The sequence below is a fragment of the Hyperolius riggenbachi genome, chromosome 11, assembly GCF_040937935.1.
Source record: "Hyperolius riggenbachi isolate aHypRig1 chromosome 11, aHypRig1.pri, whole genome shotgun sequence".
Lineage (NCBI taxonomy): Eukaryota > Metazoa > Chordata > Amphibia > Anura > Hyperoliidae > Hyperolius > Hyperolius riggenbachi.
In genome coordinates, this window is record NC_090656.1 from 223,195,124 (window position 1) to 223,428,619 (window position 233,496).

At 47.2% G+C, this 233,496-nt stretch overlaps 1 protein-coding gene across 1 annotated transcript; it reads left to right on the forward strand.

Annotated features, from left to right (window-relative positions):
- Window positions 1–19,973: 19,973 nt before the first annotated feature.
- On the forward strand, window positions 19,974–218,184 carry CSTPP1 (centriolar satellite-associated tubulin polyglutamylase complex regulator 1). The gene is made up of 9 exons (XM_068261540.1): window positions 19,974–20,149; window positions 78,637–78,739; window positions 125,464–125,594; window positions 187,796–187,880; window positions 195,164–195,249; window positions 195,428–195,623; window positions 212,320–212,432; window positions 215,568–215,631; window positions 217,928–218,184. Exons 1-9 carry the CDS (start codon window positions 20,107–20,109, stop codon window positions 218,094–218,096), a joined length of 990 nt encoding a protein of 329 aa, XP_068117641.1. The 5' UTR covers window positions 19,974–20,106; the 3' UTR covers window positions 218,097–218,184.
- Window positions 218,185–233,496: the final 15,312 nt, after the last annotated feature.

A 233,496-nucleotide genomic window follows, 5' to 3' on the forward strand; every position in this document is an offset into this window, starting at 1 on the left:
CGGCGCTACCATAGAGGCAAAGGGGGCAATTGCCCCAGGGCCCCAGAGCTTGTAGGGGCCCCCAGTGGCTACAAGAGGAAAACAACATTTTTCAAATCGACCTTCTAGTTTTTGAGAAAATCGATTTTAAAGTTTCAAAGGAAAAAAAATACACATTTAAAAACCTGCCAACTTAAATGGTTAATAGCAAATCCACCTTAAATTCTAGAAACCCTAAATTTGCAGGATATGTTAAGGAGATCATTGGGAATAAGAGGAAAAACAATTTTTCGAAAAGACCTTATAGTTTTTGAGAAAATCGATTTTAAAGTTTAGAAGGAAAAAAGTATACTTTTAAATGCGGTAAATGTCAGTTTTAGTTGCAAACCTAACGGTAGTGTAATTTTACATGCATCAAACGAAAGCGCAATAAATTTCCTCACGGGGTTTCCTGGAGGTCCATACGCAGCCACAGCGCTTTGGCCAGGGATCGCTATACAGCCGCAATATGGCTGTATGAAGATCCCTGGCATTTTTTCCTATTTTCCCAATTTTTTTTTATGTTTAGAGTGTGGGATTTTTTTTTTAAATTATGTGGGTCCCCCCTCCTGAAACTTTGTAACCCCTTGTCCCCATGCAGGCTGGGATAGCCAGAATGTGGAGCTCCGACCGATTGGGACTTCACACCCTGACTATACCAGCTGCAAAAAAGGTCCCTTAATGCCGATTTTTGTTCCGGGGTATCTGTTGGGGGGCCCCCCAGGTTTATTTTGCCCTGGGGCCCCATTGTTACTTAAACCGGCCCTGTTTCCTGTACTTTACATTGAGGCAGAAACGCTTCTGCAAACCGCAAACGTGCAGCAGGCAGCCGCAGGAGGCACGTTTGCGGTTTGCTAAAAACCTTAAACCGCTGGTGTGCACCATCCCATTGAAATACATTAGCCAAGCGTTTTCACAGGCGGATGCGGTTGGCGGATCGCTCCTAAAACTGCTCGGTGTGCACTGGGCCTAAATCTGCTCAGTTTCTACTTCCTGATTCATGGAAGCAGACATAATGTTTACAGCCTGTGCTTTCAAATGGGCTTATCTGCCATAGGCAGTCATGTGACACAGGGGGGAGATCAAATTACAACTAGTGATTAGACACAAATGAGGAGGAATTACACAGACTAAACTCTCTAAATACACGCCTCATGATCTCTAGCTATGCCACTGCTCCAAACCCCCTTGTGTGGCTAGCATCTCGCTTTTGGCCACATATTATGATGGCGCTAGATAATAATAATGCTTGAAAAAAACATATATATATATATATATATATATATATATATATATATATATATATATATATATATATATATATATATATGTCTCAAGGGGTACTTGAGAGGATTTCACCTATAGTGGGGGGCACTTGACCAACCCAGTCATACATAAAGGGGCACACACTATAATAATGTTGAGAAACAATGGAATAGACCAATTAAAGGCAGCAGCTGCTGCCTTTAATTGGTCCGTTTCTAAGCTGCATAAATTTACATAAAATTGCATTAACGCTGATTTTTTTCGCACCCCATTGGCCATCCCTATAATGTCCCTGGGATTGTAATTTAACGATACACACTTTACAAGTGCTCCAGTTGGTTTTTGTATTGAAAAAGAACTTAATTGTGGCTGACTTTGTGACTGGCTCCCGACACACAGCAAAGTTACGTCGTGCATCAAGCCCTTCCGAAGCGGAAGAGTGCAGACCCTGACTGATTGGTTGGAGACTGCTAACGAGAGCCAGCGCAGGAGCGACTGCATGAGGAGAGGAACGGGAAGGCTCTATAGAGCCTACCTTCTCCTTAGGTAATATCTGTTTTTGTTTTTTCATTTTTGCTTCAGACTCCCTTTAAAGCAAACCTGAGCTGAAAATTAAAAGTAAAAATAACCATACGCAGGCCATACTTACCTCCCATGTAGTCTACTTGTCAATCTCTCTCTCCTCTCTAATCATTTTACTCAGTTCAGGCTCACTTTAAAGAGAACCCGAGGTGGGATTTAATGATGTTACTGGGGCACAGAGGCTGGTTGTGCACACTAAGACCAGCCTCCGTTGCCCCATGGTGTGCCTCCAAGACCCCCCAGCGCGCCGCTTTACCCCCCGCAGTGCTGGCGACACGCAGCGCGTCGCCAGCACAATGTTTACCTATGCGCTGTCAGTCAGCGCCGCTCCCCCGCCTCCTCCGCATCTGCGCTACCCGCCCGCGTCACTTCCCTCCTATCAGCTGGAGGGAAAGGACACGGGCGGGTAGCGCCGATGCGGGGGAGCGGCACTGACAGACAGCGCATAGGTAAACATTGTGCTGGCGACACGCTGCGTGTCGCCAGCACTGCGGGGGTATAGCGGCGCGCAGGGGGGACATGGAGGCACACCATGGGGCAACAGAGGCTGGTCTTAGTGTGCACAACCAGCCTCTGTGCCCCAGTAACATCATTAAATCCCACTTTGGGTTCTCTTTAAAGGAAATCTGAAGTGAAAATAAACTTATGATATAATGATTTGTATGTGTAGTACAGCTAAGAAATAGAACAGGAGCAGAGACATACGTCTAATATTATTTCCAGTACTGGAAGAGTTAAGAAAGTTTACTTGTTATCTATGCAAAAGAGCTTCTCTGAGCCGACTAATTTAGTTAGAGAGCAGTGCTATTTTCTGAAGTACTTATACATGTAATGCTGTGTATACACGTTACGATTTTCCACTCTATTTTCCCACCCGATCGCCGATTTTGCCGCTTGATTCTTCGCTCGATTCTCTTATCTTCGCTCGTTTTTCTTATCTTTTTCCATTTACTTCTATGAGAAAACGATCACAGAATCGATCGGGAGTAATATTGGACATGAGGGAATTTATCAATCAGATGCATCTCTCATACGGAAAATCGTAACATGTGTAACCAGCAAAAGAAACAATGAAAACCTACTTTAGATAAGATTTTACGGCAGCAAAGCTCGAAGAGTCATTAGCTTTGCTCTGTTTCATTGTTTAAAATGCAGAGTGTAGTTTGTAAACTGTAAATAGTAGGGAATGTGCAATGTTATGAAAAAAAAGCTATATAATGGAAAATAAAATGAGTCTCTTTTCTTTGGTAATAATGTTCTAGTAATTATCCGTACTACACATACAATTCATTCCATCTGTAGCCATCCTGCCAACATGGCTTTTCAGTACCTGTGCAGAGTATATTCTCTGTGTAATCACGTTGCTGGATTTGTGGTTCTGTGAAATCAGCTCTGAAACAGTTAATTGCTAAATAGTTTGCATAGCTTGCTGTGTTTGCAATTTTCCCTCTTACATCTAAGTGGAGAATTCCTCTCACCAATAGGAGAACAGCTTTTATACTGTGAATAATTTGTAGCCAATGAGAGAAAGTCTTAGCCGAGAGAACAGGGAATGTGCTAGAAACTGGGCTGAGTGAGCTGATAGTAGAAAAAGAACTGATAGAGATCTGAAGAGTAGAGCTTTACAGAGCTGCTGAGCTATCTGTGAGGTGAAAATCCTTCCTTCACTGGCAGCAGTGACTACATCCTTTCCGAAGAGTAATGTGACAGACTGTGACAGATTACTTCACATGGTTGCTTCATTCTGCCTCATCTGAAGGAACTGTAAGCAAGCTACTGACCGGCTGACAGTGGGTGCATACACACGCACTACTAAATGCAAGCTGTCGGCGGACTGAAACAAATCTATAGTAAAAGGATATGAGCGCTCGACAGATCTCTCTCAAGGTGCTGACAGCATCAACCAGGGTCCTAATATTCCAATGTTGGGGCCTTCACCATACTAAACACAGATCCTAAACCCCTCCACATCCACTACAATTGGATCCCAGTTCCCACAGACAGGGTAATGGTAACATAAACAGTTTTTAAAGTCCTTGTGTAAAAGTCCTAATCCACAATGTCTATATCCAGCCAGATCAATGTATCTTCAACAGGTCATCAGTTGAACTCCCTTTAGGGGACAACCATTATGCTCACCAAATTCCGATGCCAATTGCAACAGTTGGCATATAGCGTATGCGGCCCAGCCAGTATAACTTCTCCAGCCTCCTTTGTTCAGCAGGTATGGCTGACCATACAGGACCAGCAATAACGCTTTCTTATGCCAATATCCTCCAGATAGTCGTCCTTCAGTCTGACAGCACCTTAAACTCAGACAGAACACTTCTATGGTGTAACACCGTTTTATTCCAATAAAACAAGCTTTAAAATCACACTTACAAGATCCAAAATAAAATGCGCATATCACATAAAACAGCCTCGAGGTCCAGCGTCTCCTTCCGTGGTTAAGCTCCGCCCTACTAGTTTCGTCAGGTATGACTCATCAGGGGCTTGGCCTACCACACGGAGGAGACGCCTATTTATACATAAACCTTCCTGATTTCATCTATGTGTTAAGGTGCCGCCCACCCTGTACATGTGATCCTCCGGGTGAATGATTGGTCAGAATCCCCCAGTAATACCTTCATACAAATCCTCCCCCCTGCTTCCCACTGCGAAGTCTTCATAGCTTTGCCTAAGCGGCTGAAACCGCCGGCGAACGCGGATTCGCCGCATCCAATCAGTCCGGTTAGGTCTCAATGTTATCAGTGCGCTCTACCCACTGCATGTAGGCAGACGCCACCCCTTCCCTCTCTGATTGGCCAAAACCATCACGTGCTCACCTCCCCTTAGGTTCCACCCCCATCTCCATGGCCACATCCACGCTTCCAGCCCGTACCTAACTGAGACAGTGAGTGATATGGCTCAGAATGCCGGCGCATGCGCACCACCTTCAGTGTAGTATTCAGTAAGCAATAGCTCACTCCGGCCAGCCATCATTGCCACACACTTCATAGTGACTGATACAAGTATCATCACCTCCTTTCTTCTCACAAAATCTGCTCTAAAAAAATACAAAGTGACAAATGCAAGGATACCTGCACCCCTTAATGCGGAACCCTCCCAACATTTAGTTCCTACATGCTTCTCAAACTTTGTGATTATTATATTCAGTTTCATATGTGTGCCCACCTTAACACATACATGACTCAAACCTCCACAGTACATATGGACTAAGTTAAAATAATATAATATTCCACCATATTGAAAACACCTAGTCATCAGAGATGAAACAGTTGATGTCCAGTTCTACATTCAACCCCCCAGGCCTCATTGTTTTCAACTCATATATCCAGCGAGTTTCCATTTTGGAGATTTCTCTCACCTTGTGACACCCCCTCCATTTGGTAGTTAATTTTTGTACCCCTTGAAATGTAAGCAAACTGGGGTTTCTTGAGTGTTTGTCATCAAAATGTTTAGACACACTGTGCCCTTGAAATCTCCTCACAATATTGTTAATGTGCTCCCCTACCCGTGCTTTCGGGGATCTTTTTGTTCTCCCCACATATTGGAGGCCACATGGGCATCCCAGAAGGTACACTACATGGGTACTGCAACAATGTATGAATTCCCGCATTTTGTGACTTCTACCTGTCACCTGACTGACTATACTTTGAGTCCTCACCCCCCTTGCTCTCTCACATATATTGCAATTTCTGCATGGAAAAAAACCAACCTGTCCCCACATGTCAGTTCTATTGGTTACTTTTGGACCCTCTATGTATGTCCTAACCAACTGTCTCTGCAAGTTGTCTGCCCTTCTATAGATGAATTTGGGTTTTGATGGTAGTACGGTCCCCAGCACTGGATCATTTCTCAATAGCCCCCAATGTCTTCCAATCACATTTTCTACCTCCCTGTATTGGCAATTATAATCCAGAATAATTGCATGCCCGTACTCATTGCTTTCACCCTGTCTGATATTGCTGGTTTGTAGAAATTTCTCTCTCTCACAGTGCAGGATATCTTCTGCTGTTTTCTCTAAATCTGCCCGTTTGTATCCCTTCTCCACAAACTTTTCAATTAACATTCCTGTCTGCATAATGTAGTCGGCATCTCCAGTGCAATTCCTGCGAATTCTACAGAACTGCCCCTTAGGTATATTCCGCAGCCACTTAGGGTGATGGCAGCTCCCAATGGGTATGTAAGAATTCCTGTCAGTCTTCTTAAAGAACGTTTTAGTTCCTATCTTTCCATCCCTCTTCATAATAACAATATCCAGGAAATCCAACTCTGCCAAATCACTTTTAGCCGTGAGGTGGATCCCCAGATCATTCCCATTGAGCCAACTGACATATTTGTGTAATTCATCAGCCGTGCCCTCCCAAATCCAGAAGAGGTCATCAATAAACCTCTGCCATTTCCTTACTGAGAGAAATCTCCAAAATGGAAACTCGCTGGATATATGAGTTGAAAACAATGAGGCCTGGGGGGTTGAATGTAGAACTGGACATCAACTGTTTCATCTCTGATGACTAGGTGTTTTCAATATGGTGGAATATTATATTATTTTAACTTAGTCCATATGTACTGTGGAGGTTTGAGTCATGTATGTGTTAAGGTGGGCACACATATGAAACTGAATATAATAATCACAAAGTTTGAGAAGCATGTAGGAACTAAATGTTGGGAGGGTTCCGCATTAAGGGGTGCAGGTATCCTTGCATTTGTCACTTTGTATTTTTTTAGAGCAGATTTTGTGAGAAGAAAGGAGGTGATGATACTTGTATCAGTCACTATGAAGTGTGTGGCAATGATGGCTGGCCGGAGTGAGCTATTGCTTACTGAATACTACACTGAAGGTGGTGCGCATGCGCCGGCATTCTGAGCCATATCACTCACTGTCTCAGTTAGGTATGGGCTGGAAGCGTGGATGTGGCCATGGAGATGGGGGTGGAACCTAAGGGGAGGTGAGCACGTGATGGTTTTGGCCAATCAGAGAGGGAAGGGGTGGCGTCTGCCTACATGCAGTGGGTAGAGCGCACTGATAACATTGAGACCTAACCGGACTGATTGGATGCGGCGAATCCGCGTTCGCCGGCGGTTTCAGCCGCTTAGGCAAAGCTATGAAGACTTCGCAGTGGGAAGCAGGGGGGAGGTTTTGTATGAAGGTATTACTGGGGGATTCTGACCAATCATTCACCCGGAGGATCACATGTACAGGGTGGGCGGCACCTTAACACATAGATGAAATCAGGAAGGTTTATGTATAAATAGGCGTCTCCTCCGTGTGGTAGGCCAAGCCCCTGATGAGTCATACCTGACGAAACTAGTAGGGCGGAGCTTAACCACGGAAGGAGACGCTGGACCTCGAGGCTGTTTTATGTGATATGCGCATTTTATTTTGGATCTTGTAAGTGTGATTTTAAAGCTTGTTTTATTGGAATAAAACGGTGTTACACCATAGAAGTGTTCTGTCTGAGTTTAAGGTGCTGTCAGACTGAAGGACGACTATCTGGAGGATATTGGCATAAGAAAGCGTTATTGCTGGTCCTGTATGGTCAGCCATACCTGCTGAACAAAGGAGGCTGGAGAAGTTATACTGGCTGGGCCGCATACGCTATATGCCAACTGTTGCAATTGGCATCGGAATTTGGTGAGCATAATGGTTGTCCCCTAAAGGGCGTTCAACTGATGACCTGTTGAAGATACATTGATCTGGCTGGATATAGACATTGTGGATTAGGACTTTTACACGAGGACTTTAAAAACTGTTTATGTTACCATTACCCTGTCTGTGGGAACTGGGATCCAATTGTAGTGGATGTGGAGGTGTTTAGGATCTGTGTTTAGTATGGTGAAGGCCCCAACATTGGAATATTAGGACCCTGGTTGATGCTGTCAGCACCTTGAGAGAGATCTGTCGAGCGCTCATATCCTTTTACTATAGATTTGCTTAAAGAGGGCATACACCCCTTAATTTATTGAAGCGCCCCAGAAGTATAGGAGGTGAAATATCTACAAATAATATATATTTTAATTTAAATTAACAAGGAGGGAGGAGCGCACTATTTTCAAACCCCTTTTTTCGGCGGACTGAAACAGCCTTATCAGTCCGCCGACAGCGCGTACACACGCACATACTGTCGGGTAAAGACCGCCCAGCGGACCCATTGTTGCATTTAGTAGTGTGTGTGTACGCACCCAGTGAATTCAGTTTATTGTTATGTTTATCTGCCTGCATAGCAGCTCCTGCAGATTCACAGAGCCAGCTTTGAGTGGACTTTCACGGGGTCAGGCCTCCCAGTGTCTTACACAATGCAGTTCCAGTTAGGACTAGAGACAAAAACTGTCATATTGGCCTAACAATCTGCTCGTGTGTGTCTTGGCCTATCAGAAGTGGATCATATATAGCTTGTGTCATCTTCCTGCTGCTGCTCTCCTGAGCAAATCTCCTTGTGGATTACAAATACTGTTTTATATATGAGCTCCAACTGCCGACCTACTGATTAAACTAACATTGGCCAGTGTTAGGGGAAATTAGCTTAAATGATTATCTGAGTTTAATTATAGCAGACTGTTTATACATTTGTCATTTAAAATGCATTTAATGATTTACTGTGAGAAGTCTGCGACTGCTAAAAATATCTACAGAATGGAGATGCTGGTGAGGACAGTGAGGGAGCTCATGGGGCTGGAGAAAGCCCCAGGTAAGTATAAATGCAGGGTTATTGCTGGAGTCTCGGGGTCACTTTACCCTTGCAGTTTCAGAACACAGCTTATAGTGCACTTATGTATGATGCAGAGACTCAAAAGAGGACTCCCATCTATAAAAAATGATTATTGCACAGAACTCTGCAGCCTGTTGTGGCATCTGTTACACATCTAAATCTTCTTTACAAGTGTAAATATGTCAGCATGAATTTGTCTTTTAAGGCATATATAGGAAATAGGTCACCCAGTTATGGATATACAAGCACAGATTGCGAGATGAAAGTCGCGTATCCAGCAGTTTGCAGATATACTGTGATCCCTGAATGCACAAGTCAGCAGAGGATTACTGTGTGCCTGAGAAATGTGCTCTTCTTCTCTCTAAAATATAATCATAATAATTCCAGTATTTGTATAGCGCTTTTCTCCTATCGGACTCAAAGCGCTTGTGATGCAGCCTCAAGAATGCTCTCAGTAGCAGTGTTAGGGAGACTTGCCCAAGACCTCCTTACTGAATAGGTTCTGGCTTGCTGAACAGGAAGAGCTGAGATTTGAACCCAGGTCTCCTGTGTCAGAGGCAGAGCCCTTAACCAGTACACTATTCAGCTGCTTTATTAGGTACATCTTACTAGCACCAGGTTGGACTTCTTTTTTGCCTTCAAGAGAACCCGAGCCGAAGCTCCGGTCAAAAATAAATACTTACCTAAGAAAAAGGGAGGCCTCTGTATCAGAAAGCTACTGTGCAGGCGTGGCTGCGCTCGTGCTTGAAGAGGAGTGTGGGCGGGATCTTCTGGAGGGTTCAGCCCGGATGTTCTAAATCGGCGACAGAATTGAGGAAGCCCAGAAAGCCTTCCCTTTTCTTAGGTAAGTATGTCCTTTTTGGCCCGATCTTTGGCACAGGTTCACTTTCATTCTTCATGGTATACTATAAAGGGGATGACATGACGTTGCACCTCCGAAAAAGCTCTAAGCTCGGCTGCATTATTGTAACAGCATGAAAATTTGGTCTGAGGAAGTGGGTTTATGTCATGAAATGCGTCACCATTGTCTAATATATTTTGTTTTGTACAAGTCTTCGGGTGCCCCCCACTAGTCTTGAGCCCAGTCGGAGAGACACTACTGCACCTGTGCAGCAGCAAAAGTAAATATTATTGCCGTTCAGTGTTTTATAGATATGATCACAACTGGCTTTGATATCAATGCTGTGCATCGATTACATACAATTTTTTGGGTCTGAATGATCTTATCGAAAAATACGATTGTTCACTACAAATCACTCCAATAATGGGCACCTTTAGGAAGATCAACCCCAGTGTTTCTTATTTCTAGGATTTCCACCCTAGAGATCTTTCGTAAACCATTTCTGATGTATGTTTAAAGCAACCTATGAACCTGGAAAAAACCTATTAAAAGAAGCCCATGGTGGGCTAGATGACCTCTTCAGAAGTGTCCTGCCGCTGCTCGTTGTCCTGGGGCCCCCCATTTCCCATCCCTCTTACCACCTTTGCCTTCTGGAAGTTCCTCAGCTATTCTGAACTGTGCAGTTTTGAACTGCCTGTGCAGTGAAAGAAAGTGCCTGTGGTTGATTGCTTGCTTTCGCTGTGCTTGTGTGTTTTGGAACTCGCACCCGCGCAGTACTGAGTCTGGCACCACCGCTAGGGAGATCTTCCTGGTTGCACTATTCGACTGGAGAATCCCGTCGAACATGAAAAGGACCGGAGACGGGGAGTGGGAGGGATCCAAAAGACAACAAGCAGCGCCAGGACACTCTAACCCACACAGGGGCGGTGCTTCCATATAGCAATGTGAATCACGTGTTTTAGGGAGGCAACAATTACAGGATCGGAAAGAGGCACCCTCCCCAAATGTCCTTCTCCTCGTCTCCCCCTCCCTAGTTGCACAGTGCTGCTTCCCTCACCTGCTTTCAGCGTTCCAGCGATGAGATCTCCATCTGCCCATCCAACGTCCTGTATCCATGGCTATAGCGGTGCTTCATGTGACCTGTTACGTGCTGCCGGGTCTCATGAGCCATCACTGTAGTCAGAGAAGAAGCAGAATGTCACGTGTGGCTGGTGATCTCATCGCTAATCTCCTGAGAGTATTAGATGCTGGGGGCTAGCAGGGAGGAGATGCTGCAATGGAGGAAGCAGAGGGAGGTAAGCGTAGTGCCAGTGCCTGCAATGCACAGCCCGATGTGTCTCTCCTAGGGATGGTCGCTGGATTCCGCGGAATTAAGAATTCCGTGATTCCGGCCGGAATTTGATGATTCCGTTCCGTTGTGCCGGAACGGAATTGCTATATCACTCTGGCGGAATTTCCGCAGAAAAATATGAAATTCCGCGTAATTCAAATTTTTTTCCCACCGAACTGATTTCGGACTAATAAGAAGAATTTCTGCTCGACAGACTTCCTTTCTCCCTCCCGGAGGGAGGAGGGTCTTGTCTTCCAGGGAATTGTAGGATTTCAAAAGCCAGCTTACATACCTTGGCCGGGAATCGAACCCAGGTCTAGTGCTTGGTAGACAGCTCTCTTCACCACTATACCACCACCAACACTACATGCTGAAGCCAGCCTAGCATGTACCATTATGATATATCCAAGAGAAAAATGAGCTTGCTTAGGGAATTGTAGGATTTCAAAAGCCAACTCACATACATTGGCCAGGAATCAAACCCAGGCCTACCGCTCTGTAGGCTGCTATCCTAACCATTATACCACCAACACAACACACTACAATGCTACATACTGAAGCCAGCCTAGCATGTACCATTGTGATATATCCAAGAGAAAAATGAGCTTGCTTAGTGAATTGTAGGATTTTAAAAACCAGCTTACATACATTGGCTGGGAATCAAACCCAGGCCTACTGCTCGGTAGGCTGCTATCCTAACCATTATACCACCAACACAACACACTACAATGCTACATGCTGAAGCCAGCCTAGCATGTACCATTGTGATATATCCAAGAGAAAAATGAGCTTGCTTAGTGAATTGTAGGATTTCAAAAGCCAGCTTACATACATTGGCTGGGAATCGAACCCAGGTCTAGCACTCGGTAGGCTGCTATCCTAACCATTATACCACCAACACAACACACTACAATGCTACATGCTGAAGCCAGCCTAGAGAGGGAGAAGAAAAAGGACTAAGGGAACAGTTAATAGGGTCTATGGGCTACCATTTAGCATAAATAAGGTTACATTTGCGATTATTTTAATTTTTCCACCGGAATTCCGCAGAATTTCGCAAAAATCCGGCAGAATTTTCATAGCGACGGAATTCAGCATTGGCAGAATCCGCAAATTCCGGCGGAACAGAATTTGCTCTTTCCGATCATCCCTAGTCTCTCCTCTCCGGTCTGGCTTTGTATGCATACAGCTTCAGGCGGCAAAATGTCTACAACTGGCCCTGAGCCCACCATGGGCTTCAGTCATTTTTTTTGTCCCCAGTTCAGGGGCACTTTACCGACAGACACACAGATAATTGCGCACTGAGAGGATACCACTATGCACCGAGGGAAGACAAGAAAATAGGTATAACGTATCCTGTATGAACCGCACGCATTAGATGTGCAGATTGATACGCGCAGAGGGATCCTAATCCTGGGGGTATCTCCTTCTCCTCCTTCAGCCGCTGCGTCTGGCGCCAGTGGAACAAAAAACATCTCATTATTCGAACCGCAGGAGCAGAGTCCAAAAACAGCAGGTTTTATCCTCATTTCTTAAGTAAATAGTACGAGCATGCCGGGGGCCAGGGAGGAAGCCCTGCACATGTCCCGGGCTAGAGTGACAAGGATGAGGCGGCCGGCCTGATTCTGTGACGGGGCAGAAGGGAGCACAGCTGGAGAGAAGAGTGACAGATGAAATCCGCTCTCTGACGTCTCCGCTGGGATCCCCACTGTTTTTACAATTCCTCTTAAAGTGAACCTCCGGACTAAAAATCGACTCAGCAGCACTGAAAAGGCTTGGTGTTTCTTTAACAGTTTCACAGCATCAGAACTTTGTTTCTCTTATACACGCCTTATTTTTAGCTGCACAGAAGAAAACTGCCCGGGCTTTTTTCCCCTGATGCTGTGCAAAGCATGATGGGATTTCTGATGTTGTTGTTCTTGTTCTGCTGTTTTGGTGCAATTTTTTGAATTTGACATTTGAAGCCTAGCGTGTGCAGCTGGGAGGGGTGATCAGGCCACAGGACAGTTGGAACTGTCTCTCCTGCTCCTTGTCACCTCCTTTCAACCAAAAAGATGGCTGCCCCCATGACAAAGATGGCAGCCCCCATGAATCACAAACATTTGCCTGTTCTTTTAAAACAGGGTGGGTAAGAGATTATATTACCTATCTATTCTAATTAACATAACTAATGTAACTTAATGACAGTATGTATGTTTAGGCTGAAGTTCCCCTTTAATTAAATCGCAGCAGACAGAGCGATGACTTACACAAAGCTGGATGCTGAAAATGCTACTTTCATATACTTAGAGCAAATGTGAAGCAAGATGGTAATTTCCCTAATTAGTCTCAGAAACTCTTCTTAAAGAGGAACTGTAACCAAGAATTGAACTTCATCCCAATCAGTAGCTGATACCCCCTTTCCCATGAGAAATCTTTACTTTTTCTCAAACGGATCATCATGGGCCTCTGTATGGCTGACATTGTGGTGAAACCCCTCCCACAGGGTGATGTCAGCACCTAGGTACTGACATCACACTATGGGAGCCTTGTTGCATTGTGGGAAATAACAGCTGTTTCCAACTGCCAAAAATGCAAGCAGCATCTCTTTCCAGTGACATCACCTGCCAGCAGTAAAGATGTCGCCATGTGATACATTTCTGTAAATCAGGGAGAGGAAAGATTTTAAAATTGGCAAACACTGACTAAATCCTCCATAAATAATTATTGTAAAAATTAAGCACTTTTTTCATTTTGTTATTTTCACTGCAGTTCCTCTTTAAGGCCCCTTTCACACAGTGCATTGACCTGTTTTACCGCAGGCCAACGCTACACAATGTAAGTCTATGGGGTTCTTCATACCAAAGTGATGTGACAGAAGTGACATATTTATCGCAATCCTGACGCGAGCGCACCCCTACGTTGGTAGGCTACTTGCGTGCTGACAAGCGACGGACCGGAAGTCATGTAAAGGGGCCCATACACTGGTTGATTTCAGCCTTCGATCGATTGGTTGATTGATCGATTTGCGGCCAATTTCAATCGATTTGATTTATCTGACAGGATGGAAAATCTAGGTCGATCCGCTGCTGGCAGCAGATCGATGGCCCATAGAGTTGCATTGGATCTAATGGTCCAATAATACATTTAAGGTGGCCATACACTGATAGATTTGCAGCAGATTCGACCATCAGATTTCTGTTAGATGCTTGTCAGGTTCAATCTGACAGGAATCTATCTGATGTGTGCCACACACTAGGAACAGATTTCCAATAGATTTCTGAATGAAATCTATTGGAAATCTATTGAAAATCGATCTAAAGGCATTACTGCACCATTAGATCCAATGCAACTCTATGGGTCAGCAGCAGATCGACCTAGAACTTCCATCTTGTCAGATTTGAAAGAACCGATTTCTGATTGATTGATTGATCGATTCTATAGAATTGATCGATGGCTGAAATCGATTTCATTCTGAAATATATTGGAAATCTGTTCCTAGTGTGTGGCACACTTCAGATAAATTCCTGTCAGATTCGACTTGACAGGCATCTGACAGAATAGTGAACTGACAGAGAGATGGACAAGCATCATATAATCAATAATACATTGTTGTTTATAGTAACAAAGTGTAGATACTTGTTCCTAATAGGAACCAAGATATCACACCAAAGGCTGCTTTCACAGTGGGACGTTGCGTTTTCGGGGACGTTATGGTCGCATAACGTGCCCCTAACGCAACGCCTGGTGGTGTTGGAGCGGGACGCTACCAAGAGCCGCGTTACAAGCAGCTCTTGGTGCGCCTGCTCTGTCGGAGGCGCTGCGGAGACCACGTGAGCGGAGCTCTCCGCATCACGTGGTCCCGCCAGCCAATCCGCGGCCGCTCCAGGATGTAAACACTGCAAGTGCAGTGAATAATAAGTAGCCATGTGCCTGGCTACGTAGCGGCCTCTCCCCGCCTCCTCTCCGCCCATAAAATGAAAAAAACAACCCCTACTGAGCATGTGCAAACCGTCTAACGCGGCATAGCCGCGTGTAAAGTACTGCATGCAGTACGTTATGTAGACGTGCTGCGCTACAATGTAACGCAACGTGGGCACTGTGAACAGCCCATTGATTTTTCATTACTGTGCGGTGGGCTGCGTTACAGGCTGCTCTAACGTGCGCCTGTAACGTCCCACTGTGAAAGCAGCCTAAGAGGTAGTTTGTGCTAAAGTAGAGTGACCAGACGTCCCGGATTGCCCGGGACGCGTCCCGAATTCGGGGTCTGCAGTCCCACGCTGCATGAGGTCCCGAGAAACGTCCCAGCAGCGGGACGTCCCGGCCACGGGACTCTGGCCACTCTATCCTCATGATCTGGCAGTGGCGTCTATAGACGCCGTGCCAGTTCATTGCCTGCAGCCCTGCTCCAGCCTCCTCTTCCGGTGTCTGCTCCGACACCGGCAGGCGAGCAGGGCTACGGCAAGATGGCTGCCGAAGCCATGTACTGGAGACTATGTGTCTCCAGTACAGGGCTTCGGGCGCCATCTTGCCGTAGCCCTGTCAGCGCGGGAGATGAGCAGTAGGAAGGTGGTCCCGGGAGCACCGCGCCAGAGGCCGGAGACTTCTGCCAGATGAGTAAATGCTTTCTTTTCCAGGTGAAATTTGCTCCCATTATGTTTCTTTTCTGGGGAAATGTTTGCCCGCATTGCGTTTATTTTGCACTGACATGTTGCCCGCATTGGGCTCTATTCTCAAAGACTTCCTGCATGCGGTAAAGTACATGCGGGAAGTTTGCGACCAAAATACCGTCAAGTTGAAATTCTCAAAATGTTCCGCATGTTTTTTCCGCATGCGGAAAAAGTGCGGGATTCATGCGGAAAAATTTCCGCAAAAGTCGGTATTTTCCGCAATAAAAAAAGTCAATTCTCAAAAATGTTCAGGCGCATCATTTCGTCGTTATTTACCGATTTTTTATCACCTACAAATAGTAGGTGATATATTCCGCATCCCATTGACTTTAATGAAGTGTGGAGGCTTAAGGGCTGTGCTTGGTGGACTTTAACTTTTTTTTTTTAAACACTTTTTCATGCAACCTTTTTACCGCATGATTCCCGCATGAATAATGGCCGTTTCCGCATCTTTTTTCCCGCATGCGGAAAACATTAGTGAATGTGGAAAAAAATGCAGAGTTTACCGCTGGCGGAAATATTGCGGTAAAATTTTGCAGAAAATTTGGCTCTTTGTGAATAGAGCCCATTGCGTTTATTTTGTACTGACATGTTTGCCCGCATTGCGTTTATTTTGTACTGACATGTTGCCCGCATTGCGTTTATTTTGTACTGACATGTTGCCCGCATTGCGTTTATTTTGTACTGACATGTTGCCCGCATTGCGTTTATTTTGTGCTGACATGTTTGCCCGCATTGCGTTTATTTTGTGCTGACATGTTGCCCATTGCGTTTATTTTCTGGTGTCCGGGGTAACTGTTACTGCATTTATTATTTAATGGTCATAGATGGCTATGTTTGCTGCTTTGTGGTTACGGTATACTGTTAGCATCACACAGTTTCTGCACACCCATGATGCAAAGTCTCGTTTGTCCACATCATGGCGTAAACACTGCTTTCTTATGCCTCACTGTTACATCATTACGTTAGCTCCACCCATACAATGTCATGGCCATGCCCATTTTCCACCGCAGCACAGCCCCCCCCCCCCCCGGTCTTCATCGCTGCGTGCTCCTCAGTCCTCCCCACTTTTCGCCACGGCGCGCCGCCCCCCGCGCGACCCCCCCCCCCTCCCTGTCCCAGGTTGGACCCATAAAAATCTGGTCACTCTAGCTAAAGGGTAAAAAATACAACTACACAAACACACAACACTACCCAAGAAAAGCAGCACCAATACTACCGAAGGTTATACATTTATGGAAATAGCTTTATTCAAAAAGCTCTAACATAAATAAAAACATTTAAAAACACCAAAAGGAGATGCACTGGGTATCAATTCAATAATCAATAATTATCAACAATAATGATGAGGGGATCACCTTAACGCATTACAGATTAATAATGGGTAATACAATAAAAGGGACAATATTGCCCACACCAAGAATTAAGTATCACAAATGATATAATATAATAATGCTAAATGTTCGTGTAACAACCACAATAGGGACCAAATGGTCCTGTGCAATCTGGGAAACTAAAAAGTTCCTAGCAGTAAAAGGAAGCCAGCCTGGCTAAATAGTACGCAAAAGACCTATTACCAGGGGCGTAGCAATAGGGGTTGCAGAGGTTGCGACCGCATCGGGGCCCTTGGGCCAGAGGGGCCCAGAAGGGCCCTCCCTCAATGACAGTATTAGCTCTCTATTGGTCCTGTGCTCATAATAATCACTTCTATAGATACTTTGAATAGTGGCAATCATTAACAAACTGCTCCCCATCCCCTTCTTGCACATCTGACACTGTTGTTGCCATTGGCAGGTTTTGTTGCCCCATATCAATTGTTATGTATAGAGTGCTTGGGGGCCCCGTTGCAAAAATTGCATTAGGGCCCACAGCTCCTTAGCTACGCCACTGCCTATTACCTCGGAGGGAATAGTCCAAGTGCCAAGTGAAAAAAGGTGCTTACGTGCTGTGGAAGGTAAAGATCCCCAGGACCCGAGCGCAAGGCTGCCTTAATGCATCTCGCGGGCGTCCCCCGCTTCTGAGAGAGGAATCTGACACAAATCTATCTGATGGTCGAATCTGCTGCAAATCTATAAGTGTGTGGCCACTTTTAGTCTATGGCAATGTGTATATTTTTAAAAATTCACGCGGTAACGTTGCAGCGCGCATGTGCTGAATTCAATACACTTCTGTGCAATTTTTTTCTTCGGCCACAGGAAGTGAGCGCTACAGATCCTCACTTCCTGCTTGGCTGCCAGCCAGAAGGGAATAACTGCATATTAACACAGAAATCCCCGAAGGCTGTTTTTTGGAGATGCGGTGTGATCATGTCATTGCACCACAACGTTAACGCCAGTTAGCAGTGTGAAACCGGCCTCAATCCTTATTGCTCTACATTGGAATATAGCCCTACCCTCTCAGAAATGCTTAGCCTAGGCTGTTTAGCATATCTCACAACTTTTAGGCTTCTTGCACACAGGGACGTTACAGGCGCACGTTAGTGCAGCCTGTAACGCTCCCCCACCGCACAGCAATGTAACACAAGTGGGCTGTTCACACTGCCCACGTTGCGTTACATTGTAACGCAGCAAAGTGCTGCATGCTGTGCGTTCTCAGCGGCTAAGCCGCGTTAGACTGTTTGCACATGCTCAGTTATGTTGGGGAGGAGGGGAGAGCGGCCGGGCACATGGCTAATTAATATTCACTGCACTCAGTGACGTGCAGTGTTTACTTCCTGGAGCGGCCGCTCTGTGCGGCGATTGGCCGGGCGGGACCACGTGATGCCGCATGCGTCCCAGAGTACGCATCACGGCATCACGGACGCCAGAGTGAGCTGCACAACGCGGCTCACTCCGACGTCCACACCAGAGAGCACCAGGCGTTGCGTTAGGTGCACGTTATGTGCCCTATAACGTCCCCTAAACGTAATGTCCTGGTGTATAACTAGCCTAAGAGATGAAAAAGAGGCACACCCCTAACCGTGCCCAGCCACACCCCTAGCCACGCAGCCCACTAAAAAATTATAAGCAAAAGATGTTATTTTAGAATTCAAACCATATTGGTCTTATCATCACTACTTTTTCTTCATATTACCATTTGAAATTAAGAAATAAATCAATTTATGGAATGGGAATAAAGTTTGGAGCCCATTAAACAATCTTTCAGTAGAAAAATACATACTGTATATTTACTTAGATCTGTACATCAGTCCTGGAAAAAACAGGGACAGAGGGACTTGGTTTCCAAAGAGCGACTGTCCCTCCAAAAAGGGACAGTTGGGACTTGGGAGTGATGTGTTTAGCTGTGCTGAATGCTCCTTCCTCCCCCACCCATAGCATTCTGGAAGTTTTTTTTTCACTGGGTTTCACTGATTGGGTCTGCTGTACTGCGCAGGCGCAAGTTTTTTGTGTCTGCGTAGTAGACACAATTGGGTTCCGCTATCTCCGCCTTACCCAAACGAAGAGCCGCTAGTGCGCCTGTGCAGGATTGTGGAGAGGTAAATAAATCAGAGGAGAGGAAACTCTACATCTTAGGCCTGGTGCACACCAAAAACTGCTAGCAGATCCGCAAAATGCTAGCAGATTTTGAAACGCTTTTTGTTATTTTTCTGTAGCATTTCAGCTAGCGTTTTGCGGTTTTGGGAAGCGTTTTTGGTGTAGTAGATTTCAGATATTGTTACAGTAAAGCTGTTACTGAACAGCTTCTGTAACAAAAACGCCGGCAAAACCGCTCTGAACGGCCTTTTTTAGAGCGGTTTGCGTTTTTCCTATACTTAACATTGAGGCAGAAACGCATCCACAATCCAAAAAATGCCTCACCCCGGGAGTATACGTTTCTGCAAAATACCTCTCGCTCTGGTGTGACCCACCCCATTGAGATACATTGACCAAGCGTATCCGCAGCCGCAAGCGGCTGCAGAAACGCAGAAAAAGCCGCTCGGTGTGCACCAGCCCTTGCTGGGGGAGGAGGAAACCACTGTGCAAATAGCTGCCCGATATATGTCACAGCCTGCCACCAACTGGGAGAAACATGATACCACGTGGACTGTATACCCCCAATACCACCCTATGGACTGTATCTCCCAGTCCCCTATACTGTCCCTTACACCCGCCACACACCTATGGACTATATACCCCAACCCCCTATATCCTTCCCTTTTTCCCACAATCCCTCCTCCCCATGTTAATGTTTTGTTTTGCTTTGGCAATGCTAAATGTATTTGGTCCTGCCAATAAAGCTTTTTTGGATTTGGATTTAAGATTTCTCTATGTAACATACACCCATACCCCTTCGTCAGAAAATCGTAATGGTAAACTCGACCGATCGCTCAGAAAACTGCAGCAATGCATGGAAAATGATGTGTATAAATGGGGGAAAACCGCTGTGATTTAGCTAATTTTATTTAAAGAAGTATAGTGTCACCTTAGAATTATTTAGAATCTCTTATAAATCCTATTAGCAGACCTCTAACCAGCTTACTGCTAGACTAATACTCTTTTATACCCATTAGCAAATAGAACCGCAGTTTCCTTCCACCCAGCTCTGCTTGCAGGTTGAGGTAGGAACCATAGGTCGGGGCTGACGTTCGCAGTCGAGGCGCATTCGCACTGCACGGAGAAGCTGGTTGCCGTGGTAACTGGGGACGCAGCCCAGTCGCAGGGGGCGGAAGTTGCTCAGTTAATGAATGAATGACGTCATTATCGGTGCTGATGGTGAGGAGTGGAGAAGATGAGCCCGGAGAGGTTGCAGCAGTCTGGCCCGGAGTATCTGGGTGAGGAGAGCTTTATTCTGTCCATCTCCAGCTTGTGTGCGCCACCCTCATGTGCCCCTCCTGTGCATCAGCCTTATCCTTCCCCTGCAGACTAGCAGCTTGTGTGCTTCCCACTTTCCCCTCCTGTGCATTATCCTTCCTCTCTATACTAGCAGCCTGTGTGGGCGCTAGTCTAAGGGATCCAGCAAGAAACCTCAGGGGAATTTGGCTACTATATCCTTATCATACTGTCAGCCTGTGTGTGCCACCCTCACCTGTCCCCACTGTGCATTCTCCTTATCCTTCCCCTTCATACTGTCAGCCTGTGTGTTCCACCCTCACCTGTCCTCACTGTGCATCCTCCATCTCTATACTGTCAGCCTGTGTGCCACCCACACCTGTCCCCACTGTGCAGTCTCCTTATCCTTCCCCTTCATACTGTCAGCCTGTGTGTTTCACCCTCACCTGTCCCCACTGTGCACCATCCTCATCCTTCCCCTTCATACTGGCAGCCTGTGTGTTCCACCCTCACCTGTCCTCACTGCGCATCCTCCATCTCCATACTGTCAGCCTGTGTGCCACCCTCACCTGTCCCCACTGTGCACCATCCTCATCCTTCCTCTCCATACTGTCAGTCTGTGTGTTCTACCCTCAAATGTCGCCATTATGCATCATCCTCAGCCTTCCCCTACATACCATCAGCCTGTGTGCCACCCTCACCTGTCCCAACTATGCGCTGTCCTCATCCTTCCCCTTCATACTATCAGCCTGTGTGCCACCCTCACTTGTCCCACTGTGCACCATCCTCATCCTTCCCCTTCATACTGGCAGCCTGTGTGCCACCCTCACCTGTCCGCACTGTGCACCATCCTCATCCTTCCTCTCCATACTGTCAGTCTGTGTGTTCTACCCTCATATGTCCCCATTATTCATCATCCTCATCCTTCCCCTACATACCATCAGCCTGTGTGCCACATTCACCTGTCCCAACTATGCGCTGTCCTCATCCTTCCCCTTCATACTATAAGCCTATGTGCCACCCTCACCTGTCCCCACTGTGCACCATCCTCATCCTTCCCCTTCATACTGGCAGCCTGTGTGTGCCACCCTCACCTGTCCCCACTGTGCACCATCCTCATCCTTCCCCTTCATACTGGCAGCCTGTGTGTGCCACTCTCACCTGTCCCCACTGTGCACCATCCTCATCCTTCCCCTTTATACTGGCAGCCTGTGTGTGCCACCCTCACCTGTCCCCACTGTGTACCATCCTCATCCTTCCCCTTCATACTGGCAGCCTGTGTGTGCCACCCTCACCTGTCCCCACTGTGCACCATCCTCATCCTTCCTCTCCATACTGTCAGTCTGTGTGTTCTACCCTCACCTGTCCCCACTGTGCACCATCCTCATCCTTCCCCTTCATACTGGCAGCCTGTGTGTGCCTGCCTCACCTGTCCTCACTGTGCACCATCCTCATCCTTCCCCTTCATACTGGCAGCCTGTGTGTGCCACCCTCACCTGTCCCCACTGTGCACCATCCTCATCCTTCCCCTTTATACTGGCAGCCTGTGTGTGCCACCCTCACCTGTCCCCACTGTGCACCATCCTCATCCTTCCCCTTCATACTGGCAGCCTGTGTGTGCCTGCCTCACCTGTCCTCACAGTGCATCTTCCTCTTCCTTCCCCTCCATACTAGCAGCCTGTGTTCCACCCTCATCTGTCACCACTGTGCACCATCCTCATCCTTCCCCTTCATACTGGCAGCCTGTGTGTGCCACCCTCACCTGTCCCCACTGTGCACCATCCTCATCCTTCCCCTTCATACTGGCAGCCTGTGTGCCACCCTCACCTGTCCCCACTGTGCACCATCCTCATCCTTCCCCTTCATACTGGCAGCCTGTGTGTGCCACCCTCACCTGTCCCCACTGTGCACCATCCTCATCCTTCCCCTTCATACTATCAGCCTGTGTGCCACCCTCACCTGTCCCCACTGTGCACCATCCTCATCCTTCCCCTTCATACTGGCAGCCTGTGTGTGCCACCATAACCTGTCCCCACTGTTTCATAAACTGACGAGTCTGTGTGGAGTCGGATGAATTTTGTACCAACTTCACAGCACTGGACTATTGCGTGCAAATCCCTGCATTTTCAGCACTGTGCATTTTAAGCTAGCATGAAGGGAACCTAAACTGAGAAGGATATGGATTTTTCCTTTTAAAATAATACCAGTTGCCCGACTCTCCTGCTGATCCTGTGTCTCTAATACTTGTAGCCACAGCCCCTGAACAAGCATGCAGATCAGGTGCTCTGACTGACGTCAGACTGGATTAGCTGCATGCTTGTTTCAGGTGTGTGATTCACGCACTACTGCAACCACAGAGATCAGCAGGGCTGCCAGGCAACTGGTACTGTTTAAAAGGAAACATCCATATCCCTCTCAGTTAAAGGTTCCCTTTAAAGGAATCATCAGCGAAAATGAAAAATATCTGCTTTACTCACCTGGGGCTTTCTCCAGCCACTTGCAGCCGACTGTCCCACGCTGACCGCTCCGCCGCCGTCCCAGGCTCCCCGCACGGTGCAGAGGCTGACCTCATCCTTACTGCGCCTGCGTGAAGCGCCGCTGACCAGCATGGCCACTTTATACACTATGCTCGCTTGCTGAAGCATTGAAAAGAAAAAAATGACTTCCAATTATTAACTGAATTAAGATCCAGTATTATAGTATAAAATATGTGCTTGAGTGTGACCATTTCTGATATAGTAAATGTCTTTTCTCTGTCCCTTGGAGTTTACTATAAAGTTATTCTACTGTACAATCAAATTGACAGATTTTCACTTTTTTTTTTTTTATAAACAACGATCAATTATTTAGGCTGCTTTCACACAGGGACGTTACAGGCGCACGTTAGAGCAGCCTGTAATGCAGCCCAACTCACAGTAATGAAAAATCAATGGGCTGTTCACTGTGCCCACGTTGCGTTACATTGTAACGCTGTACGTCAAGACAACGTACTGCATGCAGTACGTTATAGGTGGCTAAGCCGCGTTAGACTGTTTGCACATGCTCAGTTATGTTGGGGAGGAGGGGAGAGCGGCCGGGCACATGGCTAATTAATATTCACTGCACTTTGTGACTGTGCAGTGTTTACTTCCTGGAGCGGCCCTCTGTGCGGCGATTGGCTGGGCGGGACCACGTGATGCCGCATGCGTCCAAGAGTGCGCATCACGGCATCACTGACGCCAGAGTGAGCTGCACAACGCGGCTCGCTCTGACGTCCACATCAGAGAGCACCAGGCGTAGCGTTAGGGGCACGTTATGCGACCATAACGTCCCCTAAAACGCAACGTCCTGGTGGGAAAGTAGCCTAAAGGAATCGAAAATAAATTTTTTGATAAATATTTTCGGTTTCTTTCAATAAAAACATGATAGGATGTGTAGAAAAAATCAGATATAAAATTATAAAAACTGAGAACCGTAATCTGAGGGGTGAGGTGAGGATCCCACAGACAAGGAAATGCATCACATCGCCACTAAATTGTCGTCCCACTGAGGGAAACGTATTGTTTTGAATTACTGGGAATTGCGTTGGGTAGAGCCCCACCAAAGTGAGTCATGGTAACGAGAAGGACAATCTTAGAATCGCAACACAAACTTATTCCTATGACAAAACCGTTCAATTAGTGGTTGAGGTTGAAGGGTTTAAAGAGACAGTGCCGTTATTTTTACTAAGCTCGGGGAACGCAGGAAAAAGTTTCAGTTGTTGAGTATAGTTTGCCAATCTCAGCTGGGTCATCCCTGAATATAGTGATATAGCTTCTTACAGTCACACCCACTTGCTTTTACAGGGATCAGCCACTTTCTTAACATGATGTCAGTGCTTTTGGTTTACCCCCCTATAATGCAAAGCGTAATGGTAGAAGTCATTTCAGTTTAATTGTTGTTTTTTTTATGTGTATAAAGCACATATATTCCATTGTTTTTTTTTAATGCCATGGACACATTGTAAATCGCAGGTAGTGATAGACTGCGGATGCTTTACTCCTTTAGGCCTTGTTCACATTGCGTTCCGTTTGCGTGTCCGTCCGCGTTGGGCTGTTTTTGAGGCGTCTTTTCTTCCGATTCCTGGAGCTTGGGTGGGCGATTAGTTTCTGTGCTTAGCGGTTTCCTAAACGTTTTTTCCGAGTGGTTTTGTAATTCACTCCCGGACGCAAGTCAGGAAGTGAACTCTGACCCGGAAAATAATAAATAGAATGTATTTATTCTCAAAACCACGAACGCACTCGCTACACAAAGCGATTTTGTGAGCGTTTTGTGTTTCTCCTATAGTTTCTATTGAGGCGGAATCACCTCATAAATTGTCCACGCACCGCTTTACTGAACTGACAGCGCACGACCCGCGCTGATATGAGCCTTTTCATAGACATTCATTGTCCACGCGGTCTGGGGGCGTTTTTAAAAACCGCACGTGGGCAAAAAAAGCGAAAACGCCTGAAGTGTGAACAAGCCCTTAGGGTTACTGGCCTAGTAAGTTCTCTTAAGGGCTGATTCGCACTACAAGAGCTTTTTAAGCACTAGTGATTTTGAAAAGCTCTTGCTAATGCAATCCTATGGGGGATTTTTACAAAATCACATCGCTCCAGTGTGAACACTCACATAGGATAACATTAGAAAAAGCTTTTAAAATCACAAACGCTTAGAAAAGTTCTTGTAGTGTGAACGAACCCTCAGGCTATATTCACAGTGGGACGTTGCATTTTAATTCAACGTTAAAGTCGCAACGCAAACTTAGAACGCGACGCGCCAAAAAAGTCACAACGCAGCATTACCGTCGCATACAGCAGATACAGTAGAGCATACATGCAATGAAAAGTATGCATCCAAGTCATTACTGAGCATGTGCAAACAGTCTAACGCAGCTAAAAAACGTTAGACGCCAATGCAACGTGTGCAGTGCGCTATTCTGCGTTAAATTTTGTTTTAGGCCTCTTTCCCACCAGGACGTTGCGTTTTAGGGGATGTTATAGGTCGCATAACGTGCCCCTAACGCAACACCTGGTGGTGTTGGAGCAGGACGCTACCTAGAGGTGCGTTATGCAGCTCTTGGTGTGCCTTTTTGGTGCTATGGGATGCGGAGACCATGTGATCCGCATCACGTGGTCCCGCCAGCCAATCGCCGCACAGAGCGGCCGCTCCAGGAAGTAAACACTGCACGTCACAGTGTAGTGAATATTAATTAGCCATGTGGCTGGCCGATGAGGAGGAGGTGAGACCTCCTCCTCCAACATTACTGAGCACGTGCAAACAGTCTAACGTGGCTTAGCCGCATATAACGCACAGCATGCAGCACTTTAACCTGACGTCAAGCGTTACAATGCAACGCAACGTGGGCACTGTGAACAGCCCATTGATTTTTCATTACTGTGCGGTGGGCTGCGATACAGGCTGCTCTAACGTGCGCCTGTAACGTCCCACTGTGAAAGCAGCCTTAAGGTGCGACTTTACGTCACACTGTGAACTTAGCCTAAAGGCAGAGGATCAGCAGTACAATATCAGGCAGTCTGCTTTCATGCTGAAATCAATCGGTAATTGGCCTGTGGTGTATGGGCTGCCAACAGATTTCTCTCTGATCAGATTTAACAATAAAATAAAAATAAAAAAAACACCATCCTGAACCTGCACATATCCCAGCTGATCCAGGGAAGGTGAAAAACCTTAAGCTACGTACTCACCCCACCCGACGGGTCCAGCAACGTCCCATTAAGACGGTCGTTAAGCGATGCCTCTTCCTGCTCGCGAGGTCACGCGACTATACGACAGGCGCAAATGAGAAGTAAGTGATCGCGGTACTTTGCGCGGAGTTGTTGAGGGTCTTAACAATCTGATCCGCCGTGTCCATTGTGTAATGATGCGTGATCGCCGCAAGGGGCAACATTGTTTAAAACGATTATGTTAAATGATGTTGCACAACGTCGGGTAAGATCGCCACAATTATCGTCGGGTCAGTTCGAGACTTTACAATGCTTTGCCCAGTTAGCCTTAAAAGGGAAAAGTCCTTCCCGACTCCAGATGGCAGTCGGATAAATCCCTGGATCAACTCTCTCGATAATTACCTAGTAATTATAGCCATGGATGCCCTTCAATGCAAGGAAAGCATCCAAGCCCTCTTTAAATGCAGATATAAAATGTGCCCTAATTACTTCCTGAAGTTAAAGGGATACTGTAGGGGGGGTCAGGGGAAAATGAGTTGAACTTACCCAGGGCTTCTAACGGTCCCCCGCAGACATGCTGTGTTGGCGCAGCCACTCACCGATTCTCCGGCCCCGCCTCCGGTTCACTTCTGGAATTTCAGACTTTAAAGTCTGAAAACCACTGCGCCTGCGTTGCCGTGTCCTTGATTCCGATGATGTCATCAAGAGCACACAGTGCAGGCCCAGTATCGTCTGTGTCTGCGCAGTACACTCCTGGTGACATCAGCGGGAGCGAGGACACGGGCTTACAGGCGCAGTGGTTTTCTGACTTTAAAGTCAGAAATTCCAAAAGTGAACTGGAGGCGGGGCCAGAGCATCGGGGAGTGGCTGCGCCAACACAGGATGTCTGTGGGGGACCATTAGAAGCCCCGGGTAAGTTCAGCTTATTTTCCCCCGACCCCCCTACAGTATCCCTTTAAGAAAGGTATTCCAGATTTTAACCACTCTCACTGTGCAGGATCCCTTTCTAAATAGATTGCAAAACTTTTTTCCTCCATACGCAGATCATGTCCCTTTGTCTGTTGTATAACCCTGGGGAATGAAAGATCAGCAGAAAGATACATGAAAGTTCAGCAGGACGGCCATGCAACTGGTATTGTTTAAAAGGAAATAAATATGGCCATCTTATACGTCTAACTTCAGGTGTCAGAAACTGGAGGGAGATGAAAGACTCCGAGGTTTAATGGAGGTGTTAGGAATCCTATATAATAAAAGGCCTGTCGCTGCGTCCTCCTGTGTCCGTTCATCGTGGCTGGCGCGCATGCGTGCCAGGTGGACGGACTTTGCACTGCACAGGAGGACAGGCGCGGGGGGTGGGCGTGTGCGCACATGTTCGTGTGCGTCATGGCCGTGTGTGCGTGCAGGAGCGTGGCCATGCGAGCAATGCAGGCATGCGAAGTAGGCGAGCGGGGGAAGGGGTTCGCGGCGGAGGCCTAATGCCCGCTTTTCAATGGGCGGCAAAAATATGGCAGCCTCCATATACCTCTCACTACAGTTCTCCACTAAGAGTGCAGACAACACTGTTGCTGTGGTTGCAAAGAAGTGAAATGTAAGAAGCTGCCTTGCCCTGCTCTGGATGTAATGGGAATGAGTGAGTAACGGCTGTTCCATTCGTTGAGAACTCCAGGGGGCACAAGGTAGCCCCCCAGGACAACTCTATTTAAATTTGTTAGCACAGTTCCTTTGTAAAGTGGATTTAAACATAAATTATTTACCACCCATTATCCGCAGCTGAGCATCAGTGGCAGGAGAGGACATTATGGGCATGTTTACCATAAAAAATTCATACTTACCTGCCATAAATCCTCTTTTCATCTGGCTCCACCCCCTTATGGTAATACTTCTGCCAAAGAGCTTTGTCTGGGTGTTCCCTGGGTTACCACATGTTCTTGTCTGGATATTGCGCTCTCAGCCTGGTCTCATGACTCCTCCCCTGGACTCTGGGTTGATAGTGCTCAAACCGCCATACACTGGCATGTGCAAACTGCTGAGCAATCTACATCTGAGCAATCTACCTGTCTCTAAATTGCCTCCCCTGGGCTTCTTGCAAGGAAGGGGGGGCTCTTCATAGCCCACTCTGTCACCTGCTTGTGGTAATGCACATCACATGTAACACCCAAGGAAATAGAATGGCATTCCAAGGTGTTCTGCACTTATGCTCTGCATTTTATACCCAACGGATGGCAGGAGAGGGAGTCGGGCCGGAGGCGTAGTTGGGCCGCCGTCAGCTATAGAGACAGGATGCCTAGGAGAAAGACGGATTGCCGCTGGATTCTGCCCTCCGCTTTGCTCGCCAATCTTCATGGGTGGCTTCCTATAATGAGGGGCTACTTCTGGCTGTTGGGGCTACCAAATACTGGGGGGGGGGGGGTACCTCTGACTACCAGATACTGGGGGATACCTCCGGCTACCTTTACTGGGACTACCAAATACTGGGGTTACCTCTGGCTACCAAATACTGGGGGATATCTCTGGCTACCTATGCTGGGGCTACCAAATACTGGGGGTACCTCTGGCTACCAAATACTGGGGGTACCTCTGGCTACCTATACTGGGAGTACCTCTGGCTACCTATACTGGGGGTACCTCTGGCTACCTATACTGGGGCCTACCAAATACTTCGGGGTACCTCTGGCTACCTATACTGGGGGTACCTCTGGCTACCTATACTGGGGGCTACCAAATACTGGGGGGTACCTCTGGCTACCTATACTGGGGGCTACCAAATACTGCGGGGTACATCTGGCTACCTATACTGGGGGTACCTCTGGCTACCTATACTGGGGCCTACCAAATACTTCGGGGTACCTCTGGCTACCTATACTGGGGGTACCTCTGGCTACCTATACTGGGGGCTACCAAATACTGCGGGGTACCTCTGGCTACCTATACTGGGGGTACCTCTGGCTACCTATACTGGGGGCTACCAAATAATGCGGGGTACCTCTGGCTACCTATACTGGGGGTACCTCTGGCTACCTATACTGGGACTACCGATAGTAGGGGGGCTACCTTATACTGGGGGGCACCTCGGCTAAGGGCACTTATGGCAAGCAAACCAGAAGTCTACTACTGCTATCTCGTGTGTGTGTTGCGCACAAAGGCAACTGTACTTTTTTATGGGAGGGGTGTGGAAGGGTATAGCTGTGGTATCCAATTACGTCCCTGCTGTTGCTGATAATTGGTGAAAATTTTAGGCTTTTAGGAAAATTCTGCATATATTTGCATATAATTTATTAGCCTAAATGTGCTTCAGCACAAAATTCTTAGCATCTCACAGACCATGCCTATTCTTTACATGCAACAGCCCTTCCCAGGTCTAAAAATGATGATATTACATCCAGTTTCCGTTCCTCGTGTTTTGGTACAGCTTTGCTTATGATGCTTATTGTACTCACACTGTGAATATATGCGGAGCTTGGAGATCCGAGGCTGGGATGTAACAGCTGTCAGTTTCCAGGCGTTAATTGTTAGTGTTGGTGTTTTAGTTGCAGGGTATTGTTGAGGCGTATGTCGTGCATGAGATCACTGTACAGAGACGCTATGTCCCTGTCTCGCTAATCTGACAGGCCGGGAGACAGTGTGAAGACAAGAATGACACGCATTCATCATTCCAGACCACACAAGGGAGAGAATATACAGCATTCACTTCACATAGGCCAGACGCTCTGCATATTATCAGCTACACAGGTAAATAGTGGCCATCCTGGCAACGTGTGAAGAGGGATTCTCATACCCATCAAATACAGTATAATCTCGTTATAGCAAACACTGATATAGGAAACATTCGGGTATAGTTAACTAATGTCCTGGTCCCGGCCAATCTCCATTATACGTATATGGGAGTAACTCTTGGTATAGTAAACTCTGATATAATAGAACCTCTGTTATAGCAAAACCTGTTTTTTGGCCCCTGCGGTACCCGGTATCCGGCTATAGTGGAAAGTGGGCGGGCACATGCGTCATACGTCAGTGACCCATGAGCCGTGGGCGGGCCACTTGTAGTCTGCCTGTTATCTGCACACTACTCTGGGCCTGCGTGGATTACTTCAGAAGTACCAGCTGGTGAGCCCTGTGCTACCTGTGTAAGCTGCTGCCTGATTACTGAGGGATCTGCCTGTCATCTGTGACTTGCTTGTGCATGGCTGCAATGCTACAGTATCATCCATGCTGCACAAAAATGTACTGTGGACAGAGGAGCACACTGTAAGTACTGTACCTGCATTAACTGGTGAGACCTATGCTTCCTCTGTAAGCTGCTGCCTGATTACTGAGGGATCTGCCTGTCATCTGTGACTTGCTTGTGCATGGCTGCAATGCTACAGAATTATCCAGGCTGCACAGAAATGTACTGTGGACAGAGGAGCACACTATCAGTACTGTACCTGCATTAACTGGTGAGACCTATGCTTCCTGTGCAGCCTGTTGCATGATTATTGCATGCAAATCCCTGCATACTGATCTAGCTTAGACAGATACTATAGTATACTTTATGTGCGGGAGTATGACCATTTCTGATCTAGTAAACATCTGATATAGGAAACTACTTTTCCCCGTCCCTTGGAGTTTGCTATAAAGGGATTCTACTGTAGGTGTAAAGCGACAATGAAGATACTGTTGTGCGTTTGTCCCTCTGTTGTCCTCTCTATCTTCCTGCAGAAGTTGCTATTGGGAGGATGGCAGCAGTAAGGCCTGGCACACAGGTAAGAGGCAAGTCGAATGGTAGAGGGCGGGACTGGCAACATTGCAGGGCCAACAGAGGGTGGGACTGGCAACATTGCAGGGCTGGCAGAGGGCGGGACTGGCAATATTGCAGGGCCGGCAGAGGGCGGGACTGGCAACATTGCAGGGCTGGCAGAGGGCGGGACTGGCAATATTGCAGGGCCGGCAGAGGGCGGGACTGGCAACATTGCAGGGCTGGCAGAGGGCGGGACTGGCAATATTGCAGGGCCGGCAGAGGGCGGGACTGGCAACATTGCAGGGCTGGCAGAGGGTGGGACTGGCAACATTGCAGGTCCAGCAGAGGGCGGGACTGGCAACATTGAAGGGCCAACAGAGGGTGGGACTGGCAACATTGCAGGTCCAGCAGAGGGTGGGACTGGCAAAATTGCAGGGCTGGCAGAGGGTGGGACTGGCAACATTGCAGGGCCAACAGAGGGTGGAACTGGCAACATTGCAGGGCCAGCAGAGGGCGGGACTGGCAACATTGCAGGGCCGGCAGAGGGCGGGACTGGCAACATTGCAGAGCCGGCAGAGGGCGGGACTGGCAACATTGCAGGGCCAACAGAGGGTGGGACTGGCAACATTGCAGGGCCAACAGAGGGTGGGGCTAGCAACATTGCAGGGCCAACAGAGGGTGGGACTGGCAACATTGCAGGGCCGGCAGAGGGCGGGACTGGCAACATTGCAGGGCCGGCTGAGGGCAAGACTGGCAACATTGCAGGGCCAGCAGAGGGCGGGACTTACTACATTGCAGGGCCAGCAGAGGGCAAGACTGGCAACATTGCAGGGCCAGCAGAGGGCAGGACTTGCTACATTGCAGAGACGGCAGAGGGCGGGACTGGCAACATTGCAGGGCCGGCAGAGGGCGGGACTGGCAACATTGCAGGGCTAGCAGATGGCAAGACTGGCAACATTGCAGGGCCAGCAGAGGGCAGGACTTACTACATTGCAGGGCCAGCAGAGGGCGGGACTGGCAACATTGTAGGGCCGGCAGAGGGCGGGACTGGCTACATTGCAGGGCCGGCAGAGGGCGGGACTGGCAACATTGCAGGGCCGGCAGAGGGCGGGACTGGCTACATTGCAGGGCCGGCAGAGTGCGGGAATGGCTGCATTGCAGGGGCGGCAGAGGGCGGGACTGGCTACATTGCAGGGCCGGCAGAGTGCGGGACTGGCTACATTGCAGGGTCGGCAGAGGGCGGGACTGGCAACATTGCAGGGCCGGCAGAGGGCAGGACTGGCAACATTGTAGGGCTGGCAGAGGGCGGGACTGGCAACATTGCAGGGCCGGGAGAGGGCGGGACTGGCTAGAGTGCAGGGCCGGCAGAGGGCGAGACTGGCTAGATTGCAGGGTCGGCAGAGGGCGGGACTGGCTACATTGCAGGGCCGGCAGAGGGCGGGACTGGCAACATTGCAGGGCCGGCAGAGGGCGGGACTGGCAACATTGCAGGGCCGGCAGAGGGCGGGACTGGCAACATTGCAGGGCCGGCAGAGGGCGGGACTGGCAACATTGCAGGGCCGGCAGAGGGTGCGACTGGCAACATTGCAGGGCTGGCAGAGGGTGGGACTGGCAACATTGCAGGGCCGGCAGAGGGCGGGACTGGCAACATTGCAGAGCCAGCAGAGGGCGGGACTGGCAACATTGCAGGGCCAACAGAGGGCGGGACTGGCAACATTGCATGGCTGGCAGAGGGCGGGACTGGCAACATTGCAGGGCCGGCAGAGGGCAGGACTGGCAACATTGCAGGGCCGGCAGAGGGCAGGACTGGCAACATTGCAGGGCCAACAGAGGGCAGGACTGGCAACATTGCAGGGCTGGCAGAGGGCAGGACTGGCAACATTGCAGGGCCAGCAGAGGGCGGGACTGGCAACATTGCAGGGCCACCAGAGGGCAGGACTGGCAACATTGCAGGGCCGGCAGAGGGCGGGACTGGCAACATTGCAGAGCCAGCAGAGGGCGGGACTGGCAACATTGCAGGGCCAACAGAGGGCGGGACTGGCAACATTGCATGGCTGGCAGAGGGCGGGACTGGCAACATTGCAGGGCCGGCAGAGGGCAGGACTGGCAACATTGCAGGGCCGGCAGAGGGCAGGACTGGCAACATTGCAGGGCTGGCAGAGGGCAGGACTGGCAACATTGCAGGGCTGGCAGAGGGCAGGACTGGCAACATTGCAGGGCCAGCAGAGGGCGGGACTGGCAACATTGCAGGGCTGGCAGAGGGCAGGACTGGCAACATTGCAGGGCTGGCAGAGGGCAGGACTGGCAACATTGCAGGGCCGCGGTGATTCTGTTCCTAAGCAGAGGGCCGACAAAGTACCGCACGAGGAGCGAGAGAACAATGCCCCTGGGCAGCTTTTAGACAATACCAGTTCCCTGGCTGATCTTTCTGGTCAGTAGGGTCTGAGTCACACACCTGAAGCAAGCATGCAGCTAATCTTGTGAGATTTGTCATAGATATCTGATCTGCAAGCTTGTTCAGACGTCATGATCTGTAATGGCATGTACACACAATGCAATTTTCTGTCAGACCGATGGATCAAATCGATTATTCCCAACAGGTCCGATCTGATTACAGATTTTTTTTCTGAACAATTTTTCGATCATTTCTGTAAAAAAAAATCAGTCCGAAAAATGATCGAAAATCGGATTGGACCTGTCGGAAATAATGGATTTGACCCTTCCGATGGGAAGCTGCATGATGTGTTCCAGGCATAAGAAGGGAGAGCTCACATTGACAGGCTGACGCCTCTCCCCTCAGCCCCATTATAGGCTAATTACCAGTCTCCCTGCAGCTGCTCTGTCTTATCTGCTGCTGCTTGTGTCCAATCTTCCATGTGACATTCATTCACCATTCATTCCTCCAGTAACCTCAGTGTACTGTCTATACTCCTCACAGTGTGCTGCTCATTCCAGCTGATGATGGGAGTACTGTTGTCATTGTGGCCAGGATAAGAGCCACTAGCCTGTTATGATGTAATTGTTTTCATTAGGTGGTGTAATATATATCCTATGGCAGCTGTACACAAGAGCCTTGTTATGCTGTCTGACCTTAAATTGTTGTGTACTTATATGTGATTGTGTTTTTACAATGGGGCCCTGGTCAATAATATGATATACTGGCATGTCCCCTCGGTATGTACAGTATAAGCTGTTACTCTGTGCCTGTACTAATAGTATACTAACTACAGTGTGTGCTGATCTCTGCTACCTCTAGTATGTACAGTGTAAGCTGTTACTCTGTGCATGTACTGATTGTAAACTAGCTGCAGTGTGTGCTGATCTCTTCTACCACCAATATGTACAGTATAAGCTGTCCTCTGTGCCTGTACTGATAGTATACTAACTGCAGTGTGTGCTGATCTCTGCTACCTCTAGTATGTACAGTGAGTACATTTGAAATCGGGGCCGATAGACTTGGGCGCAGGATACAGCGGTATATGGCTGATCCTGCTTCTGCACAAGTCCGGGCCGATTTAATTCCTATTCCCCCTCCAGGCCGCCATGGATAGGGGGGGGATGAAATAATTCGGCTTCCAGTGATTGCTGGAGGCCAAATTATGTTTTTAAGCAACCTCGGCTCCGTCTTCTGACGGAGCCGACGTTACTCACTGAGCGCTGCAATAGGAATGATTCCTATTGTAGTCTATGGAGGCGCCGGCTGCGCCCAAATCTAGCAGCGCTGAAAAGCACTGCTCCGTGTACAGTGTAAGCTATTACTCTGTGCATGTACTGATTGTAAACTAGCTGCAGTGTGTGCTGATCTCTGCTACCACCAATATGTACAGTATAAGCTGTCCTCTGTGCCTGTACTGATTGTAAACTAGCTGCAGTGTGTGCTGATCTCTGCTACCACCAATATGTACAGTATAAGCTGTCCTCTGTGCCTGTACTGATTGTAAACTAGCTGCAGTGTGTGCTGATCTCTGCTACCACCAATATGTACAGTATAAGCTGTCCTCTGTGCCTGTACTGATAGTAAACTACCTGCAGCGTGTGCTGATCTCTGCTACATCCAGTAATCCAGTATCTACAGTATAAGCAGTTGCTCTGTGCTTGTACTGATCGTAAATAAGCAGCAGCGTGTACTTATTTCTGTTTGAAGAAGCATGTTTTCCCAGGTGGAGTCTGTGGCTCTACCATCTGTCAATCAGTTAAGGCTGCCATGCACTGGTCGATTGCCACCAGCAGATAGATCCCTCTGTGATCGAATCTGATCAAAAAGCTATCTATTGGCTGCCTACACTGCAAACAAATTTTGAATCGATTTCACTATGAAACCGATTCACAATCTGTGGAGCTGCCGGTGCCGCCGCCGCCCCCCTTGCATGCATTACCTGATCCGGCCGGCGCGAGTTCCCCCGGTCTCCGCTCTGGGCTCCAGCTTCACTTTACTTCCTGTCGGGGGAAGTGAAGCCAGCCGGAGCCCAGCGCGGAGAAGAGACAGTGGGGACGCGCGCCGGTGGAACAGGTAATTTATTGCCTCTAGCGTCAGTCGTCTGACTTTCGAACGCCGCTGTTGACGCACTCCCGACCCGGCGATCGAGCAAAATCTTCCGCGCGGTAGACAGATCGAGGGTAACAATCGATTTTGGACAGAAATCGGACATTTGGTCAGCGTTTGCGCATCGATTTCACAGCAGATTCGATTACAGTGATCGAATCTGCTGTATATCGGTGGGAAAACAATTAAATGTATGGGCACCTTAAGTCAAAATAAATATATCTCTAATTACAGTATCTTTAAAAGTAGTCGTACATCTAGCAATGACGGGCAGATTCGACCAAGAGACAGATCTCTCTCTGATCAAATCTTTTGGCCGATCTCTGAATTCACTGCTGGCCGTTTTCCGATCAATTTCAGCATGAAATCTTTCAGGCATTGGCCTTCTTACACTGACCCCAGCCGTGTCACACCCCCGCCACATGTGCTATATGCCTGTAGCCACGTTGTGCGCCAATACAGAAATATAGCAGGTGGCATGACAGGTAAAGTATCTTAATGCACGGGCACATACAGTGGGTTGCAAAAGTATTCGGCCCCCTTGAAGTTTTGCACATTTTGTCATATTACTGCCACAAACATGAATCAATTTTATTGAAATTCCACATGAAAGACCAACACAAAGTGGTGTACACGTGAGAAGTGGAACGAAAATCATACGATTCCAAACATTTTTTACAAATAAATAACTGCAAAGTGGTGTGTGCATAATTATTTGATCTGAGTGCAGTCAGTTGCCTATAGACATTGCCTGATGAGTGCTAATGACTAAATAGAGTGCACCTGTGTGTAATCTAATGTCAGTACAAATACAGCTGCTCTGTGACGGCCTCAGAGGTTGTCTAAGAGAATATTGGGAGCAACAACACCGTGAAGTCCAAAGAACACACCAGACAGGTCAGGGATAAAGTTATTGAGAAATTTAAAGCAGGCTTAGGCTACAAAAAGATTTCCAAAGCCTTGAACATCCCACGGAGCACTGTTCAAGCGATCATTCAGGAATGGAAGGAGAATGGCACAACTGTAAACCTACCAAGACAAGGCCATCCACCTAAACTCACGGGCCGAACAAGGAGAGCGCTGATCAGAAATGCAGTCAAGAGGCCCATGGTGACTCTGGACGAGCTGCAGAGATCTACAGCTCAGGTGGGAGACTCTGTCCATAGGACAACTATTAGTCATGCACTGTACAAAGTTGGCCTTTATGGAAGAGTGGCAAGAAGAAAGGCATTGTTAACAGAAAAGCATAAGAAGTCCCGTTTGCAGTTTGCCACAAGCCATGTTGGGGACACAGCAAACATGTGGAAGAAGGTGCTCTGGTCAGATGAGACCAAAATTGAACTTTTTGGCCAAAATGCAAAACGCTATGTGTGGCAGAAAACTAACACTGCACATCACTTTGAACACACCATCCCCACTGTCAAATATGGTGGTGGCAGCATCATGCTCTGGGGGTGCTTCTCTTCAGCAGGGACAGGGAAGCTGGTCAGAGTTGATGGGAAGATGGGTGGAGCCAAATACAGGGCAAACTTGGAAGAAAACCTCTTGGAATCTGCAAAAGACTTGAGACTGGGGCAGAGGTTCACCTTCCAGCAGGACAATGACCCTAAACATAAAGCCAGGGCAACAATGGAATGGTTTAAAACAAGATATATCTATGTGTTAGAATGGCCCAGTCAAAGTTCAGATCTAAATCCAATCGAGAATCTGTGGCAAGATCTGAAAACAGCTGTTCACAAACGCTGTCCATCTAATCTGACTGAGCTGGAGCTGTTTTGCAAAGAAGAATGGGCAAGGATTTCAGTCTGTAGAGATGTGCAAAGCTGGTAGAGACATACCCTAAAAGACTGGCAGCTGTAATTGCAGCAAAAGGTGGTTCTACAAAGTATTGACTCAGGGGGCTGAATAATTATGCACACACCACTTTGCAGTTATTTATTTGTAAAAAATGTTTGGAATCCTGTATGACTTTCGTTCCACTTCTCAGGTGTACACCACTTTGTATTGGTCTTTCACGTGGAATTCCAATAAAATTGATGCATGTTTGTGGCAGTAATGTGACAAAATGTGGAAAACTTCAAGGGGGGCGAATACTTTTGCACCCCACTGTATATCACTTGGGAGGGGCAGCAGCAGGGCTGTGGAGGCGGAGTCGAGGAGTCAGAGGAATTTTGGGTACCTGGAGTCGGTGGTTTTCGTCGGAGCCGGATGATTTTTGTACCGACTCCACAGCCCTGTACAGCAGCCGGGTGTTTTGTCGCTTGCGATATCGTACGCTGTGCACCCGATCGGCCACGTCAGCCCGAGATTTCCCAGTATGTCGATCGATACATTCAACCAATTTCATCCTGAAATTGCATGCACAAATTATGCAGTAATGCAAGTCACTGGGTGATTCAGGCAGTGTGCATGATGGGAACGTGGTGTGACGCAACGCACATGCGCGGACCAACAAGAATCCCAGTGACATACTTCCTGCCCAGCAGGGAGTACGTCACCAGCTGGGGGGTGGGACTACGCAAATGACCCTGGAGAAAAGCGCTATAGAAATGTTATTGTTATATAAAGCCTCAACAAAAATCCAGTGTAAGCTCTGGTTCACATTATAAATGCAAGCGCTGAGCGATTTATACTGTGATTTTTACATCGCTTTTCTAAGCGCTTTTGCTCAGTGATGAATTTTTTCACTTCCTAACGTCCGTCAGGAAGTGAACTTTTTAACCCGGAAATTAATAAATACCAGGGCTGTAGAGTCGGGACAAAAATCATCCAACTGCGACTCCAGGTACCCAAAATGGCTCAGACTCTTCGACTCCGACTCCTTAGTATAGTATACATACCAGGGCTTTGAATTTGGTACACAAATTATCCGACTCCGACTCCTCAGTTTATGAAACCACCGACACTGACTCCGACTCCAGGCACCCAAATTTGCTCTGATCCTCCTCAACCCTGACTCCAACTCCGACTCTACAGCCCTGATAAATACAATGGGCTTGATTCACTAAGCATGCCTTATCAAAGTTAACACGCCTTATCACAGTAGCATAGTGAGCGCTACTGACCCGCAGGGGCACAGGGCAGGACGAGTGGAGCTCTCGTCATTGCCAACTACCAGGCATAAGTTCGCCATGCTACTCTGCTAAGGCGTGTTAACTTGGATAAGGCGTGCTATTTGTCTTAGTGAATCTATCCCAATGTATTTATTTATAAAAGCACTGGGGAAATCACTATACAAAGCGCTTTTTCAAGCACTTTTCTATTTCCCTATACCTTCCATTAAAGGGAAACTGAAGTAAGAGGTATACGGAGGCTGCCATATTTATTTCCTTTTAATTCAATACTAGTTGCCTGGCAGCCCTGCTGGTCTATTTCTCTGCAATAGTATCTGAATAACACCAGAAACAAGCATGCAGCTAGTCTTGTCAGATCTGACTTTAAAGTCTGAAACACCTGATCTGCTGCATGCTTGTTCAGGGGCTATGGCTAATAGTATTAGAGGCAGAGGATCAGCAGGGCTGTCAGGCAACTGGTATTGCTTAAAGGATACCCCAACTGAAATGTGACATAATGAGATAGACATGTGTATGTACAGTGCCAAGTACACAGATAACTATGCTGTGTTCCTTTTTTCTTTCTCTGCCTGAAAGAGTTAAATATCAGGTATGTAAGTGGCTGACTCAGTCCTGACTCAGACAGGAAGTGACTACAGTGTGACCCTCACTGATAAGAAATTCCCCTTTTTTACCTCTTTTTCTTGTTCTCAGAAGCCATTTTCTGCTAGGGAAGTGTTTTATAGTTGGAATTTCTTATCAGTGAGGGTCACACTATAGTCACTTCCTGTCTGAGTCAGGACTGAGTCAGCCACTTACATACCTGATATTTTCCTCTTTCAGGCAGAGAAAGAAAAAAAGGAACACAGCATAGTTATTTGTGTGCTAGGCACTGTACATACCCATGTCTATCTCATTATGTCACATTTCAGTTGGGGTATCCTTTAAATGGAAATAAACATGTCAGCCTCCATATACCTCTCTCTTCAGTTCCCCTTTAAGCCAAAGCGCTCAGATATACATGTGGCGCGTTTGCGATTTCAATAAAATTAAAATGCTCACATGTGAACACTCATAGGAAATCATTACACGGGCGGTTTTAGGGCGTTTTGCAAAATCGCCAGCAAAAAATTCAGCAAACGCTCCTAGTGTGAACAAGCCCTGAAACTGGCCTGAATCGGACTGGTCGCCTTCAGCAGCACCAACAGTTCTGTAAATGATACCCATTGTTACTGTTTCCTGTCAGGCTCTCGGCCTCTGCCATATTTATCATTTCAGACATAGTATAGTAAATTCTAAAGACATGACTAACGTGTTCCAGATTCTTATTGTTCTTGCGGAGAGGCCAGGCACAAGCGGTTGCTGCTTTTCTAAATGAGAGTTGCGCGTGTGGTTTGGATTGTCATGGCATGTTTTGGATCTTCCCACATCTGTCTTTTGGTGGCTGGGAATGTTTTGAGGTTGCGCCTTTGTCGTCGTTTTTTTTTTACGGGATGAAAACGTAGGATGCAGACTGAGAAGAATCTAGCGGTGAAGGCTGCCATTATGGTTGGCTTTTCACGTTTGTGTCCCAGCTATTGAGGCTGGCTGTAGTCAGATCTGACCGTCTCTGTCGCATTCCTCCTGCCCGCAGGGTTTGTGACTGCTGCTTCAGCCGCCCTGGGCTGTTATCCCTGCTTTAACTCTTACCTTTACATATGAAGGTCTTTAAAGTGATATGATACTCAGCATTTCAACTATGCTCTAAGAGATTTACAGCTTAAAGGGAACCAGAGATGAACGTTTCACACAAAATAAACATATCAGTCGATAGCTTGTAAAGAATAAATGCTCTACCTGATAATTTCGCCACTCTGGTGTGCCTTTTTTAGTGTTTTTTTTTATCCATTATTGCTCCCGGAAAAATCAAATCTGGCCGCCGGCTCATATCCCTTCTCCTTCCGGGTTATGAGTTGTTCTGGATGTGCTGTCTAGGCTATATTAGACTATGCTGCTATCTAGGCTATATGAGAAAGGCTGCTGCAGCCTTTGATCTGTGTGCTTTCATTTTGGTATGATGTGCAGCTACCTGTAGGAAGTGTCTCTCATAGGAATGAAACTGCAGTCATCATCATTATCTATGCAGAGTGCACACAGAGCACACAGGGATCATATTGCAGCCACACTTGTCTGTTTCACAGCTTCTCTCTCAGCGGCAGCAGCCCCTCCCATGTCATCACAGTTCTCAGTATGCAAAGCAGGAAAGCTGAGCCAGGAGGTGGCAGGCTTGGGCTTGAAAAGACTCCACAGAAGAGTGACTCAGCTCTAATGATTCCAGGTCAAACCTAGACTGAGCCAGTCGGGGATTCTTATCACAGCTGATAATAGACTAAGCAGATAAGAATGAAACTAAAAGCAGGGTAGGTGTTTACTGTCATGTTCCCACTGATAAATGTAGTAAAATACATGAGGGTGCTTTGTCTCTGGTTCTAATCTACTACTACAAAAAATTAGTAGCAGAACAGCATTCAAACAATTAAACACAGCACTTTCTTCTTCATTGGAAAGCTCCTTGCTTCAGTGGGCAGCTTCTGGCCACATCCTAAAGCTACACACTCACCTCGCAATGCAGGAAGGTCCAGCATCGTCTCCCTGACGATGAGCGCTCCCCCGATCCATCTTCCGGCCGGCGGGTATGCGCGACATTACATGACAAGCGCGAAGAAGACTTCAAGCGATCGCAGTACTTTGCGCGGTAGTCGTCGGAGATCTTAAAGATCAGATCCGCCATGACGGTTTTTATCACCGTGAGACGCTAAGTGTTGTCCGTGTAATCATGTGTCTGTACCCACATCGCGAGATTGTTCAAATGACCGCTCATCGCTCAAAAAATTGCCGGTCATCAGAAAAATTGTTGGAAAAGTCATGAGCTGGGTATGGTCCTTTAGAGATGATAACATTATCTTTTGTTTAAATTCCTTTGTCGGATACATTTAGCAAGCAGAGAAAAAATGAGCTGTACTAAGCTGAGAAGCAGAAAGAGCTGAGAAGTGATAACTAGATAGATTTTAATATATAAATACAGCAGCTATGCAATAAAATGCAATAGCTTTCAGAGCAGATAAACTGTACTCTGGGAATTTGTATTTGTAGACAGACAATATTACTTGTGCACAAAAGCAAATATGGTAACTGTATGAGTAATACAAAGTAGGAAAACACATTTGTATTGCATTTTTATCAGAGTTTTATCCCACTTTAAAGGGGCACTATGCCTAAAACTGTTAAATATAAAATACATTTTAGCACACTAAGATTCAGTCCTGCTGTGTAACCTGTGATGGGCCCTTTTCCACTTGCTGTGTTTTGATTTGATTTTGAATTTGCTCGTGTTTTGCGGATCGCAGTAGCACTGCAATTAATCTGTACATCGCAGTGCTGTTTTTCCACTAGTGCAATTCTTTTTTTACAGAATCGCAATTGCTGACCTGCTGTATTTTTCCTACGTTTGGAAGAAAAGGATTAAAATTAAAGGGAACCTAAACGGAGATGGATATGTATTTTTCCTTCTAAAATAATACCAACTGCCTGACTCTCCTGCTGATTCTGTGTCTCTAATACTTTTAGCCACAATCCCTCAACAAGCATGCAGATCAGGTGCTCTGAGTGAAGTCTTACTGGATTAGCTGCATGCTTGTTTCAGGTGTGTGATTCAGCCACTACTGCAGACAAAGAGATCAGCAGGACAGCCAAGCAACTGTTATTGTTTAAAAGGAAACATCCATATCCCTCTTAGTTAAGTTTCCCTTTAAGATGAAATGGGGACTTGGGCAAGATAGCAGTTTTTGACTAACGCTGATGGTCACCTGGCTTTTTTAAGTAAGATTTGGTGGGGGCTAGCATCCAGGCCCCAAGAATCTCTCCAAGTCCTAGGCAACTGCCTAGGTTTGCCTTGTGGGGATTGGGCTCTGACATGGCTTGCCCCTCCCATGTACACTATGCTACCCTCAGATTAATGTAGAGATCAGGGTGGAAGTGCTTGAACAGCCCGGTCTGCCAGGCCATCCCCTTATGTGCTGCATGCAACTGCCATTCAGGAAATGCTCTTGAAAACAACAAACAAACAAACAAAAACCCCTGAGAATCCCCCGTAAGGAGATGGACTAGTCTAAATCCTGTTGGTTCTGTCACATTTTAACTGATTACTTTTTTCATTGGATTGGTCCTTTTAAATGTACAAAAATTTAAAGTGACTCGAACACAACTAAGAAATGCAATACTGAACTTACCTGGGGCTTCATGCAGCCCCCGTAGTCCATGAGGTCCCACGGCGTCCTCTGGGCTCCCTCTGTTTTCCCGCTGGAGGCTCCATTAGCTGCGTGACCCGGCCGGGAGACGTGCACAACTGCGCATGTGCAGCCCATCCGTGAGCCCAACTCGCTTGCGCACGTGAGCGTTCTGTGCAGTTCTTGAAACAATGAACCGCGCATGCGCAATATGCTCACGGCAGTGGGCACCAGTGGGGAAACGGAGGGCGCCGATGCACTACAGGGGGCTGGAGGAAGCGCCAGTTAAGTTCAGTATGGCATTTTTTTAATTGTGTTCAGTGTCACTTTAAATAAAAACTGTATTTGTAAAAAACGCTTTTTTACGATTTGTAAGGGGAAAAAAAGGGCATGTCCTCCTATTGGAGGACGTCTGGTCACCCTAACATGAGCAGGTTAAGGTAATCAGTGCTGTCTCTCTGTGATGTCATTAAAGAGGAACTCCAGCCTAAACAAACATACTGTCATTAAGTTACATTTGTTATGTTAATTAAAGTCGATAGGTAATATAATCTCTTACCCACCCTGTTTTAAAAGAACAGGCAATTGTTTGATTTCATGAGGGCAGCCATCTTTTTGTTTGAAAGGAGGTGACAGGGAGCATGAGACACAGTTCCAACTGTCCTGTGTGCTGATCACCCCTCCCAGTTGCTAGGCAACGTGAATAACAACATAGGAAATCCCATCATGCTTTGCACAGCATCAGGGGAAAAAAGCCCGAGCTTTTTGTCTTTGATGGGTGGAGCTTAGCTAAAAATGCAGCTAAAAATGAGGCTTTGGTAAGAAAAACAAAGTACTGATGCTGTGAAACTGTTAAAGAAACACCAAGCCTTTTCAGTTCTGCTAAGTATATTTTTAGTCCGGAGGTTCTCTTTAAGTCTTCCTTATATGTCATTATAATGTACTCAGTACTGACTGAACATCACAGCGCTCCCTCAGCAACTGAACACCAAACAGCAGAAAGTCCTCAAGGCTGAAGTCCTCCCTCACATCTCCTCTCCCCGCAGATCAAGTAGCGCCTTCCTGCCTCTCCCCCTCATTACTATACCCTGAAACCGGAGCAGGGCCAGCGCAGCTGTTTTGAATTGTTTGGAGTGATCACATATTTCATCAAATTAACCTTTAATCAAGAAGCTCTACTGAGATTTCTCCGACTTCCTTGTTTTGGTGACCTAATTCGTGTTGGCCTCCTAGAATTGATGAGATGTCTTGAGAGCAGCCTATAGCCACCATTGCCGCCTCTCCGAGCGATGCTGTAAAGTATACATTGCAGTCATTAAAGTAAACCTGTCATCGGTGAAATATGGAAGCTGCCATTGTTGACCTGCTTTTGAAGAACGCTGGTTTCCTGGTTGTGGTGCCAGTCCTCGAACTGCATCTCCTAACGATTCCTCTTTCAGAGGGACAAACCCCCAAACGGCCATAGTAGCTGCTAAAGCCTCTTTTAGAAGCATAGCTACTGGGGGATAGTCATGTCTCGGAGAACTCATGGAGAAGCATGTGATCAGTTTGGTCAGGTGATAGATATGTAAGTCACTGATTTGCTAGTCCTGATCATGTGATAAAGCAGGATGTGACCACAGCAAATCAGAGCTTTGCAAATCTATCAGCTGATCAAACTAATAACATGCTTTTATGTGAGTTCTTCTAGACATGACCATCACTACTGGGGGAGGAGCCCCCAGTATTGTCCCCTCCAATACTAGGCCCCAGAGCAAGTGTTGTTGTGGCAGCACTTGCCTTAGATGGGGGTATTTTGTGGTTGCATTATTGTAGGGGGTCATTGTAGCCACACGTTGTATGACCCTTGGCAGATGGGCATCCAGGCCATGAAAGTTACCAAGTGGGGTTAGGAGGGAGCCCCATCAGAGTTCTTTTTGGGAGTCCCAGTGATCTTTAGTTACATCCTGTAGCCACGTACAAAAAATAGATAAAAGCGTTTGGTCGGAAACCATCTACAATTAGTTGTCCGACAGTCGTTCACTGAAAAAACATTCCAGTGATGTGAAAAAAAAACAACCTTCAATGGTTCTCAGGTACACTGAGAGATCGATCCCGGCACATCCATTTGGGGGATTATGATTCATGTGAGAAAGTATGTACACATTTAATCAGTTTACAGTTGATCATTAGTGCGCGTACGCATGCACCTGTTCTCTGTATGATGATTGAATGAAGTCCCCAGTGTGTGTTTCAGCAGTTACTACAGTCCTGAGAATGACAGTGTTGTTGCAGTAGCTACAGAATCATTGTGCATCATGCTGTTTGCATAAGGGCACACTTTTCTTTTAGCTCACTGACACTAGTGACTGGGGAACAGAGGCTGAACTCTGTGTGGGGGGAACAAATTTCATGTGTGGGGTGATTACTGCACTTCATATATGGGGTGATTACTGCACTTCATATATGATTGGTGATTACTGCATTTCATATATATGGGGTGATTGCTGCATTTCATGTATGTGGGGTGATTACTGCATTTCATGTATGATTGGTGATTACTGCATTTCATATATGTGGGGTGATTGCTGCATTTCATATATGTGGGGTGATTGCTGCATTTCATATATTAGTATTTATATGGCACTGACATCTTCCGCAGCGCTGCACAGAATATACTGTCTAGTCGCTTAACTTTCCCCCTGAGGGGCTCACAATCTAATCCCTACCATAGTCCTATGTCTATGTATCTATCGTGTAGTGTATGTATTGTAGTCTAGGGCCAATTTAGGAGGAAGCCAATTAACTTATCTGTATGTTTTGGGATGCGGGAGGAAACAGGAGTGCTGTTATTGCAGCTGTAGTTTACAACAGACAGCATACACCTGTAGCATCTCTCCTTTCTGCATGTTCCCTCTTTCCTCACTTTCATAGGCATCCATCATTGCTGGCGGGTAAATGGAGGGCGGCAGTGAACGTTTTATTTTTTTCCTCTGTCCAGGATGAGGTTGCTGAGAGGAACATTGCACGGCTTTCTGCCTTCATGAAACACAGTTTGATATAAAAAGTTTTTAGTGTTCCAAGGACTATTGGATCATAGTGGATAATATTTTCTATTTCTCTTTTGAATTATACATGTTGGGCTCTTGGAGGGATGCAAACTTTGAGCACTTAAAACCAGTAAAAATTATTAAAACAAAAAATTGGGGCTCGGGGACCTAATAGAGGCCTGTATAAATTATTAGTAATAGTGCACCCAGTGTAGATAGTAGCTGATTAAATAGGTAATAATAGTAATACATGATTGGCTACAATTAGTGGTTATTTAGGTGCCAGGGTTAGGATTAAGAATTAGAAGGGGGAGGTTAGTTTTAGGCACTTGAAAGGGGAGGGGTTAGTGTTAGGAGGGGGGAGGGGTTAGTGTCAGGAATTAGGAGGGAGAGGTTAGTTTTAGGCACTTGGAGGGGGAGGGATTAGTGTCAGGGATTAGTAGGGGAGAATAGTTTTAGGCACCTGAAAGGGGGAGGGGTTAGTGTTAAGCATTATTGGGGGGGGGGGGTGTAGTGTTAAGCACTTGGAGGGGGTGGGGTTTAGAGTTAATAGAGTTAAGAATTAGTAGGAGGTTAGTTTTAGGCATCTGCAGGAAGGGCTTAGTGTTAGGTATTAGGTGGGGGGGGGGGGGTCGGTTATAGGCACTTGGAGGGGGGAGGGTTTAGTGTTGGGCATTAGGTGGGGGGGTAGTTTTAGGCACCTGATGGGGGGTTTAGTGTTAGGCATTAGGTGGGGACGTCCAAATTGTTTCAGATCAATGTTGCGATTGATTTTGCATTGATAAGTACCCAAAATATATTGCAATATCTATTGCAATCTGATTGGACCGGTTGAAAACGATTTAATAGGTCTAAAGGTGGCCACACACGATACAATAAAATGATCCGATTTTACGCCAATTCGCTAAAAACGATCGTATGTCCCGAAAAAATCGAAAGCTTTTTTTTCATTCGACTGAAAAATCTGATCGGATTTCCCGTTTTCTTCGATTTATATCGATCCAGAATGCCAGATATTTTTCTTCAATTTTTCTAAAGATTGTATGGTGTGTGTTAGATTGTCAATTTATTAATATACACACCCTAGCAATTTTGTCAGAGTTTCCAATCATTTTTATCATAATTGGGGAAAAATTGAACATAGGTGTGTGGTACATTGGTCAGATTTTTGAAATGTTACAATTGTATGGTGTGTGGCCACCTTAATAGATCCGATCTGACAGTAAATTGTACAGTGTAGATGAGACTTTAGTTGAACTCAAACGTGCTGTATTGCCGTCAGATGTTATTCATTCGTCACATTATCGCTGGGGATCGCTCGTCTTTTCTGACGGTGGTAGAGCGCGTGTACAAAGCTTGGAACCTGCAGGGGGTATTGTTTGTGATTGGATTTCCAGGCTTGGTAAGGACCTGCTTGGCTACAGCATGGACACAGACTTGTGGTGAAGCTGCAATGCACCCAATGCAGAGCCCCAGAGCTGAGAGCCAGAGTGCCACACCACAGCGAGTCCTCCTTTAATGGCCTGACACATCCCAGCAGAATGTTCTGTAGTCTTTGTGTTCCTCTCTGAGCGTTTCTTTCTCTCCTCGCTGTAACTGTAAACACCCTTATCTGCGCCCTTCATCGTCTTTGTGCAGCGCAGAACATGTCCCAGGCAGGCCCTCTCCTCTGAAGTCCTCCCAGCCTCTGCCACTATCATTTACCTCGCTTTGAGCTGAGCCACATTTGTCATCATTAAAGAACTTTATTGTCATAACACACAGTTTAGCCCGATCCCTGTCATCATCTCCTTTAATTCTCCCAGTAAAAGTTTACTTTGCAGAAGGGAAAAAAAAATTGTTTGCCAAGAGATTTTTTTTCATTTTTATTTTTGTGTTCCTTCAAGTTTTTTTCTTTCTTTCTTGTCTTCTTCAAAGCGAGGTTCCCCAGTTAATCTGAGGGAGCTTGTCCCCAGCTGTCCTATTGTACCGACAGAGGTCTTGTTAGCACCATTATCTGGCGCAGAAAGATTATAGGTAATTGTGATAAAGCAACAATAGCGCGGTAATGGCATACAGAGGAGCCCAGGCGGCCCCCAGGCCATGCTATCAGATCTCTGGGATGAGTGTGTTCTCTCCTTCAGTTCTCTGTGATCTCAGAGGTTGCACCTGGGGCCTTGGGTGGAAAGAGGTAAAACAAGCAGGTATATAGAGTGGTGGGGGCTGGTGATCCCCTCGTCTGATTGACAGCTTCATGCGTAGCCCTCTGCTGTTGAGTTCGGCATTGACCAGGCTAAACAAACACGAGAGGGCCTCAAGCGCCCCGCAGGGTTTGATGTGCCCCCGTATCCCTCGCACAAAAGGGACCATCTGATGTATTTGAACTTCAGAAGAAGAAAAACGATATGAAAGACAAGAGCAAGACCATTTAACTATGAAACTGCATGGGAGCAACCCAGCTTTTGAAATGAAAAGGCCCCATACGACTTATATCACCCTTAAAGGGATATAAAACGCTGACATAACATTCGATAAAAATGTCTTTTTACTACTTTTTATTACCCATACTGTTATACTTTCTTTTGTGCACAAGTAATATTATCTGTCTACAAGTTCTTAAAGTACAATTTATATTCTCTGAAAGCTGCCATTGCATTTTATTGCATAGCTGCTGTATTTATACAGTATATTAAAATCCCTTCTAGGGATCACTTCTCAGCTCTTTGTGTTTCTCAGCTCAGTAGAGCTCAGTTTCTGCAGTTTGCTAATGTTTACTAAATGTATCTGACAAAGGAATGTGGCCAAAAGCTGGCCGCTGAAGCAAGGAGCTTTCCACTGAAGAACACATTTTTTTGTTTAACTGTTTAAAGGCTGTTCTGCTACATTTTTATTTGTGGTAGTAGATTTTATGCTGTAAAAAATCTTTTAGAACAGATAGGAAATGCTGAGTTTCGTACCACTTTAAAGACCTTCGTATTGCGGAACGAGTGCTGTACAGGCGCAAATGCAATATGCTGGAAATTCGGTTAAAAAAAAAGACCTACGATTTTTCTAGTCAATCGATCTTTTTTTATAAAAAAAATGATAATCAAACATTTTGGTTAAATCATGTATGGCCAGCTGGCACCTTGACCCGCTGTGTGTTGTTGTCACCCTCTGTTTCAGATTGACGATGTGTTGTGTTGTGTAATGGTGGCCATATATCAGGCGATGTATGGGCAGATCGACCATGATGCTGGGAATACACGGTAAGATTATGCGCCGGAATCGAGCCAGCGGCTCGATGTCGGCTCGTCCCCGCGACTGCCCGGATCGATTCCCGCTCGTCCCCGCGAGCGCTCCTTATCATCTTTTCGTTTTTTGCCATTGTCCGCCCGCGGGTATCGAGCGGTGAATCGATCCGCGCGGTGATCGGACCTGTTGGAAATTATCAATCGAGCCATCAGCGGCTCAATTGATAAAAAAAAAAACGAACCGTGGATGCCCAGCATGAGACAGATCCTTCTCTGATGGAATCTGATCAGAGAGGGATCTTTTGCCTGCCCACACACCACAGACCCATTTCTGATAGATCCCCGCATAAAATCAGAAATTAGCCTAGCACCTCTGCTGCCTACCTGTCTACCCCCAAGTATATAAATGTTCCCCTGATGCCCGTGCTCGGTAAAATCCAGGGCTGTGCAGCCAGAGACAAAGCAATTTTTGGGTACCTGGAGTTGGAGGTTTTATAAACGGAGTAGTCGGAGTCGCATAGTATTTGTACCAACTCCACAGCCCTAGTAAGTATTAGACTAAGCGTTCGTAGTTCAGGAGTCGGGGCTATTTTTGGGTACCTGGAGTCGGAGTCAGAGTGTTCATAAACTGAGGAGTTGAAGTCAGATGATTTTTGTACCAACTCCACAGTCCTGATAAAAATGTTACCTCTCTGCCGGTGCGATTTCTGGCCTCCTCCACTGTCACCGTGATCACCTGACTGTACCACATGGCTCGAGGCTCGTGTTATGACATCATATGCACCTGGTGCCACGTGGTTCAGGCTCTCGCGGTGACAGCGGAAGAGGCTAATTGTGCCTGTGGTCCCCGCAGCGCTCCTACCAGCAGTGAACGGGCAAAGAGTGAACAAATCAATGTTGGATCATTTTTCTAATTACAATATTGATCACAGATCCTGTAGTTTTACTAGATTTTCATTAGACTGAATGAATTTTTGAGGAATCTACTAAAAATATTATCCTTGAGTGGTTGAGGAGAACAATGAATTGTATTTGGCCAGTGGAGACCTGTGGTTGAGACCTAGGACTTCATAATTGTACCTATTATTTCTGGTTTGGACATTTGAGAATGTTTTGCAGTTATTTGTGCCAGAGACCTGTGGATTTCATTGTGCTCACTGTTATTTCTGTGACTGCGACGGAGTTCAGTAAATATCTTGCGGAGTTGAGCTCTCGTTTTCTGACCTCTGCGGGATCTCATTTCATCACAGACTCAAAAGTGGGGAAGCCACAAGATGTGGAGAACAACCGGGAAATCAGAAATGTCGAAACCTCTGAAAGGTTAATGAGGGTGGCAGGGCCCTGTCATGACAGATGCCCTTTTAAGGCAATCTGAAGCGAAAAATGAATTTCAGGTGGCTGGATGGTGTAGTGGTTAAGGGCTCTGCCTCTGACACAGGAGACCTGGGTTCGAATCTCGGCTCTGCCTGTTCAGTAAGCCAGCATCTATTCAGCAGGAGACCTTAGGCAAGTCTCCCTAACACTGCTACTGCCTATAGAGTGTGTCCTAGTGGCTGCAGCTCTGGCGCTTTGAGTCCACTAGGAGAAAAGCGCGATATAAATGTTCTGTGTTTGTTTGTTTAATACGTACCCATGCTGAGGAGAGGCTCTGGCCACCATAGAACCTTTCCCGTTCTCTCATCCTTCCGTTGTTCCTGCGCCATCCTTGGTGGAAGGTATTGGACCTGCTCGGTCGAACAGCTCTTTGGTACGATAGAGGTAAAGAGGCGCCCAGGTTCAGATAAAACGGAGTTAGAAGTAACAATAAAATCAAAAAGGGGTGAGGTGGCTTACCTTCATCAAGGCAGTCTTGTTAAAGAGACTCTGTAACATCAAAAAGATCCCCTGGGGGGTACTCACCTCGGGTGGGGGGAGCCTCCGGATCCTAATGAGGCTTCCCACGCCGTCCTCTGTCCCACAGGGGTCTCGCTGCAGCCATCCGAACAGCCGGCGACAGACCCGACTGTCAGTTCAATATTTACCTTTGCAGGCTCCAGCGGGGGCGCTGTGGCTGCTCTCGGCTCCAAACTACACGGAAATACCCGATCTCAGTCGGGTCCACTCTACTGCGCAGGCGCCGGAAACTTGCGCCTGCGCAGTAGAGCAGACCCGACGGCGATCAGGTATTTCCGCCTACTTCGGAGCCGACAGCCGTCAGAGCGCCTGCGCAGGAGCCAGGAAGGTAAATATTGACGTCCTCTTTCTCGGAGGGCTGCAGCGAGACCCCTGAGGGACGGAGGACGGCGTGGGAAGCCTCATTAGGATCCGGAGGCTTCCCCCACCCGAGGTGAGTACCCCCAAGGGGATCTTTTGACGTTACAGATCCTCTTTAAAGACAAAATAATTTTATTAGCATGGCAACGGGTTTCACGGGTCCCAGCCCGCTTCCTCAGGCCAGTAACAGTAGCTCTTTGGCACTCCTTGTCCAGCTTCTGAACTACCTAAGTCTCCAAGTAGTTCCAAAGATGAGCGCATCAGTACTGCGGAAGCACGAGTCTGAGCTTGCCTATCCAAATAACAGATACAGAACTACTTGAGGTCGGGATTAGTTATTATTGTTATTTAGTATTTATGTAGCACCGACATCTTCCGCAGCACTGTACAGAGTATATTGTCTTGTCACTAACTGTCCCTCAGAGGGGCTCACAATTTAATCCCTACCACAGCCATACATCTGTGTGTGTATCGTGTAGTGTATGTATTCTAGTCTAGGGCCAATTTCGGGGGAAGCCAATTAACTCATCTGTATATTTTTGGGATGTGTGAGGAAATCAGAGTGGCCAGAGGAAACCCACACAGACACGGGGAGAACATACAAACTCCATGCAGATAGTGCCCTAGCTGGGATTTGAACCGGGGATCCAGCACTGCAAGGCGAGAGCGCTAACCACTACGCCACCGTGCTGCTCCAAATGCCGAAGACCTAGAAGAACCAGTAGCTTCCATTGGGAAAGGCACTGCAATGACTGCATAGACCGGGGATTGGGAAGGCTCTATGGTATTCAGAGCAGGGGCATATTACTGGGGGATCAGTCCCTGCGACTGCAGGGGAGCCCAGAGGTGTGTGAGGGCCCCAACTACTAATCTTCCCTCCCTCCAGTATTCCAGTTATGGGTGTGAAGATCCTGATGGCCTCCCAAGGGGAGGCAAGGGACGGGTTGTGAACATTAAGGGGGCCTTATTAAAGTTTTGCTGGGGACCCCCATGATTTTTAGTTATGCCCCTTATCCAGAGCCTTACCTCCACAATGGTATGTGTAAAACCTGAAGTTATTTTTACACTTCAAATTTGCTTTAAAAATATCTGGATAAAATTGACCATGAGACATGAGTTGGACGAAGACCTTGTGCTGTTGGCTGCAGCAGAATGATGAGAGATCATCCGGTGATGTTCTGAATTTCTTGTCTTGGTAAGGTTTGGAGCATGGTAAGCGTATGAATGCTTCTTCACTCGCCTCTTGTCCATTCATTCATGCTTAGGATTCTGGAGTCCAGCAGAGAAGCCTCCTGGGCACTTGGTTTATCCTTCATCCTTGTTGGAATGATGGATTTATAAATACCAATACCAAAGAAAAACTGTAGCAATAGTAGAGCAGTTATCGATAGCAACCAATCAGAATCCTCGTTCTATAAAAGCCAAACCCTGATTGCTTTATTCTTGATAAATCATCCCAACAATTTCCTTTTTTATTGACCTGACCATGATTGCTATCCCAATTACCGAGGTGATTGCTGGAACCCCTGTGATATAGAAGAAGCTGGTGGTTAGTTCAGCCAGCCCTCTGAAGAAGACTTGACCAGTTTTGGGGGAATTGGCCGTATAAGGGGATGGGAACGTAAAAAAAGTTCAGACACACCATTGAAATCAAAGAAAGCCCATTCACGGGCCTTGTTGTAAAACGCCACGATGGCCTTCAACTGTGGCCCGAGAGAGGGCACCACCCGCTTCCCTGCCAACAGGACACACATGTGAGCACGCCCGATGAGAATTGAAGCACTTGTGAGCGAGGCTTGTACCCTTGTAAAGTCCGGGAATATACAGTGCCAGCCCCATTAAGGTCTTTCAAGGCAGAAGAGAAAGGGGTCCGCGAGTTGGGATTGTGAGGCGACGGAGCGTCTCGATACTTGGCAGGAAGAAAAGCCCCTCATTCTTCCAAGGCTGAAATAAAATGAACTCCTACAGAGTCGCTGTGAGCAGCAGAAGGAGGGGGGTGGCGGCAAGACGTCCCCGAAGAGAACACAGCTTTGGCGTGACTCCCCTTCCCTAATCAAACATGCTCAACACGGCTTCACTGAAGAGTTCTGTTGACACTTTTTTGTGCTTCCAATGCACGGCAGTAATTAGTCTTCACCAATCTGTGGCGGCACAACCCAGCTCCTTTCATGCCGCCTTGTATCACATGAACTTCATTGGGAACACGATGTCCAGGGATGTTTCTCCCACTCTTCCCCTATTACGTTGCTCCTTCTTCTCCTATTTTTTTTTGTTTTTCTTTAAAAACGCTGTTTAGATATTTCAGGGTTTTGGCAAACTTTGTTGTAATGGATTTAAATTGTAAGCTTGTCTTTAAAAGGAGTCTTTGAAGGACGTATTAAAAGGTCCATCTGGTCAATATTACGCACCCTCCGTAGTTTTCTCAGGCTAGTGGCATGGCCACTGTGTACATGGAGCCGGTGAAATTGTCACCTGACGTCTCTATCTTGCTGGCACCGCTCCGAGAAAAACAGATGAAGTACCAATTTAAAAAACATGGCACCATCATCTTCAGCTCCTTGCCACTTGAATGAACAAACATTTGAAAAATCCATATTAAAAAAAAGGTATTGATATTAAAGATAAAAAAGAAGAAAAGGTGATTATTGAGTGAAATTTTTTTCAATCCAACCGTTTCGCCATATACAATCTTTTTGTTTTATCAAACTATGGCGATCTCAAACACACGTGTGTGTGATAAAAAAAATTGGATTGGCTTAATGGAATTGAAAAAAAAAATACAAAAAATTGTAACATACATGGCTGCCTTGAGAGAACGCCCTGTCTGCTGTGGCGAGAAGATGCAGATGCTACATAGTTTATTGGTTAAAGGATACCCGAAGTGACATGTGACATGATGAGATAGACATGTGTATGTACAGTGCCTAGCACACAAATAACTATGCTGGGTTCCTTTTTTTCTTTCTCTGCCTGAAAGAGTTAAATATCAGGTATGTAAGTGGCTGACTCACTCCTGACTTAGACAGGAAGTGACTACAGTGTGACCCTCACTGATAAGAAATTCCGGAGTCAGGACTGAGTCAGCCACTTGCATACCTGATATTTAACTCTTTCAGGCAGTGAAAGAAAAGAAGGAACACAGCATAGTTATTTGTGTGCTAGGCACTGTACATACCCATGTCTATCTCATCATATCACATGTCACTTTGGTTATCCTTTAAAGGGACACTTAAGTAAAAAAAAAGAGTTTTACTCACCTGGGGCTTCCAATAGCCCCCTGCAGCTGTCCGATGCCCTCGCCGTCTCCCTCCGATCCTCCTGGCCCCGCCGGCAGCCATTTCCTGTTTCGGTGACAGGAGCTGACAGGCTGGGGATGCGAGTGATTCTTCGCGTTCCTGGCCACAATAGCGCCATCTATGCTGCTATAGCATATATCATATACCATATAGCAGCATAGAGGGTGCTAATGTGTCTGGGAACGTGAAGAATCACTCGCGTCCCCAGCCTGTCAGCTCCTGTCACCGAAACAGGAAGTGGCTGCCGGCGGGGCCAGGAGGATCAGAGGGAGACGGCGAGGGCACCGGACAGCTGCAGGGGGCTCTTGTAAGCCCTAGGTGAGTAAAACTAATTTTTTTTGTTTGACTTAAGTGTCTCTTTAAGGGCTCTGCCTCTGACACAGAAGACCTGAGTTAGAATCTCGGCTCTACCTGTTCAGTAAGCCAGCACCTATTCAGTGAAGAAACCTTGGGCAAGATTCCTTAACACTGCTACTGCCTATAGAGCGCTCCCTAGCGGCTGCAGCTCTGGAGCTTTGAGTCTGCCAGGAAAAAAGCGCAATATAAATGTTCTGTGTCTTGACAATGGTGGGAATATCACCTCTTTAGAGATCTCCCGGTCTACTTTGCTCATTTAAGTGGCAAAGAGATGAAGATGATGGTACCATGTTTTTTAAACTGGTATTTCCTCTGCATTTTTCACAGCTGTGGCAGCAAGATGGGGATGTCAGGTGACAATATTGTCAGGAGCCGGCCCGCGGCATGCCTGCGTATACGGTTCCTGACTGCGGGTTTGACCAGATCAAGCGGGGAGCAGCCTTATTCGAGGTACGAACAAGGCTGTGACCCCTCAAAAGCTCCTTACTGCCACCACTAGCGGTTTGCTAGAAACGTCCACTCGGCTGTCGAGTGCTGAGCACGCAATCCGCGTTTTCGTATTCGGGTCAGCTTTGCGCTTTAGGCCGAATACGGGAACGCCACGCACACACACGCACAGTTGCAATCTTACACTGTAGTGAAGAAAAAACACTAACAGTCATTCCGAACGATACTGTTAGCCACTCTGCTGTCGAGCTACTCGCACTGGTGTTTTCGTACGTTGGGTCAGCTGCGCGCTTTAGGCCAACGTATGACAAACGCCCCCACACACAATGCAATTACAATCTCATATGGTAGGGTTGCTCAAACGTACAATTAGGCATGGATTTATACACAGTTACACTTCAGTCTCTTCTAGGCTATGAGTATTAGTTTAGTACAGCAGAAGTCAAACTTATTTAAATAACAATTTAATATTCCAGAAAAAACATGGAACAATGCAGAACTTAATATATACAAAAGATGTACAAAAACAGAGTAAAAAAAAGTTACAAAGTAAAGGTTACAAGATAAAAGTTAAAAAAATACACACAAGGATATTTGCGTAAAAATAAAAATGGGGATTAAAACGTTACCAACTTGAAGGTCTAAACGTTGTTGGCGGGAGCACGCCGTTTTTTCGACCAGGAGTCGAGATCATCCCTAGCTATGCGCTATCTCCAGGAGAAGATACCTGTGACTGTCCTGGACCAACTTAAATAGTCCGAAGTGTCCCTTGGGGCATTCAATGTCCAACCCCCAGGAACTAATGCAATTTCCCCGTTTGTGACATCACTGAACGCTTGTCCTAGTCTTCCTGTGATATGCGAACTTTAATAATAATAATAATAATAATAATAATAATAATAATAATAATCTGAAGGGTTCCTGTTTTAGTTTTTAATAATAATCTAAAGGGTTCCTGTTTTAGCTTTTTGAAGGTTGCAGAATTCAACAGGTAAGATTGTATCCTAACAGACATCAAAAGGCTTCCTCATCATTATTTCCTAGCATCAAAGTTTTCCTGTCTCCGTTTTTAAAGTCTGCAGAGATTTCCAACCCCTTCCAGCCGGCTGTCATGTAAATTTCAAACCTTCAGGTGTCAACTTCCCCTGTCCCCAAAACTCTGGTAGTCTGGCGTTGTATAATGGGACAATGGCTGACTCTAGAGTTCAAAAGCCAGGCTGACCAGCCTATTCTTCCTCAATTGGCAGCTAATTAGCAGTAGACACCTCTTCCCCTGCTGGACAATGAGGGCAGAGGTAATGTACATTTACATACAGAATTTACATGTACATACAGGCTCCCATTAACCGTTTCCTGGGGCCAGGTGGCACCTTCAAGAGCCAGACTAGCTTTTAGCAGACATAGGGCTTGATTCACAAAGCGGTGCTAACCTACTTAGCACGTCTAAAGTCTTTAGACGTGCTAACCAGGGTGTTAAGTAGGTAAGCACCGGATTTCTCAATCAGATTGCGCGCAAAGTTTTGCGTGCAAAATTTTGCGCGCGCAAAGTCCTATGGGTTTACTAAGTCCCATAGGCTGTAATGGGCACTTCGCGCGGAGCGCCCTGCGCTCTGTGCAGTGCGCGCGTAAAGTTTTACGCGCATAAAGTTTTGCGCGCGAAAAGCTCGTTTAGACGTGCTAAGGGGGTTTTCACAGGTGTGCTAACAGTTAGCACCGCTTTGTGAATCAAGCCCCTAGTAGACAGAAAAATGACAGAAATATGTTCCTGTATTCCCTAACAGCATCAGCACCCCAATATATCACCACAAATATCACCAGCTCCATGTACACAGTGGCCATGCTACCAGCCTGAGAAAACTGCAGAGAGTGTGTTTTATTGACCAGGTGGACCTTTTAGTACATCCTTGACACTTTCACACTGGGGCGGTGCGGTAAATTTACCACACCCCACCACAGGGCAATGACGCTGTACGTCGCGATGCGTTGGAAGTGACGTTTTTGCCACATCCCCCGACACTCGGACAGATCTACGTTACCGCGCGGTTCTGCAGCAACATGCGGCGGACCGGAGGTTATGTAAGTCTGTGGCGACGTGTGTCAGTGTGAACACCTGCATTGAGCATGCATGGAAGAGTATTTTTTTGCAATACGCTTCTGCCCACGTGATCGAATCGGCCACAGGAAGTGATCGTCACTTCCTGCTTGGCCGGCTGCCAGACGGGGACTGCCGCGCACTAACGCAGTAATCCCTGAAGGCCGGTTTGGGGCGGTGTGGCGCGGCCCCAGGGCTGCACCGCACTGCTGCCGCCAATCTGCAGTGTGAAGCCGGCCTCAAAAGACTCCTTTTAAAAACAAGTTTACAATTTAAATCTATTACAGCAAAGTTTGCCAAAACCCTGAAGTATCCAAACTTCGTTTTTAACAGATAATTGTCCACCGTCAGCAGTGTGTACAGACCTATCAACGATTTTTAAAAGCAGTGTCCGCGAAGTCTGTGACACTTTCCCCTACATCCTGCACCATGTAATGATCATGTCAGTTAACATTTGTTTGCTATTTTGTTTGCAGTCTTCTGCCACCGCTTACATCACTCTTTTCCATTGCTTAAAGTGGATCCGAGATGAACTTTTACTCATTGCATAATTGTGTCCCTTTCATATAGTTTATAGGGCATTCCTCAAGCCAAATACTTTTTCTTTGTTTTACTACTCTAATTCCCTATAAACTAAACAAGCCTCGCCCACAGCTTCTCCAGTGCCTTGGCACTCTCAGACTCATGCAGCAAGGGCTTATGGGAGCTCAGTCTGGGCAGAGGAGGGGGAGGTTTACTAGCCTGATATTTCAGAGGCAGAGGGGAGGAAAGAGGAGGAGAGAGGAGTGAAGTTTTCACAGGCTAAGGGGGAGGGAGGGGGAGGGAGATACAGAGTAGCTTGCCTGTATGATGATGACAAGCAGAACATTGCTGCTGTCATTGTATTACAGGAATAAATAATCATAAACTGTTGAAGCTGTTTGCAGCTAGATTTGCTGTGTAAGCTATCTAAACTTTAGATAAGATATACAGACAAGTTACTTGTTTAAAGCAGTAGGATCAGCCATGCTATGCCAGGAAAAAAATACACATATATAAGTAGATAAATACTTGATCTACTTACATAACACATGTATTATTCTGTCCACGTTTTGATTTCAGTGAATGTTATATAGTAAATGACGAGAATTCTGTTCCTGGTGGGGGCCATGTCTTTTGCCCACAGTTAAGGCTAACTCGTGATATCATTTCTGCCCTTTACTTTTTTTCTTGTCTCCTCCAATCACTGAGTCACCTCAGCCTTGCTTGTAAATACAAGTGAGTAGGGGATTAGGTTTCAGATAAGAAGCTGGCAGGGAAATAAAGGGAAGAGGAGGAATAGATTATAGATAAAAAGAACCCCCAGCATGCAATTCTTTGGCACGACTACTAAAGGGCCAGTGTTCCTTAAGTATGTGATAACTCCAAATCATAAAAGCAGAAAAAGTTTTGAATGCAGGCTTAGCATCTTCATCACTTAATACACTCAGACCAGTTGCTGTTGACATTTGATTTTTATGGTGACGATACTGCTTTAAGTTAGTTTTTCATCTTGGATCCGCTTTAAAGAGGCCCTGTAGTGACATTTAGTAGGATGCAGTAAATTATTCAAGTCACCCACTTTTATATAGTCATTTCAGCATTAGAAACCCTTCCCAAATCTATATAATGCTGTGTATTGGTATGTAGCCCGGCCCTCCCAGTGATGCTTTGCCCAGGCTGATTAGCTATACGGAATTCTCCTCCTCTGGGAGTCCAGGTATGTTTGGTACTGGCTAACGAACTCTTAGTAACCAAACATTCTGCAGAGTGGCACCTGACAGAACTAAAGATGTGGCCGCCCGTAATAAACTACAGAATGTAAATCAGGGGTGAGGAGAGATTTTACAATGGGCAAACACTGACTAATTAAATCTATAAATTAACTAGGCCTAAGGCCCGTTTAAAAACTGGTGTTAGGCTCTGGCCACCTACCCCCCCCCCCCCTCCGCACTGCCTCTCTCCCTCAGTAGCCGAGCGTGCCGTGCTTGTGCAAACACTGCTGCGCGCATATGCCTGCCCCCCTGGCCTCGTCTGTGCTTTAACTGCTGCAAGTGTGCCGTGCATGCGCAGTAGCGCAGAAGCACCGACACACAGGAGGGGACGCAGAGACACGGGGGTTTTATAGGTTAGGACAATAACAAAAGCCATTTTATTCATTATGTTATCACTACAGTTCCTCTATCTTTTGTTTTTGGTCATGGAACAGTTGTTTTGCACAATTTTATCTTGCGATGTGTACGTGGACCTGAACTCTTGTACAGGACAGAAAGAAAACACAGAGAAATGCACCCTGTGTGTAATTAGAGAGTTTAGCCTGTCTAATTCCCCCTCATCTGAGACTAATCACCACTGGAATTTGATCTCTCAGTTGTGTCAGCTCAGGAATTTCCTCTGCCTTGGCAGAGCAGCTAATTTGTAAACACAATGTTAACCCTATGTCTTCTTTCATGAAAGCAGGAAGCAGACACACAGCAGATTTATTGCAGGATTTGTATCAGCTGTAACAAATATTTTTTCTTTAAAGATTATTATGCTGTTGCTTATTTTTTAAAGCAGAGAGGAAGTTCTGAGTTCAGGTCTGCCTTATTGACAGTGGGCAACAGTTAAAGTCAGTATAGCTGGTTTATAGCGTGTGATACCTCATGGGGATTATCACCTAAGATCATCAGTAATGGGGGAGGCTTTGAGGTTGTTCCATAATGCTAAAGGCTTTTATCTCAGAGAGGTTTTTGATTTCAAACACAGAGCAGGTGTGTGTATGTGGGACGCAGGCTGTATTCCGAGGGTCTGCCGTAGCTGTGTGCAATGGGTTCCGTACCCCCCCCCCCCCCCCCCCTTTCGCCTGTCTGTCTGCTGCTTCTGCGGCTTCACATAACAAGTGGAAGAATTGAGGGCTATATGGAGACAGAGGATCATTGTCACTGCAGCGTTGAGGGCATGTCTCATGTTCATGTGATGAGCAGCATTGCTGCCACCCGGCAAAACATATTCCCTTATGCAATACATCAGATCACCCACATTACAGGGCGCTCCCACGAGGGTTGCTCGGGACGCACAGGGGGCCCTAGAAGGCCTTGTCATCTAATTATAACTCGATGTGAAAGAAGCGCTGATGACATTCACAGATAGGGATGTCCTTTTCCCAGGAGATCTGCTGGACTGATTACACTGGAGATGAAGCCGACATCCCCAGGGAAGGAACTTTTTAGCACATGCAGCTAACGCCGTGTTAGGGCCGCTTTTCACCAGGACGCCGCGTCCGTTTCCAAAGCACGGCTATGGGGTTTCTGATGCATGCTGCGGTAGACTGCAACGTGCCGTCCGAATGGCACCGGTTATCGATGCAGACGCAAAGCCAACTGATTGGCTATCAGAGGTGCACATACCCTGTTTACTTTAGGCCCGGTTCACATTAGCATTCGCTATCCGGATTTTCCAGATCTGATCCGGACCGCATACTGTACAAACGGAACGTACGTTCCGCATAGCAATGTAAAGTCTATGCAGACGTTCACACGCTTCCGTTCCGTACGTACCGGATCGGATCCGGATTCCGGACTCTTTTCCAACATGCGCTATTTTTTGTGTCCGGATCTCCGGCCCACGCATCCTGACCGGAGCCTGACCTGAGCCTGACAGCACCATCCGGAACACAGAAACCAATGGGAAACGGAAGGCACAGAACACACTGCCTACAAAAATCTGACGTTCTACCCCACTTTCTATGCGTATCCAAGCGGCCATTTCGGATGGGGACACATGGGCCAAGCATGTCTGGAGTGGAGCAGCAGTGACAGACGTGCTGGAGCTGTTTGGCAGAATGTCGGAGGTGGAGGTGAGGCCTACAGCGGAGGAACCTGATTCTACAGGTGCACCAGGTGCACCTTCTGCTGACCCCAACATTTTTTTCTTAGATTTCGCTATTTTTTGCCCACGGATCCGGATGGCAGCCTGATGCATGCCTGATGCAAACAGACCGGATCCGGATCGGATCCGGATCGGAACCGTACGGTTCTGGTCAGGATCAGGTCAGGATCCGGTCCGTTTACTTGCCAAAACGCAAGTGTGAATGGGGCCTTACTGCAAGGCACTGTGTATTGACCTGAGGAAGTGGGCTACTACCTGTGAAACGTGTTGTCTACTTTGTGTTTTGTATAAATATTTTTCCAGTAGTATGGTTTCTTATCTTCTGGAGAGTAGCTCTTTTTATAGTTGCCTGAGGAAGCGGGCTGTTGACCCACGAAATGCGTTGCCGCACTTTTTAGAGTAATAAATAAACATTGGTTCTTGAAGTGGACCTGAATTCTTGCACAGGACAGAAGGGAAACCTAGAGAAATGCACCTTGTATATGCGACTAATCACAAGGTGTAATTTGATCCCTCAGCTGTGTCAGCTGACTGCCAGAGCAGAGAGGCTAATTGGAAAGCACAGGATGTTAACAATATGTCTGCTTCCATGAAAGCAGGAAGTAGACACACTGCAGATGTATTGTAGGATGTGTATCAGCTGTAACAAAAGAAATGTTTTTTTTCAACATTTTTCCTATTGGCTATCGATTGAAAATGAACCGAAAGAATATACACACCTGAAAGATAGCCAGTATTTCGATCAATTGTTTTTTTTCCAGCATGTCCGAACTGCTTCCAATCAAGAAAGAGATCAATTTTGAGCTTGGGATCAGTCGCTGGAAATCAGTACGCTGATCCATGACATCCATGGCTACAATTACTAGGAATTGCCTAATGATGTTGATCCAGGGATTTTATCTGATTGCCATCTGGAGTCGGGAAGGAATTTTTCCCTTTGGGGGCTAATTGGACCATGCCTTGTAAGGGTTTTTTCGCCTTCCTCTGGATCAACAGGGATATGTGAGGAAGCAGGCTGTTGTTGTACTTTATACTGGTTGAACTCGATGGACGTATGTCTTTTTTCAACCAAAATAACTATGTAACTATGTAACTATGTATACTTTCTTCCCCAATTCGATCACTTTCTCAATCAGAAATACGATCTAAAGTGAAAATTGCATGGTGTGTACCAGGCCTAAAGGAATTGTACTCAGATTACTGTCTCCCATCACGATCAGGGCTGTGGAGTCGGAGTCAAGGAGGCGGAGCAGTTTTGCGTACCTGGAGTCGAAGGCGGAGTCAGTGAATTCATAAACTGAAAAGTTGTACTTGGACTCTGATGATCTTTGTACCGACTCCACAACCCTGTTCACGATCATGAATTGTTCATCATGGTGACAGTTTTGAGAACAAGCACTGCACAGACATGCTGTTTGACTATAGTTTGGGCTGTTCTGTGGGGATGGGGGGTGACGGGCAGTAAAGGAGCAAGCAGCAGCCCGCAGTGTTTGGAAGAAAGATGGGCAATGCACTCGTTCACAAGATTTGCCATGGTAGACTGCTAGACAACATCACAGGGCATCTTCCTTGATTCTAGTCTGAGATGACTCAAAAGGACCGTCTCTGCCAAGGATTATCTGGCGTGTGTATGAGGCTATAGTGAACCTAAAACAAGGTACTGTATTTAAATTTTCTTTGTTGAAAAAAGGTCGTTTGAAAAATTTACCAGTCAACCAAATACTGGTTTGAGCCATGTTTATGCGCTTTGAGTCCTATGGAAGAAAAGTGCTTTACAAATGTAGTTTGTTGTTGTTGTACAGTATACAATGGGATGCAAAAGTTTGGGCAACCTTGTTAATCGTCATGATTTTCCTGTATAAATTGTTGCTTGATACAAAAAAAATATCAGTTAAATATATCATATAGGAGACACACAATGATCATTGAGAAGTGAATTGAAGTTTATTGGATTTACAGAAAGTGTGCAATAATTGTTTAAATAAAATTAGGCAGGTGCCTACATTTGGGCACCACAAAAAGAAATGAAATCAATATTTAGTAGATCATCCCTCTGCAGAAATTACACCATCTAAAGTTCTAAATGCTTCCTGTAGGTTCCAATGAGAGTCTGGATTCTGTTTGAAGGCCATTTTATTGATTCCAAAACCTTTAGAACTAATTATTGGAACTCAAATTGGCTTGGTAAGCTCAGTGACCCCTGACCTACATACACAGGTGAATCCAATTATGCGAAAGAGTATTTAAGGGGGTCAGTTGTAAGTTTCCCTCCTCTTTTTTTTTATTTTCTCTGAAGTGTAGCAACATGGGCTCTCAAAACAACTCTCAAATGACCTGAAGACAAAGATTGTTCACCATCATGGTTTAGGGGAAGGATGCAGAAAGCGGTCTCAGAGATTTCAGCTGTCTGTTTCCACAGTTAGGAACATATTGAGGAAATGGAAACCCACAGGCTCAGTTCAAGTTAAGGCACGAAGTGGCAGACCAAGAAAAATCTTGGATAAACAGAAGCGACAAATGTGAGAACAGTCAGTCAACCCACAGACCAGCACCAAAGACCTACAACATCCTCTTGCTACAGACGGAGTCACTGTGCATCGTTCAACAATTCGGCGCACTTTACACAAGGAGATGCTGTATGCGAGACTGATGAAGACTTTTCTCTGCCCACAGCACAAACAGAGCCGCTTGAGGTATTCTAAAGCACATTTGGACAAACCAGCTTCATTTTGAAATAAGGTGCTGTGGACTGATGAAACTAAAATTGAGTTATTTGGGCATAACAAGGGGTGTTGTGCATGGAGGAAAAACACCACAGCATTCCAAGAAAAACACCTGCTACCTACAGTAAAATATGGTGGTGGTTCCATCATGCTGTGGGGCTGTGTGGCCAGTGCAGGGACTGGGAAATTTGTCAAAGTTGACTGGAATCCACTCAGTATCAGCAGATTTTGGAGACCAATGTCCGGGAATCAGTGACAAAGCTGAAGCTGTGCCGGGGTTGGATCTTTCAACAAGACAACGCCCCTAAACACTGCTCAAAATCCACTAAGGCCATGTTCATACTGTCAGCGTTTGCAGAACGCATAGAAAAGCAAAGAAAATTCAGGTTGAAAAACGCATGCATTTATATGCGTTTTTCTTGCATTTTCTATTGCATTTTTGCATGTTGAAAAGAAATGCGTCGCACAGGAAACAATGGGAAACGCAGAGGGAAACGTATGCTAAAACGCAATAGTACTCGTTTTTGATACGCGTCCATAGACTTTCATTGTGGCCGTTTCTGTGCGTGAAGCACAGAACTGCGTGCAGCAATGTGGATGAGAAACGTATGCGTCTCATACGCATACATGTGAACGAGGCCATTAGAAAACATTGGTAGCCGTTTCTATGCGCAAAGTCTGCCCGTACGCGTTCTGGAAAAACGGCTAGGAACTTGCATAGTCAGAACAGGGCCTTAGGCATTCATGCAGAGGAACAAGTACAGTGTTCTGGAATGGCCATCTCAGTCCCCAGACCTGAATATAAATGAAAATCTGTGGTGTGAGTTAAACAGAGCTGCCCGTGCTCAGAAACCATCAAACCTGAATGAACTAGAGAGGTTTTGTAAAGAGGAATGGTCCAAAATACCTTCCACCAGAATCCAGACTCTCATTGGAACCTACAGGAAGCGTTTAGCGGCTGTAATTTCTGCAAAAGGAAGATCTACTAAATATTGATTTCATTTCTTTGTGGTGCCCAAATTTATGCACCTGCCTAATTTTGTTTAAACAATTTTTGCACACTTTCTGTAAGTCCGATAAACTTCATTTCACCTCTTAAATATCTGTGTGTGTCTCCTATATGATATATTTAACTGACATTTTTTATGATAACAACCAACGATTTATACAGGAAAAACATTAACAAGGTTGCCCAAACTTTCGCATTCCACTGTAATCTCATTGTAGTAAACTCCAAGGGACCAGGAAAAGTGTTTTACTATATCAGAAATTGTCCTGGAAATAGCCCAGCATGCCCTGCAAAGGAGAAACTCTGTCTTCCCATTGGAGGTATAGTACAAGCACTTGCACAATTGGTGGACTACATTGGTATACCTTGGGGCTGCCTAGCCAGGCTGGATGTATTGCTGGTGCAGTATCCAGGGCTCATTGCAGCCATCACTGAATAGAGAGGCAGCCACTCGCTTCCTGTGAGTGGATCCGATAGCTCCGCGGGCAGGACTTACAGCACTAGCCTGAAGAGAGCACGTTCTTTGTGCAGCGTTACATGTAACGCAACGTGGGCAGTGTGAACAGCCCCATTGACTTTGTATTGCTGTGAGTTGGGAAGCGTTACAGGCTGCACTAACGTGCGCCTGTAACGTCCCTGTGTGGAAGCAGCCTAACCGAAGTTTTGTTATACCAGAGTTTACTATACCAGGCGCTGCTCCCATAGACTTATAATGGAGATTGGCCGGGACCTGGAGAGGTAGGTTACTATACCTGAGTTTATTATAACAAGTTTATACTGTATTGCACATCATCTCCTGTGATGAGGTCCTGTAGTGAGCAGCCTTGGTGAGTGTTTTAGCACATCCGGGGTCAGCAGAGACCCCCAGCCATGTCCTGCTTACCTCAGCTGGGTTTGTATGCCCGGTTTAGGCCGTTTATCTCCTGGTCTTGTGTGTTTCTAAAATAGTCCTGTGTCAGCGAGGGTGCCAGCAGCATGTGTGTGACAGCCGTGCATTCCACACGCGATGTGTCACCAGCCTGTGCCCCGACCTCCCATGGAACCCGCGATCAGGAGAGGGAAATGGATCCCGCGCAGGTTGTGGGAAAAGGCAGCGCTGCCATAGCAGGGATACTTCTAACACTACAAGAGGAATTTATTGAGTGATTCAATCAGAGAAGCTGGAGCTGAATCATCAGAGATCAGCTGCTGTGTGTGTCTGCAGCCAATGACTGGCAGTGCTCTCATTCAGCGACTGCATTGGCCATGTCAGCTGTTCAGTGTCAGGGCTGGAACCCACTAGAGCAATTTTTTTTGAGCGTTTAGGGAGTGATTCAAAATGCTAGCGATTTCCCTAAACGCTCAGCTCATGTTAATGGATGGGCCAAATTCCACTGGCGTGATTGCGATTATCAAAATCACAAACGCAAGACATGCAGCATTTTTGAGCCTTTGCGTTAGCGTTTTGCAATGCAAAGTATATAAACACTGGCGTAATTTCTCATGAATCGCTATACAGAGCGATATTGCTAGCGTTTTTACATTACTGCACACTGTAAAAAAATTTAAAAAATTAATTGAAAGGACCAATCAGAATTAAAAACGCTTATCACAAATCGCTGGCAAAACACTTACACTTTTTAAAATCGCTACCAAAATCACTAGAAAACGTTCATTAAAGGGACTTCGAGCAGTAAATTAATACAAAATCGGAACTTAACTGGGGCTTTCTCCACCCCATCGTAGGTCGGGAGGTCCCTCGGCGTCCCTCTGGCTCCTCTTGCAGGCCCTGCTCAGAAATGGCTCCACGGCGAGTGTCGGGCTCCTTCTTCCGCAAAGATGACGTCAGTCGTCACCACGCCGGCCGCCTCGCGTCATCACGGCGGCCGGCGTGACAGTACTGCGCATGCGCGATTAAACCGTGCATGCGTAGCACTGTCACACCGGCCGCCGTGATAACGCGAGGCGGCCGGCGTGGTGACGACTGACGTCATCTTTGCGGAAGAAGGAGCCCGAAACTCGGTCCCAGTGTCGCTGGGAGCCATTTCTGGCCAGGCCCTGGGAGAGGAGCCAGAGGGACGCTGAGGGACCTCCTGACCTACGATGGGGTGGAGAAAGCCCCAGGTAAGTTCCGATTTTGTATTTATTTACAGGTCAGAGTCCCTTTAAATCACTTACAAAACGCTCAGTACAAGTGCTAGCGATTGCGATTAGCGATAGCGCTTTGTAGTGAGTTCCAGGCCTTAGGCCCCTTTTCTACGAGCATTTGATAGGCAGTGAAAAGCCTCTCAAACTCTCACTACTGCTCACTACTGCCTGGTAACTGGTCACTACTGCCTAGTAACTGGTCACTACTGCCTGGTAACTGGTCACTACTGCCTGGCAACTGCTTGCTGCTGCTGCCTGGTAACTGCTTGCTGAGCACACAGCTCAACTGCCCGTGGAAATGAGCCCTTAAAGGACTTCCGAGGCCAAAATTACTAAAATGACACTTTACCTTTTTATTATCAGAATCCACGGAGGACGCCCTGCTCGTCCTCCGCTCCCTTCCGCCGTCAATCTAGAGCTTTCGGTTCCCCCAGGGCTTTGCCCGACCCCACCGAATGGGACGCATCCATTCCACCACTAAGATGGCCGCCGCCTTGATCCGCGGCTGCGCTGTACGCTTTGCCGCAAGTGCGACTGCGCAGCCTTTAGCCCACCTCCTATATATATGTATAAGTGCCCCCCCACCCCCTCCAGCCCCATGTGCAGTGTTTAGAGCTCACCTGTCACGCCATCACAAATCCTGGCCTACTCCAGTGTCCGGCATCACAGCAAAGCGCCCAACGTGACAATGGTGCAAGTAGCAATGTCGCTACATGCGGCAGCGTCACGCGGAACAGACGCTTGCCGTGGCGTTGGACACCAGAGTAGGCCATGATTGGCGCCAGCCTCACAGGTGAGCCTTCAACACTGCACACTGCTTTGTATCCAGCATTAGATCAGATTTCAGCAGATTGCTTTCTTTTTGTCCTGAATTTTTGCTCACCAGGGTGCTGTATGACTGCACTATATTCTGCCTTTGATCCTAGATAAGATCAGCCGGATGCCTTGCCAGGTACTCCTCCTAGGAAAAGCTAGCAGGGCACCCTCCCCTCCACACACACACACACACCACACACCCAGACACACACACACACACACAGACACACAGACACACACACACACACACACACCACACCACACACACACAGACACACACACACACACACACACCACCACACCACACACACACACACACACACACACACACACACACACACACACACACACACACACACACACCACACCACACCACACCACACCACACCACACCACACCACACCACACCACACCACACCACACCACACCACACACACACACACACCACACCACACAGACACACACACACACACACACACACACACACACACACCACACCACACCACACCACACCACACCACACACACACACACCACACCACACCACACACACACACACATCACACACAGACACACACACACACACACACACCACACCACACCACACCACACCACACCACACACACACACACACACACACATACATCACACACACCTTCTGTGTATGGCATCAGCTGTCTGCCTGATAACCCAACTGCACACCAGTCGCCTGTTCAAGCAAACAAATTATAACCCAGCTGTGCATTAGTCACCTGATCAAACACATTACACCTCCATGATGGGAGATTGATTGGGCATCAGTGACGGCTTTACTGCCTTGTGGGTTTCCATTATAATCAGATGTCAGCAGAAACGTGCTTGAAGCCTGATTGATCTGCCGCTTGATGGCTTTGTGCTGATCGATGCAGTACAAAGCTGTTCGGCCGTCGGGGGCTATCAGTCATCAATCAAAAAGGTTGTTAAGCCTGGTACTCACTATCAATTATGATTGGCCAATCACTGACCAATTTCACCACCTTCATGTAATATAGGGTTTACCTAAACAATCTGCTCATAGTATTCAATGGCGTCAATTCATCAAGGCTGTTCGATAAACAAAAAACAAGTTGGGAAAATACAGCATTCAGTATTTTAGACTATTGGGCGCTAATTCACCAATGTTTTCACAGGTACGGTAGAAGTTTGGTAATTTCCAGAAGCCGAGTTGCCGGTCACAGCAGAATAGTGTGAGCTGTCTCTGTGTTGTTACATCTGTTCTCCATGCAGAGACAGCATTACAATATAAGACGCATCCTGACTTCCCTTTAGATGTGCATGTTTTGTTATACTGCCTCTGCTCATTCTGAATCTGTTTATTAGTCTTTCTTAACATTTTATGTCTTTGCCACAGCTTAGATGAACTTTCAGGAGATATTACACATGTCCTGCTTAGGTGATTTCCCCACTAGCTACTCTGCATCTTCAAACAGGAACCTAAGAGATTAAACTGCCGAAGGGTTGCGGGGGAAACCTGTTTCATTCCATCTCTCTCTGCTAACTGCCTGGGGGGTAGGAAAGCAGGACCCGCCAGAGAAGCCTGCGGGTCCTATCAAAATGCATCATCTGGACTTGCAGGGGACAGGGGCTGTTCCTATAGGCTTCTGCTCCTGTCAGTCATAGGGAATCCGCTCTGCTTCTGTGAGTGCCGCACTGATTCCAACAGAGGAGAACTGCCGGTAATCATCCAGGGCTTTACCGCATGCTGTAACCTTGGTGAATTTACATTTACTGACATGTGTTGAGGTATTTTCTGCACAAGTCGGTAATTTACCTCACTGCTCAGTAATTTCAGCTTTTCATGCGGTAACGGCCTATATGAATTGACACTTTCCTAAGTGTTCAGTAAAATCCGCTGTTTTCTGCATTACCGAATGCGGTAGTGCTTGGTGAATTGACGCCACTATCTGTTGACTCTAATACTACAGGGAGGTGGTAAAATTGGTCAGCGATTGGCCAATCATAATTTAAAGTGTGTACCGGGCTTTAGTGTATGGATTGCTTTATAGAAAACGGAGAGAAAAATTGTTATAAAAGTGGTCTAAGAAAGGGTGTTTGTGACACCTAGGTTTGCCCAAAGGTGTGTGTGTGACCACACTGCAAATTGTCGCTGGTGATCAGCAAAGTGCTAAAAAGCGCTCCAGTGTGAACCAGCCCTGAAGCAGTGTCGGCACTGGCTGCTAATAAGTGCAGCACAGCCAGCATCAGTAATAGCCACTGGAGCGCTCACCCAACTGCTGCGAATGTTCAGCAGGTTAACAGCTGCCCACACCCCGCCCCTTGCTTTCCTATAGCCCTAGGCCATGGCCTTTGCGGCCCTGCCTGAAATCTGACCAAGCATTTGTGTTTATTCGGGGCGGGGACATTTTTGCACAGAAGCTTCCGGCCGTGGTTATGACACGATGGTAATAGTGACCAAAATTATTTTAGTCTGTCGGCTTGGCAATGCTCAATCGTTGATTACTGAGGACCCACAAATGTGAGATTGTCACCTGCAGTCTTCATAAACGATTGGATGCCCTCTCATGCTGTGGGTATGTCAGCATGTGCCCCCTCCCCTTCATCAATGGGCCTGAGTCCGCTCTTGCCTAATGAGCAGTGGCCTTGGCTGAGCTCAGCTTCCCTTTGATCGCGCCTCTCCTCTGCCATTCCCAGGGTGTGAAGGCCGAGGCAAGACTAATCTTCACTTCCTCAAATAATATATCAGGTACTTGGCTGTCAGGAGATGGAGGACGGGCAGCAGGGAATGTGAGGAGGTTAATCACAGCCCTGAGGCGGCTCTTCCCCTCTCTGTGAGCACCCGAGCTGTGTGTAGGCCAAGGATTGGATTTCACAGGAAAGACACGGCTCAAGGCCAGGAGCCTTCCCCAGGATGTAAATCTATCCAGCGACTCCATGGCCTTGTGTGTGCCCATATTATACGGACTGCAGTACCAGTACGTGGCGTAGTGGTTAGCGCTCTCGCCTTGCTCTCTGTCGTCTTTGCTCAGTCTTATCAACAGCAAATGACTATCTGGGGAGCTGCAGGCACTGCGGCAGAATGTATGCAGACGTGCAATCTACAAAACTTTGCAAATTAGTGCAAATTTACGAACATATGCATTTAAAAATGTGAAGGCTGAACTGGTACTTTAAGACATCTGAAATACTGTATTTTTCAGCATATAACACGCACCTAGGTTAGGAAAAACTCTACTAAACCTGGTGCGTCCATGGTCCAGGAACGTCTTGTAGATGTTCTCCCCCAATTTCCAGTTATTGTGTCCTTCTATGTCCCCCGTATTTCCTCCTGTGTCCTACTTTGCTTCCTGGTGTCCCCATCTGTCCCCCCGGTGTCCTCCTTTGCTTCCCCATGTGTCCCCTTCTGTCCCCCTGTGTCTTCCTTTGCTTCCCCATGTGTCCCCTGTGTCCTTCTTTCCTGCTCAATGTGTCCCCTTCTGTCCTCCTTTGCTTCCCCATGTGTCCCCTTCTGTCCCCATGTCCTCTTTTGCAGCACCATGTGTCCCCTTCTGTACCCATGTCCTCCTTTGCTGCACCACATGTCCTCTTCTGTCCTCCTGCGCCCTCCTTTGCTTCCCCATGTGTCATCTTCTGTCCTCGTGTCCTCTTTTGCAGCACCATGTGTTCCCTTCTGTCCCTGTGTCCTACTTTGCAGCACCATGTGTCCCCTTCTGTCCTCCTTTGCTGCACCACATGTCCTCCTGCGCCCTCCTTTGCTTCCCCATGTGTCATCTTCTGTCCCTGTGTCCTCTTTTGCAGCACCATGTGTCCCCTTCTGTCCCTGTGTCCTACTTTGCAGCACCATGTGTCCCATTCTGTCCTCCTTTGCTGCACCATATGTCCCCATGTCCTCCTTTGCTGCACCGTGTCCCCTTTTGTCCCCATGTCCTTCTTTGCTCCCCCATGTGTCCTCCTCTGTCCTCCTTTGCTCCCCCATATGTGCCCTTCTGTGCTCCTGTATCCTTCTTTGCTGCCCCATGTGTCTGCTTTTGTCCCCCCCCCCCCCCCCCCATGCCTCTTGCACTCCCCCGTGTGTCCCACACCTCCCCATCCTCCTCCGCTCCCAATGGATAAATAGAAATCAGCGGCAGCACGGCTCACCTAATCCAGCAGCAATCAGAGACCTCTTCTCTCCCTCACAGCTCCTCTAGTGCCGGCTTCTGTTTATCGCATCATCAACAGAAGCCAGCACTAGAGAAACCGTGAGAGACAGAAGAGATCTCTGATTGCTACCACTGATTTCAATTTATTCATTGGGAGCACAGGAGGATGGAGGAGTGGGGGACACACAGGGGACAGTACATGGAATCCCTGACGTGGCGCTGGGTCGGCGTTCGTATTGGCAGGTGTTGCAAGTTGGGGACTCCCTGTATTTGGCATATAAGACGCAGTGACTTTCTGTCATTTTCAGGGGAGAAAAAGTGCGTCTTATATGCCGAAAAATACGCTAAATGCTGTCTGGGGTTTCCAGCAAAGATCAGAGCCTGTCTTCTCCTCTCCGGCTGTCATTTATGCTGATGAAACTTTTGGTCCTACACAGATAGTTCAGCCTGCTCCATAAATACGTCCCAATGAGCCGTTTTGAAGTGTGAACGATCTGCTGACGACTTAAGCTACATACACACGAGGCACGGATGTCTGCAATTGCATGGAGACAAGCAACAGTTGAAAGTCTCCAGCAACGACAGTTGTATACAAGCGACGATTGTATACACGCGGCAACAACCTGTCTGCAACATAGCGGAAACTGTTGCTCAGCAACTTCTGTCGCAGGTTCAATGAACTGTCGGACTCGCAAGAGTTGCTAGAGACTAGCATACACACGACCGCTCCGACTTGAGACTAGGGACGGTTCCTGCAACAGCTGCCCGTGATTGAACAAGTCAATCGCCTGGCGACAGCTCTGATTAGCAACAGTTGCTTGCGCGCGCCTCATACACACGGGGGACCTGTCGCCGCAACATGTGCGCGCCATGTGTTTCCAGCAACAGTTGTAGCCGGTGTGTATGGGCCATTAAAGAGGAAATAAATGAGTTAGGCCCAGTGCACACCGAGCGGTTTTTGGAGCGATCCGCCGGCCGCATCCGCCTGGAAAAATGCTTGGCTAATGTATTGCAATGGGATGGTGCACACCAGCGGTCTGAGGTTTTTGCCAAGCCGCAATTGCGCCTCCTGCTGCGCGTTTGCGGTTTGCTAAAAAACCTCAAACCGCCGGTGTGCACCACACATTGAAATACAATACAATAACAAGCGTTTTCACTGGCTGATGCGGCTGGTGGATCGCATACAAAATCCGCTTGGTGTGCACCCGGCCAAATATCTGCTCTCTGCTCCCAAAACCGCTAGCGTTTTGACGATCTGCTAGCGGTTTTGGTGTGCACTGGGCCTTAGTCAGTGTTTGCCCATTGTAAAATCTTTCCTCTCCCTGATTTACATTCTGACATTTTTCACATGGTGACATTTTTACTGCTGGCAGGTGATGTTGGTGGAAGGAGATGCTGCTTGCTTTTTTGGCAGTTGGAAACAGCTGTTATTTCCACAATGCAATGAGGTTCACCATGGTCCTGACATCACTCTGTGGGAGGGGTTTTACCACAAAATCAGCCATACAGAGCCCCCTGATGATCCGTTTGTGAAAAGGAAAAGACTTCTCATGGGAAAGGGGGTATCAGCTACTGACTGGGATGAAGTTAAATCCTTGGTTACAGTTTCTCTTTAACGCTTATCTGAGTTCTGCAGACAGCGCAGCAGAGGCATCTTTCTACCTAGAAACAGTCAGAATATATTTCAGCGCATACCTCGGGTTTTATTCAGCCCTGATCTGCTTGTACAGCCTTTCCAAACTATACATATCTTTCAAGATCTTCGCAACTGATAATTAGGCAGATTACCAGTGCATTGGTTTCCATGGAAACTAACTTAACGAGCATCCTCGGCAGATAAATGCGGTTAACAAATTCTTCCGGCCTCCAGTTCTTGTCGCGCAGCTGCGCCCGCGGCCAGGATTTTAGTACAAAAAAAATCTAATATTGATGCCAGTCATCCACCGGGGGTGGGGGGGGGGGAATCTTGGGCGACGAGACAGGTTAGAAAAACAGATCTGTCTGGTCAGTGACAAACTTTGTAGGCTTGCGTAAACCAAGCGTATGTGTTTACAGCTTTGCAGTTTTGTGAAGATGTTCTGCCCTAAAGGCTGGGAGCATATGTGTCTGTGCAGAAAGTCATGAATTTTCTGACGTGCGTTTCTGTGCTGTTTCCTGTGTTTGCATTTTTCATTTCGGTGTTTTTATTAAATACTGACACTCAGCAAGTGAAAAGAGCCCTTAAAGGACACCCGAGGTGAAAATAAACCAATGAAATAAACGATTGTATCTATCTTCCTTCTCTTAAAAATTACTTTTTAAGTTATTCCACAGTTTTATTTTATGTTTAAATCTTCTTTTTAAGTTTTAACTGGTTTACTGTTTTTGCTCAATGACACGTTCATTGAAGTATGCCATAGCTAAAATGTATGAACTATTTAACCTTTTTATCTCTTTCCTGCTCTCAGGAGCCATTTTCTGCTAGGAAAGTGTTTTATAGTTGGAATTTCTTATCAGGGAGGGTCACACTGTAGTCACTTCCTGTCTAAGTCAGGACTGAGTCAGCCACTTACATACCTGATATTTAACTCTTTCAGGCAGAGAAATAAAAAAAGGAACACAGCCTAGTTATTTGTGTGCTAGGCACTGTACATACACGTCTATCTTATCATGACATGTCACCTCGGGTATCCTTTACCTGAAATGAAAGACAGCTCAGGTTCTATACTTGCCTGGGGCTTCCTTAAGCTCCCTTGAGGCCGCTCAGTCTCTTGCCGTCTCTCTGGGTGTCTCCTGTCACTTGTCATTCAGAACGTAAGCCTGGCCGAGTCGCGTTTCGTCACGCATGCGCGACCCGGCCATGCACGCTCCCATCCATGGGAGCGTTCTGAGTCTGCACAGAAGTGCTGCGCAATCGCAGAACGCTGCCAGGCGTGGGAGTGAGACAGGGGAGCGCACCTGTCCAGGCCGCGCATGCACGATGAAGCACAACTCGGCTTTCTGGCAATATTGCGGGGGCAGGAAACACCCAGGGAGGCGGCAAAAGACTGAGTGGACTGGACGGGAACAAGGAAGGCTCAATAGGATCCAGAGGTACGTATCGGATTTTTTTTTTACACTTCAGTATCACCTTAAAGGACACCTGAGGTGAGAGGGATATTTTCTTTTAAGCAATACCAGTTACCTGGCTATCCTGCTGATCCTCTGCCTCTAATACTCTGAGCCATAGCCCCTGAACAAGCATGCAGCAGATCAGATGTCAGATCTAACAGGATTAGCTGCATGCTTGTTTCTGATGTGATTCAGACACTACTGCAGCCAAATAGACCGGCAGGGCTGCCAGGCAACTGGTATTGTTGAAAAATAAATATGGTAAATATGGCAGCCTCCATATCCCTCTCACTTCAGGTGTCCTTAAAGTGCACACAAGGTGAACCTCAGGTCAAAAACCGGACACTTACCTAAGAAGAAGGAAGCTTCTGGATCCAGTAGAGGCCCCTCACGCCCTCCGTACCACCATTTTCACTCCCGTACCCACCAAATGAAATCTGACGAGAGCATGTCGGATTTCTGATCGCGACCGCGCTCCTCTTGGAGCAAGAGCGTGGCCGTACTGCGTCACCACATAAAAAGATCTTGATGCCGGGCAAGTTATTATTATTTATATAGCGTCGACATCTTCCGCAGCACTGTACAGAGTATACAGGTAGTCCCCGTCTTATGAATGCCTGACTTACGAACGACCCGCCGATACGAACAGCATGCGTTTCCATGGGAACAAGTCCTCAAAAAAAATAATTCAAATTGGACTTGTAGTTTTTGAGAGAATCGATTTAAAAAAATTCAAAATAAAAATGGCTTTTAAACTTGGGGGGACACTGGAGACACAGGGGACAGAGATGGCACAATGTTCTGACTTAAAGAGACACTGAAGCGAAAAAAAATATATGATATAATGAATTGGTTGTGTACTATGAATAATTACTAGAAGATTAGCAGCAAAGAAAATATTCTCATATTTTTATTTTCAGGTATATAGTGTTTTTTCTAACATTGCATCATTCTCTAATATGTGCAGATTACACAACACTCAGCATTCAAAATGATTCTTTCAGAGCAGTCTGTGAACTAATGACCTCTCCTCTGGCAGATAAAAAGAAAACTGTTCACTTACAGTTGAGATAATAAAAGTCAGAAGACAGCCCTCTCCACGACTTTGAAAGTCGTAGAGCTTAATGGCTTTTTTGTATAGAGATAACAACTGGAGTTTCTTAAATCTTCCTGTACTGGAAACAATTAGACTGATGTATCTGATCTTAATGTTTTATTTCTTAGCTGTACTACACATACAAATCATAATACAATATTTTTTTTTTCGCTTCAGTGTCTCTTTAAAGGGGAACTGAATTGAGAGGTATATGGAGGCTGCCATGTTTATTTCCTTTTAATCAATACCAGTTGCCTGGCAGCCCTGCTGATCCTCTGCCCCTAATACTATTAGCCATAGCCCCTGAACAAGCATGCAGTAGATCAGGTGTTTCAGACTTTAAAGTCAGATCTGACAAGACTAGCTGCATGCTTGTTTCTGGTGTTATTCAGATACTACTGAAGAGAAATAGACCAGCAGGGCTGCCAGGCAACTGGTATTGTTTAAAAGGAAATAAATATGGCAGCCTCCGTATACCTCTTACTTCAGTTCCCCTTTAAGTACAGATTAAAGTTAAGAACGAACCTACAGTCCCTATCTCGTTCATTAACCGGGGCCTACCTGTATTGTCTTGTCACTAACTGTCCCTCAGAGGGGCTCACAATCTAGTGCCTACCATAGTCATACATCCATGTATGTCTCGTTTAGTGTATGTATCATAGTCTAGGCTAGGGCCAATTTAGAAGGAAGGCAATTAACTTATCTGTATGTTTTTGGGATGTGTGAGGAAACTGGAGTGCCCGGAGGAAACCCACATAGACACGGGGAGAACATACAAACTCAGATGCAGATAGTGCCCTGGTGGGATTTGAACCGGGGCCCCAGCGCTGCAAGGCGGGAGTGCTAACCACTACGCCACTGTTTTGGCCATACAGTGTTCTGAGTAATCCTATATATCACTCCTGCACACCGACTGACGCGTTTGATGTCGGTTTTATCACATCCAGTAAGTTTTGTTTCCAATTTAATGCTTCCTTGCCTGTAATACAAGGTATGGGGTTAACGCCATTAACACAGCATTACTGAAGCCTTACAGAACACGAGAGCTCAGAAGACAGAATGTAAATGTTATTCCTTCCTCTAAGTGGCTGCAGGTGATTTATCGGCCGGTCTGGCTGCGAGGGAATTGGCTCTCTCCTGTAATCTGTAGCAGCATGGGGAGGGCTGGAGGTCAGGAGAATATGTAGGTCATCTCGCTCGGTAATTGATACTTGGCATTGGTTTTCGGTGCAGGTGGTACAGGGCAGACCACTGACTGCACAGGAAGGGGGGGGGGGGCACAAGTATAAACACAGTCTGTTATACTGTGACAAAAATAACAGGTAACAGAAGCTGCGTAATCTACAGGGTGGTCCTGAGGGAAGCCCCTCATCAGGCACAGATCTTAAAATAGCTTAGTAATTAGAGTAATCATCATCTTAACGCTTTGTTTGCAACTATCTCGTCTTAACATTTTGATCACATGACCAGATACGGTGGAGCAACAACCAGTTTCTGGCTTTGTGGGTGGGGCGGCCTGTAGTGCATCATTCTGCTGTTCAGACTGCAAGGGGGGAAGGCACAGACCGAAGCTTTCTGATAAGGCTGCAGCCTGTAGCGCAGGCAGTCTGTGGGGGGCTCCTGACCACATATTTCTATCCCGATTAAAACAAGGCTACTGCACAGATCTTGGAAAACATTTTTTTCTGGAGCTGGGCTCTAAAGTGTTGGGTTACTTGTACTTAAATGAGGCCCTGGTTGATCAATGAGATCAGGTTGTCCAAATGTACGATGTACAACACTGCAGAAGAGGTTACCAGTACCACTTTGTGTATGCACAATAACAATAATGCAGCTTACTTCAAATATTTATATTACCCTCATTATTTTAAAATACAGACATGATAACTCCAGTATGTACAGTATAGGCTGCTACTCTGTGCCTGTACTGACAGTAAACTAGCTGCAGTGTGTGCTGATCTCTGCTGCCTCCAGTATGTACAGTATAAGCTGTTACTCTGTACCTGTACTGATCGTAAACTAGCTGCAGTGTGTGCTGATCTCTGCTACCTCCAGTGTGAACAGTATAAGGTGTTACACTGTGCCTGTATTGATAGTAAACTAGCTGCAGTGTGTGCTGATCTCTGCTACCTCCAGTATGTACAGTATAAGATGTTACTCTGTGCCTGTGTTAATAGTAAACTAGCTGTAGTGTGTGCTGATCTCTGCTACCTCCTGTGTGTACAGTATAGGATGTTACTCTGTGCCTGTACTGATAGTAAACTAGTTGCAGTGTGTGCTGATCTCTGCTACCTCCAGTGTGTACAGTATAAGATGTTACTCTGTGCCTGTGTTAAAAGTAAAGTAGCTGTAGTGTGTGCTGATCTCTGCTACCTCCTGTGTGTACAGTATAAGATGTTACTCTATGCCTGTACTGATAGTAAACTAGTTGCAGTGTGTGCTGATCTCTGCTACCTCCAGTGTGTATAGTATAAGATGTTACTCTGTGCCTGTACTGATAGTGAACTAGCTGCAGTGTGTGCTGATCTCTGCTACCTCCAGTGTGTACAGTATAAGATATTACTCTGTGCCTGTACTGATAGTGAACTAGCTGCAGGGTGTGCTGATCTCGGCTACCTATTGATGGTGTATCTCTTCTGTCTCCTGCACAGCACAGAGACACGTTCTGACATATATGGAAGATGCCGTCACCCAACTTCTAGAGCACAAAGATGACATCGAGCAGGGTGATGTGGCCAAGTTCTTCTCACAGTAGTGAGTATTCTATCATCCAGTGTGTAATTCTAAGGATTGTGTCCTGTGTGAGAGTTCCCTCCCCAGAGTTACCCAATGGGGGTGGGTTTATCGAGAGTTCCCTCCCCAGAGTTACCCAATGGGGGTGTGTTTATCAGAAGGTCAGGATAGATGAAAGCACTGCTCTACAATGAGATTACCTGAGCACAATCCTATGAGCCCTCAGCAACCTCCCTCTAGTTTGGTTTGTCCCAGAGGAGGAGGGTTCCCCTGACCCGCTATATTCAGCAGCAGATAGGATCGTACAGCACAGGACTTGACTGTCATTATCATGCAAAATAAATGAATGATTAGTATCTTATTAAAGTAGACCTGAACTCTTGCACAGTACAGATGGAAAACATGGAGCAATGCACCCTGTATGTATTTAGAGAGTTTAGCCTGTCTGATTCCCCCTCATCAGTGACTCATCACCAGCGTAATTTGATCTCTCAGCTGTGTCAGCTGGCTGCTTTAGCAGAGCAGCTAATTGGTAAACATAACATATTAACAATATGTCTGCTTCCTTGAAAGCAGGAAGTAGACACATTGCAGATTTATTGCAGGGTTTGTATCAGCCGTAACAAGGTAATTGTTTTAAATAAAAGTTATTATGCTGTTGCTTATCTTTTAGAGCAGTCCCTGCTGGCACAGCTTGCTGTACATCCACAGCAAACATCACCTACACAACAGGCTTACACACCACTGTGTAAACTTTTCAATTACCTTCTGATCGTAATCTCCTTCTCTTATCCAAAATAGGAAGCTTTTTGTAATTTGCATGCTGAGATAATCTTGTTACTGTAGCTAAATAAATAATACTTCCCACAATCCTTCTGGCACCCAGACTAGGAAAAGGTGGCCATACATCTCTCAACATGGGGGCCGATCGACCATCCTACTAAAAAATGATTATCGAATTGGATGAAAACGTGCATGCCTGATTTACGATGCAACCAATTTTGGGATGAAATTGGTCACATGTATCAATCGGACCTGCTGCAAGATGTTGGGCCGTTGTGGCCGATCAGGTGCGCGGCAGTCACAGTGAGTGATGTTGGGATGAACGTGACAAAATCCCAGCCGCTGTTTCCCCAGTGTATAAATTAGGCCTGAAAGATAAATCGAATTTAAACCGAAATAGTGATCACTAAGATCACAATTTCGGAATCGTCAATTATCGCGATCATGTCACTTCCACATGGGGAAGTTTGAAGAATTGGCTTCAAACTTCCCCAAAGTGCCGGCGCGTGCGGCCCGCAGCATCAGCAGCGATGGACATACCTTCTGCATGAGTCCAACACTGTCTGTCCTCTATCGCCGTCTGCCGTCTCTCTTGTGCTTGGCAAAACTCCAGGTTCCTGTACGTCCACATGACATACAGGAAGTATTCCATGCATTAGAGCCTGCAGGAGGCGAAGCGGATAGACTGGCATCGCTGGACTCGCTATTTCCAGAAAAATGTTGTGGGGGTGTCTTGGCACCCTGTGGAAAAAGGTACAGGAAACAAAAACGGGAGCCCAGTAGTGCAATATGTCAGTAGTTAATGTTAAAGAATAATAAAGTGAAATACTACTCACAAAGGTGGGTTGCACAGGGCAACCGACCGCAAGAAGCAGGTGGAGATTATTAACCCGACTCCACTCGGTGTGGTCCCCAATGGACCTCGATATGGTCGCTCTCTTGACGAAAAAGGAAACAGATGGCTACTGTGGTGGTAACCACGGATATTCTGTTACCACCCCTCGTACAGGCTGTGTACGGGGGTATACTATGCACATTGGAAGAAAGAGGCTCCCTATGCTGATCGACACTTGTCATTTGGCACTTTGATTGGCCTGAGGAAGCGGGCTCAGACCCGCGAAACGCGTTGCCTGTGCTAAATTAAAAATCTTTTGTTTATTACAAAGATTTCGTCATTGAGGTAAGACACCTCACCTTTTTGTTTTTAAACTGTTTTTAGAAGCTTTTATCCAACCAGGGCGCCTCTTTCTTCCAATGTCGCTATGTCCAGAACTGATATAGGAGGCACAGAGAGACAGAGTGGGCACAGAGAGAGAGAGACAGAGGGGGCACAAAGAGAAACAGAGCGGGAAAAATGTCACAAAGGGGGCAAGAGAGAGACCCATAAGAGGCATAAAGAGGCAAAGGGGGCACAAAGAGAGACAAGGGGACAGAGGGGGAACAGATGGGCAAAGAGGGGGAGCAAAGCTTGATTTGAAGGAAATCGTGAGTTGAATCGAAATCGCAATTTCAGACAAAAATCGCTCAATTCAATTTTTTCCTAAAATCGTTCAGGCCTAGTATAAACGTACCCCCCGCGTGTGCATTTATATATTACCTGTCCTGTGTTGCGGTGCCCATCCGTCTTCCCAATCTGCCGCTCTTCCATTAGCGGTTTACCTCCTGGCGGCGTGTATATCTGGGTGGTGCATATACAGGGGGTACATATATACACTGGGGGAGCGGTAATGGGCGTGGGTTCACAAGGCCGATTCCCGAGAGATTTCATGGTGAAATTGATCTGGAATCGGCCTGCGGTGTGGGGGCAGCCGACAGATCTCTCTCTAAAGCCCCAACAGCGGTATTCTGTATCTAGCGATTAACAAGCAATTTGAAAAAGTTGCACGACAAAACGTACGTGTAGACGTGCGCACAACCAAACGGGAAACCAGATAAGAACCACAAAGCAACTGATAAGAAGAAGGTGGAGCGTTCCGCAGTTCGGTATGATTTTGGAAACGACCAGAAGATTTGTGTGCGAGATAACAATGTGTACAGAAATCTAGTGCAACTGTCCACCAACTACTGATGATTACCTTGCAGCTAGCGATATGCAGATTAGGCATTTTCTCAAGTCACTCGTTAAGTCGTGCTGCATGTATTATAGTCGTGTGCGCGTCAAGACGTATTTTTCCGTTCCTCATAGTCGTTCAATTTCACCTAGTCGTTTGTTCTGAGATACTTTGGCTCATGGTGTGTATGGGGCTCAATCAGATTCGATCAGAGAGAGATTTTTCTCTTGGTTGAACCTGCCTATCATTGCTAGATGTATGGCTATGTCAAAAGGAATGATGGGGAGACCTATAAGTAACTATTTTAGAAAAAAAGAGAGAGGGTTTACTTATATTTTTTGGGCAGTTTTCTATTTGTGGATGTTACAACCCCCTTTAAAGGGAACCTAAACTGAACTTAAAACAAGAATTTCACTTACCTGGGGCTTCTACCAGCCCCCTGCAGCTGCCCTGTGGCTGTGCCGTCATGGAATGATCCTCCGGTCCTCCGCAGCCGCACAGTTTCATTTTCTGGGGCGACTGGGCCAGTCGATGGCCACTGCACCTGCGCAGCCCTGGCCTCACATGTCTTCGATCATGCTCTTGTGGCCAGAAGTTTCCTGCGCATGCGCCTGCTGCGAATTTTCTCGTACTGCGTACGCGCAGGTCGCTCCCGGGGGCAGGAGCATGATCAAGTCCATGTGCGGCCAGGGCCGAGCAGGTGCAGTGACCATCCACTTGGCTGAGTTGTCGAAAATGAAACTCACTATAGCGGACCGGAGGAGCGTTCCATGAAGACATGGGCACAGGGCGGCTGCAGGAGGCTGGTAGAAGCCCCAGGTAAGTTAAACTTTTTTTTTTGTTTTTGTTTCAATTCGGGTTCACTTTAAAGAGAAACGGTTGGGCATAAAATCAAAAATCAATTCTTTATTTTTATCTGGTAAACAAGTTAATAAGGATGCTAACTAGGTAATCCAAACGTTAAAATCACTATTACTTTTCTTGTTGATAAATGATCATTCCCTGGTTTACCTGACTCTGATTTTGTACACACAAAATTTGGTACACAAAAAGGAAGTTGGAGGGCATGCTGGGTTGTCCTTTTTTGTTTCTGTACTTCCCCTCAGACTTAACTAATGCAGCCTGATTGGCTGAAGCCTCTTTCCCTCCTGTTTTCCCCTCCCACACCTCTGCTCCTCTCTGATTGGCCAATATTTCTCATGCTGAGACAATGGACTTTCTATACTGAAGGGTGGGCAAATCAGGCAGAGGAGAGTAAGGGAGGAAATGACATCAGAATTGGCTTCATAAAATGGCCACACTTAAAATTGGAAATGCTAAGGAGCATTTTCTCTTTTTTTACTGTACAAAAATCACTAAGATCAAAACCTGGACACTGCAATACAGGGTTATGTAAGTAAAGCAAGTATTTATGTACTTAGATATGTGTTTTTTATTCTGAGATAGTATGGCTGACAGCTCCTCTTTAAGATGTAACCATGCATGAGATTCCGCTAAACTTTATACCGTTTTCCCCGTCTCTCATCACATCATTTCTCCATTCCCTCCGACGCATTCTTCGTGTTTCTTTTTTTTATATTTTGGCACCACGTGCCAACCACAGCTACCAGACAACTGCTGGCTTTCATTCCATCTCTCATCTTGGAGCTTCCGAATGCCCCGTAGGGTCTTCTCCCCCTTCTCCGGAGCCCATCTCTGCCACGGCAGGGTTCCAGGTCACTTGTTTGATGTTCCCACTTCTTCGCCGTTACCTTAAGGGCATTGGAAGCATTTAGCAATCTACAGTTTACTTGTTACACCGAGGAAGGGGGGAAAAGAAGCTCCTTTGTTCTGCTCTGCCCATGAACCAAAGTGGCTGATCCCTTCAGAACTTTGGCCGCACCTCTGACAGCGATGATGCTTGTAATGATTCCTAAAAAAAGAGCTTGTCAGATACTTGGCCGGAGAGATGGGGATTTCACGGGGAGAGAAACAAACTAAGCTCTGAAAGTTACATAATGTCACTGGGCAGCTTTACTGCACGTCACGTGCAAATCAGAAGTGCAGCAATGAGATCTAACTTCCCAGAATGGATTAAGTACATTTTCTAGTGAGATGGTCGCTTATTGACTTTAGTGGAGCAGGGCAGTCAGTAAAATGTTCTAAGTGATAGATCGGAAAGTAAAAGGGCCCATACAGTGGTCGATTGCAGCCTTCGATCGATTGATCGATTCGATAAAATCGATCGATTTGCGGCCGATTTCAATTGATTTGATCTATCTGACAGGATGGAAGATCTAGGTCGATCTGCTGCTGGCAGCAGATGGATGACCCATAGAGTTGCATTAAATCTAATGGCGCAGTAATGCCTTTAGTTCAATTTTTAATAGATTTCATTTTGAAATCTATTGGAAATCTGTTCCTAGTGTGTGGCACACATCAGATAGATTCCTGTTAGATTTGACCTGGCAGGCATCTGACAGAAATCTATCTGATGGTCGAATCTGCTACAAATCTATTGGTGTATGGCCACCTTAAGGGTAGCCATGCATGTAGCGATGATGGGCAGATTCGACCTAGAGACAAATCTGATTAGAGAGATCTTTCAGCTGCCCATACACCACAGGCCGATTCCCGATCATTTTCTTGCTGAAATCGATCTGGAAACGGCCGTGTGACGCCGCATCCGCCGCCTCCCCGGCCCGACTTTGTAACTACAATTCATGGGATCCACCCGGGAAATTCTGATGTGTCCCCCCAATGATCACACCCCTTGCCTCTCCTTGGTGCCCTTCATGGCCTCTGGGCTCATCTCACAAGGGTCATATAACACAAGTGTGGCCAGCATGCTCTTCACAACCATAACAAGTGTAGCCACAAAAACATCTGATCTGACATATAATCCCCTGTATCAGAGGAAGGGGAGGTTAGTAATAGGGCTGCAGAACAGCTCTGGGCCCCCCGTGACTTAGTCTGACACCTTGATCTCGGGCTATGCCGCGCAGGAGGATTTCTCCGGCTCTATTGGGGTGATTTGCCCCATTCAAAGTGCTGTGCGCGCAGCCAGCACTTTGCTAGGCGCGCGCACAGCTCTCTGCGGCGATCGCCCGCACGCAGCGGCGAAAGAGGGCCCCCCTCGCCAGAGCCCTGCGCTGCCCGGACCAATGAGTTTCGGGCAGCGCTATGGGCTGGATCGGGTGCGCCTGACGTCAGGACGTCGGCTGACGTCCATGACGTCATTCCGATCGTCGCCATGGCAACAGGAGAAGCCAAACAGGGGAACGCGTTATATAGGCGCTCCCCTGTTTGCTATTAGTGCCGGCGACGATCGCACTAAAGGGACACTTGCACCCTCTAGTGGTGTTTCATGTAGCTACCACTCTGGTAGCTTTACATGAAACAAAAAAAAAAAAAATAAAAAAAAAAAGGATTTTTGCCCATTTGAAAAAAAAAATTAACCGCCAGGGAGGTTAAAGTGGATCCAAGATAAACTTTGACTCATTGCATAATTGTGTTCCTTTTATATATTTTATAGGGCATTCCGCAAGCCAAATACTTTTTTTTTTGGTTTAATACTCTAATTCCCCATAAACTAAACAAGCCCCGCCCACAGCTTCTCCAGAGTGCAATCTCAGATCCATGTAGCAGGGGCTTATGGGAGCTCAGTCTGGGCAGGAGGAGGTTACTAGCCAGAGATTTCAGAGGGAGGAGGGGAGTGATGTTTTCACAGGCTGAGGGCTTGAGATGAACAGCAGCTTGCCTGTGTGTAATGTGACAAACAGAACATGGCCGCTGTCATTGTATCACAGGAAGAAATAATCATAAACTGTTGAAGCTGTTTGCAGCTAGATTTGCTGTGTAAATTATGTAAACTTTAGAATAGATAAGATATATAGACAAGTTACTTGTTATAGTTAGTTTTTCATCTCTGATCCGCTTAAAGGGGCTGATTCCGTGCGGGACTAGATCCCAGAGCAGCGCCCCCTAGCGGCAGCCATGTCTTTCTGTGTCGAATTCTGTCCAGCATTGGTGCTGAACTGGAATATGCCAGTGTCGGATATAGTGTGGCACAGGATGGGAAAGGGTTAATCCTCCCAGTAACCATTATGTCTAATGCTGCACTCATATATATAGGAGGGATATAGATCAGCTGCTCTGGATGTATGCCTGACTCGCAAAGGCATAAAGGGATGAATTATGGATTTCCCTTTCTGTCCTGGGGTGATGGGAAAATTCTTTACGTGTCAGGAAGGTAAAGTTGTACTTTTCCGCCGTTTCCTTCAGTAGAACAGGTCTATGATGACTGTGGATTATTAGAGCCTTTCTTGTTTGTACACAGCAAAAACAAACTAGTAGTGGCTCAGTCAGGCTAATGACCATCATATGAGGAGCTCACTAGGCTGGGCAATTACACTGACCTGGGCTCAAACCTCACAGATCGCCAGCGGATAATGCAACATCCCAAAATAAAGATTGGTGGTGCCACATATCCAACAGGCATGTGGGTTAAGCCTATACCTCCCAACTTTTTGAGATTAGAATGAGGGACACTTAAAGAGAAACTCCGACCAATAATTGAACATTATCCCAATCAGTAGCTGATACCCCCTTTTACATGAGAAATCTATTCCTTTTCACAAACGGATCATCAGGGGGGCGCTGTATGGCTGATATTGTGGTGAAACCCCTCCCATAAGAAACTCTGAGGACCGTGGCACTCCTGGCAGTTTCCTGTCTGTGAACCTTGTTGCATTGTGGGAAATAGCTGTTTACAGCTGGTTCCAACTGCCAAAAAAAGCATGCAGCAGCTACATCACCTGCCAGCAGTAAAAATGTCACCATGTGATAAATGTCAGAATGTAAATCAGGGATTTAAAATATTTTACAGTGGGTACTGACTAAATAATTTACACATAATTATTGTAAAAATGAAGCACTTTTTTATTACATTATTTTCACTGGAGTTCCTCTTTAAGCCACACCCCTGCCACACCCCTAATCACACCTCTAATCACGCATACCATAAAGATGTTGTATTCAAACCACACTGGTCCTTTATATACTGGTTCATTTTACTTCATATTAGCATTTGAAAATTAGTAATATATCAATTTAAAGCATGGAAAAATGTTTAGAGTCCGTTAAAGAGACTCTGAAATCTCTTTTTTTGCCTTATTTTGTTAAACAATCATCTTTAGCATTAATGCCCAAGTGGAATCGCCGCATCCCCGAGGCAGATGAGTGATTTATTACCTAGAAATCGACCTGCAAAGTTCCACGACTTTGCAGGTCGCAGACTATGCTGCCCTGGAGAGGCAGAGCTTTGAGCTGTAGCTCTGCCTCCTCCGCAGTTAATCTCCACCGATCGCTGCTTCTTCCCGCCCCTCTCAGTCTTCTTTCACTGAGAGGGGCAGGGAGGAGGCGGAAATCAGCAGAGATTGACTGTGGAGGAGGCAGAGCTACAGCTCAAAGCTCAGCCTCTCCAAAGAAGTAAAGCCCTGTGAGCCCTGGAGCTTTGCAGGGCTATTTCTAGGTAATAAATCACTCATATGCTACGGGGATGCGGCGATTTCACTTGGGTATTCATGCTGAAGAGGATCGTTTAACAAGATAAGGAGACTTGAGCGTCTCTTTAAAACCATTTTTCAGTATATAAATACATACATTTACATAGATCTGTGCATGAGTCCTGAAAGAGGGACAAATGAGGACGAAAGAGGGACTGGGTTCCGAGAGACAGTTGGGAGCTATGGTTAAGCCGCTCTGCTGGCGGTAAGGCCAGTCTCCTGGAGAGGTTCCTATGCTAACGGTGCACCCGCATCCTGCTCATAAAATGAGCGTTTCCATGGTTGGACACGTGTTCTATAGGATAACAAGGGCCATGAGCCCCTGACCTCATAGGTTGCGGTCTGACCTCGGGGGGGGGGGGGGGGGGGGGGCAGAATTCCCCCTGTGCCTCTGCACACAGCAAACAATACACCACATATAAGAAATGGTAGTTGCCCAGTCAGGCTGATAATAATCATATGAGGAGCTCACAATGCTGGGCGAATACATTTCTGGTTTGTACGGCTCCTGCAGAGTGTAGCAGTATGATGGTGATGGTGTGTTTGGCCAGCACACGGTATTCAGGCGTACATGAAATAGAGGCACAAGGAGATTTTTGGCAAGTAGAATATTGGCACATTTACCGATATTCTACAATTTGAAAGTATAAACAATACCGACAATTTACTACAACTAAACCGAACCCAATTCTCACACAGAACCCTTCCTCTACCGATGCCTAACCCTAACCACTCCCTACCGTTGACTAACTGTACGCCCCCAACAGCTAACCCTAAAAACACTCCCCCCTGTGGTGTAGCTTAGGAGCTTTGGGCCCCAGTGCAAGTTTTACATTGGGGTCACCAAGCACTCTATACATAACAATTCATATGGTGCAACAAATCCTACCACTCATATCCACAGAATGAGAGGTGTACACTGAGGAGTGAAATGTTTGTTAATGGTTACCACTAATCATAGCGCGTATAGACAAGACACAGAAAGGGCCCATTCACACTAGAGAGTTTTACCGGCAATTTCGGCAAAACGCTCATGTGATAGCGCTAGTGCTATAATACCCTATGGGCCCGTTCTTACTTGGGCGATTTGCGGTAATCGCCGGCGATTAACGCAAATCACCAAACGCACACGTGTAGCCTGCACTGTTTTCAGGCGAATTCCCGGCGATCGCGTTTCAGTGCTATAGAAGCGCTAAACGCGATCGCGGAAAAATCACTGCAGCGTCCAGTGATTTTTCCACGTGAAATCGCAGAAAAATCACTCCCACAAAACTCTGGCGGTAATCGCGGGCATTTTGCGCTTTTAAGTCTGAATTGGCCCAAAATCTACATATATTGTGATTTTCTCCTGGCAGACTAAAAACTAAAAACGCCAGAGCTGCAGCGACTAGGAGGCGCGCTATAGGCAGAAACAGTGTGACCTTGCCCAAGGTCTCCTACTGAATAGCTTCTGGCTTACTGAGTAGGAAGAGCCGAGATTTGAACCCAGGTCTCCCGTGTCAGAGGCAGAGCCCTTAATCACTACACTGTCCAAACTTTATAGAAGTGATCTTCACCAGCATAGCGCAATTGAAGAGCAAATACTGCGGTTAATTAACCACCTTGGCGGTAATGACGAGCTCAGCTCGCCCATTACCGCCGCGGTGGATTGCTCAGCCCCTGGAGTGTCTTTTTGCACCAAATTTTCAGAGGGGGTGTAGCTAGCACTGGCCTCGCTAAATCACCCCTCCGATCGCCGCTGGCCCTGTCTGATTCCCCCGATCGCCGCTGTTTTTGCTTACCCCCCGGAGCCCGCACCGGCGCAGCCTCTCCATAGCCTCCAGGGGACGCTTTGGCGGTGATCGGAACTGCGCATGATGTTGATGATGTCAGACGTCATGTCCGATCATCGCCATAGCAACGCCTGAAGCTATGGCAGAAGTCTCGGCCATCGCGGGATCTCTGCCAGGTAAATATCACCGGCGGCGAGCGGAGGGGGGGGGACACAGTATCGGGGGACTTGGGGGGAGAGCCTAGTGATAGCTACACTAAAAAAAAAACCTTAAAAAAAAAAAAAAGCCACCCGCAGCCGCAATAATTGTAACGCCAGGGTGGTTAAAAGAGGGCCCCTTGTGGCTCCCTCGGGTGCAAGGGCCCTGGCGCAGTCACAACCCCTGCATTCCCTATTGCTATGCCAATGATCCCACCCCCCTTCTTCCATATGCCTAACCTCGCACAGTTTCCCCACACCTAACCTTAAGCCCGGCCATCGGCCTCCAAACTTCTCACTATAAACCGTAATTTGTATGGGAGCCTATAGAGTACCCTAATTCTCTGCCTCTGTATTCCGTCCACATTGCAGTACCCTCCACCCCTGTGTCTCCAGATGTGCCTCCTCCCCCTTCTCCTCTCATTTCCATCACTGGGGGAACCTGATGGAGCTGACAGGAAACAGCTTCTGCCTTCACATTCCCTTCATGTTCTCGCCACTCACTAATGAGGAGGTTAATGAGATTGCCACTGACTCCTCCAAGGGGAGCCGATCTCCTGTAATCATCTATTACCCTGCAGACAGGTCCCCCGGGTCTATCCGTCCTGCCGCAATATACCCCCCCAAACTCAGGAACTCCTCCAGGGGGCACCGATCTCCAGTAATCATCTATTACCCCAGGGAGCTGATTTTTTACAATATTAACTTATAAACTGTTTAGTTAGTATTGGCCCATTGTAAATTATGTCCTCTGAAATTGATCACATTCTGAAATTTATCACAGGTTGGGACATTTATAGTCCTGTCAGGTGCAGCTCTGTGGAATGTTTGTTTCTGAGAATTCCAAAGCCAGTGAAAATAGTGCCTGGTCTCCCAGATCGCTCTGAGGGGAGAATTTAGCATAGCTAAACAGCCTGGGCTATGATATCTCTGGGGGGGGGGGGGGGGGGGCTACTTGCCAATCTACAGCAGTATACAGCTGTAGGAAGTGTTTCTGATGCTGAAACTAGGAAAATTACTGTGAAAGTGAGGGTCTTGAATAATTGACTGCATTCTACTGTATGTCACTATAGGGCCTCTTTAAATTACCCTCTTTCTCCACTGAATGTGCAACATCCCGTATAAAATAAATCCACATTCCCATATGCTGTTGAGAATGAGAGCTCTTCACCGGGGCAAGGAGAGGTGTGTAGGCGTGACCCTGTTGCCCTGTGCCACACTTCACCCCTAGGAGGCGGTACTGGGGGAAGGGGGCGGGGAACTTCCTGTACAGGTAACACAGTAGCAGAAGCCGTTCTGCTGCATTCTGACAGTATCGGGCTCCCCTGACTTCGGTTGGGTGAAATCCATTCCTGGAACCTATCAGGCCTTACAAAGCGCTAATCCCGGAATGATTTATGTGCCTGTGTCTATTGTTACAATATGTATGTTCTGTACAGGCGGCCCCACAGCCCGCTCGCCACTCCGACGTCTCTCTTAAGAGGGAACATGGGAAATTAGTCACACGGTTTTGAATGGAGATGAACCATGACCACAAGTTTGCTCAGCAAGGAAATCATTTTCTAGTGCTGGCAGATCTCTTCAGAGCCGTATTCATAGCGTTCTAGTCAGCTATACTTGCTGGATGTGTATAGAACCAACCAATCACAGCTATACTTGCTGGATGTGTATAGAACCAACCAATCACAGCTGTACTTGCTGGCTGTGTATAGAACCAACCAATCACAGCTGTACTTGCTGGATGAGTATAGAACCAACCAATCACAGCTGTACTTGCTGGATGTGTATAGAGCCAACCAATCACAGCTGTACTTGCTGGATGTGTATAGAACCAACCAATCACAGCTGTACTTGCTGGCTGTGTATAGAACCAACCAATCACAGCTGTACTTGCTGGATGTGTATAGAACCAACCAATCACAGCTGTACTTGCTGGATGTGTATAGAACCAACCAATCACAGCTGTACTTGCTGGCTGTGTATAGAACCAACCAATCACTGCTGTACTTGCTGGATGTGTATAGAACCAACCAATCACAGCTGTACTTGCTGGATGTGTATAGAACCAACCAATCACAGCTGTGCTTGCTGGATGTGTATGGAACCAACCAATCACAGCTGTACTTGCTGGCTGTGTATAGAACCAACCAATCACAGCTGTACTTGCTGGCTGTGTATAGAACCAACCAATCACAGCTGTACTTGCTGGATGTGTATAGAACCAACCAATCACAGCTGTGCTTGCTGGATGTGTATAGAACCAACCAATCACAGCTGTGCTTGCTGGATGTGTATGGAACCAACCAATCACAGCTGTACTTGCTGGCTGTGTATAGAACCAACCAATCACAGCTGTACTTGCTGGCTGTGTATAGAACCAACCAATCACAGCTGTACTTGCTGGATGTGTATAGAACCAACCAATCACAGCTGTGCTTGCTGGATGTGTATAGAACCAACCAATCACAACTGTACTTGCTGGATGTGTATAGAACCAACCAATCACAGCTGTACTTGCTGGATGTGTATAGAACCAACCAATCACAGCTGTACTTGCTGGATGTGTATAGAACCAACCAATCACAGCTGTACTTGCTGGCTGTGTATAGAACCAACCAATCACAGCTGTACTTGCTGGATGAGTATAGAACCAACCAATCACAGCTGTACTTGCTGGATGTGTATAGAACCAACCAATCACAGCTATACTTGCTGGATGTGTATAGAACCAACCAATCACAGCTGTACTTGCTGGATGTGTATAGAACCAACCAATCACAGCTGTACTTGCTGGATGTGTATAGAACCAACCAATCACAGCTGTACTTGCTGGATGTGTATAGAACCAACCAATCACAGCTGTACTTGCTGGATGTGTATAGAACCAACCAATCACAGCTATACTTGCTGGATGTGTATAGAACCAACCAATCACAGCTATACTTGCTGGATGTGTATAGAACCAACCAATCACAGCTGTACTTGCTGGATGTGTATAGAACCAACCAATCACAGCTGTACTTGCTGGATGTGTATAGAACCAACCAATCACAGCTGTACTTGCTGGATGTGTATAGAACCAACCAATCACAGCTGTGCTTACTGGATGTGTATAGAACCAACCAATCACAGCTGTACTTGCTGGATGAGTATAGAACCAACCAATCACAGCTGTACTTGCTGGATGTGTATAGAACCAACCAATCACAGCTGTACTTGCTGGATGTGTATAGAACCAACCAATCACAGCTGTACTTGCTGGATGTGTATAGAACCAACCAATCACAGCTATACTTGCTTGATGTGTATAGCACCAACCAATCACAGCTGTACTTGCTGGATGTGTATAGAACCAACCAATCACAGCTGTACTTGCTGGATGTGTATAGAACCAACCAATCACTGCTGTACTTGCTGGATGTGTATAGAACCAACCAATCACTGCTGTACTTGCTGGATGTGTATAGAATCAAGCAATCACAGCTGTACTTGCTGGATGTGTATAGAATCAACCAATCACTGCTGTACTTGCTGGCTGTGTATAGAACCAACCAATCACTGCTGTACTTGCTGGATGTGTATGGAACCAACCAATCACAGTCTTACTTGCTGGATGTATAAAACCAACCAATCACAGCTGTACTTGCTGGATGTGCATAGAACCAACCAATCACAGCTGTACTTGCTAGATGTGTATAGAACCAACCAATCACAGCTGTACTTGCTGGATGAGTATAGAACCAACCAATCACAGCTGTACTTGCTGGATGTGTATAGAACTAACCAATCACAGCTGTACTTGCTGGATGTGTATAGAACCAACCAATCACAGCTGTACTTGCTGGATGTGTATAGAACCAACCAATCACAGCTGTACTTGCTGGATGTGTATAGAACCAACCAATCACAGCTGTACTTGCTGGATGTGAATAGAACCAACCAATCACAGCTGTGCTTGCTGAATGTGAATAGAACCAACCAATCACAGCTGTACTTGCTGGATGTGTATAGAACCAACCAATCACAGCTGTGCTTGCTGGATGTGTATAGAACCAACCAATCACAGCTGTGCTTGCTGAATGTGTATAGAACTAACCAATCACAGCTGTACTTGCTGGCTGTGTATAGAACCAACCAATCACAGCTGTACTTGCTGGATGTGTATAGAACCAACCAATCACAGCTGTACTTGCTGGCTGTGTATAGAACCAACCAATCACAGCTGTACTTGCTGGATGTGTATAGAACCAACCAATCACAGCTGTGCTTGCTGGATGTGTATAGAACCAACCAATCACAGCTGTACTTGCTGGATGTGTATAGAACCAACCAATCACAGCTGTACTTGCTGGATGTGTATAGAACCAACCAATCACAGCTGTACTTGATGGATGTGTATAGAACCAACCAATCACAGCTGTGCTTGCTGGATGTGTATAGAACTAACCAATCACAGCTGTGCTTGCTGGGTGTGTATAGAACCAACCAATCACAGCTGTGCTTGCTGGATGTGTATAGAACCAACCAATCACAGCTGTACTTGCTGGATGTGTATAGAACCAACCAATCACAGCTATACTTGCTGGATGTGTATAGAACCAACCAATCACAGCTGTACTTGCTGGCTGTGTATAGAACCAACCAATCACAGCTGTGCTTGCTGGATGTGTATAGAACTAACCAATCACAGCTGTACTTGCTGGATGTGTATAGAACCAACCAATCACAGCTGTACTTGCTGGCTGTGTATAGAACTAACCAATCACAGCTGTACTTGCTGGCTGTGTATAGAACCAACCAATCACAGCTGTACTTGCTGGATTTGTATAGAACCAACCAATCACAGCTGTACTTGCTGGATGTGAATAGAACCAACCAATCACAGCTGTACTTGCTGGATGTATAGAACCAACCAATCACAGCTGTGCTTGCTGGATGTGTATAGAACCAACCAATCACAGCTGTACTTGCTGGATGTGTATAGAACCAACCAATCACAGCTGTACTTGCTGGATGTGTATAGAACCAACCAATCACAGCTATACTTGCTGGATGTGTATAGAACCAACCAATCACAGCTGTGCTTGCTGGATGTGTATAGAACCAACCAATCACAGTCGTACTTGCTGGATGTATAGAACCAACCAATCACAGCTGTACTTGCTGGATGTGTATAGCACCAACCAATCACAGCTGTACTTGCTGGATGTGTATAGAATCAACCAATCACAGCTGTGCTTGCTGGATGTGTATAGAACCAACCAATCACAGCTGTACTTGCTGGATGTGTATAGAACCAACCAATCACAGCTGTACTTGCTGGATGTGTATAGAACTAACCAATCACAGCTGTACTTGCTGGATGTATAGAACCAACCAATCACAGCTGTACTTGCTGGCTGTGTATAGAACCAACCAATCACAGCTGTACTTGCTGGATGTGTATAGAACTAACCAATCACAGCTGTACTTGCTGGATGTGTATAGAACCAACCAATCACAGCTGTACTTGCTGGATGTGTATAGAACTAACCAATCACAGCTGTACTTGCTGGATGTGTATAGAACCAACCAATCACAGCTGTACTTGCTGGATGTGTATAGAACCAACCAATCACAGCTGTACTTGCTGGATGTGTATAGAACCAACCAATCACAGCTGTACATGCTGGATGTGTATAGAACCAACCAATCACAGCTGTACTTGCTGGCTGTGAATAGAACCAACCAATCACTTCTGTACTTGCTGGATGTGAATAGAACCAACCAATCACTTCTGTACTTGCTGGATGTGAATAGAACCAACCAATCACTGCTGTACTTGCTGGATGTGAATAGAACCAACCAATCACTTCTGTACTTGCTGGATGTGTATAGAACCAACCAATCACAGCTGTACATGCTGGATGTGTATAGAACCAACCAATCACAGCTGTACTTGCTGGCTGTGAATAGAACCAACCAATCACTTCTGTACTTGCTGGATGTGAATAGAACCAACCAATCACAGCTGTACTTGCTGGATGTGAATAGAACCAACCAATCACTGCTGTACTTGCTGGATGTGAATAGAACCAACCAATCACAGCTGTACTTGCTGGATGTGTATAGAACCAACCAATCATAGCTGTACTTGCTGGATGTGAATAGAACCAACCAATCACAGCTGTACTTGCTGGATGTGTATAGAACCAACCAATCACAGCTGTACTTGCTGGATGTGAATAGAACCAACCAATCACATCTTCCATTTATGGCTTCAGTTCAAACTCTTAACCCTAACCTACAAAGCACTCGAAAGTCTCTCTCTCCCCTGTACATCTCCTCGCTGGTCTCCAGAGACCAACCCAATTGCAATCTCAGATCTGCACGAGACTTTCTGTTGTCCTCCTCTAGAATCACCTCCTCTCATTCACATATACAACATTTCTCATGTGCTTCACCCCTCCACTGGTATGCTCTTCCACAACACATTTCTCACTCTCCAACCTTTGATGTCTTTAAACGCTCCCTCAAAACTCACCTTTTCCAACAAGCATACGCTCTACCTTAGGCCATGCCTCCTTTGACTACTGGCCAAGTTTTACTCCTACTAGACATCCTAAAAACACATTGCCGCTAGGTGTGATTATTGTATACTACTCCACCTCTTGTTCCCCCTATTCCTTTAGATTGTAAGCTCGCAAGGGCAGGGCTCTCTCACCCTTTTGTGTCTTGGAACTTGTCATACATTTTATTCATAATGTTACTTTTGTCACTGTAATTACCAATTTTGTATTTTGTATCGATTCTTTTTTTTTGTATATTGGTATACACCATTGCCTATAGTATTATTTACCCCATGTTTGCTTCTTATTTTGTACAGCGCCACAGAATATGTTGGCATTTTATAAATCAGTAATAATAATGGCTTGAATGCACCACCCTCCACGATTAGACATTTGCTGCCTTTTGATATCTCTTCTTTGCGGTGCTACCAATCGATAAACAATTTATCCACACTGAGCAACTTATTGATCGATAGGATGGTCAGCTACTGTACAAAGAGATTATCCATTTATGTTACAAAATTTCTCCTTGTAAAGAAATTATGGAGAACAATGTGATCCGGCCGATCTGATGATTTGTAAGCCTCTGATTGGTTTGTTATAGTTTTGTCGTCATGTCTCGGATCAGTTTCTTGTTTTAGCTTACACAGGGGGAGGTGGAGCTAGCAGCAGAGTGGGTGTTCCCTAGCTAGTAAACTTCTCACTTTCCAGCTCCTCCCTCTGCTACTGAGGGAGTTTCTCTTTGTGGTCAGCACTGCAGCCCAGCAGATTCTAAGCGGCACCACTGGCCAAACCAAAAGTGATCTCTCAGCCAACTGTTAAGGTGGGAATGAGATTGGCTCAAAGTGATCACAGGGTCAATGAAATCAGCTCCTGAGTGGCCCGATTGGCGATATCGGCTAGTCCGTGTGAGCACGGTAATTGAAATCTATGCCCTGGCAGGAAGAAGCAGCTACAAACAGGGCGTCGATTTCAATTACTGCGGTTCGGAAGCGGTTAATACTATCAAAGCTAGGAAGAGAGGTCGGCACTGCTATATGTGGCTATTATTTAGCAGTAGTCCCGTGTATACACATATCATGTATCGCAATGCAAACATATATACGGAAATTGCAAGTGCACATACCAGTCCAGGTGGGCGGGTGAAGGGCGGCGGGTGCAGGGCACTGAAGCCTGACAGCCGTTTCGCGCCATCAGCGCTTGTACAAGGCGCTTCTACAGATCTGTTATGGCCGGAGCACGCTGAGGCTAGATACCGTCCTAATCGGACACACGCCACCACTCCCCATGTCTTCCAGTTTTGTACCGCAGTGCCAACTTTTTACTCCCTATCCCTTCAGTACAAATAAAGTTTGCAGTAGTAAGCTGCTCCCTTTATTGTGTATTTGTGGTGAGCTACGATCAGCCCCCCTAAGCTGCAGTCTTTGCAGAAACGTATTGCGTTGGTTCTCTACTCAGGGCCCGGTAAGCCTATCATGGTGGGCACTGCAGGGGAGGGCGGCCCTGCCAGCAGGTGTCCCTCTATAAATCACAGCGAGCCCCCCTACATCTCAATCCCTGCAGCTATCTGAAGAGTATTCCTTACATAGCAGGCTATAGAATCACTGCATTGTTTGGTTTTCTCACCCGAGACTCCACATTCCAGTGAGACATCCAGGGCCGTTTCCAGCTATAAGAGGTCAGTATATGAATACCTTCTGTTCAGGTTTAGTTGTGTGTATGTGTGAGCCCATCAATCACACGGCCCACAATGCACTGGGGCAACAGAAGTCTCTAACCAGCAACCTATGGACGTGACCAGTGAAAAAGCATTTAAAGGACCTCTGACGCGAAAATCTTAAAATTTAAAATACATGTAAATATAAACAAGTAATAAGAAGTATGTTTCTTCCAGAGTAAAATAAGCCATAAATTACTTTTATCCTATGTTGCTGTCATTTACAGTAAGCAGTAGAAATCTGACATTAGCAACAGATTTTGGACTAGCCCATCTCCTCATGGGGGGTTCTCAGGGTTTTCTTTATTTTTAAAAGCACTTAGTGAATGGCAGTTGCTTCGTTAAAATGCCAAATCAGTGTGCAGCGAGCAGGGAGGCTGGCCAGCATCTTTGTATAAATCTTTTTCAGGGAGTGTCTTTATAAAGAATAAAGGCCATGCTGAGAATCCCCTATGGAGAGATGGACTAACCCAAAACCTGTTGGTAATGTCAGATTTCTACTACTTACTGTGAGTGAGAGCAACATAGGAGAAAAGTAATTTTATGGCTCATTTTACTCTGGAAGAAATGTACATCTTATTTGTATGTGTTTTAAATAAGATTTTTGTGACAGTTTCTCTTTAAAGGGGAACTGAAGAGAGAGGTAGATGGAGGCTGTCATGTTTATTTCCTTTTAATCAATACCAGTTGCCTGGCAGCCCTGCTGGTCTATTTCTCTGCAGTAGTATCTGATTAAAACCAGAAACACGCATGCAGCCAGTCTTGTCAGATCAGACTTATAAGTCTGAACCACTGAAACACCTGATCTGCTGCATGCTTGTTCAGGGGCTATGGCTAATAGTATTAGAGGCAGAGGATCAGCAGGGCTGCCAGGCAACTGGTATTGTCTAAAAGGAAATAAAAATGACAGCCTCCATATACCTCTCTCTTCAGTTCCCCTTTAAGTAACGGGACAACTGGTGGGCAATGCTTTACAGTGCGCTGAAAGCCAAAGCCATTTGTCACATGCTCTCCTGTGACTTTAATAAGTGTTTTTAAAAATAAAGAAAACCCTGAGAACCCCCATGAGAAGATGGGCTAGTCCGAAATCTGTCGGTTTTGTCAGATTTCTACTACCCGTATATTCCGGCGTAAAAGACGACCCCCCAACTTTTCCAGTTAAAATATAGAGTTTGGGATATACTGGCCGTATAAGACTACCCCTCTTCCAACGCACACCAAATTAAAATAAAAATAAAAAAATCATGTACTGGTGCTGTGTATGAACAGATACTGCTGCTGTACTGTATGTGTTACCCAGTATATAACACTATATAGTCAATTGACTTGTTGCATTGGTCAACTCTCCTTAAGTAGACTGGTCAGCTCTCCCTGTCTACCTGTTTATCAGAGCGGTATGGAAGAATAGATTGCGTTGTGCCCATAAAACACGCCTCTTTCACCCGTCTGGCCCCGCCCTTGTATCCTATTTACCTCCTTCTCTGCCTCTCAGATCTCACACGCGTGTGCCTGCGCCGCTTCACTACAGTCCTCAGCAGCGAGATCTGAGAGTCGGTAACAGGACAGGGTGTATCACCCGTCATCAATGACACCCGGTGTATAAGGCGACCCCTGACTTTTCAGAAGATTTTCAAGGGTTAAAAAGTAGTCTTATACGCAGGAATATACTGTACTTACTGTAAGTGACAGCAACATAGGAGAAAAGTAATTTATGGCTCATTTTACTCTGGCAGAAAACATATTTCTTATTTGTATATGTTTACATGTATTTAAAATTGTATGATTTTCGTGACAGAGGTCCTTTAAGTGTCCTGATCGTAGCTCTGCATTTGCGCCACTACATGGTTGCCAGCATTATAGCAGGTGGGACACATGGGTGACGTCACACACGGGCCCCATGTGCTATGATACTGGCAACCACGTGAGGCCCGAATGTGGAAATAGGACACGTACACTCAGCACGGATGACGGACAGGTAAAGTATAACTGCACTGGCACGTGGGGGGGGGGGGGGGGGGGGTGTTAGAGTTCATAATACATTAGGGGGACAGCAGTGGGGGGTTTCCGTCGCATTGTCCATGATTATCACACGCCATTACTGCCGCCCACTCAATTGAGCATGTCGGCCTAAGATCTCCCACAGTGTCCAATCAATACATGCAACAAATTTTGTCTCGAAATCGGTTGAAGAGTGGATTTGGTATGCTGTTGGCAGCAGCGATTTTCATCAGATTCAATAATAATTACTGATGGTTGATTGGCCACCAAGTCTGCAGATGCTTGGCCACCTTAATGCTAGGTACACACTATACAATTTTCTGGCAGATTTCCCTGCCAGATCGATTATTTCCAACATGTCCGATCTGAATTGCAATCGATTTTCCGAATAGTTTTTTTCGATCATTTTTTAATCGATTTTTGTTCAGTTCTATGAAAGTCAATAAAAAAATATATAGAAAAAAAACTATTAAAAATTAAAAAACAATTGCAAAATCAAAATTTAGATCAGACATAAATAATCGATCTGGCAGGTAAATCGGCCAGAAAATTGTATGGTGTGTACCTAGCATTAGTCTCTGATTTGGTAGTCATGATCATGTGCTAAGGCAGGATGTGATCACAGCAAATCAGAGCTTTGCAAATCTATCAGCTGATCAGTCACATGCTTCTCCATGAGTTCTCCTAGACATGAGCATCACTAATCCGCCAGATAGCCAGGACATAGAAAAGGTTTAAGAGCCCATTTCCACTATGCCTAGACGAATCTGCATAGAAAAAAAGCCTGCGGATTCGCATGCGTATGCGAATTCGTCTGCATTTGCAAGCTTTTTTTCATGCGAATTTGCATGCATACGCATTTTTATGCGATTTTACTGTCACCATTCATTACTATTGACTTCCGTGTGCGTATACGCATAGGCGTAAATGCGTACGCGAAAATGCATACACATTAACACGAAACCACTTAAACCACATGGAAAATTCGGACAGAGGCGGACGTTTTTTTTCGTCTGCGGGGGTAAGCGAATTTTGCGTGTAACGGAAACAGGCCCATTGATTTGTATATGTCAAGCACACCTGCAGGCAGAAAATGCATGCGGATTCACGTTAGTGGAAACGGGCCCTTAACGTGTTTTAGTTCCTGGACGTAGTTTCTACGTCCAGGAACCATGCGCGCTCCCGCTGCCGATCGCGCGCGTGCACGCGCGCTCCCGGCCCGCGGTTCGTTAGCCAGGCAATCAGTGAATTGGGCTATGGTGCCCGATCACTGATTCCTCTCCCCCGCTCAAAAAGCCACAGCTTCTCTCGGAAGCTGCGCTTTTTCTGGCTGTAGCGTCCCCCATGCGTCCCTTTAAGCGTATGTTATGCTTAGAGTGACGTCATGTAAACAAACTCATGGCCGCCATCTTGTGGCCAAAAAGTAAAACTACAACTAAAAGTAAAAAAAATAAAATTCAAACACACATTTACATTATAAATCTCTTGTTTAGATCCCATTCCCACCCTCCCCAAACTACCCAAATAAAATGTTTAATATAAAAAACAAAAAACATGTAAATAAAAAAAAAAATGTAAATATTTACCTAAGGGTCTAAACTTTTTAAATATCAATGTAAAATATTTCTATTTTTTTTTATTTTAAACTTGTAAATAGTGATAGATGCAAAACGGAAAAAATGCACCTTTATTTCCAAATAAAATATTGTCGCCATACATTGTGATAGGGACATAATTTTAACGGTGTAATAACAGGGACATATGGGCAAATACAATATGTGAGTTTTAATTATGGAGGCATGTATTATTTTAAAACTATAATGGCTGAAAACTGAGAAATAATGATTTTTTTCCGTTTTTTTCTTATCCTTCCTGTTAAAATGCATTTACAGTAAAGTGGCTCTTAGCAAAATGTACCCCCCAAAGAAAGCCTAATTGGTGGCGGAAAAAACAAGATCTAGATCAGTTTATTGTGATAAGTAGTGATAAAGTTATAGGCTAATGAATGGGAGGTGAACATTTCTCAAGTGAAAACGACGGAATGCGAATGGGTTAAATGAAATAAATATGTCACAATCCTCTCATTATCCGTACATGTAAAAAGGCCACTGTGATAATGTGAGCGTCAGAGATGGCTACTAGTCGAATATCAGTAAAATTACTGATATTATTGGGCAAGAAGTTTGAAATCTGGATGATACCATTTATTGGCTAACTAAAAATGAATAAGAATAAGCAAGCTTTCGGCATTGCAGCCTTCGTCGGGCTTACATCCTGTTAGTTTGCAGGCTGGTGGTACAGACAGCTATATACATGCAACATCAAAAGGGAAAACAGATTTTTTTCAAGCATAAATACATGTCATTAAAATGCCTTAATTGAAACAGAACATCTAAATGGGGTTAGAGGTTGTTAGCTAAGATAAGGATCCTTGTTTACTCCATGCTCACAGACCTGGGAGTTGGACTGACACAGAGGTATCGTAAATTCTGAGTTCACAAGTTCAGCTATATAGGATGAGAAAGAGTTCAAATATCATCAGCCTCATACCAATATAAAAAGTTTTTGTCCTTATTCAAGCCCTTGTCCACCGCTTTGAACCAATTTATAAATTTTCTGCTATTAATCGATCATTTGGCGTTTTGAAGCCACCCTTCAGGGCAGTGACCCGAAGATCTTACATGCTGTGTCCGTTGGAACGAAAGTGTATAGCAAGTGGGAGTTCAGATTTGGCGAGCCTGTGTCCATTAATACGTTTGCGCAGAGTTTGTCCAGTTTCTCCCACGTACATAACATTGGGGCATTTGGCACACATGATCAGATATACCAGATTGGTGGACCCACAGGAAAATGTGCCTTGTACTCTGTACTCCTGTGAACCTGGTATCGTTAACCTGACAGTGGAGTAAATGTGTCTGCAGTTCCCACATCTTTTTTGTCGGCAGGGTGATGTTCCGTTTTGTTGAGGCCTATTCAAAGAGCTCCTGACAATCATCTGTTTTAGATTGTGTGGTTGCCGATATGACAAGAGTGGAGGTTTAGGGAATATCTTTCTCAGTCTGTGATCCTTGTGTAAAATGGGATGAAGTTCCTTAGCAATCCTCCTTAAGATTTCCAGGTGTGGGTTGTAGGTGACAACCAAAGGGACACGTTCCTCTTTCTGGTTTTGCTTATATTTCAGGAGTTCAGTCCTGGGGATGTTGCTGACTTTCCTGATTCGGGCCTCAGCCATAGGAGGACTGTAACCTTGTTTAATGAAAGTGTTCCTAAGGCGATCCAGGTGCTTGTCTCTGTCCATCCTGTCAGAACAAATCCGGTTGTACCTTATAGCTTGGCTGTAAATTATAGAGTTCTTAATGTGCTTGGGATGAAAACTGTCATATCTTAGGTATGTAGGACGGTCTGTAGGTTTGCGATACACAGAGGTTTGTATGTTGTTACCCCTGATGTATATGGTGGTGTCCAGAAAGTTTATCCCTGTGTGAGAGTAGGTAAGTTTCAATTTGATTGTAGGATGGAAGGCATTGAAGTTCCTGTGGAACTGGAGAAGATCATCCTCACTTGCGGACCAGATGATTAAAATATCATCAATGAAGCGGAAGTAGGCCAAGGGTTTTATGCCACATGCATTGAGGTATTCCTGTTCGATTTTGGCCATGAAGAGATTTGCATACTGTGGTGCGAATTGTGAACCCATTGCCACGCCCATCTGCTGTAAATAGAGGTCCTGTCCAAAAGTGAAATAAATATGAGTAAGAATGAATTTGATTAGTCCAGCAATAGGCTTTACTGGTATGCCCTGACCCTGAAGATATTTACAGCAGGCCGCAATACCATCATGGGGGATGTTCGTGTACAGGGACTCCATGTCCATGGTGGCCAGTATGGTTCCCTCAGGTACTGGGCCAATGGCTGTCAGTTTGTTCAGGAGGTGGGTGGTATGCTATGTAACTGGGTCTTTTACAGACGAGGTTTCAAGATGTTTTCCAGCCACCCTGAGATGTTCTCTGAAAGAGTTCTGCTCCCTGAGATTGTGGGCCTGCCTAGGTTTCCCTCTTTGTGGATCTTGGGAAGCATGTAAAAGCAGGCTGTTCTAGGCTCTTCAGGGATAAGGTGTAGAGGAGGGAGGCAAGGTGGAGCCAGCACTGCAGTTCAAAATGTGTTTATTGAGACAAAAAAGATTATGAAGGCACTTACAGTCAGCTCAGGTCGGATGCGATGCGGATGTGATGGGCACCAGGTCTAGGTCCCCCTGCGGACGTCCGTTTCGCGCCGCTTGTTCACCGCAGTGGGGAAGATCTTCCCCACTGCGGTGAACAAGCGCTAGACATGCGAAACGGACGTCCGCAGGGGGACCTAGACCTGGCGCCTACCACATCTGCATCGCATCCGACCTGAGCTGACTGTAAGTGCCTTCATAATCTTTTTTGTCTCAATAAACACATTTTGAACTGCAGTGCTTGCTCCACCTTGCCTCCCTCCTCTACACCAATTTGCTGCTTACTACCTAGCCTGTGCACGCTTTTCAAAGAGACACGCACTCCCATCCCATACAGCCCATTAAGGTCCAGTCCAATCTCCTGCTGCAATCGTGAGAGTGCTGGAATCCTACTCTTCTTGCTCCAAATCTTCAGGGATAAGGGTCCTTACATGGTGTCTGATGTTTGCAGGCAATCTGTTAACCATCCTATAGAGTGCCATCCTGTAGCCTTTTGTGGGGTCCCCCTGTAATTTGGCATAGTGACCGGTGTTGGATAGCTGTCTTTGTGCCTCCTGGATGTAGTCACTGGTGTTCATTATGACTATGTGCGCTGTTATCCGCTGGTTTAATGGTAATGTCCTTATTCTCCTTAAGGGATCTGATGGCCTGTCGCTCCTGTGGTGTTACGTTCTGGGCCAGTGTCTTTCTTTTATTCAGGATCCAGTCAGAGATTCTGCATCTGAATTTATTGATGTATTTATCCAAGGACGGGTTTTTTCCTTCTTTGGGGGTTCATCTTTTTTTCTTCTTTTTACATCGGGTGCATTTTGGTCCATTATCCATTGTATCACAGGATTCCTTATCATTGTAGTGTTCCTTGAGTCACAGTTTTCTGAAAAATTCCTCCATATCTCCACAGAGTGCAATCCTGTCTATGGGTCTCGCAGGCCAGAATGACAGGCCTTTGGAAAGTACTGACATTTCAGCTTCAGTAGCCTGATAAGAGGAAAGATTCATTACACCTGTGGGTTGCTCTCTTTCTGCAGCTGGTGCATCCAGGCGTCCACTCTTAATTCAAATGGCCCAAACTCACGGGCTACAAATGTCGCCGCAACCACGTGGTGCGCACGTGTTGCGGCGACAAGTCGCCCGTGAGTATGAGGCGCGCACCCCGAACCGTCGCTCGTCGCTGCTGTCGCCTGGCAATTGGCGGCGGTCAATCGCATGGTGACAGTTGCCGCCGCAACTTCGCCGCAACTGTCGCTAGTCCGCGTGTGTATGCGGACTAGCGACAGCAACATAATAGATAATCTACGGCGCTTCCGGCGAGGGGGAGGAACGTCGGCGACAGCTTCCGTCGCTTCAGTAATCCCTTTTCCGTGTGTGTACGCGGAGGGACCTGGCGAGGAGCTGTCGCCGAACCTGTCGCGCACATGCTCCCGTGTGCTAGCGACAGGACAAAAAGTAGCCCGTGAGTATGGGCCATTAGTCTCTGAAGTTTTTTCTTTTTGTTGTTAAGTAGGAATCTCTGTAGTTTCCTATAGAAGGTCTGTAGTTTATCCCATGCTCCAGTGGGGTCATCATTCAGAGAGTTTCAGGCTCTGTACCTCATCCTTTGTAATCCTCTTACGGTTATAGCAGACTCTTATAAGGTTATTCCGTATTCTCTCTGAGCTCCTCCTGCAGATTTCTTCTGCAAACCTGCTATTGTATGTATGCAGGGTGGGATTCTGTATCCTTAGTCCTTGAGGTATAAGTTTTTCGTTTTCGCATGCAGTCAAGAAAAAGATGTCGCTGTCCAGTTGTGCAAGTTTCTTCAGGTCTTTCTTTAGTTCCAGGAAAGTGAGGTACATTGCGGTATCTTCAAGCATAGTACGGTAGTAAATATTATTGGGCAGTGGTAATTCTGACAGTAAAATAATGGTAAATTTTACAGATATTTTACTGTTGCTAAACCTATTCTCACACAGAGCCCTTCCTCTATGGATGCCTAACCCTAACCAATCCCCCCCATGCCTAACGCTAATTCCCCCCAGTGTTCTCCCCAGGACCTATTAAGTGGGCGGGCCGCCCGGCTGTTTTGAAACCCCGCCCGGGTGCTCCAAGGCCCGCCCGCATCACACGCTCATGTGCGCTGCCGTCTCCCCGCATAGAGCGGGTCTCCCTCTGAATATAGCAATCCCTAGTTACGGCTGCGCTGCCCTCCTGGCGCCTGTTATATCTTCAGATCAGCGGCAGCCTCCTTGATGTAGTAGCGCTTGTCCACAGCACCCTGTCCTGCCGCTCTGCTGGAACACTGTGACCCACCTCTACCGCCCGCTTGTGCCCGGCTTCTGATTGCATTACGGCTTCACGCTGAGTGTCTTCACAGCCATGATCGGCTGCGAGGAGAATACACGTGCTGCAGGCAGCCCAAGGGAGCCACTGGCCAGGCCACTGTACGGACGGGGGATGGGTGTACTAGAGGGGACCGGAGGATGTGCTCCCTAGTTCCGGCTGCGCTCCCCGCCTGTAGAGTTCTCTTCTGTCCGATCGTCAGATCGCTGCCGCAGGGATATGGAAGAGAAGCGATGTGCAGCAATGCGCTATATGATGCAGCGCAGCCGGAACTAGGGAGCACATCCTCCGGTCCCCTCTAGTACACCCATCCCCCGTCCGTACAGTGGCCTGGCCAGTGGCTCCCTTGGGCTGCCTGCAGCACGTGTATACTCCTCGCAGCCGATCATGGCTGTGAAGACACTCAGCGTGAAGCCGTACTGCAATCAGAAGCCGGGCACAAGCGGGCGGTAGAGGTGGGTCGCAGTGTTCCAGCAGAGCGGCAGGACAGGGTGCTGTGGACAAGCGCTACTACATCAAGGAGGCCATTCAACTCATCCTAATCGCGGCTGCCAAAGGGGTGAGCAGGGGGAGGGGGTGACATTGGGAAATGTTAAATGGCTCCCACCTGTCCCTCTTTGGGAGTCCTGTCCCTCTTTCCTCCTCATTTGTCCCTCTTTCAGGCCTATATACCTCTCGACTAAAAATGTGTTTGACTGTAAATTTTATTCCCATACTTTAAATTGATATATCACGAACGGTAAAATGTTACTATGAAACATGAGGAACATGAAGGAAAATGAACCAGGATAAAAAGGACCAGGGTGGTTTGAATTATAAAACAACGTATTTTTCTTATGAAATCTTTATAGTATGCATGAATAGGGTTGTGATGGGGTTGTGGCAGGGGCGTGGCTTAAGTGTCCCTCTTCCTCATCTCAAAAAGTTGGGAGGTATGGTTTTGGGGGGTAGGAAGCGGTGCTAAAGTGCAAGCATACTGGACCAGGGCAGAGGGGTACCCTATACTGCAGGGTGTAATAATCATAGAATGGTTGTGTATTTATAAATAGAATGGTTGTAGTAATGCTGCAATGTATGTGCTGTAATGTAGGGTGATGGGATGGGATCACTAATAAGCTGTAGGTCGGTGCAATAATATGTGGAGTGTGGCGGGTGCTGTAAGGGAGCATACTGAAGTGCAGTGATATGTGGAATGTGATAGTGGTACAGTATTGTATGAAATGTGTCAGAGTGCAATAACCTATGTTATAAGGTAATAGTATTGTTTGAGTTGTCTATTGGGAGATAGGTGGAGCTGCAGTAAAGTATTAGGTGAGAGTAATGGGGGTGAAGGGACGCATGGTGATAGGGAGTGCAGTAATGCATGGGATGTGATAGGGGTGCAGGGATGAATGTGATGTGATAGGGGGTGCAGGAATGCATGGGCCGTGATAGGGGTTGCAGAGGACGTGATAGGGGGTACAGGGATGTCCTATGCTGTAAGCAGAGTTGCCGGCCCTGCTTTCCCCTGGTTGCAACCCACCCGGCTACCTTTTCATGCCACCCGGCTGGAAAAAAATTCTGGGGAGAACACTGCCCCCCCTTGCTTAATGGACACGAACCCCTCCCCCCCCTTCTTAAAGTGGCCACTAATTATACAATTTGCCGAATGATCGATTACAAATGATTCTTCTTATGAACGATCGTAAATGATTGTATGGAACGTCTAGATGTAATTTTCCGATTTGTGCCTAGAAATGTGCTTTCCTAGTTTTTCACCATGAAAGACGTCCCTCTTTGCTGTAGAGGTCGGGAGGGTTGGTATGTAGCTGCAAGCCTGGAGACAGCACACGTGAACAGTACATGCTATCACGGTTCAGTGCAAGGCTACTCATGTCCCCTATTGTCACGCTACAGTTGACTTTCTCTAGGGTTCATATTTGTTCAGCTCCTGGGCCCTCTCCTGCCGCTCCTGTCACCCGCGGTGCGTTCAGGCAGAGCCGAGATCTCGCAGGACAGGCTTTGCCTGACAAACCACCGCTGAGGTCCCCAGTCCTATGAGAAGCCTCTCCGTAACCTGCATTCGACATCCTTCAGAATTGTGTACCGGCGTTTTGTTGTCAGGTTTTGAGCTCCTGGGATTGCTAAATGCAGCCGGCGGAATGGGGCGCTACATCCCAGAGACGTTCCCCGACAACGATCGTTCCTCGATCCATCTTCCTGCCAGCGGGATCACGCGACGAGCGCATTGGGAAATCAGGCGATCACAATACTTTGCGCAGAGCCATTGGAGATCTTTAAGATCTGATCCGCCATGCAATTTGAGGGAAGGTCAGTGCACCGGACCGTGACTTAAAGTGAACCTCCGGACTAAAAATTGACTCAGCAGCACTGAAAAGGCTTGGTGTTTCTTTAGCAGTTTCACAGCATCAGAACTTTGTTTCTCTTATCCAAGCCTCATTTTTAGCCGCACAGAAGAAAACTGCCCTGGCTTTTTTCCCCCTGATGCTGTGCAAAGCATGATGGGATTTCTGATGTTGTTGCTCTCGTTCTGCTGTTTTGGTGCAAATTTTTTTTTTTTTTACATTTTGAATTTGACATTTGAAGCCTAGCGTGTGCAGCTGGGAGGGATTATCAGGACACAGGACAGTTGGAACTGTGTCTCCTGCTCCTTGTCACCTCCTTTCAACCAAAAAGATGGCTGCCCCCATGACAAAGATGGCAGCCCCCATGAATCACAAACATTTGCCTGTTCTTTTAAAACAGGGTGGGTAAGAGATTATATTACCTATCTATTCTAATTAGCATAACTAATGTAACTTAATGACAATATGTTTGTTTAGGCTGAAGTTCCCCTTTAAGCATAAGGAGTGCAGTAGCCCAGTATTAGTCCACACTATATCCAAAAGAGAAGAAAAGAGGGCACGCACGTCCAATGCAAAAATTCAGTTTAATTTATTAATTAGAAAAAGTTAAAGATACAGTGCCATTGCTGAAGAGAGTACAAATCAGTGGGGGAAAGGTCTACAGCTGTTTCACGCCAATAGTGTGTGGTGCATCATCAGGACATCTGAATACATGTGAAACCCCCTCTTATATACACCATGATATGTCTGGTTAACAATCAGCAATCAAATCAATTACCCGTCAATCAAGGTTTAACCTGCAGGTGGCTGTCCCCCAATCAGAGCTATGCAATCCAGCTAGTAAGCCAATAGGCTGAAAGGTTAAAGTGCACGCTTGGGATCAATGTCACACTCCCTCCGGTGGGCAGCATTAATCTGATCCGCCATGATGGTCGTTATCGCTGTGAGTCGCCAAATGTCGTTTGCATAATCTCGCACCTGTACACACGTTGTTAGATCGCAGAAATTATTCCTCATCGCTCAAAAAAAAAAAATTGCTTGTCATCGGGAAAATCGTTGTAAAAGTCGCATAGTGGGTAGGAGCCTTACCACAGCAATTACACAAATGATGCAAAAATCCAGCACTGACGTTTATACAACCGCTTGTATTCATTTGAATGGAACAGCAGTTGATCACTTAAAATAATGGGCTGGTCGCACGCCCTAAACGTTGCGTTTACTACCGTTATAAAAACGAAACAAAACAGTATATCGGAAGGGTTCTTGCAGGGATGTTTGCTAATTTATGACAAATAGATAAGACCCTTGGGGCTTGATTCAGTATGCGGTGCTAACCTACTTAGCACGTCTAAAGTCTTTAGGCGCGCTAACCAGGGTGCTAAGTAGGTTAGCACCGGTTTTCTCAATCAGATCGCGCGCTAAGTACCGCGCGCAAAGTTTTGCGCACACAAAGTCCTAAGTGCGCGCTAAGTCCCATAGGCTTTAATGGGCATTTCGCGCGGAGCGCCCTGCGCTCTGTGCAGTGCGCGCATAAAGTTTTACGCGCATAAAGTTCTATTCGCGTAAAGTTTTGCGAGCGAAAAGCTCGTTTAGACGTGCTAAGGGGGTTTTCACAGGCGTGCTAACAGTTTGCACCGCTTTGTAAATCAAGCCCGTTGTTTACTTTATACTCACATACCTGGGATTCAGGCTGCATGAACTCTTTTGATGTCTTGATGTAATTAAGGCATCTCAATAACATTTATTTATACTGGTGGCAAAATCTGTATCTCCTTCTAATGTTCAATGCACATAAGCTGTCTGTTCTAACACCTTGTCAGTATGCAGGAATTGAGTCTGAAGAAGGCTTATTAGCGGAAAGCTTACTTTTTTTTTAAGTTCGCCAATAAATTGTATCATCCTGATTCAAAACTTCCCGCTTTGAGATCGTGTTCACAGCGGGGCGCTTTGTATATCGCCGGCGATGTGCAGCTGTACCCCACGGGATCATTTTCACTGCAGCGTTTAGCATTTGCATAAATCGCAAACGTGCTGCACGCAGCATTTTGGTGGCGATTGCAATGTTATTCTCATTCTATTCAACGGGATTCGTAAACTGCAGTAAAATCGTGAAATTTGGAGCAGCAAGATCGCAGTTGCAATCGCGATTTGCACCCCGAATGTGAACCAGCTCTGAGGGTCCTTTTCCACTAGCAATCGCAAATTGCTAAACGCTAACTATTGCGCCTTGTCACTATTTTTTAACGCGATTTTGCTTATGCAATACACTTGCATTGCAAAAACGTTGTAAAAATCGCTCTGAGACATGATCGCGCTTTGGTAAAAATTGAATCGCGGTAGGTAATACCTACCGCGATTCCTATGTAAAAGTGGCAACCTTAGTGATTCAAAAATCGCTAGCAATTTGCGATTTTGCGATTCAGCATCACAATCGCTGTAAGTGGAAAAGGGCCTTGACTGATGTCCAACACAGTACAATACTCTAATGCTCTTGTATTTCTAGAGTGTGGCCCGAAGGAGAAGGAGGGGGGACAGAACACTCAGCACCTCACACACAACAATGGGGGCTTGAGTTACTGCACACCCCACCAGGCCGCTCTCATCAAAGGGACCGTCTCGTCTTCACACTCCTCTCATTTGAACAGTTTAGTGGCCTGTTTGACGCCCCCCCCCCCCCCCAGGCAGATGATGAGCAAGAGACGGTGTTAACTTACTGACCTCCTCAAGCGAGAAAACAAGTCCGCGTCCGGCCGCAGAGCCGTGAATCACCGCTTTGTGACAAAAGGCCCCAGACGCGTTTCACAGAATGAGACATTGTTAGATCGCTGGGGAACCGAGGGGTTAAATATTTCTGCTAGCTGAAGAATTTTCCATCCATTGTCCCCCCCCCCCCCATGCATGTGTGTGATCAGCACATAGCAAGCACACACGGTCATGGCGGGGGTGGCCTGCCCGTGTTAGCGGTATAGAATCTACGCATTGCTATCGTGTTTACCCGGCATTAGGTTCCACCAGTTGAAAGCTGCTGATTAAACATGATAGCCTAGGCCCCGGGCTGAGCGCTTTTCATATAGTTCACAGCATTCCCGTGACATTCAGTGTACATTGAATGCTACGGCGTGGGGTGGATTACACTTTAAAGTGAATCTGCAGGCAGTGAAACATATATCAAACAGCCGGGCAAAGTGATATTAGACACCAGAAGGTGTGAAGGCCTTTATGTCCGCTCTCTGGGCCTGATCCAAGCCATTATTATTATTCAGTGTTTATATAACGCCAACATATTACGCAGTGCTGTACAGAGTATATTGTCTTCTCACTAACTGTCACTCAGAGCGCTCACAATCTAGTCCCTACCCAGGGGAGATTTCTAGCCTTTTTGTCTCTAGGCATAAAGTCCTGCCCCCCCCCCCCCCCCTAAAAAAGCACCACACGTAACAGAATATAAACCATGTGCCGTATAAGGTGGATGCATAATACAGGGAGTCCCTGAGATGCAAACAACCCGTCGCATCTGGTTGTACATCCCCTTCCTGCACTCCCTCAGCTTAGTGTGTAAATGCAGAGTATAGCACAGCAGAAGCATTGCTGTCACCTCTCCGCTGGAGTCCAGTGCTGTGCTTTCACCTGTCCGCTCACCACTCGCCCTAGTGCCCAGCATCTCCTACCACATGTAGCGTAATTTCAGGCTACATGAGGAGAGCCAGCACTAGAGGGAGCAGGAAACAGACAGGATGGTCGCACAAGTACAGCACTGGACTCCAGAGGGGAAGTTAGTGCACAACTTCTGCTGCGCTATACTCTGCCTTTACACACTGGACTGGGGGAGCTCAGGAAGGAGGAAGGGAACAGATAGTGCGATAAGGGGATAGAGGGAGGCACAGTAGGACAGAGGGATGCACACAGAGCTGAATCATCCACAAGGCAACTTAGGTAGCTGCCTAGAGCCTGAAGAGAGTCTAGGGGCCTGGTTTATTCTAGTCCCCAACAAATCTTGCCAAAAAAAGCTAGGTGGCCATCTAAGGAGCGCCCAAAGTCGTTGATTGCCTAGGGTACCATTTCACTTTAATCCATTTCTGGATGCACAGGGGTGCAGAGGTGGCACAGGGAGACAGAAGGAGATACAAACACCCGTGGGGGCATGGCTTAGTTCAGGGGTGGGGCTTAATCAGGGGCATGGTGCCCCACATGACTAATGACACTCCAGGCAGTGGCCTGTAATGCCTATGCCAAAAAAATGCCCCTGTCCCTACCATAGTCATTTGTCTATGTATGTATCATGTAGTAGTGCATGTATCATAGTCTTGGCCCAAGTTAGGGGGAAGCCAATTAACTTATCTGTATGTTTTTGGGAGGAAACTGGAGTGCCAGAGGAAACCCACGGAGATACAGGGAGAACATACAAACTCCATGCAGATAGTGCACTGGTTGGGATTCAAACCGGGGACCCGGCGCTGCAAGGCGAGAGCGCTAACCACTATTACGCCACCGTGCTGCCCGAGGCTGCACCACTGCAGCCTCTCAGAGTTCAGCTGCAAAGAGAGACCCTTCTGTTGGTTGCTGTTTGAGTGCAGATTGTGCACCCAAATGACAATGCCTGGATCGTTTGATTTGTCACAATAATATGAAGACCACATGAATTCCCCACCAGAGCAGTGGAGTTGGTACAAAATCATCTGACTCCAACTCTAGTGTCTAGTGGCCCCCACCCTCCCCTATACAGTTCCCTGGTGTCTAGTGGTATTCCTCCCTCCCCTATACCGTTCCCTGGTGTCTAGTGGTTATCCTCCCTCCCCTATACTGTTCCCTGGTGTCTAGTGGTATTCCTCCCTCCCCTATTCAGTTCCCTGGTGTCTAGTGGCCCCCTCCCTCCCATATACAGTTCCCTGGTGTCTAGTGGTTATCCTCCCTCCCCTATACAGTTCCCTGGTGTCTAGTGCTTATCCTCCCTCCCCTATACCGTTCCCTGGTGTCTAGTGGCCCCCACCCTCCCATATACAGTTCCCTGGTGTCTAGTGGTTATCCTCCCTCCTCTATACCGTTCCCTGGTGTCTAGTGGTTATCCTCCCTCCCCTATACCGTTCCCTGGTGTCTAGTGGTATTCCTCCCTCCCCTATACCATTCCCTGGTGTCTAGTGGCCCCCACCCTCCCCTATAGAGTTCCCTGGTGTCTAGTGGTATTCCTCCCTCCCCTATACCGTTCCCTGGTGTCTAGTGGCCCCCACCCTCCCCTATACAGTTCCCTGGTGTCTAGTGGTATTCCTCCCTCCCCTATACCGTTCCCTGGTGTCTAGTGGCCCCCACCCTCCCCTATACAGTTCCCTGGTGTCTAGTGGTATTCCTCCCTCCCCTATACCGTTCCCTGGTGTCTAGTGGCCCCCACCCTCCCCTATACAGTTCCCTGGTGTCTAGTTGTATTCCTCCCTCCCCTATACCGTTCCCTGGTGTCTAGTGGTATTCCTCCCTCCCCTATACCGTTCCCTGGTGTCTAGTGGCCCCCACCCTCCCCTATAGAGTTCCCTGGTGTCTGGTGGTATTCCTCCCTCCCCTATACCGTTCCCTGGTGTCTAGTGGCCCCCACCCTCCCCTATACAGTTCCCTGGTGTCTAGTGGTATTCCTCCCTCCCCTATACCGTTCCCTGGTGTCTAGTGGCCCCCACCCTCCCCTATACAGTTCCCTGGTGTCTAGTGGTATTCCTCCCTCCCCTATACCGTTCCCTGGTGTCTAGTGGCCCCCACCCTCCCCTATACAGTTCCCTGGTGTCTAGTGGTTATCCTCCCTCCCCTATACAGTTCCCTGGTGTCTAGTGGCCCTCACCCTCCCTTATTCAGTTCCCTGGTGTCTAGTGGCCCCCACCCTCCCATATACAGTTCCCTGGTGTCTAGTGGTATTCCTCCCTCCCCTATACCGTTCCCTGGTGTCTAGTGGCCCCCACCCTCCCCTATACAGTTCCCTGGTGTCTAGTGGTTATCCTCCCTCCCCTATACAGTTCCCTGGTGTCTAGTGGCCCTCACCCTCCCCTATTCAGTTCCCTGGTGTCTAGTGGCCCCCACCCTCCCATATACAGTTCCCTGGTGTCTAGTGGTATTCCTCCCTCCCCTATACCGTTCCCTGGTGTCTAGTGGCCCCCACCCTCCCCTATACAGTTCCCTGGTGTCTAGTGGTTATCCTCCCTCCCCTATACAGTTCCCTGGTGTCTAGTGGCCCTCACCCTCCCCTATTTAGTTCCCTGGTGTCTAGTGATTATCCTCCCCCCCCTATACAGTTCCCTGGTGTCTAGTGGCCCCCACCCTCCCCTATACAGTTCCCTGGTGTCTAGTGGCCCCCACCCTCCCCTATACAGTTCCCTGGTGTCTAGTGGTATTCCTCCCTCCCCTATACCGTTCCCTGGTGTCTAGTGGCCCCCACCCTCCCCTATACAGTTCCCTGGTGTCTAGTGGCCCCACCCTCCCCTATTCAGTTCCCTGGTGTCTAGTGGTTATCCTCCCTCCCCTATAGAGTTCCCTGGTGTCTAGTGGCCCTCACCCTCCCCTGTTCAGTTCCCTGGTGTCTAGTGGTTATCCCCCCTCCCCTATTCAGTTCCCTGGTGTCTAGTGGTTATCCCCCCTCCCCTATTCAGTTCCCTGGTGTCTAGTGGCTCCCACCCTCCCCTGTACAGTTCCCTAGTGTCTAGTGGCCCCCACCCTCCCCTATTCAGTTCCCTGGTGTCTAGTGGTTATCCTCCCTCCCCTATACAGTTCCCTGGTGTCTAGTGGCCCCCACCCTCCCCTATTCAGTTCCCTGGTGTCTAGTGGTTATCCTCCCTCCCCTATAGAGTTCCCTGGTGTCTAGTGGCCCTCACCCTCCCCTATTCAGTTCCCTGGTGTCTAGTGGTTATCCCCCCTCCCCTATTCAGTTCCCTGGTGTCTAGTGGTTATCCCCCCTCCCCTATTCAGTTCCCTGGTGTCTAGTGGCTCCCACCCTCCCCTGTACAGTTCCCTGGTGTCTAGTGGCCCCCACCCTCCCCTATTCAGTTCCCTGGTGTCTAGTGGTTATCCACCCTCCCATATACAGTTCCCTGGTGTCTAGTGGTATTCCTCCCTCCCCTATACCGTTCCCTGGTGTCTAGTGGCCCCCACCCTCCCCTATACAGTTCCCTGGTGTCTAGTGGCTATCCTCCCTCCCCTATACAGTTCCCTGGTGTCTAGTGGCCCTCACCCTCCCCTATTTAGTTCCCTGGTGTCTAGTGATTATCCTCCCTCCCCTATACAGTTCCCTGGTGTCTAGTGGCCCCCACCCTCCCATATACAGTTCCCTGGTGTCTAGTGGTATTCCTCCCTCCCCAATACCGTTCCCTGGTGTCTAGTGGCCCCCACCCTCCCCTATACAGTTCCCTGGTGTCTAGTGGTATTCCTCCCTCCCCTATACCGTTCCCTGGTGTCTAGTGGCCCCCACCCTCCCCTATACAGTTCCCTGGTGTCTAGTGGCCCCACCCTCCCCTATTCAGTTCCCTGGTGTCTAGTGGTTATCCTCCCTCCCCTATAGAGTTCCCTGGTGTCTAGTGGCCCTCACCCTCCCCTGTTCAGTTCCCTGGTGTCTAGTGGTTATCCCCCCTCCCCTATTTAGTTCCCTGGTGTCTAGTGGTTATCCCCCCTCCCCTATTCAGTTCCCTGGTGTCTAGTGGCTCCCACCCTCCCCTGTACAGTTCCCTAGTGTCTAGTGGCCCCCACCCTCCCCTATTCAGTTCCCTGGTGTCTAGTGGTTATCCTCCCTCCCCTATACAGTTCCCTGGTGTCTAGTGGCCCCCACCCTCCCCTATTCAGTTCCCTGGTGTCTAGTGGTTATCCTCCCTCCCCTATAGAGTTCCCTGGTGTCTAGTGGCCCTCACCCTCCCCTATTCAGTTCCCTGGTGTCTAGTGGTTATCCCCCCTCCCCTATTCAGTTCCCTGGTGTCTAGTGGTTATCCCCCCTCCCCTATTCAGTTCCCTGGTGTCTAGTGGCTCCCACCCTCCCCTGTACAGTTCCCTGGTGTCTAGTGGCCCCCACCCTCCCCTATTCAGTTCCCTGGTGTCTAGTGGTTATCCACCCTCCCCTATTCAGTTCCCTGGTGTCTAGAGGCCCCCACCCTCCCCTGTACAGTTCCCTGGTGTCTAGTGGTTCTCCTCCCTCCCCTATACAGTTCCCTGGTGTCTATCAGTCCACCCTCCCCTATTCAGTTCCCTGGTGTCTAGAGGCCCTATACAGTTCCCTGGTGTCTAGTGGTCCACCCTCCCCTATTCAGTTCCCTTGTGTCTAGAGGCCCTATACAGTTACCTGGTGTCTAGTGGTCCACCCTCCCCTATTCAGTTCCCTGGTGTCTAGAGGCCCTATACAGTTCCCTGGTGTCTAGTGGTCCACCCTCCCCTATTCAGTTCCCTGGTGTCTAGAGGCCCTATACAGTTCCCTAGTATTTAATGCTTTCCCCCGTCCTTCTCCCATATGGCTTCACCATATTGGTGTTGTAGAGCTTCACCTCCAATATGGCTTCCCTGGTGGTCTAGAGTGGGCCAAACATAATGCAAATTTGGGAAACCACTTGAGGGCCAAATGTAATGGCTCTGAGGGCCAGAGTTTGACATGTATGGTCTAATGCTAACAAGACCAGTGCAAACTGGCAAAAATATATGCAAAGTCATGTATTCTATATTTGCATACAGTTTTCTCAGTTGTAGTATTTATTACTCAGATGTTGTTAGCATTAGACACTTTATTACTTTTGTATACATGCACTGTGCACTTTTTTTGCATGGTTTGCATTTTTTTTTGCAAATCTTGTACCTATATTGTTGGTTATTCAGGTTCACTCCTTGATTGATTTATGCTTCTAGTGACTGCCAGGTATGTAGGGAAGTAGGTATTTAATTGCTAACAGCCGCAAGAACGCAACATATTGGGAAAATGATGCTGCAATTTATTTTCGTGTTGTGCTGCATACATAAGCACACAGTCAATGAAAAGTATGCTTCACTGTACTGATAACATGGGCGATATGCGGTGTATGCAGTGCGTTGGGGTACTGCACTCTGACCGGTAGGGATGCTCATTCGGATTCCGCGGAAATACAATTTCCGAGATTCCGATCATAAATTGCATTTCCGCATCGGAATGCGGAAATCGGTAATGCAAGTGCGTTAGGCGGATTTCCGCCGGAAATCGCGGAAATTACGCCCGACTTTAACATCGATTTTCTCAAAAACTATAAAGTCTTTTTGAAAACTTTTTGTTGCATCTTGTTCAGGAGATTCTGTTTAATAATCCCTGAAAATTTGGAGTTTCTAGGACTTAAGGGGGCTTTGCTATTAACCGCTGAAGTCGGCGGATTTTTACTGTAATGTAAAATGCAGAAAATCTGCATCTGCCTATTTTCTGCATTTACATTACAGTAAAAATCCGCCGACTTTAGCGGTTAATAGCAAAGCCCCCGTAAGTCCTAGAAACTCCAAATTTTCAGGGATTATTAAACAGAATCTCCTGAACAAGATGCAAAAAAAGTTTTCAAAAAGACCTTATAGCTTTTGAGAAAATCGATGTTAAAGTCGGGCGTAATTTCCGCGATTTCCGGCGGAAATTCCGCATTGGAATGCGGAAATTGGTAGCGGAATGCGGAATCGGTATTTGGCAATGGCGGAATGCGGATTTACCGCGGAATCAGAAATTGGCATTTCCGACCATCCCTACTGACCGGATGCCCTGCAACGGCCACACTGTGAATGTCGCACTGCTCTTGTATCGCAGTGCAATGTTTGGCATTACAAAGCTGCTGTTACTTTGCACTGCAACCCCCCACTGTGAACCTAGCCTAAGGCCTTGTTCACATTATAAATCACCAGCACCATTGCAAGCGCTGAGCGATTTATTGAGCTTTTTTAAAAGCGCTTTTCCCTGCACTTTGCGCTTACTAAAGCACTTTTGTAAGTGCTGTTCTAAACACTTTTGCTGAGCGATTCGTTTTTTCACTTCCTGGCGTTAGTTTTTTGACCCAGCAATGAATAAATACAATGGACTTGTTTCACTAAGTCAAATAGCATGCCTTATCTGAGTTAACACTCTTTATCAGAGATAACACGCCTTATCAAAGTTAACATGCATTATCAGAGTAGCATAGCAAGCGCTATGAACTTATGCCTGCTAACTGGCAATGATGAGAGCTCCACTCGTCCTGCCCTGAGCCCCTGCAGGTTCGTAGCACTCACAATGCTACTCTGATCCGGCGTGTTAACTTTGGTAGGGTGTGTTATCTCTGATAAGGAATGCTAACTCGGATAAGGCGTGCTATTTGTCTTAGTGAATGAAGCTCAATGTATTTATTCATAAAAGCACTGGGGAAATCAGTATACAAAGCGCTTTCTCAAGTGCTTTGCGGTTTCCCTATACCTTCCATTGAGCCAAAGCGCTCAGAAAATGGTACAGGCAGCGCGTTTGCGATTTTAAAGATATTGAAATGCTCACATGTGGGCACTCTCGTAGGGAAACATTGCACAAGCGATGGCGATTTAAAAAATGCCAGCGCTTAAAAAAAAAAACGCTCTTAGCGTGAACTACGGCCCCCCTCGTTCCCTGTACTTGTTATTTTTACCAATCCAGTGCCCGAGCAGTGCATTCCTCTCGGCCGGAGGTACGAGTGTTTATGCTCTGCCCGGGCCAAGTTCCAAACTACGCATGTCCAAGAAATGTGAAGTGTGAAAAATAACGTGGGAAAAGTGTTCAGCGAGTATTTCCTGTAATCAGTTTTCTACTCGAGCCACAGGTTAATGTTTAGCCCGTGGTGTCTTTACGGCAGACTGGCACATAAGCCAAATCTCACTCTCTGTATCTGTAACCTGTTTGCTCAGTGCCCAAGCCGCTTGCCCAGACTGCGCTATCATATCAGTAAGGACTGTGTAGATATTTGCATCACAATGACAAGCTGGTGAAGGGCATCAGCTCTGGGTACCAATATGTGCTGCTGAAAGGGTAACATTTAAAGAACCACTATCATGAAAAAAGTAGGCAGTTAAACTCTGAAATAACCAACAGGTTTTGGGCCAGTCCATCTCCTCATGGGGGATTCTCTGGGTTTTCTTTGTTTTAAACAGCAGTTGCAAATTCTAACTGAATAAATAATGTTCAAGTGAGTAGAGAGGCTGGCTGGTATCTTACTATTTTGGCAGTTAAACTGCTGTTCAGGAAATGCTGTTGAAAGCAAAGAAAATCCCCCATGAGGAGATGGACTGGCCCAAAACCTGTCGGTTCTGTCAGATTTTAACTGCCTACTTTTTTTTTTGCAATAATGGTCCTTTAATGCTGTTCAGTCAGTTATTTTTGGAGCTTTTTGAAAGTTTAGAAATAGATGTCTCTGGAGGCCAATTGGGCACTTCCGGCGCAGTGCAACGCAAGTAAGTGCGCTAGGTCCCATTGCCTTGCATTGTCATTGTGTTACCTTGCGGTAAAACAGAGTAAGTCAATGCACACTTGCAAGGCAAGTGTGAAAGGGGCCTATAGTGAATGGGCATCACTTGTATCGTCGTTTGCGTGAGAGGCACGTTCTGATCCTGATTTTTCCTGACGTTTCAGCCGACCCTAGAAGCAAACTGCTGCTTCTGGCGTTGCTTACTGTCGCTTCTCAGTGCGGGGGTGGAAAATGCTGTTTGCTGATAAAAGCCGCCGAAAGCCGTTAAATGCTTTTCTGCACGCTTGCAGAAAAGCATTTGACCGACATGCCGGCAGAAGTCTGTGTTATCCGGCCCTTCGTAGGTATGTTGATTAGTTCGGTAAGGGATAAAGGCCTGATTCGCCAAGAGATCAAGCTTACAAATGTATTGGTAGGTGAACAGAGGCGTCAGAAGGATAAAAGTACATAACATTTTTAAAAAATTGCTGGGAGGAAGTGGTGGACTCGCCTCCGTTAAAGCAGACACCAAGACACAGAGGTGCTCTGCTTGCTATAACTGAATTGCTGTTGTTTATCCCCTGCTTATTGCCTGAAGAAGTGGGCTGTGCCCGCGAAACGCGTTGCATCTTTGGGGTATTTTCAATAAATGTGTATATCTATATATTTACAGTCCTTGGTGTCTGCTTTAACGGAGGCGGGTCCACCACTTTCTCCCAGCAATTTTTTAAAAATGTTATGTACTTTTATCCTTCTGGCTCCTCTGTTCACCTACCAATATATTTGAGTCCACCCCAGGTGGAGGGGTGATCTACCCCCTTTCTTCCTATCTACAGAGAGCGACTTCTTAATCCTGAGTGAGGACAGGTCTAATCTCCTCACCTGCCAAATGAGTGGTTACCTAGGTGGTAACCCGTGTTTGTGAGTATTACCATCTCACTGTTTCATTTATCCCATCAATTTTGACATACTACACCATATTGGGCTCTCGATTTCTCTTCAACTTAAGCTTACAAATGTCACTGTCTCATCCCTAGTAAATATGTTATCAGGATTTAAAGAGGAACTTTAACTAAGCATTGAACTTTATTCCAATCAGTAGCCCTTACCCTCTTTCCTGCGATAAATCATTACCGTTTCTCAAATAGATCATTGGGGCAGTCTGTATGCACGGCAGCTGGGCACAGCAGGCTTTTCTGCCACACAAATTCGGGGTGGCGCTAAATGCTATTCCCTCTCCAAGTTTATCAACTTGGAAGGAAAAATAATTTGGGGTCTGGCAATTGCGGGATCCCCAAATTACCCGTGCGCAAGACACAGATTATAGCATTACTGCTATAGCCATGCCAAGCTTTGGGGCTACACGGCCCGTCCTGAGAGACTGACAACTAAGGGCATGGAGAGAAAAACACTTTCTACTCTCTGCAGAATTGTTCTAATGACTGCATCTGCTCAGCCACTGATAAGGAATCATACAAAGTTTTGTAGACAAAGATTTGTAGACAGTCCCTATTCAGTGTTCAGCAGGGTCTTGTGTACAGTGCTGCTCTACCCACAGCCCCAAGTCCTGTATACTGTAGTGATGCTGGAGGAGTCTGCAGAGGCGGTTCTGCTCAATCAGAGATGGACAGAGTGAGTGTAATAAGCTGAGGCTGGGAGCACACTCGTCTGTCGGTTTTCTGTATGTGTTTTCTGCACACCATGCGTGTCTGTATGTGTGAAAACATGCATGTTTATCACAGAAGCTAATGTAATTGATAGAGAAAATGCCTGCGGTGCTTCACTGCTGTCTGTTTTTATCTGCGTGGGGAAAACACATTCAAGTGTGCACTAGCTGATAGAATAACATTGGCTCTCAGTTCACCTGTGCAGAAAGCAAGGGGACTGGGTCCCATCTAGAGTTTCGCAGGGGGCCCAGTGATTTCTAGTCACGCCCCTGATTCAGATCATTGTGTTGTCAATGTGATGCCAGTTCCCAGCAGGTGTGTTTAGTATCATTCAGAAATTGTGCTCGGAGGCCACAGTGGAATGTAATAACTCTTGCTGCAGCGCCTTTATTTACTCTCATGACTGGCGTGCTTTGAAGTGCCGTTGAGCGGATTAAATGGTTATTATTGTTGGTGGGAGCGATCCTTTGATCTGGCACAGGCTGCTGTGGCGTGTTGTCTTTCTAGCGCATGAATTATCGATTGTCTTCCGAGGGCTCGGTCTCTCTGATCAGCCTGCCTTTTGTTATTGTGAGCGGGCGTCCTTGTTTTTGTTTCAGCCTGGTGATGATTTGCCGAGCGGTCGGGGGACGCCCATGTTCTGTTGGCAGAAGTTAGTCGGGACACGCTGCCTTGGCTCAGAACCGAGGAGAGCTCCGGTACCTGGTATCCAGTGACCTTTCATCTGACAGGTCGCCAAGTCTCTGGGATTGCCGAAACAGTTCTGCTGCCCTGGCAGGGTGCCCGCTCCTAGTTTCAAAACAGCCGGAGACAATGGAGCTCTTTCAGAGGTGTTCCTGTGCCTGGGGCATGGGCAGCTGCAGAGGGCACACTCTAGAATACACGGCTCTTTTTTTACCCGTTTCCAGTCGGCCTATCGCAGAGTGCCGTGTGTCGCCATGCTCACGGCAGCGCAGGTGTCTAGGAATTGTATTCCACAAGCACCTACGGTGATAATCTGGTAATGTTCATGTTTGCCAAGCAGGTTGCAGGAAGGAGTGAAGTTCCTGTCCTTAGTACAGGTCAAATATTAAATATCTTTTGTACAGTGTTTGCTTATACCAAGAGGCAGCTGTTTTGTTAACGGATAATGAATGTTTGTCTTAAAGGACACCTGTCCCGAGGCAAGGTTTCCTAAGGTAAACACAGAGGTGTGTTCATGCTGAATCCACAAACCTCTGTGCTTTGTCTGTTTTCTTCTTTCCCACCCCCAGTTTCCAAAATCACGCCTTGAAAATTTTGGCTCGGTTAAAGTCAAGTTTTCAGACAGGAAGAGGCGGGCTTGTTGCAATGATACCTGCTATGCCCCTCCCATTCCTTCCTCTTCCCAAGGACTTCCGAGGCCAAAATCCGGGCCCAAAACATAAAAAAAGTTAGCTACCTTCATGGCTTTGTAAGGCACGGAGGACGCCGTCCGCGCCCTCCGTGCCGTTCCGCCCGGTCCCCTCTGGTGATTAGCCCCCCGAAAGGCTGCGACCCCACGGTCCGGGTCGGCATCTTCTGCCCCTATAAAGATGGCCGCCGGAGCTGGCCACGGCTGCGCAGTCCGCATAGCCGCTACTGCGGCTGCGCAGCTCTAGGGCCAACCCTCCGATCCACGCTGCCTGTTACGTGATCGGGGGGTTGGCCCTAGAGCTGCGCAGCCGCAGTAGCGGCTATGCGGACTGCGCAGCCGTGGCCAGCTCCGGCGGCCATCTTTATAGGGGCAGAAGATGCCGACCCGGACCGTGGGGTCACAGCCTTTCGGGGGGCTATTCACCAGAGGGGACCGGGCGGAACGGCACGGAGGGCGCGGATGGCGTCCTCCGTGCCTTACAAAGCCATGAAGGTAGCTAACTTTTTTTATGTTTTGGGCCCGGATTTTGGCCTCGGAATTCCTTTAAAGGAGTGGTCAGGCAAAGTTTACTAAAATAAACGCTACTTACCGGGGGCTTCCTCCAGCCCCAAGCTCCCAGGACCTCCCTCGCCGCAACTCTGCCCGAAGCCGTTTGCCGGAGCTCCGATCCGGTCCCCGGCGATGTCAGAGCGACCTGGAGGTCGCTCTGTACTGCGCCTGCGCGAACGCCGCTGTCAAATACCACCACGTGGGCCGGAGCGGACTGTGCAGGCGCAGAATTACTGATTCCCTGTTCAAAAAGCCCGCTAGGGGCGTTCCTGCAGGCTTTCCAGAGCTGCCATTGGGCAGCGCTCTCTCCCTGGCCACGGCCCCTGCCACTTCCCTGCCTCCCTGCACGCTGAGAGAGATCTCTCTCCTCCCAGCCTTCACGACCCGCAGGACACGAAAATGAAAGTGGGCCACTGCGTCCCACAGGAGCAGCTGAGAGCGGCAGTTTTTGAGGCTACCTGATCCGCTCAGCCCTCCCAGGCTCTCTTTTTAAAGAGGAACTGTAACCAAGGATAGAACTTCATCCCAATCAGTAGCTGATGCCCCCTTTCCCACGAGACTTCTTTGCCTTTTCTCAAATAGATCATTGAATAGACCCCCCTGTCTGTATGGCTGATATTGTGGTGAGCCCCCTCCCACAGTGTAATGCAATGGCACTGGCAGTTTGCCATCTGTGAACCTCGTTGCATTGTGGGAAATAACGCTTTTCCGAACTGCCAAGCACTTGAGAAATCCTGTACATGTGAATGTGAGGAGGTGATTCTAGAGGAGGACAAAAGAAGACCATGTGCAGATCTGAGATTCCGGTTGGGTTGGTATCTGGAAACTCGTGAGGAGATGTACCGGGGTGAGAGATTATGGAGAGTTTTGTAGGTTAGGGTTAAGAGTTTGAACTGGATCCTCTAGTTATTTGGCAGCCAGTGAAGAGCTTGACAGAGGGGGCAGCAGAGGAAGAGTGAGAAGAAAAATACATGAGATGAGCAACCGAATTCAGTACAGATTGGAGCGTTGCCAGTTGGTTAGCTGGTAGTCCACAGAGATGTTACAAACATAGACTTTTCCGTTCGCGAATGCAAGCTTCCGCAAAATGTTCGATGGGCTGGCGAATTAAAAGAAAACCTACAAAGACTGTTTCTGGCCACAAAAATGATTAAAAAAGGTTGTTTCCAGGGGTCTAACACCTGGATAGGGGCATGCCAGAGGGGGATCCATGCCAAAAGTCTTACCAAAAATTACGGAGTTGACGCAAAGTTAGGTTTTAAACCCTAATGGGTAGAATGGGCAGAAATCACATTATGCACATCTCTGGGTGTCAGTGGGCTGTGGAGTGTCTCACACAGAGAGATACAATAGTACTATCAGAATACAGTGAAATAATAATGCACTGGAGTGGTTCTGTGCCTGCAACTTAATGAGGCAACAGCAGTAGTGTGCACACAGCTCGGGGTGTCAGTGGGCTGTGGAGTGTCACACACAAAAAAAACACAGGAGACCGATGTGCTAGCCCTCAAAAGGGCTGTTTGGGGTGCTTTCACAGCTAATGAGGAACAAGGACACAGGCCTAGCTAATGCTTTCCCTACATATCTGTAGCAAGTTTGACCCTGCTGTCACTAATGCTGGGAACACACGTTTCGTTTTTGCAGGAAGAATCGTTCCGATAGATGCCTTCGATTGATAAATTCTCTGCTCGATTGTTTTCCGCTCAAGTTTTAATAGAAGTCAATGGAAAAAAGATAATAAAAACGAGCGGAAGATAAGATAATTGAGCAGAGAATCGAATGGTAAATCGGATGCGCTGAGAATCGACTGCAAAAACCGTATTGTGTGTTCCCAGCATTACAGTCAGCAGCCAGCAGGGAATTGAGCCAATATGGCCTCCGCAGCTGCTTTTTTTTGGGCGGGGGGGGGGGGGGGGGCAGGGGTCCAGGAAGGGGTGCTAGCTGATTGGCTGCCATGTGTCCGCTGACTCTGTGAGGTAAGGGGTCAAAGTTTAGCTCAATGATTATGTATAGGGGGCGAATTGAACACGCCAAATGTTTGCTGTTCACCACAAATGCGAACAGCTGATGATCACAGAATACTGCTTGCCGGCGAACTATTCAAGCCATCTCTAGTAGTCCACAAAGTAGTATGTTACAATAGTCCAGATGGGATATTATAAGAGCATGTTCTAACATTTTAGTTGTGTTCTGAGTGAGTAAAGGATACTAGTGAGAAATGACGCTATTAATACTAATAAGCCCCCCGCTTGTTCCCCTCTCTCCCGCACAGCTTCAGCAGCGTGTCTCAGGGCACCCACGTCCTGTTCCGGGAGTACGGCTTTGTCCGTTGCACCCCACACAACCGCGCCTCCTTCCTGCGCCTTTTCTGGAGATGCTTCAGGACGATCGCCAAGAACGGAGGTGAGGAGAGGGCGGCGATGGGGGGGGGGGTCATTATGTGTAGGTTGGAAGACACGCTTTGATGTAGATTCCATCTGTGCTGACAATCCCGCAGTAGGGGTCTCAGTAATCTGCAGCTTTGTCAGCTTAGGAGGGATTTTATGTATGCTTCATCTTATAATGAGGCAATATGGACATCTAAGAGAGATACACAAGGGGAATGTCAATGGCTTGTTTACTTCACTCACATCTGCTCTTTATTCTCTTTAATGGCATCAATTCTGGTAGTTATGTGAGGTAAATATTTTTTGTAGGTAAAATACCTCATGAGGTATTTTCCTCTTTTAAATGCATAAAGTGCGGTTAAATATGAGGTATTTCAGCGGTAATCATGCTGTAAATAAATAATAGTAGTCTTTAATTGTCTTCCATAAGTTAGGATAGTCTTTGAAATATGTTTTTTTTATGAGGGGGAGGGGGGGAGGTGTGTTTGATTATGTAGCAACCTATGAAAATTATATTTATGGCATCCCTTATCAGAAAAAAAAAAATCCAGTAAATATTTAAAGTTTTATTTCTACTATTCTTTTCTATTACACAGCCTGAATAGGAACTCCACTAAAACAGCAATAGGAACTCCACTACAAATTGCAAAACGCATACAAATTGACTTTACCTCCAGGTATAGGCAGGTCTAAAGGTGGCCAAACACGATACAATAAAATGATCCAATTTTACATCATTTCGATAAATCTGATTGGCTCTCCTGAAAAAATCTAAAGCTTTTTTCTTCATTCGACTGAAAAAAATCAGATTTCCCGTTTTTTTCGATTTGAATCGATCCGGAATGCTAGAAATTTTTCTTCAATTTTTGTAGCAAGATTGTAGCAATTTTCTCAGAGTTTCCAATCATTTTTTTATCATTATTGGGGAATAATTGAACATATGTATGTGGTACATTGGTCAAATTTTTGAAATGTTACAATCAGTCAGAAAAATGGATTGCAATTCTTGAATTGAACAGATATTTAAAAGATTGTATGGTGTGTGGCCACCTTTAAACTGATCGGTAAATGATGTGCTAACATGCCCCCTAATTTCCATGAGACTAGCTATTTTCGGTAAAATTAATGCAAATTGCCTCATGAATTACCTCATAATTTACCTCATGAGGTAAAACATGACTAAAATCTACCAGAATTGCTAAATGTCATTACCTCATGAGGTAAACTACCTCACATGAGGTAATTTGTTTGATAACCCTACTAGAATTGAGGCCAATGTATCGGGCAAATACAAGAAATAGATTCATATGTGTGCAGAAAGGTAGCTGCCCCGCCCATTGCACTGCTGGACTCCCCACCGCCTCTGGGCAAGGTAAGAGGTGCCAGTTGCCTAGCAACCATAGTAGAGGAGTAATCCCATGTTTCTGTTGGTTACCAGAGTGACGAGGTAGCAGAATTATGATCTTTAGAGCAAGCTGGAACCTACAGTGCACTCAGGCCTGGGAGCTATTGCTGGTCGCAGCATTTTTGCTAGCGTTTTTTAAAGCGATTCCAGCAGCAATTCCTGTTGCTTCTTGTAGCGATTTTATTTTAGTGTCGGCAATTAAAAAAGCGAGTGCGATTTACCATTCAAAGCAAACCTAAAGCGGAAACTGATGGAAAAATGAATTGTATGTGTAGTGCAGATAACAAATATAAGATTAGTAGCAAAGAAAAGTTAGTTATCTAGTTTTTTTTTTTTTTTATAACATTGCATCATTCTGTCATATTTTCAGTTTAGAAACCACGCTCTGTCTTCAAAATAAAGCAGAAATAATGATCCTTTGAACTTCCCTGCTGTAAAACTTTATCTCAAGCTGTCTCTCACTGTTGGCCTTTTAAGTGTTTCAGAAAACAGGACTGTATTCAACCCAGTCAGGACCAGTTCCAGACCTTTTGCTGCCTGAGGCAAACTTGTGAGTAGGCCCGTCCTCCCCATTTTGAATGATCACACAGCACCTGACAATTTTCAACCCACGTTATAGCTGTGGTGCAAACAAAAGAAAAACACCCACAGGGTAGGTAGGTAGCCAAGTATAGGTGCCCCCTGTATAGATTAGCCAGGCTTAGTTGCCCGCAGTATAGGTAGCCAGTATAGTTGCCCCAGTATAGGTAGCTAGTATAGTTGCCCCCAGTATAGGTAGCCAGTATAGTTGACCCCAGTATAGGTAGCCAGTATAGTTGCCCCCAGTATAGGTAGCCAGTATAGTTGCCCCCAGTATAGGTAGCCAGTATAGTTGCCCCAATATAGGTAGCCAGTATTGTTTCCTCCAGTATAGGTAGATAATATAGTTGCCCCCAGTATAAGTAGCCAGTATAGTTGCCCCCAGTATAAGTAGCCAGTATAGTTGCCTCCAGTATAAGTAGCCAGTATAGTTGCCCCCAGTATAGGTAGCCAGTATAGTTGCCCCCAGTATAGGTAGCCAGTATAGTTGCCTCGAGTATAGGTAGCCAGTATAGTTGCCCCCAGTATAGGTAGCCAGTATAGTTGCCCCCAGTATAGGTAGCCAGTATAGTTGCCTCCAGTATAGGTAGCCAATATAGTTGCCCCAATATAGGTAGCCAGTATTGTTGCCTCCAGTATAGGTAGATAGTATAGTTGCCCCCAGTATAGGTAGCCAGTATAGTTGCCCCCAGTATAGGTAGCCAGTATAGTTGCCTCCAGTATAGGTAGCCAGTATAGCTGCCCCCAGTATAGGTAGCCAGTATAGCTGCCCCCAGTATAGGTTAGCCAGTATAGTTTCCCCCAGTATAGGTAGCCAGTATAGGTAGTCAGTATAGTTGCCCCCATTATAGTTAGCCAGTATAATTGCCCCCAGTATAGTTAGCCAGTATAATTGCCCCCAGTATAGGTAGCCAGTATAGTACCCCAGTATAGGTAGCTAGTATAGTTGCCCCCAGTATAGGTAGCCAGTATAGTTGTCCCCAGTATAGGTAGCCAGTATAGTTGCCCCCAGTATAGGAAGCCAGTATAGTTGCCCCAGTATAGTTAGCCAGTATTGTTGCCCCAGTATAGTTGCCCCAGTATAGGTAGCCAGTATAGTTGCTCCCAGTATAGGTAGCCAGTATAGCTGCCCCCAGTATAGGTAGCCAGTATAGCTGCCCCCCGTATAGGTTAGCCAGTATAGTTTCCCCCAGTATAGGTAGCCAGTATAAGTAGCCAGTATAGTTGCTCCCAGTATAGTTAGCCAGTATAATTGCCCCCAGTATAGGTAGCCAGTATAGTGCCCCAGTATAGGTAGCTAGTATAGTTGTCCCCAGTATAGGTAGCCAGTATAGTTGCCACAGTATAGGTAGCCAGTATAGTTGCCCCCAGTATAGGTAGCTAGTATAGTTGCCCCCAGTATAGGTAGCCAGTATAGTTGCCCCCAGTATAGGTAGCCAGTATAGTTGCCCCCAGTATAGGTAGCCAGTATAGTTGCCCCCAGTATAGGTAGCCAGTATAGTTGCCCCAATATAGTTAGCCAGTATTGTTGCCCCAGTATAGTTAGCCAGTATTGTTGCCCCAGTATAGGAAGCCAGTATAGTTGCCCCCAGTATAGGTAGCCAGTATAGTTGCCCCCAGTATAGGTAGCTAGTATAGGTAACCAGTATAGTTGCCCCCAGTATAGGTAGCCAGTATAGTTGCCCCCAGTATAGGTAGCTAGTATAGGTAACCAGTATAGTTGCCCCCAGTATAGGTAGCCAGTATAGTTGCCCCCAGTATAGGTAGCTAGTATAGGTAACCAGTATAGTTGCCCCCAGTATAGGTTAGCCAGGTAGGTGCCCCCAGTATAGGTAGCCAGTCTGCTCCTCCCTCCCTCCTCTACGACAGTCCCTGGCGCCCTCACTAGTCACTACAAGACCTCAGATCAGCGGCTACCTGCTGCGCCGAGTGATAAAGGAACAGGAGAGCGGTTTCTGTAGTGGTCTTGTAGCGGCTAGCGAGGAGGCGGGGGACTGTCCTAGAGGAGGCGGCCGCTGCTCAGGGGGTAAAACGGTCTGCAGCTGCGGGGAGGGAAGTGGGTGGGATGCTGCTCTTGTGTCCCGCCGCCTGATGGACACCATTTACCTGGCATCATGAGCGGACCGCCCCTGGACCCAGCAGGTCGAAGAGCTCCGAAAAGCACTTTTCCATAGATAACTGAAGTTTTTTTATCCCTTCCTGTACTGGAAACAATATGGGACCCATATCAGTGCTACTAATGCTCTACATTGACTTCCAAAAGTATTCGGCCCCCTTGAAGTTTTCCACATTTTGTCACATTACTGCCACAAACATGAATCAATTTTATTGGAATTCCACGTAAAAGACCAATACAAAGTGGTGTACATGTGAGAAGTGGAACGAAAATCATACATGATTCCAAACATTTTTTACAAATCAATAACTGCAAAGTGGGGTGTGCGTAATTATTCAGCCCCCTTTGGTCTGAGTGCAGTCAGTTGCCCATAGACATTGCCTGATGAGTGCTAATGACTAAATAGAGTGCACCTGTGTGTAATCTAATGTCAGTACAAATACAGCTGCTCTGCGACGGCCTCAGAGGTTGTCTAAGAGAATCTTGGGAGCAACAACACCATGAAGTCCAAAGAACACACCAGACAGGTCAGGGATCAAGTTATTGAGAAATGTAAAGGCTTAGGCTACAAAAAGATCTCCAAAGCCTTGAAAATCCCACAGAGCACTGTTCAAGCGATCATTCAGAAATGGAAGGAGTATGGCACAACTGTAAACCTACCAAGACAAGGCTGTCTACCTAAACTCACGGGCCGAACAAGGAGAGCGCTGATCAGAAATGCAGTCAAGAGGCTAATGGTGACTCTGGATGAGCTGCAGAGATCTACAGCTCAGGTGGGAGACTCTGTCCATAGGACAACTATTAGTCATGCACTGTACAAAGTTGGCCTTTATGGAAGAGTGACAAGAAGAAAGCCATTGTTAACAGAAAAGCATAAGAAGTCCCGTTTGCAGTTTGCCACAAGCCATGTGGGGGACACAGCAAACACGTGGAAGAAGGTGCTCTGGTCAGATGAGACCAAAATGGAACTTTTTGGCCAAAATGTAAAACGCTATGTGTGGCGGAAAACTAACACTGCACATCACTCTGAACACACCATCCCCACTGTCAAATATGGTGGTGGCAGCATCATGCTCTGGGGGTGCTTCTCTTCAGCAGGGACAGGGAAGCTGGTCAGAGTTGATGGGAAGATGGATGGAGCCAAATACAGGGCAATCTTGGAAGAAAACCTCTTGGAGACTGCAAAAGACTGGAGACTGGGGCGGAGGTTCACCTTCCAGCAGGGCAATGACCCTAAACATAAAGCCAGGGCAACAATGGAATGGTTTAAAACAAAACATATCCATGTGTTAGAATGGCCCAGTCAAAGTCCAGATCTAAATCCAATCGAGAATCTGTGGCAAGATCTGAAAACTGCTGTTCACAAACGCAGTCCATCTAATCTGACTGAGCTGGAGCTGTTTTGCAAAGAAGAATGGGCAATGATTTCAGTCTCTAGATGTGCAAAGCTGGTAGAGACATACCCTAAAAGACTGGCAGCTGTAATCGCAGCAAAAGGTGGTTCTACAAAGTATTGACTCGGGGGCGAATAATTACGCACACCCCACTTTGCAGTTATTGATTTGTAAAAAATGTTTGGAATCATGTATGATTTTCGATCCACTTCTCACATGTACACCACTTTGTGTTGGTCTTTCATGTGGCATTCCAATAAAATTGATTCATGTTTGTGGCAGTAATGTGGAAAACTTCAAGGGGGCCGAATACTTTTGCAACCCACTGTATTTCTTAGCTGTACTACACATACAAATCATTATCTCATAAGTTTATTTTTGCTTTAGGTTTGATTTAACCACTTCACCTCCAAGGGGTTTTCTCCTTAAAAAAAACAGAGCAATTTTCACCTGTCAGCACTCCTGCCATTCATTCACCTATAACTTTGGGTGCCATCCCTAATTACAAGCCCAAAAATTAACAGTAATATACACTATTGACATGTTTAAAAAGTTCAGTCCCTCAGGTAACTATTTATGTATTTTATTTTATTTTTGTAAATTTTTTATTTTATTTTTACAAAAATTTTTTGGGGGATAACTATTGGGGAGTGTGGGAGGTAAGGGGTTAATTTTAGATGTTAAAAAATGTCTTCTAATGAAAAAAAGTGGGTAGATGTAATTTTACTATTTGGCCACAAGATGTCCTCGCGCATAACTTCCGTATGCGTAGCAAAGAGTAAGTAATGCGTAAGTAATGCACAAAGAGTAAGTAATGCGTGGATGTGTAAGTATCGGGTTTTGAGAATGGCAGCGCCGTCTCATAGACAGCTGCACACTCTAAATGAACCAAGTTCAATATTTTAATTCAAATAAAGTGACACATGCCATTCCATAGACCAACGATACGTTTCGGGGCCCCGTGGGGTCCCCTTTGTCAAGGTAACAAGCACAGAATGGTGACAATGTGAATAACAGCCAGACACCTTATAAGCAGTACACAAGATCATAAGCTCCTCCCCAAACCAATTTAAAATCACCACTGCTTGTTTTGTCCCCCTGCGATCCATTGGCATGCCATGACCCAGGATCTGCCCACTGATGCCCAATGGATCGCAGGGGGACAAAACAAGCAGGTAATCTTGCATTGTTCTTGTCAAGGGCATGATCGATCCTTTGTAGGTTTTGCTGATGAACTGTGTACAATCATTGTTTACATATGCTAATGTTGTACTGCAGTGGTGATTTTGAATTGGTTTGGGGAGGAGCTTATGATCTTGTGTACTGCTTATAAGGTGTCTGGCTGTTATTCACATTGTCACCATTCTGTGCTTATTACCTTGACAAACGGGACCCCACGCCCCGAAACGTATCGTTGGTCTATGGAATGGCATGTGTCACTTTATTTGAATTAAAATATTGAACTTGGTTCACCCAGAGTGTGCGGATCATTTGGATTCTTTTGTAAGCTACCCCGATCCAGCACCTCGACAGTGGTGTGCAATTCCATGCGGATTTGTCATAGACAGCTGCGGTAATTCACACGAGGACTTAGATCAATGAATGGGAATTGAGTTGCCATTCATTGATCTCCCGGCTAACGATTAGCGGAGGTAACGATCGCAGAAGGGGGGGGGGAGACATAGTAGTTACGTTCCTGCCCGGAGATATGGAATTTTGCAGGGAAGTAGTTACTCGTCCCTGCGGGCGGGGAAGTGGTTACATTTTCAAGCTCTGCAAGGGATCTTTAGTAAGCTCTGAAAAACTCTGAAAAATTGCTTTGAAATCTCTATGCATAGCCTTTAAAAAGCAATTTTGTGGCGATCCCATACTTAACATTAAATCACGATCGCTAGCAGAATGGTGCAGGCAATTTGGCCAAATCACAGTCGCTCCAATGGGCTCACCTCCATCCACTTTAATTGGCATAGCGATTTTTGGAATCTAGGGAAATCGTCTGTGATCCCAAAGCGCCGCTGAAAGCGTTCTAGCAGTGGATCTGCTGGTCCTTACAATGACATAATGAATACAATTTCATTTTTTTCCTACAATACATATTAACAAATGATTTAGTCAGTGTTTGCCCATTGTGCATCTCTGCGGAATGTTTGTTTGCTGAGAGTTCTATGCACCGATGGAGATTCTGCTTGATTGGCAGTTGTAAAAAGCCATTATTTCCCACAATGCAATGAGGTTCACAGACAGGAAGCTGTCAGGACCATGGTCATGATCTCACACTGTGGGAGTGGTTTCACCACAATATCAGCCATACAGACCCCCTGATTCGAGAAAAGGAAATGATTTCTTGTGGAAGAGGGAGTATCCGCTACTGAGTTGGATAAAGTTCAATCCTTGGTTAAGGATTAAGCATCCTCTTTAAGGTCCCTTTGCGTTTTAATTTCTAAAAGTTTTAAACTGAATGTAATCAGAGCAGTATTGGCAGTTTTTTATCTGGGTTTTTCCGTGAGCCTGAGTTGCCCTTTTAACCATCGAGAGTAATTCTCAGGGTGCCCAAACTTGCCGAATCTTTTATTCCTGGTCTTGGTGTCGTCCTTTTCGGCATGCGTAACGGCCCCCTCCTGTCTTTCCTCTGAACATCTTCAAACGTTTGAACAAATAAAGTGCTCAGATTCGGCAGTTTATACAGCAGAAATTCCCCTGTAATTAGGATGCTAAGTTTGCCGAGCTGGAACTTGTAGCTGGATGGAAGGAATGCATAGCACGTCACTGGCACAGGAGAGCAGGGAGCAGTGTACAACTGTCCTGGTAGCACGTCACTGGCACAGGAGAGCAGGGAGCAGTGTACAACTGTCCTGGTAGCATGTCACTGGCACAGGAGAGCAGTGAGCAGTGTACAGCTGTCCTGGTAGCACGTCACTGGCACAGGAGAGCAGGGAGCAGTGTACAACTTTCCTGGTAGCATGTCACTGGCACAGGAGAGCGGTGAGCAGTGTACAGCTGTCCTGGTAGCATGTCACTGGCACAGGAGAGCGGTGAGCAGTGGACAGCTGTCCTGGTGGCATGTCACTGGCACAGGAGAGCAGGGAGCAGTGTACAACTGTCCTGGTAGCATGTCACTGGCACAGGAGAGCGGTGAGCAGTGTACAGCTGTCCTGGTAGCGTGTCACTGGCACAGGAGAGCAGGGAGCAGTGTACAACTGTCCTGGTAGCATGTCACTGGCACAGGAGAGCAGTGAGCAGTGTACAGCTGTCCTGGTAGCATGTCACTGGCACAGGAGAGCAGTGAGCAGTGTACAGCTGTCCTGGTAGCATGTCACTGGCACAGGAGAGCGGTGAGCAGTGTACAACTGTCCTGGTAGCATGTCACTGGCACAGGAGAGCGGTGAGCAGTGTACAGCTGTCCTGGTGGCATATCACTGGCACAGGAGAGCAGGGAGCAGTGTACAGCTGTCCAGGTGGCATGTCACTGGCAGAGGAGAGCGGTGAGCAGTGTACAGCTGTCCTGGTAGCATGTCACTGGCATGTGAGAGAGCAGTGAGCAGTGTACAGCTGTCCTGGTGGCATGTCACTGGCACAGGAGAGCAGGGAGCAGTGTACAGCTGTCCAGGTGGCATGTCACTGGCAGAGGAGAGCGGTGAGCAGTGTACAGCTGTCCTGGTAGCATGTCACTGGCACAGGAGAGCGGTGAGCAGTGTACAGCTGTCCTGGTAGCACATCACTGGCACAGGAGAGCGGTGAGCAGTGTACAGCTGTCCTGGTAGAACGTCACTGGCACAGGGGAGCAGTGTACAATTGTCCTGGTAGCATGTCACTGGCACAGGAGAGCAGTTAGCAGTGTAGAGCTGTCCTGGTAGCACGTCACTGGCACAGGAGAGCGGTCAGCAGTGTACAGCTGTCCTGGTGGCATGTCACTGGCACAGGAGAGCAGGGAGCAGTGTACAGCTGTCCAGGTGGCATGTCACTGGCACAGGAGAGGGTTGAGCAGTGTACAGCTGTCCTGGGAACGTGTTACTGGCACAGGTGAGCAGTGTACAGCTGTCCTGGTAGCATGTCACTGGCACAGGAGAGCGGTGAGCAGTTTACAGCTGTCCTGGTAGCATGTCATTGGCACAGGAGAGTGGTGAGCTGTGTACAGCTGTCCTGGTAGCACGTCACTGGCACAGGAGAGCGGTGAGCAGTGTACAGCTGTCCTGGTAGCATGTCACTGGCACAGGAGAGCAGTGAACAGCTGTCCTGGTAGCATGTCACTGGCACAGGAGAGCGGTGTGCAGTGTACAGCTGTCCTAGTAGCATGTCACTGGCACAGGAGAGCGGTGAGCAGTGTACAGCTGTCCTGGTAGCGTGTCACTGGCACAAGAGAGCGGTGAGCAGTGTACAGCTGTCCTGGTAGCATGTCACTGGCACAGAAGAGCAGTGAGCAGTGTAAAGCTGTCCTGGTAGCTTGTCACTGGCAAAGGAGAGAGGTGAGCAGTGTACAGCTATTCTGGTAGCACGTCACTGGCACAGGAGAGCAGTGTACAGCTGTCCTGGTAGCATGTCACTGGCACAGGGGAGCGGTGTGCAGTGTACAGCTGTCCTGGTAGCTTGTCACTGGCAAAGGAGAGAGGTGAGCAGTGTACAGCTGTCCTGGTAGCACGTCACTGGCACAGGAGATCAGTGTACAGCTGTCCTAGTAGCATGTCACTGGCACAGGAGAGCAGTGAGCAGTGTACAGCTGTCCTGGTAGCGTGTCACTGGCACAGGAGAGCGGTGAGCAGTGTAAAGCTGTCCTGGTAGCTTGCCACTGGCAAAGGAGAGAGGTGAGCAGTGTACAGCTATCCTGGTAGCACGTCACTGGCACAGGAGATCAGTGTACAGCTGTCCTAGTAGCATGTCACTGGCACAGGAGAGCGGTGAGCAGTGTACACCTGTCCTGGTAGCGTGTCACTGGCACAGGAGAACGGTGAGCAGTGTACAGCTGTCCTGGTAGCGTGTCACTGGCACAGGAGAACGGTGAGCAGTGTACACCTGTCCTGGTAGCGTGTCACTGGCACAGGAGAACGGTGAGCAGTGTACAGCTGTCCTGGTAGCATGTCACTGGCACAGGAGAGCAGTGAGCAGTGTACAGCTGTCCTGGTAGCATGTCACTGGCACGTGAGAGAGCAGTGAGCAGTGTACAGCTGTCCTGGTGGCACGTCACTGGCACAGGAGAGCAGTATACAGCTGTCCTAGTAGCATGTCACTGGCACAGGAGAGCGGTGAGCAGTGTACAGCTGTCCTGGTAGCACATCACTGGCACAGGAGAGCGGTGAGCAGTGTACAACTTTCCTGGTAGCATGTCACTGGCACAGGAGAGCGGTGAGCAGTGTACAGCTGTCCTGGTAGCACATCACTGGCACAGGAGAGCAGTATACAGCTGTCCTAGTAGCATGTCACTGGCACAGGAGAGCGGTGAGCAGTGTACAGCTGTCCTGGTTGCATGTCACTGGCACAGGAGAGTGGTGAGCAGTGTACAGCTGTCCTGGCAGTGTGTCACTGGCACAGGAGAGCAGTGTTTAGCTGTCCTGGGCATTACACAGAGGCAGCATATAGAAGGCACTGTCTTGACAGGACAAGATTTAAGCCGTTGTCTCAAAATAAAAACCATTCCCTCCTGTTGGACAATATTTATATTTTGCAGTGTTTTGTTAGCATAGTCTTACCTTGGAAGTTGTAGGATGGGCATGTCAGGCCATGTGCCAAGGCAGAGGATATACTACAAGCGACATGCAGTATGTGCAGAGCCATGAGCCCCAGAACATTTACACTAATGAGGCCATGAGCCCCAGAGCATAGTTTACACTGTGAGAGGCGTGAGCCCCAGAGCATGGTTTACACTGGGAGAGCCGTGAGCCCCAGAGCAAAATAAGTTTACACTGCGAGAGGTGTGAGCCCCAGAGCAAAGTTTACACTGGGAGAGCCGAGAGCTCCAGAGCAAAGTTTACACTGGGTGAGCCCAGAGCTCCAGAGAAAAGTTTACACTGGGAGAGCTGTGAACCACAGAGCAAAGATTACATTGGGAGAGCCATGAGACGGAGAGCAAAGTTTACACTGGAAGTCGAGGGCTCCAGAGCAAAGTTTACAGTGGGAGAGCCGAGAGCTCCAGACAAAGTTTACAGTGGGAGAGCCGAGAGCTCCAGAGAAAAGTTTACACTGGTTTAGCCGAGAGCTCCAGAGGAAAGTTTACAGTGGGAGAGCCGAGAGCTCCAGAGAAAAGTTTACAGTGGGAGAGCCGAGAGCTCCAGAGAAAAGTTTACACTGGGTGAGCCGAGAGCTCCAGAGAAAAGTTTACACTGGGTGAGCCAAGAGCTCCAGAGCAAAGTTTACAGTGGGAGAGCCGAGAGCTCCAGAGAAAAGTTTACACTGGGTGAGCCGAGAGCTCCAGAGAAAAGTTTACACTGGGTGAGCCAAGAGCTCCAGAGCAAAGTTTACACTGGGAGATCCTTGAGCCCCAGAGCAAAGTTTATATTAGGAGAGCTGTGAGCCCCAGAGCAAAGTTTATATTAGGAGAGCTGTGAGCCCCAGAGCAAAGTTTACATTGAGGCCCCCTTAGCAGATTTTGACTTTGGGGTCCCCAGCACTGTGCTTCTTCCTTCTCGTTAAGGAAACCAGAGGCGACAGATAGAGGATCTGAACAAAAATGGCTCAACCTCTACTTCCTGTGAAGCACAAATCCCGCTCCCTCACGTGGACACGTGGTTTCTTCTGGAATGCTAGGAAATGTAGCCTGGCATCTACTGTTTTTCCTACCTTTAGTGTCACATGGCCACATCTTACTGACCCGCCCACTAGCTGTTTTTATAGAGCAGAGGAGGCATGCTGTATTGTAGTAACAAGCAAATATGGCCCGTGAAGCAGGTCTTCTGTCCTGCCATTTGCCTCTATACATGGTCTATACTCACTTGGCAACCTGTTATTAGAAGTCGCCATGCACAATTGGATTTAGCTGGGCTGTAAACTACTCTTATGTTTGGTTTAGGAATAGTTTCCCTGTATGTAGAATGTATGTCTTTGAAGGTTTATTTCAGCTGTGAAGTCCTCCCCATGGCGTGCGCATAGCGTGTGTCTCCATCTGTACACGGCCATCCCGTGGAATTCAGCCTTGTAGCCGGTGTTTATTTATGTTGCAAGATACATGTCAGCAGTGTTTGTAAATAGCACTGTGCAGTCACGCTCTCTACACATGGTAAACACACGTGACATCTCTCTTCTGACATACAGGATAATCCCTGCATAACCATCCATGTGGTTCATGATTCCCTTTCTCCACCAAGGGAAAAGTGGAGTCAGAAGCGAACGCAGCAATCAAAGATCATAGAAGGACTTTCATTAAAGGGGAACTTCAGCCTAAACAAACATACTGTCATTAAGTTACATTAGTTATGTTAATTAAAATAGATAGGTAATATAATCTCTTACCCACCCTGTTTTAAAAGAACAGGCAAATGTTTGTGATTTCATGGAGGCAGCCATCTTTTTTCATGGGAGCAGCCATCATTTTCATGGGGGCAGCCATCTTTTTGGTTGAAAGGAGGTGACCGGGAGCATGAGACCTATTTCCAACTGTCCTGTGTCCTGATCACCCCTCCCAGCTGCGCGCGCTAGGCTTCAAATCTCAAATTCAAAATTAACCTTTTGGGGGCCGACGTAAGTTGAATCTACGTCCAGCAGGTGGTGCTGCCGTCCTGACTGGACGTTGATTCAACGTCCGCTCTAACGAATCGTTCCGACACGATTGTGCACACCGGAGATGGGAGATTAAGCTGTCATATGATAGCTGACATCTCCCCTCAGTGATCAGCAGCCATCGCATATGGCTGTTGATCATGTGATCACTACAATCGCCGGCGGATCGTAGTGATCAATTTGACAGCTGCTGCGGCAAGGGGGAAAGAAGGGGATCCACTCACCTCCCTGCCGTTCCCGCGACAATTGGCGCTCCCCAACGCTCTTGCCGGCATCTCTGCTCCTTCTGACATCAGCGCCGGGTCCCGACTTGATGACGTCATCAAGCCGCTACCCGGAACTGAGCGGCAGTAGGAGCAGAGATGCCGGCCGGAGCAGAGGGGTCCGCCGCGGCTCCTCGCAGGAGCCTGGAAGGTGAGTGATGGCTGTTGCCTGCAGGGAGGACATCTGGCTAAAGGGGTGGATACACAGCTCAGCACACCACAGAGGGGATCCGGCTGCCTGAGCCCCCAAACGCGCCCCCCTCCCCCACATTTCAGCAAAAGCGCCTGGTCCTTAAGGGGGGTTAGGCGCCCGGTCCCAAAAGGGTTAAAAAAAAAACAAATTTGCACTAAAACAGCAGACGGAGAACAACAACATGAGAAATCCTATTATGCTTTGTACAGCATCAGGGGAAAAATGCCCGGGCAGTTTTCTCCTGTGCAGGTAAAAATGAGGCTTGGGTAAGAAAAACAAAGTTCTGATGCTGTGAAACTTAACTATTTGACATTCCTGGACGTGAAACTCACGTCCAGGAAGCCATGTGCGCTCCTGCGCGTCCACGCGGCCGATCGCGCGCGTGCACGCGCGCTCCCGGCCGGCGGTTTGTTAGCCAGTGAATCAGTGAATCGGGCAACGGTGCCCGATCACTGATTCCTCTCCCCCGCAGAAAAAGCGACAGCTTCTCTCGGAAGCTACGCTTTTTCTGCTTCCTATGTCGCTCTAAGCGTACGTGGTACGCTTAGAGTGACGTCACAGTAAACAACTCATGGCTGCCATCTTGTGGCCAAAAAGTAAACTACATCTAAATGTTAAAAAAAAAATAAAAATACACATATATTTCCAAAAAATAATACAATTTCAATCCCACCCTCCCAAAAATGCCCACATAAAATGTTTAATTAAAAAAAACAAAAAAAACATTACAATAAAAAAAAAAAACACAAATATTTACCTAAGGGTCTAAACTTTTTAAATATCTATGTAAAGATGAAATATTTCTTTTTTTTTTTTTTAATTATAAGCTTGTAAATAGTGATGAATGCAAAACGGAAAAAATGCACTTTTATTTCCAAATAAAATATTGTCGCCATACATTGTGATAGGGACATAATTTAAATGGTGTAATAACCGGGACAAATGGGCATATACAATACGTGGGTTTTAATTATGGAGGCATGTATTATTTTAAAACTATAATTGCCGAAAAGTGAGAAATAATGATTTGTTTCCGTTTTTTTCTTATTCTTCCTTTTAAAATGCATTTACAGTAAAGTGGCTCTTAGTAAAATGTACCCCCCAAAGAAAGCCTAATTGGTGGCGGAAAAAACAAGATATAGATCAGTTCATTGTGATAAGTAGTAATAAAGTTATAGGTTAATGAATGGGAGGTGAACATTGTTCGGATGCATGAAGCGAAAAACGACTGAATGCGAACTGGTTAAAGAAACACCAGGCCTTTTCAGTGCTGCTGAGTAGATTTTTAGTCTGGTGGTTCACTTTAATAGACAGTGTTCTCCCCAGAAATTTTCACCAGCCAGGTGACATGAAGACGTAACCGGATGGGAAACCGATAGGAGAATGCAGGTCCGGCGCAACTCTGCTTCTAGCATATGAGGAGGTGAGCTAATAACAGCCGGGTGATCACCAAAATTAGCCGGGAAGAGCACCCGGCTAAAAGAGCCTGGGGAGAACACCGATAGAGGGGATGTATAGTGCGTACGTTTGGAATAGACACTTGTTGAAATTTCGATAGTTAGAATATTGGTCATTTTCTACTTCTAATACTCTACTATTTGCTTCTACTATTTCCTAACACGTAGTTGTGATATAGTGCACATGTGCAGAGCACACTCGGCTGCGGGCGTGCAATCAAGGATGGGCGTGGCCGGGAAGCACATGAGCAGTGCGCGCCGACCCTCCTGACCAGGAAGTAGTTTCGGAGGGGGCAGTAGGCATTAACGGAGGAGAACGGGGGGGGGGGGGGGGGGGGGTTGGGGGCGCGTATACAGCAGTAGCGTGCACTACTTTGAAAATGTTACTTGCTCTACCACACTAAGCTGCGCTGCTTGAGCAATGTAGCTTAGTGAATCAACCTCTACTGATTTGTCTGTGAGCCAGATGTAGCCATCAAAAGCACCACATGTGGCTCTCGAGCCATCGGTTCCCTACCCATGTTGTATGCTACGGTCACCAACCTGTCTAGTCTTGTACACACATACAAGGAAAGTCACCTGCAGGGATCAGAGCTTGATCCCTCGAGCAACAGTTCAGGAACGAGTTCTGTATAGACATGTCGCTAGCCTGTAGGCTAGCGGCATGCTCTGTTGCCATGGAGTGGGGGATGGAGTGGCATGGAACGGCGTTGGTGAATGAAAGACCAATGTCTTGACCAAAAAGATCAACAAGTCTGACTTTGGCAATGCATTGGGGGGGGGGGGGGGGGGGCTGGCTAACCTATACTGGGGCACCTTTAGCTGACTAACCTATACTGGGGCACCCATAGCTGGCTAACCTATACTGGGGCACCTATGCCTGGCTAACCTATACTGGGGCACCTATGGCTGGCTAACCTATACTGGGGCACCTATGCCTGGCTAACCTATACTGGGGCACCTATATGGCTAACATATACTGGGGCACCTATAGCTGGCTAACCTATACTGAGGCACCTACAGTATGTCTGGCCTGGCTACCTATACCGGGGCACCTATAGCTGGCTACCTATACTGGGGACACCTAAAGCTGGCTAACCTATACTGGGGCACCTATACCTGGAAAACTTATACTGGGGCACTTATAGCTGGCTACCTATACTGGGGCACCTAAAGCTTGCTAACCTATACTGGGGCATTTATAGCTGGTGGGAAAGAGAAGCACATCTGAATGTCTATGGTGGGTTTGTGAGGGCCTGATGTGGCCTGATGAGGGCCTTTGATGTGGCCTGTGTTTAAGGGTTTAGAGGGCCAGAGCTTATGTGCTTATAGGCTCCTGAGCCATAAATTCAGCCCTGAATAATAATAATAATAATAATAATTATTTAGTATTTATATAGCGCCAACATCTTCCGCAGCGCTGCACAGAGTATATTGGCCTCGATTCACTAAAAGCTTTGGGCATGCTAACTACAGTGCTAAGTAGTTAGCACGCCCACAGCTTTTACTCATCGCAAGCAAAGTTTAGCGGCGCACCGGGTGCTACCAATATAATACCATAAGGTACATTTTTTAATACTGCAATAACTGCTATAGCAGTAAGAAATGATCTGTTATAAATCCAGGACAAATTTCATTTGTAAAAAAAAAAAAAAAAGTAAGTCCTACCTGCAGGTGCTACACATGACTGGAGTCACACAGCCACTAATTCCCTTACGGTTCATCCACTGAGATTAATTCGCTAAGCATTACCCCATTTTGAGATTTTACCTAACATCTGCTTAAACTCCAAATCACTAAGGCTGCTGCCACATTGGAAAGTAATAGTACCAGCTAGTGAGGAAAATTAAACCGGTAAATACCTCAATCAATGTCCATTCACAAAGGTTAGAGCATGCGGTAAAGCAATAAAATGTTCGGTATTTCAGAGCAGCCTGCAGCTGTCGGTAACTAGCAATCAGCATGCGGTAAAACTGATAGACAAGGCAGACAGCCAATAGGAAGAGCCTTCTGGTTCTGCTACTCACCCCATTTGATCCAATGCACTGGGGATTGCACTTTTTTTTTACTGCAAGAAAAACAAACAGGAGACACTTACACATACTGTATATACTCGCATATAAGCCGACCCGCATATAAGCCGACCCCCCAACTTTTCCCTGAAAAAAACAGGGAAAAATGATTGACCCCCATATAAGCCGGGGGTAGGAAATGCTGGATTGGTGCAGCCCCCCAGTGTGTCCCAGTATAGCTAGTATAGTGCCCAGTATAGCTAGTATAGTGCCCAGTATAGCTAGTAAAGTGCCCAGTATAGCCAGTATAGTGCCCAGTATAGCCAGTATAGCGCCCAGTATGGGTAGGTAGTGCCTCAGTTTAGCTAGTATAGTGCCCAGTTTAGCTAGTATAGTGCCCCAGTATGGCTAGTAAAGTGCCCAGTTTAGCCAGTATAAGGCCCAGTTTAGCCAGTATAGTGCCCAGTTTAGCTAGTATAGTGCCCAGTTTAGCTAGTATAGTGCCCAGTTTAGCCAGTATAGTGCCCAGTTTAGCCAGTATAGTTCCCAGTTTAGCCAGTATAGTGCCCAGTTTAGCTAGTATAGTGCCCCAGTATGGCTAGTATAGTGCCCAGTTTAGCTAGTATAGTGCCCAGTTTAGCTAGTATAGTGCCCAGTTTAGCCAGTATAGTGCCCAGTTTAGCTAGTATAGTGCCCAGTTTAGCCAGTATAGTGCCCAGTTTAGCTAGTTTAGTGCCCAGTTTAGCCAGTATAGTGCCCAGTTTAGCTAGTTTAGTGCCCAGTTTAGCCAGTATAGTGCCCAGCATAGGTAGGTAGTGCCCCCCCCCCCCCCCCCCCCCCCCCCGCGGCCGCCGCTGCTATTACCTGCTTAGGCAGCGGCCGCTTCCTAATCCGCGTTCCTCTTCTGAACTTCCAGCGTGTATCACAGCAGCGCGCCCGGCACTGCTGCTGTGACGATGCAGAGTGCAGGAAAGAGCGCGGCTCCCTATAGCGGCGATCTGTATCGCCGTTACCAAGGGAACCGCTCTTTCCTGCCCCTGCATCGTCACAGCAGCAGCGCCGGGCGCGCTGCTGTGATACACGCTGAACAGTTTCAGAAGAGGAGCGCGGATTAGGAAGCGGCCGCTGCCTAAGCAGGTAATAGCAGCGGCGGCTGCGGGGGGAGCGGGGAGGGGGGGGGAGCGGGGTGCGGACCACCCACCACTAGACCACCAGGGAAGACTCGCATACAAGCCGACCCCCCAACTTTTGACCCCCTTTTTGGGGGTCAAAAATTCGGCTTGTATGCGAGTATATACGGTAGTTACATATTTAGTTTGGTTAAAAAAAGACATCTGTCCATCAAGTTCAAATAGAAAAAAAAGACCATCCTGAAGCCACACCTATCCCAGATGATCCAGGGGAAGGCGAAAAACCTTACAAGGCCTGGGCCAATTAGCCTTAAAAGGGAAAAATTCCGTCCCAATTCCAGATGGCAGTCAGATAAATCCCTGGATCATCTCCCAGGAATGACCTAGCAGTTATAGCCGTGGATGCCCTTCAATATAAGGAAAGCATCCAAGCCCTCTTTAAATGCAGATGTAGGATGCGCAATAACTAGTTTCTCAGGTAAAATATTCCAGATTTTAACCATTCTCACTGTGAAAGACCCCTTTCTAAATAAATGGCAAAAACTCTTTTCCTCCATACGCAGATCATGTCCCCCTAGTCCGTTGTACAACCCTAGGGACAAAAAGCTCATCTGCCAAGCTTTTGTATTGCCCACTGATGTATTTAGGCCTTTTTTTTCCACGGACTGTTGAGCTGTGCGCTCAGCAAGCAGTTACCAGGCAGCAACAAGCAGTTACCAGGCAGCAGTGAGCAGTTACCAGGCAACAACAAGCAGTTACCAGGCAGCAGTGAGCAGTTGTGAGAGTTTGAGAGGCATTTCACTGCCTATCAACAGTCCATGGACAAGATGCCTTATAGATGTTAATCAGGTCGCCTCTCAGTCGCCTTTTTTCACACAGACACTGTTGGAGAAGACTCCTAGGTGGCTGCCAGACCTACCCTACGGCTGGTGAGACATTACCAAGCAGGGCTTAGTGAATTGAAGCAACATTTTGGAGTATATTACTGAACTATTATTGCATGTGTGGAAATCTCAGTGAATTGGGGAAAAAAAGGTCTAAAATACTAAATGCCGTACTTTACCCACCTACTTTTTTTTAGTGAACCCACTGTGTTGTAATTAGATTGGTATATTTTGACACCTAATAAGATACTTTCTACAACATCCAGAGTTACAGATTGCCCAGCAAGCTCATGGTGAACAAAACTGTTTTCTACAACATCCAGTCCAGGTTTCATGGATCAGTTTCCTGTATTGAGCGCCGTTTCTTGGGCAGGGCAATCGCCCTGGGCGCAGACCGGCAAGTAGAAAAAGGGGGGTGCAGGCAGAAGGACATAATCGCTAGGGAGATGTAGACGCGTGCGGCAGCCAAATGGAAGAAGAAAGAAGATTACCAGCTCAATTACCTTCCTTGACTCCTCCCAGGCTGCCTGCGTCAGACGTCAAGTCGTCATCACGTCACCACCGCGTGATGACACCTGATGTCCTGTAGTAAGTAGGCAGATCTACTTGTGACGTGTGGACTGTGTGACTGTCCCTAAAGAGTATGGGTCCGCCATGGGTGCAATTTAGCATAGAAACTGCCCCGCCTGTGTTCCACAGTATCCTCCAGGCTCAGTAAATCAACCCTAATGCATTGAAAACAGCATATAGAATTGTGCGTGTAATTCAGATTTCACATAATCTAAACAGTAAATCCCCTTTCAAAACACTGTGATCTGTTGCATGGGTGTTAACCTTTACAAGCCTGGCCATATTTACACTCCATAGAAGTGAATGTTTAGACCCCCCGAAAGCGTACCAACACAGGATTCTGCGATCATGATCACTGTTGTCTTCTGTGGAGGTCCCCGTCTTTTTACGTTGCTGAGTTCACCAGTGCTTGCTTTCTTTCTCAAGATATACCAAACTGTAGATTTAGCCACTCATAATATTGTAACAATTCCTCAGATTTTTCGCAGCTTGGTTTCCTTCACCTTCATGGAGAACTCCTTTGACCACATGTTGTCTGTTTACAGCAAAATCTTCCACATGCAAGCACCACACCTCAATTCAATTTTAGTGAACTGACCCCACTGTGTTTTAATAGGATTAGTATTATTTGGCCACTTGAAGCCCTATACACACGCTAAACCGTCGTCTTTTACAGCGAGCGAAAAAACAAACGTTTTGGAAAAATTGAACAGCAATCTTCACGTGTAGACGTGCGGACGACTGAGCGAGAACGACAGATAAGAAGAGGTTGAATTGTTCCGGCTGTTGGATTAATTTTGGAAAAAATGGCGACAAGGGGCTTGATTCACTAACCGGCGCTAAGCCGGTTAGTGTGCCTTATCACTTACTTGGCACAAACTACGGCACATCAGTCTTAGTACCACTCACTGCGCGTGCAGTGCGCCTATATTAGTGCGTGGTGCGACGATAACGTCGCACCCGCTGCCCCTTTGATAACGGCGCACGGGTACCCCTGAAACGGCGCATCAATGCGCTGCTTCGGGTGCACCTGATGCGCCGTTATCATCGCACCACTGTGAATGTGTACACATATCTAGTACGATTATGCTATATGTACTATGGTGAAAAGATGTCACTATTAGGCTTTAACGATATGGTAAACACATGTATTTACCTCTTTCAGGACCGGCCGCCAACCCCCCCCCCCCTTAAGGACCAGGCACTTTTGCATGGGGGAAGGAAGGGGGGGGGGCTAGCATTTGGGGGGGTCAGGCAGCCGGATCCTATTAGAACTTGCTGGGCCAGATGTCCCCCCTTTCACCAGCAGCCTTCACTCACTCACCTTCCAGGCACCAGCGATGAGCCACTGTGGACCCCTCCGCTCTGGCAGGCATCTCCGCTCCTACTGCCGCTCAGTTCCGGGTTGCGGCTTGATGACTTCATCAAGCCAGGACCCGGCACTGACGTCAGAGGGAGCGGAGATGCCTGCCAGAGCGGAGGGGGCGATCGTTGGGGGAACATCAGGGAGGTGAGTGGATCCTCTTCTTCCCCCCCCCCCCCTACCGCTGCAGCTGTCAAAGTGATCACTATGATCCGCCGGCGATCATAGTGATCACGTGATCAGCAGCCATTCACGATGGCTGCTGAACACTGAGGGGAGATGTCAGCTGTCATATGACAGCTTAATCTCCCCTCTCGGGTGCGCAGGGGAGCGGTAAAGGCGGGTGGCGTAGATTCTACGCCGCATCAGGCTAGAACAGCCACAAGTGCGGCGTGGAATCTAATGCAGGCGGTCCCCAAAAGGTTAAAGGGAAGGTTCAAGCAAAATAAAAAAATGTGTTTCACTTACCTGGGGCTTCTGCCAGCCCCATGCAGCCATCCTGTGCCCTCGTAGTCTCTCACTGCTGCTCCAGTCCCCCGCTGGCAGCTTTCTGACCTCGGAGGTCGGCGGGACGCATTGCATACATTTTTACGCATACCCGCTAGTGCAGGAACATTAACACATACATTTATATGCATTACTGGTTTAATGCGTAAATTTTTACGCATTAAACTAGTAATGCGTAAAAATGTATGTGTTAATGTTCCTGCATTAGCGGGAATGCGTAAAAATGTACGCAATGCGTCCTGCCGACCTCCGAGGTCAGAAAGCTGCCAGCGGGGGACTGGAGCAGCAGTGAGAGACTACGAAGGCACAGGATGGCTGCATGGGGCTGGCAGAAGCCCCAGGTAAGTGAAACAATTTTTTTTTATTTTGCTTGGACATTCCCTTTAAGGAAGTCGCTCGTTTTGTCGTGCGGTATGTATTATTATCGTGTGCACGTCAAGGCGTATCTTTTTATTGCTAAAATTTGTCTTCTCTTTTGTACTGAGCGTCCTTGGTTGAGCGTGTGTATCGGGCTTATTATCAGATACTTTCTACAACATCCAGTCCAGGTTTCATGGATCAGTTCCCAATATTTCACAGTGTTTTCCAGTCTCAGTAAATCAACCCTAATACAATAAAAATGGCATGTAGAATTGTGCGTGTAATTTAGATTTCACATAATTTAAACAATAAATTCCCTTTCAAAACACTGTTGCATGGGTGTTACCATGTACAAGCCTGGCCATACTTACACTCCATAGAAACCAATGATGAGACCCCATGAAATCCCACCAACACAGGTCACAGTGTAGGTCATACTGATAATCCATGTAATGTGTGACCAGTATACTGGTAGTAAGTGCAGCTAAATCTTTGTAGAGTAAACCTTGGAACCTCTGTAGAGTTCCAAACCGTAGTGATATCAGTATGGTACCAAATGTAAGTCACTGTAGGGGGAAGCAGGAAATTTGGGCACCCAGCAGCACCCATAAACGCTTATGCAAATAACGGCTTTAAGGGGCTCAAAGCAGAAATGTGGGCGTGCGTGCAATAATTATCGATTTGAAAATTGCATCGTTATAGTTTCTGAATTTTTTTTTATCGTTTTGAAAATCAAAACTTTATAGTTTTTGACATTTTTAATGTATTTTTATTTACAAATTGTTCATTTTTGGAAATTATCGTTTTGAAATGTATCGTTTTAAACATTATAGGGTTAGGCGTCAGGAAGGAGGGTTTTAGGGACAGTCATCAGGAAAGGTTTTTTTTTTTACTGTTAGGCCTCAGGAAGGGTGGTTTTAGGGTTAGGCGTCAGGAAGTATTTTTTTTAGGGTTAGGCCTCAGGAAGGGGGTTTTAGGGTTAGGCATCAGGAAGGGGGGTTTTAGGGTTAGGCGTCAGGAAGGTGAGTTTTAGGGTTTTGTGTAAGGAAGAGGGTTTTAGGGTTAAACATCAGGAAGGGGGGTTTTAGGGTTCTGTGTCAGGAAGGGGGTTTTAGGGTTAGGCGTCAGGAAGGGGGGGGGGGTTAGGGTCAAGTGTCAGGAAGGGGGATTTAGGGTTAGGTGTCAGGAAGGGGGGGAGTTTAGGGTTAGGTGCCAGGAAGGGTTTTTTTAGGGATAGGCATCAGGAATGGAGATTTTAGGGTTAGGTGTCAGGAAGAGGGTTTTAGGGTTAGGCGTCAGGAAGGGGGGGTTTAGGGTCAAGTGTCAGGAAGGGGGATTTAGGGTTAGGTGTCAGGAAGGGGGATTTAGGGTTAGGTGTCAGGAAGGGGGATTTAGGGTTAGGTGTCAGGAAGGGGGATTTAGGGTTAGGTGTCAGGAAGGGGGATTTAGGGTTAGGTGTCAGGAAGGGGGGGAGTTTAGGGTTAGGTGCCAGGAAGGGTTTTTTTAGGGATAGGCATCAGGAATGGAGATTTTAGGGTTAGGTGTCAGGAAGGGGGTTTTTAGGGTTAGGCGTCAGGAAGGGGGGGTTTAGGGTCAAGTGTCAGGAAGGAGGGTTTTAGGGTTAGGCGTCAGGAAGGGGGTTTTAGGGTTAGGCGTCAGGAAGGGGGGTTTTAGGGTCAGGTGTCAGGAAAGGGGGTTTTAGGGTGAGGCACCAGGAAGGGGGGTTTTAGGAATAGGCATCAGGAAGGGGGGTTTAGGGTTAGTCCTCAGGAAAGGGGTTTAGGGTTAGGCCTCAGGAAGGGTGCTTTTATGGTTAGGCGTCAGGAAGGGGGGTTTAGGGATATGGACAAAACAGGCGGAGGCAGGCCACCCGGCCGGTCTGCTCGAGGTCGTGCTGACGTGATTTTGTGCGGCCCTGGACCAAAGTACAGTGCTCAGAAGAAGGCACGCAGCCAGGTGTCCGTGAGGGAAATCTTTGAGCGGATGAAGCCACTGTCTGCCAGTCACCCCCTTGCCCGGCGTCTGACAGCTGGCTTGGCGGAACTGATAGCTCACCAGCTGTTACCATACCAGCTGGTGGACTCTGAGGCCTTCCGAAATTTGTGGCCATTGGGACACTGCAGTGGAAGATACCAGGCCGCAATTATTTCTCAAAAAAGGCGATACCCAAACTGTACCATGAAGTTGAAAGGCAAGTGGTGTCATCTCTTGCACACAGCGTTGGGTCAAGGGTCCATCTGACCACAGATGCCTGGTCTGCCAAGCACGGTCAGGGCAGGTACATTACTTACACAGCCCATTGGGTCAACCTGGTGACTGCTGGCAAGCAGGGAGTATGTGGCTGTGCAGCGGACCTAGTTGTGACACCTCCACGGCTTGCAGGCAGGCCTCCTGCCACCTCCTCTCCTTCTCCTCCTACTCCTCCTGCTCCTCCTGCTACATCCTGTTCACTGTCATCCTCCTCCTTGGCTGAATGGCAGTGCAACTCAACTCTACTGGTGCTGCGATCTCCTCTCCAGCTACACAGCCCCAGCTCCCTAGGGCCTATGCTGCATGCCAGGTACGACGGTGTCACGCCATCTTAGACATGTGTTGCCTCAAAGCGGAGAGTCACACTGGAGCAGCTCTCCTGGCTGCTCTTAACAAACAGGTGGATCAGTGGCTGACCCCGCACCAACTGGAGATCGGCAACATGGTGTGTGACAATGGCAGCAATCTTATTTTGGCTTTGAATTTGGGAAAGGTGACACGTGTACCCTGCATGGCACATGTGCTGAATCTAATAATTCAAAGATTTGTGTGCAAGTACCCAGGCTTACAGGACGTCCTGAAGCAGTCCAGGAAAGTGTGTGGGCATTTCAGGCGGTCTTACACGGCCATGGCATGCTTGGCCGATATTCAGTGGAGAAACAACTTGCCGTTGAGGCGCTTGATTTGCGATAGCCCGACTCGCTGGAATTCAACGCTCCTGATGTTTGACCGCCTGCTACAACAGGAGAAAGCCGTCAACCAGTATCCCTACAACTACAGTAAAAGGACATACTCTGGGGAGATGGGGATGTTCTGGCCGAAGTACTGGACACTCATGGGAAATGCCTGAGGAGGTGACAAACATGGTGAGTCGCAGTGAAGGCGCCATCAGCGACTTGATCCCATATGCTTTCTTCCTGGAGCGTGCGGTGCGTAGAGTGGTGGCTCAAGCTGTGGAGGAGAATGAACAGGAACAGGAGGAAGAGTTGTGGGATCAATTCTCATCAGAACCAGCTGTTTCCTCAACAGCTTCGGTAGCACAGAGGGAGGAGGAGGAAGAGTCGAGTGGGGAAGAGGAGTCAGATGAGGAAGGTTTTTTTTTTTTTTTTTTTTTTTTTTTTGAGGAGGAGGAGAAGAAGAACAACCGCAGCAGGCATCGCAGGGGGCTTGTGCTGCTCAACCTTCCCGTGGTATTGTTCGTGGCTGGAGGGAGGAGGAGAACTTGCCTGACATCACCGAAGAAGAGCAAGAGGAGATGGATAGTACATCTGCATCCAAATTTGAGCACATGGTGGCTTTCATGCTGTCCAGCCTGTTGAGGGTGGCCACGCTACTAGACCCTTGGTATAAGCACAAAGTGGCGGAGATGATACCAACTCACCTGAAGGCAGAAAGGATGCAGCACTTGCAGAACAAGCTGACAACTATGCTTTACAGTGCGTTTTTTTTAGGGTGATGTCACAGAACAACGGAATAAAGGTACCACTGCCAGTAATCCTTCTCCCATGTCCACGCAGGCAAGGACAGGATGCTCCAGCGATCTCGTGGTGATGTCGGACATGCGGATATTCTTTAGTCCAACGCCTCGCCTTAGCCCTTCTGGATCCACCCTCCACCAACGCCTCGACCGGCAGGTAGCCGACTACCTGGCCTTAAGTGTGGATGTAGACACTCTGAGCAGCGATGAACCCCTGGACTACTGGGTGCGCAGGCTTGACCTTTGGCCAGAGCTGTCACAATTTGCCATCCAACTTCTGTCTTGCCCTGCCTCAAGCATCCTGTCAGAAAGGACCTTCAGCGCAGCTAGAGGCATTGTCACTGAGAAGTCGCCTAGGTCAAAAAAGTGTTCAGTACCTCACCTTTATCAAAGTGAATGAGGCATGGATCCCGGAGGGCTACTGCCCGCCCGAAGACTAAGTCAGTGCCACACACAGCATCTCTGCCTGCACGCTGTGTGACTGCCTGCCCCAAGACTACGTCGCTCCCCACACAGCAACTCTGCCTGCAGGCCGCTTGACTGCCTTCTCCGCCACCACCAACAGGGTCCAGGACTCCAGGCTGATTCCTGAAATAGCAGCGGCCGCTAACAAAACCAATAACAATTTTTTCTGGTGTGTGTACATGCCTGCCTAATTTTTCTGGCTGCACTGCAGCTGCAACAACAAAACAAAAGGCATGTACATGTGCCAATTCCCCTTCGTGATCGTTACCTGTGAAGGGGCTTGCGGTGAAGGGGCTTGTGTATCACAATGAAGCAATGACTGCCGGGTATATGAGTGTCTTGGGGGGTTGGGGATGGCACACCCAAGATAATAAGGTTGTTGCTTCATTGTGGACAGACCAAATTCGATCAGCTGGACAATCACTGCTGTTCTATCATTGAGCTACCTCAGCCCGGCGACCATATGGGCTGGAAAGCCGCCATCACTTGCACTCTCGCCATGTTGCGCACCAGTCCAGCATGGCCGTCACTACACAAACAGCTGTTTACGGTGCATTACACAGTGAGTTTAGTCTGTCAGTGTGAAGCAGTACACTAATTACACTCCCGGATTGATGTATACACATGCAAGATGTTTTAAAGCACTTTAGGCCTCCAATTTAGCAATAAAATGTGATTTCTGCCCTTAAAACGTGAACCTAAAATCGGAGGTTTGAGCCATCACTAATGACAGCCTGAAGTGTTGAACTCAAGGACATCACCAGATGCTAGGTTTCCTCCTTTTAAATGCTCTGCCAGGCCTTTACTGCAGCGGCTTTCAGTTGCTGTTTGTTTCTGTCAGTTTAGTCTTCAACAAGTGAAATGCATGCTCAATTGGGTTAAGATCAGGTGACTGACTTGTCCATTCAAGAATTTTCCACCTTCTTTGCTTTAATAAACTCTTGGGTTGCTTTGACTGGATAGTGTGCTGGTTAAGGGTTCTGCCTCTGACACAGGAGACCAGGGTTCAAATCTCGGCTCTTCCTGTTCAGTAAGCCAGCACCTATTCAGTAGGCGACCTTGGGCAAGTCTCTCTAACACTGCTACTGCCTTTAGAGCGCATCCTAGTGGCTGCAGCTCAAGTACTTTGAGTACTTTGAGTCCTGCAGATGGACAATGACCCATGATGCAGATGGGTCATTGTCCATCTGCATCATGAAACGCTGCCCAATCAAGTTGACTGCATTTAGCTGGATTTCAGCAGCTAAATGCTGCAGAGTATGTCTTTGAACACCTTAGAATTAATTTGGCTGCTTCTGACTTTTGTCACATCATCAATAAACACTAGTGTCCCAGCGCCACTGTCAGCCATGCTTGCTCAAGCCATCACACAGCCTCCACCGTGTTTTACAGATGATGTTGTATGCTTTGGATAATGAGCTGTTCCATGCCTCGTCCATACTTTTTCTTGCCCTATTCTGGTAAAGATTCATTTTTGTTTCATCTGTCCAAATATTTTTTTTTCTAGAACTGTGCTGTTTATTTTTTTTTTTAGATGTTCTTTAGCATAGTCCAATCTAGCCTTTCTATTCTTGTGGCTTATGTAATCACGAGTCCCTAAGGACTCTAATTCGTAATTAAAATGAGCCTTAATTGCTGCAGCTGGATGATAAGGGGTTATTTACCCATAATTCTGCCCTCCTGCTTGCGTTTCAAACAGCTTGCACGTGTCCTATAGGACCCGTTGCAATCGCCACTACCCGCACTTCCTCCTTCAGGCTTGAAGGAGGAAGTGCGTGTAGTGAGGCTTGCAACGCATCCATACTTATAAGTGGTTTGCACCTTGCAGTGCACCCTCTGTATTTACTGTCATGCAGCATTCTCTTTATAGTGGATTTGGATATGGATAGAGTGTTGTTCACTTGGTTCATTGTTGTAAAGGGGTTTCTCTTCACCATGGAAATCATTCTGCGATCATCCACCACTGTTGTCTTCCGTGGATGTCCAGGTCTTTGTACGCTTCTGAGTTCACCAGTGCTTGCCTTCTTTCTCAGGATGTACCAAACTGTAGATTTTGCTACTCGTAATATTGTAGCAATTTCACGGATGGGTTTTTTCTATTTTCTGAGCTTAAAGTGAACCAGAGACGAAGCAAACTCATGTATTTTACCATATATATCAGTGGGAACATTAGAGAAAACACCTACCCTGCTCTCTGTTTCATCATTCACTGCTCAGCCTGCTTTTTACCAGCTCTGATAAAATCCCCAACTGAGCATTCAGTCTAGCTATGCTCAGGAATCATCATAGCTGAGTCTGTCTTCTCTGATGTCTTTTCAAGCCCAAACTTGCCCCCTTCTGGCTCTGCTATAATGACTCAGCTATAATGATTCCTGAGCAAAGCCAGACTGAATGCTCGGTCAGGGATTTTATCAGGGCTGATAACATGCAGGCTGAGCAGTGACGGATGAAACAGAGAGGTGGGTAGGTGTTTTCTCTAATGTTCCTACTGATATACAGTATATGGTAAAATACATGAGGGTGCTTCATCTCTGGTTCACTTTAAGACTTTAGCATGGAGAGCTCCTTTGACCGTATTTGCTGTCTGTTCACAGGAAAATCTTCCACATGCAAGCACCACTCCTCAAATCAACTCCAGGCCCTTTATCTACTTAATTGGTAATGACATAACTTAATTGCTTTTGGCTCAATTGTCCAAATACTTTTGAGCACCTGAAATGAAGGGATCGTGTTAAAAAAAATGCTTCAGTTGCCTCATATTTTTATACTATCATTTTGTTCACCACACTGAATTAAAGCTAAAAGTCTGGACTTCCACTGCATCTGAGTTGTGTTATTTAAACTTCATTGTGGTAAGGTATAGAACCAAAATTAGAAAAAAAAAGTGTCTCCGTCCAAATCTTTATGGACACGGATTATAGTTACCAAGGTTAGCGGCTCATGGCCCTGCCTCAGAATTGTAATCCTATATCAGACATGTGTCCAATCCTGGATATGGTTAAGCCCCGTACTCACTGCTAGGTGGATCCGGAAACCCTCAGCGACGCGGCCCGACAAACGAGCGATCCCCCAATCCAACTTACTACCTGGGGGACACGCAACGGTACACAATGGATGCAAACATGAGTTCAAACCATCGTGGCACTTTGCGTGGGAGTCGTTGGGGATCTTAAAGATCCAAATCCGCCGTGACAGTTGTTATAGCCGCGTGTCACAAAGCGGCATTCGCCTAATCGCGCACATGTACCCACATTGCGAGATCATGGAAACGATCGCTTGTCGTGAAAAGAATATCATTGGTCGTGGTAAAAATCATTCAAAAAATTGAGACGTGGGTATGTAGTGTCATTGTATGTGTGGGATGCGGAAGCATCCACTGTTAGGTGTTGGACCTCTCCTGGAGATTGGCCTTACCGCCAGCAGAAGCGCTTAACCCGCATGCCATTGTATATGTGGCACCAACATTCTCATTTATTTTGGGATGTTGTGTTAGCTGTTGGGAGAAGGGGGGGGCAGAGGGCAGCTCTTTCTGGCAGAGCTCTCTGATTGGACAGAAATACCTTCTTTCTGCATTTCCCTCAACTATATGTCAAATCTGCATTCAGCTGCCTGGCTGGAATTCCTTTTTCCTCATAGACCAGCAATCAAAATAGCGAGTTGTTTGGCCACAGTGGGAGCCTGCTGAGACCCCCGATACACACACACAGGAACTCTGAACTTATAAATTGCTGCCTTTGTGCGTCTTCTTCTCATTGAAGACCCTGTCAACAAAGTAGTAACTTCTTTCCCAGATTCCTCTCTTTCCGGCAGCCTGGGCGCCTCACCATTGTTGTGGACGGGACAGGCTGCATATCTCGGTCAGCCCTAATTATAGGGAATGTTCGCTGCCCACAAAGTGGCTTGTGAGTCGGCCTCACATTGCGTGTTTTTCTGCCGCTTCACAGAGGACGGCGAAGCCAAAGAGAGACAAGGCTGCATGGACCTACTGACCCCCAATAATCCACAATCTCCAGTCCTTCAGATTATAGGATCCCGAATGCTAATCGTGCACTAAATTGTGCTGAGGTGCGTACGTACGCAAAATGACTGTCGCCCCTAGGGATTGGGACTCGATCCCTTGGGTGACGGTTCGCACCTGAGTTCTACACAGGTGCAGCAATGCCTTCTGTTGCTATGGAGGGGGAGGAGCGATGATGGAATCATGCATAACAAAGGGGGCGGGGTCAGTAGGAGAACAATGGGCTTGGCCTGCAGTTGGCCGAGGGGATCCGTTTCTCCTGGTCTCTCAGCAGCGCATGGGGCTGCCATACACACGCTAGATTCATGGCAAAGGCTGCTCCGACTGGCACGAAGCAGGTGCTTTCGGCGCCTGGTGCCAGCCGAGTAGCACCTGAGTTGGGCGTCGCTATAGCTCTAGTGCTATAGTGCACACCCTCACCTATATAGTGCCTAGTGTGCATCCCTCACCTCACCTATATATGTGCCAGTTTATATATAGAGACCTCTGTTACTATTTCAGTTTAGCAACAGGCATTACAGGTCCTCTTTTCATGGTGGAAAGGCCGTACTCTGCGCTATAGCGGTGCGTAGCATAAGCGTATATAATACAGAGCACGTATTTAGCTGTACTAGTAGTTGTTGCATCTAATTTTCCTGTTTTTTCATCCTTGTGTTGTCTCTATGGCAACAGCCGCAGACACGACCAGTACCACATTGTGCAGACGCCAATGCTTTCTTTCTTGCTCAAGATGTTCCAAACGCTATAGTTCTAGTGCTATAGTGCACACCCACACACGGGTCATTCAGGGATCAGGACCCCAAATTACTTTCCCCACCGAGTTGCTCTGACTCGGAGGGGAAATAGTATTTAACGGCGCCTGGAATTTGAGCGGGAGCAGGGAGAGCCGTCACTTGGCTCGCCCTGCGCCCTGTTCACCGGCAGCGTACATATATGTATGCCGACTGGCGACCTCGGGCAAGAACCATCTAACCACCTGTAAGTGCCTAAACCAAACCCCCAACCTAATGCCTAAACCCACCTGTAAGTGCGTAAACCGACCTCCCCCTAATACCTAACGTCCCGTCGTCCCCCCTCGTAAGTGGCTAAACCAAACCCCCAAACTGATTCCTAACCCCACCTGTAGGTGCGTAAACCGAACCCCTAACCCAATTCCTAAACCCACCTGTAAGTGCCTAAACCAACCTCCTCCTAATGCCTAACCCTTCCCCCTTCCCCGTAGGTGCCTAAACCGATCATCCGTTGCTTCCCCCACCACCACTAAACCACATAACCTGTGCCTAAACAGTCACTAGTTGTTGCTGATCATCTACGATCCGCTGCAATCATTCCTACATAGTAGCCAATTGGCTGCTATCGGTATCGGGTGCACGACTCACCACTTAGGCCTCTGATTCACGATAATTAACACACACATCTACTAGACACCAGCCAATCCCCAATGGCCTGATCTGCCGATCAGTGAGTAGTTACTCTTTCTCAGTACAAATGGTCAGTGACACACAAGTGAAGGTGGCCACACACTATATGATTTTCTGTTTGACATCTCTCAACTTAACAATCGACCATCCAATTCCATAATTATTGTCGAATCGGATGAAAATCGGTGCTGCCAAGAGCCTGCACGGCCAACAATGCAACTAATTCTGGGCCAAAAATGGTCGCGTGTATGGAAGGACATGCTGCAAGATGTTGGGCCGTCATGATTGATCGGGTACGTGGCGGTAACAGCGAGCGAAGTCAGGACGAATGGCGAAAGTTATGAAACCCCTGATGCTGCCCCCCATGTATAAATGTACCCCCCTCCCCCTTTCTACATCCGTTAGTGCTGTACACGCCACTGGCTTGGCACCTGTGTGACATCACACATTCGCCACGTGCTATATGCCAGCAGTGTATATAGCGCTAACGGAAGAGTGGGGTATTCCGAAGACATTTAGGTGGCACAGGACAGGTAATATATAAATGCACACACTGAGGGCACATTAATACACTAGGGGGGCAGCGGCGGACTCTGCCCATTCCCCAGAGATTTCATGCTGAAATTGATCGAAAATCGGGCTGCGGTGTATGGGCAGCCGACAGAATTTTACACAATGGCCAGTTGAGAAAATATTGGAAAAAAATGGCACACTCGATCAGATTTCTCAACAAAAAATTCTATTTTTTTTATTGTATTGTATGTGGCCACTTTAATTCTGGCTAGAATACACTGGACCATTGAAATGAACTTCCTGTTGATTAGAACTGGCCCAATGTCAAGCTATATGCATCTCAATTGGCCAGCTGTGTTTATTAGCATCCCCTGGTCACATCCTGGTAGAAAAGCAGCCCAGTTTCTCCGCCTTGGTATGGAAATAATAGGCAGATGCCTGTGGCTTCAGGTGCATGCTGGGAGACAGATCATCCCGATTAAACTCTTCTGCAGTCACAACGTTTCATATCTGTCAATCTGCATGAAGGTGCTGAAACCTCCAGATGGATCCCATCGTGTAAAATGTGAGAATCAAAGAGTCTGCATACCTTCACGTGTCCTCTACATGTGTGTATGTAACAGGCAGGACCGCATTTTTCTGTGCTCTACCGATAAAATGGGTGATCCTTCAAGATTGTCACATTACAGGGCCGCCACACACTACGAGATGCATCATGGTCGACCTTGTGAATTATGGGCGTTTCCCTGGTAGAAAATCAGACTACCAGTCGTGTCCCCTGAGCTTGTTTAAAGGATACCTAAGGTGACATGTAACGTGATGAGATAGACATGTGTATGTACAGTGCCTAGCACACATATAACTATGCTGTGCTTTTCTTTGCTTTTATTTTTTCTTTCTCTGCCTGAAAGAGTTAAATATCAGGTATGTAAGTGGCTGACTGAGTCCTGACTCAGACAGGAAGTGACTACAGTGTGATCCTCACTGATAAGAAATTACAACTATAAAACACTTTCCCAGCAGAAAATGGCTTCTGAGAGCAGGAAAGAGATAAAAAGGGTCAATTGTTCATAGATTTTAGCTCTGGCATATTTCAATGAATGTGTCATTGAGCAAAAGCAATAAAACAGTAAAAACGTAAAAAGTTAATTTAAATGTGAAATAAAACTGTGAAATATCTTTAAAAGTCATTTTTAAGAGAAGAAGGATAGATACAATTGTTCATTTCATTAGTTTATTTTCACCTCGGGTGTCCTTTAAAGAGGAACTGTAACAAAAAAAGAGAGCCCCTGGGATACATACTTCAGGATGGGGAAGCCTCTGGATCCTAATAAGGCTTCAACCATCCTCCTAAGCCTCCGGGATCCTCAGGGAAAAAGCAGCCAACAGGCTAGCGCCTGCAACATTCACCTTCCGGATCCAGCGCAGGTGCAGTATGGTTTTCCATTGGGCTCTGGTGGAAATAGCGGAGCCCGACTCATGCCTGCGCAGTAGAGCGGACCCGAACAGGCTCGACTATTTCCACTGGAGCCCGAGCGGAGTTCCCGCTACTGCGCCTGCGCTGGATCCGGCTGGAAGGTAAATATTTACATTGCCGCTATTCGGGGACTGTCAGCGCTGGATCGCGGAGGCTTAGGAGGGCGGGGTCTGCCTCAGGATCCAGAGACTTCCCCCTCCTGAGGTAAGTACTCCCCAGGGGACAATTTCTTTATTACATGTTCTCTTTAAAGTGAAGGTCCAGGAGGATTAAAATTCAAAAACTGAGCCCCTTGCAGCCGTCCTGTGCCCTCCCCGCAGCTCCGGTGGCTCCCGGTCCCCTCCGGTGCAGATGGCGACCTCGCCAGGCCGGCATCTACTTGCGCAGTACAGTCTGAATGACATCAGTTCGATTCTGTGAGCCGCACGCTGAAGCGCAGGAGACATTTTATACCAGAGGGGACCCCGAGCCAGCAGCGGGGAGTGGAGCTGCATCGAGGGCACAGGATGGCTGCCAGGGACTGGAGGAAGCCCCAGGTAAGTAGATTTTTGATTTTTAATCTTCCTGGACCTTCACTTTAAAAAGGCTCTACAATGACGTATACATTTTTCAGAATACCCAATTTTTATGTTAATTATTCCGGTTTCAGCAGCAGAAACACTTCCTATAGCTATATGTTTGTATGCAGCTCTGCCCTCCCAGTGATCTTTAGCCTTGGCTGTGTAGTAATGCAGCCGTCTTCCCCAGTGCACACTGGGAGTCCAGGTGTTCTTTCTGCTCACTTCGGAACCCACAACAATAAACAAACATTTCACAGTGATGCACCTGCCATCAGTAAAAATGTCACCACCTGTGATACATTTCAGAATGTTGTAGCCGATTGACTACTCTACTACTAACCTATATAGTATCCGATCAGCAATGCATGCAGCCAATCGGTTACTACGCCTGCATCAGGCGCTCATCTCACCACCGGCAGGGTGCTCTATTAACGATACTCTGCATTGGCGTCAATTAGACGTCTGGCCTGCCAAGCCATACGCCCAGCACAGAGGTGCCTACATAACACAGAAGTGCCAAAGTGTGCATCCCTCACCTATATATGTGCCAGTTTGTATATTGACACCTCTGTTACTAGTTCAGTTTAGCAACAGGCATTACAGGTCCTCTTTTCATGCTGGAAGGGCTGCACCTTGCGCTATAGCGTTGCGTAGCATAAATGTACAATACAGAGCTTTAGCTGTACTAGTAGTTGTTGCATCTAATTTTCCTGTTTTTTCATCCTTGTGTTGTCTCTATGGCAACAGCCGCAGACACAACCAATACCGCAGTGGGCCGCCGTGCAGACGCTTCCATGGTGGTCCAGACTGTTAGGTCACACCAGGTGGAAACAGATTACATTGCAGGGCAGTCTTATGTATGCACAGGGGTATATTTCTGGCCGTCTCCCCAGGACCCCCGAACATTTACATGCCTTTGGACTGTTTGCTAAACATTTCCTATAAACAGCTTGTTTGAGAATGGCAGCCTCATCTGTCTAGAGGGTTCCGGTGCCCTCCAGCCGGCCAGCTGCTTGGCAGTTCTGTGTCCCGTGGAGCTCCTATGCCCTCCCCTGGGCTCCCCAGGTATCTGGGATGACTAGCAAGCGCTTGGTGCCCCCCGGGGTGGGATGGGGAAGGCAGGATAGCTGGGAGGTAAGGAGGACATGGGGAACAGATGGGCACAGCGGGCCTGCGGTGGATGCAACAGCTGTCTCCAGTTTAGCTCTGTCATTTCATGCTTCCCTTCTGGGAAGATCAGAGCTCCATGGCCTGCGTGCTGGCTGCTATGACGGCAAATTAAAGGCTTGGGCTCTTGCTTTCTGGAGGGATGACTGTCTCCTTTGGCCTGTAACTTGTTTATTTTTTCTTCTATTCCTGCACTGCTGGAACAGCTAATTAACAAAAGAGCAAGGACTTTTGTTTTTTCATGAGTTGGATCCTGGTGGCCAAGTCCTCCTCTGATCTGGGACCGTTATAAATAGCGCGCAGCCCGCATGGCGACTCAACGGCCAATCGGTCAAAGGGAGAAAACAAAAACATTCGGGAGAAGTAACTCTGTCAGTGCTGAAAGCAAGGTCTCACAACCGTGCATCAGGGCCGGTTCAAGTAACAATTGGGCCCTAGGGCAAAATTAGCCTGGGGCCCCCCAACAGACACCCCCAACCAAAAAGCGCCATTAGAGGCCCTTTGTTGCAGCCAAATTTCCCTCTTGGGCCCCTGAGCTGGCTGCTGACCCTCCCCCAATCACCTCCCAACTTAACACACTCTGCAGAGTCCCTGGGGAGCAGCAGTTAAGATGGGGGAGGGACACCTTGGGGGCCCCTACAGGCTCTGGGGCCCTGAGGCAATTGCCCATTTTTTCCTATGGTAGCTCCGGCCCTGTCGGGCATAAATAATCAGGCAATTTGGATGAGCCTGTGTACGGGCTTTAAAGGTGGCCATACACTAAGTCACCAGGTTTGACCATCGGTCCCTCTTAGATTTGATCTGAGTGGGATTGAATGCTTCCACACACTTGGCACAGGTTTTCTATAGACTTCAGCATGAAATCTATTGAGTATCTGTGGAGCTGCGCCCTGCCAGATGGGCCCCCCAGGTCTTTCACACCTATGTGTTCCCCTCGCCCCATGGGACGTGCAGAATGTTGGCAGCGGAACTTACACTCACCTGCCCGCTGTCACGTGTCTTTACATCACCGCTGGTCACTCCTCCCTTTCTCTTCTCTCTCGGGGCGCCTGTGTCACTTTATGAGAACTAGTGGGGCCGTTGCATGTACCTTATGTGGCCACTAGAGGCCTCTAGAGTTTGTCACGGTGCCCAGGGATAGAAGAGGCAGCCGAGCATGCGCAGTGGGAATGGAGAGAAGACACGCATCAGGGGATAGGTGAGTGTAAGCTCGATCAAGAAATATATTGGGCGTAAATTGGTCGGGCATCGTTTGCGGTATTGATTTCTAGCATATTCGATCACAGTGATCAAATCGCCAGTAAACATCGCTAAGTGTATGACCGCCTTAACCGCATATGGCCGGATTTAGATAGAAGCGCATTGCTAAATGTTAGCTGAATACTCACCTGATGACGCAGGAAGATGAATCCCCCACATGCCTGACAACGAGCATACCCCAATCTATCCTCCTGCCGGTGGGTACACACGACGGGCGCAAACAGGAAGTCAGGCAATCGCTGTACTTTGCGTGGAGTTGTCGGGGATCTTATAGATCCAATCGTTATTGCCACACAATTGCGCACCTGTACCCACGTCACGAGATCAAAAAATCACCAGTTGTGGGAAAAATTGTTGCAGAAACCGCATAGTGGGTACCGACCTTTAGGCTACTTCATGGATATGACATTAGCTGTATATAATGCCTAGCCGACATGGACGGATCCATCTGAAAATGGCGCCTGCGAATAATGGCGCACAGTGTTGCCGCTAATCCGTTTGTCACTTATTGCTATTTAACGTTAAAGACTTATCGTTATTTAGCTCTGTTTATTTTATTGAAAATTAGCGTTAACATTTTATCGTTATTTATCGTTGTAAAAAGCGGTGACACAGAACCCTCTCTGTACCTATCCCTAACCCCTAGACCCCCCCTGGTGGTGCCTAACCACCCCCCTGGTGGTGCCTAACCCTAATGCTGGGGATACACGGTACGTTTTTGTACCGTGTATCGAGCAGCTGATCCGGCCAGCTGATAATATTCAGCTGGCCCAATCAAGCCGCTCGACCCGCGCCCGCTCGATTCGTGCCGGCGGACAATGGCAGGGAATCGAGCGCTGATAAGGAAGCGCCGGCGGGGGTGAGCGGTAATCGATCCGCGCGGCCGAGTGGGGACGCGGCTGGGGTGGATCCGGCGGCTAATCGAGCCGCCAGTCGACTTGTGTATGCCCGGCATAAGACCCCCCTGGTGGTGCCTAACCCTAAAACCCCCCTGGTGGTGCCTAACCCTAAGACCCCCCCTGGTGGTGCCTAACCCTAAGACCCCCCTGGTGGTGCCTAACCCTAAGACCCCCCTGGTGGTGCCTAACCCTAAGACCCCCCTGGTGGTGCCTAACCCTAAGACCCCCCTGGTGGTGCCTAACCCTAAGACCCCCCTGGTGGTGCCTAACCCTAAGACCCCCCTGGTGGTGCCTAACCCTAAGACCCCCCCTGGTGGTGCCTAACCCTAAGACTCCCCCTGGTGGTGCCTAACCCTAAGACCCCCCTGGTGGTGCCTAACCCTAAATCTCCCCTGGTGGTGCCTAACCCTAAGATCCCCCCTGGTGGTGCCTAACCCTAAGACCCCCCCTGGTGGTGCCTAACCCTAAGACCCCCCCTGGTGGTGCCTAACCCTAAGACCCCCCTGGTGGTGCCTAACCCTAAGACCCCCCTGGTGGTGCCTAACCCTAAATCTCCCCTGGTGGTGCCTAACCCTAACCTTGACAGTGTTACATTAAATCCATTCACCGTTTTGCAGTTAAATAACGTCTGCAGTTTGGCTTATATAGGGCGCTATTGATAAATAACGTTACTGTGCGCAATAACGTCTACTGTTTGGCATATGAACGCCGCCATTGATAAATAACGTTATTGTGCGCCATTTTTCTTCTTTTTTCCCTGAGCGCCATTTTTATGCAGCACTAACGATAAATAGCGATAAGCGTATCTTTTTAATGCGGCGCCATTTTTATGCATAGGCGCTGTGCGCCATTTTTCACTGATTGGGACATGGAATGCTGCCTGCAGACACTCCTCCGTTTCCTCCATGTTTCCCGTGGAAGCGCAGATAGCTGTTATCGCTGCCATGTTGTGATGAAGTGCCGCCTTCTATTGCCTCTTCAGAGATTTGCTTTGTCTGGGGTTTTTTTCTATGGCAGAGGCGTCTGATTACTGCAGGCTGTTATTGCTGTCAGTCATGGCAGACGCTCTCCACATGAGATCTCTCACAGACACCAAACACAGACTTCAGCACACAGATAGCGATCCTCGGCCCAATGTAAGCTTTGCTTTGTCATTATTTAGTGTCACAGCCCCACTTCCAAATAAGCTTGACGCCGTGTAAAAAGTGAAGGAAAACAGAATGTGGTGTTTGCCAAACCATGAGAAGCTGATATTTCATTGTAGATAGCATAGACCGCATAGGAAACGTTTGTAGGAAAATATATGCCCGTTTTGAATAGGATGCTGAGCACACGTTTTGAAGCGGGCCTGAACTCAGAACTTCCTCTCTGCTCTAAAAGATAAGCAACAGCATAACAACCTTTAAAGAAAAACATTTCTTTGTTACAGCTGATACAAACCCTGTAATTAATCTGCAGTGTGTCTACTTCCTGCTTTCATGGAAGTAGACATAGGGTTAACAACATCCTGTGTTTACAAAATTAGCTGCTCTGCCGAGGCAGTCAGCGAACACAGCGGAGAGATCAAATTACAGTTGTGATTAGTCACAGATGAGGGGTATGCTGACAGGCTCTTCTCTCTAAATACATACAGGGTGCATTTATCTAGGGTTTCCTTCTGTCCTGTGCAAGAGTTCAGGTCCACTTTAAAAAAAAAAAAAAAAAAAAGGTTGGGACGTTGCCATATTTATCAAAGTAGTCCAGGATCTCCTGTGTAGTAATTTTTTTTATAATAAGTCAGAAATTCTCAGTAGGGGACGGTTCGGCCTGCGCACGGGTCAGATTAGCACCCAGACTCTTTTATCACTGAGCTGTGCTGTTGTAATACGTGCATTATAAGGTTTGGCATTGTTTATTTGAAATAAGCAGGGCCCTGCCTGGATGTAGTTTTTTATTAATGGAAATGTTAGTGGGAGTTTTACTTACCTGGGGCTTTTTCCAACCCCTAGTAGGATCTGACATCCCTCTGTGTCATCCCAGTTCTCTGTGGTGATCTGCTGTCAGCAGGGCCGGATTTAAGCCAAGGCCACATAGGGCCGGATTTAAGCCAAGGGTCACCTGGGGGAGGGGGGGGGGGAGGGTCAACAGGCTACTTATACTGGAGGGAGGGGGAAGGGTCATCTGGATACCTAAATTAGGAGGGGAGGGGACATCTGGCTAGGCTACCTATACTGAAGGGGGCGGCTGCTGACAGTGGCCTTGGGCGATAAAGAGTACAAATCTGGCCCTGGCTGTCAGTGTAGGGGATTTGCCCTGGACCTCCTCCAGGTATTATGAGACTGTATTAAAGGGGAACTGAAGAGAGAGGTATATGGAGGCTGCCATATTTATTTCCTTTTAAGCAATACCAGTTGCCTGGCAGCCCTGCTGATCCTCTGCCTCTAATACTATTAGCCATAGCCCCTGAACAAGCATGCAGCAGATCAGGTGTTTCTGACTTTAAAGTCAGATCTGACAAGACTAGCTGCATGCTTGTTTCTGGTGTTATTCAGATACTACTGCAGAGAAATAGACCAGCAAGGCTGCCAGGCAACTGGTATTGCTTAAAAGGAAATAAATATGGCAGCCTCCGTATACCTCTTACTTCAGTTCCCCTTTAAGTAGTACCTGCAGCACGCACTATTTAGGCACTCTGTTTGCACCTCATCCAGTTCTTTATATGCTGTTCCATTGGTGATGCACTTTACATTGGTTATTTATTTCTTATCTTACTAGTTTATACTTCATAGATATGTTACACATTTGTGTATTTTTGCACTGGCATTATGTTTGTATATTGTGGCCATTGTCCATTTTAATGCACTTTATGATACTAATAGTTTTTGGAACCTGGGTTCTGAGTGAACCATGGAAATTATCTATGATATATATTTTTATGACTCCTTGCCAATTGTGGAGGTCTACTATTGGTGTTTTTAAATGGTGTTATGATAATTGAGTATTGAATGAACATTTTTGTAATCATGCACCAGGTGGTGCAGTGAGTTGGATTCTTTTAGGATTAAACGTCATCCCAATCAGTAGCTGATACCCCCTTTTTCCCATAAGAAATCTTTTCCTTTTCACAAACGGATCATCAGGGGGCTCTATATTGCTGATAGTGTGGTGAAACTCCTCCCACAGTGTGATGTCAGGTCCATGGTCCTGACATCACACTGTGGGAGCCTTGTTGCATTGTGGGAAATAACAGCTGTTTCCAACAACCAAAAAAACAGCATTTCCTTCCAACTGACATCACCTGCCAGCAGTAAAAATGTCACCATGTGATAAATGTCAGAATGTAAATCAGGGAGAGGAAAGATTTTACAATGAGCAACACTGACTAAATCATTTATACATAATTATTGTAAAAACGAAGCACTTTTTTTCATTTCGTTATTTTCATTGGAGTGCCTCTTTAAATTGGTATTTGATTTCTCTGTAATCCATGCAGATGGGGCATTACGCTGCTTTAGTGATACATTTTTCAAATGATAAAACTCAGGTTCAACATTTGATATGTAGTATGTTGTGTGTTGTATTTTTTTTTTTTTTTTTACAAATTATAGGGTTTCCATGGTTTGCAAAGCATCACTTTCTGTTTCTGAATGTCTTTAGGAATGGGATTGTAGTACAGGTAGTCCCCGACTTACGAACGCACTACTTATGAACGACCCACCGATATGAACGTCATGGATTCCATGGCAAAAAAAATGTTCAAATTGGACTTGTAGTTTTTGAGAAAATCAAACTGCGGGACGGACCTGCGGCGAACGGCTGCGGGGAGAGCTGCGGTGACGGACATGCTGGGAGCTTGGGGCTGGAGGAAGCCCCCGGTAAGTAGCACCTATTTTATTCATTTTCCCTGAAAACTCTTTTAAAAACAGATTCAGGTTAAGAACGAACCTACAGTCCCTATCTCGTTCGTTAACCGGGGACTACCTGTAATTACTTATAAAACATAAAATCATAGCTCCCATTTGTCCCTTTTTCGAAAGGACAGTCCCTCTTTTGGAAACCCATTCCCTCTGTTCCTCTTTCTTACTCATTTTTCCTGCTTTCAGGACTGAACTACAGATCTGTGTAAATATATGTATTTTTCTACTGAAAATTTTTTTCAGGTGAGTAATTTAGACTATCTTTACCTATCTGTAGCTTCTTCCAGCCCCTAGAAGCAGGCCTGGATTTACATCACAGGAGCCTATAGGCACAGATGCCCTGGCACCCTAGACTCCACCCTCCATGAACCTACAAACCCCCCACCGAACTGCACCACAAGTGTGCTGGCTGTCCCAGCTGTCACTCCTCCCTTACTTTCCTTGCCTGTCATAGGTAGCTACAGGTGGCCCTTAGTATTAGGTTTCTGACATTAAGTAGCTTGAGGTGTCCCCCAAGTATTAGGTAGCTAGAGGAACCGCAGTATTCAGTAGCTACAGGTGCCTCTGACTGAAGGGAGATCTGATCAGTGTAATGCCGAGAGCAGGGTGAGTAACCTCTCATTTATACTCTCAGCAGGATTCTGCATAGAGGAGGAAGGGAGGAGCTCGAGGACAGGAGTGAGCCGCCTTTCCATCGTCAGGCGCTTATAGGCACATGCCTACAGTGCCTTATGGTAAATCCAGCCCTGCCTAGAAGTCACGTGTGTCCCTCGTCACCGCTCCGGTCTTCTCCCCTCTCCTGCTGGCAGCCTCTGAACATCACTGTCCCCCTGATGTGTCGGCGTCTACTGCGCGTGTCGAGCACAAATGCGCCCACCTCGCCAGGAGCGTTCTGCGCAGGTGCAGTAAACTCCCGATGGTGCGTTCACGTGTGGCATGCGCAGAAGACACCAACACATCCGGTCACCTTGTGTATCCTTTAAATTGATAAAGTTCATAATGTCAATTGTCAATATGAAGAAAAACTAATGATAATAGAATGGACCAGGATGGTTTGAATTCTAAAATCTTTCACTTATGATTTTGTAGTGGGATGCTTGGCTAGGGTTTTGCGGGGGCTGTGTGATTAGAGGTGGGACAGGGGTGTGATTAGGCGTGTGATTAGGGGTGTGACAGGGGTGTGATTAGGGGTGTGACAGGGGTGTGATTAGGCGTGTGATTAGGAGTGGGACAGGGGTGTGGTTAGGGGTGTGACAGGGGTGTGATTAGGGGTGTGACAGGGGTGTGATTAGGGGTGTGACATGGGGTGTGACAGGGGTGTGGTTAGGGGTGTGACACGGGTGTGATTAGGGGTGTGACAGGGGTGTGACCGAGGTGTGATTAGCGGTGTGACAGGGGTGTGATTAGGAGTGTGACAGAGGTGTGATTAGGGGTGTGATTAGGGGTGTGACAGGGGTGTGATTAGGAGTGTGACAGAGGTGTGATTAGGAGTGTGACAGGGGTGTGATTAGGGGTGTGACCAAGGTGTGACGGGTGTGATTAGGGGTGTGGACAGGGGTCTGATTAGGGGTGTGACCGGGGTGTGATTAGGGGTGTGACAGGGGTGTGATTAGGGGTGTGATGGGTGTGATTAGGGGTGTGATTAGGGGTGTGGACAGGGGTGTGATTAGGGGTGTGACAATTGTGTAAAGTGTCCCTCTTTCTCATAACAAAAAGTTAGGAGATGATAAAATGAATACATTTCTTGATGAATTTCTTAATAAAGTAGTCAAATTATTTTAAATGTAAAACTCCTAATGCCAATTTTATCCATTGTGTCTGGGAATGTCCTCTGGTGATTTTATTACATAATGCCAAAAAAGCCGGGCCCGATTCCACTTGTGCGTTGCGACTCACCGCGGTAAAAATTTGCATGCGGATGCGAATTTCGCATGCGGTTGTATGCGAATTTGAATGCGAATTCGCACGCATGATGCTGTATGCGAATTTAACCATGGCAGTGCCTGTGTGCTTTTCCATTGATTACATGCGAATTTGCATGTAAATTCGCATACACCCGCATAGCGGTATGCGAATTATGATGGCTCTGCCATGCGAAGTGGAAACAATCGCATCCACTTGTATTGGCTATGCGAATTCGCGATAGTGGAAATGGGCCCTCGATGCTAAAGTGGAAGCTATCTTCTCTCCCCTCTCTATTGAAATGGATAAAATTGGTTAATGTAGCACTACCACTATATAAACTAACTTATCAGGCACATAACCAATTCCAGAAGTTTAATAAAGTCTGGCATAAATGGGTGGATACATCTGAAACCACAATCCCTCATCTTGATATAAATGTGGCAGTGCAGGACCTATAGCAGGTGTAGTTACTGGAGGTCATTATGTCTTTCTCACTTCCTCATGCTCTGTTAAAGTTTTTTACTGCTTAGAATGGATATGTCGGCAAATATGATTCCACTGATATAATAGATTTTTGTGATTATATTGTGCAAATTTGAACAGAGGCGCCAGGCAGGTTAAAATGATCTAAAAACAACTAAAAAGGAGGAGTACAGGTGGACTTACCTCCTGAAATGGACAATCGAGATTGTTCAAATCGCAAATAACAATTTATTTTGGCACTCCGCAACGTGTTTTGCAGGTATAACCCGCTTCATCAGGCAAGGAGTGCAAGCTCAAAAAGGTCCAATAGTGGCAATGCGCCTCTGTAGATTTGTGATTATATTCGCAAGAATGTTGATATCTCAGCAACAGATGTACCCGGATTGTGTATTGTTATTGTCTTTATTGTTTGATTTTTGTTATTGTCATGTATGTTATGACAACATTTTTTCAATAAAAAATCTCGTTTAACCTCCTTGCCGGTTATCCCGAGCTCAGCTCGTCCATTACCGCCGGAGGGTGTAGCTCAGGCCGATTTTGATGAAATAAAAAGGAGCACACGCAGCCGGCACTTTGCCAGCCGCGTGTGGTACCTGATCGCCGCCGCAGCACGGCGATCCGCCGCGTGCAGCGGCGAAAGAGGGTCCCCCCAGCCGCCCGAGCCCAGCATAGCCGGAACAAACAGTACCGCCCAGCGCTAAGGGCTGGATCGGAGGCGGCTGACGTCAGGACGTCGGCTGCCGTCTATGACGTCACTCCGCTCGTTGCCATGGCGACGAGGTACGCGAAACAAGGAAGGCTGCTCATTGCGGCCTTCCTTGTTACTTCTGATCGCCGGAGGCCATGTGACAGGGGACAGGTAGGAGAGGGGTAGGAGAGAGGGAAGCGGAATTTCGCCGCGGAGGGGGGCTTTGAGGTGCCTCCCCCGCCAGCCACACGCAGGCAGGAGAGATCGGACCCACCCAGCACATCATCCCCATAGTGGAGAAAAAAGGGGGGTGATCTGATCTCTCTGCCTGGTGTTTGATCTGTGCTGGGGGCTGTAGAGCCCACCCAGCACAGATCACAGAATTCAACGTTGGTCCTTAAGGGGGGGGTAAAGGGTGGGTCCTCAAGTGGTTAATAGAACGCCAGGGAGGTTAAAAAAAAAAAAAAAAAAGTAGTCAAATTCAGCTGGAGTCTGGAAATGTATTTGTACAGAACGGATGGACTTAATGTCACGCACTCTGCCGGTAATTGAAGTGCGGCGGTTTTATTGGTTACATCACATTTGGGCTATTTACACATAACCTCTTTTATTTGCGGAACAAGATGCTAAATGCTATTTCACGCTGCTGTTCCCACTTTCAGACTTGCGCTGGAAGGGATTACATGCCAGATCTGCCATTTGCCAACACATAATGCTGTTTTCCTCAGACCGGCTCCCTGCACCACCAGCACTGCAGCAGCCCCCCCTCCTTCACAGGCTGCCGTCGCCGAGAGGTGCTGTCGAGGCTCCCCCTGCTGGCAGTAGTGCACTGCTAGTTTTCGTTAAAGAGGAACTTTAGCTCAGGATTGAACTTCATCCCAATCAGTAGCTGATCCCTCCCTTTCCCACCAGTGATCTCTACCTTTTCTCAAATAGATCATCAGGGGGCTCTGTATGGCTGATATTGTGGTGAAACCCCTCCCACAGTGTGATGTCATGACCATGGTCTTGACAGTTTGCTGTCTGTGAACCTCATTGCATTGTGGGAAATAACAGCTTTTTCCAACTGTAAAATTCAGAATATGCGCTTAGGAAAAAACTAAAATATACAATACACAAGGTGGTTCGCGTTCTCACTGCCCGTGTAAAACAGAAGATCAATTGAATAAAAAAAGAACGCGCTCTATGTCACAGGAAAGAAAGTGTTAACAGTCTCACAGATTGTAGCCACTTTTATCCTCTCTCTGGCCTGGAGAGTAGTGTTGGGCGAACACCTAGATGTTCGGGTTCGCCGAACATCGCCGCGATGTTCGGGTGTTCGCGCCGAACTCCGAACATAATGGAAGTCAATGGGGACCCGAACTTTCGTGCTTTGTAAAGCTTCCTTACATGCTACATACCCCAAATTAGCAGGGTATGTGCACCTTGGGAGTGGGTACAAGAGGAAAAAAATATTTGAAAAAGAGCTTATAGTTTTTGAGAAAATTGATTGTAAAGTTTCAAAGGAAAAACTGTCTTTTAAATGCGGAAAATGTCATGTTTCTTTGCACAGGTAACATGCTTTTTGTCGGCATGCAGTCATAAATGTAATACATATAAGAGGTTCCAGGAAAAGGGACCGGTAACGCTAACCCAGCAGCAGCACACGTGATGGAACAGGAGGAGGGCGGCGCAGGAGGAGAAGGCCACGCTTTTTGAGACACAGCATCCCAGGCCTTGCATGAGGACAAATAGCGTGCGGATATAGCAATGCTTTTTGCCGCCATGCAGTCATAAATGTAATAAAGATGAGAGGTTCAATAAACAGGGACCGGAAACGCTAACCCAGCAGCAGCAGCAGCAGCACACGTGATGGAACAGGAGGAGGCGCAGGAGGAGAAGGCCACGCTTTTTGAGACACAACATCCCAGGCCTTGCATGAGGACAAATAGCGTGCGGATATAGCAATGCTTTTTTCCGCCATGCAGTCATAAATGTAATAAAGATGAGAGGTTCAATAAACAGGGACCGGAAACGCTAACCCAGCAGCAGCAGCACACGTGATGGAACAGGAGGAGGCGCAGGAGGAGAAGGCCACGCTTTTTGAGACACAGCATCCCAGGTCTTGCATGAGGACAAATAGCGTGCGGATATAGCAATGCTTTTTGCCGCCATGCAGTCATAAATGTAATACAGATAAGAGGTTCAATAAACAGGGACCGGAAACGCTAACCCATCACAGATGTTCATTGTTCATGTTACTTGGTTGGGGTCCAGGAGTGTTGCGTAGTCGTTTCCAATCCAGGATTGATTCATTTTAATTTGAGTCAGACGGTCTGCATTTTCTGTGGAGAGGCGGATACGCCGATCTGTGACGATGCCTCCGGCAGCACTGAAACAGCGTTCCGACATAACGCTGGCTGCCGGGCAAGCCAGCACCTCTATTGCGTACATTGCCAGTTCGTGCCAGGTGTCTAGCTTCGATACCCAATAGTTGAAGGGTGCAGATGGATTGTTCAACACAGCTACGCCATCTGACATGTAGTCCTTGACCATCTTCTCCAGGCGATCGGTGTTGGAGGTGGATCTGCACGCTTGCTGTTCTGTGGGCTGCTGCTGCATGGGTGTCATAAAATTTTCCCACTCCAAGGACACTGCCGATACCATTCCCTTTTGGGCACTAGCTGCGGCTTGTGTTGTTTGCTGCCCTCCTGGTCGTCCTGGGTTTGCGGAAGTCAGTCTGTCGGCGTACAACTGGCTAGAGGAGGGGGAGGATGTCAATCTCCTCTCTAAAGTCTCCACAAGGGCCTGCTGGTATTCTTCCATTTTGACCTGTCTGACTCTTTCTTCAAGCAGTTTTGGAACATTGTGTTTGTACCGTGGATCCAGAAGGGTATAAACCCAGTAATTGGTGTTGTCCAGAATGCGCACAATGCGTGGGTCGCGTTCAATGCAGTCTAGCATGAATTGAGCCATGTGTTCCAGAGTCCTGCCAGAATCCTCATCATCCTCTTGTGAGCGTTGTGATAGTTGTTGTGATGCATCATAGTCGTCACCTTCTTCCTGGTCTGCTTCTGCTGACCATTCGCGCTGAATTGTGGAAGTCCAACGTGCACCGCTCTGGCCCTCGTCAGTGGTGGCAGGAAATTCCTGCTCCAACTCCAGCTGTTCCTCCTCCTCTTCTTCGTCATAGCTGCTGGGGCCAGCGTTTCCTGATGCGGATGGCCTGATGTTGGTACCATCACGCTGATCGTTTTCTCCTTCAGATTCCCCCAGTTGCATCATGACAGCTGTTTCCTTGATTTTCAACATTGACCTCTTCAGTAAACACAGCAGTGGTATGGTAATGCTGACTGAAGAGTTGTCACTGCTCACAAGCAACATGGATTGCTCAAAATTTTGGAGGACTTGGCAGAGGTCCAACATGTTGGCCCAATCGGATCCACAGAAGCTTGGCAGCTGTCCGGATGCGCCTCGGTACTGCGCCGTCATGTACTGGACCACTGCACTCTTCTGCTCGCAAAAGCGGGCTAGCATGTGCAGCGTAGAATTCCAGCGCGTAGGGACATCACACAGCAAGCGATGGTGGGGGAGATTGAAGCGCTCCTGCATCTTGGCGAGTGCCCCCGAAGCAGTACTGGAATTTCTGCAATGTTTGGCCACTCGTCGCACCTTCAACAGAAGATCGGCCACGCCTGGGTATGTCCTCAGGAACCGCTGAACTACTAGGTTCATCACGTGCGCCAGGCAAGGGATGTGTGTCAGCTTAGCCAACCTTAAAGCGCGAATGAGATTACTCCCATTATCACACACAACCATGCCCGGTTTCAGGTCCAGCGGTGCCAGCCACAAATCCGTCTGTTCCTTTAATCCCCTCCAAGTTTCCTCCCCTGTGTGCTGCTTATCCCCAAGGCAGATCAGCTTCAGCAACGCTTGCTGACGCATGCCAACAGCTGTGCTGCACTGCTTCCACGATCCTACTGCTGCTGGGTTAGCGTTTCCGGATGAGGTACAGCTTTGAGATGCGTTGGAGGAGAAGGAGTCAGAGAGGTAGGTGCTGCTGTTGTTATCCAGTGGGAGGGACGGCGGTGCAGCTGTTTGCGGCGTGGGCAACACCTGCGCCGTAGCAGGTGAGGAATCGCTGCCAGGCTCCACAAGGTTCACCCAGTGCGCGGTAAGGGAGATGAATCGACCCTGGCCGAACGCACTCGTCCAGGTGTCAGTGGTGAGGTGAACCTTGCAGGCAACGGCATTCTTCAAGCTTCGGGTTATTTTGCTGACCACGTGCTCATGCAACTCAGGCACTGCAGAGCGCGCAAAGTGGTAGCGGCTGGGAACCACGTAACGTGGGATGGCCACTGACATCATGCCCTTGAAGCTGTTTGTCTCCACCACTCGATATGGCAGCATTTCGCAGGCCAGAAGCTTGGCTATGCTGGCTGTTACTGCCACGGCCCGGGGGTCATTTGCTGGCAATTTCCTCTTGCGATCAAACATCTCCGAGACAGACAACTGAATCGTAGGGCTGCACACTGAAGGGCTGTTGGTTGTTGTGTTTGATGAACACTGGGAGACCTCAAGAGCACTACTCCGGAAAGTGACAGTGTCAGCGTCTGATGTTTGTGAATGTTGTGAACCACGCAATGGCTGGGCTACTGCTGCTGCTGAGGCGGGTCTGGTGGTGAGTCTGGTGACCCCAAGGGAGGCAGTGTTGCTGGTACCCTGTCCTGCCGCGTTTGCCCACAGAGTGGGATGTTTGGATAGCATGTGGCGGCTCATGCTGGTGGTGGAGAGGTTGTTAATACTTTTCCCCCTGCTCAGGCGGGTCTTGCACACCTTGCAAATCGCCATGGTAACATCCTCAGTGCAGTCTTCAAAGAAAGTTCAGACTTTGGAGCACCTGCCTTGCTGGCGATTTCTGTTTGCGCCTCTTTTGCCTCTCACTTGAACTTCCACGCTTGTGGTGCCTGAAATTGCGCGCCGCCTACCTTGTGGCACAAGGCGAACTCGTGCAGCAGTGGGTTCTTCAACAGACTCATCTGTGCTGCTGCTACGACGGCGATGTTCTCGTTCACAAACAAAATCTGGGTCTCTGTCCACATTGTCCATACCCTCCTCTTCCATCTCCTGAAACTCGTCATATGTCATTGTGGGGGGCCGCCGCCGTGGAGTAGAGCTCCCCAGAACAACCTCTGCGCAGCTCACTCCAACGTCGTCTTCCAGATCTTGTCGGCCGACCTCCTGCAATTGCAACCCCTCCTGCCCAACTTGCTCTGGGATTTGGGTTTCCGCGTCCTCCTCGGACTCGCCTTGTATTTCAGTGCGCGGTGCATTTCCCACAGTTAATGGTTGTAAATCCGGGCACAACATTTCTGGCTGTTCCTCCATTGACCTTTGAAAGGTGGAAGTTTGTTGGGCTGGGAATAGCTCCTGCGAATACCCCATTGTGTCCTGAGGTAATTCATCGGACTGGTTATCTGTTGCGTGCGTGGTGTCGCTGCCGGTTGTGTCAGCTTTGTGCCCACTGGCTCCTTGTAACTGGCTGAGGACTCGGACCTCGTGCGTAATGTGCTGGTGCTGCCTAACCCACTGCTGGACCCTTGAGAGGTCATCCAAGTAATTATCTGGTCCTGTTCTTTTGGATTTGTGAGGGTTGTTGTCCTGGACAACATGGGCGGTATTGAGTGGGTTTTCTTGGGTGCTCCCCTGTGGCCTGTACGTGAACCGTCAGGGGAAACACCTCTTCCCTTCCCCCTCCCTCTTTCACTGGATTTCTTCCTCATTTCACTTATCCTTAAAGTACACGCTGACTGGCAGCAGTACAGTGGCAGTACAGAAATGCTATACAGTGGTGGGTGAGCGGTGTACCACTATTCCCAGCAGCGACACAGAGCACAATGCTATACAGTGGCGGGTGAGCGGTGTACCACTATTCCCAGCAGCGACACAGAGCACAATGCTATACAGTGGCGGGTGAGCGGTGTACTACTGTTCCCAGCAGACACAGAGTGGCAGTAAACACAATGCTATATAGTGTGGCTGAGCAAGGTGCACAGAGTGGCAGTAAACACAATGCTATATAGTGTGGCTGAGCGAGCGGTGTACTACTATTCCCAGCAGACACAGAGTGGCAGTAAACACAATGCTATGTAGTGTGGCTGAGCGAGGTACACAGAGTGGCAGTAAACACAATGCTATATAGTGTGGCTGAGCGAGCGGTGTACTACTATTCCCAGCAGACACAAAGTGGCAGTAAACACAATGCTATATACTGTGGCTGAGCGAGGTACACAGAGTGGCAGTAAACAGAATGCTATATAGTGTGGCTGAGCGAGCGGTGTACTACTATTCCCAGCAGACACAGAGTGGCAGTAAACAGAATGCTATATAGTGTGGCTGAGCGAGGTACACAGAGTGGCAGTAAACAGAATGCTATATAGTGTGGCTGAGCGAGGTACACAGAGTGGCAGTAAACACAATGCTATATAGTGTGGCTGAGCGAGCGGTGTACTACTATTCCCAGCAGACACAGAGTGGCAGTACACAGAATGCTATATAGTGTGGCTGAGCGAGGTACACAGAGTGGCAGTAAACACAATGCTATATAGTGTGGCTGAGCGAGCGGTGTACTACTATTCCCAGCAGACACAGAGTGGCAGTAAACAGAATGCTATATAGTGTGGCTGAGCGAGGTACACAGAGTGGCAGTAAACAGAATGCTATATAGTGTGGCTGAGCGAGGTACACAGAGTGGCAGTAAACACAATGCTATATAGTGTGGCTGAGCGAGCGGTGTACTACTATTCCCAGCAGACACAGAGTGGCAGTACACAGAATGCTATATAGTGTGGCTGAGCGAGGTACACAGAGTGGCAGTAAACACAATGCTATATAGTGTGGCTGAGCGAGCGGTGTACTACTATTCCCAGCAGACACAGAGTGGCAGTAAACAGAATGCTATATAGTGTGGCTGAGCGAGGTACACAGAGTGGCAGTAAACACAATGCTATATAGTGTGGCTGAGCGAGCGGTGTACTACTATTCCCAGCAGACACAAAGTGGCAGTAAACAGAATGCTATATAGTGTGGCTGAGCGAGGTACACAGAGTGGCAGTAAACAGAATGCTATATAGTGTGGCTGAGCGAGCAGTGTACTACTATTCCCAGCAGACACAGAGTGGCAGTAAACAGAATGCTATATAGTGTGGCTGAGCGAGGTACACAGAGTGGCAGTAAACACAATGCTATATAGTGTGGCTGAGCGAGCGGTGTACTACTATTCCCAGCAGACACAGAGTGGCAGTAAACAGAATGCTATATAGTGTGGCTGAGCGAGGTACACAGAGTGGCAGTAAACACAATGCTATATAGTGTGGCTGAGCGAGCGGTGTACTACTATTCCCAGCAGACACAGAGTGGCAGTAAACAGAATGCTATATAGTGTGGCTGAGCGAGGTACACAGAGTGGCAGTAAACAGAATGCTATATAGTGTGGCTGAGCGAGCAGTGTACTACTATTCCCAGCAGACACAGAGTGGCAGTAAACACAATGCTATATAGTGTGGCTGAGCGAGGTACACAGAGTGGCAGTAAACAGAATGCTATATAGTGTGGCTGAGCGAGCGGTGTACTACTATTCCCAGCAGACACAGAACAGTAAACAGAATGCTATATAGTGTGGCTTAGCGAGGTACACAGAGTGGCAGTAAACACAATGCTATATAGTGTGGCTGAGCGAGCGGTGTACTACTATTCCCAGCAGACACAGAACAGTAAACAGAATGCTATATAGTGTGGCTGAGCGAGCGGTGTACTACTATTCCCAGCAGCGACACAATGACTGGGGGGACCCTGGCTAGCGTGGCTGGAGCGCGAACTACCCTGCCTGCCTACCCAAAGCTAAACCCACAGACAAATGGCGGAGATGTGACGTGGTTCGAGTATTTATTTACCCGAACCACGTGACAGTTCGGCCAATCAGAGCGCGTTCGGGTCCGAACCACGTGACCCGTTCGGCCAATCACAGCGCTAGCCGAACGTTCGGGGAACGTTCGGCCATGCGCTCTTAGTTCGGCCATGTGGCCGAACGGTTTGGCTGAACACCATCATGTTCTGCAGAACCCGAACAGTGGCGAACACTGTTCGCCCAACACTACTGGAGAGAGGATAAAAGAGGATAAAAGTGGCTACAATCTTTGAGACTGTTAACTCTTTCTTTCCTGTGACAGAGAGCGCATTCTTTTTTTATTCAATTGATTCAAATTTTTATTTAATTGATCTTCAGCTTTTTCCAACTGCCAAGCAAGTAGTGTCTCCTTCTGTGCATAGAACTCTCAATAACGACCATTCTGTACAGATCACCTGTCAGAACTAAAGATGCCACCACCAGTGATACATTTCAGAATGTAAATCAGGGAGAGGAAAGATTTTACAATGTGCAAACACTGACTAAATAATCTATAAATGAATATTGTAAAAAAAATAAGCAGTTTTATTCATTATGTTATTTTTACCACAGTTCCTCTTTAACCACTTAGGTCTATCTGGACGGATATATCCGTCCAGATAGCCTGCCCTGCTGTCGCTGTGCTGATCGCACATGCTCCCGCCCCCTTCCGTTAGCCCGGAGATCATTGAATGAGAACATAGTTCCCATTCATTGATCTAAGTCTCCCTATGAAAGACCGACACCGTCAGTGAGTCGGCTCCGTCTTTCATAAATCGCCTTCTGTCCCGGCCACACTTTACTTACGCTTGCATAGTAATACTACGCGTGCAGAAGTAAGCTCCGAGGGCATCTTGTGGCCAAATAGTAAAATTACATCTGGAAATAAAAATTTCCAGATAATACATTTTTTTTTTTTACTGTTAAAAATAGTCCCTTATCTCCCACACTCCCCAATAGCTACACCACAATTTTTTTGTAAAAAAATAATAATAATAATAAAAAAATACATAAATAGCTACCTTAGGGACTATACTTGTCTAATATGTATGTAGTAAGGTATATTACTGTTATTTTTTTTAATTATAGGCTTGTGATTGACGCAAAACTGAAAAAAATGCACCTTTATTTCCAAATAAAACATCGGCGCCATACTTTGTGAAAGGGGCATAATTTAAACGGTGTAATAACCGGGACAAATGGGCAAATAAAATACATGGGTTTTAATTACGGTAGCATGTATGCATTTCAAACTATAATGGCCAAAAACTGAGAAATAATGATTTTTTTTCCATTTCTTTCTTAACCTTCCTGTTACAATGGATTTAGAATAACATTTTTTTTAGCAAAATGTATCATCCAAAGAAAGCCTAAACGGTGGCGGAAAAAACAAGCTATAGATCATTTCAGTGTGATAATTAGTGATAAAGTTATTGGCGAATGAATGGGAGGTGAAAGTTGCTCGGATGCATACGGTGAAACAGCACTGTAGGCTGCAGTGGTTAAATGGAGGTAGTGTTGTCTTAGAAAAGAAAGTAGTGGAACAATCCCTGCAAAGAAAGCATATAAATGCCTAGACTTTTTGTTTTACGTTTCTATGGTGAGATTTCAGTTAGGGGTCTTTTCCACTCGCAATAGAATCTCAAAACCGTGTGAGGAAGTTTCCATTGCATTTGCGATGCAATTCTTCCCGATTGCCATCTTTGTGTCTGCTGTATTTTTCATGCGCCTCAGCTCCTATACAAAGCAAGAAAATCACATCGTGATCAGGCCGCTATGCAATCTGTTTTTCCCGCAGTTTGGTAATTAAAAATATTTTTCCGCACTTGTGCATTACACCCGATGAACCAGTAGAAAATCATGGCGCAATCACTGTATTGGAGAATGGGAGAAAAGCAATCGAATTGCAGTGCGATTGCGTTTCTCAGTGGACAACAGCCCTAAAGTTGGCCACTAACATTCCAATTTCTAGCGAAAAATCGTTCAAGCAATCAGATCATTCCGATTGGATTGGTTGTAAATAATTTCCGTTGATGGACACAATTGATTACGAACGATTATAAAAACAGTTGGATTTTCGTTGAACCATAATTTGGATTTTGTCGTTCTTTGTGATAGATAAGAAGCAAAGATTGGTTCGTTGATGGTGTAGTGAATGATTTCACTTCCGATCAGACATATCTGATTGCTCGAACGATTTTCCGCTAGAAATTGGATCGTTAGTGACCACCTTTAGGGATGTGCAAATCAGACAGTAGTTTATTTTAGTGACCCTGCGTACAAATTGTGTGACAGTAAACAATTCCGTGAAAAGGAAAATTATACGTTGCCGTCTTATTTCTCTGTCTCTGATTGGCTACAGCTGCGTACCTACGTCATGATTTTTTGAACGATTTTTCCTGTGACCAACGATTTTTTGCACAATGAGTGATCGTTTCCACGCTTTGGCGATGTGGGTACGTGTGCATGATTAGGCAAACAACACTTTGCGATGTGTGGTGAATCGGCTCATTAAGATCCCCGAAAGCTCCGGCGCAAAGTGCCGTGATCGTTTGTACTCTCGTTCGCGCCCATCGTGAGCCGTCACATGACGTCATGTGTTCCCGAGGGTAGGAAGATGGATCAGAGAACGCTCGTTCGTAGGGCTGCGTCGCTGAGCGATCCCCCGTTCCATCTAGCAGTGAGTATGGGAATTAACTGTCGACATGTCTAGTCATGTGATATGGTGGACAGGATTAGTGGGCATCTGTCTTCATGGGGCAGCGATCAACAGAGTTGTTTACAACCGTTGCACGTAACATTTGCTCTCACGTTGTGGTTCATTGTGTCCATGTATGGGGATGGTGTGTTTCTCACCATGGTGCTCGGAGTGCAACAGTAAGGCCTAAAATTCACCTGGGCTGTGGTGTCTACTTAGTCTCTCCATACTGGGCTGATTTGCTGTATTGGTGGAGACCTAAGCATAGCTGGTCTGCCATTCCTGCACAAGGCAATCTTAAAGGACAACTGTAGGGAGAAGGACATGGAGGCAGCCATATTTATTTCCTGTTAAACAATACCAGCTGCCTACCTTATCAACCAAGGGTCCCCTTAATGCCACTGTGGGGAAGGAGGGGGGTCATGTCTGTCGGGGGGCTCCCCCAGGTTAACTTTGCCCAGGGGCCCCATTGTGAGAAGAACCAGTCAAGTATCACAACTCTGTGCTAAGCTGCTTGCCTGAGTTCCATTTTAAAGAAATTTGGGAAGTGGACCAGTCTCGGAAGGAGCACCGCCGTGCGAAACGTCCGTTTGGCTGCCCGTTTTGTTTGCCCTGCACCCACCGCCTTCTGCCTCCATCCTGATAGGATCTTACAATGTGTATTTGTTGACACATCTACCACTGAATAATGCAAACTTGTTTGAACCTTTTGCACCAATTTTGATATGGAATAAATTCAAAGAAACTGCAGTTTCTGATTGCCTGTCACTCTCTCTCAATGATTGAAAGAAATTTGGGAAGGATGGGTATAGAACATCCATCAGTGCTGCTGAGAGGACGTGAGACAGCAGACCTAGGCCCATATGCAATTCAGTTTTTTTCCTAAGTTTTCTCCTGGGTGATATTTTTAAAGTTGTTAATAAAATGCATTTTAAGCCCTCAGAAAGCAAGAAAATGCTCAAAATAATTTTGATAGTACTTTTTCATTTACTTTTTGGTGCTTTTTTAGTTGAAAAGTGTAGGAAAGTTGTTTTAATGTGAAGATGAAAAATTATCTCCTTGGCGAAAACTCAGGTGAAAAAGTGAATTGCATATGGGCCCTAGAGTCCATCTGAATTCATCCCTGACTTCACAGCAAGGTCCACACTGGGACCTCAGACTCTAGCAGGCCCTCGGTATTCTCGACCCCTTTCATTTTTCTAATTCCTGTGTTGTGGTCCATTTCTGCTGTACACATCCTGCAGCCCCGTCTGTGGCATTCATTGTATTGTGTGAGCATCACAGAGGGCAGCACAGTACTAGCGGTTGTCCTCCGCTTTACACACAAATACCATCGGTGGTTGTCCACCTTCAACTCCTGCCAAGAGCTCTATGGGCTGCTGCTCTCGGGAGCCTTGTGGCAGAGGAGGGAGATCTAGAGGGGAAACCACTCGGCAAATTATAACTTTCCTGCAGATATTTTTATACTATGAAAACACAAGTGGAGTCCTTACACCCCCTCACTTGCCTGCCTTCTTTTGGAGACATCCTGACCACCCGGAACAAAACCTTCTGCTAAGACCTTACTTACACCATCAGAGAGGGTGCTGGCCCCATCTCGGAGAAACGCATGGAGTCAATTAATAAATCTACTGTACAAACGTTTGTTTTATACCAAGGTGTATTTTACACTCATGTAATTTTAGATTAGTCAGTGGAACGTGAAAGATCATATGACAATCCCTCGCAATCGTTTGAAAGAGCAGATAAGCATTGGAATATTTTGTTTAGTTTCCTAGTGAATGGATGTGTCAGATTAAAGAAAACCTGTCACACCTGTCACTAGATTAAGTACTTAAAGAGACTCTGAAGCGAGAATAAATCTCGCTTCAGAGCTCATAGTTAGCAGGGGCATGTGTGCCCCTGCTAAACCGCCGCTATCGCGCCGCTAAACGGGGGTCCCTTCACCCCCAAACCCACCCCCGCAAGACTTGGTCGCAAAGTTGGTCGTTCGTGGAGGCAGGGCTAACGGCTGCAGCCCTGCCTCCAGTCGCGTCTATCAGCGGCGCATCGCCGCCTCTCCCCCGCCCCTCTCAGTGAAGGAAGACTGAGAGGGGCGGGGGAGAGGCGGAGATACGCACTGACAGACGCACGTGGGGCAGGGCTGCGGCGGTTAGCCCTGCCCCAACCAGGAAGCGCTCCCCTGCTGCACCGAGGGGATTTGGGGGTGAAGGGACCCCCGTTAAGCCGCGGGATAGCGGCGTTTTAGCAGGGGCACACATGCCCCTGCTATCTATGAGGTCTGAAGTGAGATTTATTCTCGCTTCAGACTCTCTTTAACCTAAGGAACCATGGTGATTCACTTCATATGATGTGGAAATGTCCTAAACTACATAGACATTGGAAAGGAGTGTTGGATACTGTAGATGTGGTAATGGACTCTAACATTACAAGATCGGCTCAGAGCTGTATCCTGGGCTTGGTATCTGGCACAAATTTGGCAGGCCATATTCAACTATTGATTCAAAGAGCGCTGTTCCAAGCTAGAAAACTAATTGTATTCATGTGGAAACAGCCATCACCTCCTACAATTGAGGATTGGCTTTTACAGATAGATAACTATCTAAAAATGGAAAAATGAATTTACACCCAAAGAGATGCTCCTCATAAATGTGAAAAAAAATTGGGGTTCATGGCTTGATGCACCTGGGTTGACTGACTTAGAGTTGATTCGTAACAGACTATTTGGTTCCACATCTTAAGTCCTTGTATTTTAATGTGAAGGTTGCAATAATTTACAAAGTATCTGGGTGCTTGGTATGTTTATTGTTCTGCACATTCTTATGCTGTAATTTATGCATAGAGTTTTTCTATTGCTGATTTCTGTAATTTGTAACTTGTGCTGGTTGGTGACGCATTGCTGCATCAAAAACTGTTTTTGTTCCATTTTTCTGCTTTAATGTGTTAATAAAGCTGAGTTAAAAAAAAAAAAAAAAGTACTAAACCTAGTGACCGATCTGAATAGAGTGAAAGAAGTGACGGGAATCAGTGCATAGACATAGTATTGTGCACAGTCCTCAGTCTGCTTACTCAAACGTGCAAGAAATCGATGTCTTCCACTCCCTCCTCTTCTCTCCATAGAGAAGATCATGTACCGTATGTTCCCCTGCTTCTCTTCACTCCATACAGAAGACCAGGCACACTCCTCTCTACTCACTCCTCTCCCCTCACCACTCTCCTCACACACCTCTCACCTCTCCTCTCCATAGTGCAGCACATGTACCGTATGTTCCCCTGCTTCTCTTCACTCCATACAGAAGACCAGGCACACTCCTCTCTACTCACTCCTCTCCCCTCACCACTCTCCTCACACACCTCTCACCTCTCCTCTCCATAGTGCAGCACATGTACATTCTCTCACTGCTTTATAGTCCCATCTCCCCAAAGAACATGTGTGCTCTCTTGCTCCTTTCTCCCCTCTCCACGCCATACATGTTTCCTCTCCCAATCCTCTCTCTTCACCTCTCCACAGAGAAGAACGTGCAGGTCCTCCTTGCTCTCCTCCTTTCTGCATAAAGAAGAACATGCAGGCCCTCCTGCTCCTCTCCCTCCCTTCTCCATAAAGAAGAACATGCAGGCCCTCCTGCTCCTCTCCCCTCCCTTCTCCATAAAGAAGAACATGCAGACTCTCCTGCTCCACTCTCTGCACCTCTCCACAGAGAAGAACATGCCGACTCTCCTGCTCCTCTCCCCTCCCTTCTCCATAAAATAGAACATGCCGACTCTCCTGCTCCTCTCCCCTCCCTTCTCCATAAAATAGAACATGCCGACTCTCCTGCTCCTCTCCCCTCCCTTCTCCATAAAATAGAACATGCCGACTCTCCTGCTCCTCTCCCCTCCCTTCTCCATAAAGAAGAACATGCAGGCTCTACTGCTCCACTCTCTGCACCTCTCCTCAGAGACGAACGGTCCTCCTTGCTCTCCTCCTTTCTGCATAAAGAAGAATATGCAGGCCCTCCTGCTCCTCTCCCTCCCTTCTCCATAAAGAAGAACATGCAGGCCCTCCTGCTCCTCTCCCCTCCCTTCTCCATAAAGAAGAATATGCAGGCCCTCCTGCTCCTCTCCCCTCCCTTCTCCATAAAATAGAACATGCAGACTCTCCTGCTCTTCTCCCTTCCCTTCTCCATAAAGATAACATGCAGGCCCTCCTGCTCCTCTCCCCTCCCTTCTCCATAGAGAAGAACATGCCGATGCTCCTCTCCTCTCCCTTCTCCGTAAAGAAGAACATGCCGACTCTCCTGCTCCTCTCCCTTCCCTTCTCCATAAAGTGTAGAACATGCAGGCCCTCCTGCTCCTCTCCCTTCCCTTCTCCATAAAATAGAACATGCAGACTCTCCTGCTCCACTCTCTGCACCTCTCCACAGAGAAGAACATGCTGGCCCTCCTGCTCCTCTCCCCTCCCTTCTCCATAAAATAGAACATGCAGACTCTCCTGCTCCACTCTCTGCACCTCTCCACAGAGAAGAACATGCCGACCCTCCTGCTCCTCTCCTCTCCCTTCTCCATAAAGTAGAACATGCAGACTCTCCTGCACCTCTCCCTTCCATTCTCCATAGAGAAGAACATGCCGACTCTCCTGCTCCTCTCCCCTCCCTTCTCCGTAAAGAAGAACATGCAGGCCCTCCTGCTCCTTTACCCTCCTCTCTCCATAAAGAAGAACATGCAGACCCTCCTGCTCCTTTACCCTCCTCTCTCCATAAAGAAGAATATGCAGGCCCTCCTGCTACTTTACCCTCCCTTCTCCATAGAGAAGAACATGCAGGCCCTCCTGCTCCACTCTCTGCACCTCTCCTCAGAGACGAACGTGCAGGTTCTCCTTGCTCTCCTCCTTTCTACATAAAGAAGAACATACAGGCCCTCCTGCTCCTCTCCCTCCCTTCTCTATAAAGAAGAACATGCAGGCCCTCCTGCTCCTCTCCCCTCCCTTCTCCATAGAGAAGAACATGCAAGCCCTCCTGCTCCTCTCCACTTCCTTCTCCATAGAGAAGAACATGCAGGCCCTCCTGCTCCTCTCCCCTCCCTTCTCCATAGAGAAGAACATGCAGGCCCTCCTGCTCCTCTCCCTCCCTTCTCTATAAAGAAGAACATGCAGGCCCTCCTGCTCCTCTCCCCTCCCTTCTCCATAGAGAAGAACATGCAGGCCCTCCTGCTCCTCTCCCCTCCCTTCTCCATAGAGAAGAACATGCAGGCCCTCCTGCTCCTCTCCCTCCCTTCTCTATAAAGAAGAACACGCAGGCCCTCCTGCTCCTCTCCCCTCCCTTCTCCATAAAGATAACATGCAGGCCCTCCTGCTCCTCTCCCTTCCCTTCTCCACAGAGAAGAACATGCCGACCCTCCTGCTCCTCTCCCCTCCCTTCTCCATAGAGAAGAACATGCAGGCCCTCCTGCTCCACTCTCTGCACCTCTCCACAGAGAAGAACATGCCGACCCTCCTGCTCCTCTCCCTTCCCTTCTCCACAGAGAAGAACATGCAGGCCCTCCTGCTCCTCTCCCCTCCCTTCTCCATAGAGAAGAACATGCAGGCCCTCCTGCTCCTCTCCCTCCCTTCTCTATACAGAAGAACACGCAGGCCCTCCTGCTCCTCTCCCTCCCTTCTCTATAAAGAAGAACATGCCGACCCTCCTGCTCCTCTCCCCTCCCTTCTCCATAGAGAAGAACATGCAGGCCCTCCTGCTCCACTCTCTGCACCTCTCCACAGAGAAGAACATGCCGACCCTCCTGCTCCTCTCCCTTCCCTTCTCCACAGAGAAGAACATGCAGGCCCTCCTGCTCCTCTCCCCTCCCTTCTCCATAGAGAAGAACATGCAGGCCCTCCTGCTCCTCTCCCCTCCCTTCTCCATAAAGAAGAACATGCAGGCCCTCCTGCTCCTCACCCCTCCCTTCTCCATAAAGAAGAACATGCAGGCCCTCCTGCTCCTCTCCCCTCCCTTCTCCATAAAGAAGAACATGCAGGCTCTCCTGCTTCTCTCCCCTCCCTTCTCCATAGAGAAGAACATGCCGACCCTCCTGCTCCTCTCCCCTCCCTTCTCCATAAAGAAGAACATGCAGGCCCTCCTGCTCCTCACCCCTCCCTTCTCCATAAAGAAGAACATGCAGGCTCTCCTGCTTCTCTCCCCTCCCTTCTCCATAGAGAAGAACATGCCGACCCTCCTGCTCCTCTCCCCTCCCTTCTCCATAAAGAAGAACATGCCGACCCTCCTGCTCCTCTCCCTTCCCTTCTCCACAGAGAAGAACATGCAGGCCCTCCTGCTCCTCTCCCCTCCCTTCTCCATAGAGAAGAACATGCCGACCCTCCTGCTCCTCTCCCCTCCCTTCTCCATAAAGAAGAATATGCAGGCCCTCCTGCTCCTCTTTCTCCCTTCTCCATAAAGTAGAACATGCAGGCCCTCCTGCTCCTCTCTCCTCCTTTCTACATAAAGAAGAACATACAGGCCCTCCTGCTCCTCTCCCCTCCCTTCTCCATAAAGAAGAATATGCAGGCCCTCCTGCTCCTCTTTCTCCCTTCTCCATAAAGTAGAACATGCAGGCCCTCCTGCTCCACTCTCTGCACCTCTCCACAGAGAAGAACATGCCGACCCTCCTGCTCCTCTCCCCTCCCTTCTCAATAGAGAAGAACATGCAGGCCCTCCTGCTCCTCTCCCCTCCCTCACCATAAAGAAGAACATGCGGGCTCTCCTGCTCCACTCTCTGCACCTCTCCACAGAGAAGAACATGCCGACCCTCCTGCTCCTCTCCTCTCCCTTCTCCATAAAGAAGAACATGCAGGCCCTCCTGCTTCTCTCCACTCCCTTCTCCATAAAGAAGAACATGCAGGCCCTCCTGCTCCTCTCCCCTCCCTTCTCCATAAAGAAGAACATGCAGGCCCTCCTGCTCCACTCTCTGCACCTCTCCACAGAGAAGAACATGCCGACCCTCCTGCTCCTCTCCTCTCCCTTCTCCATAAAGAAGAACATGCAGGCCCTCCTGCTCCTCTCCCCTCCCTCACCATAAAGAAGAACATGCAGGCCCTCCTGCTCCTCTCCCCTCCCTCACCATAAAGAAGAACATGCAGACTCTCCTGCTCCTCTTATCTCCATAACTGAGAAATAAACACAGGAGTGCCAGCCATGCAGTATTAATGTAAGTTTATGTCTCTTGCAGATCTTCTGACTGTGAAGGAGTACCATTGTCTGCTTCAGATGTTGTGCCCGGATTTCCCCATGGACCTGACACAGAAAGCAGCCAGGTGAGTGTCTACGCCATAGGAGTACACAGGTGCTTCCAGGCCATACAAACCTTCACCACATCTCCATGTGTACAGGAGTGCAGAAGCTCTTGTAAATGGTGACCACAGAATCTAGAGGGGGGTGGACCAAGGCAATCCTTAGTCCGAAAAAAAAACACCAGGAAAACAAACAAAAACAAAAAACAGGAGCCAATAGTGTCATATGTTACAAGACCAGGATAAAACGATATAAAGAGAGTCGCTCACATTCTGGTTGCATGAGAACTGCAACCACCAATAAGGCTTACGGAGGAACTCCTGCCCCTGTTCAGGCTTGCGATGGTCCTCTATGGTTCCTGGTAGATAGGTAGGTCCTGGGGCCAAACACTATGCTAAAAATACCGAAAAATTGAAGAGAATGGCAGGGTTCTTGATAAGTTAAACCAGATAGTACAAATTTATTAATTCAGATAATTTTAAATATACACAGTTGCTTGATTGCATGCAAAAATCAGCAGAATCTAAAACTAGCTAAAATTCTTGCTGGAGCCAGAACACCTCTCGTATATGCTCAACATACCTCTACCTAACTAAGCTATGCCGGCATTACACACACCAGTACCTTGCATACTGACACACGGGCCCAGACAGACATGAAAATCATAGTTCTAATGGATAGAATGCTGTAAGCTCCCCATAGAGGGCATAAGATCCACCTGCACAGTAGCGATAAAGTATGGGTTAGTGCAAGCCACAAGAAGTGATATTGATTAGTAAGCAGTTCCAGAAGTTGCGCAACAGTGATCTGTAGCAATCTCACCACCTCCGCTGCTTTAATCTTCTCATGGGTACCCACATCATTGTGCACGGCATGGCTTGTCCGGAAGGTCCTGCACCAGGGTATTCGCTATAAGCGGTGGATAGGTCGCAGTCCGTGGCTGGCCTGGCTCCTTCCGCCAGCAATGCTTCCAGCAATGGTGTCAGTCGGGCTAGCACGTGGGACGCCGTGTAGAAGCGCTCCCACCGTCAGTGCTTGGCATAGGATGCGTCACCAGGGTGTAAAGGCTCCGCCCATCGACGCGTTTCCCGCCCCTCTAGTGGGCGATTCGTCAGGATGTAAGCTAGGCGTATCCACCATTTCCTTTTATGTGTCAACAGAGTCAGCCTCCTCAATCACAGGTTACCACCTCCCTCCTCTTAGTCCCCGGGAAAGAGGCGGATCACTCCACGCATACACCAGATGCAATCTACGGTGGCAGTAACAGCACAACGCAGAGGGTCACAGTAAATGTGACGGCTGGAGGTAGGGATGATGGTTAGTCGCACTTACAAAAAGTCCCAGGCGTAGCACTTGCATATAGAGATACAGTCTCAGAGGATACTGGCTGTGATATAGAATGACTAACTGTCATATCTTTTCAAATTAAAGCTAGGGCATGGTTAAGAACATCTGTTCTTAAAGGGGGTATGTCACAGGAAGTTGTAATCGGGATATCCACAGTGGACCATTGTCTGCTTCAGATGTTGTGCCCGGATTTCCCCATGGACCTGACACAGAAAGCAGCCAGGTGAGTGTCTACGCCATAGGAGTACACAGGTGCTTCCAGGCCATACAAACCTTCACCACATCTCCATGTGTACAGGAGTGCAGAAGCTCTTGTAAATGGTGACCACAGAATCTAGAGGGGGGTGGACCAAGGCAATCCTTAGTCCAAGAAAACACCAGGAAAACAAACAAAAACAAAAAACAGGAGCCAATAGTGTCATATGTTACAAGACCAGGATAAAACGATATAAAGAGAGTCGCTCACATTCTGGTTGCATGAGAACTGCAACCACCAATAAGGCTTACGGAGGAACTCCTGCCCCTGTTCAGGCTTGCGATGGTCCTCTATGGTTCCTGGTAGATAGGTAGGTCCTGGGGCCAAACACTATGCTAAAAATACCACCTAACAACAGAGGTGTAATGAGTATCTGTACATAGGTGGAGGCACCCAAAAGGATTTAAAACAATTAAAAAAACGTTTACAAAGGAGAGGTATGGTTGGCTTACCTCTCCTGTGGGTTTCAAAGCAGCAAATATAACTCATACCTACCCTCCGTGTTCCCATTGGCCTCTTTGGGCACATGACAGACCATTTGTGGCTTTATAGCCTTGTGGCAGCTTCACTTTGCGGTAATGCACATGCATGTGCGAACGGCGGCATGCGCAGCGTTCCAATTCTGGAGCATCTGCTCATAACCACACTGCTGTTCATTCTAACAGCTTGGATTAACCTGTGGCTTGTGTATTCTTGTCTCGTTGGAGCCCTGCTTCTGCATTCATCTGTCTGACCTTGGCTTTGTGACCCTGACCTTTGGCTTGTGACCCCGACTTTGATACTTCTTGCAGTCTACAGCTCAGCTGCTTCTACGATCATCTCCACATCACAGTGTCACCAGTTCTCCTCGGTTACCGGTGGGGCAATCCCAGGGGTCGTGACCTGGTGGCCACCAGGTGCAAAGTAGTCCTTTGCTCACTAGGGGTAGCGGGGCATCATCCCTTGGGGGGTGCTCTGGTGAAGACCTGTGGCCACTTAGACTACAGGGTCTGGGAGAACCCATGCCTACCTCCTGTGAATGGGGCAAAAGGGCCTGCCTCTGATCCTAATCCTAACAATAACTTCAAGAGTTTATTGCACAAAATAGGGTCTGACAATGCGTTTCATTTGCATTTCCTGCCTGTTAAACGTGTTGCAGGACCCTACTTTGTGGAATTTGCATCGAGAAAACGAGAGAGAACACTGAAAGCCCAATACAGTGCAGTATGTACTGGATTGATGTGGGTGATGTGAGGCAAGTATGTAAAGTAATACTCACAAACATGGGTTACCACTAAGGCAACCACTATATCAGCAGGTGGGGAGATTAGACCTGTCCCCACTCAGGATTAAGAAGTCGCTCTCTGTAGATCTGGAAACAAGGGGTTAATACCTTTCCACCATGGGTGGACTCGAACAATGTGGAAATGAACAGAGGCGCCAAAAGGATAAAAGTAGCTAAAACATAAAAAAAACGGGGGAGGCAGTGGTGGACTTACCTCCTCCAAGCAGACAGAAAAAGAGGTTGATATTATATCAACAAGCAAATGTATTTTTATATACACTCCAAAGGGTCAATGCAACGTGTTTCGCAGGTGTGGCCCCGCTTCATCAGGCTAGTGACTCACAGAGGCGCTAGGCTGAGTCATAGACACTTGTTGCTGTATGCTCCACCCCCCTTTTGCCTGATGAAGCGGTGCCACACCTGCAAAACACATTGCTTTCACCATTTGGAGTGTATATATACATTTGCTTGTTGATATAATATCAACGTGTTTTTGTGTCTACTTGGAGGAGGTATGTCCACCACTGCCTGCCTCTTTTTTTTATGTTTTAGCTACTTTTATCCTTTTGTCGCCTCTGTTCATTTCTACTTTGTGGAATAAACGCTTGAAATCTCAATTGAGTTGTATTTGCTGCTTTGAAACCCACGTGCTTTTTAAAATAAAGAAAACCCTGAGAATCCCCCATGAGGAGATAGGCTAATCCAAAACCTGTCAGATCTGTCAGAATTTTTACTACCTACTGTAAGTGACAGCAACATTGGAGAAAAGTAATTTATAGCACATTTTACTCTGGAAGGAACGTACTTTTTATTTATTTGTATTCATGTAATTTAAACTTTACAATTTCTCATGATATTGGTCCTTTAAGTCCCCCATCTGGTAGAATTTCCCTCACCTCCTGTCCAAGACGCTAATAGCAAGGTAATTATGAGTTTGCTAATATGCCACAATGTAAAGTATGCTTTGTAACTATGTCACCCTCTGACACTTTGTGAACATGTGGCCGGACTGAAACATAACACTGCAGAGAGGATAGTGTCATCCTGCCAGTGTGAGGTCATTACTCAGCTGCCAGATGAAACGCAAATCAGGTACGGTGTGACAATACCGGCCATTGTGCTGCTGTCCTTGTCACTTGTGTCTCTCCGGCCTGTTCCCATGTGCCCTGTCTTCTCTCCTCTCACTCTTTACATGGGGGGGGGGGGCACAGAGGGGGGATAACAGAATATTTGACACTTTGTAGAGCACATCAAACAGATCTGCTGTTAAGCTTTGGAAAAACAGATGAAAGAGACGCCTGGAGTAGAGCTGTGTGAAGGAATGGAGAGCTGTGCCAGAGATATTCGTGATGAGTAGTGATCCGAGCTCAACAGTCACATGTCTGCAGGGCATTACAGTTTTGGGAAATCCCTGCAGTTAAACTTATGTCACAACTTGCCCACTGCCTGCCTGTATAGGTGCGCTGATTACCTCGACTACCCCTCTGAGAGCTAAAGCTGGACTCCAGACCCGCACACACATACATGCAAAATGCAAAAACGGCGCTGGGAAATTTGGGCGCAGGGTGAAACCGAAAAATGGCTCTCTCACCCAACAATGGAGAGAAAAAGACTTATATGCTGAATACAGGGATTCAGCGACCTATGAACGAATACCGATACAAACCGCCTATCCGCTGCAATGTCGGACTGCATTGTCCCCGCGTGCCTTCTGCTCCCCTGTGTGTTTTGCCACCCCTCCCCCCCCCCCCCCCCCCTGTGTTTCCCGCTACCCCCTCCAGGTGTCTCCCACTCCCCCGTGTGTCTCCATTAGAATTAGCAGTTTGGCTTACCTAATCTAGCGGCGATCACGCACCTCTTCTCTCCTTCACTGCGCCTCTATTGCCGGCTTCTGCTGATCGCATCATCAGCAGAAGCCAGCACTAGAGGTGCAGTGAAGGAGAGGAGAGGTGTGTGATCGCCGCTAGATTAGGTGAGCCAAGCCAAGCTGCTGATTCTAATGGAGACACGCAGGGGACAGAAGAGGACACATGGGGTCACATAGGGGAGAAGAGGACACACTGGGGACAGAAGAGGACACACTGGGGACAGAAGGGGACACACTGAGGACAGAAGGGGACACACTAAGGACAGAAGGGGACACACTAAGGACAGAAGGGGACACACTGAGGACAGAAGGGGACACACTGAGGACAGAAGGGGACACACTGAGGACAGAAGGGGTCACACTGAGGACAGAAGGGGTCACACTGAGGACAGAAGGGGACACACTGAGGACAGAAGGGGACACACTGAGGACAGAAGGGGACACACTGAGGACAGAAGGGGACACACTGAGGACAGAAGGGGACACACTGAGGACAGAAGGGGACACACTGAGGACAGAAGGGGTCACACTGAGGACAGAAGGGGACACATGGGAACAGAAGGTGACACATGAGGACAGAAGGAGACACACTGGGGGACCCAGGAGGACACAACACTAATTGGAGGAGAACATGTACAAGACACTTCTGGAACATGGACACACCGGGTTAGTGTACACACACACGCACGCACGCACGCACGCACGCACGCACACACACACGCACGCACGCACACACACACACACACACGCACGCACGCACACACACACACACACTATATATATAATTTTATTTTTTTCCCCTGTTTTTTTCCCTCTAAACCTTGGTGTGTCTTATATTCCGGAGCATCTTATATGCTGATAGGCACGGTACTGTTTCCCCTCCAGGCTGCCATGGACTCGGAGGTAAGATGTAATTCGGCTGCCAGCTATTGCTGGTGGACAAAGCAAGCAGTTGTTACAGTGATTTGGGCTCCCTCCTGTGCTGGTGCCTGACTGTCTGAGCACCACTATAGCCATACTTCACATTACAGCCTATGGCAGCGCATGCTGCACCCAGGTTTCTCTGCGCCGGTTTGTGCAGTTTCGCCCACACACACGTGAACAAGAGTACAATACGAACTGTCCTGCCCGCCAAATCATTTGTAATGGATACAGGAGGTGAAATAAAGTGCTGCAGCTTTACTTACCTGGGGCTTCCTCCAGCCCCTGGAAGTCTCTCTGTGTCCCTCACCAAAGTTCGAATCTGCATCGATATCTGCCAGATTCACGCTCCAATCGGCCGGCTATCGATGCCGAAATTTGAGTAATGCATGGGAACCCTTATCCTCCTCTTGATTCAGCCATATAATCAAATTTCATTTACCCACTGTCATATTATGTAGTCTACAGCCTGACCCTGAATTGCAAGCATTCTGATATAATCAAAAATGTATCTGCTTTAATGAATCTTATCTTATTCAGCCTGGCTCTATTCTGGTACATTGCCAGGGAGAGGGAAGCTTGTTATCTCCCCTCCCACTTTGCTGCTCCTCACTGATTGGCTGAAGGTAGTTCCGTGTGACACGAGACTGAGAAGGGAAATGCAACTCACCCCTCTGCAGAAGCTGCTGAAATACAATATATGCTGTGCTCACATCTGTATACTAAGCAAGCTATATTTGACAGTGCAGTTTCTAGTAAAAAAAAAAAAAAGAGTAAGGAAGGAAATGACATCAGGATTGGCTTCAGTCGGAGGCAGTAAAGATGAAAAATGCCTGGAACTGGTTTCTTTTTATGTACTCTAAAAAATTCATTGAAATCAAAATGTAGACATTACAATACATATGTTATGTAAGTAGAAAAAGCATTTATCTACTTATACAGTATATGTGCTGTTGTGTTTTTGTCCCGGGATAGTATGGCTTTCCCTGCTGCTTTAAAATTTGTATGCTCGTTGTGAGCCCCTACCATTGTTATTGCTCATATTCTGGAGTTTTCCCTTTAAGGAAAAAATGTTAATTTAAAATGAACTGAGCAGAATTTTAGCCCCCATGGCATCTAAATGGCACATTAAAAATGCTGGCTAACAATGTGGCTCATTACAAAAAAATCCATTCTACCTCTTTTTACATCTAAATGATTGTTAGAGGCTTTCATTGCCCTACTTCAGAGGCCTGCAGTCCACAGAAAGAGCAGGCAGATCAGGATTGCTGCAATTAGCAAAAGCAAGGAGCAAACAAAAGCTTTAATCAGCAGGGGGTGGGGAAATAGGACACTGTACTTCGAACAGTTTAAAGAAGTCATACTTGATTCCATTCACACCTTCCCCTGGATAAATAAGGGGGGGGGGGGGCAGTTACTACAGCTATTAGAAACCAGGACACGCTGTAGAAAAAGAAAGCTGCTCGGATCCCTTTAAGGCCTTTTAAATGTAACTGTCTTCCTGTGGATGTTCTGGTTTCCGTATTTTGCAGCGTGGCAGGGTCATAATAATAGCAAGGCCTGTTCTTTCCATCCCATCTGCGGGAATAGTAGGAATACTGTCTTGTTCCTCAATGTCTGCTTTCAGCCTTGTCTCCTTCTTCCCCGGCAGGATAGTACTGATGGACGATGCCATGGACTGCCTCATGTCCTTCTCCGACTTCCTGTACGCCTTCCAGATCCAGTTTTATTACTCTGGTGAGCGCATCTGTCATCCGCTGAGAGCAGCGTCTGTTGTCTGTGTGTTGGTGTCGCCAGTCCCAGCAGGAAGTCTGGCCGTCGCCTGGATGTTTCTGCTGGGACCGGTCCCCTTGATTTACTGGGCTGCTAAATCGCTTTTTAGCCATTGTGAACGCTGTTATTGTTATGCTTGCAGAGTTTCTGGAGAGCGCCGCCGCCATTTATCAGGATCTGCTCGCTGGCAAGAGCTTAAACACCGTCATAGTCCCGACATCACGATCCACCACGCCGCGCCAACGCCAGGTTCTTGCTGACAGCGCTTCTCTGGAGGGAGTGGAGGCCCCGCACTTTTACCAGTGCTTGGAGAACTTGTGTGAACGACACAAACACGGGTATGTGTGGCCGGCAAACATGGGTCATGGCTGTCTAGGCAGAGGTACGCATAAGTCACCATTGGGTGCTTGTCGGTCTACTATCTACAGCTCAGGTGTCAAACACAAGGCTGGTATTGGGAAGGCAGAGACACAGGTGCAGGGCTCTCCAGCTCTGTTTACTAGCACCCTATGCCTGTCACACCAAAAAGGTGCACCCAGGAAGTGCAGGCCCCTCCAGCTCTGTTTACCAACACTCTATGCCTGTTACACTGAAGATGTGCACCCAGGAAGCGCAAGCCCCTCCAGCTCTATTTACCAGTACCCTATGCCTGTCACACCAAAGATGTGCACCTGGGAAGTGAAGGCCCCTCCAGCTCTATTTACCAGTACCCTATGCCTGTCACACCAAAGATGTGCACCTGGGAAGTGAAGGCCCCTCCAGCTCTGTTTACCAGCACCCTATGCCTGTCACACCCAAGAGGTGCACCCAGGAAGTGCAGGCCTCACCAGGTCTGTTTACCAACACCCTATGCCTGTCACACCTAAGATGTGCACCCAGGAAGTGCAGGCCCCTCCAGCCCTGTTTAGCAGCACCCTATGCCTGTCACACCTAAGATGTGCACCCAGGAAGTGCAGGCCCCTCCAGCCCTGTTTAGCAGCACCCTATGCCTGTCACACCTAAGGTGTGCACCCAGGAAGTGCAGGCCCCTCCAGCCCTGTTTAGCAGCACCCTATGCCTGTCACACCTAAGGTGTGCACCCAGGAAGTGCAGGCCCCTCCAGCCCTGTTTACCAACACCCTATGCTTGTCACACCAAAGAGGTGCACCCAGCCCCTCCAGCTCTCACACATTCCCTGTCACACTAAAAAGGTGCCTTGCAAGGAGAGATCACCCCCCCCCCCCTCCTTTCCTATAGTACCTAAAAGATGCAATGGTGTCCAATGACTTTCTGTGCATTCAGCAGTTTGTGATGGTATGGGAGGATTTTAAAGGCCTTGCCCCGATTGCTGACAGGCATGGAAGGCTGGTAAACAAAGCTTAAGGAGTCCTCTAGGCCCGCCGAATCTCTTCCTGTTAGTTGCCAGTACATTGGACACAGTTATAGTCACTTCTCCACCAGGCAGGTCTAATGTCACCTCCTATTTGGGGCAGGGCCTAATCATGAGTCCCACTTTCAGAAGAGCAAACTGTCAGGTGAATGAATGTGGTTTCTGCAATATCCAGTGAGGCTGACCTGATTGGCAGTTAACGTCTCTCACAGACAGACGGCATTCTGCGCAGCCTGGCACATTCTTCCCATGGGTGTGTTCACTGGAGTCAGTTCTGGGGTCACATACCTCCGGTGTCCCATAGGTGCTCGCAGTAAAGCCTGCACCTGGGAGAGGTGGGGTGGGGAAGAGGCCTGATCCAGGGTGCACCATTCTGTCAGCCCTCTCAGGGATGGCAGTAAATCTCCAGCCACTTCTGCTCACTTATCTGATGGCTGTTTGCAGCTGTGCCCTGAGGGGCATAACACAAAGGGCTGGCTTGTTATGCAACGTGTGTACAGAAGGTATGAGCTGCATTAGTAGCTGGGAAGGGGGGAGCCATTGTTGTTTTAAGCCGTAAGTGCACAGAGAGAAATTATTTACAGTCATAGTCAACCACAAGAACAAAGAAAACAAGAGCTGTGCTAACAGGTCCTTTCTTTCTATAGGATTACCTGAGCTTTAAGGCATAACTGTGCACTAGTTAAAGGGGACCTCTAGCCACAGAAATGAGACTGCATGGCTTTCAGCACAGCCAGGCCAAGATCCAGATGATTATATGCAGAGTCAACTGGATAGAAGTTGTGGGGAGGCGCCCCATCTGTACAAGCGTAGTAAAAGCGTATTTACGCTATATAAATAAAAAACAGGTATCTTACCTTTAATGAAGACTCACAAAGATGGAAACAACAGGGAGTCTTTATTAAATTATACTGTAGACAACGCGTTTCACGGGACTCAGTCCGCTTCCTCAGGTCAATACAAAACAGATAACAAGGCGCCCGCGCACCACACGGCTCATATTAAAGTTATCTGTTTTGCATTGACCTGAGGAAGCGGGATGAGTCCCGTGAAACGCGTTGTCTACAGTATAACCGTTTGTTTTTTTAGAAAGACTCCCTGTTGTTTCCATCTTTGTGAGTCTTCATCAGAGGTAAGATACCTCTTTTTTATTTATATAGAGTAAATAAGCTTTTACTACGCTTGTACAGATGGGGCGCCTCCCCTCAACTTCTATCCAGTTATCCCCACACCTCCAACAGAGGTGTTGATCTCTTCTATGCAGTGACCCGGACCATCAGCAGCCATTTAACGACCGCCTAACGCCGATAGGCGGTGGCAGGTCGTAAGTGGTTTTACATGGAAATGGCTGCTCGTTCCATGTCAGTTCACGGAGGGAGTCTCCGTGAACAGCCTGCGAGCCTCCGATCGCCGCGATGGGAGGCTCGCAGGCTGTTCACGGAGACTCCCTCCGTGAACTGACATGGAACGAGCAGCCATTTCCATGTAAAACCACTTACGACCTGCCACCGCCTATCGGCGTTAGGCGGTCGTTAAATGGCTACTGATGGTCCGGGTCACTGCGTAGACTGCGTCGCAGGCTAAATGTAAACACGCGGGGAAGAAACCCCCGGTGTTTACGTCGCACGGCGCTGCTGCGCAGCAGCGCGGTTAAGGAGATCAGCAATCCCCGGCCTCTGATTGGCCAGGGATCGCCAGCATCTGATAGGCTGAGGCCTATCAGAGGCGTACAGGACGGATCGCCGTCCTGTACCGCACCATGGGAAGGAGGGGAGGGAGGGAAAGAGAGGGAGGCGAAATATCGCTGTGGAGGGGGGCTTTGAGGAGCCCCCCCCCCCACAACACGCAGATGGCCGTTGGCGATCAGACCCCCCAGGAGGACATCCCCCTAGTGGGCCCTGGCTGCAAGGTGATCTGTGCTCGGGGCTGGAGAGCCCACGCAGCACAGATCATGGAAAACAAGCCCGGTCCTTAAGTGGGTAGGGAGGACCACAGGAGGAGAGCGACCGCCCGGTTCCACACTGTTCCGGGATACCGAGCGGGAATGGTTATTTCCCGCATGCACATACGGTGGTCGCAGGACTACAACCCATCCTTGTGAGTATCCACTACCGACAATACCCCGTCGACAGATTGCACTAACAATACTGCACCATTGGGCTCCAGGTCTTCCCTCTTTCTACAGGCAAAAGGGACCCACCTTCCCATGTGAGAGAAGCACCCCGCACCTGAACCACTGCCTCATATGCAGGGCCATTTCTAGACTTTTTGCCACCTGAAGTAATACATTGCGAGGACGCACCACCCTCCCGTCATGTGTTTGTGCCAACCAGGATTGTAGAGGAGAGACACATCGGGCTGTGCATTGCAGGCGCTGGCACTACACTTACCTCACAGCATCTCCTCCCTGCTCACCTGCTCTCTGCAGATTAGCAATGGGATCATCAGCCACGCATGAATTCCTGCTTCCTCTCTGACTACAGCGGCGCCTCATGTGACCTGGCAGCACGTAACAGGTCACATGAGGCACCGCTGTAGCCATGGATATAGGATGCTGGATGGGCAGATGGAGAACGCTGAGAGCAGGTGATTGAAGTAGTGCTGGTAATCTAGGAAGGGGGAGTGCCAGGAGGGGGACATTTGGGGAGGGGAGACGCCTCTTGTCGCCCTCTAATTGTTGCCGCCCTGAAGCACGTGATTCACGTTGCTTCATAGAAGAACCGCCCCTGATTATATGTCATGCTTTCTGCATAGTCAGTGAATGAGCAGGAGAGAGGAGGAGTAACTATTGGTAGGATTCCGACCCCCTCAGCTATGAAGATAAAGGGGGACACTTCTCCTCTCTCCTCCAATAAATGGGTCTCCCTCCAACATCCACCCGATAGCTGTTATCTGTCCTCCCCAGAGGCAAGATACCACAGCGATGCACAGTATTTTACCTTCTCCGGCACCATGCTGGGTCCGCTCCTCGGGGCCATCGGCAGCCGCCCGCCCTGCTGATGCTTAGCTTGTATGACTCCTGTGTGTTCCTATGTGTCACATGGAGACACCAGCAGCCAAATGAGATATGAGGCTTAGTGTTCGGTATATAGATAGGGGTATGCTTAGGGAGGTGGGTTAGTGTTAGGCAAATAGATAGGGATATTCTTAGGATCGGGAACAATCCAGGGAGTCCGCACACTCCAAGTTAAAATAAAGCCTGTGTTTATTCAGAAAACGTTACAACAGTTCATTCTCATATCCAACAACCCTTTCGGGGTCCCGAGGGGTCCCCTGTGTCAAGATAACAACACAGAATCCAGCCATTGATGTGAATAGGTGAAATCTGATTGGCTGTCTCAGGTTCCGCCCTGGTGTGCAGTGGGGGTGTGAGATCCCCAGAACATACTGTATCTTTCCAGATAGTAAGGGGTCTGTATACCAAGTTTTGCTGAAATAGTCAAGGTGTTTTCGAGTGATGGCAACACACACGCACATGATTATTATTTAGTACTTATGTAGCACTGACATCTTCCGCAGCACTGTACAGAGTATATTGTCTTGTAACTTAAAGTGAACCTCCGGACTAAAATTCTACTCAGCAGAACTGAAAAGGCTTGGTGTTTCTTTAACAGTTTCACAGCATCAGAACTTTGTTTTTCTTACCAAAGCATCAGTTTTAGCTGAATTTTTAGCTAAGCTCCACCTATCAAAGAAAACTGCCCGGGCTTTTCTTCCCTGATGCTGTGCAAAGCATGATGGGATTTCCTATGTTGTTATTCACGTTGCCTAGCAACTGGGAGGGGTGACAAGCACACAGGACAGTTGGAACTGTGTCTCATGTTCCCTGTCACCTCCTTTCAAGCAAAAAGATGGCTGCCCCCATGAAATCACAAACATTTGCCTGTACTTTTAAAACAGGGTGGGTAAGAGATTATATTACCTATCTATTTTAATTAACATAACTAATGTAACTTACTGACAGTATGTTTGTTTAGGCTGAAATTCGTCTTTAACTGTCCCTTAGAGGGGCTAACAATCTAATCCCTACCATAGTCATATGTCTATGTATGTATCGTGTAGTGTATGTATCATAGTCTATGGCCAATTTAGAGGGAAGCCAATTAACATTTTGATGTGGGAAGGATTGTGGGAGGAAACCTCAGTGCCCGAAGGAATCCCATCCAGACACGGGGAGAACATACAAACTCCATGCAGATAGAGCCCTGACTGGGATTCGAACCGTGGGACTGAGCGCTGCAAGGCAAGAACGCTAACCACTACGCCACCGCGCTGCCCCATACTGTACATACGTCTGATTTTACATATATAGATTGTTTTTTTCTCCATAGCTTAGGCTCTGCGTTCAGCGAACATGTGCGTTGAGACATTAGATCCATTCTACGCGTCGGCCAGTGAGTCACGGCTGCAGCGCCAGCCTGTCCCCACTTGTCCACATGACAGCCGTAACGCGGCCTTTTGTATAATCACTTTTTTTCTTCTTTTCCTCTCAGTTGCCGCATTTATACTCCCATGTGTTCTTTGCTCAGTTACATTCAATATGCTGGATTAGTTTTGACGTTTTGTTGCCACGGCAACGCTGATGAATCGCTTCTTTTGTTGTGACAGATGTTTCGCCGCGGCTTTTCTCACACGGCACATAATCTGTATGATTGCCGGCGTGGTTTATGGTATTGTGGGCCGCCCCGCTTTCATGTCCTCGCGCTTGCTTAGGGAACTCGATGTTCCGCATTACGGCTGCGTGTTTTTCTGTCCTGTCCGTACCTGTTCAGAAGCGGGCTTCCATGGAAGGGACACAGGCCTGTGGAGCCTAGCTGCACTGCAATACCCAGCATGCCCTTCCAGCAACAAATTTGTTATGCTAACGTGCCAGGATGTGTAGGAATTGTATTGGTGGTGGGCCGTGCCAATAATTGTTGGTAACAATATCACAAATATTATTACTTTTTTTACTGATCACTCCTAAGGCCTCGTTCACATTGGGTGCGTTGAGAAGCGTGTAAAAGCGCATGATAAAAAACGCATGCGTTTGTGCGTGCTTTAGTGCGTATTTCAGTGCGTTGCGGTCCGCTTTTTTTAAAGCATGTTTTGCTTATTGCAGCAGTTGTCAATAAAGCTTTGTTCTCAGATGTAAATGTATTTTTTTTCCAATTAGGGGTAAAAAAAACGCAGGTGCTTTTATGTCTTGTATGCGCTAAAAAAGCACACCCATTCACTTGCATTGATGTGCGATTTACAGCTCAACGCACAGAAATGCATGCAACACTATGTTTTTGTATCTGCAGCGCAGCGCAGCGGATAGGTGTGAACCAGGCACATTTAATTACATGGGAAAATCAATACCTTGCAGAACGCACAGGGCAATGCGACGTGAAAAGCGCACAGAAACGTCCCTGATGTGAACGAGGCCTAATGGTGGGCTTCTCCCTAACAGCAACTCTCCTACCTGCAGTCAGGGTGCAACTATATGAGGGCCCACCCAACGTCTAACCTCTCTCCTGTGCGGGGTCCCGCCTCCAGATCAGGTGGTTTTGTGGCAACACTGGTTATGGGTGTGAAGATCATGATGGTGACACTAGTTTTATGACCCTTGTATCATGGACCTCCAGAGTGAAGGGCGCCCGAAATAATCTTAAACAGAATATCAGTAAATTTACCAGTATTCTACTATTGTGCAGAGCAAATTACAAAAATAATACATTGGTAAAAGATGCCGATATTTTACTACATCTAAACCTAACCCCAGTCTCACATAGAATCTTCCTTCTACTGACCCTAACCTTAACCACACCCCCTCCGATGCCTGACCTTAACCACACCCCCTCCGATGCCTGACCTTAACCACACCCCCTCCGATGCCTGACCTTAATCACACCCCCTCCGATGCCTGACCTTAACCACACCCCCTCCGATGCCTGACCTTAACCACGCCCCCTCCGATGTCTAATCTTAACCGCCCAAACCCTGCCATGCCTAACCTTAACCGCCCAAAGCCTGCCATGCCTAACCTTAACCGAAAACACAGCCCTCCCCCCCAGCCTAACCTGAAACACCCCCACCCCTGATACCTAACCTTAATTGTCCTCCCAATGGCTAACCCCCATCTGATGCCTTACCGTTAGCTCCCACATGCCTAACCTTTAACCCCGCCCCCATGCCTAACCTTGACCAACAACCCCCACAAAAGCCTAACCTTAAACACCCCGCCCACCCCAGATTCGTAACTGCCCCTCGCCCCTCCACCCATGCCTAACCTTAAAGTGGACCCAAATTAAAAATACAGGATTTCAGAAATAAAATTTATTTTCTAAATTATATATATTTTTTTAGCTGCATGATGACAAATATAAAACATTTTACATTTATTGGAAGAACCCCCCTCCCTTCCTTTCATATTACCGGCAAATAATCCGGCAGACTGGTGGCGTAGGAGGTGTCCAGCAAAGGAGGAATTGCTAATGGCTGCCCCCAGTATAACCCTAGTTATGAAAAGAGAAGGGTGAAAAGCATGCACTAAAATGCTCATAGGCTTGAAGGAGTGTTCATTTATCTTTGTATGTGTCAGAGTGGTGCAACTAAATATTTTGAATTAAATGTTTGGTTTGGGTCCGCTTTAACCACCCCCCCATCTAATCCTTAACCCTTTGCTCCCCCATGCCTTACCTTGAACACCCCCCAATCTTAAAGAGGAACTCCAGTAAAAATAATATAATAAAAAAGTGCTTCATTTTTACAATAATTATGTATAACTGAGTTAGTCAGTGTTTGCTCATTGTAAAATCTGTAGTCTCCCTGATTTACATCTGACATTTATCACATGGTGACATTTTTACTGCCGGCAGTAGATGTCAGTGGAAGGAGATGCTGCTTGCTTTTTTTGGCAGTTGGAAACAGCTGTTCTTTCCCACAATGCAACAAGGCTTCCACAGTGTGATGTCAGAACCATGGTCCTGATATCACACTGTGATCCGTTTAAGAAAAGGAGAAAAGATTTCTCATGCGAAAGGGGGTCTCAGCTACTGATTGGGATGAAGTTCAAGCCTTGGTCATGGTTTCTCTTTAACTGTTCTCCCCACGCCTAACCTTAACCACACCCCCTCTGTTACCTAACCTTCACTCCCACACCTAACCTTAACCACACCCCCTCTGTTACCTAACCTTCACTCCCACACCTAACCTTAACCACACCCCCTCTGTTACCTAACCTTCACTCCCACACCTAACCTTAACTACCCCACCGCACAAACCGCAAAATATCGGCCACCACCATAGGAGCCCAAGGACATATCGGCCATTGGGAATAATTTAGGCACTGGATCCGCCCACTGTGGCTAGTCCATTGCTGTGGCTAGAAATACACGGCACCCGCTAGTAGCTAATAGTTGTTTGAGCTCCTATGGCTGCTCCTGAACCTCAGTGCCGCCTCCATAGGGGTCACCCAATGGAGGCAAGGGAAGGTTGTTTCCTCCAATCACAGCAGATTCCAGAAGAGATGGTTATACATGTGGTATTACCGACTCATACCTCCAAACTTTTTGAGATAAGAAAGAGTGACACTTAAGCCACACCCCTGCCTCAACCCTGACCACACCCCTGACACACCCCTATTCATGCATAAAATAAAGATTTCTTAAAAATGTGTTGTTTTATAATTCAAACTATGCTGGTCCTTTCTATCCTGGTTCATTTTCCTTCATACTAACATTTGGAAATAAGAAATGCATCAATTTCAAGTATAGGACTAGCGTTTAGAGTCAATTAAAGGGACACTTAAGTAAAAAAAAAAATGAGTTTTACTCACCTGGGGCTTCCAATAGCCCCCTGCAGCTGTCCGGTGCCCTCGCCATCTCCCTCCGATCCTCCTGGCCCCGCCGGCAGCCACTTCCTGTTTCGGTGACAGCAGCTGACAGGCTGGGGACACGAGTGATTCTTCGCGTTCCTGGCCACAATAGCGCCATCTATGCTGCTATAGCATATATCATATACCATATTGCAGCATAGAGGGTGCTAATGTGTCTGGGAACGCGAAGAATCACTCGCGTCCCCAGCCTGTCGGCTCCTGTCACCGAAACAGGAAGTGGCTGCTGGCGGGGCCAGGAGGATCGGAGGGAGACAGCGAGGGCACCGGACAGCTGAAGGGGGCTATTGGAAGCCCCAGGTGAGTAAAACTCATTTTTTTTTTGACTTAAGTGTCCCTTTAAACACATTTTTCAGTAGAAACAATACATATATTTACATGGCTCTATACATCAGTCTTGAAAGAGGGACAAATGAAGAAGAAAGAGGGACTGGGCTGCCAAAGAGGGGCCGTCCCTCCAAAAAGGGGACAGTTGGGAGCTATGGGTAGACTGTTAACTGAAGTGATCATGAAAAATGATTTCGGAAGGAAAAAGTCTACTCCAGCTTCACTTCCCCATCACCTCGGTATTTCTCTCACTTTCAGCTCACTCTGTATGACTCACTGGATGATCTGAGCTGCCATGGCAACTGACTGAAGCAACCGTTGCCATGTAAATAAGGTCACTCGTTGCCAAGGTGAATGCAGCTAGTTGCTGAGGTAACCGGAATGAGACAGTGGCACCCCCTGTGACAGTGAGTCATACTGCAGCAGGAGAGGGAGGGATCGGATCTGCGGCAGTTTGTCACTCACTGCAGTTGGCTGGAGGGTGAAACGTGTCCCTAAATTACCCACATAAAAGTGAAATAACAGTTCTGCGAGGAACGATTGTTTTAAGATGCCCACTAATGGTACAATATTTTCCTCAGATGCAATCATTCATTCAGATTTTTAGGCTTGTACAGAAAATCATACAGTATGTGGAGAAAATCGATGTGAAACAATTGTATGGCTGATCGGAATACAGAATTCTGTCAGAATATGGAATGTTGGATTTTACGATCGTACCTGAATAGAGATATTGCTATAATCTACATGTTTATGGGAACAATCGACAATTACCTTCCGATTACCTACAATCTCGCAAATCTGATTGATCACATCTGAGGGCACCTTAAACTGGGTACACACGGGACAATTGACAGATCTATTCGATAATTTCCAACTAGTCCGATCGGATTGCGATCGATTTTGCAATAGATTTTAGGTACTTAGCGCAAAATCGATCACAAAATCGGAAACAATTTGGACGTCTACACACAATGCAATTTCTTATCAGATTACCGGTCGATCTGATGGAAAATTGTACCGTGTGTGTAAGGCTTTAAAGTGGACCTGAACTCTTGCACAGGACAAAAGGAAAACAGAGAAATCCACCCTGTGTGTGTTTAGAGAGTTTAGCCTAATCACCCCTCCTCCCCCAACTGTGATTTGATCTCTCAGCTGTGTCAGCTTAGGAACCGCCTCTGCCACTGCAGAGAGCTGATTGGTAAACACACGACGTTAACCCTATGTCTGCTTCCATGAAAGCAGGAATTAGACACACTGGAGATTTATTGCTGGATTTGTTTCAGCTGTAACTAAGAAAAGTTTTTCTTTAAAAGTTATTGTGCTGTTACTCTCTGTTAGAGCAGTGAGGAAGTTCTGTGTTCAGATCCGCTTTAACAAAAATGCGGCATATTACCTATATAGATTGTAACCGCGTGCTCAGAACAGCTCACTATTAGGAGTAACATAACAGTTTCACTGGTGCTTTCTTTTGCAAAGCTCACCCTCTAGTGGCCAAAAATAGCAATTACCCATTTATAGTGCATCGTAACCAGCCAGGTACAAATTATTATTATTATTTAGTATTTATATAGCGGCGATATCTTCCGCAGCGCTGTTCAGAGTATATTGTCTAGTCACTTCCTGTAGTGCAGTGTAGTGTATGTATCGTAGTCTAGAGCCAATTTAGTGGGAAGCTAATTAGCTTAACTGTATGTTTTTTTGGGGATGTGGATGAAACCGTAGTGCCCGGAGGAAACCCACACAGACTTAAAGGAGAACTGTAGTGAGAGGTATATGGAGGCTGCCATATTTATTTCCTTTTAAGCAATACCAGTTGCCTGGCTATTCAGCTAATCCTCTGCCTCTAATACTTGCAGCCATAGACCCTGAACAAGCATGCAGTACATCAGGTGTTTCTGACAAATTTAGACAGATATGACAAGATTAGCTGCATGCTTGTTTCTGGTGTGATTCAGACACTTCTTTAGGCAAATAGACCATCAGGGCTGCCAGGCAACTGGTATTGCTTAAAAGGAAATAAATATGGCAGCCTCCATATCCCTCTCACTACAGTTCTCCTTTAACCTGCTGGGCGGTCTGGACGAGCTCAGCTCGTCCAGTACCGCCGGAGCCTGCCGCTCAGGCTCTGCTGGGCCGATTTGGCTGAAATAAAAAGCAGCACACGCAGCCGGCACTTTGCCAGCCGCGTGTGCTGCCTGATCGCCGCCGCTCTGCGGCGATCCGCCGCGAGCAGCGGCGAAAGAGGGTCCCCCCAGCCGCCTGAGCCCAGCGTAGCCGGAACAAAAAGTTCCGGCCAGCGCTAAGGGCTGGATCGGAGGCGGCTGACGTCAGGACGTCGGCTGACGTCGATGACGTCACTCCGCTCGTCGCTATGGCGACGATGTAAGCAAAACAAGGAAGGCCGCTCATTGCGGCCTTCCTTGTTTATTCTGGGCGCCGGAGGCGATCGGAAGAACGCCTCCGGAGCGCCCTCTAGTGGGCTTTCATGCAGCCAACTTTCAGTTGGCTGCATGAAATAGTTTTTTTTTTATTAAAAAAAAACCCTCCCGCAGCCTGCCTGGCGATCTTAATAGAACGCCAGGCAGGTTAAGGAGAACATACAAACTCCATGCAAATAGTGTCCTGGATGGGATTCCAACCGTTGACCCAGCGCTGCAAGCCACCGTGCTGCATTCAATCATTGTTGAAAAATATCTATATTTTAATTATGCGTCATTTACCTAGCGCTGGCGTTTTCCATAAAGTACACTAAATAGTTCTTGTCAATCAGAGAAGTTTGCAGTCTGTCTTTACCATTTCTCTGTTCTCAGCTGTAGGTACAGAACCGGCATACCTGAGGGTTTTCGAGACTCCCTCCTACCCGTGGAGTGAATGTGTCATTGAAATGAAGCAGTCAGATGCAAAGGGATGCAGCAAGTTTTACCTTCTGCTTTGTGTAGATTTGTAAACCAGAGAGAGGTGGATTCTTGGTATCTTATACAACAAACTGTTGTTTCCAGAAAGTGCCAATAATTACTGTAAATTCTGGCGTATAAGACTACCTTTTAACCCTTGAAAATCTTCTGCAAAGTCAGGGGTCGTCTTATACGCCGGGTATCATTGATGCCGGGTGATATTCCCTATCCTGTTACTGACTCTCAGATCTCGCTGCTGAGGACTGTAGTGAAGCGGCGCAGGTGCACATGTGCGAGATCTGAGAGGCAGAGAAGGAGGTAAATAGGATACAAGGGCGGGGCCAGAAGGGTGGAAGAGGCGTGTTTTATGGTCACCGCGCAATCTATTCTTCCATACCGCTCTGATAAACAGGTAGACAGGGGGAACTGACCAATCCACTTAGGGAGAGGGAGAGTTGACCAATCCAACCAGTCAATCGCCTATATACTGTTATATACTGGGTACCACATATAGTACAGCACTAGTATCTACCAGTCTACCAGTTCATACATAGCACCAGTATATGATTTTTTTTTTATTTTTATTTGGTGTGTGTTGGAAGAGGGGTAGTCTTATACGGCGAGTATATCCCAAACTCTGTATTTTAACTGGAAAAGTAAAGTCTTATACGCCGGAATATACGATAGCTTTTTTTGTAGCTGCAGATTGGAGTTGAAATGATATGTAATTCTGTTTAGTTACATAATGACTTTTGATTTTTGTAGTAAAATAAAGTTAATCTTTAATATTCTGTTACAGTGTTACTTGGCCGGCTGTGCTTTAAATGTCTGAAAGTGAATGGGAATCGACATAAAAAGAAAAAAAGCCAGACACTTCGCTAAGGAGAGGGAAGGCTTTGGGTCCTATAGAACCTTCCTGCTCCTCTCACGGTCCCTGCTTTCCAGTGCAGGATCCCCCCCCCCCCCCCCCCCCCCCCCGTGGCAGCATACAAACAATTTGGTCAAATGCTGCTCTCTCTCTCGGCCACGAAGGAGGCTTTGGAAGTCATGGCGAGTGCTACCGAAGACTGCGCTAGCACCCTCTCTCGTGCACTTCCAGTGTGGAGCTGCCTGTCTTCAGGAGGACCCGGCTTCTGAAGACTTCCAAAGTTCCCCGCGGCGGGGGATTCAAGCAGAGGAGCTGCCGCCGCAACGAGGGCACCGGGAAGGCTCTATAGGACCGAGAGCCTTCCCTCTCCTTAGGTAAGTATCTAGCTCTATAGGACCGAGAGCCTTCCCTCTCCTTAGGTAAGTATCTAGTTTAATTTTCTTTATATACGATTCCCAATTACTTTAAAGGACACCTGAGGTGAGAGGGACGTGGAGGCAGCTAGATTCACTTCCCTTTAAACAATACAGATTGCCTGGTTGTCCTGCTGATCCTTTTGCCTGCAGTGGTGTCTGAATCACACACCTGAAACAAGCATGCAGCTAATCCAGTCACACTCTAGCCAGAGCACCTGATCTGCTGCATGCTTATTCAGGGCCTATGGCTAAAAGTATTAGAGGCAGAGGATCAGCATGCAATCTGTATTGTTTAAAAGGAAATCACTTTCAGTTCAGGCGTGCTATAAAATGAAGCCCTGTTCAGGAAGGAGGTATACTGGCAGAATGATTTTACCCCAATTTTATATTTATTATGTTCAGTATGCACAATATAAGCTCTTAATCAGTATGTATACTGAGGGTAATCTAGCTGCAGTGTGTGCTGATCCCTGCTGCCTCCAGTATGTACAGTATAAGCTGTTACTCTGTGCCTGTACTGATAGTAATCTAGCTGCAGTGTGTGCTGATGCCTGCTGCCTCCAGTATGTACAGTATAAGCTGTTACTCCGTGCCTGTACTGATAGTAAACTAGCTGCAGTATGTAGTGATCTTTGCTGCCTCCAGTATGTACAGTATAAGCTGTTACTCCATGCCTATACTGATAGTAATCTAGCTGCAGTGTGTGCTGATCCCTGCTGCCTCCAGTATGTACAGTATAAGCTACAGTATAAGCTGTTACTCCATGCCTATACTGATAGTAAACTAGCTGCAGTATGTAGTGATCTTTGCTACCTCCAGTATGTACATTATGAGCTGTTACTCTGTGCCTGTACTGATAGTAAATTAGCTGCAGTGTGTGCTGATCTCTGCTACCTCCAGTATATACAATATAAGCTGTTACTCTGTGCCTATACTGATAGTAAACTAGGTGCAGTGTGTACTGATCTCGGCTACCTCCAGTGTGTACAATATAAGATGTTACTCCGTGCCTGTACTGATAGTAAACTAGCTGCAGTATGTAGTGATCTTTGCTGCCTCCGGTATGTACAGTATAAGCTGTTACTCTGTGCCTGTACTGATAGTAAATTAGCTGCAGTGTGTGCTAATATAAGCTACCTCCCATAGCCGGGCTGAGGCATAGGCTGGAGAGGCTCTAGCCTCAGGGTGCAGTGTAGGAGGGGGCGCACAATTCATTCAGCTGTCATTCCTAATTGTGTTTGAAGCAGAAAGAAATAAGAAAAGGAGATACATGGAAGTGACTACAAGACAGATAACTAGAGATTAAGGTGTTGGGGGCCCTGGGGTGCCTCCTAGTCTAATAGCAATCAGTGTGTGACGGCTGGGGTGGAGGGATGGAGGGGCGCACTTTGGTGTCTCAGCCTTGGGTGCTGGAGGACCTTGTCCCAGCTCTGCTACCTCCATTATGTACAGTATAAGCTGTTACTCTGTGCCTATACTGATAGTAAACTAGCTGCAGTGTGTGCTGATCTCTGCTACCTCCAGTATGTACAGTATAAGCTGTTACCCTGTGCCTATACTGATAGTAAACTAGCTGCAGTGTGTGCTGATCTTTTTTGCTCCCAGTATCAGTGGCGTAGCAATAGAAGGTGCAGAGGTTGCGACCGCATTGGGGCCCCTATGCCAAAGGGGCCCTGAGCAGCCCACCCTCAACCACAGTATTAGCTTTTTATTGGTCCTGTGCTGGTAATATTCACTTCTATAGATGCTTTAAATAGTAGTGATCACTAGCAAACTGTTCCCCATCCCCTTCCTGCACCTCTGACACTGTAGTGGCCATTGGCAGGTTTTGGTGCACCGGATCAATTATGTATAGAGTGCTTGGGGGGGCCCCATTGTAAAACTTGCATCGGGGCTCACAGCTCCTTAGCTTTGTCACTGCCCAGTATGTATTGTATAAGCTGTTACTCTGAGCCTGTAAAGCCTGTAATAGTAAACTAGCTGCAGTGTGTGCTGATCTCTGCTACCTCCAGTATGTACAGTATAAGCTGTTACTCAGTGCCTGTACTGATGGTAAACCAGCTGAAGTGTGTGCTGATCTCTGCTGCCTCCATTATGTACAGTGTAAGCTGTTACTCTGTGTCTGTACTGTTAGTAAATTAGCTGCAGTGTGTGCTGATCTCTGCTACCTCCAGTATACACTGCTACTCTGTGCCTGTACTGATAGCCAACTAGCTGCAGTGTGTGCTGATCTCTGCTACCTCCAGTATGTACAGCATAAGCTGTTACTCTGTGTCTGTACTGATTGTAAATTAGCTGCAGTGTGTGCTGATCTCTGTTGCCTCCAGTATGTACAGTATAAGCTTTTACTCTGTGTCTGTACTGATTGTAAATTAGCTGCAGTGTGTGCTGATCTCTGCTACCTCCAGTATGTACAGCATAAGCTGTTACTCTGTGTCTGTACTGATTGTAAATTAGCTGCAGTGTGTGCTGATCTCTGCTACGGTACCTCCAGTATGTACACTATAAGCTGTAACTCTGTGCCTGTACTGATGGTAAACCAGCTGCAGTGTGTGCTGATCTCTGCTGCCTCCATTATGTACAGTGTAAGCTGTTACTCTGTGTCTGTACTGATGGTAAACCAGCTGCAGTGTGTGCTGATCTCTGCTACCTCCAGTATGTACAGTGTAAGCTGTTACTTTATGCCTGTACTGTTAGTAAATTAGCTGCAGTGTGTGCTGATCTCTGCTACCTCCAGTATATACAGTATACACTGTTACTCTGTGCATGTACTGATAGCAAACTAGCTGCAGTGTGTGCTGATCTCTGCTACCTCCAGTATGTACAACATAAGCTGTTACTCTGTGTCTACACTGATAGTAAACTAGCTGCAGTGTGTGCTGATTTCTGCTACCTCCAGTATGTACAGTATAAGCCATTATTCTGTGTTTACACAATTAGCTGCATTGTGCTGCTGATCTCTGCTACCTCCAGTGCATACAGTATAAGCTGAGAGCTGGTCAGTCTCCCTACTTGTTTGCACACTATTTTTGCACTTGGACAGAGCAACTGCAGCACAGGAAGTCCATTTGTAAATAAAGAAATAATAACTCTCCCCCATGAGGGGATGGAGTAGTCCAACATTCATCTGATTTTCACTACTTACTGTAGGTGACAGTGACATAGGGAAAAAAGTAATTTATAGTTCATTTCTATGTATGTATTTTAAATATTTCATTTTTTTGCAATAGTTGTCCTTTAAAAGAGAGTCTGCAGTACATTTATACTTTGTGATTGATTGATATTCTCTTCCTCTCCAGTACCTGTCCTCCTGTACCTCTAATCGGAGAAATAGTGAGTGGCGCTCCCAGACTCACATTCTATGGCTTCCTAATGGCTCTGGCAAAGCATGCTGGGATTAACCACAGCATCGGTGAGTAAAACACTGGGGGTGACTGTGACGTGGCTAGCTTATCGGAGTGGATCAGGACACCTGTTAGAATATGCTACAGCTTTCATGCTTAGACTGTGTATATGTTAATGGCCACAGGATGGCACTGTGTGTTTTGTAAAACTCTATTGTAGTGTTCAAATTCCATCTTTCAGGCCCCATTCACACCTATAAACGCAAGCGTTTTGCGTTTTTGTGTTCTGTTTTTTTTACCCCTCCCAGCACTCCACTGCATGCTGCGTTTTTGTAAAAAGTGCTTTTGTGAACGCTTTTCCAGAGCAGTTTTGTAATTCACCCTCTGACGCAAGTCAGGAAGTGAACTCTTTGATCCAGAAAATAATAAATACAATGTATTTATTCTTAAAAACGCGAGAGCAATCGCTGCACAAAGTAATTTTGTGAGCGCTTTGGGTTTTTCCTATACCTTCCATTGTATCAAAAACTCCCCAAAAATGTTCCAGGCAGCGATTTGCTGAGCGGATCGGATCGGAAACGAACCGCTCAACTGTGAACTCTCTCAGAGAGAATCATCGCACAAGCGCCCCCAGTCTGAACAAACCCTTACTGCGTGAGATGGCCTTGCTGAGTTGCTGTTATCTCATGGTGATTAGTGATAGTCGTCATGTCTAGGAGAACTCATGAGAAGCATGTGATCAGTTTGGTCAGGTGACAGATATGTAAAGACAAAATAGGGCCCTTGGGAAAGTATTCACATGCCTCCCCCCCCCCCCCCCCCCCAATGGTATAGCCCTTTCCCCCCAGATAGCAGCTTTAGGTGGTCCCTTTGTTGCTCCTCCCCACATAGGAACATTAGGTAGCAATTTTGTATCACCCTAAATAGAATTCGATTGTCCTGCTGGGGGCCTGTTTCATTGCAGAGTGCTTATAGTGGAGGCTCCTCCTCCTTCCTTCTGTCTCCACCCCTCTCCCCATTCTCTGCAGGCATGTAGGTACTTGGGAGCCAATATGCTGCAGGGTTGGGTAAGGAAGGACTCTGCTGCGAGCACTGTGAAATGAAAAGGGGCACCCACCTACTTGTGTCTGATGGGGAGACCTGAGTTGCTCATACAACCGACGGGGCCCTGGGCTGTTGCCCAGTTTGCCCATAATGTAGTGCCGAACCCTAACCAGTGAAGAGGCCTGGGAATGTGGATCCATAAGAAAGTGTTCTTTCTCAACTGAAAGATGATGTTATTATTTCAGATGAAATGTATGATTGTCATTGTCACTGACCTCTCTCTGTGCTTGTTCCCTGCTTGCTGTTGTCACTGACCTCTCTCTGTGCTTGTTCCCTGCTTGCTGTTGTCACTGACCTCTCTCTGTGCTTGTTCCCTGCTTGCTGTTTGTCACTGACCTCTCTCTGTGCTTGTTCCCTGCTTGCTGTTGTCACTGACCTCTCTCTGTGCTTGTTCCCTGCTTGCTGTTGTCACTGACCTCTCTCTGTGCTTGTTCCCTGCTTGCTGTTGTCACTGACCTCTCTCTGTGCTTGTTCCCTGCTTGCTGTTGTCACTGACCTCTCTCTGTGCTTGTTCCCTGCTTGCTGTTGTCACTGACCTCTCTCTGTGCTTGTTCCCTGCTTGCTGTTGTCACTGACCTCTCTCTGTGCTTGTTCCCTGCTTGCTGTTGTCACTGACCTCTCTCTGTGCTTGTTCCCTGCTTGCTGTTGTCACTGACCTCTCTCTGTGCTTGTTCCCTGCTTGCTGTTGTCACTGACCTCTCTCTGTGCTTGTTCCCTGCTTGCTGTTGTCACTGACCTCTCTCTGTGCTTGTTCCCTGCTTGCTGTTGTCACTGACCTCTCTCTGTGCTTGTTCCCTGCTTGCTGTTTGTCACTGACCTCTCTCTGTGCTTGTTCCCTGCTTGCTGTTGTCACTGACCTCTCTCTGTGCTTGTTCCCTGCTTGCTGTTGTCACTGACCTCTCTCTGTGCTTGTTCCCTGCTTGCTGTTGTCACTGACCTTTCTCTGTGCTTGTTCCCTGCTTGCTGTTTGTCACTGACCTCTCTCTGTGCTTGTTCCCTGCTTGCTGTTGTCACTGACCTCTCTCTGTGCTTGTTCCCTGCTTGCTGTTGTCACTGACCTTTCTCTGTGCTTGTTCCCTGCTTGCTGTTTGTCACTGACCTCTCTCTGTGCTTGTTCCCTGCTTGCTGTTGTCACTGACCTCTCTCTGTGCTTGTTCCCTGCTTGCTGTTGTCACTGACCTCTCTCTGTGCTTGTTCCCTGCTTGCTGTTGTCACTGACCTCTCTCTGTGCTTGTTCCCTGCTTGCTGTTGTCACTGACCTCTCTCTGTGCTTGTTCCCTGCTTGCTGTTGTCACTGACCTCTCTCTGTGCTTGTTCCCTGCTTGCTGTTGTCACTGACCTCTCTCTGTGCTTGTTCCCTGCTTGCTGTTGTCACTGACCTCTCTCTGTGCTTGTTCCCTGCTTGCTGTTTGTCACTGACCTCTCTCTGTGCTTGTTCCCTGCTTGCTGTTGTCACTGACCTCTCTCTGTGCTTGTTCCCTGCTTGCTGTTGTCACTGACCTCTCTCTGTGCTTGTTCCCTGCTTGCTGTTGTCACTGACCTCTCTCTGTGCTTGTTCCCTGCTTGCTGTTGTCACTGACCTCTCTCTGTGCTTGTTCCCTGCTTGCTGTTGTCACTGACCTCTCTCTGTGCTTGTTCCCTGCTTGCTGTTGTCACTGACCTCTCTCTGTGCTTGTTCCCTGCTTGCTGTTGTCACTGACCTCTCTCTGTGCTTGTTCCCTGCTTGCTGTTGTCACTGACCTCTCTCTGTGCTTGTTCCCTGCTTGCTGTTGTCACTGACCTCTCTCTGTGCTTGTTCCCTGCTTGCTGTTGTCACTGACCTCTCTCTGTGCTTGTTCCCTGCTTGCTGTTGTCACTGACCTTTCTCTGTGCTTGTTCCCTGCTTGCTGTTTGTCACTGACCTCTCTCTGTGCTTGTTCCCTGCTTGCTGTTGTCACTGACCTCTCTCTGTGCTTGTTCCCTGCTTGCTGTTGTCACTGACCTCTCTCTGTGCTTGTTCCCTGCTTGCTGTTGTCACTGACCTCTCTCTGTGCTTGTTCCCTGCTTGCTGTTGTCACTGACCTCTCTCTGTGCTTGTTCCCTGCTTGCTGTTTGTACAGGAGCGTTGCCGGATAAAGCTGAATTATTAGTTGATGAAGTTCTGGATAATGCACTTGATAAAATGTAAGTGTGTAGAGGACGATCGTTTGAGCAGAAGCAATCATCTCATGTCAGATCTTACACTGTATGAGGGCTGGTGCACACCAGAGCGGTTCTAGAGCGTTTTTTCAAACGCTTGCAGGGGGAAACCGCTTGGCTAATGAAAGTGAACGGGATGGTGCACACCAGAGCGGGTTGTTTTTTCCACAAATGCAAACTCGGGGGCTGCAGCATTTTTTAGATTTCTGAGGCATTTCTAGCTCAATGTTAAAGTATAGGAAAGTGGAAAACCGCTCTGAAAAACGCTAGATCAGAGCGGTTTTCCAGGCATATTTGTTACAGAAGCTGTTCAGTAGCAGCTTTACTGTAACAATATTTGTAATCTGCTATCCAAAAACGCTCCAAAAAACCCTAGGCATGTTTAGAAAACATGCCTAGAATCGCTCTGAAATCTGCTTCAAAAACCTCTAGCGTTTTGCAGATCTGCTAGAGGTTTTTGGTGTGCACTGGGCCTGAGTCAGTGGAAAATCACACACCTGCTAACATTTGTGCTTTTGCACATGCGGATAATAAAAAAAAACTTTCACCTGCAGTAAAAAAGCTGTATAGGAATTAAAATTTTAACGTAAAAAAAGCATTGTTTTTCTCAACATTAAAGAGAAACTGTGACCAAGAATTGAACTTCATCCCAATCAGTAGCTGATATCCCCTTTCCCATGAGAAATCTTTTCCTTTTCTCAAACGGATCATGGAGGGGGTGGGGGGGGGGGGGGGGGGGTCAAGCAGCATCTCCTTCCAGTGACATCACCTGCAGCAGTAAAATTGTCACCATGTGATAAATGTCAGAATGTAAATCGGGGAGAGGAAAGAATTTACAATGAGCAAACACTGACTAAATCATTTATACATAATTATTGTAAAAATGAAGCACTTTTTTTATTACATTATTTTCACTGGAGTTCCTCTTTAAGTTTGAACCCTGCCATAGAGTATATAATGCAAGGTTGCAGGTGGAGATTTATGAACCCAACTCCACTCAGATGTGTCATCGTAGTCCTTAAAAACAACATTCAGGTCCTCAAAGGTGGCTTTCGGGCAAATATGACCAAAAAAATCCTTCCAAAGGAGGGGGAAAACATAAAGGGGGTAAGAAGCGGCCAAGAGTGTATAAAATTGAGTTAAAAACAACTAAAATGAAAAAAAAGGAGAGGTGCCTTATCTCAATGATGACAAATTCATATAGGTACATAATGAATTTTATTATGCACTGGCAACGCATTTCACCAGGCTAAAATGAAGTGTGAGAAGGTATTCTCAGCCAAAAATAGACTTTCTTGAACTGTATTTTGGCCTGAGGAAGCGGGCAGAGATCCCTGAAACGCATTGCCTGTGCATGTATATACTCGCATATAAGACGACCTGCGTATAAGCTGAGGTACCCACCCCTAAGAAACCAGGAAAAAGTGATTGACTCGCGTATAATCCCAGGTGTAGTCCCCTCCGCAGTAGCCAGATGTGCCCCCACTACGAGTCAGCCCACCTTCCCATAGCCAGATATGCCACAAGGTTGTTAGTTGTGTCTGAGGACACCACTAGATGGGGTCATAGATATAAGACACAGAGATTGCCACACAGGAAGAACTCCCTATCATTGCACCGCTGACACATTGCTGGCACACTCCACTCCACAAGCCAGGGGACACAGGCAGTCTTGAGCAGTGCACTCTGCACACCATGTTGCAGGGGATGGGGGGGGGGGGGGGGGCACGGACACAGCAGGAAGCCAGCTGGCAAGAGCAGGATCACTAGTGCAAGATTCTTACGCTCCTCTGCCAGTAACAAAACCTGCTCCACCATCCATTCTGCTCCACTGACTCGCATATAAGCCCAGGGGGTAACTTTTCAGCACATTGCTTGTGCTGAAAAATTTGATTTATACGCGAGTAAATACAGTAATTGTGTATGTGATTTGTCATTATTTCATTTACCCACCTTCCCTTTTTTCATTTTAGTTGGTTTTAACTCAAATTTTATACACTCTTGGGCTTATACAGTCTTTACCCCCTCTTTGCTCTGAAACTGCGTTGCTTTTTTTCACAGTCTATTCTTTAAAACGGAATGGGCCTTTTTGACAGGAATTGTGTTTGATAGAAGTTACGGGTTCCCCCTTTATAATATGTTGGTATAGGCAAGGTGCCAACACACTGTCGGTGATGTCGGTTACAGGTGGAGGTCTGTTATCTTATAAGCATATGATTTATATAATGGGGTACAGGCACTGTAATAGTTTCTCATAATATTGGACTGTTTCTCTCTGCAGTGTTGCCCAGCTATCAGCCTGCTCCATAAGCCAGTCCCCGGCACCCTTCCCCCTCCCCCCTCGAGAGATCATCCGCGTGGCCTCACCCAAGAAGACCGTACCCAGCCGCAGGCGGGCGGACATGGAGAGTGATGGCTCCACCGAAGAGACCGACTCCTCTGAAAACTAGAGGCTGCTGACCTGCTACGCCTACCCCAGTCCTGCCTCCAACAATTCAGGAACACCCTCTGTAATAAAGATTCCCCTTTTCTTCTACAGAGATTCTTTTAAAGAGAATTTACCGAGAGGCATGTGGTCCACTTGATCAGGTGATTCGTTATCAAGTCTCTGATAGGCCAGGTACAATCATGTGATCATGTCACATCTCTGCTTCCTTTGTAAGGCTTAAAAGTGCAACCTGTCACATGGTCATGACCAGCCAATCAGAGAATTGCCAACCAGCCACCTGATCAACAGGTTCAGATGCTTCTCAGGCCTGGAACCTCGTAGAGCATTTAGGGAGTGCTTTCAATCGCTAGCAAATTCCCTAAACGCTCAGCCAATGTAAATGGATGGGACAGATTCCACTAGAGAGATTCCGATCAAGGAAATCGTAATTGCAGGACATGCAGCATTTTGGGAGCGTTTCCATTCTCATGAATTGTATAGGAGCTGGGAAATCGCTTGCAAAACGCTACCACAAATCGCTAGCGATTGCGCTTTGCACTTTTTAGTGGGTTCCAGCCCTTATGGAGAATTTCTGCTGAGTAAATTAAAGAGAACCCGAGGTGGGTTTGAAGAATATTATCTGCATATAGAGGCTGGATCTGCCTATACAGCCCAGCCTCTGTTGCTATCCCAAACCCCCCTAAGGTCCCCCTGCACTCTGCAATCCCTCATAAATCACAGCCACGCTGCTGAAAAACAGCTTGTCAGAGCTGGCTGTGTTTATCTCTATAGTGTCAGTCTACTGCTCTCCCCGCCTCCTGCAGAACTCCAGTCCCCGCCTGCATCCCTTCCCTCCCTGCTGATTGGAGGGAAGGGACGGGGGCAGGGACCGGAGCTATGCAGGAGGCGGGGGAGCAGCTGAGACTGACACTACAGATGTAAACACAGCCTCACAGCACGGCTGTGATTTATGAGGGATTGCAGAGTGCAGGGGGACCTTAGTGGGGATTGGGATAGCAACAGAGGCTGGGCTGTATAGGCAGATCCAGCCTCTGTATGCAGATAACATTCTTTAAACACACCTCGGGTTCTCTTTAATCATCTCTGCTCTATACACCGTTATGTCTTCTTTTATTTATTTGTAAAGATTTATTTATTAATAATTCAATCAGTACAAAATACAAAAACGTACATTTCAGTTGTCTGTACAATAAAATCTTCTTCCTATCCAGATTTGTTTCAAGTGTCACATTGCAAGATGAGGCTCTATACACTCTTCTCCACTGCAACACTTCTGGTGAACTATCTACATATTGCAGTTTACTAAATAGCCTGCAGGTGACGATGTTTAGGCGTTTCCAATGTTTTGGGGTTTTTTTGCAAAGGGTAGTTGCAGTTTGTGAGACAGACACTAGATGGTGCTGCTTGAATACTGTAAACTCGTTGTGCAGGTAAATGGCAGTCCACACCATTTTATTATTATTATTATTATTTAGTATTTATATAGCGCCGACATATTACGCAGCGCTGTACAGTGTATATATATACCTTGTCACTAACTGTCCCTCAAAGGAGCTCACAATCTAATCCCTACCATTGCCATATGTCTATCTTATGTAGTGTAAGTACTGTAGTCTAGGGCCAATTTTTTAGGGGGAGCCAATTAACTTATCCGTATGTTTTTGGAATGTGGGAGGAAACCGGAGTGCCCGGAGGAAACCCACGCAGACACGGAGAGAACATACAAACTCTTTGCAGATAGTGCCCTGGCTGGGATTCGAACCAGGGACCCAGCGCTGCAAGGCGAGAGAGCTAACCACTACGCCACCGTGCTGCCCTATCAAGCTGATTTTACCTCTGAGGCTTAGGTTCCATACTCATGGCTCAAACACACGATGCAATTTTCAAACAGATTGACAGTCGAACCGATTATTTCTGACAGGTCCGATCTGATATGCGATTGTTTTTCTGATCACTTCTATATAAAATCAATCAGGAAAATGATTGTAAATCAGATCGGACCTGTGGAAATAATCGATTTGGACATCAGTGTGATGGAAAATTAATGTGTAAGGGATTTCCATTCCTGTTCAGTTCCTTTTTCCCATATTCCCCACAGACCCTTATCACCAAAGTAGATTTTGCTGACTAAAACGGTCCATTTTTTAGCCAGTGTGATTAAAGGGGCACTATGGTGAAAAATTGTAAAATTTAAAATATGTGCAAACATATACAAATAAGTACGTTTTTTTCCAGAGTAAAATGAGCCATAAATTACTTTTCTCCTATGTTGCTGTCACTTACAGTAGGTAGTAGAAATCTGACAGAAGCGACATGTTTTGGACTAGTCCATCACTTCATAGGGGATTCTCAGCAAGCCTTGTTTTCTTTATAGATATATTCCCTAAAAAGGATTCATACAATGATGCTGGCCAGCTTCCCTGCTCACTACACAGTTTTTTAGCAGTTGGACATAACAACTGCCATTCACTAAGTGCGTTTGAAAATAAATAAATCCCTGAGAATCTCCCTATGAAGAGATGGACTAGTCCAAAACCTGTCGCTTTTGTCAGATTTCTCCTATCTACTGTAAGTGACAGCAACATAGGAAAAAAGTAATTTATGGCTCATTTTACTCTGGAAATAAACTTATTTATCTATGTTTTCATATATTTTAAATTTTACAATTTTTTGCCATAGTTGCCCTTTAAGGCCTCTTTTTCCATGAACTGTTGATAGGCAGTAAAATGCCTCTCAAACTCTCACAACTGCTCACTGCTGCCTAGTAACTGCTTGCTGCTGCCTGGCAACTGCTTGCTGAGCACCCAGCTCAACAGTCCGTGGAAAAGAGGCCTCAATGATTCATTTCTCATTGCCTCCCATGCAGTGTTTTAGCATCCGCTGTCCAGAAAAATCACTGCAGCACCAAACTTGCAATCCGTTTAGCGGAGCCGATTTGTTCATACGGACCAATGTAAACGGATCCATAGGTTAACATTGGATCCATTCGCATCCGTTACGATCTGTGACTGCAACTTTTTTTTATTGCCAGTGTGAACCAGGCCTAAGAGGGAGGCAGCCAAATACTTCTTAAGGCCACTTTTCCACAGGCAGTTGAACTGTGTTCTTAGCAAGCAGTTGCCAGGCAGCAGTGAGCAGTTGTGAGAGTTTGAGAGGCATTTCACTGCATACATTTGAAATCGGCGCCGGTAGACTTGGGCGCAGGATACAGCCGATATATGGCTGATTCTACTGCTGCACAAGTCCCGGGGGTGTTAATTACTATCCCCCCTCCAGTCCGCCATGGATAGTGGGGGAATGATATAATTCAGCTTCCAGCAATTGCTGGAGCCCAAATTATTGGGTTTTAAAAGCAACTGCAGCTCCGTCTTCTGATGGCGCCGACGTTAGTCTTAGTCACTGAGCGCCACTATAGCTGTAATTTCTATTACGGTCTGTGGTGGCGCCAGCTGCGCCCAAATCTTCCTGCGGTGAAAAGCACTGCTCCGATTTCACTGCCCATCAACAATCCGTGGAAAAGAGGCCTTAGTTTTGGGCTAGTCCATCTCTCCATCGGGGATTCTCAGCATGGTCTCTATTCTTTCTAAAGACACTCCTTGAGGGCCAATGCACACCAAAAAGCGCTAGTGTAATCGCAAACGCTTTGCGCTTTTTGCAGTGATTTTTCTAGGCATGTGCCTAGTGATTTACTAATCATGCCTAGCGAGTTTTGGTGTAGCGGTTTTTATTTTTTGTTACAGTACAGCTGTAACTGAACAGCTTCTGTAACAAAAACGCTTGGAAAACTGCTCTGATCTAGCGCTTTTTAGAGCAATTTTCCACTTTCCAAAACTTAACATTGAGGCTGAATCGCCTCAGAAATCAGCAGAAATGCTGCAGGACCCACGTTTGCATTTGGGAAAAAAAGCTCATCACTCTGGTGGGCTCCATCCCATTCAAATACATTAGCCAAGCGCTTTTCAAAGTGCAAGCGTTTTAAAAATGGGCTCAGAAGCGCTCTTAGTGTGCACCAGCCCTGAAAAAGATTTATAAAAAGATACTGGCCAGCCTCTATGCTCACTGCACACTTTTTGGGCAGTTAGACAGAGAAACTGCCATTCACTAAGTGCTTTTGAAAATAAAGAAAACCCTGAGAATCCCCCAAGAGGAGATGGATTAGTCCAATACCTGTCGGTTCTGTCAGATTTCTACTACTTAACTGTAAGTGACAGCAACATAGGAGAAAAGTACTTTATGGCTCATTTTACTCTGAAAGAAACATACTTTTTATCTGTATAGTTTTACATATATTTAACATTTTAAGATTTTCACGAAATAGGTATACAAAACAGAACCATTTGCATGGCATTGGGTATCTCTATTAAACCTGCATACAAATTGTAACTGTGTACTAAGAAGGCATGGTCAGTGAGATGCATATATTCCCAAGCTGGTGCAGGATTATGCAAGTTTTATATGCAAATGTATGCAGCTTGATAAGGCACCAATCGAATTCTGTCAATTTGCACTTTGATTGTTCCTTTTTCAAGCTGCATAAGGCCTCCTTTCCTAGAACTGTTGAACTGTGTGCTCAGCAAGCAGTTACCAGGCAGCAGCGAGCAGTTGTGAGAGTTTGAGAGGCATTTCACTGCCTATAAACAGTTCATGGAAAAGAGGCCTTAGTTTGCATGCAAAATCTGCATAATCCTGTAATCACCTGGAATAATTTTGCATTTCAGTGGCCATCCTTATGCTTCATACACACTTGAGATAAAAGTCTTTGGAAAAGGCAAGATCACAGACCAATTTTACCCCCTTCCATGTAGGATGAGAGCCATACTCTACACAGTCTTTTCTATGGAGCTGAACTCCACATCAGAAAAAAATCTTTGCAAGATGCTGCACACACAGATGCTGTACAGACACAAAAGATCAGTATCTGCAAAAGATCTGTTCCTGCCAAAAAAACATTCCTGCAAATTGCATTCATAGGGTATCATTCATAAAGCATTTCCGCATGCGGAAATGCTTAACACCGGTGACTTTCCCGACCACTCAGCATGAAGCCCCATTCATAAAGGCTCTTTCCGCATGAAAAGGTGACAGAGCGATACATTTCCGCCTTGTGCGGAGTTTTTCTAGATTAATCTAGAAAAAGTAACAAACACGTCCATTCATAAAGATTAGAGCAAGCGGTATCCGGAAGGAAAATACCGCTTGCTCGACAGTAGCGATAGGCGGGCGGAATACATATAAATGAATGGGAGGGACCTCCCAAGCAGCATCAGACAGAGCAGCGCAGGGAGGGAATCGGGCAGCTTTTAAGTTTCCGCATGTCTTCCGCCACGCTGCCGCCAGCTTCCTCCAGAAAACCTCCGCACTTCTTCCGCAACAGGCAGACTTCTTTATGAATGGCCACCCAGAAGTCTTAATTACCGGTTGCGGAGAAGAACGGTGTTTTCCCGCACTACCGACAGCCTGTTTATGAATGATACCCATAGTCTATGATATCTGCAGATCATCATACACACCTTGTTTAACAGACTTCATGCGAATTTAACCAGGGCAGTGCTGGTGTGATTTTTACCCAAACCGCATGCGAATTTCCTATTAAATACATTTCATGCGATTCGCATAGCGGTATGCATTATGCGAATTCTGATGGCTCTGCCATGCGAATTTTTTCTGCACAGAAAAACGCAAAGGAATCCTGAGAAGTGGAAACAGTCCCATCCACTTGTATTGCTATGCGAATTTGCATGCGAAAAACGCATGTGAATTTGCATGCGAAAAACGCATGCGAATTTGCGAAAGTGGAAATGGGCCCTTATAGTTCTCACCCCCTGTAAGGGCCCTTTTCCACTAGCTGCGTTTTTGCCAAAAATGCAAAACGCATGCGTGTGCTGATTCTGAAGTGCAGCCTGTTGCGATACAAGTGTGGAGGTTTTCTGGAGGAAGCTGGCGGTAGCGTGGCGGAAGACATGCGGAAACATAAAAGCTGCCCGATTCCCTCCGTGCGCTCCTCTGCCTGATGCTGCTTGGGAGGTCCGTCCCATTCATTTACATGTAATCCGCCCGCCTATCGCTACGGTCGAGCAAGCGGTATTTTCCTTCCGCATACCGCTTGCTCTAATCTTTATGAATGGACGTGTTTGTAACTTTTTCTAGATAAATCTAGAAAAACTCCGCATAAGGCGGAAATGTATCGCTCTTCACGGGAATGTCAGCTTTTCATGCGGAAAGAGCCTTTATGAATGGGGATTTTGCTGAGTGGTCGGTAAAGTCACCGGTATTAAGCATTTCCGCATGCGGAAATGCTTTATGAATGATAGCCAAAGTGTTTTTGGTAGTGTTTTCACAACCGCTGCCGCCTGGGAAAACGATTGGCTAATGTATTGCAATGGGATGGTGCACACCAGCGGTTTGAGGTTTTTAGCAAACTGCAAACGTGGCTCCTGCTGCATTTTTGCGGTTTGCAGATAAGTTTCTGCCTCAATGTTAAGTATAGGAAAGTGGAAAAAAGCTCTGAAAAACGCCAGATCAGAGCGGTTTTCCAGCCATTTTATAACAGAAGCTGTTCACTAACAGCTTTTACCAATATTTGTATTCTGCTACACAAAAAATGCTCCCAAAAACACTAGGCATGTTTAGATAACCTCTCTAAACATGCCAAGAATCGCTCTGAAATCTGCTTCAAAAACCTCTAGCATTTTGCGGATCTGCTATCGGTTTTTGGTGTGCGCTGGTCCTAAGAGATTGAGAAGCATTGTGCACAAATGCCTGCTGTGATGCAGGGAGGTGATGAGTGCAGCACCTGTATCAGAGTCTGCTGGTGCTGGAGGATGCTGGGAAATCATCCCACCTGGGCTGATTGTCAGGCTGGAGGAGTGAGAGGACTCAGTGGGAAGACTGGGTACTGTGTATTCCCCTAGCCCAGCTTCCCTTTCCATGTATAATATCATAGCTCCCAACTTTTGGAGGGACAGTCCCTCTTTTGGGAGCTCTGTCCCTCTTTCCTCCCCATTTGTCCCTCTTTCAGGACTTTGTCCCTCTTTCTATGTAAATATATATATTTCTCTACTAAAAATGTGATTGACTCTAAACTTTATTCCCAGCCTTTAAATTGATGTATTGCTAATTTTAAAATGTTAATATGAATGAAAATGAACCAGGATAGAAAGGACCAGTGCAATTTGAATGATAAAACACCATATTTTTCTTATGAAATCTTTATGGTATGTGTGACTAGGGGGTGTGGTGAGGGTGTGATCAGGGGTGTGGTTTAAGTGTCCCTCTTTCTCATCTTAAAAAGTTGGGAGGTATGTAATATCCTTGTACATCATGGCTGCTCCCCATAGACAGCAGCTGCCCTAGGCCTGGACCTGTGTGGCCTTTTCAGAAATCCACCTCCTGCCAGGAAGCATGCAGGTAAGGAACGGTACTAATGTAATAAGGGGACCTTTAGAAGTCACCTCCCTCTATATTGCTGTCTCTAAAGTAAGGATGATTAATGAGATGCAAATGTATGCAGTTTGGAAATGAACCAATCAATTTAACCAGTTCAGGACCATAGGCTTACATACACAGTGACCAGGCTATTTTTATAATTTAGGCCATTGCAGCTTTAAGGCTACTTTCCCACCAGGACGGTGCGTTTTAGGGGACGTTATGGTCGCATAACCTGCCCCTAACGCAACGCCTGGTGGTATTGGATGTGTACGTCAGAGCGAGCCGCGTTGTGCAGGACGCATGCGGCATCACGTGGTCCCGCCAGCCAATCGCCGCACAGAGCGGCCGCTCCAGGAAGTAGTCACTGCACACATCACAAAGTGCAGTGAATAGTAATTAGCCATGTGCCTGGCCGCTCTCCCCTCCTCCCCAACATTACTGAGCATGTGCAAATAGTCTAACGCAGCTAAAACCACGTATAACTCACAGCATGCAGTACTTTCTTAGAACGTCCAGCGTTACAATGTAACGCAACGTGGGCACTGTGAACAGCCCTTTGACTTTTCATTGCTGTGAGTTGGGCTGCGTTACAGGCTGCTCTAACGTGCGCCTGTAACGTCCCACTGTGAAAGCAGCCTAAGGGCTCGCTGCAGGGCCGTACACCTCAGCACACAAGTGATTGCCCCACCCCCCAACCAGGGCCAGGCCGAGGCATAGGCTGGAGAGGCTCCAGCCTCAGGGCGCAGTGTAGGAGGGGGCGCTTTCATTCCTAATTGTGTTTGAAGCAGAAAGAGATAATAAAAGGGGATACATAGCAGTGACTGCAAGCCAGATAACTAGATATTAAGGTGTTGGGGAGGTTGTGGGCCCTGTGGAGCCTCTTAGTCTAGCAATCAGTGAGTGACAGCTGGGGTGGGAGGGATGGGGGGTGCACTTTGGTGTCTCAGCCTTGGGTGCTGGAGGACCTTGTCCCGGCTCTGTCCCCAACATCAGCCTATGAGAGCCGATTGCTCTCCGAGCCTTCCAGGAGGACAGCCGAGTGACACGGTAATCGTAGCGCTGTACAGTGTAAATGGATGGCGGTTTCACCATCTAACAGTCTCCTAGCAGCGATCATTCAAGCGGAGAGATGCATGTGTGATCTCCTGCAAAACCCTGTACCTGGATTTCACGCCAATTGGGGTTGAGCGGTCCTTGGGCTGCCGCCGTGTTCACGCCACCCCCATGTATTGCTGGTGACTTTATGGTAGAGTCTGCTGTCAATGGTCTCTATTCACAATCACACATGCAGTGAGAACTCGTTTCCACTATCGCGAATCCGCATGCGTCCAACGCATGCGGATTCGCACATGTAATGCAAGTGGATGGGCCTGTTTCCACTGTAGCGTTGTTGAGGTGCGTTTTTTTCAGCGGTGAAAAAACGCACAAAAGAGCCGCAGAATTTGCCTGCGAGTGGAATGCATGCAAATCGCATGCAATGTATTTAATAGGGAAATCGCCTGCGGTTTCCCCATGCGTTTTTTGACGTGAATTCGCATAGGTACCAATGTAAATTCACACAGGCAGTGACATGGTTAAAAATCGCATATACCCTCACCTATGCCAATTCGCGGCAAAAAACGCATGGGGAATTTCATCAGCGGTGGAATCCAGGCGATTCCACACCGCAATAGTGGAAACGGGCCCTAAGAGATTTTTGACCGCTATATGACCGCCAGTGATAATTCTGCATTTTTTTTCCACATTCACTAAAATTTTCTGCATGTTTTCCGCATGTGGGAACTGCGTTAAAAAAAAATAAATCGGGAACCATGTGTAATTACATAGTAACCATGCGATAGTAACCATGCGTAAAGAATTAAAAAATGGCATAAAAAAAAAAACTTAGCCAAAACAAAAGTCCAATGGGCTTCAGTTACCTGTGTGACAATCTACAAAACGCTCACTGCTGGGATCAGGATGACCTGTAGAGGAATGTAACAGGAGGGGGGGAGAGAGGTGCACCGGTGTCATGGGTTCCAATCCCAGAGTGTGCTGGGAAAAAGCTAACTTCAGAGGTTCATCATGCTTAGATATTTCAGTGCTCTCTGCAGTGTTGGTTGAAGGTTTGTGGTTTTCTATGGCATGATACGGTTTCCTGCTGTGGTTTCTTTAGTGCATTACATATGAACTGCACAGTGGCGTAGCTAAGGAGCTGTGGGCCCCGATGCAAGTTTTACAATGGGGCCCCCCCAAGTGCTCTATACCGAACAATTGATACGGGGCACCAAAACCTGCCAAGGACAACCACAGTGTCAGAGGTGCAAGAAGGGGATGGGAAGCAGTTTGTTAATGATCACCACTATTCAAAGCATCTATATAAGTGATTATTATGAGCACAGAACCAATAGAGAGCTAATACTGCAGTTGAGGGAGGGCCCTTTGGGGCCCCTCTGGCCCAAGGGCCCCGATGCAGTCGCTACCTCTGCACCCCCTATTGCTACGCCCCTGGAACTGCAGAAACCTTTCTTGATTTGTAAGGAGGAGGAGCTGCCTAGGGCCTAGAGAGATTCTAGGGGCCTGGTGGACACTAGCACCCACCAAATCTAACAAAAAAAAAGTCAGGTGACCATCAGCAGTGGGCAAATAGTGCTACCTTGCTTAGGGCCCCATTCCATCTTAAAGCGGACCGGAACTCAGAACTTCCTCTCTGATCTAAAAGATAAGTAACAGCCTAATAAACTTGAGGGCCCATTCACACTAGAGCGTTTTGCCGCGATTTTGGCAAAATGCTCAAACGCTAGTGCTTTGTAATAAAATCCTATGGGCCCATTCTTACTTGGCCGATTTGCGCTAAACGCCACAAATCGCTCAAAATCGTGAAAAATCACTTACGCAAAACGCCGGTGGTAAGCGCTGGCGGTTTGCGCTTTCATGTGTGAATGGGCCCTAAAGGCTGTATTCACAGTGGGACGGTGCATTTTAATGCGACGTTAAAGTCGCAACGTGTCTGTGTTAACCTCCTTGGCGGTAATCCCGAGCTGAGCTCGGGGTATGCCGCCGGAGGTCGCCGCTCAGGCCCTGCTGGGCCGATTTCAATTTTGTAAAAAGCAGCACACGCAGCCGGCACTTTGCCAGCCGCGTGTGCTGCCCGATCGCCGCCGCTCCGCGGCGATCCGCCGCGTGCAGCGGCGAAAGAGGGTCCCCCCAGCCGCCCGAGCCCAGCGCAGCCGGAACAAACAGTTCCGGCCGGCGCTAGGGGCTGGATCGGGCGGCTCTGACGTCAGGACGTCGACTGACGTCCATGACGTCACTCCGCTCGTCGCCATGGCGACGAGGAAAGCGAAACAAGATAGGCCGCTCATTGCGGCCTATCTTGTTACTTTCGATTGCCGGAGGCGATCGAAAGTACGCTTCCGGAGCGCCCTCTAGTGGGCTTTCATGCAGCCAACTTTCAGTTGGCTGCATGAAATACTTTTTTTTTAATTTAAAAAAAACCCTCCCGCAGCCTCCCTGGCGATTTTAATAGAACGCCAGGGAGGTTAAGAGGAAAAGCACTGCAAGCAGTGAGGTACCACAACGCAACATTTTTAATGTGACTTGAACGGCCCATAGGATTAGCATTGCAGTGCGGTAAGCTGCGTTATAAGACTTTATAACGTGCGACCATAACGTCCCACTGTGAATGCAACCTATAGAAAAAATATTTCTTTGTTAGGCCTTGTTCACACGCATTTCCGTCTGCGGTGGGCTTTTTTTCCGCATTTTTTATAAAGCATTTTCTGTGCGTTCGCTCATTTTTGGGGGCGTTTTTTAAGCGCTTTTGCAGAACGCTTCAGCAGCGGCTTATCTAGAGGGGTACTGCCATGGCTCGTGCCATGGGTGCCATACCTGACCCTGTACCTCCCAGACCTCAGATCAGATTAATTTGGTTACCTGGGGAACATGGCTACACAGCAATATCCCGAGCCAAAAAACACAGGCAACCATAACACATGTATGTGAAAAAGGATGCTGTTTTTAGAGTGGTGGGGGGCTTTGACCTGGATGGAGCAGGGAGCGCAATTTTAGAGTTTGCCATAGGCTCTATATTACCCAGATACGCCCTGCGTTTCAGTCTTTTGATCCGGAAAACATAAATACAATGGGCTCTTTTCCACTATGAAATGCGATCGCGATTCCGATCGCGATCGCGTTTCAATTTCCACCATGCGATTGCGATTGAGCTACTATACTCATAGTCCAGCTCAATCGCATACAAAACGCGGCAGGACAACGATTGCGCTTTGACCAAAATCGCATCGCAATCGGATCGCACTAATGGAAATTGCTGCTGCAGTTTCCATTAGTTTAATCTACCCTGCGATTTGCGATCAGAAGCAAATCGCAAATTGCAGGCTAGTGGAAAAAGGCCCTTAGAGACGTTTTCTAAACATGCCTATCGTTTTTTGGAGCGTTTTTGTGTAGCAGATTTCATATATTGTTACAGTAAAGTTCACCATACACTGGTCGATTTAATTGCCATCAGATCGACCAACAGATCCCTCTCTGATCACAGAGGGATTGTATGGCTGCCTGTACTGCAAACAGATTGAATCGATTTCAGCATGAAATCGATTCATTATCTCTGAAGCTGTCGCCACGTTTGAGCGGTTTGCCGAAATCGCGGCAAAACGCTCTAGTGTGAATGGGGACATAGGGTATCATTCATAAAGCATTTCCGCATGCGGAAATGCTAAAAACAGCTGACTTTACCGACCACTCGGCAAAGTCAGCATTCATAAAGGCTCTTTCCGCATGAAAAAAAGACATACCGAGCAGAGTGATAAATCACCGCCTTGTGCGGTGATTAACGGAACAAATGTAGCAAAATGTTAATTCATAAAGAATACCGCCAGCGGTATCAGGTCGGAAAGTCCCGCTCCCTCTGATGTGGCGATACCAATGCAAGTGAATGGAGACACACAGACCTCCCAGGCAGCTGCAGCAGAGCGGAACACGGAGAAATGTATCAACTCGGCAGCTTCCGTGTCTCCGCCTGCCTACCGCCAGCCTAGTTCGGGGAATCTCCGCACTGCCACCGCACCTACACACTTCTTTATGAATGCCCACCCAGAAGTCTAAAGTACCGGTTGCGGAGAAGAACGGTGTTTTCCCGCACTACCGACAGCCTCTTTATGAATGATACCCATAGTGTGGATCCGGCCAAACTCTCTCAACTGCTCACTGCTGCCTGGTAACTGTTCACTGCTTGTTGAGCACACAGCTCAACAGTCTGTGGAAAAGAGGCCTAACAAATATTGATAGGGATGATCTCAGATATGCAAATTTTTCTGAGTTGATGCAAATGTAGGCAGCTTGAAAATGGTCCCTTTTTCAAGCTGCATATATTTGCATAAAGATTTGCATAATTTCAGAAGTATTCGCAGTAATTGATCAGTCTAGGCGTGTGATCTGGGACTTGGGTGGATCTCTGCTGTAGTGATTTGCCTGTCTGGGGATGAGGTTTGCAGCGCTGATGGCGGTTTCCTGCTGGCGAGGTGTTGGTATGTGAATGCTGCACAGCAGGTTTGTCAGCCAGCATGCAATGTGAGATCACTTCTAGCATATGAGCAGGAGAGGCCCAGTGTACTCTGCCTGCAGGAAATAAAGCTGCCTTTTTGCACAGTCCGCCAACAATGCCTCCCTCGTTACAGATCAACTCACCTCCCCATTGTGTCACTGTATCTACAGGATCATTATTGGCTATGAAAGCCACAGAAAAGCGCAATCTACACACCATTGTCTTCCCAATGAACTCATGCACAATGCAGAAGGAAAACACAGATGAATCCACCCTGTTTGTGTTTAGGTGAAGAGCCTGTCTAATTCCCCCTCAGCTGCAAGTAATCACAATTGTAATTTGCTCTCTCAGCTGTGTCAGATTAGAAATCTTGGCAGCCACAGCAGCCTCAACTAATTTGTGAACACAGGATGTTAACCCTATGTCTGCTTCCATGAAAGCAGGAAGTAGACACACAGCAGATTTATTGCGGGATTTGTTTTAGCTGTAACAAAGGCTATCATTCATAAAGCATTTCCACATGCAGAAATGCTTAAAACAGCTGACTTTACCGCACACGTAGCAAAATCTACATTCATAAAGCCTCTTTCCGCATGAAAAGCTGACACTACCGAGCAGAGTGATAAATCACCGCCTTGTGCGGTGATTATGGTAACAAATGTAACAAAATGTTAATTCATGAAGATCACTGTAAGCGGTGTGAGGTCGGGAAGTACCGCTCCCTCTGATGTGGCGATAACAATGTAAGTGAATGGAGACACAGACCTCCCAGGCAGCTGCAGTAGAGCGGAACACGGAGAAATGTATCAACTCCGCAGCTTCTCCTGCTTCCGCAAGCCTACCGCCTGCCTACCGCCAGCTTAGTTCGGGAAATCTCCGCAGTGCTATCACACATGGATACATTTTTATGAATTAGCAGCCAGAAGTCTAAAATGCCGACAGCAGTGTTTTCCCGCATTGATTCCCTTTACCGACAGCTCTTTTATAAATAATACCCAAAGAAATGTTTTTCTCTAAAGGTCATTATGCTGTTGCTTATCTTTTAGAGCAGAGGGGAAGTTCTGAGTTCCGGTCCGCTTTAAGCAAGCTCTCTGAGTCAGGTGAGAATCTTGAGGATCAAGGGCTTAAACTCCCCCTAGTGACCAGGCTATTTTTTACAAAAAGGCCCCTGCAGTTTAAAGGGCTCACTGCAGGACCGCAAAACTCAGCACACAAGCGATTGTGTCCCCCTCACCAACATCAGCCTATGACAGCCGGTCACTGAAGTGCCTCCCAGGGGGGCAGCCATGTCCCACGGCTGTCTCCAGTATAGCACCACCTTAGATCACAGCTCTGTACTAAGTAAATAGATGGCGGTTTCGCCGTCTAACCGTCTTCTAGCGACGAACGCCGCTAGGAGGCTGATGGCGGAGCTCCGTCATTCATGCGGAGATGCACGTGCGATCTCCTGCAAATCCCCGACCCAGGACTTGACGCCAATTGGCATTAGGCGGTCCTGGGGCTGCTGCCGTGGTCACGCCCATTGGCGTTACACCGTCATGGGGAGGGGGGGTTAATTACCCTGACAAGACGTCCCAGGTTTAGGGTCCCCTGTCCCAGGCTGCAATGTGTCCCAGGTTATGTCCCACTTTTGGCTGCCAGGTGTCCCAGCTGTGGGACTCTGTGGCCCCATGAGGTAATGTTTGCCTCATTTACCGTTTGTGAAGTCAGAGTAATCGTTTTTTCTGCTGCATTTCATGTGTCAGAGGTAACGGTAGTTGCATTTCATTTGTCAGAGGTAACGGATATTGCAATTCATGTGTCGTAGGTAACTGTTGCTGCAGTTATTATTTGATGAGACTGCATTTGAAACTTTGGGGTTATTGTTGCAGCATTTGGCATTTTGGGGGCTTATGATTATTAAATGGTATGCTAATACTGTAGCATCAGCAGCTTCTGCATATTTCACAGACAATTTAATCCCTACCAAAGTCACAGTCTAATGTCCTACGATATTATTATGTATTTGGCACTGGCATCTAAGGCAGCACTTTACAGAGAATGCAGTCATTGGCAAAGCTCACAATCTAATGCCGGGCCATAGTCAAAGTCTAATGTCCCGCCACACCATTAATATGTATTTATGTAGCACTTGCATCTTCAGCAGCACCTTACAGAGTACATAGTCATGTCAAGAACTGACATCCATGATGCAAATCTCCCATCATTGTGGGAACAATGCTTTCTTATGCGTTTGGGGAACATTGCCTAATCAACTTTAGTACGGTGACCATACGTCCCGCTTTACCCAGGACGCGTCCCGCCTTCGGGATCCGCTGTCCTAGGCTGCATGAGGTCCCGGGAAACGTCTTGCTTTTAGCCGCGGGACGTCCCGGCCTTGGGACTCTGGCCACCGTATCTGCATGAACTGGCTGCGGCGTCTATAGACGCT

Coding starts and splice junctions, on each gene's coding strand:
- CSTPP1 (XM_068261540.1), top strand. CDS start 20,107: ATGAGCCCGGAGAGGTTGCAGCAGTCTGGCCCGGAGTATCTGG. Junction 20,150..78,636: donor GTCTGGCCCGGAGTATCTGG/GTGAGGAGAGCT, acceptor TCTCCTGCACAG/CACAGAGACACGTTCTGACA. Junction 195,624..212,319: donor TGTGAACGACACAAACACGG/GTATGTGTGGCC, acceptor CTTCCTCTCCAG/TACCTGTCCTCCTGTACCTC.